The sequence below is a fragment of the Vulpes lagopus genome, chromosome 5 (genome assembly GCF_018345385.1).
Source record: "Vulpes lagopus strain Blue_001 chromosome 5, ASM1834538v1, whole genome shotgun sequence".
NCBI lineage: Eukaryota > Metazoa > Chordata > Mammalia > Carnivora > Canidae > Vulpes > Vulpes lagopus.
The window spans coordinates 6011333-6290498 of NC_054828.1; the positions used below are offsets into that span (position 1 = coordinate 6011333).

Consider the following 279166-nt stretch of genomic DNA (forward strand, 5'->3'; position numbering starts at 1 on the left):
CCGGGGCGGGGGCGGTGGGAGCGCTGCCCCCCCAGGGGCGGTCGCCCTCGACGACGGGGGCACAGGGGTGGGCGCGGGGGTCGAGGGAGGGAGCAGCCTCGGAGCGAGCCCCAGCCGAGCGGAGACCGTGCACCCCGCGGCCGCAGCAGGCGCCCCGGCCCCCACCCCGCAACCTGCCGCCCGCCCCGAGGGGAGGGGGCGCCCCCGACGCCCGCCCCGCCCCCGCGGGGGGGCCGGCGCCCATTGGCCGGCGGCGCGCGGAGCCCCGCCCCCGGCAGGCGCGGGCCAATGAGAGCGCGGCTGTCAGCTCGTCAGCCGCGCCGGCTCGGAGGCTGGGAGCCCGAGCGGTGGCCGAGGAGCCAGCAGCCAGGAGCGCTCGGCGAGCGGCGGGTCGGAGGGGTCCCCGCGCCCCGCACGCCCGCAGCCCGGCCGGCCCGGCGAGGCTCGCAGCGAGCATGGGCGCGGCGGCCGTGCGCTGGCACTTGTGCGTGCTGCTCGCCCTGGGCGCGCGCGGGCGGCTGGCGGGGGGCAGCGGGCTCCCAGGTAAGCCCGGGGGCGGCGGGCGGCGGGCGGCGGGCGGCGGGCTCCGGGGTGGGGGGCCCGGCCCGCGCCGTCGAGGGGGCTGCAGCCCGCGCAGCCCCGCGCCCGCCCCGCGCCCGCCCCGCCTCTTTGCAAAGTAACTTCTGCGGCCGCGCCGGGCGCCCCCTCCCCGAAGCCTGGCGGCCGGGGGCTCCGGGCTCCCCGCGGGGCCGCCGCGGGGGCGGGACGGGCTGGGGCCCCGGGGGGAGGGAGGGCGAGGCGGGAGGAAGAAAGGGAGCGCGACGGCCGGCGGAGGGGAGCCCCGGCGCTCGGACCGCGGGCGGGCGGGAGTGGGGACCCCGGAGCCCGACGGGCGCTCCCCCAGGGGAGAGGGGCGCGCGGGCCGAAGGAGGCCCGGAGGGAGACCGGGGGGAGGTGAGCGGGGGAGGGGGCGAAGGCCTGACCTAGAGGGAAAGGGGATGAAGGGGGTGGTGGATGGAGGGACGGACGGACAGAAGGAGGCACGGAGGGAACACACAAAAGGACACAGAAAGAATCCCAGAGAAAGACAGACGCGAGAGTAGGGAGGAGACCAGGAGACCGGAGGGAAGGAGGAACCCCAAGGGACCGAAGGAGGCAAATGGGCCGCTGGGAGGAGAAGAAGATAAAGGGAGATGTGAGGGACGTGCTAAGGGATGGGAAGGAAGAGAGAGGAGAGATGGAGGCGAGGGACGGCAGAGAAAGAGACCAGAGGACTGGGGGGGGGGGGGGGGAAGCAAGACAGACAGAGGGGAAAGACAGAAGGGGGACATGGCTGGCAAGCGAAGGGCAGACACCAGACGCGTCAGACAGGAATTGAGGAAGGGGGACAGAAAGACTTGACACAGAGGGAAGGAGATGGCTGGGAACCAGAGTGAGGGGAGACCAGACTTGGGACACAGGGCAGGAGGCCCAGGAGAGGGGGGGCAGAAGGCGCTGAAGGAGGATCAGGGATTTGGGATCCAGAGCATTCAGCCATGGGTTGGGGCAGACAGCAGAGGCTAGCAGAGCAGCCAGGGGCCCCAGGATTTCACAGGGAGCTCCCCAGCACCTACTCCTTCCCCTCCCACTCTCTGGCTGTCTGGAAGGGGTGCTCTCACAAGGCTGAAAGCACAGTCCCACAGCTTTGAGGAGCTTCCTCCCTCTCTCCCCTAAGAGGGTATGTGTGTGTGGGGGGGTGACCTGCCTGCTTCTGCTCTGCTCTCCTTGGCTTTCTCTGGACACCCCCCCCACCCCGCCCGCCCCAGCTTCCATGCTGGGCTCCCTGAAGTCTGTGTTTGGTGGCACAGGAATCTATTCCTGGGAGTCACACCCTGAATGAGAATGCCAGGCCATTTAAACTGTTCTTCGGCAGTTGGAGGCCGAGGAAGCTGGGTCCTGTAGCCCACAGCCCCCACCACATCTGTAGGTGTTTCTCTTGGACCTTAGGATCCCTCACCCCTGTTTGGCTGTTTCTGTATATGCCTCTCTCCACTTCTCTATCCCTCCTCTGTGTCGTCTCTGTGTCCCACCCCCTGAAAGCCTTGTGCTGTGAAACAAACCAAAGTCAAAGCAAGCCCCAGGGACATGACTGGAGGGCTGGGCTGCCCTCTGTAGGGGGTCCCCAGCCCTGGGCAGAGAGCAAGGCCAGCCATGGGCACAAATGGCCTGTGGCTCCCCTCCCTCTCCCCAGCCCTCAAGTAAAGATGTAAAGACATGTTTAGAAGATGTGCTGGGAGGTGTCCCACACCCCCTCACACACCAGCCCCTTGGCTAACATTCATCCATTTCCCTCCCCACGAGGATACCTGCCTAGGTCAGCGATTAGGGATATGGTGCAAAAGGGGCTCCAGGACCCCAGGCAATATCCCTCCCCTCATTTCTGTGCACTGACCCTTGGGATGTGCATTCGTAGTGCATTCCCCCTGCTGGTCCTATCTCAGAAGTGGCCCCCGGGCCTCCCCACTGGAGGACGCAGATTGGCCCTCCCTGGCCTCTAGCTTCCTGCCCTCAAGGTTTTGCTACCCCTGCGGGGGGGGGGGGGTCCAGTTGTTGTCAAGTCCCCAGAAGGGGATGTTCTGCTGGCCTGATGTTCCTGCTGACCCCTGGCCATTTGAGGGCTGGCTCTGGCCCCCTTGCTCCTGTTCCTTTAGGCAGCTGTAGAGGATGGGCTGCTGACCTGAGCAGATACAACCACCCTGAAGAGTGACACCACCTGCTGTGTGTGCATGTGTGTGCATGCGTGCATCTGTGGGGACGTGTTGCTGTTGTGCTTCCTGTTGATACCTCTCTTCCTTTGAGGGGCTGGAGTATTAGGGACTTAGAGGGGAGCCTTGTTCCCTTAAAGAGGCCCTCACAGATTTAGAACCCCGGTGCCAGCCAGGGGAGTAATTCAGAACAGACAGTCTGGAGAACCAGATAGTCTAGAGTAAGGCTGGAGCCATGAAGAGAGAAGGTCACTCCTGGATTTCCTCAGGCCTGCCCCTGGGTTATTGCCCTTGGGGTGGCTGCTGAGGGTTCCTGGTGTGTGCTCGCTCCGGCAGCACATATACTAAAAAAAAAAAAAAAAAAAAAAAAAATGGGTTCCTGGTGCTGCCTTGCTGGGTCCTTCTATCTGTCTGTCATCCATCTGGATCTTATTCATGGCCAACTGGAAGTAACATGGCACATAGAAAGCTCTGGATCTGAGCTCCAGTCTCTGCCCCTAATGAACTACTACTGATCTACAACAGACCTCTCTGGGCCTCAATTTTCTCATCTGTAACCCATATTATAACTAAGGTTCTTCTGGCTGTGCTATCCTGTGTCCTGAGGTTCCTTTTTCCTGTTTGAGCTCTGTGCTATGTATGAGAGAGAGAGAGAGAGAGAATGAGATGGGTGTAGAGCCAAATACACAGAACCTATTGTGCATTACTTTGGCCAACAGCTATTCCAGCCCGAAGATGTATATGTGTATGTTGGGGTGGGAGGTGGGGAGTGCCAGGAGCCTTCAAAACATAGACTGAAATTGAATTTGGAAGTTGGGATCTCAGAACCAGGTCCTAGTTTTCCGAGGTGGAGAGGAGAGAAGATGAGGAGGTCAGAACCATGGGTGAGCCAGGTCTGCCCCACTGAGGGTGTGGTTCCCCTGTTGGCTGATGCACTCTAGGGTGTGGAAGCTAGGTGAAGAATCCTCTATTTCCACAGCCTTGGGGCTGAGTGGGGTCAGATCACCCCTCCTCCCTGGGCCTCCTGGCTTGGCCTCTACTCACCGCTCCATTCTAGGCTTGGTTCCCTCCTCCCCCCGCCCCGGCCCCATAACCCGAAGGGGATAGCTTTAAATTCCTCCAAAGCTCTTCTGGCTCTGAATTCTAGAATAAGGAGAGTGGAGAAGGGATGGAGTGGTGCTTGTGAGGAGAGCAAAACATACAGAGAGGCTTTCCTGGCAGTGCTCCTAAGCCTTGGTTTTGTCATCTTTCCAGCAGGAGTAATAGATTGACTTAATGGGACTGTCATGAAAATAAATGGGAGCCAGCATTTAGGTAGCATTGCATCTGGCACAGAGTAGCTGCCCCCCAAATGCTGCCAGTCACCACTCGTCATGCCAGATTGTTGTATGCTGGCTATTACTATTGATTACCCCAGCAATCAATGGAAGGTTGCGGGGGGGGGGGGGGCAGAAGGAGCTCCCTGTCCCCAGCCATCACTACCTGCCACCCAGGCCACAACTCACCAGTTGTTCCCCCACCCCCCCAGGGCCAGTCGACGTGGATGAGTGCTCGGAGGGCACAGATGACTGCCACATTGATGCCATCTGCCAGAACACACCCAAGTCCTACAAATGCCTCTGCAAGCCGGGCTATAAAGGGGAAGGCAGGCAGTGTGAAGGTAAGCCCAGCCCAACCCTCCTGGCCAGACCCTGTGGCTGCCACGGCCACCATGTGTGGCTGATACCCGCCCGGTGGTGTGCCAGCAGGGGCTGAGTCTCCAGCACCCCCACCCCCCGGGTGCCAGCAGCACAGGCCTCACTTGGCCTTGGGAGGGAAGCCATAGGCTTCTTGGGAACTTGAGCTGCTTCTCTGGAGGGAGGAGTTTGGAGTCCTGGGGTATTTAACTCACCCTGGACTTGAAACTTCTGCTTTAAATAAGATGAGGTACTGAATGATATGTTCGTCCTTCTGTCCCTGACTGAGTATGTGTGGGGTAAAGGCCTGGGATAACCCCCCACCAGGTTCCTCACTTCATAACCAGCAAAACCACCCCATGCGGCCTGTAGCTTTCCCAAGGGACCTGCTTAGTAGCCAGCCACAGCATTTGTGGGCTGGCTCAGGTATGAGACCTTGGGCAAAGACATAGATCTGTGCTGTGTCCATCTATCTGTCCAGCCTTTCTTTCCTGCACCTGGGGTATCAGTTTGATTGCCTGGCACTGGAAACTGCCTCCCCTGCATGCTGAATGTCAGAGACAGACAAGCAGCCTTGGCTGACTTTGGAGCCAGGACTCTCCAAACCGGTTGGAACTCATGGGAGCATCTGTCAGGGAGGGTCTGTGTAGCCATTCTGTGTGGTTCTGGGGCAGCCCATCGTTAGGGAACTGGGAACAGCTCTCTCCATGACCCACATGTACACCCAGATGAGAATCCTTGATCCAAATCTTCCCTGTCTATCCCCACTTTACAGATGAGGAAAACTGTGGCCCAGAGAGAAACAAGCCCCCAGGTCCCACAGAGCATGGCGAGTACTAAACCCCAGGTCTCTGGATTCCCACTCCATGGCTCCCTAGCATCTCATTTTCTTTTCTCCAAGCCCTGCCAGCTTACTTCTGCAAAGCATGACATTCGTAATAGGAAAGTGACCCACGGGGCACCTGGGTGGCTCAGTCTTTTGAGTGTCTGCCTTTGGCTCAGGTCAGGATCCCAGGGTCCTGTGATGGAGCCTCACACTGGGCTCCTTGCTCAGTGGGGAGTCTTCTACTTCTTCTCCCTATACCCCCACTCTTCTTGTGCTTTCTCTCTCTCTCTCAAATAAATAAATAAAATCTTAAAAAAAAAAAAAAAAAAGCAACCCATGTGAGTAAGATGGGTGCCCGTCCCTTCTGTATAAGGCTTTGCAGGAGCTGGAGCTTTGTGGGAGATGCAGCCTTGCCTCCTTGGAATGCTGACATTATTCATCCGTCTCACTTGTTGGGTGTCTACTTAAGGCTGAGTGCCGGGCAAATGGCAATATTCCAGATCATGCCTGGTTTGGCCACATCTCTGGCCTTGCTTAGGGCCCAGAAGCCTGAGTGGCGAGCTGGTGCCTACCCACAGACCTCTGGAAGGAGGCCAGGCTGGAGACAGGCAGAGCAGGTCATGAGCAAGAAGCCTGGTGGCCCGGGCTGGCCCCCTGCTTGCAGGGCCTGGAGGTTCCAAGTGGCACATGTGAGGCTCTACGTGACCACTTTCTGACCCTCTGCTCCTGCTCCAGGCCCAGTGCTCAGGCAAGGGAGGGCCGAGGGCAACCCTTTTTCTCTGCTTGTTTAAACCACTGACCCAATCTGCTCCTCCTCTAGCCCAGCTCCTTAGGTTCCCCTCCAGCTGTCCCCAGACCTGGGGACTTTGTCTCCTGCCAGTTTCCCTGAAATCCTTCAGAGTTCAGCTTTAGCTCCCCACTCTGTTTGAGCCCAGTTGGGAGTCAGACTCACTGGCTCAGTTAAGGATGACAGAAGAGGAGGCTTGTAAATGTGCCTCTGGAACTGCCAGGGCCCTCCCTGTCTCTCTAGCCTGGCTCTTGCCTCTGTCTCTCACCTCCTAAAACCCTGGATCATGCTTGTGTCCTGGCCACACATCCACACACCAGGCTGTTCCATGTTTCTGAGCCCCAGCTCAGGTCTTCCGCTTACCAGGAGCTGCTTTTCCATCCTTTGTGTCCTGGCTAATTCCTAATAAGGCTTTAGATTTGCCTCCTCTGGGAAGCCTTCCTTGACACCTCCACTTCTACACAATTACACACACACACATACACACACACAGCCACATTAAGTATCTACTCTGATCTCAGAAGCTTCTGGATTTTTCTCCATCACAGGGCTTCTATTTTTTTTAAAGATTTATTTATTTATTGGGCGCGGAGGAGCAGAGGGAGAGAGAATTTCAGGCAGACTATGCTGAGTGCAGAGCTCAATGGGGACCCTTAGAGATCAAGATCTGAGCTGAAACCAAGAGTCAGACACTTTTTTTTTTTTTAAGATTTTATTTATCTACCTATGAGAGACACAGAGAGAGGGGCACAGACACAGGCAGAGGGAGAAGCAGGCTCCACGCAGGGAGCCCGATGTGGGACTCGATCCTATGTACCCAGGATCACACCCTGGGCCCATGACAGCACTAAACCACTGAGCCACCTGGGCTGCCCAAGAGTCAGACACTTAACCGACTGAGCCACCAAAGTGCCTGGGCACTTTTTTTTTTTTTAAGATTTATTTATTTATTTTAGAGGGAGAGCATAAGCGGGAGGGGCAGAGAGAGAAAAAGAATCTCAAGCAGACTTGTTGCTGAGCAGAGCCCAACATGGGGCTTGATCTCATGACACCGAGATCACAACCTTAGCAGAAACCAGGAGTGAGACGTCTAACCAACCGTACCCCCCAGGCACCCTCTTCATAGCACTTCTGACTTTGGATGATAATTATGCGTCTTGTTCTCCCGCTGACCCATGAGCTCATTTATTGAGAGTTGGCCATGGACTCAGCATGGGGGTCCACCACACTGAAACTATCAAACTCGAGGCCACTGGGAGCCCCTAGATTGCCTTTCAGGCTTGTCCCCATACGCCCGACTCCTGGGGCAGAGCCCGGCGTGAGTGTGGGTGTGCAGAAAATGTTTAGTCTGAGTTGGCTCTCATTTGCCCAGACTGGAGTTCCCATGAGATGAGGAGCCCCAGAGATTGAAGCTGCCCACAGGGGGGCTGCGCAGGCGGCAGGGAAGCATAGAGTGCTGGGTCCGGGTGAGGACTTGGCTCTTGTCGTGGCATCATCGCCACCCTGTCTCATGAGAGAGGAAAGCAAGAACGGACCTAGCTGCCACATGGGAGTCTGGGTTGCAGCCCACCTCCGATGTGAAAGTCTAGGTGCTCATTTGCCCCCCTGAGTCTCAGTTTCCCCTTTAGTTATATGGGCTGAAAATGCCCGCCATCAGAAGCCATCCTGAAGACTGAAAGAAATGCAGTGTGGCGAGCCGCAGGCCTGCCAGTCACAGTGCCTGGCTCGCGAGGGGCACCCAGTGTACAGGATGCACTTAGGACACAGACGACAGTGCCATTACTGTCACTGTCACCATCTCCGTCATCTGGTCTCACCTCCTCTCACAGTGGCCGCAGGTGGTGAGAGGCAGTGTGAACAGACTCACTTAATGACATCTTGAACCATGGTGAAGACCTTTGAAAATGGTTCAGTGCCGCCTGCCTCGGAGGTGATAAAGCTGGTGCAACCTTGCCCTTCCCCTCACAGGTCTTTGGATCAGGGTTGGCCTGCATGAGCTGAAATGATATATCAGTAGAAATTTTTAATGAACAGGGTCCTATGGGTGGTAAGTCGGTCCCTATGGACTTGACCTAGTAACAGTATGGAGACAAGTGGTCAAGAACTGAGACCATTTGGCCACTCACTCCCTAAACCCTTTGTGAGTGCCAACGGGTTTTCTGGAGACCTGAGTGGACACTGTCCCACTTGCCCTGAGGTTTTCTTACCCCTGAGAACAGTCATCAGTCAGAATTGGTGGAGCCAGCTGGAGTGTTCCCCCATGAGCCATCAGACCCTCCACCAGCTTCCCCAAGAGGACCATGCAGAGATTTCTGGGGGCTTTGAAACCTGGAGGGGCTGGCAGGTCACATGCAGGGGTGGCCTGAGGGAGCTTGGAGATCATCCAGATGTTCATTCTCTTCCTTGGTGTTACAGATGGGAAAATGGAGGCCTGAGGAGGTGAGGGTCTTGCCTGAGTTGGGACCAGAGTCCAGGTTTGGTGGGCCTTGCTTCTCACACTGCATTCTGCAAGTGGCTATTGCTACCTGTGGTTCTCTTCTCTGAGAAGAGGGATAGACAGTCAATATGCAGTTACGCGCAGTGGTTAAAGCATGGACTTTGGAGTCAGGTGTCTTGGGTTTGAATCCTGCCTGTGTAGCCTGGCCAAGTGACTCGACTCCATTTGTTTGCTTATATAGTAGAGGTAACAATAATGTCTACTTCACAGAGACGGTATGAGCACCAAATGAGGTAATGTGCATAAAGCATTTGAACATAGCCCGGTATGTAGGACACACTGTGTGAGCTTTACCTGCTGTTCTTGTGATGATGGTGATGATGGTGATGGTGGTAATATTGAGGATGAGGACGAGGATGTTGCTGTTGATGATGGTGATGTTGAGGATGAGGATGAGGATGCTGATGACCATATTGGTGATGACAATGGTAATAATGATGATGGTGGTGATGATTAATCATCATCATCATGGTGATGGCTTTGATGCTCATGATAATGTTAATGTTGATGATCATAATGCCGTTCAGTATATGAAAAAGGGTGAACCTTTGTCTTTTTCCAACAGTTGCCAGGATCTTAAGTGGATGAGAAATGGGCTATTCTGGCTCACAGACTATTTAGATGAGCCATATGCATATGTCCATATCCCCATAGAGATGTACGGACATGTGTGCCATTCACAAATGACCATTTACTAAGAATGCGCAATAAAAATTACAAGTGACAGAAGGCTCTCCTTTGTTCCACTGAACCTACTGAAGGGCTGGCAAAGAGGCTGCCACATTTTGCCAGAGCAGACACCAGTAATTGATCACAGCCCCCTCCAGACAGCAAGCTCCACTTTAGATGAAACCTGTCTCCTTCCCTGGGGCCTTTCTTCACAGGTGCTGAGCTGGTATGGGGCTGTGCAAGGGCTGGGGTGGGAGTCTTGGGGAAATGAGCACCCTATCCTACAGACCTGATAGACTTGCTGTTTACTGCGATAAGCACAGAGGATGGATTCTCAGCAACACGTGCTCAGAGAACGTGGCTTCCACAATCTCACTAGTTCTTCACGGCCAATGGACCCAGGTTATGGGAAGCCCTGTGTGGGGCCGACTGAGGCTCTTAGACCCTTCACTGCTTCACCCTGAGGCTGCTGTTGGTCATGAAAACCCCTTTAGCAAACCTAGCATCTTAGGCAGCCTGTCCCCCTCCCCTATTCCAAGGACAGTTTCTTGCCAGCCTTCAGGGCCATCTTGCCATGTGGCCAGTGCATGTGTGACGATGACCAGGCTTCCACATGCTCAGCCACATTGCAGCCATGCGGAGAGCAGCCCTGGAGCCCTGGCTGATCTGCTGAACGCTCGCAGGGGGCTTGCTATAGCCAGGCTGAGGTGCCTCAGATGGTTCAGAAAGGCCCTGGGCAAGGCTGAGGATAAATCCGTGTTTTCTTGATGATTTGCATCTTGACAGAATCTGAAGAAACTCTAGGCACACTCCTGATGTGCACAGTTGGAAGGGGCTTGAGGGGGCCTCCAGGGTAGCCTCCATGTTTTACAGATGACCAGTTCTCTCTGTTGCCCGCCACCCCCAGACCCATACACACCTCCGCTTTGGTCCATGTTACCCTGCATTGATGTTTCCCTGTGTCTCCTCCTGGAATGTGGGCCCTGCAAGGGCAGCGTCTGTGACCTGTTCCGCTCTATTCCCTGGAAGCCAGTACCAGGCTTGGCATGGAACTTGGAAGGCATCTGTTGAGTGAGAGGGTAGATGGATGAGTTCCAGCAGTCACCTCCTCCAGGAAGACTTCCCTGCTGCCCATGTCACCTGTGAGCATCCCTCCTTCAGAGCGCCTATGACACTTGGTTGCAATGACCCATGTGACTTCATTTAAGGGCTGGCTCCAGAGCTAGTGTTGGTGGACAGTGAGTGACCATTATAAATCCCAGGGATAGCAGGAAAGGCCTCCCAGAGCCTCTGAATTCTGGAGGTTTCATAGGTGAGGAAGCTGAGGCCTGACAAGGGAAGAGGCTAACCTGAGGACATCTGTTGTGGACCAGTGGCAGGATAAGGTTGGGGCAACTGGACCCAGGGAGGTCAGGCTAAGCCAGGTCACCCAGCTGAGAAGCAGCAGGGCCTGGATCCAACCTCAGGCAGCCATGGGGTCCCAATCATGGGCTAGACCCCCAGCAGCCTGTCTGAACAAAGTGAGAAGAGCTCCTTAGCTAGGAGTCATAGAGAAGGTTGCGGAGACCCTTCCCTTTATTCACATCCCCCCGTTGCCGCCACAAGCTCATCTGAGCCAGGCCCTGTCAATGTGAGGATCAAAGCACACCACCCACCCATATAGCTGAGAAAGGACATCCCTTGGGCTGAGCCCAAGGCACTCAGCTAATCATATTGAACTGCTCATTCTCACTCAACCCTTCCCTCCCTGACCACACCGTAGCATCACTCATTTTTGGGTTCCTCAAACTTGCCAGCTCTTTCCTACCCCAGGACCTTTGCACATTCTGTTGCCCCTGCCTCTTTTCATTAGGCTAAGCCTATGCATCCCCCAGCTCACCAGACCCCTGTGCTGGCCTCCTGGTCTGAATTAGTTGGGCCTGTTTATGCTCCTTCTGCTAAGGGGGCAGGTCAAGGGCAAGGAGGGGGCATTTCATCCCTTTTAAATGCTTCAACTCATTTAACCTTAATTGCTTTGTTTTCATAGACATTTACTAAGGAAAAGGACCAAATTATAACTTGAATTGGGTCTTACTAATCTTAATTAAAAGCTCTCGTTTATAATCAGGACCAGGCCCCAAACGAGGAGCAAACCGCCCTCAAATGGCTTGTTTAAATAACTAAGACCCTCTTGATAATCACTGTTTAGTCTGAACCAGCAGTGCACATCACCCCTTCTATGTGTACTTAATTTTTTAGACTATTTATTCAAGTCGTTTATTCCACTTGCAAGTTCCAACTCGGGCCTTTTCCAGAATGCTATAATTAAAACTCTTGGGGGAAATAACTTTTTTGTTTTGGCCACAGAATATCAAATACATTATTATTTTCCCCTTTTCTGTGTGAGAAGAGGAAAAAATGACAACCTATGGGCATCAGAGATCACAAAATTAGCATGTATGTGATGAATGTAAATAGCCACTTCCTGAATTTTATATCCCCAGCGTCTACTTGTCAGTCACTGAAGTCAGGTAGATTACAGGGCATGCGATTAGGCATTTTAACAAAACTCCTAATAACACACCCCGCAATCCGTTTAGTTTAACGTCAGAAGAAAAAATCTTAAAACCAATTGGCCTTCTTAGAGAATACTATCTATGACCTTATTAAATCATTTTCCTCATCATTATTGCACGGTTTATTGAAACTCCAGATAAAATTCTGCTTTTTGGGAGGCCAGGAAAGGCAGTAGGAGGTGGGCTGGAGGCGGGGGGACGGTGGAGGGAAATTCTTCTTCAAGTCTTAAAACATGCAATTATGCATGCTAACGTGTGCCCCACTGAAGATGAAAGCGCTCTAGTCCAGCAGACCAGCAGGCAGGAAGAAGTCAGATGTGACTTAAAATTCCAAGTTGCTGTCAGCTAGCAATTAGATGGCATTGCTTGCAACTGGTCCCCACTCTGCTGCAGAGTTTGGGCCTCTGCAGAGCCCATGTCCATTTTTAGAAAGAAAAATGGAAATGTCATAATGCTGGCGTTTAAGCATTGGAGGCAAGGCCGCCTCCCTGAGCCTTAGTTTACCCATCTGTAAAATGCATCTGCTAGGCTAGATTCAGTTTGGTATTGAGAATGTTTGCTGAGCACCTACTCTGTGCCAGGCTTGGAGCTGAGGCCGAGACATGTTTTCCCAACCTCACTGGTCATTGGGAGAGTCGGACCGAGAGAGATGTGAACATAACACAAGTGGGAAGGGCAATGATGGAAACCCAGAACCAGACTAAGGGTAAAGAAAAAAGAGTATGGCTCTCTGCCTTGGGAGGGAAGAAACCAGAGAGGCTCCCCAGAGAGGCGTTTTCCAGGCTAGGTTAGGGAGGCAGACCTTCCTTCCAGCTCTGATGGCCCATGAAGGCATCTGTAGTGTGAATGCTGAGGTCTTCTGGGGGCTCAGTTGACTCCGTGAGCCCAGTAAGTGACCTAACCTTCCAGAGGCCTGGTTCCTTATCCAGGCAGTCAGAGCAATGGCACCTGCTTGCCAACCACCAAGGAGGAAAGTGCGCTGAAGGTATCCAAGAGCCTGCATGTAGTACTTTCTGTTTCCTCTAAACCCCATTTCTGGGATGCCTGGGTGGTTCAGTGGTTGAGCATCTGCTTTTGGTTCAGGGCATGATCCCAGGGTCCTGGGATCGAGTCCTGCATTGGGCTCCCCACAGGGAGCCTGCTTCTCCCTCTGCCTGTTTCTGTGTGTGTGTCTCATGAATAAATAAATAAAATCTTTAATTCCTCATTTCTCCTACGGTTAGAGGGTCTCTCCCCTGCCCCCACCGCCCTCAGCCCCCCACCCCCTCCCCTGGGGCACAGGCCCCTCTCTGCCCCTTCCTCTGGGCTCTCTCTCCTCCTCTTGGCCGATTCTTATTACAGTGGCTGTATTTGTTTTTCCATCTAAGGAATGCTAACCAGAAAAAACCATTATTTCTAAGAAAATAAACTGCAGGCCTGTTGGCCTTTGGATGCTACTGAAAGGGATGGCGGCCTTCCCCCAAGGCCTTGAGACAAAGAGGGCCAGAGGGCTTGTGTGTGCGGGCAAGGTCACGGGGCCTTGGCTCTGAGGAGGTCCTCCAGATGGGCTAGGGCTGCAGTCCTGGGAGGAGAGAGTTTTAAGACCCCAGGCGGCCAGCTTGGACTCTGGCCTGGCTAATAACAGCTCTGGGAGTGATCACTCCCTCCTCCCTCTCAGAGCTCCAGGATGTACTCCTTGCTCCAGGAGCCACCTTCCTCCTGTCTGGGCCTCCTGCCCCTTGTGCCAGGGAGAGTAGAGCTAGGCGTGGGTCCGAGGAGAACTAGGTGCCAGCCCCACATGACCTGGGGCAGGTCCGAGGACCCATTGGGCCCTAGTGGATGATTGCAAAGTTGACGCCTAGAGCTAGGAGATCCCAGGTCCCTTTGGCCCCTCGTGGTGGACAGCTTTTTTCAGCATGCTCCTTGCCATGATGGCGCCTAATGCTGGATTAGTCTCTGGGGGTGGCAGATGGGTTCAGGTTGGACTGTTGGTCACCTGTCTCTTCCCACTGGCAGCCCTGTAGACAGGCCTGGGCCTGGCTGGTGTGTTGGCAGGGGAGTGCTCCTATATGAGCTGAGTTGATCTGTGTCTGGGTCCTTGTTGTCCATCGGTTTGGTACTCCTTGTGGCTGGGGTCTGGGCTGAGGGTGAGGAGCCAGCCTGGGGAAAGCGTTGGTCTAGGAGCAAAGAGGGCAGGGGGGCAGCTTGATGCTCAGCATGGACTGTGGGCCTTGACTTCTTGGGTCACTGAGACTGGGAAATTCTCCAGAGGACTGTGTCAAGGTTGGGACTGTGTCAAGCTTAGGAGGGCAGAGCCTGGAACGAGCCTGCCTGCATTCCAATATTGGCTTTGCCACCTACTAGCTGCGGGAGCTCTGAGCTCTCTGAGCATTGGTTTCTTTTTCTGTGACAGGGGAAGTTGTTAAGCCTTCCTGCTTGGGCTCTGGTTAGGAGTAAGCCACTTGCAACTGAGATGGTGTCTGGGGGGAGTTGCCACGGCCGTTGCTGTTTATGTTGGACAGAAACTGCACTGGGGGTTTGGGGAGAAAGAAGGAAGGCTGACTGCATCCGGCCCACTCAGGCCTGCCCACTGCCTGAGCCCACGGGGCCTCCTTGAGGTCTTGGGTTCAAGCTACTGTCAGCTCGAGACTTGCTGATAAGATTAGCACCTCAGTTCCCCTGTCTGGGCTTGGTTACCCCTTATAAAACCCAGTGGGGGCTTCAGAGGAGCTCTTGGGGTACCAGCTTACCCATTCTGCGGGGCAGCTCAGGCTCTCTGGCAGCTGCATGCCTCTGATTGCCCTCCTGTTGAGTTCAGAGGTGGTTGGGCCTGGGCAGCAGCCCCCCAGAGCTTGCAGTTTGGTGGTTTGGGGCTTCTCTGCTGCCTTTTGCTAAGAGGATAGAAGAATGAATGTGCCTGTAATTAATTGGCAGTGTGTGTGTGTGGGGGGTGTCTCAACTCTGAGCTGGCAGCCAGGGGCACCTCCTCCCTTCCATCTAGAACATTCTCACAGATCAGCTTTCCCTTGACCAGGTTGCTTTGATGTCGTCAGGCTTGATGTCAGAGCTTGGGAAACAGCCTCCAACAAAAAGGTTCCAGGTGTTTTTGAGGGAGAAAGGGAATAATCAACTGGTCTTTGTCCTTTGGTTTGGTAGGAAAGTTCCACCTGGATCTTGTGAGCCACACGCTCACTGTGAGCACACACTGGGCAGGTGGCATTTGAGGTCAATTCAGAATGAGCATCCTTGTGGTTTCCCTGTGTCCAGGCAGAGTCCCAGTGACCCAGCCAGGGCAACAGATGAGAGCGGTGACAGCATTAACTTTTTAAAGATTGTAAACAACTAGGGCTCCTGGGTGGCTCAGTCGGCTAAGCATCCGACTCTTGGTCTCAGTTCAGGTCATGATCTCGGGATCGTGGCATCGAGCCCTGTGTTGGGCTCTGTGCTGAGCATGGACCCTGCTTAAGATTCTCTCCCTCTCTCTCTCCCTCTTCCACGTCCTGCTTACACATGCTCCCTCTCTCTCTCTCCCTAAAAAAGAAAGAAAAATATTGTACTTTATTGAGACACAATTCACATACCATGCAATTCATTCATCCAAAGTACCTTTGCACATGCTCCCTCTCTCTCTCCCTAAAAAAGAAAGAAAAATATTGTACAACTTTATTGAGACACAATCACATACCATGCAATTCATTCATCCAGAGTACCTTTCAGTGATTTTTAGTATATTTACAGAACTGAGTGCTCATCACCACAGTCAATTTTAGAACTTTTTTATTACCCCCCAAAAGAAATCTACACCCCTTAGCTGTCACTGCCCAGGCCCCTAGCCCCAGAAAGCCACTAATCTCTTTTTGTCTCAATAGATTTGGCTTTTCTGGAGACTTCATACAAATGGAATCTTACAATATGTGGTCCTTTGTGACAAAGACAGCATTAACTTTGAAGCCAGGTGACCTGGCTCCCTTTCTGGTTCCACTTGTATTAGCTGTGTGATCTCGGGCAGGGGAGATAACTTCTCTGAGTCTTGGCTTCCCCTGCCACAAAATAAAGATGTTGGTACATACTTCTCAGGGTGTCATACATGAGGGGCCTGCATACCACCTACACGTTGTCAGGGGTCAGTCGATGGAGGCTGTGCCTATGATGATTATGCATCTGTTTGCTGCTTGTCACCGAGCTTTTGCGGAGCATACTCTGCCACTTCCGAAGCTTACACTGAACAGAATGCAGCCCTTGTCCCATGGGACGCACAGCTCCAAAGGACAGACACATAGCAAACATGAGTGATGGTTGCTATCCATTCCTGGGGCTCTGGGGTCCGCTGGAGGAGGAGGAGTCATGTCTGCCAGGGGATCAGCAGAGGTTTCAGGTGGGAGATGATGCTGGGGCTCAGCCTGCAGACATATATAGGTGTCTGTAAAGATGAAGGAGCCCCAGGCTAGGGAACAGCATGAGCGAAAGTGTGGTGTCCTGACACTGCGGCAGCTGCTGGGGGAGGTCAGCAAGCAGCTCGAACCCCATGGTCACTTTGGATCACGAGCTGGGCAGTGGGGAGGGCCTTCCCACCCTCTGGCTGAGCCACGGTCATTGTGTGCAGTTAGGAATGAAAAAGTATATAGATTTGTGTTGGTTTTGTGTGACCTTTGACCTTTCCCATAATTAACTGCTGGGCCTACTTCTAGCATTGTCTCCTCAGAAGGGAAACCTGATCAATGGATGCCAGGGGTCCACAGAGAGCCGGGTCTCATTACTCAATCATTACAAACTCGGAGCTTAACCCTGTGCCACCGGAGACAGGAGGCTTAATCCTTCCTGCTAGGCGGCCCTGCAAAACTACCTTCCCTTGAGCGTAATTAGCCAACAAACCGGATTAAGATTTATTCACCAATAAGGACCCAACTTCCTAAGCCATACATCTCTCCCAGAACGGTTGCCTGATCTGAGGAGTGCACAGTTTTTCCTAAAGCCCCCAGACAAAGGAAAAGACGTGCTAGTGCCCAGCCAGGGGAGGGGTCTTTGTTAGAGCGTTTGGTCTCCACGGTCTGCAAGGAATGTCAAGAAAAATGCCAATTTCAAGGGGAAACAAGAAGGCGTTTTTCAGTAATGATCTCTGAAAGCGGAGGGGGGGGGGGACTTTAAAAACCCTCATTTTGAGAACCTCTCCAGTCCATCGTGATTTTCAGGAAAATGCCCTGAAAAAACATGAAAATAAAATGAGAAGGTGCCCCAACACATTGCAATGCAATCTTTTAGAAACCTAAGCATTGCAGAATAAATATATATTTTATGGTGCAATGAGAATCGATTTTGAATTAATTGAAAAAAAAAATAAAACTAAACTCATCCCATTCGAGTTCCAAACCACTCCTGTTGGCACAGAACCATAGCTGTGGGATCGCGTGTGCATGGCTGCCTTTAATATAGGAAAAATGAAACAGTGTGTGCTTTTTAAAATCCCATAATAAGCAGCTCCTGTGCTGCTTTGCTCTGTTCTGTGAGATGTTGGAAACTGTTTTCTGTTGAGAACTGAGTTTTCATAACCAAAAACTAAAAAAAAAAAAAAAAAAAAAAAAAAATCCTAGCTGTAGAAGGAGCAGGGAGGACTAGGGTGAGCTATCGGACTTATCCCCAGCACTCCGATCAGGTCTTTTGTTCTCCCCATGGTTTTCCCTCCTACAAACCTTCCCTGTAACCATCCCTCAGCCTCTGAGATAGGTGTATACACCTTAGAAATAAAAATGAGGCACGTGACATCTCCTTCCCACACTTCTCCTTAATAACTTTCTGGAACGTGAAGCACTTGTAACAAGTTGTTCATCTCATGCACCCAAAGGATATGGCTCCAACAAGATATGGAATCTGCCTTGGAACACAGGCACAGGCTAGGGGCTGGGAAACTGGGTGCTCAGCCACACTGTGCCTCGGTCTCCACATCAGTAAAATGGGGGTAGCACTACCCCCTGGCTCTTATGCAGCTCCCTTCCTCCAATCTTTGCATTGGTCATCACATGGCCATCTTCCTTCTGTGTCTCTGTGTGTTTCTCCACGGTGTTCTCCTCTCTGTCCTAATATCCTCTCTGTGTGTATCCAAATTTCCCTCTTCTTATATGGACACCAGTCGTTAGATTATGGCCCATCCTAATCCAGGATGACCTCATCTTAATTTGCTTACATCTGCAAAGATCCTATTTCCAAATCAGGTCACATTCACAGATACTGGGGGTCAGGGCACCAATACATCTTTGGGAATGACACAGTTCAACCCACAATAGTCCTTTAAGAATAAACATCCAGAGAGCTTGGCTCTGTCCCCCTCCATTCCATCACCACCCTCTCCCTACCCCATTCGCCTGCTCCTCATTCTCTCTCTAGCCTTAACAGTCCTTAAAAAGTGGCCCGAGCCTGCCAGACGTCTTGGTGGCCTGTGGGGCCTCCTCCAGGAGTGATGGTTCATGGATTTTTTTTTTTTCCCAGAAACAAATCCACTTGCTTTGGCTGACATTTTTTTTTTTTAGTTGATTTGTTTGTGCATTTATTTCTCTTGTTATTAAAGCAGGAAGCTCACATGATTAAAAAACAACAAAAACTCAACACACAGACACAGAAATCAGGGGAGGGGGCTTAGCTGTGAACAGATGCTGCAGGCTGGCCTCGGGGAAGCATGTGATAGCACTTTGGGCCTGGGGATTGGAGGGGAAACTGATGGTTCTAAGAGATGCTTCGATTTGGGGGAATCCCTTGGAGATAAAGTAAGGGAAAAGGTATGAGCAGTGAACATTCCTGCACGCTTCTGCCTTCTGGCATCTACTGTGGCCAACACTATAGGGTATCATGGGAAGGAAAAGGCTAGAGTTATTTTATTGGTTATTCAGCAATCTCTTTATAATGCCCTATGGGTATGGTGACCAAGTAGTTTATTATTTTGAGAGTGAAAAGTGTGTTGTCAATAATTACACCCAGACAACAGCATAAACTGGAACTATGCCAAGCAAATCGGGGCATGTGATTACCCTAACCAGGGAAGAGACATTTTTATTAGACCTTACCACCATTGAAAGAGCTGGTTTAATTGCATTTTATGGATGTGGTGACTCTGTGTTTCCTTCTTTGCTTTGGTTTCTGGAAATCTAGGAGCCATATTTGTGGCTGGCTTTTTTGAAATCGTACTGGAATTACCAAATTTATTTGTATACTTTCACCAGCTTTCTCTTATCCTTCAACCCTCATTTCTTTTTCTTCTTCCTAACATCTTTTTTTAAATCTTATTGTATGTATTTTATAATACATAAAGGGGGATCATGTTTGAAGAAGTTGATGGGTGGATGAATATATATATAAATGGATGGATGAGTGAATGGCTGGATAGATGGATGAGTGGGTACAGGTATGTGGTGTGTGTGTGTGTCTATAGATGGGTGAGTGTATCAGTGGTGGGTAGACATGTGGATGGTGGATGAGTGAATGGATATAGGATGGATGGATGTTTCAATGTTTAAATGAATAAAAGGATGGGGGCCTAGCTGAATATTTAGATGGATATATGCATATTTGGATACATGGGTAGATATTTGCCTGGATAAATGGATGGGTGAATAATAGGTGATTGGATGACTAGAAGGATGATTAGCTGACTGGATATTTAGATGAATAGATTTTAGCATGAACAGACAAATGGAAGGATGAATGGATAAATGAGTGTTTGGATGATTAGATAATACTTTCTCAGCCACAGTGTAGACGTGCCAAGGGTGTAATAATGTGTATGGAGTAATTTGCCAATGCCTGGCATGTCATGGGCATTCTAACTTATTAGAAAGGACACAGGTTTTTCAGACTAAAAAACCTCTGTTCTGATCCTTGCCCTGCCGTTTACTATGTGACATTGAGCAATTACCTCTCCTCTCTGCACTTTAGTTTGCTGAACCATAAAATGAAGTTAAAATGCCCACCCCAGAGGGTTGCTGTGAAAATTAAATGAGCTGGTGTTCCTGTATTTGCATAATTCCTTCTAAGATACAAGTTGAGAGAGAGAGAGAGAGAATTCTTTTACCCAAGCATGGAGTAAAAGTGCGTCCCCTCAATCTCACTGATCCAGCCTAAGTCATATGCCGGCCCCGGAAACAAGAGCTGCTGCTACATATGCTGTTTGGGTTAGACTGACCAGGCTCCACCCCCAGTACTGGGGTCCAGGCCATCTTCTCCTGATCCACCTGTTCATACGAAGGAACGGAGGAAGGGAACGGTCTGGGGCTGCTGGCTCAGATCAGATGAGAGATGAGGCCCACGCTGAGTAGCTGGTGGAACGGTGGACCAATGGGCAGGCTGTCACCGTGTTAAGCGCGTAGAAAAAACCATGCTTTGGTAGTGGATTCAATGTCTTTGGGGAGGGATCAGGATAACAATATTCACAGGGGCAAGGAACCCTAGGGAAGGGCAGGTTAACGGATGAAAGTAGGGCCATGTTGCCTCTGGAGTGTCTGGGAGATTCCGGGAGAAAGGTGGTCAGATTGAGTTCCCTGGGGCTTCCGCAAAAAGGTCAGGGCTGCAGAGAATGAGAAGTAATCAATATCTCAGTCTTTAGAAACCGCTGTACCCCTCCAAACGTAAAATCGTATATCCTCCTTCAACGTCTAAGTGTATGAAGTATCATGATTAAGGACAATTGAAGTGACTCGGCGGGACCGAGCCGGCGTCCCGACTGAGGCTGGTGGCCACGGCAGGCAGGTTAGGTGGAAGCTTCTGTGTCTCGCACCTTTGGCGATTCGGGCCTAGGCTGGATGGGTGGGCACACGCAGTGGACGGCGCTGCCCGGGCTCTGTTTTCCGGCATCTTCGTGCTGCTATTTCCACCGCAGTTATCCCCTCTGCTGCTGCAAGCGTCCCTGGCGGGCAGATGTCCAGGCAGCGCTTGGTCACCTCCGGAGTTGGGGAGCTCACTACCTCCTGAGCAAGCGAGTCTTCCGATGGGCATTCCCACCTGCGAACTCCAACTGGCCCCGTGGCCTTCGTCCCCTGCGCACTAGCATGGAGAGCGCGCGGAGCTGGGCATCGCTCTGTGGGCCAGCCCCTCGTGCCTTTCGGGGAGTCGCCAGGCTGGCCCTCAGTCCCTTCGCCTCGCCCGGCCTAGCCTTCTACACGCGGGAAGGGAGGGACCCATTCATCCTGCGAGGCACTTCCGGTTGTGCTTAGCGCAGACACTTCCTGTTCCCCCTGAGTAGAGTACTTCCGGTTCCGCTGTGTGGGCACTTCCGGTTGCTGCCCCTTCCCGCGTCCTTGGGTTGTCCGTGGAGGTTGGAGCCGGTGCGGATGGAGGGAGCAAGTGCAGGGAGGAGGTTACCGAACCCTCCAGGCGATGCTGGTGGGTCCCGCCGGGCCCTGGCGCTTGCTGCTCGCTGCTCCCGGACATGGCGGCGGCCCTGGAGCCCCCGGAGCCCCCAATCCGGGCCTGCTGGTTCGAAGCCCGCTCGCTCCACGTCCTTGGGTGCGTGACCGTGGGCTGGGGCCTGGCGCGCCCCCGGTTCCCCGCTTCCTTCGGCGCACTTGTGAAGTCGGCAGCAGGATGATGGTGCGCACCTCCCGGAGTTCCCGTGGGGCGTGAAGAGGGAATGACGGACGGACGGCGTGGCCCGCGGGGCCTGCGTGGACAAGCTGCTCGCTGGGTGTTAACTAGGCGCCTTCCGGGGACGCTCCGAGGTCTCTCAGATCTCTCGGGAACTCCAGAACCCATAGCCCTGCGACCCCCGATGGAGAATGTTGGAAAAAAAAACAAAACAAAACTTAAAACAGCAGAAAGGGTGACCTTTACAAAGGCTGTTGGTCATTGTTTATGAGACAGAGGCCTTTGTTATAACGAGGAATCTGAAGCAGTAGAAATTCAGGCTTTGGGCGCTGCTGTGGAAGGAAACTGCGTGGAGTGTATGGACTTGGCGCTCATTGCAGAGGTTACTTTTTTTTTTTGGGTGGTGTGCCGAATTCGCTTTATTATTTTTTTTAAGATTTAATTTATTTAATCATGAAAGACACACAGAGAGAGAGAGATACAGGTAGAGGGAGAAGCAGGCTCCCTGCAGGGGGCCTGACGTGGGACTCCATCCTGGGTCTCCAGGATCAGGCCCTGGGCCAAAGGCAGCACTAAACCGCTGAGCCCCCCGGGGCTGCCCCACAATTCATATTATTCATTACTCCCCACTTCACAAGCAATGAGCTCTCCATCTCTGGGAGGCTGAAGAGAGCCAGTGCGGGGCGGGGTGGGGGGTCCCCGTGTGCTGCTATTGTCAAGAGGCTCTTGAAGGAGGGAGAGCTGGGTGTGAATCTTGCCTGCTTCACCATGGGAATGCACCCTGCACTGCCCTGTAAGGAAGCGGCCGGTCTTTATTGCAGGGCCAGGATCTTCATCTCTGTGGTCTTTGGGTCCCCAGCCCCCAGTGAGGACTTTCGAGAATACCTGTTGAGTCATCCCAGAACCAGTCATGCCCTGGTGGCTTCAGTGGGGTGGGGGTAGGGGGCACTCCGAGGCCCTTCCTCTGACCCCTCTCCCGGCCCTTGTTTTGCAGACATCGACGAATGTGAGAACGACTACTACAATGGGGGCTGCGTGCATGAGTGCATCAACATCCCAGGGAACTACCGGTGCACCTGTTTTGACGGCTTCATGTTGGCCCACGATGGACACAACTGCCTGGGTGAGTGACACGGCGGCGCCACACCCTGCCCACTAAGGCATGTCCTGCCTGTTCCTCAGCCCCAGCCTACAGCGCTGGGGGCTGGGGGGAGGCTCGCCCTCCTCTGGTTCCTTGTATTCCTTTCCTGGGGCCGCCAGAACAAAATAGCACGGGCTGGTCAGCTTAAACAACAGGAACTTCTTTTCTTCTGGTTCTGGGGGTTCTGGGGGCTAGAAGTAGAGGTCAGGATGTTGGTAGATTTCTTTTTTTTGAGGCCTCTCTCCTTGGCTCGCAGATGGCCACCTTCTTGCTGTGTGTTCACGTGGTCCTCTATCTCTGTGTACATGCAACTGGTTTCTTGCTCTTTCTCTCTGCCTCTGTATGCGTCCTAATCTCTTCTTATAAGGACACCGGTCTTACTAGAGTGGGGCCCATCCTGACAACCTATTTGTAACCCAGTCACCACTTTAAAGACCTTATCCTGTTTCCAGATAATCACGTTCTGAGGTCCTAGGGGTTAGGGCTTCAACATACGGATCTGGGGAACACAGTGCAGCCCATCACAGGGATCCCCGCCCCCACCATACCTCCAGATTCTCATGGTGCAAATACGTAGATTTAAGCCAGTTGGATGAAATTTAGAAGAGTAATGCAAGCTTGCTGAGTCAAATTGGGAAAATGCAGGAGAAGAGGGAGAGAAATTGGAAGGCAGCATTGTCATGCTGGTGTGTCTCCTCGAGGCTGCCCTCCCTGCAGCCCAGTGTCATTCCCTATAGTGGCAATCAGTGGTCCCTTTCCCATCACATGACCTCCAGTGACACCCCCCCCCCCACCCCCTGTTATCACCATTTTGCCAGCTGTCTCATAATGTGATAAGTAACTAATGAGCTGGAGCTGCAATAAAGATGTGACAAACTGAGTGGCCTAAACAACAGAAATTTGTTCTCTCACAGGCTGGAGGCCAGATGTCTGAAGTCAGGCTGTCAGCAGAGTTGGTTCCTTCGGAGGGCTTCCAGGGAGAATCTGCGTCAGGCCTCTTGCCTGGCTTCTGGTAGCTTCAGGCAGTCTATGCTTGTAGATCATGCTCTCCTTATGCTTTTGCATTGCCTTTGCTCTGTGCACATCTATCCCTATGTCCAAATCTCCCCCTTCTCTAAGGACATGGTCAGATTTTATCTGACCTCCTCTGCAAAGACCCCATCCCCAACAGAGGCTATTAAGTTCAGAGAGACTGATCTTTAGGACTTCAGCATCTTTGGAGGGTCATAATTCATAACAGAGCTGGTTTGCAGTCTGCAGCAGGAGGTCCGTCTCATGGCACAGAGCACAGGGTCTCAAAGCAGATGTGCCTGATCCCTAGGCCCTCTGCGGCTGGCTGCTGAGTGACACAGGGAGCTAGAGCCAAGGAGATAAGACCACAAACTCAGCAGGAGTGTGGCTGTGGATGTGTTATTAATGTATCTGGGTCTCAGTCTCCCATTGGTAAAGGGGGGTTATGATGAGCAGCTTGGTCATGGCCTCTTGTGAGCAGTACTGAGTCAGTGTCCTGCTGAGAGGGGTGCCTGGCACAGAGCTCCCCCTACTAGTGGCCTTCACTACTGTCAGCACCTCTGAGCCTGCTTCCTTGCAGGGATAATTGTGCTGCCTACTTCCCCAGGTTGTGTTCGAGGACAAAATGACAGGGTGGAGCGAAGTGACTGGCATTTAACAGGTGCAAATAATCAATAAACAAGCATTACTGTTACTCTGGGTCACTCAGCCTCCCTTTTGTGGCTGGTCATTTAGATTGTTTGCTTATTCTGTTTCTACTGTCAGAACCCAGAAGTGATTCTGGGCATAAGTGTATTTTTTCTTATTTTCCTAATTGTTTCCTGTAACAGTTCTTCCCAGAAGTGGACCTACTGGGTCAGAGGGTCATCGGGTTGTTTGTCTGGCTTTTGGTGCAGTACATCTGTGAAAGAGCTTGGCAGACCTTCCCTTGTGCCAGCTGGCCTATGGGTGCATGGCACGGGAAGTGCAGTGTCCCAGGCACCCTGGAACTTTTCCTCCCAGTGGCATATTAGCTTTAGGTTTCCCTGCCTGTTTTTGTTTAGTGCATGTTGGATCTCAGACAGGCTTGTTATGGGAAACAGACCTGTGAACATATAATTACACCCAAAATAAGTGCTGAAATGGAAGTCTGGGCAGCCGGCTGTGGGAGCCCCGAGGGGCCTGTGAAGAGCCACCCCTGCACCGGGTGAGGGTGGGGCTGAAAGTGGGGTGGCTCCTTGAGGGGCTTCAGAGAGGAGGTAGCACTGAGCAGGTTCTGCAGAGGTTGCAGAACCCCTGGCCGGGACGAGAACACAGCCTGTGCACAGAGCTGCAGGGGGCTCCCAGGGCCTGGGCTCAGGACGGTGGCAGGAGGGGCAGGAGACTGCAGAGGTGGCCAGGACATTTGATTAGGCTGTGCTGTAGGACAGTTATTGTGCCAGACACCAAGTGAAGTATCGTCCAAGCGTTATCTCCTTTAATCCTCCCAGGGCATAAGCCTGGAGTTTTACCAGTTGTCACTTTTTTAGAAGACAGCAAGAGTTCACTTCAGTAACTGATTAGTTTGTGAAGGCAGAGCAGATATCCATCCCCATGAGACAACAGGCAGTAGTTCCCAGGATCCCAGATGACAGGCCTCAGGAACTGCCAGTTCTGGGCTTAGGTCCTGGCCCTGCCAGTACCAGCTGTGTGCCCTTTGTTCAGTCACTTCACCTCTATGCCTGTTTTCTCACCTGTAAAATGGAATTCATAGTCCCTGTTTGTGAGGATTGAATGAGATCATGGCTGTTGAGCATCCAGCAGAGTACCTAGCACCGAGCACCCAAAATGTCATGAACATCCAATCCTGCTCACTTTCAGAAAGAAATGCATTGGGGTGGGCCAGTGGAGGCCAGAGCCAGCCATCTTCACTCCCTGGATTGTGTCTGAGCTCCCCTTCTGGTCATAGCACTCTTACCTATGCAGAACTACCTGTTCATAATTACCCTTGTTCTAGACAATGGCAGGTACACCCAATGTCTCCCGACAAATGGCAGAGTCTGGGTGGGTTTATTTTTATTTTTACAACAGATTCTTTCAGCGCTGATTGATATAAAGAACTGGGTAGGACTATCCCCACCCCCACCTCCAAGCACAGATTGCAACTTCATACGGCTCTAACTCACACATATGGCAACCGAGAAAAGGCTTTCTCTGTTGCTCCTCTGCTTTTAGCTAAGGGCAGAACCTTCTCGACAGACTTGTTTTTGTTTGGGCTTTTTCCTTTTCAAGACAAAACTCTAGCTCTAAAGAAGTCAGACCTTGGTTCCAACCGGCTCCGTCCCACACTGACCACGTGACCTCCCAGAGCCTCACATCCTTCCTCCATAGCATGCAGTGAGAGTTAAAGCGTTGGGATAGATGTTGGTACAGCGTTGGGATAAATGTTGGCAAAAACACGGAAAACCAGAAGAGGAAGCTGGGCTTGGAGGTTGAAGATTTAGGCTCAAGTTCTGGCACCACCACTCATGAGTTGATGGTTTGGGACCAGTTCCGCAAACCCTCCAAGCCTCGTTCCCCTAACTACAACATGGGTCAGTAATTCCTATCTCGAAGGGTCACTATGATGATTAAGTAACAAAGCAAGTACAGAAAGCTGCACGTCCAGATGTCACATTTTGTGCAGGTTCCAGATGGATACTGTCACCCTGTTGTGGAGATTTCAGGCGGGCAGCCTGCAGTCCTTATTCAGCCTGCAAACACATTTGGTTTATCCTCCCAGTGTTTTTGTAATCATCACTATTATCCTCCTCCTCATGGATTGATTTATCAACATTTAAAAATCAAGGGGTAGGGCACCTGGATGGCTCAGTGATTGAACATCCACCTTTTTTTTTTTTTTTTAAAGATTTATATATTTATTCATGAGAGAGAGAGGCAGAGACAGGCAGAGGGAGAAGCAGGCTCCTTGCAGGGAGCCCGATGCGAGGCTCGATCCCAGATCCTGGGATCACAACCTGAGCCGAAGGCAGGCGCCCAACTGCTGAGCCACTCAGGTGTCCTGAGCATCTACCTTTGGCTCAGGTTGTGATTCTGGGGTCCTGGGATCAAGTCCCACTTTGGGCTACCTGCAGGGAGCCTGCTTCTCTCTCTGCCTGTGTCTCTGCCTCACTCTCTCTCCCTGTCTCTCTCTTTGTGTTTCTCATGAATAAATAAATAAAATCTTCTTAAAACATTCAAGAGATGTCACAGGATAGATCATATACTGGCTCACAGAACAAGCCTCAACAAATTCTTTTTTTTTAATTTTTATTTATTTATGATAGTCACACAGAGAGAGAGAGGCAGAGACACAGGCAGAGGGAGAAGCAGGCTCCATGCACCGGGAGCCCGACGTGGGATTCGATCCCGGGTCTCCAGGATCGCGCCCTGGGCCAAAGGCAGGCGCCAAACCACTGCGCCACCCAGGGATCCCAAGCCTCAACAAATTCTAAAAGATCGAAATCATACCATGCACCTTTTCTGACCACAATACTATGAAACTAGAAATCAACCACAAGAAAAATATCTGAGGGGCAGCCCAGGTGGCTCAGTGGTTTAGCACCACCTTCAGCCCAGGGTGTGATCCTGGAGACCCAGGATTGAGTCCCACGTCGTGCTCCCTGTATGGAGCCTGCTTCTCCCTCTGCCTGTGTCTCTGCCTCTTTCTCTGTGTGTGTGTGTTTCTCATGAATAAATAAATAAAATCATTTTTAAAAATCTGAAAAGGGGGATCCCTGGGTGGCTCAGTGGTTTAGTGCCTGCCTTTGGCCCAGGGCGCGATCCTGGAGTCCCGGGATCGAGTCCCACGTCGGGCTTCCGGCATGGAGCCTGCTTCTCTCTCCTCCTGTGTCTCTGCCTCTCTCTCTCTCTCTCTCTCTCTCTCTGTCTATCATAAATAAATAAATAAATCTTTAAAAAAAATAAAAATAAAAATAAATAAAAAATCTGAAAAGACCACAAAACATGGGGATTAAATAAAATGCCACTACACAATGAATGGGTCAACCAGGAAATAAAAGAAAAATAAAAAAGTACCTGGAAACAAAATGAAAACACAATGGTTCAAAAACTCTGAGATATAGCCAAAGCAGTTCTAAGAGGGAGGTTTATAGCACTACATGCCTCCCTCAAGCAAGAAAAATCTCATATAAACAACCTAACTTTACATCTAAAGGAGCTAGAATAAGGACAACATACAAAACCCAAACCAGCAAAAGAAAGGAAATAATAAAGATTGGAGCAGAAATAAATGAAATAGAAACTAAAAAAACACAATGGAATAAATCATTGAAACCAGAACTCGTTCTTTGAAAAGATAATAAAATTGATAAACCTTTAGCCGGACTTACCAAGAAAAAAAGAGAAAGGATCCAAGTAATTGGAATCACAAATGAGAGATGAGAAATAACACATGCCACAGAATACAAACAGTTATAAGAATATTATGAAAACTTATATGCGAACAAATTGGATAACTTGGAAGAAATGGATAAATTCCCAGAAACCTATAAATTACCAAAACTGAAGCAGGAAGAAATAGAAAATGTGAACAGACAGAAATAGAAAATGTGCCATTACCGGCAATGAAACTGAATCAGTAATCAAAAAACTGCCAACAAACAAAAGTCCAGAACCAGAGGGCTTCTCAGGCAAATTCTACCACACTTTTATTTATTTATTTTATTTATTTATTTATGATAGTCACATACACACACAGAGGAGAGAGAGAGGCAGAGACATAGGCAGAGGGAGAAGCAGGCTCCATGCACCGGAAGCCCGACATGGGATTCGATCCCGGATCTCCAGGATCGCGCCCTGGGCCAAAGGCAGGCGCCAAACCGCTGCGCCACTCAGGGATCCCTCTACCACACTTTTAAAGAACTGATGCCTGTTCTTCTCAAACTATTTCAAAAAAAAAAATAGAAGAGGAATAAAAACTTTAAAATTCATTCTATGAGACCAGCATTACACTAATACCAAAACCAGATTCAGACACTACCAAAAAAAGAGAACTACAGGCCAATATCTCTGATGAACTAAGATGCAAAAATCCTCATCAAAATACTAGCAAACCAAATCCAACAATACATTTTTAAAGATCATTCACCATTATCAAGTGGGATTTATTCGCAGGATACCAGAGTGATTCACTATTCACAAATCAATCAACATATTCCATCAGTAAGAGAGTATGAACCATATTCACTTCAGTAGACACAGAAAAAGCATTTGTTGAAGGACAACATCCATTCATGATAAAATCCCTCAACAAGGATTTAGAGGGGACATATTTCAACATAATAAAGGCCGTACATGGGATCCCTGGGTGGTGCAGCGGTTTGGCGCCTGCCTTTGGCCCAGGGCGCGATCCTGGAGACCCGGGATCGAATCCCACATCGGGCTCCCGGTGCATGGAGCCTGCTTCTCCCTCTGCCTGTGTCTCTGCCTCTCTCTCTCTCTCTGTGACTATCATAAGTAAATAAAAATTAATAAATAAATAAATAAAGGCCGTACATGAAAAACCCACAGCTAACATCATCCTCAGTGGGGAAACAGGAGAGAATATCCAATGGGTAAAAGACTGTCTTCCACAGATGGTGCTTGGAAAATTGGACAGCAGTGTGCAAAAAAAAAAAAATGGGACTGGACCACTTTCTTACATTGTAGACAAAAGATAAATTCAAAGTGGTTTAAAGACCTAAATGTGAGACCTGAAATCATAAAAATTCTGGAAAAGAGGACAAGCAGTAGTGTCTCTGACATCAACCATAGCAAGTTTTTCTAGATAGGTCCCTGCAGGCAAGGGAAACAAAAGCAAAAATAAACTGTTGGGACTACATCAAAATAAAAAGCTTCTGCACAATGAAGGAAACAAAACTAAAAGGCATCCTATGGAATGAGAGAAGATATTTGCAAATAACAGGTCTGATAAAGGGTTAGTATCCAAAATATATAAAGAACTGATATGGGACACCTGGGTGGCTCAGTGGTTAAGCATCTGCCTCCAGCTCAGGGTGTGGTCCTGGCATCCCGGGATTGAGTCCCACAAAGGGCTCCCCTCAAGGAGCCTCCTTCTCCCTCTGCATATGTCTCTGCCTCTCTCTCTGTCTCTCATGAATAAATAAAATCTTTAAAAAACAACTGATACAATTCAACACCGAAACAACAAATAATCCAGTTTAAAAATGGGCAGAAGGCATGGATAGACATTTTTCTCCCTCTGCATATGTCTCTGCCTCTCTCTCTGTCTCTCATGAATAAATAAAATCTTTAAAAAACAACTGATACAATTCAACACCGAAACAACAAATAATCCAGTTTAAAAATGGGCAGAAGGCATGGATAGACATTTTTCCCAAAGAAGACATCCAGATGGCCAACAGACACATGAAGAGATGCTCAACATTACTCATCATCAGGAAAATGCAAATCAGAATCACAGTGAGATATCACCTCACACCTCTCAGAATAGCCAAAACCAGCAACACAAAGAAACAACAGGTAATGGCGAGGATTAGACAAAGAGGAACCTTCTTGCACTATTGGGAATGCAAACTGGTGTAGCCACTCTGGAAAACAGTATGGAGGTTCCTCAAAACGTTAAAAATAGAACTACCCTACCATCCAACAATCATACTACTGGGTATTTACCCAAAGAATATGAAAACACTAATGTTTATGGTACCTCCATGTTTCTAGAAGCATTGTTTACAACAGCCAAGAGATGGAAGCAACCCAAGTGGCTATCAATTGATGAATGGATAAAGAAGATGTGGTATGTCTGTGCAATGGAATATTACTCTGTCATTAATAAGAATGGAGTCTTGCCATTTGCGTGAATCAGATGGAGCTAGAGAGTATGATGCTCCGTGAAATAAGCCAGTCAGAGAAGGACAAATGCCATATGATTTCACTCATACGTGAAACTTAAGAAACAAAACAAACAAGCAAGGAAAAAAGAGACACAAATCAAGCAACAGACTTCTTTTTTAAAGATTTTATTTATTTATTTATTCATTCATAAGAGACACACAGAGAGAGGCAGAGACATAGAGGGAGAAGGAGGCTCCATGCAGGGAGCCAGACCTGGGACTCGATCCGAGGTCTCCAGGATCACACCCCGGGCCGAAGGTGGTGGTAAACTGCTGAGCCACCTGGGCTGCCCCAGACTCTTTTAACTATAGAAAACACACTGATTAAAAAAAAAAAAAAAAAAAGAAAAAGAAAACACACTGATGGTTACCAGAGGACAGGTGGGTGGGGTGGTGGGAGAAGTAGATGACAGGGAATAAGGAGTACATTTGTTGTGATGAGTACCAGGTGATTAAAATAAAAACTAATAAATAAATACATAATTAATTAATTGATTAACTGATTAAAAAAAATCAAGGGACGGCACATAAAAATCAGTATTTGCAGCATTGTTCTACCTGGCCCCTGATGTTGTGGGGCTTGGGCAGGAGTGCAGATGGAGGCCTGGATGCCACATGGCTAAATAGGTATAAAGCTTCAAAGCTAGAACATATTCAGTCCCTCCTGCCTCATCAAATACTCCTTCCTAATGACCTGGAAGGCGAGACTGGAATTTAGGATCTAGGATTCCTTGGAGTTTTGTGTCAGAAAGCACTAGTGTAGGCAGTGCCTGCTTCCACCCCTTCTCCTCATGGTTGACTTCAGCACATGGTTGTCTTCACCACAGGGAACCTGAAGACAGCCTAACCTGAATGTCCAGGCTCTGGCCATTTGCTCCCAAGCCACTTTTCCTTTCTCTACTGCTTGATTCTTTTTTTTTTTTTAATTTTTTTTATTTTATTATTTATTTATGATAGTCATACAGAGAGAGAGAGAGAGAGGCAGAGACACAGGCAGAGGGAGAAGCAGGCTCCATGCACCGGGAGCCCGACGTGGGATTCGATCCCAGGTCTCCAGGATCGCGCCCTGGGCCAAAGGCAGGCGCCAAACCGCTGCGCCACCCAGGGATCCCTCTACTGCTTGATTCTAAGTGTCATCTGTCCCTCTGGGAACAGACTTGGGGCCATTTAGACAGGGAATTTTAAGGGTCTTAAATGTCCAGCATGTGGTTTAGAAGGGCAGGTATGTGATCCCCTATGGACTCCTTACTCCATGGGGAAGGCTACAACCACAGGGGTGGAGCAGGGACCCCCCCCACACACACGCAACAAAGCATGGGGCCCCAGGGCAGGGGCATCTCTTGCCCACATCTCAGTGTGGTACTAGGGCAACTGACAGGAGCTGTGCTGCAGCTGGCCCCTTCGGGATGTACTTCCTGTTTTGCTGCAATCCTCACCACGCCCTATTGCTCACAATCAGCAACTTTGGGTATTTAATTACCTGCTTGATCTCAGTGGGAATTGTGTTCATGCTTCCCAGTGAAGCTTCCAGCACAGAGCCTGCCCCCGGTGAGTGCTCAATGGCCATGGAGACTGACAGAGTGGCTGGAAGGTTCTCTGTTCTTGGCTGCTTTGCACAGTCTTGACCATTTCTGGTCTGTTATTGGGAGCCCCACTCACAGCCCATCACCCATCAGGGACAGTGAAGCCCATTTCCATCCCCTGTTTCTTGGTCTTCAGGAGTGCGGGTCAGGAGTCTTGTCTGGCTGTAACATTCCTCTCTCAGCCACTACTGAATTGTCTGGGATGATGGCTGGCCTAAACCCTGATCAACAGAGTAGAAAAAGCATTCTGAGTTAATTAGCAGAAATGAGGCTGACGGCTTCAGGGTTACTTTCTTGCCTGAGTTTTCAGAGTTGAACCTTTTCTTTTGAGCAAACGAGGTTATTTTCTTGTGGAGATGGCTTGCCTGGGAGGGTGGCCAAATCTGGCCTCTGGGGAGCAAAACCCTCTCTCTATTTGACATCTTTATTGAGGAATTTCTCAAATATAACAGAAAATGACACCAGAGGGAATTGAAACCATGATGCGATCCTTGCTCAACCCCAAATGACTGCTTTTAGCATTGTAATTACTTGAAATAGCAGTAGTTCTGTTTGAAAAATATTATTCCAAACTCCATGCAATTGGACATAAGAGCAATATTTAAGCTAATAGAATGAGATTTTTTTTTCATCTTAAATTAAAACCAGCAGTGGATAATTTTTTCCCGTCTCCACAAAGCAAGGGTCCTTTTCGCTAAAGCCATTAGTTCACTTAGCCAGATGTTTTCTTTGACCCCAGTCTTTACCTTGACTTACTGCAAAATATGTTTCTCAAGTTGCTCACAGTTTGAATTTTGAACTAGCTTCTCAGCACTTTTCTTCCCTGATGAAGAGAAGTCGGCTGTAGCCAGGTCCCGCAGAAAAGTTATTTTATTAATCAGAGTACTTCCTTCCTGGCAGTGCTCATTGAGCACCTACTATGTGTGCCTGGCCTTGTGCTAGGCAGGCAGTTGTACTTGGGCAAGACCAGGGAACTGTGCTGGAATCTCTGCCCCATGCCAGGAGTTATCTAAGATGCTATGTTCACGTTCTCTCGGTCCTTGCAGCATCCAGGGGTAGAAGCCATTGGTGGCACCTTTTTATGAATGCGGAAACCAAGGCTCAGAGCACACCAGCAAGGCCACCCAGTAAGTGGCAGAGCTGGGACCATTTGCGAGCTCAAGCCTGTAAATCACTGATCCTCCCCTGCCACACGGTGCCCGGAATATCACCAGCTCCAGGAGGCTGGCCGGGTTCAGGGACAGGCTGGCTTCCTTCCCTGGGGTCTTAGGGATGCACCCCTGGTGAGTTGGGGGAGTCATGGAGGACATCCAGAAATCCTAGCATCTGCCAAGCCAGGCAGGTGGGTGACATGCCAGGGGGCAGGAGGGAGCCCCCGGCTCCAGAGAGTTCACCCCAAGGGCACCTCCACCCCAAAGCCTGTACTGCCTCCCCTTGCCAAGGCAGGAGCCTGCTGCCTGTGGATGAGCTTTGTGTCACCCTTGAATTTCTCTCTCAGAACATGGTCTTACCCCTGTTCTTCCAGAACTTTCTCTCGTGGCTCCCAGTGTGTCTGCTCACTGGCTCATGAGGCATCTCCGCAGGGCTCCGTCAGCCTTTCCCCCCTCGCCTCTCACCTGTGTCAACTCCTACCCTCTGGTCCAGCCTTCCTTAAACTCATGGAATCCTTCTGCACAACCTTGCTGTTCCCAGCTGTGCCCTTGTGACCCCTCCCCCAGTGAGGACCCAGTAGGGTCCTTCTTGTCACTCACCTGCCTTTGCCCTGAAGTCATCTGTGAGCAGGTCGTATGCACCACTCCTGTAGCTTTCTTCTTCCCCTGAAAGCAGAAGTTGTCTTCTTTATCCCGTCGTCTTCCTCCTCAGAGCCTGGTGCAATGTCTAGCATATCATAGGCATATGATACATTTTTGCAGAATGAAAAAATAAGCAAATCTGTAAAAGTGCCTCATCACCTGGGCCTTCGAACTGCCGTGTGGGCCTCCTGGCAAAGATTGAGGGGCATCTCTGCTAGGACTCCTAGGAACATAAGAAAGGCAGAAATATTCACCGCTGTAAGGATAGGTCGAAGGCTGTGATAGCAGCAACACCAAAGCCTTCCGCCTTGTGGTTACCCATTTGTTTATTCCAAAAAATTGTGCAGAGCACCAGCCGTATGCCAGATGTGGTTTCAAGTGCTGAAGAAACCCGGGAGTGGTGAGCAAAAGCCACAATGCGTGCACACATGTGAACTTACGCAGACTGTAAACATGCCAACATGTAACTCAGGAAGGTAAGTTCAGCCAGGGCATCTCCAATGAAAAAGAATATAACAACGTGATGGAAAATGATCATCCACCAGAAGGTTGGTGCACTGGATGGAATAGTGGTCTAGTTACTAGTGCTGCACAAATAACCATCCTGCACTCAGTGCACAAATGACTATTTTAGTCTGCTTTTGGCTTCTATGGGTCAGGAGTTCAGATGGGGCATGGCAGGGACGGCTCATCTCCACCTGCTCCATCATGTGGGGGCCTCAGTGGGAAGACGCAAAGGCTGTGGTGACTTGATGGCCAGGCTGGAATCACCTAGAGGCTTCTTTGCTGATGTCTGGTGGTTGCTGTTGGCCAGGACACTTGGGGTGGCCTCCACAAGTGGTCTTTCCACACGGGTGGGTATGGGCTTCCTTGCGGCATGGCGGCTACATCCATGGAAGTTTTACTGTCTAGCCTCAAAATGGTTACAAAGGTTCACCCGCATTCGAGCAGAGGGGGACACGGAGACCAGGAAACCGCCATTAGAAAATAATAGGAAGAAACTTCCCTCCAGGCAGAAGGGAGAGGGACCAGCCAGGTGGGGACATGGTAGGTGAGTTTGGGAGCAAGTCAGTGTGCCTGAAGGCCCAGGTATGAGAGAGGAGGACTGGAGATGAGGTCAGGAGGTACGCAGGGCCTTACAGGTTCTACAAGGGACTTGGAAATGTATCTAAATTAGCTAGAGCCATGGGAAATTTTGAGTAGGAATTGATGTAATCTGATTGACATTTTAACTTAAAAGGATTTGCTTTCTGTCTGCTAAGTAGAGAATGTGGTAGAAAGAGGCAGAGACCACTGTGGTGGTCTGGGTCAGAGATGATGGTGGCTCTCAGTCCAGGGTGCCAGTGGCGGAGATGATGAGAAGTGGTTGAATTCAGAATATATTTTGAAAGCAGAGTCCACCCAAATTGCTGATGGGTTCAATGAAAGAAGAGTTGTCAGGTCTGAGGGGTGAGGGGAGCATGAGAGTCTGGAACTTCTAGATGGCAATGAAGCTGGAGCTCTCGACATTCATTCATTTCATAAAGTTTTCACGAGCACCTGCCCTGAGCTCACAATTAGGAATTAGATGACACAGTCCCAGCCCTGAAGGACAGGGAATCAGCCTGCCTAGCTGTGAATCCTGGATCTGTCGCTTACTTACTTGTGTGTGACCTTGAGCAAGTACCTTCACTTCTCTGGGCCTCTGCATCCTCATCTGTAACATAGAGCTAATCACAGTGCTTATCTGACAGGGGTGATGCAGACACGGAATGAGACAAGCTTTGTAAAGCACATACCAAGGGCTCAACAGATGTGACTTACCTAGTTTTCACTCATTCCTAGTATGGAAAGTCAAAGTACATTGTAAAGACAATAAATGTACTTTCTGAGCTGGCAAAGATGCAGGAGTTGGGCCTGGGGCCTGGGCTGTGCATGAAGCCCCTTGGGGATGCCCCTCACATTCCACATGGTGCTCCTGCCAAATGAGCCACCACTTACCGCCCTCTTGGGGTCAGAAAGCTCTCCCCTTCTTGCACAGATTGTGGCGCTGGTGACACGGGGTCATGTGGCAAGAGGGTTTCCAAGCCCAGCTCTGCCCCATGATCATTTTGTGACCTTGGATACATGTCGCCTCTTTTCCCTATCCATTGGGGTCAGATGAGTACATGGATGCACAGATGACACTGCAGGCTGCCAAGCAGAGAGACTCAAGAGGAGAAGGAGAGGAGCTCAGGGGAGTCTGAGGGGGCCGACGGACCCAGCTGCACACATAGGGGAAGTCACCGCGGGTGCCAGTGGCTCGGGACAGTGGGCTGGGCTGTCCCTGGCAGGATGAAAGGGTCACACTGCCTGGGCCCTTTTGAAGGCACCCCCTCTCATCCTGGAAGACAGCTGGAGACAATGTGTTGCTCCCTCAAACCCCTAATGAAGGCTCTAGCTGCCTCTGTTTATTTGTCTTTATACTTCCAGCAGCTCAGATGCGTTTCTTGCTGGGAAAAAATGCCAACCATTTCACTGTAAGACTAAACCGCTTTGGACAGTCGTATACTCACTCCATAAACACAAGTGTTTTCTAAGGTAAACTCCAGAGGTTTTTTTTCCTGCTCTCTTTACCTGAGCCCCGCCCCCTCCCCCCCCCCCCCCCCCAGGCCTTGTGCACACAGCTGGGTGGAGAGATTGGCCCGCTTCTCCATCCCATTCTGCTTCTTACGACTGTGCATCTGGTTGGCCTGAGAAAAAGAAAATCACTAGATGCTTGTGCGTCTTTATGGGGGCTTCCTGCTTTCCCCAGATCACTGAGGGACCAGGGAGATCCTGGGGTGGGCGGTGGGAAGGGAGATTGATTGGGACCCAGTGGAGTTTTCAGGGTGGCCTCCCACAGGCAGCCAGCACAGGATAGGGACAGGGAGGGGTGTGGGACTGCAGAAGGGGCCCGTGGTGCTGGGGTAGAGGAGCAGTGCACCAGGTCCTGCCCTTTGTGAGGTGGCGCTTGTCTGGGGACCTTAGAAAACTCTCTGCCTCTCTGTGCCTCAGTTTCCTCATCATATGTGAGATGGGGGGATGGGATGCAACTATGGTTTTCAGATTACTAACAGCAGAACACTTAACTTCAAGCAGAACCCTGCAGTGGTTGTGCTGCTGTGGCTGAAATGGGAGGCAGGGCTGGCAGGAAATGAGAGTTTCTTCCGAGGAGCACCCTCCGCCCGCTGTTCCTGCCCACCGCATCCCTGCAGGGCCCCTGGGGTACAAGAGAGCTGTTGGGAACCCCAAGCCTGGTGGTTGTGCTGTCAGAGCCTTTTTTCCCTGAGCGTCTTGTGATTTGATGAGTCGGTGGCATGATGCAGGGCCGAGCCCTTTGCCGGGTCTTTGTAGCCTCTGCCAGACACAGAGAGCTAGATCCAGCAGGCCAAACAGCTTTCACTCCCCTAAACGTACCACCCTGTCCCACTCAGCAGCATCCTTACACCTGCTGTTCCTTCTGCCCAAACCACCCCTCCCCGTGCTCGTCACTGCTGTGACTCCTCAGTGACCCTTGGGACTCGGCTCAGGCATCAGTCCCTTCAGAAGGCCTTCCTAGAGTTGCACACTCTTCCCCTGGGTGCCCGTAGCCCCCAGGCTTGTCGCTAGACATCTGGGGTCTCCCTTATTGCCTCAGGAGCTCCTGGAGGGCCAGGGTCCAGCCTGACTTTGCTCTTTCCACAGGCCCAGCACAGGCTCGTCTGTGTGATGGAGGGATGGCAGGTGGCTGGGGGATGGGGCAGAGTGTTTGATTCTGACCATCCGGAGAAGCACGGTTTGGCAGTGGTGGGTGTGCAAGCCTGCCATGGGGGCCGAGCATCAGTCCTCAGAGATCTCCTGCGGAGGTGTCCTAAGCCTATGTGACTGCAGCGCCCCATGTCCCCAGCCCCCTGCTCGGCTCCCACTAGTCTCTCTTCCAGACCAGGGGAGATGGGGACTTGGAAATCAACACATGGAGCCTTGGCTCCTGCCTCCCTTCTTAGCATTCTGGGGCCAGCTGTCTGCTGTCATTCTAGGAGAGGGCTACTGAAATACTGTGAGGTGGCCTTTGTGAGAGCACCGGGTGCCCGGTCGGCATCAGGAGGAGTGCAGCCTTCTACTTTCCTGCATTCCCTCTGGTTGGATGTTCAGGGCAGGGTCTGCATCACCGACAAGGCTGCCCTTCCCATTGGTAGGGCTGGGCTGCATTTTCGCTCCCCCTGTGCCAGCCCCACTGTTGACTGTCTTGATTTGGTGGCTTGAAGAAGTCTTGCCCTGTCCCAGGGCAAAGCATGCCAAGTCCATAAACAGCAAAGAAAAACACCCTGCTGCAGAGGATGGGACAGGCAAGCAGACACTTCCCTTCATCTTGTTTGCAGTCTCTGTGCCAGGGGCTCGGTCAGAACTCTGAGAAATAAATAAAAAGTAAGTGTCCTGTGAAGACTTTAAAAATACCCTACCACCAAAATACATATCCCAAACCAGAGATGAGCCATGTGCCTAAAAGGGGGCATTAATCAACAAATACGAGGGTCCCAGAATCTCTAGTCTCTAGTTCAGTGCTTCCTCTGCCAACTAGCTTACTTATTTTGGAGCAGCCCGGGCCATTGATGGTGTTCAGGGTCACCCCGGATGTTTGTTGGGCCTGGCTGCATCTGGACAGATGTTGCAGTGACCCAACTCCTGTAGCACCAGCAGGCCTGGCCCTGGCTGTTTATAGTGGCCATCAGCCAGCCCCATGTAGCACCCGCTCCGCCACCCCTCCCTGTCACCCATCTCACCCCAACCGCATGCAGCTGGAAATAGACTGGCTGGCAGAGACGCCCTGTGCCCAGCTGGAACGCCTGTCTGTGGGAAGAGGGTAGCCTTGGCAGCCACCCAGCTGCTTGGTCTGGGGGCTTTAGTAACCTCACAGGCTGCCTTAAGCGGGGCGGGGGGGGGGGGGTGAGGATCCCACAGGCTGACTTGCCCTCCCCCAGCTCACCCACTGGCCACCAAGAGGTCAGACACCAGTGCAGTCATTTGGGACAAACTCTCATGGAGGTCCCCCTGAGTGGGATTTCCTGGGGCCTCTATTGCCATTGGCGAGTCGCCTTCTCAGCCTGGCAGCCAGCCCCTCACGATCTGAGCTCTCCCTGTCATGCCAGCCTGGCCTTTGCTCCACATGTATATTAAGCCTCTCTTGGGGCATCTCACGCCCCTGCTTCCCTCAGCTTAGAGGGCTGGCTATCTCTCTTGCCTGCCCTAAGCACCCCAGTTCGTCCTTCTGTACATCTTCCCGGGCCCTTCAGAGGACTTGGCTCCCACCCTGCATTTGGACCAACCAGAGTCCCAGTGCTCACTATGCAGAGTTAAAAGTCCTATTTCCGTATCCAGCACAGCGTGGGGGATGGGGGGCAGCTCATCCTGCCGGGGGTGGTGGCGTGGTCACCAGGTCGGGGTGGCAGTGGGGCGAGGGAAGGAGGGAGCAGCATGTGCAAAGCCTAGAGGTGGGAGAGTCTTGGCCAGGTAGCAGAGGAGCCGGGAACGTATAAACAGGTGGTGTCTGCTCAGTGCCCTTGAGGCCTGAGACTTGGAGCTTCATCGCTACGGAGGCAAGCGTGCGGGGTCACCGTTGGCTGCATGTTGGGCTGGCCTGGACTCCAGCCTGGCCCCCAGCCCCCCTTCCACAGCCACTGGGCACCCCCCTGCTGCTCTAGCCTCACTGCATGCACGCGCACGCGCACACACACCTTTATCCCGCTACCAGACACGCCTTTCCTTGCATTGTCCTCACACGGCTGAGGGAGAGGCCTCTCAAGCCTTCTCACCCGCACACTCTCTTCGTCCTACAGCCCTCTGACCCCAGTCAGTGGTCAGTGTGCAGAGATGTCTCCTCTCCTGTCCCCCACTGGCCAGGCAGGTCCCTGAGGGCAACCTTGACCTCATGTCCGCTGTCCTGAGTGAGTGAGTGGATGGATGCATGTGGCTGAGCACAGGCTCTGCTCTGGGGGAAGGCGTGGGCCCGAGGAAGGAGGCTTCAGGAGAGGCGGTGGCTGGTGCAGCCCCACTCCAGGCTGGCAGAACCAGCAGAGAGAGGGGATCTAGCAGGGGGAGTGGTGAGAGTGAAAAGCTGGGTCCTCCTTCCCGGAACCTACCTGAAGACCATAATCCCTACTGTGGGAAGGGCCTTGGTGCCCCGTGTCCCTCACGGGGACGTTTATTAGTGGGCAGAAGAGAGATGAGTGTGCCGAGGGTTGGGGCGGGGGTACCCTGTCATCTGGACCAGAAGCAGGTGGGAAGCGCACCAGCACTGAGTCCTAGAAAACCCCTAACTCAGCTTTTGGCAAAGGGTGCAAAGGTCACCTGTGGAGTGACCCGTTTACACCAGGAGAAAATTGGCACGTGAAAAAAGACAGAAAATAGATGCCTGTGATTATGGTTGTAGCGAGAGTGTAGGGCTGTTGATCCATCTTTGTCGCTGTTCTTAAGGATTCTTTGTAAATTCACTTTTAAATAAAGCAGTTTTGTTGGACAAGTGAGAAGGAGCCATGCTAGGTTCTTGAGGGGAGAGATCCCATAGAAAGGCAATGGCCGTGAGTGATGTTGAAAGCGTGGGGTTGGCCACGGGAAGGCTTCATGGCCTTCCCAGTACTTCAGCCACCCCCCGTGCCCTCTTTTTCTCAGAGCTCCCTGGTACCCACACTCACCCCTCCACGTCTGCCCTCTTACAGCCCCTCTGTTGCTTTCTGAAGTGCATCAACTCTGTTGGCACAAAACCACTTCTCATCCTATTGTGGCTGCATGGCCCACCCAAGGGCCAGCTCTCATCAAGCCCAGTTAAGGAGCCGGGGGAGGAGGCCAGGGGGCCTGGGCCCTGCTGGGGGCCCCACATGCACAGAGAACTCGGAGTGACGTTGACACACGTGGGGGCCACTGATGGCAAGGAGGAAGAGGCCTGGCTTTTATACTCAACAGCTTTGGAAGGTGGAAGAAAGTATAGAGTTTAATTGGGAAGAATCAGTCCAGAATTCCAGGCAGTGCTGAGACCGGGAAATGTATGCTGGGAGCCCATATGCTGGGAGTAAGCCATGTGACCTGGCCAGAGTCCAGCAGGAAGGACTGCATTGGCCAGGTGGCGTGTGGGGCTCCTAGGCCCTGCTCAGTTCGGTGGCATGTCTCCCCTCTCATTCCGCCCGCCCCACACACAGGCCCACGGAGGCAGCCACGTCCAGCGGGGCCTGTTTTATTTCTGAGGATGTTCATGAAGAATCCTGTCAGAGCATTCCTCCCTTTCTTTTCTCAGAGCTTCTCGCTTTGGTTCCATGATTTGTTTGTTTGGTTTTCCTCCCCTTCCCTCTTCCCAGTCCTCTCTTCTTATCCCCAGCAAAAGAAATTTTTAAAAATTCCGGTGCCTCCCACAGATGTCCAACCAGGATCGTGTTCCCAGCTGTGCTGTCAGAGGCCCGAGGGTGGAGGGATGAAATTTCCCAGTTCCCACTCTGGCTGTGTCACCAGTGTGTTGTGAGATGGGCAGGCCGCTCCCCCTCAGAGTTCCACTTTGTAGCACCACTGCCTTGGGCTGCGGCTCAGTGAGATACTGGAATGAGTGTGCCTGGCACAGAGCAGGAGCCCGAGGAACGTGGCTCCTATTCATCTCCCTCAGCCTCTTCTCCTGACCATGCTTGAGATTAAAGGAAAAGCTGGTCTTGCCAGAAGTGACCTAGATGGAGGTCAATGAAGTATCACTCAGGGGGGCATCCCACTGCCTCCAAACCCCTCACTCCTACCGTCTCCACCCATTTCCTAAAGCACTGCTCACTCAGAGCAGCTTTTCTTTAGCTGAAGATGTTTGTCCTCATACCAGTGACAGCCTGACAAAGCAGGAGGACACTTCGGGCTGGGCTGACTTGCCAAGAGTCCTGCGTGGCTTCACACATTCGTTGAGCACCAAAGCTCACAGGCTGCCAGTATTTGAGGAACATCCACTCCTCCTCCACGTTGATCTCACCCCTATGCTGGGGCTCACTCCCAAGCAGGGCTGAAGCAGGAGAATGAATGAACACAGCTCTTCTCTGACCAACCCTCACTCGCCCTCCTGACGGGCCCATGGCCTCTGCCCTCCCGGGCCCACAGGCCAGCACTCACTCTCCTCATTCACCCAGAGCTGCCTTGCTTGACCCTGGAGCTGGGCCTCACTGGCAGCCCCTTCAGGGCCACACAGGACATCTCTTGTGGGACAGGCCTAGAGCCAAGGCCTCCAGACCAGAGCTGCCATCCCCAACCACATTTTGTAGTTGTCTATCAGTTACTCAGCCCACAAACATGGATTATGTGCCTCATGCACTATTTCAAACACTAAGATACACAGCAGCATTCAAGACAGCCGTGGTCCTCCTTCTCAAGGACTCTGGATTTTCTGGAGAGACAGAGAAACAAGTGGAGAAGACAGCAGGGAGATGGGGATGGAAGTGCTGGGTATGTGGCAGGGCAATGTGATAGAGCAACCTTGCTACTTCAGGTCACTGCTCAGGGAGGTGACATGAACACTGAGATCTGAGTAAGGGAGGAACCAGCCAGGCCAAGATCAAGGAAGAACATTCTGGGCAGAGGAGTAGCAAGTGCAAAGGCCTCCCAACAGGAACAGGACAGCTGGGGTTAAGGGGCAGCAGGGACGCTGTACACTGCAGTTGGCTGAGCAGGGAGGAGGCTGGTGGGAGGTGTGGACAGAGCAGTTCCCTTGGGCCTCGTTGGCCAAGGAAGGCAGTTTGCGTTTTATCTGAAGCCAATGAGGAATCCTTTGGAGCCTTTTGGGCAGGGGAACAGCGCAGCTGGCTGTCTCAGAGGTGGTTGTGGGGGTGGCGGGAGCAGGGTGGAAGGAGGGAGGCCCATGGGGATGCCACCACAGCAATCCAGGCCAGGGAGGAGAGGAGTTGGACCCAGCCCCTGAGGGGTGGGGGCGAGGAGATGCATTTGCAGGCAGGGCTGACAGCGCTGCACCTGCTAAGGGATTCAATCTGGGGAGTGGGGAAGACAGGAACCCCAGCTGATACCAGCTATCACTGCTGAAGCTGCTGTGAACTGTGCTGCCACTGACCAAGAGAAGGCTGAGGACGGGGCCAGGCTTTGCTTGGTTCTGTTCTCTTCTCAAGGGAGATTAGAATTAGGAGTTCAGCAAGGGCTGTGTTAGCTTTGTCATGCCTTTGGACATCTAAGTATAGGCTTGCGGTCAGCCACTAATGTCTGAGCCTGAGGGTGGTGGAGCAGGCAGGCCTACAAGTTTTGGCAGCGTTGGCAGGTGGGTGGCAGGTAAAGCCATGGGACATGGTGCCATCTCCCAGGAATAGAAGCCGCAGGTACACAGCTATCAGGGCACAGTGCTTCCCGAGGCTGCTTTAAAGGAGGTAGGCTGCACAGAATACAAAAGTCTTTGCCAACCATGTATCTGGTGAAGGTCTTACATCTGGATGCATGAAGGACTCTCAGAACTCAACAGCAGAGAGACAGGTGGCCCAGTGTAAAAGGGGGCAAAGGATCTGAATAGACACTGCTCCAAAAAAAAAAATAAAAAAAAATAAAAAATAAAAAAATAAAAAAAAGACACTGCTCCAAAAAGGACGTACAATGGACAAAAAGCACATGGAAAGATGCTCAGTGCCATTAGTCAGGGGAATGCGAACCAAAACCATCATGCAGTACCACCTCATACCCACAGGATGGCTATAATTTAAAAACTGGGAAATGAGAAGTGTTGGCAAGGGTGTGGAGACTCTGGAGCCCTCGTGTTTGTTCCTTGATGGGAACAGGAAATGATGCAGCCATTGTGGAAAACAGTTTGACAGCCCCTCCAAAAGTTAAACATGGAACTATCATGTGACCCAATGATGGTGCTCCTGGGTATGTGCCCAAGAGGATTTAAACATGTTCACGCGGGGGTCCCTGGGTGGCGCAGCGGTTTGGCGCCTGCCTTTGGCCCAGGGCGCGATCCTGGAGACCCGGGATCGAATCCCACATCGGGCTCCCGGTGCTTGGAGCCTGCTTCTCCCTCTGCCTGTGTCTCTGCCTCTCTCTCTCTCTGTGACTATCATAAATTAAAATAAATGAAAAAAAAGTTTAAACATGTTCACGCAAAAACCTGAACATGACATTCACAGCAGCATTTATCTCAGCAGCTAAAGAGTGGAAACCAGCCTCGTGCATGGGTAAACAAAATGTGGTCTCTCTATACAGAAGGATATTATTCAGGCATAAACATGGATGATAGGTGCTCCACCATGGATGAACCTTGAGGATGTCATGGTATGTGAGAGAAACCAGATGCAGAGGACACATGCTGTATGGCTCCACTGATAGGAAATGTCCAGAACAGGCCCATCCATAGACACAGAAAGTAGATAAGTAGTTGCCAGAAGCGGGCAGAGGGGAGAATTAGGATTGACAGTTTATAGGCATGGGGTTTCTTTCTGGGGTGATGGAAATGTTCTGGAATTAGATCATGATGATGTTCGTACCACTTTGTGAACATACTAGAAACCACACATGTACCCTGTAAGATGGTGAATTTTATGTGCTATGAGTCGTATCTCAGTAAGAATAAGTGGAGAGGCGCCTGGGTGGCTCAGCCGGTTACGCATCCGACTCTTGGTTTTGGCTCGGGTCATGATCTCAGGGTCATGAGATTGAACCCCACGTTGGGCTCCACACTCAACAAGGAGTCTGCTTGAGATTCTTTCTTTCCCTCTGCTCTTCTCTGTAAAATAAATAAAGAAATCTTTAAAAAAAAATCCTTTAAACATAAATGTAGAAATAAAAGATGTAGCATGTGCAGGGAGTGGGGCTGTCCCACACCCCCAGGAGGCCACATACACGGCTCTGTGTCCAGTTCTGGGCCCTCATTAAGTGCCCGATGGGCTGGGGTCCTCCAGAGAAGAGTCATAGGGTGCTGAGCTAGCCAGAACCTGTGTCAGGAGCGAGCAGTTCCAGAAGCTGAAGCTGCTCTGCTTGGAGCCTGGAAGGCTGAGGCCAAGCTGAGGGCTCTGTTAGGATGCAGCTTGTTGTCTCTTTTCCAATTTGGAAGAGACTTTACCATCCCTGGGGCAAGTTCACACCGGTGATTCTCTGAAACTCTTGGAGTGGCTTTGCTCAACGGTTGGTGATCTCTGTTGGTGGTCTGTGTGTGCCAGGCACTGTTCTGAGGGCTTTACTGCGTTATTTAATTCCCAAAACAACTTAAGGTACTTGTTATCCCTGTTTTGTAGAGAAGGAGGCCAAGATCCAAAATGGTTAAGTGACCTGCCCAAGGTCACACAGCAAGTCATGCACGAATCTTGTACCCCAGCTGGTGTGACTTGGCAGGGCAAGGCCTGGAGGGGTAGCTGTCACCGGGACACCTCATGGAAACTGTCATCAACAGGAGTGGCCAGCAGTAAGAGCCAAGCAGCAGTATCTCCAGGTCCTTAGACACGGTCGGTGCTGCTCCCCCAGCCGTGGAGGACCACGAGGCAGCAGCTGGGATTGAAGGTGGGGCCCAGGTGAGGGATGAGTTGAGCAGACCTTCAAGGCCAGCAGCGTCGGTGGAGCTGTCGTGGGCTGGCTCCTCCGGTCTGGGTGTGAGCAGTGGGCTTGAAGGTCTGGAAAGCCGAGCCCCCCACTCACGTGCCTGATTTTCCAGTCCTAAGTTTGGATGCAGGCCCAGCCTGAGGGGCTCGGTGTCAGAGCAGGGCTGCATATAGCTGACCAGCTGGAGAGTCAGGCGCCCCAGAGAAGGCCCCAGCTGATGTCCAGACCAGGAAGCAGACAGGTCCCGGGAGTCGTCCCCCAGCCTATGCCAGCACCTCTGATGGCTCAGGGAGTGTCCTGGGTCTGGTGGAACCCAGGCCCCAAAGCTCTAAGACCCATGTGTATTTTACCCGAAATCTAATCCATCTGGTTCTCATTTATTTACACTTAACTCATCAAATGCAATTTTGCAAGAGCCGCTCGATAGCCAAGAGGCTTTTCTGCCTAAGCCTCCCTTCTGAAAGGGGCCAGGGGAGGGCTGGGGCCTCAGCCCTCAGGGACCAGCAGGGAGCTGTCAGGGTCAGAGGTCAAGTTTGGTTTCTGAGATGGGCGGGGCCTCTGCCTCTGTTGTCGGGCCCTCAGCGTGATCTGTGATGCCGATGCCCAGGTGGGCACAGGGTCTGACACATAGTAGGCTCTTGGCAGCCAGGAAAACCTGGGTGGGGCCCACAGGCAGAACACAGAGTCTCTGTTTCAAATCGTGAAATGTCCATGGGAAACAAAGCAAGCAAAGCTGGATCCAGAAGTAATTTTTAGTTATTATAAATAACTGCAAACCTGGATTCTTGGTCCAAAGCAGGACAAACAGCCAGCTATTAATAAAAATAAACACTAGCACCTTGGGCCAAAAAGCAAACCCCGTGGGCAAACCACAGGCCTGCCTGCAGCAGCCTTCCGGAACCAAATCGACCTACGGCCCGTCGGTGTCAGCTCTGGAAACCTTCTTGTTGGAAAACAACTGTGTCCATCACAGTGCATGGGCCCATCCCAGACAACGCTCTGAAGGGCTGGCAGGGGGATGGGGGTGGCCTGTGCCCATGAGCGGTGGGCACGCTGAGCAGAGATGGGCGGGGGTCCCGGCGGATGGCCGTCCCCACCCCTCCAACCCCAGCATCCAGACCTCCTGTCAGGTGCTATAGTGTAAGGTGGGGGCACCTGACCCCAGAGACCCTGTTTAGAGCTGGTCGTTGGTGCCAGGTGCCATTCCTATTTCCACTGGAGTGGTCACCACAGCCACTGGGATTGGGAGGGGTGGCTGGGGGCCCGGGGGTCAGGGAGGAGCATGTAGACTGTGCCTTCGGGCGGGAATTGAGACCAGGCCAAGGCTGTGTTGTGGTGGCGGAGGCAAACAAATGGGCAAGGTGGTAAGGAAGTCGACAGCCTTGGTGACTGTGTGAGTGTGGGAGACAGGAGGGGGCTTCTCAGGCAGAGTGGCTGGCAGGTGGAGGAAGGGCAGGGCTGGAGTGAGGCCCCTCTGGCACCTTAGTCTCCCTCTCACCTTGTCCTCCCTGAGCTGTTGGCCTCAGGCTGGGGAGCAGCCTGCGCAGAGCAGGGGGCCACGTGGGTTTTATCCCCGACTGCACCCGGATGATTTGTTCCTAAGGGTGTCCCACAGCTCCACCAGACAGTGGCCCCCTGAGGCCATGACCAGCTGCCATTCAGCTTCTGCTGCTCTCCCCACACCCTTGCCTGCTGCCCCCACCCCAGCCTTAAAGAGTTAGGGGCTCTCCTAGTCCTCATGGCACAAAGATGTGTTTGTGTGTTAAAGAGGGGAGCACCTTCTCTGGGGGGGCGGGGGCGCTGCTGCAGTCTGGGGCCTTCCAGAGAATGACCTGGCTGACCCAGGGTGCCGTGATAGAGGGCCACACAGGTCCCTCACAGAGCTGGGACTGGGGGGCTGGCTGCCACGATACATGCATCAGTTCTTCTTTTGCCAGTTAAGAGGGTTTCCCACCTGAGCCTAGAGCCTGCCCTCACACCCACAGAACCTCCTCTCTGCTCTGTAGCTACGTTCCTGTGCCCAGGAGCTTCTGTGTCTTCTGGGAACTTTCAGCTATGACCAGAAAAGAAGATGAAGGACCATGAGCTGCCAGCAGGATTCAGAGACCCCTGTATCCTACCTGGAGCCCACTGAGGGATCATGAAGCACAATTGGAAACAGGCTTGCTCAGGGTCCTCCCTGCACATGGGCTCAGCCTTTGCCAGAGGCTGTGGTGGTTGATGATGCTGTGGCTTCTTCCCCAAGGACTGTCCCTTCTGCCTGCAGTGCTGATGGGAACGGGAGCCAAGGGGACCCAGACAGAGCCAGGGTTTGTGAGAGCCCTTGGGGTATCCTCAGCAGGACATGTGAAGGCCGCCAAGCTTCTGGAACTCCTCTACCACCCAAGGGGTCACAGGCTATCCCTCATCTGTGCCCTGCCATGCTCCTTCCCCAAGACTTTGTCTCTACAACACCTCTTCCTCTTCCGCCTCACGTCACAAATCCCCCTGCCCTTCTCGGCCCAGCTCTCCAGTGTTCTCTGCGCTCAGAGCAGGTATAGCAGTGGCTTAGTGAACAGGGACTTACCCAGAGGTGTTCACTTTGGTGCCCTCTTGCAGCTCCTGGGAAGTGTGGCACATGGTAGGTGCTCGGTGCCAGAGGGAATGAATGAACAAAAACATTTTGGGTGAATTTCAAAGACAAGGACTTCTGTCTGGAGGGAGGGGGTATCCCAGGAGGAGGTACATGTGTGCATATGAAGGCAAGTGTGGATAAGAGGGTGTGTTCAGAGGACAGCAGAGGTAAATGCAGCTACTGGAGAGGTGGCAGGCTGTGGACTTGAATGTGCCCCTTCTGTGTGCCTGGAAGGAACCAGGACAGCTCTCTGCTCCAGGGGACTGGCCTTGTAGGTAGTAAGCACCCCATCCCTAGCAGTTACCAGCACATATGTGCCATTCAGCTTATCCTGCCAACACTTGAGCACCTACCCAGTCTGCCCATCAGCTAGGTGCGGGCATATAAAGGATACTCTGCTTCTTGCCTCAGCCCAGAGCAGAGACAGGATGATCAAGCCTGAGGTCCAGGGCAGAGCAAGCCTGGGCATAGGGGGTGAGCAAATTCCGCTGGGTACCAGGAAGACTTCAGAGAGGGGGTGTTTTGGAGACATGAGCATGTAAGGTCAGGGGTGGTGTGTTAAGCAGAAATAGCCAGGGAACCTACTCTCATCACCATGACTGGGCTTGAAGCGTCCTTGTTGAGAGAAGCCAGATCACAGAAGAGCAGGAAAAAGCCTTTGGATCCAGACTCATCAGGCTTTGAATCACTCTTTTCCTGTTTTAAAGCATTAGGCATATCTCTTCCCCTCTCTGGGCCTCTGTTCTCTCATCTGAGAACCATGCCCTCAGTGTGGAGCTCTCGTGCAGATCTGTGAAGACAGACGCTGAGCACCTTGGCTGCCAGTGAGTAGTACTATCATTTCTGTACAGGCTGCCACTTACAGAAGGCTGCTGGCCCTGCCCAGACGACCTTGATGCCCATCTCTGGTGGGGGCGTGGGGAGACAGGACTCCCACACAGGGGCCCGTCAGTGCACAGAAGAGAAGGAAGAGGGCCGCGTGTGCCTCCAGCGCTCCAGGAGGGCTTTCTGGAGGGCACAGTCTGCGGTTCCTCCTGCAGACACTGCCTGAGCGCCTGCCACAGGCCACAGGCCACAGCAGAGCCAGAAGTCAGGTTGCCTGACTCCCAGGTGCAGACCCCCTCCTTGCCATGTGCTACCTCTCATAGCAGAGTCTTCTAAGTCCTGCGGGGGCCGAGGACCAATGTGTGCTGGGCTGTCCCCCTCAGGAGGGCTAGGGTGCTAAGTATTTCCCATAGTGCTGTGTCCAGGTGAACCCAGTCTGCCCTAGGCCAGTGGGTGGCCATCTCATGGACACAGCTCCTCCAGTGGGTCACTCTCCAGACTTCACCATGAGTGCCATTTGGAGGGCTGAGCCACAGGGTGGGGTGGGTACGAAGTGGGCCTCAGGCCCTTGATCTATCACCTAGAGAAGTTGCTAATGCCACATGCTACCCAAAGAGCTTCTGAGACTGTGGTTTCCTGCCCAGCTTGAGGGAAGCCTGTGTTTGGACCGCAGTGGGAAAAGGGTGCAGAAGGGGCGGCCTCCTCTTCCCTCCTGCTTAATCTTGGGGCTTTGTCGTTTGGGAGTGGGGAAAAGAAATGTTTACACGGCCTTGCATTTGTTTCAAATTATTCATCAGTGTTTGAGAGTCATTGTTCCCTGCTAGTGTAAACAGCGCTGTCCCAAGGCCCAGCCACTCTGCCAGCGCATTGAAGTTCTGTCGACGGGCAGCGTCAACGGCCCTCTGGTTCCTGGCTCTCAGTGGAGGGAGGAGATGGGCCAGGCCAGACGGGTGGCACCAGGGAGCTCATTCACGGTGGGGTGGAAGCAGAGTTTTCACCATGAATTCAGCATTCAAGGACCTCTACCTGTTTTGTTTTACCAACTGAACCTTTACTAGAGCTGGGGGGAAGCTGGGTCCAGAGCAAAGAATCTGAGAGCCATGGCAAGAACAGCAAAGACCGTGATTTGAGGGGGCCTGAACTGAGTCCCAGGAGGGGATCTCACTGTTACATGTGTGCCAGCACAAGTGCTTCTATGGGGTGTTACTGGGATAGAGATGGGACTGACCTCAGGTGTTCTGGGACATTCCCTGTGTTACCCATGGCAGCCTGGCTCTGACCTTGTGTTTGTTACATCTGGGTTTCACAGACATGTTCCAGGTGACACCCAGCTCAAGCTCATGTTAAGAGGAGCTGGTTCTTCCTAGCATTAGTCTGAATGTGCTGGCTGGCTTGGCCAGCTTAGTGCCGGTGCAATGGCATGTGCTCAGGAGGTGGACAGTAGGTGTAAGTCCTGCCTTTGCTCTGAGCAGCTATGTGACTCTGCTCAAGTTACTTTGGTTGTCTGTGTCTTGGTACCCTTGGTAAAATGAAGGCGTAACACAACCTATCTCTCAGGGTTGCTACAAGGATGGAGTGAGTTGGTATTTGTGTGCCCCATGCCTGACACATAATGAACACTCGAGGAATGTCAGCTTTGCGTTGTAATTGGTAGGGTGAGCAGGACTTGGTGCCTGGCTTAGAGCTGCTCATGGTCTAGTGCAGGCAGTGGACAGACCCTCAGATACCGACACTGCTGGGGTGGAGGGAAGGTGCCCCTGGTAAGGGTGACACTAGCACTGAGCCTTTAGGGAGCCATCACTAAGTAAGACTTTGTTGAGTGGAGAAAGGTTTTCGGAATAATCCCTCGCTGGCCTTCCCAGCTCCCCTGGAACCCCACTCTGTCTCTTCTCAGCAAGAGCCACCTTCCCCATTTTAGCTCTAACGGTTGGTGGCTATTAGAGTTCAGAGCTCTGCCTCAGCATTGGCCTCAGAGGCAGTATGTTGTCTCTTGGGTGGTGAAGTGGCCTGTTGGCCCTAAGCCTCAGTGGGACCCGGGTGACACAGTTCCAGAGATGAGTCCTCTCCTGGTTCAGTGCAGGTCAGTCTGCCTGCTTCTTTACATTTTCACATCCTTTTGGCTCTAGTAACTAAAAGATGGCTGTGTTAAAAAGAATGATATAAAAAGCTTATTGTCAAAGTGTGTGTATGTGTCTGTGTGTGTGTATGTGTCTGTGTGTGTGTATCTCTGTGTGTGTTGGAGGTCAGGGGATTGGCTGGAAGCAGCCAGTAGCTCACCTTGCCTTTGTGGTTTCATGTATTTGCCTATTAAAATGACAATACAGACAGGGCACATTAAGGTTTAAGAAGCCCTTCTTTAATTAAACAAACTGACAGTGTAGGGGGTTATGACTTTGGTAATTGAAACATGCTGTTCTGTTGAAGACCAGAACTCCATAAAGACTCTTTTCAGCCCATAGCACCCTTTGTGCCAGCAGCCTCTGGTCAAAAATGAGTGTTGGCCCTGAGGTTGGTCTCTCCTAGAGAGTGGGAAAGACCACTTGGCGACTTTCTGCAGCTGTCTTGGCAGCCAGAGGTTAGGGCCTTTTAAAAACTTCCCCATTCTCTAGACTTTTGAAATCAATTTGGGAGGCAGAAGGCAGGCTGCCCTGTCCTCTAGCCTCTCCCTAGCCGCCAGGTCTTGTGTGACTGGTTATAAATCTGAGGTGTGATTGAAGAAAGAGAGGACATTAGAGTTTGGTTGGCGAGGTTCTGTGTGTTGGGGTTAGACAGTGCAGGTTGCACAATCTTCCTAGAGGGGGAGAGTCCAGGAGTAACAGTGAGATCACAGTTTAGGAGTCAGACCACCAGGTGGAACCTCAGACAGGTGACTTCACCCCTCTGGACCTCAGTTTCCTCATCTACAAAATGGGATAATGCCTGGATCCGATTTATAGGGTTCCTGTGAGGATTAAAGGAGTTAATACAGGTCAGGTACTTAGAATAGTGCGGGTCACACAGGGTATTAAGGGTCAGCTAGCATTACACCCATCATAACTATCTACATGGAGTGCTCCTGTAGTATGGCTCCATGCAGTGCCTTCTGTGCAGCCTGGGGAAGCTGAGCACATCCATGCCCTACCAGCTGATTGCACTTCTGGCACCAGGTGTTATTTCTCTTTTCCCTTCTCTCTCTCCCCTTGCAGATGTGGACGAGTGTCAGGATAACAATGGTGGCTGCCAGCAGATCTGCGTCAATGCCATGGGCAGCTATGAGTGTCAGTGCCACAGTGGCTTTTTCCTCAGCGACAACCAGCATACCTGTATCCACCGCTCCAATGGTGAGTACTGCCTGCACTGATCGGGCACACCCCACCCCAGAGACAGGCGGCCCCTGGAAACACCCTTCTCCACATCTGATTCCGGGGGCCTCGGGGTCCAGGCAGGGAATTTGGGTGGTGGCCTGAATGGCTTTTTTGTGCTCCTGGTGTTGGTTCTGCATGGAATTCCTCCCAGCTCCCGCCCACCACCCACTACACCGGGCCTGTCAGTGTTCCTGCTGTTTTTATGTGGGGGCGAGGTGGGGCCACAGATGGGTAGATGTGACCAGAGAAGCTGTTTTCCTTTCTGGGCTGAGGGCTGGCTGTGGCCAGGAAGAGTGGGGCCCCATCCTTCACAGGCCCATTCCCGAGGTGGACTGGAGGTCTGACCGGGCTGAGTGCCAAATTCTCAGTCTCTGCCTCTGCCCGGGGTATTCACCGGGTCATAGCCAGCAGAGGACCCTCGTGGTCAGGAGGCTGCTGGCCCTCTGGACACTGGGTGGGACAACGGGCCAGCCTGGGGCGGCACAGAGGGAGGACTCCAGCCAGCTGGAGTGCTGGAGTAGCCTGGCGATAGCCCAGCAGGTGAAGTCCCTGGCTTCAGAGGAGGGGTGGTCAGAGTTTGGGCCTAGGGCAGCAGGTCCCACATGCCAAGGAGAGAGGGGCTTCCAGGTAGAGGGAATGGCATTTGCAAAGACTTAGAGGTGTATCTTGCTTAAGATAATACAATATCTGGAACCCCGAGGCAGGCTGTGTGCTACAGCAGAGTGAGCTGAAAGTGGAGAGTGGCGGTTTTAAGTTATTAGTTTTTTAAATCAATACTGTTTAATGGAAGCAACTTGGCCAGAAATCTGTCACAGTATTTTGAGACCTATTTAAGCAAAAGTTGAATGAGAAAAAGAGTAGATGGAGAAGGAGGCCAGGATAGCCACGTGGCCCCAGTCTGAGCGCTGCCCCATCCTGACCGCCCCCCACAAGGAGGAGGTGCAGAAGGGACCTAGAGGGGCCCCTGGAAGGGCCTGGCCTGTGGTCTGTGGCACCAGCAGAAGACCAGGGAGTGGCTCACACTGAAAGGTGGGGACAAACCCCTGGGCTCCAGGGCAGCCTGACGGGTGGGACTCCAGCTGTGATGCTCCCTGTGGGGAAGCCCTACTACTCTGAACCTCTCGAGGTGGAGATGGGGTGCTGACCCGGCAGGGTCTTTGGAGGATGGGATGAGACCCTGGTTTGAAGTGTCATGTATGCACTGGAGCTACAGAGGCTGCGAGGCGAGGCTTGAGGGCACTGGGTATGCTTTTTATTGGAAAGCAATCCCTGAGAAAGAAAAGAGGAGAACATTTAAAAGTACCAAGCCCAAGGTAGAGGAGCAGAACTGTTTTATTGGACGCCTTTCAGTGCTTGGTGCTGGTGTGGGCAGTTTCCTCAGAGACAAGACAGGCCTGGTAGTCCCCACACTACTGTGTCCCCAGAAGGACGTGAAGGCCAAGCTCTGTGCTGCCTGGGCATCACCGCAGCTGCATTGTGCAGACCTCCCCAGCAGCCCGGGCCCATGAGGCCTTCCGGCTGTGCAGCCGTGGGACTGTGGGGTCAGGCTGCCCAAGTTGAGGACCCGGCGCCCAAGTCAAGTTTTATAAGAAGCAGATTTATGGGGAAGTGAGTGAGTGGTGGTGGTAAGACGGGGGTCCTGCTTTCATCAAGGAGGGGGTTTTACAGGGTGACTGCTCTGAGCAAGCTATAAAGTCCCCAAGGCCAGGGTGGCCTAAGCCTCTTTTCCAGCCAGGTTGTACATCCTCTGTTCCTTTGAAGAATAGCTTTCCCATGAGCAGGGCTCCAGGGAAAGTCGTGAGGCCCCTGGTTGATTCAGAAAGCAGAATCAGCATGATATAAGATGCAAGACCACAGCTGTGTCCTGTTTGTTACCGGGGCCTGGTTTGGCATGGAGGCATTCATTAGGCGAAGGATGTCATAGAACGAACCTCAGCACCAGCCAGAAGAGTAGGGTCGGGGGGACCTGGTAATGTGGGGGGCAGCACTGGCCATGGTGGGGTCATGTGCTTACGCTGAGGCAGACCCTCACAGTGACCTGGGGAGGCAGGGATATTATGACCCCATGACAGGTGAGAAAGCCAAAGCAGTCAAGTTAGGAGCCTTACCTGACATCACACCATGGGGAAGTGGCAGCGTCAGGACTCCAGCCCAGGTCTTCACCTGTGATGTGATGAGGCAGGGAAGGAAAGAAGTGGAGGAATAGAAATAGGCACAAGCCACACGTGAGCTGAAACCAGATGGCCCGCAAGACCAGCCATGGGAAGAGGTGGGGGAGCATGCCAGGCAGTACGTGTGCAAAGGCCCTGAGGTAGGGGTGGACCAGGCTCTGGTGGAAAGCCGAATGAAGGGTGGGGCAGTGGAGCACTGTGAGCCAGGGGGAGAGGAGCCCAGATGCAGGAAATCTGGCAGGGCCCAGGGCCAGGAGGCTGGTAGAGCATAGGCAAGAGTTTGGATTTCATGCACAGCCCTGGGAAGTGTGCTGGAGGGGAGAGTGGAGGACTTTGGGGCATCTCAGATACTTCAGAGGCTGGACATCAAATTTCTTGTGTGGTGGAGCCCTAAGCCCACATGCCTCACCCTCCCAAAGGCCCTGGGTAGCCAGATCCTGCAGCCAGGAATTGAGGTTTAGCTGGAACACAGACCGGGGTCTCAACCCCAGTCCTTGCTAGCCAGCACCAACCTGCACAGAGGTTAACAAAGTCCCTTCTCTTACTAGGATTTTGTGTGAATCTCCCAACTTTTAAATCTGGACAATGAGTCAGTCTAAAAAAGCAGCAGACAGCTCTTGGACAGCTCTTCTCCTCAGGGACAAGTGGCACACTTCCAGGGTTCCCAAAGGCTGTGTGGAAGGTCTGAAGAGGTCAGGCCAAGTGCACAGTCCATCTGCTGACTGCTCGTTAACGCCCTTGGGTGGACGCAAGTTGCCTCCCTCTTGAGCCTCGATCAGTCATGACAATTGTCCACCACAATTTTGTGTCAACTACCACAATGAACATTAGAGCTAAAAATCAGAGGGTGTCTGGGGTGCAGAGACCTGGCTTGTTTTGCACCTACATGTCCTCTGGTCCCTGTTGCTCCTGGGACCACCCATGAGTCCAGAGCCATTTGGCATATGAGACTCCTTGTGTCACCCGACTCTTCCTAATACCTGTTAGCTTCTCGGAGCCTCCCCTAAGCAGAGAGAAACACATGAGGGCTGGTTCTTATTAGAGGGGCCTGGATGCAGGAGCAAGGTCAGCCAGGGTCAGCCTAGGCTCCTGGCCGAGAAGCCAGGCCATGGGACTCAGCCTGTCGGAGTGGCCCCCCTTCCCAGGGGCCAGTGCAAACCCTGGCCCAAGGCATGTGGATCTGGCCAGGCTGGGGTTGGGAGTCCATCTCCATCTCCGCTGGCCACGTGGCCTCTGTGCAGCCACTCCTGCCTCTCTGAGACTCCTCTGTAAATTGGGAGCAGTGATCCCTCCCGTGCCAGTAAGGGATCCATTAGGGAAATGCTCTGAAGCAGTCAAGTGCAATGCCTGCCCTAGGGGTGGCCACTCACAGGCAGCTTCTTCGGTCTTTAGAACTCAGGCTTGGGATCCCTGGGTGGCGCAGCAGTTTAGCGCCTGCCTTTGGCCCAGGGTGCGATCCTGGAGACCTGGGATCGAATCCCACATCGGGCTCCCTGCATGGAGCCTGCTTCTCCCTCTGCCTATGTCTCTGCCTCTCTCTCTATGTCTCTGTGTGACTATCATGAATAAATAAATAAAATCTTTAAAAAAATAAAAAATAAATTTAAAAAAAGAACTCAGGCTTGATTTGGGGGATAGCAGTTCCTCTGTGCCAGCACTGGGCAGGAGGGGACACAGAGCTTTCGGAACCTGGGGCCCATCTCCTTCTCCTTGGCACTTCCAGGTGCTAGTTCTGGCACCATCACAGCTCACATTTGGGCCCCCTCAACCTCTGGCCCAGCAAGTGATAAAGGCCTGGGGACAGCCAGCCTATCCAGGTTCCATGCCTGGGACCAGCCAGACACCTGGCATGTGAACAAACGTGCCAGGTGTCCCCCTGGTCCCTAGAATCCCAGCGTGAGCAAAAGCAGGCTTGATCCTCCATGAAGCTTTCACTCTAGAAAAAGGACTAAATGCTAGGTAAGGGCAACCTGGGTGGCTCAGCGGTTTAGCGCTGCCTTCGATCCCACCCTGGACTCGTGGGATCGAGTCCCAAGTCAGGCTCCCTGCAGGGAGCCTGCTTCTCCCTCTGCCTGTGTCTCTGCCTCTCTCTCTGTCTCTCATGAATAAAAAAATTTTTAAATCTTTTTTAAAAATAAAAAAAAGGGATCCCTGGGTGGCGCAGCGGTTTGGCGCCTGCCTTTGGCCCAGGGCGCGATCCTGGAGACCCGGGATCGAATCCCACGTCGGGCTCCCGGTGCATGGAGCCTGCTTCTCCCTCTGCCTGTGTCTCTGCCTCTCTCTCTCTCTCTGTGTGTGTGACTATCATAAATAAAATAAAATAAATTTTAAAAAATGGAGAATTCCCTTACAAATGTCAGTATCTCTTACAAAGGGGTACTTTTAAAAAAATAAATAAATAAATAAAATTTTAAAAAATGCTAGGCAAGGGTTGGAGTAGCTGTATAATAATGAGCTGAGAAAAAAACACTCTGAACAGAAGGATCTGGAGTTCCAGGGGTCTAATGTTCTTGTCTGAACAGGGGAGGTGGTAATGAGAGTGGTTTTTCCATCAGCCTGGTGAAGGGTGCCACCCTTGCCGGTGCCTGTCCTGTGCTGCCACGGTTGCTGATGGTGGTGGGTTCAAGATATCTGTACCCTTCTAAGCAGGACACCATCCTGCACGGCCGCACTCTGAAGCCTCACCAGACCTTCATGGTCTGACCCCTGGCAGTGGTGGTAGGCACCAAAGTAAGAAGAAATGTCACGTTATCCCCACAATTGAAAGCAGCCACAGGCTTATGAAGGGACCTGAGGGGCCGCACATGTCAAGCCCACCCCAGAGGGCCCTTTGGCACCAAGGAGACATGTCATCTTAAGAGCACAGGTTCTGGGGCCCAGCTGCTTAGGCCAGACCCCCAGCTCCAACACTCATTATCCATGTGACCTTGAGCAAGTCACTTAATTCCTCTGGGCCTGCAGGGTCTATAAAATGGGGATAGTCAAGAGTACCTGCTCCCTAGAGTTGAAGAGATCTTGTAAAAATGATTCCGTACACGCGGGTTCTTATTATTTATAACAGATGAGGAAATAGGCCCAGAGAGGACAGGACCTTGCCCAGGGCCCCACAGTAAGCCAAAAGCAGACTCAGAACTGGGCAAGGCTCTGCTGGCGTGTCCTGGGTACTGGCCGGGCTTCAGCCGAGGTGGGTGGGTGGGGAGACTGGGAGTCAATCCTCATCTTCAAGAAACTCCCCTCCCAGGGCTGAACAGCTGCACTTGGATTTATCCACGCTCAGCGTAGCACCTGCCAGTGCCTGGGGCCCGTCAGGATGACAGGCTTCACTTGTTCACCTAGCACCAGCTCACCAGCACCCACCACTTGGCCCACCAAGGGCTGCAGGGATCAGACTAGCCCCCTGTCCTGCTGTAGAGCTTTGACAGTGTGCCACCCACCTGCTGGGCCCAGGCAGTGGGGAACCAAGGCATGAAGAAAACATCAGGTGTCTGTCACTCACGGTGCTTCCCAGGCCTGGGGTGCCCCATCCCACTGTCAACTGACTGTCCTCAGCAGGGGCACCCATCTACTGCACAGCCTGGCCTCGCTGACTGCAGGGAGAGCTGTCAGGCCCTGCCTCCTCTGTGCTCTGGTGACTGCCCATCTCCCACCCCGTCTTGCGGCTGGCTGCAGAAAGCAGTTTTCTCCCTGGTGTCTGTGTCCCTGTAGCTCAGGAGCTCCATGTGGGTGGGGACCATGTTCTCTCCATCCCTGGGTCCAGTGCCAACGTTGGGCCCTTAGGACAGGACAAGGGGAGAAAGGGGAAGGATGCTCAGCTCCCCGTGCTCCCTGGGCCCAGGCCCTCTTCACCCTCGGGCCAGTGAATGGTGTGGTCTGGGCAGGTAGCAGGTGACAGAGACCAAGCAGTAGGGACCCAGTGGCTCTGGAGGCTGCCTGTGAGAGACCGGGCTGCTGCAGGGCTGAGCACACCCCGAAGCCCTGCTGTGCTGCCCCCTTTCCTGTGCTTGATGCACTGCAGCAGGCAACAGGGCAGCTGAGCATCTGTGTCCCCGGGGGGCCAGGCCCATGCAGAGCAAACGCCAGGCTGGCACGCTCCCAGCAGGACTCCCAGGTTTACCCAAGTGTGCTTAGCATTCCAGTTAATGCCCTTCTGAGCCTATTCCAGTGCCCTGCTGGGAAACCCCAGTGCCCTCCCACCCACCATTCCCTGTGGCACTTTGTCATAAAGCTCCAGACTTGGCATCAAGGGTAAACACTGGCTCCAGCACAAATCAGAGGTGGGACCCGGAACAGGAAAGCTTGGCTTCCTTTACATTAAAAATAATGACGATGATAGTGCAAGCTGCCTTTACTGTGTGCCTACTGCGTCCCAGACGTTGATACCGAGCATAAGCACATAATGTCCCCATTTTCCAGATTAAGAAACTGAGACATGGTGAGGTCAGGGAACTTGGCCAAGGTCGCCCAGCCATCGCTCTGATGGTCTGGCCCCGAAGCCCGGGCAGACTACATGGAGGGTTCTGACAAGGCTTGGAGCCCTTAGCTGGCCCCGGGCGGGGGGAGACCCAGGGGAGGCCCTGAGGGATGGCAGAGACACCTCCGCAAATGGTGCCACCTGCAGGTTCCCCAAACGTGAGCGTGCCCTATGCCACGTGTGCCCTCATCGAGCGCCCAGAGCTTCCAAAACATTTTGTGGTGGAAATTTCCTGAAACGGCTCACCCACATCCGTCTTCTCTCCAGGGGAGCAGCCCAAGTAAGCCTGGCCTCTCTTCTGTGCAGTTCACGAGACCTTCATGAACCTGAGTTGCCAACACAGCCACTCCTCTCGGGGCCAGGGAGGATGCTTGTTAGCGCCTGTTAGTTACTCAGTGTCCCCAGACACCAGTCGCCTGGGCTGAAAATAGCTCTTCTCTCTTGTCCTGGCGGCTGCCAGCCGTTCTGTATGTGGCCTCACGGCAGGCCTCACTGGGAGGACCGCAGTGGGGGTTCTATGCACACGCACAGGCAGGAGACTTGGGGCTATGCTCCAGCTGTTTGCCTTAGGAGAACCTTCTCGCTCGTTTCAGAGTTTGCAGCACTGCCCTGGATGATTGCGTTATGCAGAGACGGCCTCTATTAAGTTTAATTATTTTTGTTAGAATGCAACATGAAATACTATTAGAATCTCATTTTATCTGTGAATTTGTGAGGGTAAATACCTGAGTGTAACTGAAGGCAAAACAATAGAATTTGTTTTAGCTTTTTACTTTGAAATAATCATGGATTCAGACGAAAATGCAAAAATAGTAGAGAAAGGCCCCATAAACACTTCACCCAGTCTCCCTTCAACACCGTCTTACGTCACTAAAGAACAGTATCAACCCCGGGAAGTGGACACCCATACCGTGCATGCAAGTGCTTCTGTGCCATTCTAGCTGGGGGTCCATGTAACCGCCTCAGCAATCAGGAACTTGCGTTGTAGGGGTGCCTGCTGGCTCAGTCACATGTGAAGCATGTGCCTCTTGATTTCGGGGTCATGAGTTTGTGCCCCACACTGGGTATAGAGATTCGTTAAATAAATACATAAATCTTAAAAAAGAAAGAGAGAGAAAGAAAAGAAGGAAAGGAAAGGAAAAAGGGAAGGCAAGGGAAGGGAAAAGGGAAGGGAAGGGAAAGGAAGGGAAGGGAAGGGAAGAAGAATTCACATTGCCATAATAATCGGATAGCTGGGACAGCCCCAGTGGCTTAGCAGTTTAGCGCCACCTTTGGCTCAGGGCATGATCCTGGAGATCCAGGATCAAGTCCCACGTCGGGCTCCCTGCGTAGAGCCTGCTTCTCCCTCTGCTTGTGTCTCTGCCTCTCTCTGTGTCTGTCATAAATTTAAAATTTTTTAAATAATCAGATAGCTGAACCCTCTGCCAGGCACATGGCGGGCACTCTGCCTCTTTGCTGGGGGGCTCTACAAGTCCACATCTAACCCACGTACTTCGAGGGTGGAAGGAGGCACAGTTAACGGTGACAGGGCAGCAGGTATAAACTGGGAATGTCCTGGGCAAACCAAAGCATAAGATCACCCTAGTATTAACCTCATTTAACCCCTCGAGCCTTTCAAGGGAGGTACCAGATGTACCCAGAGTCATGTGGCTTGGTGGTGAGCTGGCACCCAGGCTGTGTGGCTTCAGATCCTGACCACCTCCTGTGGCTGCCTCCGGCCGTTTAAAGGAACCCCAATGATCGCATGGTTCACCTCTTCTTTGGTTAAGCATGAAATTGGGATTCTAAAGAGAGGGATGTCCCTGCCTGCGGTGCTCACCAGCTGGAACTAGGGTTGTGATCCAGGCCTGCACCCTGGGTGCAGCGTGGCGTGCAGGGTGGCCGGCGTAGGCCCTGAGTGGCAGCGCTCAGCCTGTGGCCTGTTCCGCTCCGAGGGAACTTCCTTCTGGCTGGGGGCTGGGAGCCTGGGGGGTGGGGCGGGGGGAGGAAGCCCCTGAGAGCAGGTGGCCCCTGACCAGCCACCAGTGGAGAGTGAGTGGGCAGGCAGCGGGCACAGGGGCTCAAGGGGGCGGCAGTGGGGGTCACGAAGGGAGGGAAGGGATGAGAGGCCGCTGAGACCGTTCAGGTCCAGGCCGGGGTTGAAAGTAATAGATCAGAAGCAGCCAACCTTGAAAAAACTCAAGGTGGGCCGTGGAGCCGGGCGGAAACCCGAGAGAGGTGCAGGACAGGAACGAGGGCCTGCCTTCCTGGGCCTGAGTTCTGGAATAGTCCGGAGGGGAAAGGGCCCTCAAACGCCACTGGCGCCATCCGACTGAGCCTGCAGGGGTGGGCGCCAGTGTCTGTGCTGGTGCCAGGTCATGTTTGTGCCATGCAGGGAAAGGGGCACCACCTGGGCCCCTCCCCATACCTGATGCGTCTCCTACGTGGTTGTCTTTTGTTTCCCACCTCGCCCAGACCCTGGGTCTCCAGCCGTGCCCCCCCATCCCTCTTCTCCTCTCCCCCACGCGTCATCCAGCTGCCCTTGGCCACTGGCCCTCACGCAGGCTGGCCTGGCCTCCCCTCTGGCCAGGCGTCCTCTGACATCGAAGATTTCAGCTCTGTCTGGGTGGCCAGGAGAGTCAGCCCCCAGCAGCCATTGTCGCCTGCTGGGGAGACTGCATCCCAGACCCGGAAACCAGACCCGAAGTGGGCGCAGGTGAGAGGGTCAAGACCCGGGGCACCCTGTCAGTCCTGGGGGTCGGGGATGTCACTGAGTACCTAGGGGTGGACACGGAGAGAAAGTAGTATTCTGGCAAGTGGCCCGGGCAGCCATCAGGATCTGGTACTTACACGAGGGCAGTGAGGTGGAGAAGGGTGGCTGAGGGGAAGGAGACAGAAGGGTGGCCCAGAGGAAGGAGACAGAGGGTGGCTGAGGGAAAGGTGACAGGAGGGTGGATGAGGGGAAGGTGACAAGAAGATGAAGGGAATCTGACAGGAGGGTGGATGAGGGAAAGTGACAGGAGGATGAGGGGAAGGTGACAGGAGGGTGGCTGAGGGAAGGGTGACAGGAGGACGAAGGGAAGGTGACAGGAGGATGAGGGGAAGGGAAGGGCAGGAGGTTGAAGGGAAGGGGCAGGAGGATGAGGGGAGGATGACAGGAGGACAGGAGGATGAGGGGAAGGGGCAGGAGGGTGGCTGAGGGAAGGTGAGAGGCAGCGCAGGCAGGACTTTGTGCAGAGCCCGCCTGCCCCCAGTTTGCCCTGTGGAGAGGTCTGTCACCGCACCACTGGCTCCGGCAAGGTGGGGCCTCGTACTTTCTAACCTAAGGGGCCCTGGAGTGGAGCCTGGAGGCTGCAAGTGCAGGTCGTGCTCAGCACTGTCACTCAGGTGCTGTTTCACAGGTGTGTAGGAAAGGCTTGTGCGAAGCACAGGTGCCCCCCACCCACCTCCCCATCACCTGGTCAGCTGACCCAGGCCTGTCCATCCCTCCCCCCGGGCGGGGGGGCCTGAGTAAATCGCTGAGAGTTGACCCAGCGTGAGGAAAGCTCAGAAGTCTGGGGCTCCATCAGGGTTTAGGGGCTTGGGATAGTTGGCTGGAGTGTGTGCTCCGTGGGCCGTGCTCAGAAGCCCCACGTTTGAGCCAGGGGGCACGGACGTGAAGGCACACCCTGTGGGCGGGGGTGGCAGCATGTGCAGGGCTGTGGCAGGGGCCCTGGGGCTGGAGAGCGCACTCTGGGTCAGCAGAGAAGACTGCCTGCTTGCCGAGTGCTGCGCCTCAGGCCGGTCCCTCCAGCCAGCACGCAGACTCCTGGGAGGGCGGTGTGGCGCCCCGCAGGACCCACCTGTTCAGTCGCCATAGCAAGAAATCTCCAAGGGGGCCAGGCACACCTTGTCGTCAGGCCCTGAGCCCACTGCTCAAGCCCGCACCACCTAGCAACTGACCGCGGAGTCCCTGGGAGGGCCGCCGGGTGATCTCGGGTTGGGCCAGAGCAGAGAGCCACCGGGACCTGGAGCAGCCTCCGAGGGCAGCCACCCTCTGGCTGTTCCAGTGCCCTTCGTTCTGGACCCTCCTTCTGTGCTCCTCAGGGCTGGTCCTTGACCCTCCTCTGGACCCTGTCTTCCACCCTGCCCCCCATCTCTCTTGCCTTGGCCTTGGCCTTGGCCGGTGGGCAGATTACTCTCCACCCCCCTCCCAGCCAGCAGGTGCCCTTCCTTGCTGGGCTCATCCCCGGCCAGTGCTGCCCAGCTCACCCTCCCCGGCACTCTGATGCTGGCGACCACACTGAGGGGTACTCTGCATGAGCACCGTCATCCCCACTGCTAGGGGAATACTGGGCCGCCCTGTAGGACAGGACTCAGGACAGGTGGGCCTAGGGGAGAGTTTTTAACGCTCCATTTCTCTTCTCCTGCTCCATCGGCCTCCGGATCCCAGTAAAGGAGCCTATGAACAGACGGAGGGTCCCTCACAAACGACCCCAGCTCAGCCAGCACCCTCTGAGCTCACTCCCAAGGTGTGATTCCCGCATCCGGGCATCCGGGCCAGGCCTTGACCCGAGGCTCCCACAGGGCTTTCCGTCATCGGCTCTGGGGGCTGGGCCCTGTGTGTTGGGGGGGCGAGGTACGGGGGGTGGGGAACTTTTCCGTTTCAAAGGAGGGGAAATGGCATGGCCGCCCTAAAGACTCCCACCCCGGCCTCAGGGATACCCCTTTGGCTGTTCCCTGCGGTGGACCTGCCAGGCTAGAGGCAGGGCAGGACAGGGCAGGGGGCTGGGGTGGTGCGCAGGTTCTCCTCGGTCCCCGCCTGCTGCAGACCAGGTGGGCAGGAGAATAAACAGCTCTCGCATTTAGGGGGAAGATTTATGGCGCTGCTGGGGAAGGCCTGTCCCGGCCCCGTGCAGTCCGGAACGGTCCTTGAGGCGGGGACAATAAATCCAGCCCATTATTTTTTATGAGCCTCCCACCCCATAAACAACTCCTTTGGCTGGTGAGCCCAGCTTCACGCCCTCTCCTGGCCTGGCCTCCAGCCAGCCCCGGCCAGGCACCGGCACCCCAGCACTGACTGTGCGGCGGCAGGCTGCAGTCCCTGTTGGGCCACGCGGAGGGGACAGTGCAAGGCACGCAGGGGACACCAGGCCGAGAGGTAGCTGGTCCTGACCCTGGCTCCCTTCTCAGCCAAAAATCCTGCAGCCTCAGTTTCTTGTCTGTACAGTGGGGCAAACAGTATTCATTAAAGGATCGTTAATGAGGACTGCTGCAGACACCTCGTGTCCCCTGATGGAGTGTGCTGACCTGGGATCGGTAGCACCGTCAGCAGTCATCGGGCACTGTGCCCGTGCTTTGACAGGGGCAGTCAGACCCTGAGAACAACCTTGTGCTGTGCAGCTCTTACTGCCCTCACTTTGCAGCAAGAAAATGGGCACTGAGCAGCAAAGATTATTTGTCCGTAGTGAGTAAGGGACACAGTCAGGATTTGAACCGACTCCTAAGAGCAAAGATACTGCAAGAACAAGCAGGTAGAGGGTGGCACCAGGGGTTGCCCACAGCCCACAGCCCCTGATGGCGCAGGTTCCCACCTCCCCAGTCTCCACCCGGGGCCAGGCTTCACCCTGGTGCCGCGTTAGTGGAGCAGCTGACCCCCGAGTCTCCCTGCCCACTTGGCCTTCTGACAGCAGCTGGGGCCATGGTTCCATCTGATCCCCTAGCAGTGTCATTCCCCACTCAGGACCTGCTCAAGGCTCTTCTGCTCACTGAATGCACCAGAACCTCTCCCCGCACTGCCTTCCAAACCCTCCACACCCTCCCCAGTACCACCCGGGAACTGGAACCAGGGAGTCCTGTTATGTGTGCCCTTTACCCATTACGGGGCTCAGACTGTGCTATTTCTTCTGCCTCCAGTGCCACTCCCCAGCCCCGCACTTCCTCAAGAACTCATCATCCTTCAAAACCCAGCCCGCTTTCACCTCCTCCGCGAGGCCATCTCTGACTCTTGGCAGCCTGTTGGTGTATGCCACAAGGTTCCGAGCGGCTCAGCCCTCTCTCTCGGGCCACCAGTGTCCGGGCTCCTCAAAAGGACGCAAACGCGTTTCTTACACGTAATACATGGCAGGAAGCAGAGGAGACGTGGCCGAGGGGCAGTGAAACGGGATGGGAGTCATCTCATGGGGGAGACAGATGTCTGAATCGTGTGTGGCATTAGTGTCACAGAGCCCTTCCGGGTCCCTCCTGTGAGCAGCACCCACAGCACCCCGTGAGGACTTGCCCCGGGCGTGGGCCTCGGCTGTGGTTTGGTGGACTCCTGGCCACGTTCAACTTGTAGTCGGCGGGGGCCTCTCAAGCAGGATAGGCCAAGTTTGCCCAAAGTTCAGAGACTCCCCTCTGCCGCCGCTGCCCCCCTGCCTCTGCCTGAGCTGATTGCTCTTCAGGGCACCTCTCCTCCCTGCCGCCCCAACGCTGTCCTCCTGTTCCCAGGGCCCCATCACAGTGGCAGAGCCCGCGTGCACCCATGCATTTGTTTACCCGGTGAAGCCACAGCTTGGCTGGCTGCTCCAGTTGGAATAAATAGTGAGAATGTACAGAAGTTCCCACAGGTTGTAGCTGCCCTTGCTACGAGCTCACGGGAAGGGGAGAAGTACTCAACATTTATTGAGTTCCTTCTGTATACCAAGCCCTTTATGCCCTTTGCTTTTCAGAGGACACTTGGCAGTAACAGCTGTCCCTGCAGTGCACAAAGGAGGGGACAGAGGTGCAGGGAGGGGCAGCAGCGCCCCTGGTTTGGGGTGGGAGTCAGACAGAGCCCCAGTGTCTACGGCTCTTGAGCCCCCGCTCTTCTCCACTGCACTGTGGTGGGCAGTGGAGGGGAGGCACCAGCAGTGGTGCTAGGGAGCTGCTGTGTCCTTAGAGGATCTCCTGCTAGCTATCCCCGAGTTCTTCCTGGCTCCTCCTCCCAGGTGCTCGAGGGCTGCTGTGGGAACACTCCTGCGCCTGTGTTCCCTCTAGTCGCCTCTCAGGAGAGGGAAGTGATTGCTTCCCTGGCCACGGTCAGGCCATGGTCTAGGGCCTACATGAGCGGACTGCTGCCCATGGCTTCCTTTAGGATCCCCGTGGAGGAAGGGTTGTGGATGCTGGATAGAGAACACCATTTATATTTGGATTTCAGATAAACATGAATGCTTTTTTAGTGTAAGTATGCCCTATGCAATATTTGGGACTATTTACACTCGGAAGTATTTGTTACTTATCTAAAATCCAGATTTAACCAGGCATCTGATGTGTTTGTGGGGTACATGTGTAAATCTGGCAGCCCTGGGAGGGGAAGCAGCCTCCAGCCTCCCCAGCCTGAAAGGTCTGCAGGTCCCAGAGCGCTGGGCCTCAGAGGGGCTTGGATGTGGTCATGGCGACGCCTAGTGGCCCACAGGGGAACTTCAGGAGGTTGAAAGGGGAGGGAAGGGTACCTGGGAGGTGACCCAGGGGCCAGGGTCAAGAGGGGATGGGAGCTGCCAAGTCAGCCTGTGAGCAGGGGAGGCCGGGGGCTGGGGTGGTGCGCAGGTTCTCCTCGGTCCCCGCCTGCTGCAGACCAGGTGGGCAGGAGAATAAACAGCTCTCGCATTTAGGGGGAAGATTTATGGCGCTGCTGGGGAAGGCCTGTCCCGGCCCCGTGCAGTCCGGCTTCACTGAGCCCCTGAGTCCTGAGCACTTCACAGAGCAGGAAGCCAAGCAGGCTCCAGGGCCACACACCTGAGAATGGGCCAGAATGGGGAGGCATGAGGCAGAGCTGGGGATCTAGGCCCACCCCACCTTGGTGATGCCACCTTCCCGTGGTGCTCTGCAGCTCTGCACACGTTTGCCCACGCATGTCTGCACAGACTGCCACGTGGTCTTCACAGCTGTTAGGCTGCCTCCCATTTCACAGATGCAGCTTTCCAGGTGGGGGTGAGGGGGAAGAAAAGCTGGTGTCACCTGGGATGCCAGGAGCCAGGCAGGGTCTCAGCAGGCAATTCTGCTATCTGTCCACATGTCCATGTACACAGTGCCTGCCACCCAGTGAGCAGCTGTGGCAGTGGACTTGGTGTCACCCTCACACAGGTGGCACTATGCAAAGGCTTACAGAATGTGTGAGTGCCTTAGAGGCTGGTTGATAGCCCCAAACCAGCAGTGCCTCGTGAGCGGCCTCCTGATGTGGCAGGAAGAACGCTGCACTTGAGAGCTGGGGCGTCAGGAGCCTCAGGGGACTGAGAGTTGAAAGGTTCTGTGTGGATACCACTGACTGCATGAGCCAGGGCTGGTCACCGTCCCATAGGCTTCAGCCTTCTCAACAGAAAAGGAGAGCCTTCGTCTAGATGGTCTCCAAGGTCTCTTCCAGTTCTAGCTTTCCAGGAACCCAGTGCATTCTGGCTGTTTGCTTGCATGTAATTCAAAGCAGGACAGCTTCATTTCATCACCGTGCCCCTTGTCTGTGAGCAACGTGCTTGGAACCCACCCCCCTGCAGGTGCAAGTTGGACACCTAGCAGGGACTGCATTGTGGTTGGCTCCTGGGAGCACAGAGGCGGTGCAAGGCTCAGACAAGAAACAGACTGGTCCTGTAGGAAGGCCTGGTAGAAAGAAGACCCTACCTGAATATTTGTTGTAGAGACAGCAAGAGGACAAGGACAAAATGAACGTGGACAGTGTTAGGAGTCAAATCACAGGAGGGTAGGACCTTCGAGGCTGGACCAGTTGGGTGCCAAGTGCCAGAAGGGCCACTGGGCTTGAAGCAGGGTGGTGGTAGGAGGGCAGAAGGGTCGGGCCTGGGATGATGGGGGCAGGGGAGCAGTAGAGGAAGATCAAGATGACAAGGGCAGTGAGACATGGGTAAGGAAGAAGAAGGGAGCAGAGTCCCCTGAGGGCCCCCAAGACAGCACAGGGGCAGTCGGTAGACTGTGAGGTGAGCATTTGATCAAGGAGCTAGGACCCCCTTCAGCCTGCTGGTGAGTTGCCAAAGGGAATCGGTCCCTGTTCCACCACGGGTTGGGAGATCTGTCTGTGAGCCTCAGCATCATCACCTGTCAAGTGGGCACTTGGACTGTGGAAGATAGGCAGTTAGGGACATTTCCAAGGAGCCTGGCATAGGGCCCGGCCCCGAGGAGCTCTATTAAACGGAAGCCCACAATCTTTATTACTCCCACTCCCCTGGTGGGGCTGGCCCTAGGGATGCAGCCTGCAGAGGGCTGGATTCATGGTCTGCCAGGGATCTAGTCTGGGGCAGCCAGCTACTGGCGCCTCGGCCAGGCCTGGCATTGCCCAGGAGGATGTAATTTTGGGGTCAGAAGGTGGGAGGGAGAGCCCTGTGTCCTTGCTCAAGCCCGGATGTGATGAGAGGCTCCTGGAGCACCATCCAGGCGCAGATATTGTTGGAGTGTAATTAGGGGATCAAGGCAGATCCAGGCAGGCGGGTCGTGCAGGATCAGAGCTGGCACTGCAATTGCAGGCCACAGCCAGGTCTGGGCCTGCAGACAGATGCACTCTGTTGCCTGAATGTTGGCCCCTGTTCCAGTACAGAATCAAAAGCCCAGAGTGGCCAAGCCCAGGCCGCTTACCAGCACAGAACATTTCTCAGTCCTTCACTCCAGGGTAGGCCCTGTACAGAGCACCAGGGTAGAGAGGTGACTTGGGCTCAGGCCCTGCCTCCTCAAAGAGCCCCTGGTCTGGTGGGGGAAGCCTAGCAGACCCAGCAGTTACAGTCAGTGTGGTGGGTGTTCTGAGAGAGGGTAGTGCGAGGGCTTTGGAGGCCCAGGTCTATCCCCTAATGCAACCTAGGGCCTGGGGAGGAGGATGGAAATAAGGAAGGCTTCCCAAAGAGGTGGCACCCAAACACAGTCTTAAGTAACTAGTTGGAGGTGCCATTCAAAGGAAGAGGGAGTGTGTCCCAGGCAGAGGGAACCAAGGTGAAAAGGGAGGGCAGGATATGCAGGCTGACAGAGTGTCCCTGTGACCTCAGGCAGTGGCAGGCCATGCGAGGTCGGGAGGACTGTAAGCCATACTGAACTTTCAGCCTAATCCTTTGAACACTGGGTTTGGGGAAGGGGAGAGTCATTGATGAGTTTTTCAGCAGTGGGAAGATGCAATCAGATTTATGCTCTAGAAAGTTCCCTCTGCAGCTGACAAAGGGCAGGTCTAGAGTCAGATGGAACAGGTTCAAGGTTGGCCTCTCACATCTTACTGAAGTGACCGTGGGCAAATTGCTAAAGCTCTCTGAACTTTATATGAGGATAAAGCTACGTGCCTTGCCGACTGACATTATAAAGACCTGGAGTCTTGTCTTTGTCTCTGTGCCAGGCTTGGGGCCGGGCCCTGGGGAGTTGGGAATGAACAGGCTGTGCTCTGGCCACCAGCGAGCTCAGGCAGGGGGTCTGAGGGGCACGGAAATTGGAGGGAGGGTCAGGGCGGGAAACAGCTTCCTGGAGCAGCTGGCATTCGAGATGACTTGGAGAGACAGGTCGTGGACATGTGGACGTAGGTAGGGGGACAGGAGCTGGGTCATTTCGGTGCCCCAGATCACCATGGGGGAAAGTTGAGGAACAGAAGGGGATGAGCCTGGGCTTCCCTGCCCTAGACACGGCTCTCCTCTCCGTCATCGCCTCCTGGAAGTCCCCTGGGAGCACAGGTTCACGGAACCCCAGGATTGCCCGTCCCGTCCCACATCCCTTGGGCAAGTCACCAAACCTTTTTCTTCACCCTGTGTTCTCCTCACTTGCAAAGTACGGCTCACAGTGTGCTCTGCTTAGTGCCCGCGAGGCTTGCAGGAGACTGTTCGCGTGAAGCGCTTAGTATACACTGAGTGCAAAGGGACAGTACCTGCGATTGACATGGGCCCGCAGCAAGTTTCTGCTGGGGGTGGGGGGCCTAGATCCAGCCCTTCACCTGAGCTCACCTGAGCTGCAAGCTCTCCGTGTCTCTAGGAGTGACGAGAACACCTCCGGGCATGAGACAGCTCAGCCCCTGGGCCATGGCTGTCCTCGTAATCCCGCTGGGCGGGCGGGCGGGCCTGTCCCTGCCACTGCTCCCCACCCTACCCCCCCCCCCCGCAGGACTTTTCGCTGTCCCCTCCATCCCCCCACGAAGCATGTGGGGGCCCGTGTTTGGTTTTGCCTGCCTCGCTTGGATGGCTTGCCAAGTCTGGACTGGGGAAGGCAGCAGCCTCTTCCTGCCGCCCCTGAGGCTCCAGCCTCTTTCTGGGCTCCGTAATTTTCTATTGATGAGGTTGTGGGGGGGGGGGGGGGGTTTCCTTCCTGCTGAGGTGGGGGGAAGGGCGGAGCAGAGTAAGTGTTCTTTTCTCCCTGCTCTGTCAGTTCCCAGCTTGCCTTCCTTTCCCGTGTGTTTAAGAGACATGGATGCAGAAAATGATGTTATTGATGAAGTCACCATAGCAACGACCCTTGGGAGGCACACATTCCAGCTTTGTTATCCTGGGCCGGGCTGAGGAGAAAGGGCCAGCTCCTAAGTACAAACAGATTGGGCCCACCTCCCCCTACCCTGCTTTAGATGCATCCGTGAACTTTGCTTTGCCAAAGACGCAAGGTGCACACTGCTTGGGGGCAGGCGCTCTCTCTCACGGAGTCTCCAGAAATGATAAAAGGCCTTTGGGAAAAGTAGGCCCTGCTGGGGCAGGGCTGCAGGGACCTGTGCGGGCGCCCAGAGTAGGCAAGAATCGAGGGAGGGACCCATCGCCAGGAAGTACTGGGCGTTCGAGAGCAGAAGGCAGGCGGGGACCGTAGCCCTGTTTCCCAGGCGTGGTGTGGCCCTGGCACATCTTTCCCCACCTGGGTCCAGCCTCCATTTGCTTGCCTGTTGAAATGGACCTGCTGATACCCACTTTGCAGGCTTGTGATGAGGGTTAAGTTAGATGAAAGGGTTGTCAGAGCCCAAGTTCCTACACCACATGTTCTGGAAAACTCAGAAAGGGGCTCCTGATTGTGTCCCAAACCCAGCCCCCCTTCCTCGCAGTCTCTGCCCTCCCTCCAGGCTCCTTTGTCCCTTTCAGGGTGATGGCAGCAGCCTCCCACGTGCTTCTGGCCTGCAGCCTTGCCCCTGCAGCTTGCCTTGAGGGCAGCATCCAGAGATCTTTCTGTCACTTAAGCACACGGCCCGCCCTATTTACAACCTTTCTGTGGCTGCCCTGGCCCCCCCTTGAACTCTTACCCTTAGGCTCACTGGCCCAGAGAAGGGGAGGGCACACTGAGTGAGCCCCTGAGAGGCAGGACCTGTGACTCGCCACCTTAACACGGGTGGAGACTAAGGCTCAGAGGGAAGTGATGGCCCAAAGTCACATGGCAAGTGGCAGAGTCTGAAACTGGACCCAGTGACACGGCAGTGGAGCATCTGTCTCCTCATCGCTCCCTGCCCCATCCCGGGCACAAGGAGACACTCAGTCCGAGTTTGCAGACATAATTGGATTTGGATGGGTTAGATCAAATTAGATTCGACCTGGCGAGCAGCCTGGCCTGATGCACCAGGCCTCTGAAGACCAGGATTTCTGGAAATGACTCTGAAATTCGATCTTATTTCCCTTCTAGGCAAGGAGGTACACAGGGCTCTCTATTGAACTTGGCGCTGCATGGTTAGTTACTCCCCGTATCAGGCTGGGAGCTCGGCCTTCTAGGGTGGAGCCCAGGGGCATTCCCCTGGAGCAGAAGTGCTTGGTACCCAGCACCTCACATGCCTCGGGGTTCACCTGTTCAAATTCACACACCCTCGGCAGTAGCTGTGCTGGTAACACTACCTGTTAGCTCAGGATGGCCCCCCCTGGGAGAGGACAGAGGAAGTGCCCTCCCCTCGGTCCCTGGGGCTGAGGCAGAGGAAGCCACACCTGACTCCAGCTAGTGGAGCTAGTTCCCCGCCCCTGCCCAGGCCCACACCGCCTCAGTCCCTGAGCTGCCACAAGCAGCTGAGGTGAGGAGCTGATGTAGGTCATCCTCGGGTAGGGCTGTGTTAAGGCAGAGGAAGGAGGCTGTCTCACGAGTGACTGCAGAACTTCTCAGAGCCTTTAATGTGTGCTGTGGAGTTCCTGAGGGGCGGTTCATAAAATACACCACTGCACGTGCCACACAGTGCTCTCCGGATCCTCTGTGAGGTGCTCTGAAGTCCAACAGCCTTCGTCTCTCTCCTCTTCCTCCCTCTTTCTCTCCCTCTTTTGCTCTCCCTGTATTTCTTTCAGCCCCCTGTGCTGGGCACTGAGGACACAGACAAGGATAAAGAAGTCCCTTTAAGGTCCCCACAGGGGCAAGGGAGAGTGGGGTGGGAACAGGATGCAGAGGACAAGCAGGTGCAGGGTGGGAGGGCCAGGCTGCTTGGGGGATCCTCGCACTGTTCCCAAAGGCTAAAGGGGTGACACAGGCAGAGTGGAGGCTTCCTGCGAGCCTGATGGCTCTGTAGGTGAGCTGAGGTTCCACCCGCGTGCTCAGTGGCAGCTGGTGCAGGGTCAGAGAAGCCAGGGGTTATGTGCTTTGTTCAGGGGCTGCCCACACAGCTTCGTGGGGGAGGAAGCATCTGAAGTGGCCTCGAATTTTAATAGGTTCTTAATTCTGAAGGTAATTACTAGTAACAGGTACCACTTAACTACCCTAACTCTGGGCCAGATTCCTAGTTCTCTTCACTCCAGGAGGTGCTTGCTGCTGCCAGTCAGCCTTCGGGGGCCTGCAAGTGTAGCACAGTGACCCCAAGGTGAGAGAGAGAGGCTGGGAGCCCAGCAGCCTGTGCTGTAGTCCTGCCATGTGATCTGAGATAGACACATCCCATCTTGGGGCCTCATTTTCCCCATCTGCAAGATAGATGGAAAGATGGACTGCAGGGACCGGTCGAGCCCTGACGATCTGTGGCTCTGCCAGCCAGAACACACATCTTCTTGTGGCCTGCAGCAGCCAGTGTGCCCTGGAGCGAAGGGGTAGGGAATGCAGCTACTGTCTCTGTAGCCAGTGAGGAGCTGAATTACAGGTGCAGAGCAAACTATGACTCTGCCCACCCGCCCCCCCAAGCTGGGTTAGATGGATTAGAACCATCTTCAGGATGGTTGCTAACATGATGGTGACACCCCGATGGCCACCATCTCAGTGAGGAGGTGCCTCCAGAAGCCCTCAGGCTGAGAGGACTCCAGTCTCACATGCAGCTGGCTGTTGATGGCTGCCCTCAGCTGCTTGCTCCATATCAGCCTGTTTCCCAGCGTGGTGGCTCCTTGGGTATCCCAGACCCTCACGGAGGAGGGCAAATTATTCTACTTCCCCTCCCTTCACTATGGGGACATGGAGGATCCCTTCCCATCTGGACAGGGAGATGCCTGAGAGGCTCAGAGCTCAGTCTGCCCTCAGGGGATGGGCAGAGAGTCACACAAAGACCAGAGAGGAGAAATGTGGCCACTATATCAGTGCTGCGAGTGAGGGGAGCACAGGCATCCAGAAGGCTGTTGACTGGCCTAGGGGCCAAGGAGAAGGACACAGGGGCATTCAGCCTTACAGAGCCAGTACCTTCTGGATCACTGCTTTGGGCTGACTGCTTCCTGTAGCATCTAGTCTACAGCAAGCGCAGCCAACAGAGACATCCTCTTAACCCAGTAGAGACAAGAAGTGACAACTGTCTGGAGAACAGGGTGGACAGGAGAGGGGAACACGGGGCTTCAGGCCCAGCTACACCCCCCGAATTCAAACAGCAGGGTCAGCAATTAGCACCCACCCCCACTCCATTCTCCTCTGCAAGGACTCTTCTCAGCCGACTTTCCCCTTGTTTTGGAAAACATCATTTTTTTGTTTGTTTTTAAATATTTTATTTATTCATGAGAGATACAGAGAGAGAAGCAAAGACATAGTCAGGGGAAGAAGAAGCAGGGTCCCTGTGGGGAGCCTGATGCTAGACTCGATCCTAAGACCCTGGGATCACGCCCTGAGCCAAAGGCAGACACTCAACCACTGAGCCATCCAGGCGTCCCAGAAAAATATAGTTTCTAACTTAAAAAATATTAATGTTAAGATGTAATACATTTTTAACTTCTATTGTTACAAATTATTAAATATAAACTTCCCCATTTAATTTCTAGTAAATGCTAATAGCTATAGCATGTCAACACACATGCTATACTCTTCAGGCTCCTCTGTAATTGTCAGAAATGTAAGAAGGTCCCAAAGCCCTCTTGCTGACAATCCAGCGCTGGCCGTGCCCTCGGCTGGAGAAAAAGGGCCCTGTGCCGGGGGGTGGGGGAGGGTGCTCAGTGAGTCATATGACCTCGCTCAGGTCTTTAGGTGGAAGATGGGGAGCCTCTCCTGCCTCTCCCACAATTGTTGAGACCACTTCAGTAGACACACTGAGGCCAGCCCAGCACAGGTGGGGCCCAGGGCCCACACTCCCAGCTCCAAGTCTCCATCGCTTGCTTCCACATTGACTTGGACTGAACACTGGCTTACCCCCCTCCCCCAAATTATCCTTTGCCAGCAAAACAACATCATCTTGGCTCATTATTAAAGTCTAGGTTCTCAGAAAGATAGATTGCCTGATGGCAAGTCCATCGTGTGGGAGAAAGCTGAGTGACTTCTAAAGCTTTACACTCTGTTTAGCATCCAAAGTTCAGGGCCACATTGGCTCCCCAGTGACAAATTTATGGTTAGTGATGATTAGCAGAGCTTCTCGTAAGTTGTGTTTCCTTGGCTGGGAATGGAAATTCAATCTCCCTTTCTTCATCACATATCAGCCTGAGCTTAAACAGGGGCCCTTGGGCTCTTCCCAGCTTAGGAAGAAAGCACAGATCTGTTTGAGTGGCATCGATTGCTGGTGCCAGCCACAGGACCACCCTGAGAGATTAACGTGGGGTGGTGACTTGGGGTAACATGGGCAGTAGTCAGGAAGCCCTGTGGAACCGGAGAATTTGAGACAGGTCTAGGATTTTGTTTGTGGAAGACAGAAGAGGCAAGGGCGTGGGTGGGGCACTCCCGGAGGCTGGTCAGTAGGGATTGTAGGCCCATGGGATACGAGTAGTCAATGGCAGGAGACAACGCTGGGAAGAGGCTGGGAGGGCAACTCCTTGTATGTCCGTGGGCACCAGGGAGCCAGAAAAAACACACAAGGAGTGAAGGACGATGCTGGACTCAGCCTGCCATTAACATAGCCCCTGATGATGGTCAGGAAGAAAAATATAGTTTCTAACTTAAAAAATATTAATGTTAAGATGTAATACATTTTTAACTTCTATTGTTACAAATTATTACCGTTTGGTGGCCCCTACCCACTGGCCAACCCCTCTGGGCAGCGAGGCTCTCAGAAGACCTGATGAGAGGCTGCATATGTCTCAGTGGTCCAGGAGATCTTCTCAACCAACAGCCTCCTCTGAGGAGGGGCTGCCCAGCCTACCCCAGGTCCCCCCGAGGAGCTACGCTTTCTCTAGATCTGCAGAAGGCACCGGGCTTCAGAACTCAGTGGCCCCCATAGAAAGATCTAGTGTGACAGCACCTACCCTGTCTTGTCTGTGAGGCAGAGCTTATTGCTCCCACTTCACAGAAGTGGTTTTCTCTGAGACACACAACTAGTGAGAGGCCAGACTCATACCCACAGCTGCCTGACTTTACAGTGATCTAAGAATAGCCATAGGTTCGCAAGGGCCAGTGCTAGTGCTGCACCTCTTCCCCACTGCGCCTTCGGGGACCTCTCCTGGTAGCTTGGGCATTCACACCGCAGAAACAGGCAGGTGAGGTGAATCAGCCCCCACCCCCGCCAGCTGTCCACACCTCCCTCCAATGCCGCTCTGCAAGGTGTGCGCATGTGCTGCTGTGGGATTCAGGGAGAGTGGGGCGTCCCTCCATATGCCCTGGAAGCTTCCTGTGAGGAGCCCTGGCACTGAAGTGCATCGTTTGGTCAGCTTTTGGGTAGTGGGTCAGCTTTTGGGTAGTGGGTCAACCCGCATCAGTCTGGCAGCGTGGTCTGAGTGAGAAAATCCAGGGGAGGCCAGAGGTCAGCGTGCTGAGCACAGCACAGGCTTCACTCGGTGCCATCTCACCATTTCATTGAAGTTTAGACTTTTTAAAAATCTTCGTTGTAGCTGCCAGCGTGTGTTTTGGGTATGTTAGATCTCAGTTGCCCCAGGCCCGTGCTTACAGCGGGCAGGGTCAAGCCTGAGCTGGTCCTGGCCCACCTGGGGAAGGGAGGCCGCCAGCGTGCCCCCGCTGCGGTTTCCTCCCCCTCTCTCCAGGGCTGACTCCTCTTGTGTCGGACATGGAAGTAAGGTCTCAGGGCGCCGTGTGGGCGGACAACAGCCCTTCCTTTCATCTGCCTTTAGCTTCTTGATGGACTTGTGACCTACAACCTCTCACTTGACCCCTGATGACCTCATAAATTCTGGAAACTCCTCACAAATCACCATGAAGATAAACATTAACTGGGGTCATCTGAAGGGGGTCCAAGCTACTCCAAGCAGGCAGGGAGGGAAGATCAAGTCTCCCGAGGCTGGAGAGAAGGGGGGCGTCCCAGGAACCATGGGTGACTGAGGGAGAGGCAAATGGCCCACCCAGGGGACCCCATTGTCCCTGTCATGCCCGAGCCCTCAGAGCGCATTTCAGTGTAGTTCTCAGCATGCACGGACTGGAGGCCAAGCCCCTAGAGGCTTGAGGTGAATGGTCCACGGTCCCTGTCCTGGAGAGCCAGGGCAGCCCGGCTCTGCACTCCCACTCTCTTGGGGGCAGGAGTGGGACAGAGGTTTGCAGTCTGAGGCACTGGTCCCAGTCTTTGTGGTGCCTCTCAGTGCCCCGAGGGCTTTGGGGCAGGTGTCTTAACCCTGGTTTCCCCACCTCTGAAGGGGGTGCTTGCCCATATAGGGGCAAGGGGCCCCAGAACGCACCCAGATCATTGCTGCTGCCTCGGGGCTAGTGCTAGAGTAGAGTCTTGGGAAGCCTGGGAGGAGAGGAGTGGGGACCCCAACCAGCCCGGAGGACAAGCAGGAAGGGCAGAATGGGCAGGGCTCCAGATAAAACAGCCCCCTGCAGCTAGAGGGTGGGTACACTAGCAGGGGGCGGCCCAGCCCTGGCACTCTGGGGCAGTCACCCCGTTCTGAGGAGGGCTGCTGCTAGCTGCCCTTGTAGGTGAGGCTTCCTAGAACAAGGTACCCGAGGTTTGCACACATAAGAGGAAACCTGCCAAGCAGCAGGAATGTTGGGCAAAGATCTCGGAAATGGTGACACGTGTGTTCCTGGACTTGAAACATGCTCTGTGGGGTACAGGGGTGTGCAGGCCGAGCTGGAAGCCAACACCAGATCATGCAGGGCTCCACACTTGAGAGTGAGGGTTCCAGGTTCCCGGGAGCACTGCCATGACCAGGCATGGAAAGAGACCCCCTCTGGCAGCTGGTAGGGGGTGGTATGTAGTTCAGGGCACAGCTGTGGGGCTGCTGAGGACGAGCCTCTGCTGCCCTGAGGTCCAGCAGACCAGCACTGCAGTCTCTGGCTAGTGCAGGCACGCAGTGAGGAGTGGCCGTGTGGGACAGTGCCCCCCCCCCACCCCGGGGCACAACTGCAGGCCCACCAGGGCACATCTACCTAGGGCCACTGCCCGCCCACCCAGTCCCCTGACCCAGCAGCACTCCTCTCTTGGCCCAGCCCACAACCAAAGTCTCCCACTGTCTCACAGGGACTGGACACTGCCACATGCCACCCCCACCTGCCTTAGGAAACTGTCCGAAACCCTGCTTGTATGTGGTTCTGTGATCTGACCTAGGGCAGGGGCACTACTTCCATGGGTCCCCTGGAGTCACAGTGCTGCTCTCAGAGCGAGGCCTGGGACCACTGTGACCTGGACACAGTGTCCTTGGTTCCTCCCCGAGCGTGCTCCATGAGGGTGGCTAGGTGTACACCCCTGCGTGTGGATGGTGTGCATGCTAACAGCAGCCCAGTGACACTGCATTTGATGGTGACATCATATGGGCCACCTCTCTTCAGCCTGAAATTTCTCTCTCTTCCCTCCCCCCGGTCCCCTATCCCTCTCGTCTGTCTCTTCCCAGAGGGTATGAACTGCATGAACAAAGACCACGGCTGTGCCCACATCTGCCGGGAGACGCCCAAAGGTGGGGTGGCCTGTGACTGCAGGCCCGGCTTTGACCTTGCCCAAAACCAGAAGGACTGCACACGTAGGTAGATGGAGGCAAATGGGTCAGACATCCCCACGCGTCTCCTGCCATTGCTTTATGGGGGGCGGGGTGGGTGTCTGTCTGTCCAGTCTACTGGACGTTGCCCAGGGAGGGCACTCAGCCCCTTGGGGTGGAGAGAAGGACAAGGTCCTTGAAGCTGGGGAGGCATGAGGGACGGGGGTTGTGAACTCTGGACACAGCGTTTTCCCCACCTGGCGTAACACCACCGACAGCCCCAGAGTGGGACCCTGCTCAGTAGCCCTGCGGTGCCCACCGTAACCCCGACCCCAGAGACCCACAGGCCCCTGAGCCTGAGCTCTTGGGTGGGGATGGAGGTCCATGCTACAGAGGTCTCTGGCTTCTAGGTGGAGCAGGGCAGCCCTTGGTGGAACTGGGTGGTAGGAAGAGGGAAAGGAGCTGGGCGGGGGGGAGGGGGGGGTGTCCCAGCCCAGCCTGTGCTGACCTTATTTCCAGGATCACAGAGCAGAGCTTTGCCGTCTGCCCCTGCAGGGCCCACTGTAAATTGTGATGCCCTGTGAGATCTGGGGTGAATGAGGCCTCTGGCCCAAGGTGCCTCACCCTGGAGGGCAGCTGGCATGGGCTCTGACGTTATGCAGCCTCTCAATGTGGTCACCCTGCTCCGCAGGAGGAGTGGGAGCCAGCAAACCAAGTAGGACCAGGGCTGAACACACAAGTCCTCAAGAGCTTCTGACCGGGCTGCCAGCAGCTGCGGAGCAGGTGGGGGGGGCATCTGCTCACTGGGCAGCTGCCATACCTGTACTGGTGCCAGGTTTGCTCTATGGGTACAGAGAGCTGAGGGAGACTGCTATGAGCACTGCTCACATCTGGCCAGAGACAAATACTTCATTCCAGGCCCGCTTTCTGATGCAGAGAAATAGAGTGGAGGAGTCCGAATCCCACTCCCAGTAGGGAAAGCAGCCCCTACCTCGCCACCGGAATGGGAGCCTGAACTGACCAGCTCTCACCAAGAGCATGGCCTTCCTTTCCATCCTTTATTCTGTGGAGAAGAAACAGCTGGCCCTGGCTGGCTCACCAGCCCCAGTCTTTGTCCCAGTTGTCATCAGCTGCCTCTGGGCGCCTGCCACACCTGTCCTAACCCATGCTCTCCCCAGTCACCAGGGTCTAGGGGACCCACACGCACTAGACGCAGTGCCTGTCTCCACAGAGCTCATGCTCCAGTCCCCCACCTTAGGATTTGTCCACTCCCCAAAGTGAAGATGCTTCCTTCTGGCCAGGTACATGCTGAGATGTGGCCAGCCTTCCTCTTTGTTCCTGGGCTTTCCTGTATGTGGTCACTGCGGGCAGGTGCCTGGCTCCAGCCCCATGACTCCAGCCAGGCCTTCCTGTCCTCTACACAAGACGATTCCTTTAGCTACAGAGAAACTGCTGCCACCTGGCACCCTTCATAACAGAAAGTGAGGAACTCCAGCTCTCCCAGTCCTCCAGACGACAGCCAAGGACAAGCATGTGTGGAGTGGGCAGGCCTGTTGACAGGCTCAGCTGGAAGTAAAGAGTGTTCCTTTACTCAGCAAGACTGGCCAAGCCCTGAGCTGGGTGCTGGGGAAAGAGCCGCAGGCCACAGGCAGTGGCTGGGACTGACTGACCCATCTGGGATGAGCACTGCAAGGGGACAGTTTGCTCAGAGGCCATCTCCTGAAGGGCCTGATGCGAGAAGTCAGGGACAAGTCAGGGCTCTCTGAGTAGCAAAGCTATCCCCACGCCCATTCCTACCCGAGAAGAGAACTAAGCCCTTGCCCCCAGTGTTTGCTGGTGGAAGAAGCAGCAGCCCCACCCCTCTACTCAGTGGCTGGGTATCTCCAAGCTGTATGGAGAATCTGATAGCAATCCTGGGGCCAAGGAGCATGTGAACACACTGCAGCCCTCCCATGAAGGGTCTGCGCAGACGGCCATCACTCCAGTCAGCTTTGGTTCCTGCTGCCAGGTCAACATGCAGAGTTCATGCGACATTAGCACTGAGGCTCTCCCTCTAGCCCTCGAGGCCAGGTGAAATCTAGGAAATTCTAGATCTGGATTTGGGTTGAGGGCCGAGGCCTAGCCTAGCCAGCCTCTGCGGGCCAGCAGGACCACAAGGTCTCTGCACCAAACTCTCATCTTTCCAGAGTACAGGACCCACCCAGGACGAGAGGTTTTCTCCAACCCTTTTTGGTTGTCCCAGAGCTCAGGATGCCAGTAGTATCTCCCAGTACAAGCTCCATGTAGGCTGTCTAGGTACTCATGAGTTTGGCCCTTGGGGTCCATGAGATGCACAAACCCGTGTGAGAGGTGTGGGACCCTAAGCATGGTCCTCCCTCAAGTTGCCTGCATCTCCTCAGAGTCACTTGTAGGGCACGGCCCATTTCTGGGAGCCCAGAGCTTGGAAAGAACCATCTACAGCATTCTCACGGCCTCAACACCACTCCACCCTGGAAAGGCACATGATGTTCAGGCCAAGGCAGGGCTGTGCCTGGGGCTCTGCCCTCACCTGAGATCTATGCTACTCCATACTCTTGGCTTCCCTGGGGTTCTTCCTAGGCAGAGAGATGAGCTGTTTCAGAGATGAGAGAGTGTGATGGCAGGCCACCAGGCTCCCCAGGAAAACCAAGGCAAGAGATGCTCCTCTGGAGAAAGGGCCAGAAGGCTTTGTGCTCCACGCCCCAGCTGTGCTTCCTGAAGCAGTTTGGCAGGGCCTTGAAAGGTCCCAGAAGTTGGGCCTGTTCTGTGAATGCGACATTAGCTCTCTGTGGATGAGGCAGCCCCAAGAGCCCCTCTCTGGTTGTGAGGACAGCGTCGGTTCACATCCTTCTCAGCTGCCAGGGAGACGGCATGTGCTGCAAGGGTCGCCGCCATCCCTGGGGCAGATGGCAGATGCCCTGGGGGCCGTGTGCTGTGCCCCTGGTGAGCACGCTACCTGGGAGAGGCAGCTGCGGGACTCCGCTCTGGAATGCTTGGGCTCCATCTCCAGGAGCTGCCACCCCAGGGCTTCCCTCTGGCACCAGCCCTGCTCGTGAGCCCACCTACCAGAACAGCATTAATCCCAGTTGCCAGTTCAGAATTTTCAGCTTGATTGGTCTGAGATTTATTTTTGCATATTTGATCTTTAGGGTTTTGCCAAACAAATTAAGAGTGTAGGTGGAACTGTAGACAAGGTATTGGAGAAGACACCCTGTCCTTGAGGTCCTGGCATGCCATTTGCATACAGGTGATAGACACCCTGTTGTCTTTCTAGCTGAGTAAAGCAGGGGCTGCAAGAGCCTCTCCCATTGAGATCTAGGATCTGCTCTCACCCTAAAATGTGGTAACAAGTGGTTTTCTTTTTAAATAAACTTGAATTTATCATTTTTCCTACTTCAGACTGGCTCCTTTTTGTTCAGCCCCTTTCAACCGACCCAGGTTGCTAATGCTGTGAAACAGTTTAGGATTCTGGGCTGAAGGCCGCCAGCTCCTCTAGGCCACAGACACTGCAAACTATGGAACATATTAAATAAAAGGTCATTTTTTCCAAAGTGCACGAAAGGACATTAATTTGCCTATGTCCCGGCTGTCTGGAAATTGCCTTGGGAGGATCCGGGCTCTGAGGGGACAGAGGTTGAGACGGCTGCTGGGACTAGGACAGACTAGACTTCTGCAGGGACACCCCTCCACATGCCCAAGACCCAAGCAGAGAACAAGCTGTGCAAGAACTGAATGTCTCCCATCAACACAGGCCCACTGCTACCTTCTCCCACCTTGCAGAGGATTACTACCATTAACAGACATTTGTCCCATCAGGACAGGCAGTTTCTAAGTGTCTGTGGGACCTAGGATGTATAAAATTATCTATCCCATTCCTCTCTTCACCTGACATCCCGAGTCTGTCAGCTGGTGCCAGCTCTGTTTGAAGCCCACACGACCCAAGTCCATTCCCAACTCACCCCAGTTCACGTCTAGGGAACAAGCAGTTCCACCTGAGACCCTGGGGGGGCTGAGGTCCTGGGAAACGTGTGCCTGTTCACTAATTATCTTATACCATCACTTTGCTCCCCTTCCCTTAAGAGAAACCACCAATACCAGTAAACTAATCGTCTTTGTTGTCATTCCTTTTATACACACGTATGTACACTTTGGGCCTAACTAGTAACCTGTAACTATGGAAACGGAGGCTGCCAGCACAGCTGTGAGGACACGGACACAGGCCCCATGTGTGGCTGCCACCAGAAGTATGCCCTCCACTCAGACGGTCGGACATGCATCGGTAAGTACGCACCTTTGCCAGGTGCTGGCACCCTTGTGCCACTCTGCCCCCCCCCATAGGGTGCGCTGTGTGGCCCTGAGGCTAGCCAGCACCCCACTGTGTCCCGGTTTCCAAGAAGGAAGCTTAAGGGAACAAGAAAAGGAGCACCCCACGGCACTGATGGGGCTGGGAAATGTCCCCAAGGGAAGCCTCCTGCAGAGATTTCTCCAGGGCCATCCAGCCACCCAGGACCAAGCATCTCTGCTTCGTGTCACTGTGGGTTTTCTGCGGGTCCTCTTCCTCAACATGGGGGATGGTCTGTAGGGAGGAGGGTGGGGTGTCTGCCTGAGGAGGGCAGCTTGTTTTTAAAGCACAGGGGTTTCTTCCCCTGATGGGAGGACACACAGCACATCCATTTAACCTGCACATCGGGCAACATGAGCTGCCCGCCAGTCTGGAAAACCAAGAGGTTTTCTCAGAAAGTGGCTTTAAGTCTTCATTGCCTAGACCAGGGGAGACGGATGGGAGAATCCCGGGGGGCTCTGGGTGTTAACTGCTTTCCACTCCTGAGCTAACGGGGTTCTCGCCGGACTTCTTCTCCCAGCTGGATCCCTTCTTCTCAGCGATGCCCCTTCTGTCACCTTACCTGTCCCATGGAGTCTCAATTTGAGTTTTGGTCACCTCCTTCCTCCTGTTCCTTATTTGCAAGAGGAAGGTAGAGTATTTGTGGTTACCTCATGCCATAATCAGTAGTAGCTTCTCTCCCCACTCAAAAATAACAGCAAATCTCTCAACTGAGAAAAAGAAGAATTTCAAAGTTGGTATCCACCCAACTTTGTTCATCCTCTGCTTTCTTTCTCTTCAATGTTGGCCAACTTCAGAAGCCCACAGTCAGTTACCATATTCTTTTTTAACGGGGAGCCCCCATCTCTTATTACCAACTCTGAAGCTATTTCTGGAGGGACTTTCAAGTAACAAAACTGGGGTGGCAAGCAAGCTAAGCTGTGAAGCCAGAGTCCGCTGTTGCATCCTGTCCCTGTGACTGCTCCCCCGTACTCCGGGGAGCCCGGCGGTGGGGAAGGGGGTGCCAGGGCGGGCCACCAGCGTCTCACCCCAGTCCCGGCTGTCATCCTGGGAGCTGCTGCCCGCGTGGTTCTCCCCTTCCTCTGTGTGGTCTCCTCTCAAACGGCCGTTTTGGTTTAATTTTATCTCATTCCTCCCGCTTTTCTGGTGATGGTCCCTGATTGCCTGTCTTGTCTGATAACTGACGTTCATTAATTATTTTCAGAGCCAAAAGCCAAACCAAACCAAACAACAACAACAAAAAAAACAAAAAAAACTTTTTTTTTTTTTTCTCAAAGCAAAACCTGGTCTTAGACCAGTGTCTCTATTGCAGCCTGATCCCATCTAGAACCTCCTCTCCCGCCTCTCTCCCTGTCTCCACTGTCCTGCTGGGGGGCCTCCCGGCCCACCGGCCCCTTCCTGTCTCGTCCGCTGGGTCTCCCCACTGTTTGTGTCTGCAGTGCAGCCGCCTCTGCCGGCCACAGGACCAGTGCACACAGCTGCCGGCCAGACACACCCAGCTTCGTCTAACACATCTTGTCTTTGTCCACCTGACTCATCCTTTCTCATTTTTTTTATCTTTTAGTGTCTGCTGCATGTGAAGGTCCCTGCTTGGATCTACTTTCTAACATAACCTCCCTTAGCCCCTGCCCCCTTGCCTCCCCTTAGAGGCCGTCTGGACCCAGCTCCTGGGCCAGTGCTCCCTGCTGCCTCAGCTCACTGCCGCTCGGGTTCTCCCTCTCGGGAGCCAACGTGTCCACATGTCCCACTGAGCAGAGGACGGCCAAACAGCTAACCTCACGCGCTCCTCCACGGGCAGCATCCTGGCGAAGCGCCTCGCCCAGCGGCCAGAATGCTCCCGGGCCACCGCCCGGCCCTCCGCACGCTCCTAAAACGACTGACCCACCTGTGCGGCCCCTCCTCAAGCCCTGAATGTCTCGCTCTAGTCCTCTATAGACAAGCAGGCAACCAGCGCTGCCCAAATCGAGCCCCCGTTTTTTTTTCTGTCTGTTCGGTTGGATCCATTGTTGTGTGTGGTGTTTGTTCCTCTGTGCGTTTTGTTCTTAACTCTGCATGAGTGTCTGACACGCTTTTCCTGCCCTGGAGACGGGGCGCCTGCTGTGTAGGCACCGCCATCACCGGACCTCGCGGCCCTGTCCCTTTGTCCTGTGCCTCGTCCTGCCTGCCCGCCCTGCCTGCGCGCCCAGGCGCTGTGTCCGCTTCTGCGCCGCCCGCGCCGCGCCGGGGCCTGTCCACTCGGACCTCGGCCGCCTCCGCGTGCTCGCGGCGGGGCCCGGCATCCCGGCCGCGTCCCTGTGTGGTCGTCCCCGCTCTGCACCCGCCCTGCTGCCCCCCGCCCCCGAACCCGCCAGCTCGGAGGCTCCCGGGATTCGCGCCCCGCCGAGAGGCTGAGTGTCGTGGGCCGCGGGAAGTGGGCTGGCATTAACCACCGGCTCCGTGTTTGTCCCTTACTTGTGTTTTAGAGAAGGATGAGGCTGCAATTGAGCGCTCTCAGTTCAATGCCACGTCAGTAGCTGATGTGGACAAGCGGGTGAAACGGCGGCTCCTCATGGGTAACACTTTTCTTCCACTTCCTTTGTTGTGCTCGCGCCTTTGTCCGCGTGTGTGCGCATGCGCGTGCTGCTGTGTCGGTCTGTGCGTGCGTGCCGGCGCGCGGGGTGTGCGTGCGTGCGTGCGTGCCGGCGCGTGGGGTGTGGGTGCGTGCGTGCGTGCGTGCGTGCCGGCGCGCGGGGTGTGGGTGCGTGCGTGCGTGCGTGTCGGCGCGCGGGTGTGCGTGGGCGAGCGGCTGCGTGTGCCGAGTGCCCACGTGCGTGCGGTGGCGCGTGCCGCGTGAGTGGGGGCTCCTGCCCGTGACGCGTGTGTTCGTGTGTGTTTGTAGCGAAGGACCCAGAGCCAGTGTCTCGCGGCCTCCGCGGGGACGCGGGTGCTCGAGCCCCTGTCCGGGCGGGTCGCCCCAGGTCACGCAGGCAGCGTCCGCCAGGCGGCCCCGGCCCCGAGGCACAGAAGGAAGGGGGGCTGAGCGCAGGGCCCTCCCGCCTCCCTGCGGAGGGGAGAGGCCACACCCGGTCCGAGGCTGGCTCTGGGCTTGGGAGACCTGCCACCCGGAGAGGGCGGGACGGTCAGGGCCCCGGGGGGAAAGCGGGGCTCCCGGGGCTCCCGCCTCCGTGACCGGCCCGGCCAGGGGCGGGCGGCAGTGGGCAGCCCTGGCCCACCTTTCCCTGGCCCCGCTCCCGGCACCTGCGTGCGTGGGACGGGGAGTCAGGGCGGGTGTGATGTGGGCTGGATCCAGATGCTGGGAGGCTCACCCAGAGCCAGCTGGTGCTGCTCGGGGTGGCGTGGGAGGCCTGCCAGCGTGGGGGGAGGGGGAGGGACGCGGCTGCTCTTCCGAGGAGCTCGGTCCGGAGAGCCGCAGAGCCAGTCTGCCCCTCGGTTCTGCGGCTCTGCGCTCGCCGGCCGGCCCCGGGGGGTGACAGCTCCCCAGGCCTCTGAGCACAGGAACCCTGGCGCTCCAGGGTGGCTTAGGATGGTCACAAGTGTCTGCGGGTTCTCTGATGGGTCAGGCCGTCCTTGGAGGCTACGGGGCCAGCTGGTGTATTTCCCACGTCCTGCAGGAGGAAGCAGGCTCATCGGGTGCCCTGGCTTGCCCAAAGCACGTCCCTGTACAGCTGCAGCTAGCCGGGAGCCCATACCTGTGTGGCCTGTCCCAAGTGGCAGCATCCCAGGACTGTACAAGTTAGGGCCACAGGCCCCTGGGGAGGTCCCCTTCGTGCGTGGCCCTCACATGGATCTCAGAAGAATCCAGGCACCTATGGAGAAGTGAGCCCTACATGGGGCCATGGGAGGGATGTGGCCTTCCATGTGGGGAGAAGGCTTGAAGCCCGCCCTCCCCGGTGAGGCAGTGAGAGCAAAGGCGACCCGGGCTGGCTGATGACAGTGCTCTGGGCAGCCCGAGGTCCTTGCTGGGCAGGACAGGCACAGCCCTGTTTGTCGAGTGAGACACTAAGGTCCAGAGAGTCTGGAAGATTCACCTCTGGTCACACAGGCAGAAGGGACAAGGTTTGTCTGGAAGCCCCTCTCCACAAGTTCTCTGGACAGGGCTGTTGTGTTGACTTGGACCATCTGGGTCGGCCTGGAAAGGGCTGGGAATGGCCGAGGGGTGGCCGTGGAGGCCCCAGCAAGCAGGTGTGCCCACTACCATCCAGGAGGGTGTGGCTGGAGGTGGGTGGTGGAAACCTAAGACTTGCTGGTGCTCTGAGGCCACACAGAGACCCCTCAGCCTCACTTACTGGACGAGGTGGGCATGGCTGCCCAGGACCAGAGCTCCAGAGCAGGAGCAAGAACTGGGCCCCCAGATGCCCTGTACCCCTCCCCAAAGGCTGATGGCAGAAGAGGGCTGAGCTGAACTGGCGTCACGCAGGCAGGTGGCGAGACGGAGACAAGAGCTGTGGACTTGCTTTTTCTAATTAGAGTCCGTGGGGAAGAGCCTGGAGCGGAATCAGGGAGGTGAAAAGGGACGAACTGAGAATACTAGTGCCCTCAGCCCAGGTCTGGGAGGCAGAGTTGGGGGAGCAGATTGGGGGCCTCCACACCAGGCGTTGGAAGGGACCAAGGAAAAGGATGATGGTTGCCCTGACCTGAATTCCCACCTCTCTGACCATAAGAAGCCCCTCACACATCACTTTAGAGCTCATCCTGCCCCACAGGCAGAAAAGGCCTGTCTCTCCACAACACTTACAGCACAGGACGAGCCCCCATGCCCAAGCTAAGCAACCATCCTCAGAGGCTTCCATGAAAGATGCCATCCAGAGCACTGGTGAGTGTGAGCCCCTCCCGCAAGGGCTCATAACTCTTAGCACCTGTCTCCTCTGAGAGCAGCTGTGTGGCACAGACTTGGGATCCTTTCGGACTTCAGGCTGTAACTAGGAGCCCTCGGTGAGGATGGCTGCTCCCAAACTGTATTAGTAGAGGCAAGGGAGGTGACCATCCCTGTCGTGCCCTGTGCCGGTCAGAGCACACCCAGGGCATCGTGTTCAGGACCCAGCCCTGCACGGAGAGAGTAGCCTAGACAGTGAGGGGAACCAGAGTTGGGTCAGCATCGTTGGCCTGTGGGACGGGGCACAGGCAGTTTATCCCAGTGGATCCTGAGGCTGGTGGGGGTAGGACCTCGTTCTGTGGCCCAGGAGCAGAGGAGGAAGGCAAGATCCTGAGGAAGGAGTTTGACGGCAAGGTCAGACCCAGGACTGCTCAGCATCTGTGCCCCCTGGACGGCTGCACTGGCCAGCTCTTCCTCAAAGAGCAGAGAAGTGACTAGCGAGGGAGGGTGGCACTCGAATGCCCTGGAACGGTCTGCTATGAGTAGGGCCCATTGTAGTCCTGGTGCAGGGTTCCTCCAGAGCAGGGCATGTGTGCTGCAGCCATCTGGTGGCTGAGATCCACCCTGGCACCCCTGAGATGCCAGTTAATCTCTTGTGCCAACAAGGCTCGTTTTCAGGGTGGATAGGATAAGACCGAGTCAGCGCGGGGTGGTGTTTGCCAGCCCCACAAGGCCCCATGAGCACGTGCCATCCTCACCACTCTCCATAGTGACCACATCCTGCATGCCCAGGGTGACACCCCCTATTCCATGTCACAGAGAGGGTGGTGGTCTGTAGCAGAGCAGCTAAGTGACCCACCCTTGGGGTCTCAGCTGCACCCAGCAATTGCCATTTATGATTACCCCCAGTCTCAGCCCAGGCTAAGAACAGGGGCAGTGATGTTTTCTTTCAAAAGGCTCAAAATATGTAACAGAAACAGATTTTCGATTTACATCCAAAGCAGTTAAAATATTTGGACTTCAGGGTTGGCATGATGAATTTCAAATATCTGCCCGACTGCCTTGTGCAAAACACCTGAGTACCCAGCTAAGTTTATTTACCACAGTGCCCCGGGACACTGGTCACAGCAAGACTGATGAGACATTGCAGGTCGTTCTTGTCAGCCCCAGTCCTCAGACCCTTTCCCACGGTGCGCGTGGAACGGATGCTGTGTTAGCTTCCTGTCACTGCTGACGAGGTACTGCAATCTTAGTGCCTAGTAGCGCACAAGTGTGCTATCTTCCATAGGTCAGAAGTTGGACTTGGGACTCCCAGGGCTAGAATCAAGGTGTTAGCAAGGGCTGCATTTTTTTCTGGAAGCTTCTAGAACCACCCGCATTCCTTGGTCTGGGGCCTCTTCCTCTGTCTTCAAAGCCGGCAGCAAGGCATCTCTCAACTCCGCTTCCATCAGGCTCTGTTTCTCTGACCTCCTTCCTCCACTTTTAAGGAACCTTGTAATGACATCAGGTCCACTCAGATGATCCAGGACAAGCCTCCATCTCAAGGGTCTCAATTTAATCACATCTCCCAAGTCCCTTTTGCCACGTAGGGTCATGGGGGACTGAGACAAGGACATTTTCAGGGGCTGTTACTCTCCTGACCACAGATGGTCCAGACTTGGTCTGGGAGGAACCCCCTAGGCTGGCTGCTTGTGCCCTCCAGAGGCAGAGCCCCCATCCGCCCTCTGCACTGCCTTGTCCCGGGTCCACCAATCTGCAGCCACAGGCTGGGGGCTGGCAGCGTGGGATGTGCTGGTCCAAGCTGGGCAGCCTCTGAGGGGGCAGGGGGCCAGAGTGGGCGCCCACCGCTTCCTGGGGCAACCTCAGTGCACATCAGCCCGCTTGCTCTGGAGGCCTCTTCCTCCTCACAGTGTAGTTACGCCGCTTGACGGTCCAAAGGGGCCTTCCAGTCAGCCCTCTCCTGTGAGCCTTTGGCAGCCCTGCAAGGCAGCTGTCCCCACTTTACAGAGGAGAGTGAGGCCCTGAGATGGGGACAGACACAAGTCAGTGAGCACTGGTCTGGGGCCTGAGGTCTGTGGACTCCCACGCCCAGGGCCCTAAGTCAGGAGTCGAGCAGCCTGAGGCGCGGCGGCCCTCCCAAGTGGAATCTGCCCTCACAGTCTGCCCACTCGGGTCCCCCTGAGCCCAGGAGAGCAAGGGGCTCCAGGTCCAGTGAGCACAGCAATAGTTAGCCCAGAATGCCACTTCTCTGGGCCGTGCTCTGTCCCAGCGTCCACTCACCTCCCAGCCACCCTGAGGCTTGGTACTAAAGCAATTCCCATTTTACAGATGAGGACACAGAGGCCCACAAAGGTACTAGGAATCTCCCCCTCCTGCACTCCCACAGCCGGCACCTGCCCATCACACTCCACCTCTCTGCCTGTGAGCCAGGCTCCCCTTCCCGAGTAGGCATGGTACCAGAACACTTTTACCTCACTGGGCTCCCGGGGCTGTGGAAGTGTGGAAGGGCCATCACGCACATGCCTGGGGCCTGGTGCACGGGGGAGCCACTGGGAGAGCTCCAGGAAGGGCCAAGGGGCTGGAAACCTGGAAGGCTGGGCAGGACCAGGGAAAGCAGGACTGACACTTAGGGAGTACAGGCTGAGCCCCGTGCTTTCTCCAGCCTCCTTTAATCATACAACCACCCTGAGAGGTCCGGGTGATGTCACTTTTCTCAATACACACTCACTCCTCCCCCGCTCTCTACTCCTCTGCCCCCCTTGGGGGCCGCCCACGTGCCTCTTTTCTACACCCACCATCTCCAGGGTCCATGGGCCACTCTGATTTCCCCAATCTCCCAGGCCACCGCTCCCTACTCCAGTTCCAGACCCACACGTCAGTCACCTTCTAGAAGCCACACATATGCAGCTTCCTGCCTTGGTGGGCCATGCCACCACCACCCTTTACCCAGGTGCCATCTTCCACAGTTCTACCTGGAAAAGGTTCATCCAGACCTAACTGGACTTTCCTTGCCACCCCTACCCTCACTTCTTGCCCCTCCTCCACCAGCACCTTATTTAGTCATGAGCCTGGGACTCCCCTACTTGGGGCCAAGGCCAAGTCTGTGCCAGCTCTGATGGCCTTGCTCAGAGCAGGGGCGCGGGGAGGGCTGGCTGGCTCAGAGCATGAGCAGAAGCTTCCTGGGGGATGTGCCCCAGGTTGAGGGGGCCCTCGCTGCTCTCTGTTCACACAGGCTGGCATCCAGCTGGGAGAGAAAGGGCAGACCCAGATCCTGAACCCCAGGCAAGCCTGGCAGTGGGAAGGGGCTCAGACAGACCTGAAGCAAGGGAGGTGATGACACGGCGGTTTCCTAGGCCAGGTACTTGGCAGGTAAAGGCTGGTCAGGCCTTGGGCCAAGTTCCAGGCACTGGGCTCTCACCCCATCCATGAACTGATGCCAAGGGCAGCTGGTCTCTAGTTAGCTGGGGACCCCAGCTGTGGTCCTGAGCGCCTGGCCCCGGTTTAGCCACACGCACACATGCCCTAAGTGCTGGTGGAAGGAGGTGGGTCATGGTGACCTAGATGAGTAGTCAAGGGGGAGAGTGTAGGGTGGAGGCAGGGTGCTGGGCAGGGCACTGGCTGGCCCAGATGGGAGCTATGGCTTAGAGGGGCATGACTCACCCCCAGCCTCCCAGTGAGTCTGAACAGATCCAGGGTTCCTGCTGCCTGGGCCCTGGCACTTTCAAGAACCAAGGCTGGCTGGATGGAGCAGCCCCTGCCCCAGAGAGTCCCAGAGGACTCACCCATAAGTCCTTTGGCTTCCTCTGGAGCCTGAGGTCTTATAGCCTTCCCTTCTCTCTGGGCCGTAGATGAAATTTGAGCCTGGTTCTAGCCAGTCTGTATGTCCATCTAATAAAGTATAAAAACCATGAGAGATGCTCCCTCCATGGACACAGCTAACGCAAGGACCCCCGAATGCCACTTTCTTGCCCCCAGAATGAGGGCAGGGGTGAGAGCAGGGTCCTGGAAGCTGGGGACATGCTCCCTCCTGACAACAGGTCCAGGTCATGTGTCCCCTGCCCCGCAGCAGGCAGGCAGGCTCTGGGGGAAGCTTCTGTGAGGGAAGACTGCAGGATGGGGGGCGGGTCCCTGCCGCTGTTGAGTGGTGGGGTCGGGGAAAACCAGACAGAAGCGTGGGCTAAGGCCCCGTTGGGTTTCAGAACTTGCAGCAGGCAGGGGTTTTGGAGGCACAGCACCTGGTAGAGAATCCTCAGGCGTGAAGCCGGTGTGGACGTGGCGTGGGCTGGGGGGTGCTCGTGCAGCTGGAGGTCAGAGGGCAGGGAGTGCAAAATGGCTTTAGAGGGAGACTGATGTGGTCAGACCGGCAGGTGAGGTGACCCCCTGAGGAATGAGAGAGGTAACGCCGTCCTCATCTGGCAGAGGTGACCCAGCCCAGGGAGGTGAGGGCTTAGCCGGTGTCCCATGGCTCTTCAGAGTTTGGTGTTTGTGGCTTCCCCAGGGGAATCCATGCTTGGACCAGTAACTGGGCACTGGGGCACCTGGCCTGCCCCACTGCTCCCCTGGGTCGCCTTGGCCAGTCCCTTCCTCTGTCAAAACTTAAAGAAAAGCAGTGTTTGGATCTCTAGCCTCTGGGGCTGTGTTGAGGATCACCTGGGACAGTGGCACCTGGGACAGTGCTTGCTCAATCACAGCGGAGGCATCAAGGGTGAGTCTCAATCACTTACCAGCTCCTAGGCTTTGTGCAGAGTGCCTCCTGGTTGGTGGCAGAGCCCCCAAGCCTCCCTGTGATCACATCCTGGAGCCTGCCCTCCCACACAGCCAGCCCCTGCCCTGCACCGCCACAGAAGGATCCCACCTACGTAGCTCCCCAACACTGGGAGCTGCAGGTGGAGGGGAGCCCCCCCAGGTGGGGGTGGCTTGCCCCCACTGCTCCTCACACCACCCCTGGCAGCTGGGCACACTTGGCCCCCACATGCTCCTCCTGGGCCTCAACAACCCCTGTCCCGGCCCCTCCCTGTCCTGCCTTAACCCTGGCCTAGGTTTTTTGGCCCTGCGGGATTTGCTCCGGGTGGGTCCCAAAGCCCTTCATGATGTGACCCCAATGCCCTCTAAGGGCCAGCTTCCTGCTGTGTTTACTGGTTGACATGACTCCTTGGCCTGCCACACTCAGGAGGGCCCTGGAGCTTAAACTCCGCAGCACAGATGGAAGGCACCCCAAAGAGTCCAGGGCATCACCCTCTTACCAGTACAATCTTTTGTCGATCTGCCCTCTTTGGAGAAGCCCGGGTCCCCACCCACTGCTGCCCCCGTCCCAGCCCCCTGGGTAGGGATGGCCCACCCTTCCTTGCTGCTTGCTCTGCAGGCCCTCCCTTGCCTCCCTCAGGGCTCCTCTGGCTGGCTCCAGCCAAGGGCAGGCCCAAGGTGGCTGCAGACCTGGTGCCCGCAGCTGCTTCTTGACCAAGAAGTAGCCAGAGCTCCGGGCTTCCCACAGAGAGATTTCCAGGTGTGTCCCAGGGAAGTTGCCAGGGTTTCAGGTTGCTCAGCCAGGCTGTACCTTTAAGAACTATGCATTGTCCTTAGAGGCACCGGAGTGGAGTTTTGCTAACAGTGAGCCTTTCTGGTTTGTTGTGGTGGCTCAGGCTCTAGAGCAAGACCTGAGCTCTGCCCTCACTTCCCCAGGGACTAGCATCGTCTCCAGGAGCTGGGGTCTCCTCGTGTCTCTGAGCTGTGGTTTTCTCTTTTGCAAAAAATGAGTTGTAGTCTCCGAGGCGGCTTGGATGAGATGCTTGGTGTGGGGCATCTGGCCTGCCCACTCACCTCCATTCTTTCCTCCACCTTCTCTTGCTCAGGCCATTGGTGCTTTACTAGGGCCCTGGGAATGCCAGGCCAAGGCTGTGAGGCGAGAAGCCTGGGGCCTGCCTGACCTTCGTCAGGTCAGAGGTGGTGGTGCCATAAGAAAGGGGGCCTACAGAACCAGCAAGGGGAACAGGTGCCTTTCAGAGGCCAGCCAGGCACCTGCATTCTGGATCCAGGCACTGGGCTCTCACCCCGTCCGTGACCTGGTGCCAAGGGCAGCTGGTCTCTAGTCAGCAGGTCTGCCCAGCTCACAGGCTGGAGCTCTGGGACAGAGGGGGGGCAGGCTCCACGTGCCAGCCTCACTGGCCCCAGGAAGTCACAGGGTAGGAGAGAGGCTAGGGGTGCACTCGTGCTAAAGGCCCGTCCTGGAAACACAGACATTGGTGCACAGGTGCTGGGCATCACGTCCCTTGGCCCTGGGCTGTGCTCTGACCTATCTCACTGAATCCCGGCAGGTGTCAGGAATCTAGAATAAGGCTTCCCTCTGTTGAGCAGCCTCTGGGCTAAGTCTTTGAGTACCTAGACATGGAAACGTTCCCAGCAACTTGCAAGGGTGCCCTTCGTGTTACAGATGAGACTAAGGCTCAGGGAGGAGCGGCTGACTCAGTGTTACACAGGCCTGCTCTTCCCACGACACCACCCCACACTCCCTCCAGGGCAAGGTAGGCCAGTGACCCACAGCCCCTGGCCCTCAAGGGCTCAGGAAGTGGTAGCTGCTGGTGGTGGGTGTTCTGGGAAGAAGGGCCCGACCCCCAAACCTCCACGATCCCATGTGGTGGGAAGGACAGTGCAGGGCTGAGGAAGGGTCACCAACTGGGCCCTCATGAGCCCTCCGTAGGATGGGCGTAATGATCCCACCTGAGGATTGCCTCCAACAAGAAAATACGTGTGAGCCCCCCTTTGTCTGCTCTCAACACCCCCTCCCCTTAGTAGCCAGAGCAAAGGCAGGAGCCAGAGGCCAGGAAAAGGCTCGCTGCCATGGCTCTGCTCCTGCCACCTGCATTAGTATAAAACCTCTGTTGAAGAAACTTCCCCAAGGTCTGCTCATCTCGCTCCTGGTTGACCTCTTCTCTACCCTCGGCCCCCACCCCTGTTGCTACAGACTGCCAGACACTGACCCTCGGGTCCCTTGGGTCCTGCTCTCTGAGCACCAGTGTGGAAGTCCCACCCACGAGGCAGGCCCATGAGAGGGGACTGCCCCTGAAATCCCGAGGCTGCCCAGTGTGTCCAGAAGACAGTTCCACCGATACAGCAGACTCCCCTGAGCAGGACCAGGTCCTGGGTAGATGGAGTTCGTGAGGTGATGCGGCCCTGATGGCCCGTTCCTTCCCCACAGCTGGGCCAGAGTCCGCACAGGGCCCTGCGAGTCGCATGGTCGCCCACCTGTGTGCTACCAGGACAGAGTCCAGAACCCACCAAGGCTGCCCCAGGGCCAGGCCAGCTCTGAGAACCATGAGCCAGGGGCCTACTGGATTCAGATGTGGCAGAGGGCAGTGCTGGGGACCAAGCAGGGCTTCTGAGGCTTCCTTTCCCACTGCCCCTCAGACCCCGACGTGGTACCCCTTCCCCATTGGGGCTGCAGCCCTGGCCCCTGCCCCTGCCACTGCCCTGCCTCTGCCTCCACGCACCGCTTCCCCCACATTACATCAGACACCAGTGTGTCCCCCAGGACCCAGCTGTACTCAGAGTCCCAGGTGTTCCCGGGGCGATGTCACCAGCACCCAGCCGTCGGTGCATCTCCCCACACGGGGAAGAGCTGCTGTCTGCAGACGGCTCTCAGGAGGCAGTGTGGAGGTTCCAGGCAGAGCTGGAGGGGCAGTGTGGTTAGGAGCCAGGGTGGCAGGTGACAGATGGGTGGGCCCTGCTCACCACTCCCTGTCGAATGTCTGGGGATGTGGCTTCTCCTGTCAGCCTGAGGCCTCGCTCTTCTCACTCACCCGAGGGACTTCATGAGGGAGACCAGCCTCACTGTCAGCATAGTAAGGGACATCAGCCTGCTGACCATGCCCTTGATGGGCCACAGGGCCACCCAGAGGTCAGTGGGGTCGGCGCGGAGAGACAGGCAGTGAAGGAGAGCCCAGCCAGTGTGTGGAGCTCTGCCAAGGAACATGACTTTTACCCCAAAGTGATAGCCATGGAAGGCTCAGGAATCAGCTGAGGGAGGAGAGATCAAAGGTCAGAGGGCCCGTGGCTAACCCCTCTCCCTCACTCGCTTCAGTTGGTCTTAGCAGCAGAAGGGCAGGAAGACCAGCCCTGAGTGAGGTCTCGACAGGCTGCAGCAAGAGCTTAGCCCTAGGCCTTAGGGCTAGGGCAGCTGTGTGGGCTGACAGGTCTCTGTGGGTCACGGGGCTCACACCTCAGCTACCAGGTCGGAGCCTCCGGGGCAGAGCCTGACACCTGCACTGCAGACAAGCCTGGGATTCCCCAGATGGCACAGGGATACAACCACAGCCCAGAGATGGGAGGATCCTCGGCCTAAAGTCCCACAGCGCATCGGGAACTAAGTGTGGCATTCGGGCCTCTGGCCCCACGTCCAGTTCTGGTCCAGGCGCTCTCGGCCAGGTGAAGTCACTCGCCTGCGGTCAGCCCATGTGAGCTTCCACCTCGCCCAGTGCCCATCACTCTGCTGGTGCTGGTGGACTCCCAGGTCTTCTGTGCTATCAGTTCATCTCAGGCACCTTCTCCTGCCAGGCCCAGCTTGGGGCAGGGGCTTGGTCACCTCGCTCCACCTCGTTCCTCCAGAGACTTGTTTTTTCATGTCGACATTCAGCAGCAATTGGTCCTGTGCTGGGCATGGGGTCACCCTGACACAGCTCTTCCTGGGGACAGAGTGGTCTCTGGGGAGGACCACCACCAGAACAGGAGCCTGGGGCCTGGGGGAGCCAGCAGGGCTCAAGAGAACTTAGAGTGGTCTCCTGAGTCGTGAGGGGTGCACAAGCCTGGCCCAGGGGAGCCATCTGTGGACCTTGGATGTGATGGGGTGAGCCCAGGGGAGGTGGGCCCAGACTCCCGTGAGAGGGTCAGGGTCCAGGCCCTATTCTGTCTCCCCTGGTGAACCGTTGACCCCTGAGGCCTGGGGCAGCGTCCAGCTCAGCTCCAGCTCTTCCCTTTCAACCAGCCAGCACTAAAGAGTCATTCCCAAAGTGGTGGTTAGAACAGTGACCTAGAGCATCTGCTGCCCTGCTAGACTCAGGTGTCTAAAAAGCCAGGGACTCTGCAGCACATCTGCCCACACAGAGCAGCAGCCCAGATGAATCAACAACTCACTGGGTGCTAAGACTTCGTGCAGAGGTTCGAGGGTGAGCATGTGGTCACTGTTGTGACCATTCACAAAGCACCGTGACGTCCACATTTGTGTGGACCTTGCACAAACTCCATGGTAAATGCCATCACCTCCCATATCACATGTTGGGAAGCTCAGACTCCAGGAGCAAAGGGGCTTGCCCAAGGTCACAGGGCCAGGTATGCAACCCAATTTTCTGACCCTACCGCTCATGGTTTAGCCACCACACTGCAACAGAGACTGTCCTCCTCAGGCCTTGCCGGACTTTGCCCCAGACCTAGGGCAGAGCAAGCAGGCAGTGCCAACCCAGGCAGGGTCCCACTGTCCAAGCCCAGGGCTGGCCTCCCCTGCCCGCATCTGCTGTGTCTCTGCCCAGTGCCTCTGGCAGGGCCTGGCCCACAGCGGCAATGCCCCAGGGAAAAGACCGAAGACCAGCCTGGTGACGCATCCAGGGATTTCCCACCTGGTTTACTCCCAGGCCCCTTCCCACTTTAAGCCCCACCCCAGGGCAGCCTCCCCAGCCTCCAGCCCAGCCCTGTGGGGTAAGGCTTCTCCCCTCTTGCTGGATGAGGAGGCCAGGCACCATCTCTGCTGCCCCACCACCGCAGGCTGCTGGGACAGCCCACATCAGAGGCCCGGCTCTGGCCTGGGCTGGCTCACTCATCAGTCTGGAGTCCCACAGCCTTGGGTTCACATACTGGCTCCTCCAAATAACTGAGTGGCCTGAGACACAGGGCTGGGTTCACAGGTGTGTGACCCGTACCCTTGCCCCAGGCCCTGCCCTCAGAAAGGCCCCCCACTGGTTGAGTGCCTCTGAGGCACTGTTGCCTCTGTCTTGAAATTTTTTTATTTTTGAGCAAGAGCCCTCATTTATATTTTGCCTCTATTTTGCGGGGCCTCGCAATATGCAGCTGATCCTGCCTGGACAAGGTATTTAACTTCCTGAGCCTCAGTTTCTCTGTCTAAAGAAGAAGCCAGCTTCTGGGGTTGCTGTGAGGCCAGTGGATATTAGTGGATGAGAAGATCCCCTTTGTCGGCAGTAGAGGGCTGTGCCCCAGGAGGTTTTGTTCCCCTTGTTGCTCCAGGGGGAGAGGAGAGGCTTTAGAAAGACCCAGGAGCTCTCATGGGAGGCAGGTTCCGGGAGAGACTAGAGGGTTCACAGGGTCCCAAAGGAAAGTCTTCAGATCCCTGGAACAGCACTCTGAGCTTTGGCTTTGCCCTCTTCCCCTTCACAACCCTGAAGGTCTGGCACCTGGACTCCAGCCTCCCTTGGCAGTGTGTGCTTCTGGATGGGGTGCTGCCTCACAGGGCAGGATCACATTTGCACCCCCTGCCTCCCGAGTGCCAGAGAACACCACTGCAGCCCCCAGCTCATGTTTGCCATTTGCATTCAGGGTGATCCTGCAGTCAAGGGGGAGGACCGGCTATCTGGTTTCTGCATCTGAGACAGTGGTGGCCTAATACCAGGCCTGGGTGGCCTCTAGTCTTGGGAAACAGAGGCGAGGCTGCTTTTTTGAGATAGCCGTCCAGGGGGAGTGACCCAAACTGATCACCACCCAAGGCGAGGAGCTCCCTCAGCAGCTCCCAGTAGCCTCTGTTTGGAAACTCCCAGGGACGAAGCTCTCAGCCCCACCCAGGCTGGCCTGTCCTAACTGTAGACTTCAGTCCCCAACCCCTACTCTAGCCCAGAGGACTGGGTACTCTCTGTCGTCTTCCTTTCTGTGTATATCGCATTGTGCTGTGTACATCTGCTAACCTCAGAATGATAACAGCCACCAACCCTGTGCTGTTGAGAGGACCCTGGGGGCCGGCACCTGGGCAGGTGCAGTGGCCAGGGCAGCATAGAGGACAGGCTGGTTGCTGGCTGGTCACTCCACTGCCCAGCACAGGGCCCGGCCTCTCTGAGTATTGGCTCTTAGCATTACTGCAGGAGCGTAGAGGCATTGGCTACCCAGAATGAGGCAGTGGTCTGGAAGACAGGGACAGGTGGCAAGGCTGTGAATGTCACAGAGGAGGACCCTGGTGGTAGCCTGATGCAGAACAGCAGTAAGGGCAGGGGCTGGAATCAGATGTTAAAGAAGCAGCAGGAGCAGGCCTGGAGGCCCCAGGCAAGGGGATAGCTAGGGGCAGCATGCTCAGAGACAGGGAGCACTGAATAGGAGCGGTCAGGGAGGAGTATGGAGAATGTAGTGCCTGCTTGGTACTGTGGGGTCCCGGTCCTGGGGCTGTCGGGTGGGTTGGAGTCAGACCCACTGGGTCCCACCAGCTCTGCCACCTACAAGCTGCACAGCCCTGGGCAGATTCCTTGCCAGGGAGGTGGAAGGGGCAGGAGCGTAGGGGATGTGAGGCTTGGAAGGCTGAGCAGGGACTGGAGCAGGTGACCTGCCATAACCAAGTGCCATGGGAGGAAGTGGTCAGCTCCCAGAACACCCCACAGGGCCTTCCCTGGGGGCCCAGAGCCCCTCGCCCAGAACCTAAAGCTTAGGCACCAAACATCATCTAGGGCAACACAGGAGGTTAAGTGTGCACAGTGCAGGGCAGAGGCTAGAGTGGGCGATTCTCCACGCTGGCCCGAAGCCCCTCCTGGCCTCCGCCTGCCCCATGGGTGCCAAGGCCCCTCACTCTGGAAGGCCACGATTCCAAGTCCCATCGGGGCCTCCAGATGCAAGGGGCTGACAGGAGCCCATTTGGCCAGGTTCGTTTCTTGGGGACACAGTCCCACGCTGCCCACGCTGCACCCGCCTCCACTACCACGGAGAGGCCTGGTCACCATCCCTGTCCCTGAGGAAGGTCCCACTGTGCCCCAGGCCCCGATGTTAATTACCTGCACCTGGAGAGCAAGCAGGTCCTCGGGCCGCTCTCCAGAGAGGGGCTCTCCCACATGAAAGACTGAAAAGGCACCTGGGGGCTCCTTGGCCCTTTGATTTGGGGCCGAGAGGTGGAATTTCCTCTCCGGTTAGAATCCCAGGAGGGCAAACTAACATTTGTGAAGCAACTACTACATGCCAGGACCCAGAACAAGGGCTGTTAAGCGGGGAGTTTGTTTGATCCTCACCTGCCAGGTGTCCAGCCCGAGGGGTAGCCTACCGGGGTCACTCAGTGGTTGACAGAGCCAGAGCTCACACCCTGGCCTTCCCACCTCCACTGCCCCAGTGAACAGTCGGGCAGAGACAAGAAGACCTGAGCAGGCCATATGCCAGCCAGAGCATGGCTCCTGCCAACAAAGGCCAACCTGGTACAGGGAAGGGCCGCGGCCTTCTTTCTGTGCCTGGGGCTTGGGAGGCTCCTCGTGGACATGGCCTTTGAGCTGGGCCTTGGGACTGGAGCAGGCAGAAGGCCTCCAAGCCGCTGGGCCAGCATACACAGAGGCAGGAAGGCTCTCAGAACTGCCCACACCTGGCTGGAAGGCTAAAATTCACAGAGACACAGGGAAAGATGGGCAGGAAGAGTCAGGGTCAAGGTCACTGGCCTTCCAGTAGAAGTTTGGTTTTCTTTTTAATTTTATTTTATTTTATTTAAGATTTTATTTATCCGGGATCCCTGGGTGGCGCAGCAGCTTGGCGCCTGCCTTTGGCCCAGAGCGCAATCCTGGAGACCCGGGATCAAATCCCACATCGGGCTCCCGGTGCATGGAGCCTGCTTCTCCCTCTGCCTGTGTCTCTGCCTCTCTCTCTCTCTCTCTCTCTCTATCATTAAAAAAAAAAAAAAAAAATTAAAAAAAAACATCTTATTTATTCATGAGAGACACAGAGAGAGAGAGGCAGAGACATAAGCAGAGGGAGAAGCAGGTTCCTTGCAGGGAGCCCAATGCGGGACGCGATCCTGCCACTCCAGGATCATGCCCTGGGCTGAAGGCAGATGCTCAACCGCTGAGCCACCCAGGCGTCCCCCCTCCAGTAGGAGTTACCGCTCTTTGTATCATGGTAAAGGCATTAGCCTCCAGAAGGGCCCCAGTGCTTCAGGACGACACTGCAGAATCACGGAGATGCACACTCAAACCCAGAGGGGAAAGCCAGATGTCCTCCTCTCCCAGCCCTGCCCCCACCACCACCACCACATACAAGTTGAAGTTCAAAGGAAAGGCATCATGAATTTGGTATAATTAGCAGCAGGGACTCCTGGCTACCGGGATATGTATTCAGTGATCATTCCTGCAGGACTGCAGACACCATAGGACAGATAGAATAAACCAGGGAGTGGGAGTCTTCAGGGGCCCAGAGAAAGCCAAGGTGGGCAGGCCAAGGGTTTTGAGTTGTAAAAGATAGGGGCCTTGGCTCTTCAGTTCCCAACACTGGAGAGAGGGGGGAAGCCCACTCAGGCACAGTTCCCACAAGATCAAAGCACACAGATGCTCAGAAAGAAACCCTGGTTGAAAGGCTCAGAGGCCCAGGACTGGGCTCCTCTGTGTGCGGGCCACCTGCGCCCTGGTGACCTGGCCCTGCCAGCCCCTTCTCCAGTCCTGGGGAGGATCATTCTCACCACGCGACGGGTTCAGTGACCTAGGCTCTGCCCCAGCTGCTCCAGGCCCTTTGAATTTGCAAAAGGGAAAAAAGCACTAGACAAGCTTCAAGTGGACGAAAACCAGACGCCTTTGGCTTATGGCTCAGTGAGAACAGATGTTGAGCTGAGTGCCTCATCAAGGTGATGGATGGTGTGCGGACTCAGGGAACCAGCCCTGGAAGCTCCACGGCCAGGGCCACAGGCCAGTCCAATATTGAGACCAGTTTGGGAGCCCCAGGGACTGCGAGTCTGGGTTTGGAGTCCCAAGTCCGGGCAGGACAAGGGTTTAGGAATCTGGCCCTGGGCAGTTAAATGCCAGCCAGGCTAATCTCCGTGGCGGCTGCACACAGCAGCGTTGACCCTGTCGGCGGTGACCTTTACACAAGCACAGCCCCCTGTAGGGTGCAGACATTTACCCACCGTTTACAGTGGGTCCTCACCGGCAACCACAGGAATGGTGTCATTTTCCCATTTAATAGGCTCAGGGAGGCCCACAGCTAGAGGGTATCAGGCAGGACTCAAATTCAGATCTCCTGTCTCAGGAGGTCTCCCCCCCCCCCCCCCCCCCCCCCCCCGTGGATGGAGAAAGGCAGTGGCTTCCAGCCGAGGAGACTGAGCATCTCTGTCTCTTCCCCCCAGAGACATGTGCGGTAAACAACGGAGGCTGTGACCGGACCTGCAGGGACACGGCCACTGGCGTGCGATGTAGCTGCCCGGTGGGATTCACGCTGCAGCCCGATGGGAAGACGTGCAAAGGTCAGCGTGGAGCCACTCAGGCAGGGGCGGGGGCTGCACGCTCGCACTGGGTGTGTGGCCATGGCTGCCTGGGAGGGCGGGGGTCAACAGTCGCCGGCACGGCACTTCGCTGGAGAGGCCGTGAAGAGGGAGGGTCAGTGCTCCCCAGCAGGGTTCAAGGGAACGCTTCGCTGATAGGGTCCTGAGCCAAACAGCAGGTACTGATGTCCAAGGAAGGGGCTGTGCACTGGGCCAGGCAAACAGTGTCTTCACTGCAGGACCCTCTGGGCCCACAAGGACTCATCGTGGTCCTAGGAGGGTGGGGGGGGAACAGAGGGGGATATGGCCATCTCTTCACCCTCACCTGCCTTCGTGGTAGTAGCTGGCAGAGCTGGGGCAACAGCATGGCCCTGGGAGGTCTGCTGGTACCAGGATGGAATTGTCTTCTTGTCACCGTTAGCAAAATGAGGATGCTGTGTGTCCTTGTCTCCAGAGGAGTGAAATTATGGGGGCTCCCAACTGGGGACCGGGGATGCAGAAGGACCTCCACCTGTGATTAGAAATGAGGCTCTGGAAGGATGGGCAGATGGGAGGATCTCGCAGGAATGGGCCAGTCTCCCAGCCACTGGAAGTGACTGTTTGCTCTGCTCTTCCCACTTATTCCCTGACTCACCCCACAGAGTTCTTGAGGGCCTCCGGGGGTGCTTGGTGGTGTTAGGGGTCCCTCAAGAAACAAGGAGTGAGGGGAGCAGGGAAGTGAGAGCTGGCAGTGTTCTGGAAACTGAAGGGGTCGCCCTGCAAGGGAGGGACGTGCAGCCCCACTGGGCTCCAGGCTGGCCCTTCAAATCCCTGCAGCCATGGGCCACCAGCCTCCCACTTGTCAGGGAGCAGGGCAGGCCGGAAGGCAGCGAGCAGAAGGGCAGAGGAGAGGGTGAAGACATGGACAGCAGAGGCTTCTGGTGATCTTAAATAGTCCGAGGTGGGCTTTTTTTTAAGCCTGTAAAAAATAGCTTGTGACTCCTCCTTCCTAGTTTTGCTGGGAAGAAAGTTGGGATTATTGACAGGAATAACAGTCCTTCCACCTGTTTATTTGAAAAGAAAGCCCTTCTGTAGCCACTGCTCAGCTCACTCGGAATCGAGTTTCAGCTCCTGGACTCGATGCCGGGGGACCAGCCAGGGCTCCCCACAGTCCCAGCCGTCCTCACAGCCAGCGGTGACACAGCAGGCCTGGCCCGGTGCCCTTGGCACTGGGGCAGGAGAGGGTAAAGTCAGGCTACTCTGCATCCCCCTCGGGCATGGGACCACAGGGACGGGCAGGGCTCAGGGAGCTGGTGCCAGGAGCCAACTGTCTGCATCGGCAGCCAAGCCCAAGTAGAGCACTTTGGGGGGCTCTGCTGCCCCCACCCAGCCTTCGGTGGCCTGAGGGGCATCTGACCCACCCACCTCCACCCAGTGTCTAGGGGAGAGGAGCCCCCCCCACAGCCGGAGGCCCACCAATCCAAGCCCCCCACGCTGTTTCCTATGGCTCTTCCAGAACCACTCCAGCCCTTTAACCAGGGCTCCCCTGCTCTGCCCTTTGCCCTTGCCAGACCTCCTCATGCCTGCTGCCCTGCAGTCAAGAGATCCTTTCATTTCCCCCATACCAGGTGGGGTTTGGGGGCTCCTTCTCTGTGCAGGGGCCGGGGAGACAGGTGAATGAAGCAGACCTTCCCTGGGGATCTTCTACTGCACACAGAAGACAGTTCTTCACTTTTTAAAATCACTGAGATAAACGTGTATTACTGACTGCTAGGTGGTGGATGGAGATGTACACCCAGCTGAAGAGCGAGAGCCAGGGCAGGGAGGGCACAGGGAGAGGCATTTATCAGGGCAGCATTTCCAGCGGCACCATAGCCACTGTGCAGAGGCTGGGGCGCAGGAACCCAAAGGCATCCAGCATGCCCAGGTCTGTGAGACATGCAGGAGACCAGGCCAGACAGTACAGGGCCTGTGTGCTGGGGAGGGCTTGACCCTTCATCCTTCCAAGCTTTGGTGAGTCCCCAGACACCACCAGGCAGGGAAAGCTCAGACTCAGGTCTTCATCTTGAGCAGGGCCCTGACCACAGCTTGGATGGGGTTCTCCAGGCAGGGTCTAGAAGAGCAGTGAGGCTGCTGCTGTCATCACCTGGGCTGGAGATCATCTGGCCTGAACCAGGCGTTGGCAGTGGTGGTCCAGATATTGTCTTAGAAGTCAGAATTTAAGGATCGTGGGACTAGTCTAAAACTGCTTCACGTAAATGTCGTAACGTCCTCAAATCAGAGGACACCAGACAGTGACGGCTGACCTCCAGACCCCAGGTTTGGTGTCTTAGAGCCTCATGCTCACAGCCCAAGTTCACAGGTCAGACGAGAGGTGCAGGTCAGGGCGCGGGCACCTGGCAGGGCGAGCCCCACTGGGAATCCCCGGCCCCAAGGCCTCAGCTCCCCAGTGGATGTGTGCACCCTGGTCCTGGCAAGGGCCCAGAAGAAGATATCAAAGGAGTAATTCAAAGGTGTTCTGGAAGCCAAAAGTCATTGTGAAGCCAGACCTATGGCTGGAGGGCAAAGGTAACAGAGGTCCTGGAAAATCCAGAGTTGAAATCCCTGAGCACACAGGGGTCACACAGACAGGTGGAGACAGGCACAGGAAGGTGGGGGTGTTCTATCTGGAACATGGGGGCTGTGGGGTTGTCTGGAGGACTTGTCCCAAGTTGCTTTTCAAGAGTGTGGACAGCGCAGGGGTCCAGCCTCAAGGGCCCCTTTTCAGTGCTGTACCCGCTTGATACTGGGAAGGGGGCACCTTGCTAATTGGCCCCTCTGAGAGGAGGGAGGTCTGGGGCCTCGACTCTCTGAGCTGGAGCCTGGGTTTCCTCAGAGATACCAGTGCCTTCACCTTCCAGAACAGTCCAGGAGAACTCCCACCCACCACCTGTTTCCTCTGCTCCCTCACCTGCCCTCTGCCCAGCAGGCCAAGCCAAGCAGTGTGCCCTCCCCACGAGGCTGCTCTAGGGCAACGGCCGCCCACTCCCACCCGGAAGCCCTCCACATGGCCCTGGGTTACCAGGCTGTGCCCCTCCGTGGGGATGGGCAGAGGGGAGCCGGAACAGTAGCTCACAGCTACCTCTCCCCCGATGCTTGATCGCGGCAATGCCTCTGAGGTTCTCCTGGGTAGCCCAGGACCCCAGCCTTCTCTCAGCCGCTCCAGCTAATGCATTCTTCATCCACTCAGTGAACACCTGCTGGGCAGTCTCTCTGCAGGCCACATGCTGGGCCCAGGGGCTCCAGACAGGAGCCAGCTCCCCTCTCTGTGTCTTCATCCTCCTGAGGGCAGGCCCCGTGACAAGGGGACAGCCAACTCTAGAGGGAACGTCAGGGAAACCTTCCCACGGAGGCAGCTGTTTCCAGGGGCAGGCTGTGTGGGGGCCTGGGCTGCCAAGGCAGAGGCCAAGCACGCAGAAAGAGGAAGGCAGAGCATCCATGCCCGGGATGCCCAGGGAAGGGCTGGCCCTTTATCCTGGGATGACCGGGGGCCTTGGAAATTTGTAAACAGGTAGGGGGTCTGCTGGCTGCCTGGTGGGGTTGAGGGCAGCGTGAGCACAGTGAGGAAAGAGAGGAGTCTTAGAAGGGCAGAAAGGAGAGAGCAGGGCAGAGGCTGCACCCCGGGGCTCGTCAGAACGAAGGTCCAGGGGCTGCGTGACTGTACCGTGGCTAGAGCTGGGGGTGCTTCCCTGACTCTGATCCCCAGGCAACTGCCACACCAGCCTGGCCTCAAGCAAACATGCCTCCCATGGCCTGTCTGGTTGCCATGACAGCCCCTGCCGTTGACAGGCCGGATGGGAATAGGGATGGGGGTGGGATCCCTTCAGGGGGTTCCAGAAGGCCTGAGGCATTCCTGAGTGAGCAGCCCGCCTCAGCACATGTAGTCTGGGAGAGGCACCTGTTGCCAGCCCAGTTCACAGATGGGGAACCTGAGGCTCCGAGAGGTACCTTTCCTGCCCAGGATCACACAGCTGGCCGAGACAGAGCCAAGACAGGTCTCCATTCTCCTGCCAGAGGCTTTTAGCTAGAAATTTCCCTGTCTTCCTATAATCCCCAGGGGGAGAAGAATACGGAGATGCCCAAGCCTCTGCCTGGGACGGGCCCTCAACTAAACCTAATGTTGCTTTCTCTGGAGGCTGTGGGGTCAGCTTGGTGCTCTGGAGAGGGCCTGTCTTTGTAGACAGCTGTGGGGGACTGGGCTCCAATCGCTCCCGCGTGTAGCTGTGATTCCCTCTGTAAAATGGAGGATCTGGTCCCCCAGTTGTTTTGAAGATCACGTAAGACGTTGCCAGAAAGTGCCTGACCTGGCCCCCAGGATGAGGTGGTGCCCAGTAGGTGCAGTGACCACCGGAGGGTCTGACTACCTGCCATGGGGCGTGGGTTCACCCTTAGGCATTTCTGTTCCTGGAACATGGGCCGTGTGCAGAGTTCCCGGACCTAAGAAGGCATTGTTCTTAGTGATCATCTCGGTGCACACACATAGAATGCTGCTGTATTCAGAGGGGTGAAGTCACCCAGGCAGTGGCACAGCCAGGATTCCAGGCCAGGTCTGGTGATCTGCAGGCCTCACTTACTGGGGACCACCCCAGGTTCCCCTCCTTGGCCACCTTCCTGGTGCCAAAGTCACCAGAATATGCAAACAGAATGGGTCTTTGGGGTGGAGCTGCCTGGGGTGGTGGTGGGGCAGCCAAGGGTGAGGAGATGCAGGGGCATGCCCACTGGGTGCTCTGCACTGCTCAGAGGCTGGTCCCTCAGGGGCTTCCCAGGAAAGCAGCTCTGGAGTCCGCCCCTGCCAGGCTTGCTGTGGCCTCCTCTCCCAGAGGCTCTGAGAACTGCCCACGGGGGCATCCCAGCCTTGCTCTCTTTGAAGGCCTCCTTCTAGTGTACTGGACCACACACCTGGGTTTTGTTTTGTTGTTGAAGAATATCCTGTGGGAACATTGCTTTAGGACTTTTCTGCAGGTGTCAGATCTAGCTTGTTTGGTTTGAGAAAAAAAATAGTGAGGCCAGGATTTGGAGTCACTGATGGGAAAGAGTCTTCTCCGTGGGGCTCAGCACAAAGGGGGGTAGGTGGACCTTGCTCATAGGGCAGTGCCAGTTACACAGGACAGGGGTACCCGGGCCTTCACGCTCAGGACAGGCTCAGTGAGGGCCAGAGTTGGAGTCAGCAGCTCTGCCGTTGGCCAACTCGGAGCTGGTTTCCTTCACTTGCTTTCACCCCCTCCAAATCAGAGAACACCATTCTGAAAGTCAGCTCTGCTACTACTTGCTGCGTCGTGTCATCATGGGGAGCCTCGGGGTCGGGGCCCCAGAGGAACTTTGGAGTAAGAAGAGACACCTTAGATCAGGGTCTCTGATGTCACAGTCTGTCAGGCTGGCCTGGAGCCCAGAAAGCAAAGGCCAGATAAGCAGGGCGAGGGGGCACAGGAGGGAAGTCATAGGAGTTGGGGAAGCATGTGATGCATCAGCCAACAGGCCATGCTGCGAGGCAGAAAGCCCCCATCACTAGAGATATGCAAGCAGAGGCCAACTGGCAGGGATGCTTGCAAGGGGTCAGTTACTGCATGGAGTTAGGCCGTGTGACCTTGAGGGTCCAGCCACAAGTCCTTGAAATCCTGAGGGAAGACACTGCTCAAACCAGTAGGCAGAATTGGAGGGGGAAGCCGGCCAGCCCAGGAGCACCTGTTACCTTTCTAAGCCTCCTTCTCCCATCAGTAAAACTGGGACCTTAAAGCTACTGATTGTTGGCTGAGCACTCACTAAGCACCAGCACCGCAGGACCATTATTTCATCTAATCCTCACGGGGCTCGGTGCTTGTCCAAGATGTGCTTCTGACGGTGGTTGTCTTAGAGCCAGGTAGGCAAGGCTCCAGGGGCGCAGGAGCTTCCCCAAGACCGGCCCACCCCCAGGCCGCACTGCCCCCCCACAGGGTGCCCACCCTCTTGTCCCGCACAGCAGCCATCACTTCCCCTCCTTTCCATCCCATGAATGCCTGCCGGGCTCCCCAAGTCTCCAGACCCCCGAGGCTGGGCGCCAGGCCCCAGAGGCCCGCCTTGGGCAGGGGGCGCAGGGGGTCGTGGGGGCGGGGCAGCCTCCCACCTGGCGGCCCAGCCCACTGGCCCCCTGCCCCCCGCAGACATCAACGAGTGCCTGACCAACAACGGGGGCTGCGACCACTTCTGCCGCAACACGGTGGGCAGCTTCGAGTGCGGCTGCCGGAAGGGCTACAAGCTGCTGACCGACGAGCGCACGTGCCAAGGTGAGCCCCGCGCGCCCCCGTGCCCCCCGCCCTGCCGGGCCTGCGCGGGCTCCTGGGGGGGAGGTTAGGGCCCCGTGCGTCGGCCCCGCTGAGCATTCCTAGTGCGCACCTGCCCTCCCCGCTGTCTCTAGGATTCATGACCCCAAGGGCCCTCAGAGCCCACCCAGGTGGGAAACTGAGGCCGGGAGGCGCATCGGCGCGGTCGGGTGGGGGGCGGCACAGCAGAGCCCTTCAGCGCCCCGGCAGCCCGGGGCCTCCTTCAGAGGCTTCGAGGTGGGCTGGCGCCACCTGGTGGAAGGCTTGGCGCATTGCAGGCGCTCTCCTGCAGTCCTTAGGGTTCCGGGGCACCTGCCAGGAGGCCCCCCTCTCCCGGTATGTGAAGTCTGGGCAGAAGCCAGGAATCACAGCCCAGAACGAGTCCAGGAGACATCCGGTGTGCAGTGAGAGCCCAGAGATGGGCAGCGGAAAGAGTGGTCAGGGAAGGCTTCCTGGGGGAGGGGACACCGGTGAATAGGCATTTTCCCAGGGGAGCCAGGGAGATAAACCCACCCAAGGGGAGTTTGGGAGACCACAAGGCGCCCTGTGGGACTGGATGAAGCCACTGTGAAGAAGGCAGGAGTGTCCTGGGGACCCGCTTTGGGAGAAAGTACAGAGGGAGGAGCCAGGGTATCCTGTGTGGCAGGAACATAGCTCAATTCCATCCTCGATGACTCCGTTCCAGACTAGTCCCCTCATTTGCGTGGCGTTGCATAATGGCACACTGCACAACCTGAATGGCTGAATGGGGCTGTGGGGCCTGCATCCCCCCCATCAGTGCAGCTCAGGGCTGGCCCCCAGGGCAGCAGGAGGCCCTGAGTGGCCAGGGATGTGCCCTCCCAAAGGCACCAGGCGAGGAAGGCAGGAGCAGGAGGCTGGTAAGGGAGGGTCCGGAGCCTAGTCACCTCCCCTCCCCAGCTCGGCCTCTTCCTCCCTTGATGGGTATCCCGGCTCTGTCTTCCTCTCAGGACATGAGGCCCATTGAGAGCATGTCACCTGTCCAGCCTCCTGCACTTTGACTTACTGGCTCCATCTGCCTTCCCAAATTCTGTGGAGGGCTAAGAGAGGGCCCTTGATTTTGCACCCCCAGCTGCCCCTAAGAGAGGTGGGCTGCCACTGAGGAGGAGGCCATGATGTGTGTCTGTCTGGGCTCCAGCGAGTCTTCTCCACCCTCTGCTGGCTCCTCTCTCTGAGGCCCTGGGGCTCTGGCCATGTCCCAGCCTCGCTCCAGCCCCACCCTGGGCTCTAATTTCCTTTGCCTGGCACTCAGGCCCTTGGGACGGAGACCTCAGACACCTCCCAACCCCAGAGTGCTCTGGGCTGCCACCTCCCAGCCTTTGCTCAGAGACCCCTTCCCCGCTTTCATTCCTTCCCTCCAAGCTCATCCCAGCCCTCAAGGTCGAGTCCAGGTACCAGAGGTACCAGGGGATCCTCCAGATTCCTCTCCTGGGAGGGATCACATCCTCCTTTGAGCACCCAGTGTGATTCTTTCCTTGCACTAGAATTATTACAAATACACACGTATCATCAACGCATGTGGTTGCAAGAGCTAATAAATTCAAGGGACGACCTCCAACTATGGTGCCTATGGAGAGGTGGGTCAGTGGCTGTTTTGCCCTCAGGAGCCCCCATCAGTTGTCCCATGAGAAACATTTTCCCCAAAATGTGTAGCCAGGACACACTGGTCTTGTATGAGCATGTGATTCATTTCCTCTTTTTTGGTAATAAGCATGACCCTTTTTCCTTTTTCACCCCAGCCACCAGGAATCTCAGAACAGATTTCACACACTGTCGAGGCTATCTTGTTATCCCTTATGGATAGCATGTTTTCCCCATAACTCCTTCTTTTTGGGCTGTTTTCTCAAGAGACATCTTGGAATGATAGGAAAACACACTTTGGTCAAGCATCCAAGAGGCCTAGTTAAATGTCCCAGTTCATTTGTTGCCTCAGACAAGCCCATAGCAATTTCCTGCAGAGGTGGATTAAATATTTACCCTAATCACAATTGAATGATATTAAAATGGCAGTGATTCATAATAATACCTTATATTCAAGGTACTTGTACCCTGCCCCCCTCCAGAAGAGATGGGAAATAGCTTGTAACCCGGAAATATAAGGTTAACGGACACAAACTGCCAAGTCAGGCGGTTACAAGAGGACCAACAGGTACTGTGGATCGGCTGTGCCCTAAGCCTCAGGGCCCAGGGACGATCTGTGCCCAGATGTTCGTTGAGTGACTGAGCGAGTGACAGGCTATGCCCATCCACTGCACCCTGAAACTCCTCCCTGAACTTTCTCTCCCTGTGGCCACACAGACATCGACGAGTGCTCCTTCGAGCGGACCTGCGACCACATCTGCATCAACTCCCCGGGCAGCTTCCAGTGCTTGTGTCACCGTGGCTACACACTCTATGGGACAACCCACTGCGGAGGTCTGCAGCCCGCCCACCAGGGCCACCTCCCCCCTGAGGCACGCGCCTGGCCACACGGCCACCTATGCTGCACCCCACACCCTGACCCCAACCTTGACCCTGGAGGGCCTGGAAGGGACCTAAGCAATGCTGGGTTATGGTGGGCAGAGGGGCTCAAGAGTGAGGGGGGCAGGGAGATAAGGGCAGGGAGTGGCAAGTACCCCCTAGGTGGCAGGCCTCGCTCCAGGTAGTGGGCATAGGCCCCAAAATGGCAACTACAAGGGATCCTCAGTCCAGAACAGGGGATGGCCACTGCACAGACTCCCATAGATGATTCGTCCCAGTGGGAGAGGGTGACAACAGACGAGGACAGCGTATGGAGATGGGGCCAGGGGGATCCTACAGGAGGAAAGTGGGCCAAGCCAAGGGGTAGCATGCCAGGAGGACTAGCAAGTGCAAAGGCATTGAGGTAGCATAGAGGGACCTCAAAGCAGCTGGTGGAGCCCCATAAGGGAATGAGAACATGGTGGGCAATGCAGACAGGGAGGAAGCAGGGCTTTGTAAGGCCTGCAGGTGACATGGGTTTTCTTCACAGCATAATGAGAGACTGTTGAAGGGTTTAAGTAGGGGTGTAACGTGGGCGTGCTCAGGTAATGAGATCACTCTGGGTGCCACGTGTTTAGGAGAATGGAACTCGAGGCACCAGGAGGGAGATAGCTCTAGGCATGGGAGCCAGAGCTACTGACCTTGGACAGGATGGGGGTGTGTGAAGAGAAGGAGAAGGTTCTAGAAGTATTTAGCTACAGACTTGGATGTGCAGGCATGGCAGATGAAGGTGGGGGAGCCAAGAATGGCCCCGAGGCCCTGGGATTTCCTCATTTCCTGTGACCACACTCCCTCTGCTGGGGGGCTCTCCAGGTCAGGTGGGGTCAGGCGTGAAGTGATCAAGCCGGTACTGGGGGAGGGTGCTCGTAGGCTGGGCTACAGATTCTTCTGGAGGGACCCCCAAAAACCCAGGCACCAGGTCCTCTGGGCCTGCCACTCTGTAAGTTCTGCCGCCCAGATGCTCAGAGCCAGGCACCCCAGCATGAGTATGGCCCAGGCCCTCTCCCTGTCTCCAGCGGGTGCTTTGGTTCCTCCGTGACCAGAGAAGGAAGAGCCTTGGAGGCAGCTTCTTACCCTGGGGCCCGTCGCACAGAAGGAAACAGCCTGGGAAAGCCTTGTGCAACCCAGCGAGAGACACCTCATGACCCCTGCCCACGAGACCTGCTTAGCACTTTAACTTTGTGCCACCTTCTGCCCTCCCCCCAGCCCGGCGCAGCCACTTGAGTTCAGCAAACCGCTGGGGTTCCTGGGGGAGGGAGACGGCTTGGTGTCCGTGTCCATCAGCCTTGCGTGTGTGCACTCCTGTGTGTGGTGTGTGTGGCCACATGTCTGCGTCCGATAACAGTGTCAGGCTGCCTGCAGGATCAGGGGATTCTCGGCCCCCTCGTCCTGGGTGACCCTGCCCCACCAGCCAGCCTCCTGCCCTGACACCCTTCTTCCCACCTGTGCTTTCAGATGTGGACGAGTGCAGCATGAACAATGGGAGCTGTGACCAGGGCTGCATCAACACCAGGGGCAGCTATGAATGTGTCTGCCCCCCAGGGAGGAGGCTCCACTGGAACCAGAAGGACTGTGTGGGTGAGTGTCCTGGGGCAGGCCATCGCTGCCCTCACAACCCCTGATGAAGGGCCTGGGCACTGGCTTCTCCCCTTGCACCTGATGCCCAGATGCAAAGGGTAGTGACCTCTCAGGGCGGGGTGACCGTGGGGTGAGTAACACGGGGCCTGCCTCGCCTGGGAGAGTGGTTCTTGGAAGGGATCTCTGCTGCAGGGATACAGCTAAGGCGAAGGAGGGCCTGCAGAAGAAGAGGGGACATGGGTGGGAGAGCACGGTGGATGTCCACCACAGGCACCGAACCGGACCTGCAGGGGGAAGGGGACACAGAAGTGAAGATCTGGGGGTCAGGGTCAGGCCCATGCAGCCAGAGCTGTGGCCCCAGGAAGCCAGGGGAGCAGAGGGGCCAGTTACTCAGGCTGTGGCAGCATCAGAGTCTGGAGGGAGCACCTGGGTCTGAGCAGACCCACCACCTCCCCAGCCCACCAGCCCCACAATGTCCAGCCCAGGAAGCGGATGTGGGCTCCTGGAGAGCTCGGGGTTCCTGCGTCCCCTGCTGGTGTGCTCTGGAAGCTCTAGGCTACATTCCAGACAATCCCCCACATTCATTGGTTCTACAAACACATGATTTCCACCCTACACAAGGCCCGTACGGGATGCTGGGGCTGCGGCCCTGAAATGGCTCTTAGATCCTGCCCTGCCATTCTCTAACATCCCCAGGGCAGCAGGAGCGAGCCTTTTATTGTTATTTTTTTAAGTTTATTTTTTCTCCATGCCCGGCATGGAGCCCAACATGAGGCTTAAACTCATAGCCCTGAGATCAAGACCTGAGCTGAGATCAAGAGTCAGATGCTTAACTCAGGCGCCCCCAGAGCCGGCCTTTTGAATCTGACTCAGACTGTGTCCCTCTCTCCTCAGAGCTCTCCATGGCTCCTCTTCACGTGGAAGCAAAGCCAGAGCTCTTAGAATGGCCCAAAGGCTACCAGACCCTGGCCTGATGGCCCTCTGCCCTCACCCTCATCCACCCCCTGCAGCCTCAGTGACCTCAAGGGTGCTGCCCACGACCAACCGACATGGCTGTTCCGGCACTCCCCTCCTGGCCTGGAGGGCTCCTCGCCCCTGTAGCTGTGTGCTCTGGGAGGCCTTCCCTGACCACCTCCTACCCCCACCCCCGCCTCCTCACTGTCTTTCCTTCCATTGTACTTCCCGCCGCTAGACATGGCATATATATGCTCCACATAGCTGAGCACGTGCTTCTGCCGTCTTGTTCACTGCTGTATCCCTGGCATCTACAACAGAGCCTGGCAATTGTAGGCACTCAGTAAATGTTTGTGGAATGAATGAGTGAAAGTGTTGAAGAATGGACACCGTAGTCACTTAGCATCTGAGATCAAAAAGCTCGATGTATCGATTACTTCAATAAGGATTGTAGTGATGTTCAGGCGATCCTGTTGAGCAAAGCAAACCGCTGGTCTCGTCCAGGTTGCAGGGAGGAGCCTGTGTGGGGCAGCGTGGATCAAGTGGTGTGCATCCCAGGAGCATGGCCTGTGCTGGGTACAAAGGAAGAATGGTTGACTCCAGCCTTAAAAGCCTCATCACTGGGTGAATCTGCCACCTGTGGGCTCACTTTCCAAGCCTGGGAAGTCACGGATGGATTGGCTTTCAGAGGCTGGTCTGCTGATTGATCAGGTCATGCCAGGTCTGGTACTGCCTTGTTACCAAAGCTGCTGGGCCAGCAGGCTTTCTCTAGGGACATGGGGAAGGGGCGCTTTTATCCTCGGCACCCTGTTGGTGGTCCGTCCCTCAGGCAGAGCTCCAGGAGAGGCCACCAGCGCTTGTCTGGGTCTCCACGCTGCCACCGACCCTGTGCAGAGTCATCAGCGGAGGTCTGATTGTCTGGTCACTGTCCGTCAGCATGATTTTATCCCATTTCTCTTAAGTCATCTGCTAGGTTCGTGGTGATTTACACAGAAGCAGTTAGCATTCTGGACATGAGATGTGGGAAGACTGAGATGATGAAGCATAACAAAGTGTTATTAGAAGGCACTCGAAGGCCCTCTAGACCCATGACCCAAGAGTTCCCAGGGCTGACCAAGAAAAGTGGTTCCACCAACTCCCTGAGTCCACCATCAGCGTTCAGGTGGCTTTCCCTTATAACATCAACATGGTTTGTCCCACCTCACCCCTGCTGTGCATCCAGGTCCAAAGTGAAGTGCTGGCAGTGACGATCTCCCCAGTTGGTCAAGAGAAAATCTGAGCTCTTACTGTTACCATGAGTGCTCACACTAGGAAGTCAGCCCGATTTGTCATGCCTCCTGTGCCACACATAGGCTGTCTTATTTACCCTATCACCCAAAGCAAGGTGCACATTCTTGATGACTGCTTGGAGCTGCCCAATTCCTATGGATAGGACCAGCAGCCTCCACGGGCTGCTTCGCCAGGTATCATTTGTGTCCCTCAGAAGGGAATTCTGTCCTCAGATGGTTTGCAAGATGGCATTATTCAATTATTCACTGAGGCATTGGGGGAGCCATGCCCTTGGACCAGTCTAATAGCCCCCCAGAACCATCAGCTGTGGTCCTGGGTGGCATTGATGAGCCAGATCCCACATAAGAGAGATGGGATCCACCTTGGTGAAGCTGTAGGGATGTGTCATGGGTGGTGTTGTGATAAGCAGTCAGATACGTCACAAGATAGCTGAATTCACCTCTCCCAGCTCAAGAGCGTTCTCCTTCTCTTCTACATATTGTCTACAGAGAATGTCATAATTCATAAGGTTTGTGTGATATACTTTATACTGGCTTTCAATATCGATTTCCCTAGTAATAGCTTGGGAAGATTTATTTCAAGAATTAGGATGGTGGCTATCACTAGCAAGGCCTAGATCCAGGCCAGTTATTATTGGTGAAGGAAGCATAATAGAGCAGATCAGTGATGTATAACCTTAAATGCATAAGGTAGGAGAGCATGACCCAAAGAACCAAGAATAAAGGTGTGTAAAGGAGTATATGGAAGTCAGTGGTTGCAAACATTAAGGAGAATTTAATCCAGTGCTCTTAGGTGAGAGCGGTCCCTGTGTTTCATCTTATACCTATCCTGAGAATCTTGGGAAATAGTTGGCTTGAGTGTGCTGTCCGCCTCTGGGGGTTCTTTCGAGAAACCCAGTTCAAAATCTGTTAAGTCAAAAAAAAAAAAAAAATCTGTTAAGTCGTGACTTCATAGTGAGTTCTAAAAAATCCACTTCTGTGTTCCCAAAAGATATGGGATAAAAAGACAGTGAAACTTCTGAGTGATCTGTGAATAACCCTCCCAGTAGAAGGTGTCTGCATATTACTAAATAAATGAGTTAGATGGGAAGCCCAGGTGGCTCAGTGGTTTAGTGCCGCCTTCAGCCCAGGGTGTGATCCTGGAGTCTCTGGATCGAGTCCCACATCAGGCTCTCTGCATGGAGCCTGCTTCTCCCTCTGCCTCTCTCTCTCTCTCTCTCTCTCTCTCTCTCTCTGTCTCTCATAAATAAATAAAATCTTTTAAAAATATAAATAAATAAATGAGTTAGAATATCCCTAATAAGGAACACAGGACCTAGTAGTAATATTTTAGCTCCTATCACTGCTGGGTTTTTCCCCTCAACAAGCGACTGCTTTGATTCATCCAGAAAGCAAATATGCTATTACAAGTGTACATTTATAACCCATAGAATCCATTTGGGGATGCCCAGGGGGTCCCTTAGGGTTTGTTCCGATTTTTATACTTTACCCAGGATTTTGGTCATCTCCTCTGCTATCCTGGGAGAGTTTCTCACCACGTTGTCCAATACCACAGCCAGTTTGTCCCTACCAGGATGAGCTGTCTTGAAGAAAAGGTCAGCACACGGCCATGTGAAGGGATATGGTTCCAGGTGGCCATTCTGGCTTCACTGGATACCATCCTCAGGGGGCTTGGAGCATGATTGTTCCCCTTGGCTCCTTCTCAGAGCAGGAGGGCAAACATAGTGTGTTTGTGATAGAATCCCCGCGCCTCTCCACAGATCCGTCTCTCTGTGCTCCCTTTCTGAAGTCCTTGCCCAGGGACCATGTTCCAACAACCCTTTAGTGTGATGATCCAGGAGATATTTTGTCTGTCCCTCGTACTGTGGGTCCCATGTCTCTGTTATGGTCAGTAAACCTCTCTGTTTCCAGAGCATTGCTGTTGAATGCTCGGCATAGGGAGCTACCCTTTATCGTTGTCAATTGAATGTGCCCTGGAGAGGGCCACAGGTTCGGCCACTATCCAGTAATTCCAGCCTGGAAAGTTCTTGTATATACAGCCTAGTATTGTCTCTCCTCCTTTTGTTGTTTGTTTTTATTAACAGCTTTGTTGAGATATAAGTCACATGCCGTACAAGTCCCCCATTCAATGTACAGTTCAGTAGTGTTCAGTATAATCACAGATTTGTGCAACCACAGTGAATTTTAGAGCATTTTCATTACCCCAGAAAGAAACCCTAGGCCCGTAGCAGTCTCTCCTCATTTGCCCTCAACTTCTCAGCCCTAGGCAACTATCATCTCCTTTTGTCTCGATGGATTCACCATTTCTGGACACGTGGCAGAAGTGGAGTCATACAACACAGGGCCTTATTATTCCATTTAGCATAATGTTTTCAAGGTTCACCCATGTCATAGCGCATGTCACGACTTCATTCCTTCTGACTGCTAAATTCTATCCCACTATCTGCTTAGACCACATTTTGTTTATCCACTCATTGGTTGATGGACATGTGGGTTCTTTCCAGTTGGGGGCCGTTATGAAGAGCACTGCTGTGAGCAAGTCGTGTACAGGTTTCTGTGTCAACATATGTTTTCAGTTTCCTCTGGTATAGGCCCTGGGGTAGAACTTATGGGTCATGCAGTAACGCTGGGCTTAACTTTTGAGGAACTGCCATCCTATTTTCCAGAGAGACCATGTCATTTGACATCCCACCAGCAGTGTGTGAGGTTCCAATTCCTTCACGTCCTCGTCCACTCTTGTCTTCTGACTTTGTGAGGATAGCCATCCTAGGGGGGGTGAAATGGTTTCTCATTGTAGTTTTGATGAGTATTTCCGTGACGGCCAGTGGTGTTGAGTAACTTTCCATGTGATTATCAAATATCTGTAGACATTCTTTCAAGACATATCTATTTGGATCCTTTGCCCATTTTTAAATTGTGTTAACTGTATTATTCAGTTGTAAGAGTTCTTCATATAATCTAGATATAAGTTTCTTACTAAATATATGATCTGCAAGGTATTTCCCCCATCTGTGAGCTGTCTTTTCATTTTCTTGATGGTACCTTTTGAAACATAAAGGTTTTTCAGCCCCATAAAGTCCAATTTATCTATTTTTTTCCTTTGGCTGCTTGTGGTTTGGGTGTCACCTTTAAGAAACCCTGCCTAATCCAAGGTCCCAAAGATTTACCCCTGTTTTCTTCTAAGAGCTTTATAGTTTTAGCTCTTATACTTAGGTTTTTGATCCATTGTGAATTAATGTGTATATGGTGTGAGCCAGGGGTCCAACTTTGTTGTTTTGCATGTGGATATCCACCTGTCACAGTGCAATGTGTTGAAAAGACTATTATGTTTCACCATTGAATTGTCTTCCCATCCTCTTGAAATCAGTTGGCCATTGATCTGGCTATTCTCGAACTTACCTTGAGTTTCCATATGAATTTTTAAACCTCTCCATTTTTAAGATAAGTGCCATCAACAAACAATACTGAGTCAGGTTTTGGTGCAGAATGTCCAAAAGATCTGTTTTGGATATGAACTCTTCTGGAGTACAGACACAGAAAGATGAATTTCTTCCTCAGGAACGGGTAGGAGTTGCTCAGTGATAACACAAGAAGGATAAAGGAACCAGATACCACAATTGGTTCAGTGACAAGCAGAAAAGATACTGGGTGTTTTCAGCTCCCAGTGAGGAGCACACTGCATGTGGTACCCTCAGATTAAAGGTGATTCTAGGACAAGATCTGAAGATGCTCCAACTACTTTAGCCAAGGCATTGCCCTGAGGCAGAAAGGGCAAGCCTTGGTCATGGATGTTTGCCATGCTGTTGAGCTTGTATCCTGAGGGTATGGCCTAAGTTTTGCATGTTTAAACAAACAAAAATATATATATAACAGTCTGGGAACACTCAGCTTGGACTCTTCCTGGGCTCTGTTCCATTTATTCTGCTGATGCTATGAAAGCTTTGCCCCAGGGATCCTCTTTTTGAATCATATATAATACGTATATTAAGGCTCCTATCAGCCATAATTTGAATCATGTATAGGAGAATTTTCTGGGACTTCTAAAAATAACTTCACAGGTATATTTTAGGTGTATTTATTTATTTTTTTAATATATTTTATTCATTTATTCATGAGAGACAGAGAGAGAGAAGCAGAGACACAGGCAGAGGGAGAAGCAGGCTCCATGCAGGGAGCCCGACGTGGGACTCCATCCCGAGTCTCCAGGGTCACAGCCTGGGCCAAAGGGAGGCACTAAACCACTCGGCCACCCAGGTGTCCCTAGGTGTATTTATTTTTTAGGCATATTTTAGCTGTCAAGTTCCAGTTGTAGAGTGGATCCTGCCCCACTACTAGGGGCTTTGACCTGGGAGGGAGGGTTGTCTTCTGATAACAGCTCCCTAGGAGCAGTTACAGGTTGGACATGGGAAAGAACCAAGGCTTGTCAGAGTGTCCCGCTGCTTGAGTGATTTTAGTAAACCAGAGCAAATCAAGGTCATGGCCCCCAAGCCTTCTGCAACTTCCTGTCTGCTTTCAGAGCTACCTCCGACCATCTTGGTTCATATTTTCCCCCAACCAGACGTTCCTTACTTTAAGGCAAACAAATTGTTTTGTTTTGTTTTTACTTACAGTTTGCCTTCCCTCTTGCTTGTTAGGTGACTTTAAACTTTTCTCTGGGCTTTGGTGTTCTGCAGTGGTGGAATCAATGGGTGTATATGGTAGAGTCAGAGATTTTGCCTACATGCAGCCCGTCAGCTAACCATCTGCTGTTTCACGGCTGCCACAGAAGCCCAGGAACCGCTGAGCCAGAGACGAAGGACATAGCACTCAGCACAACAACCAGCATGAAGTGCACATTTGTGTGGCTTCCCCTAGCCCACCCCCAAGTCCCAAATGTACTCTTGGTGGCATGCAGCTAGAGAATTGACATCACTGCCCAGGAATATTCCCAGCCTAGGAAACTCACCACTTTGATAGTGAACAGAGCCAGCCTGCCCCTGACCCAGGGGGAGGTGTTCCCTCTTCCTTCGAAGCGACTCCAGGCAAACACAACCCTGAGAAATGGTCTGAGGAAGGAGCTGTTAGTGCTTCGTGTCCTCAGTATCGCTGTGAGAGCACCCAGGATGCTCAGGGCTGGGATGGCTTGCCTCTACTGGTACAAGGAAAGCAGTACTGTTGCCCGCCAGCAATCCCTGACAATTCCCCCTAGGAATTTGAAGTCCAGGGAAGTGTTGGGGGCTCTTCTCCTTGGAAGTTTGTAGATGACTGTCCTTCTGCTCACCTGGCATAAACATTGGTTCTTCCAGGGGCCGCCTTGTGCTTGCATTATCTGCAGGTGGTTTTAAACTTGATTCTTGATTCTTTGGGAACAGAGGACTTTCGGTCTTATATTTATTTGGGGGCCAGCTATTTTATCTGGAAGGCCGTGAGTTTGTTTTTGTTTCTAGGTTATTTACTTTCTAAGACTCCTTGAAAATGTCCAGCCACATGTTGAAGATCACCCACACTGGCAATTTCCCACTTCAGTTTCTTTTTCCGACTAAGTCCCCTACTTCAGCCTACTTTCTGGAGGGACCCAATCATTGATGACACCCTCTGAGTGGTGCTTCCAGAGGCGTGCCCATTTCAGCCTGTTGTCACTGACCAGCTAGACGTGTATAAAAGAAGTTCTGGGTTTACTGTGGCTATGGAACTGTCAGTCCTCAAAAGATTAGAAAATACCTAAGAAACTTGGTTTGAGACCTCTCCAGACACCTAGTGGATGTGTCCAGCAGCTGCCCCAGAGAGGGGCTCCCAGTGACCCTCGCATGCTTAGGAGTCTGTCACTGCCAAGAAGCCGTGTCATTTCCACCTGTTCCCTTACCCGGAGGGGTGTGGACACTTGCTCTGGAGAATCCAACCCCGCCATCCAGTCTGGGCCTGCGGGGTGAGCTAACTGGTCAGAGTGGGGAGGGAGCAAGCCAGCTCTGTGGGCCCAGCATCCCCACACGTCCAAGTGCATGTGGACCATGCCAGCTCCCAGCCCCTTCCCACCATGGTCTGGCCACAGGACAAGAGTATGGCAGGGGTCCCCAGTGGTCCACGCCCAGGAACAGGGCCTTCAGAAGCCTCCACCCTGGCCCCTCTAGCCCTCTCTTATGTCTTCCCCTCCTCAGAGACGGGCAAGTGCCTTTCTCGGGCCAAAGCTTCACCCTGGGCCCAGCTGTCCTGCAGCAAGGTGGGAGGTGTGGAGAGCTGCTCCCTTTCCTGCCCAGCCCATTCACTCTTCGTGCCAGGTAACCTGAGGCCATCCTCAGGAAGGGATTTTGGGGTGGGGGTGGGGGAGGGGGCTTCCTTCCCTGGGGTCCTGCCCCTGTTCCCTGCCATTCTCCAGGAAAGAGCCCAACCTAGGAGGCTCCCTGGCCCTGATCACCAAGTGATCCTGACCCACTGTCTGGCTCCCTATGGGCCACAGCGTTCCTCTCAAATGCAGTGGGCTTGTTCCTGCCCAGCTACTTACCCACAGCAACCGCTCTGAGGCCTCCCCTGATCCAGGGGGTGCTGGAAGGGAAGGGCACCTGAGTCCACCTCACCCCTGGCCTCTCTGCAGACTCAGAAAACAGCTACAGCCTGAGCTGCGGCGTCCCGGGTCTCCAGGGCAAGATGCTACAGAAGCGCAACAGCACCACCTCCAGCACTGGCCCCAGCTGCTCAGGTAGCCCCCTTCCCGGCCCGGCCCTGCTGCACAAACCTGGTGACCCCTGGACTTGGCATCCAGCACCACACTGGGACAACAGGGAGGGGCACCGCCTAGGGAAGAGCTTCCTGGCCTGGGGCCGGCCCAGCGTGGCCCAGGAGCTAGCGAGCTGAGAGCAGTACTGGGACCTCCAGGCCACACTCCGTGCTCCGGTGTCTCTGAGGTGCGAGGACTCCACGAGCTTCCTCAGAGGGAGCTCGGTTTCAGTGAAGCGAGTCGCATCTGCTGTGACCACAAGGTCCCGGAAGTCCCGAAGGCAGAGCACGCTCCCATGGCCTTTGGTGCCCTCCACCTCCATCAGTGGTCAGCGCAGCACAGCCAACTCCCCTGCCAGCAGGAGCCGGAGGGGGTGTCTTCAGCAGCTTTTCCTATTCCAGAAGTTAAATTCAATGACATGGGGGCATCCGTGTATACCTAACGCATACCGGATGTGATTCTGAGTATCTGCAATTGTCGGGTTCTTCCTCCACGCAGTTGTGATTTGTTCTTGGAGGGAATCAGCAGTTCAGGGTATCTGTCTTATTTCGAGATTCTCGCTTCCCTCTCTGTTCTGCCCCCTTTCCTAACAGCGTGAGCCATATGAGCTGGCCTTGGTCACGGGGGAGGAGATGAGAGGCCTTCCTTTCCTCCTCCACGGTAGACCCCTGGCTGCATGGCCGCTCCATGCTCCCACCTCTATCAGGCCATGCAGGAGAGGAATGAGGGAGCAGGGTTCCCCCAGCCCCCACGCCCCGCGGGTGTGTCCCACTGGCAGCCCCCTCACACTCAGGCACTCCCTCCATGGCCCCCAAGCCCCACCTCCCCTCTGCCCCCAGGAGAGGCCTCCACCTGGGGGTATTTGGCCTTTCCCCAGGTGTACCCGCCCCCATCAGGCAGAAGGCCCGCTTCAAGATCCGAGACGCCAAGTGCCACCTCCGGCCCCACAGCCGGGAGCCAGCGAAGGAGGCCCTGAGGCAGCTGCTGCTGGGTGAGTGGGCTGCCATGGTGCCAACCCACACAAGGGGCGGTGGGTCCCTGTGCCTGAGAGCTGGGACCCCGGGGCCCAGAGGGACCCGGTTTCCAAGGACGGGGCCCTCTCTTCATCCTCACCATCATGGTCCCTGAGCCCCAGAAGCCAGGCCTGGAGCACAGCAGACAGTGGGGGTGTCCCTCGGGAAGAAGCCCAGCATTGGAGTGGAAGATCTGGGGCCCTCAGCATTCCAGGGCCCATCGTCCCTGCCCCACCCAGAGTTAGATGAGCTCCTCCAGGGCATAGGCTGTGTGTGCAGCCTGTGTCCATAAGGCCTCCCAGGACTCCTCGTTCTTGAACAAGGGAGGCTAGGAAGGGCGTTCAGGCTGGAGGGTAGCACAGGGAAAGCTCGATGAGAAGGGAAAGCTCTCCTGGAGACACCCAGAAGAAGAGTGTCCCAGCTCTGATTCTACAAAGATCCTTGAACACCTTAGGATTCCTCCTCAAAGCTAACAGCGCGGCCCTCAAGCCGACCTCACCTGGGCCGAGCCCACTGAACTGAGCTGCACAGCACCACTAAGAAAGTACATGCAAGCCTCCGTGTGCAGTGGTTTGGTGCGCTCAGAGGACTGGTGCAGGACCCAGCTCATCCACTGACCCCTCATGAGGCCTTGAGCCAGCCTGGCCTCCAGCCTCAGTTTCCCTGTCTGCACCACAGACTCTTAGGCAGAGCAGGAGCCCTGCTGATGGTAATCTGTGTGCAGGGCTCAGTAGGACCCTGCTTCCTGCCCCATGCCACCTTTGCCAGAGTGGTCCCTTCTTTGTCCAGAAAACTGCCATCTGACCTTTGTGACCCTCAAATGCGACTCCTCCAAGAAGAGGCGCCGTGGCCGAAAGTCCCCATCCAAGGAGGTGACCCACATCACAGCGGAGTTCGAAGTGGAGATAAAGATGGAAGAGGCGTCAGGTGCGTGAGGCTGCGGACGGCCTCAGGGAGGCAGGGATCTGGGAGGGCTGGCAGGGGTCTGCGGGCATGAAGCTGGGCAACCACCTGAGCCATGGCTACCAGAGGTTGAGGCCAGCCAGGCAGTGGGGGAGTCAGGGGGGTCGGTGCCGGGTCCTTAAAACAGCTGCCTATAACCCAGGATGGAGAGGAGGCCCAGGGCAATGAGAAGAAGGGCTCAGGGACCCACAGTGACAGCCCCACAGCCCCTCTTTGCCCCTCCTCACCGGCCTCCAACGGCGAGGGCCTGGAGGGGCTAATGCCTATAGAGTTTCCAGAACAATCAAACCAAGGGCCTATCTTTCCCAGGTTCCAGAAGGCAGCCTATAATGCTGGCTTATGTTTCATATGAATGCTTTCCTTTTGGCTACAAATGTTGAGTTGTGACAGAGGAGTTGAGATCCGTCAACAGATGTGTGCTGTGGGTGCCCAGCCCTGGGCACTGTGGAAAGAGGGGACCAGACCAAGGTTCTCATGCTGGCTGCACTCCCAGCCGAGGGAAGGCAGACACACATACAAACTACCCAGTGCTGAGGGAGACACCAAGAGGAGTGGGGAGGATGAGAGGAAACAGGGCACCCAGCTGAGATGTCTCCCTAAGGGTGGGGCTCAGAAAGTCTTCCCAGAAGAGGCACCATTTGAATCAGGACTTAAAATCAAAGTTCACCAAGTGGAAGAGGTGGTGGGAATGGCAGGGGAATAGAATAGGCAAAGGCACGAAGGTCAGGTAGAATGAGATGTGCTCGGGAGGCAGTGAGCAGGACGGGGTGGCTAGAATGCGGAGTTCACAGTGGGTGTCAGAGGACTGGGGGTGAGGGGTGGCGAGGCTGGCAGGGGCCTTCCCATGAGAGGCCTCAGATTCAAGGCCAGAGAGCTGGGCATTATGCTGGGAGCAGCAGCAGCCTCGAGGGTGTTAAGTGGCAGGGAGGAGCACCCATCCGTGAGCCGTGCCCTGGGAGGTGATGCGTTGTGGCGTTGGAGGCCTGGTTCCTCCTCTGATCCGCAGTGTGGCCTTGAGCAGATCTTACCTCTCAGACCCTCAGTCTCCTTGTCTGTCAGATGGACGCCACAATGGTGCCTCGGCCCGCGGCTGCCGCGAGAAGGTGCCCTGGGCAGACAGCCGCCTGGCAGAGGGGAAGCTCAGGGAAGAGGCAGCTCCGAGGGGGTTGCGAGTCACCATCCCTCCCGCCCCTGCAGACACCTGTGAGGCGGACTGCATGCGGAAGCGCGCCGAGCAGAGCTTGCAGGCTGCCATCAAGACTCTGCGGAAGTCCATCGGCCGGCACCAGTTCTCCATCCAGGTCGCAGGCACAGAGTACGCGATGGCCCAGTGGCCGGCCAAGGCCCTGGAGGGCCAGGGGGCGTGCGGCACAGGCCAGGTGTTACAGGACGGGAAATGCGGTGCGTCCCTGCCCATGGCCACTAGGATGCCCACTCGGCAAAGCTTCTCTGCCCTTCCTTCCACGGGTGGCCTGGCTAAGCAGACACATTGGGAGGGGACAGTGAGACACGGAAGAAGAAGCACAACTGTGCTCCTCACAATGGCTGTCATTTGAAGAGCACTCCCCTGATGCCAGACCCTGGGCAGGGCTCTTGATGACAAACATTTGCACATGTGACCCTCCCCACAATCCTGAGGATGGGTGGGACAGGAGGAGCACAGGCCAGCACAGCCAGAGTGGAGGGGCAGGAGGGGCACAGGGACTGGTCTGTGTGACTAGAGAAGGCTTCCCAGCAGAGGCAGCATGGGAGCGAGAGCAGAGGAGGAGCAGAGCAAAGAGGCACGTGAGGCCGGGAGCCAGCCGGGGTCCAGGCCAAGGAAGCAGGTGACTTGACCAGAGAGCCCCAGGAGCTGGCCTGTCGAGAGCAGATAGCTCTAGAGGCAGCCCGAGTGGCTGCCTGCAAAACAGACAGAACCCGTGCTCTGATGGGGTTTACACTTACCGGGGAAAGAAGGCAGCCAGTGAGCAAGCAAGCACACCCACAGGCCCGATAAGGCACCGCATCAGGGCTGTGCAGACCACGGTGCTACTCTGGGCCGGTGGAAGCCACAGGAAGGTCCCAAGCAGGGAGCAACCTTCTCGCTGTCTCATCAGGGGAGGGCTTCCGCCAGTGAGGACCCAGGAGAGGAGGCCAAGCAGGAGACGGGGGAGCCTTGAACGGGGTATGGGGGTCTGGGTGCAGGACAAGAAGGACCGAGACACATTGAGAGCACTTTGGAAGGGTGACGAGGAGGACAGAGGCTTCGAGGGCAGCTCCAAGGGCCACTGGGCAGAGGTGGCATCATTTTCTGACCTGGGGAACTTGGGGAAGACAGAGTGCTCTGTTTGTGCTGGTTAGCTCAGACACGTGTGAGTCATTCCGTGTGAGGATGTTGAATGGGTGGTTGGAGCCACCAATCCAGAGCACAAAGCATAGGCTGGGCCAGAGAGACAAATTGGGGAGCCAGTGAAGAGGAGGTGTGGGGGATGGAAGGACTCTGGCTCAAGCCGTGGAGCGGGCATCGCAGGAGGCCGTGGGCCTTTGTGGTGTCATTCTTTTATTTTTGTCTTTTTAAGATTTTATTTATTTGAGAGAGAGTGCATGCACACAGATGGGGGGTAAGGGGGAGAAGCAGACTCCCCGCTGAGCAGGGAGCCCAATGTGGGACTTGATCCCAAGGTCCTGGGATCATGACCTGAGCCCAAGGCAGATGCTTCACTGACCGAGCCACCCAGGCACCCCTTTCTTTTATTTTTAATAGCTTATTTTGAAATCATTTCAAACATTCAGAACTAGCGCCAGGCAGGACAAGGAACTTCTGTGGTTTCTTCACCCAGGTTCCCCTGGGTACTGCCTCCTGCACTGGAGGTTCATCCCACCCACACACCCCATTCTGGCTCCCCCACTCCTTCCACAGCATCCATGTCCTGTCTCTCCAGATTCCTTCAGTGTGGACCCGTCCCTCGTTCCCTCCCCTCCTCCCCTGTCCTCCACTGTCCCTCACTGCTGTGGGATGACCCTCAATAGGGCTGTGTACCACATATCTGTGACCTGCGGGATGGGTGGGAAACCCACATTCTCTACCTTCCTTTTCCTTCTGCGACTAAGGAGAGTTTATACCAACATCCTGCTCCTCGCCAGACACCCACCCCCCACCCCCAACAATCAGTGACAACTCCCACCAAAGCACCCACCCCTGCGGCAGTTCCTGGACCGTATTCTGTTCCTGCCAGCCCTGTCCCTGTGTATTCGTTAGCATTCTGGAAGAACGAGCTTCTCCCTCCCCCATCATCTCTGAATGTACCTGCACATCGCGTGTTTGTGTCAGTGTGGGCTCAGATCCTCCCCATTTTAGCAAGTCCTCCCCCATCAGGCCAGTCCCACATCCTTTGGACAAGCCCCACCCCCCATCACTCACTGAGGTGTCTCTGGCACCAAGTGGTACTCTCCCTGCCCCAGCCTTTGCCATCAGTCAGGGGCCCCTGGAGCCCCAGAGGAGGAAGATGAGTAGAAGCCAAAGTGGGGTACTCACTGCCACAGGAGTGTCATTGCTTCCAGGCTCTGTCATTGGACAGGACTAGAAGGTCCAGGTGTATAGTATACTCGGGGGTATTTATGTATATTTGCAGATCTACAGCCGGTGCCTAGGGGGTGTGTGTGTGTGTGTGTGTGTGTGAGAGAGAGAGAGAGAGAGAGAGATAAAACCATGCATTCACATCAATGCCTTCAGTTCAATACCTCAGGGTCCTTTCTAACCTCTCCTCTATCCATGGTTCTAAATTTCTTCTCCAGAGAAACATTTGGCTCCCTTCCTCCTCCTTTCCTACTCATCAGTTGGCTCATTCACTCAGTGCTGCTGCCCACACTGGCTGTCAGGCTTTCCTGCCACCGGCTCTGTTGCCCCCACGCCCCTGTCACTCCTCCATGCCCTCTGCACCGCCCCATGTCCTCAGATGGCAACTCCAGCACAGGAGGAAGGAAAGAAGAGGGCAGGAGAGCTGGGTTTGGACAAAATGCCTGTGGATGTCCAGGAAGCCATTGGTACCCAGGCAGAGGGGTCAGGGCCGGAGGGCAGGCTGTCGAGCAGCTGCAGCCAGGATGCAGCATGAGACACCAGGGTCAGGCCTCCAGGCTCTTTACAGATGGCTGCTGCCTTGCTCCTACCCCCAGCACTTCTGAGATGGCTCCAGGCACGAGGGACGTGCTCTCTCCGGTAGGACAGAGCCTGGGTTTGAGGAACCAGGGGACAGACCACCCGGCCACCACTCCCCACCTCTGCCACCAGCAATCTCTCCACTTTGCCTCTGCAGTGGCCTGTGGGCCTGGCACCCACTTCAGCGGAGAGCCTGGCCAGTGTGTGCCATGTGTGCCGGGGACCTACCAGGACAGGGACGGCCAACTCAGCTGCACGCCGTGCCCCAGCAGCGATGGGCTCGGCCTCACCGGTGCCCGCAATGTATCCGAATGTGGAGGCGAGTACTGGTCCCCCCCGGAGGGAGGGGCCTATTAGGGGGTGGGGGGCCCAAGGGCACCTCCTGTCTCTACTGAGGTCCCCAAGGCAGAGGCCGAGCACCTCGGCATATTCTGTGGAGCTCACTGCCATTTGCAGAGCCTGCTATGACATCCAGGCTGCTCCACTCCCAGAGGGCACTGCCACCCCACCATCTCTTTGTGCCAGCAAACAGGGGGCTGTGGTTAGTGCTTCTGAAAATTGCAGCAAACAGTTTGGAAGGGACTTTACAGTTTAAAAGCACTTGATCATTTACTAGTCAACTACTCGCTATAATGGAGGCCCGCAGTGCTTTATGGTTCACCAAACACGTTACATTGCATGGAGCACCACAGTGTCAAAAGGCTTTTCAGACTGTCCCATATAGTTGGCAGGAACTGTACTCTACGACAAGAACTTTACAGTGTGCCCTATGATGGTTTGGAAAGCCCTTTTTCAGTTTTGCCAAGCACAACTTGGTTTGCAAAGACCCTTTCCATTTACTACCTCACTTAACCACATCAGTGAAACGGGCTCACGGGCCCACCCATGGCCTCTCTTCCCAGGCCATCGTGGGGACCACCCAAGAATGGGTGGGGAAAGGTGTGCCTGTGAGGGTGGGTGGGTGGGATCCTGAGGACAGTGGAGACCACCAGCCAGCCTCCACTGGGATACAGAAGAGCTCAGAGCCCCGCCCTGAGTCTGCAGGCTAGCTGGCCGTGCCCTCCAAGGGTGTGGTCTCTGCCCTTCGTGGGCACGGTGACAGTTTGAGAACAGAGAGTAACCACTGATAGGAACAGAGAATCTGGGGCCTGGGCTGAGAGGGCACTCAGCCCACCCCTCACTCCCTGCCAGAGCACCCAATGCACCTTGACTTTCAGCCTCCCTTCGTCCCGGCCAGGCCCTCAGGGATGTCACAGACCCCCCTCCCTCTGCTCTGGCGCAACCCTGCAGATAGGGCAGGTCAGCCTGGAGCTTGCCAGGCCCAATTCCTCGCATAGAAGGCACGGTGTGACCTGCCCCCAGGAAGGAGCCCCTCTGAAGTAAATGACCCCTCCAACCTCTCCCCTCCACATGTAGAGTCCACACCTCTCAGCTCGGCAGCAAGGCCACTTGCTCTTCAGCCCGTAGCCCTTTCTGCTAGTGGGAGAGGCGACGCCAGGCTTTGTGCAGCCCAGGCTTCTTCCCACAAGTCCTCACACCTGCCCCCACCATCGCCCCCAGCCTCAGGGCCCTTGGTGCCCTTCCCCCAGGGCCGTGAGGGTTGAGAGCAGGGTCTGGATGGAGGCGCCCCCTCCTGCCAGCCTGAGCCATGATCTCTGACTTCCAGGCCAGTGCTCCCCAGGCTTCTTCTCCCAGGATGGCTTCAGGCCCTGCCAGGCCTGCCCGGTGGGCACGTACCAGCCTGAGCCCGGGCGCACAGGCTGCTTCTCCTGCGGAGGGGGGCTGCTCACCAAGCATGAGGGCACAGTCTCCTTCCAAGACTGCGAGACAAAAGGTGAGTGGGCTGGGCTGTGCAGGCACGTTTTCCCTCAACTCCTCTCCTTTCCCGAGTGGCGAACCTCCGAGGGCAGAGGAGCAGCCTGGAGCCACCAGGCGGTGGGCACTGGTGACCAGCACTGTGTCACACACTAGGACAGGACGACAGGGTTCCACACAAACCTATCCGAGGGTCTCAGGTAGGAGAGCGAGGCGGGCACTGTAGTTACAGACAGGAGCTGTGAACCTGGCTAGCAGGAAATTTGTTTAGGGGGTGAGGGGGAGAAATTCAGGGGCTTGGGGCGAGGTCAGACATCTCTCCTCACCCGGAGACCTCCCATCGGGGCTGTGGGGGTCCAGCCGTCCAGCCGCACCTTCCCTGCCACAGCCACCAAATCCCCGTGGTGAGCCTGCCTTCCCTGCCACATGCTCCTGCCCTGCCAAGGGCCTTTGGGACAACTCTTGCCACCTCCTGACCCTGATGATTCTTGGGAACAGACTAATCTGAAATCTCCCTTCTAGAAGAGAGAATTCCAACTACTCTCCAGTTCCTGCCAGGATTTCTCCTCCTTACTGTGAACCTTGTAGAAAGAGTGTCTGGACTCCACTTCCTCTCCCCTCGCCTTCTCACGAGCCCCACGAGTCAGACTGTCACCCCCCTGCCCCCAGGCTGGAGCCAGGTTGGTTCCCAGCCTGTGTCTCGGGCAGCCCCGTAGCCCCAGGCCTCACTCAGCCTCAGTGAGTGGTATAGTTGGGGTCCCCGGCCTGGGTACTCTAGAGTCTGAATAGAAAGAGCATCCAGTGACCCCAGTTTCTTCCCCAGTGCATCCTCTGTCCTGAACTTGATGCTACACCCTCCTGCCAGGGAATAGCCCCGGGCATGTCTAGCAAGTACCTGTCATGCCACATGGCCAGAGTCCCTCATCTTTGCCACACAATGGCCCCCCAGTCCAGGTCCCATCAGTTCTGTCCTGCCAGGTGCCCAAGGAGACCTTGGAGTCACCCTGGGTGCTCTCTCTGTGACCTCATATCCAGTCTGTCTGCAGCCCCTGCCAGCTCCTCTGAAGGATGACCTCTCACCACCTCACTGCCAACCCCCTGAGCCAGGCTACTGCCACTTGTCCCAACACCATCCCCAGAGCCCACTCTCAGAGCAGCAGGCAGGACCATGGGGTCCTCCCCAGTTTCCTCCCCAGTGCATCCTCTGTCCTGAACTTGATGCTACACCCTCCTGCCAGGGAACAGCCTGTGTCCCGGGCAGCGCCATGGCCCCAGGCCCCACTCAGTCTCAGTTACCCTCCCCTCACCTGGTAGTTGAGTTCCCCGGCCTGGGTACTCTGGAGTCTGAATAGAAAGAGCATCCAGTGACCCCAGTTTCTTCCCCAGTGCATCCTCTGTCCTGAACTTGATCCTCTGAAACTCAGAACAAAGCCTAGCATGGCCTCATCCCCATGGCCTGTGACCTCCCCTCTGGCCACACCTGGCACCCACACAGCCCACTTTGGGCCTACCCTTGCCCTCCCTTCCCCCGGATAGCCTCCCAGCCAGCTCCAGGCTGCTCAAGCCTCCCCCGAAAAGTCCCTGCACCTTTTGAGCAGCCCATGCCTGGCCTTACAGCATTCCATGCCCCATTAATGCCCTTGAACACATGCACCCACGCTACATCAAGCAGCATTACCTCAGGAGTGGGCCTTGGTCTGCTGAGCTTATGGCCCAGCTGGGTGGGGTGATGAGAAGTTGCTGAGCAGTAGAGAAAGGCCTTGAACTCGGCACTGAGACAGACCTAACAGGCAAGGGGAGCCCTGGGGAGAATGCCCCCTGCCCTTTCCCACCTGCACCCCCACCCCACAGTGCACTGCTCCCCGGGCCACCACTACAACACCACCACCCACCGGTGCATCCGCTGCCCCATTGGCACCTACCAGCCTGAGTTTGGCCAGAACCACTGCATCACCTGCCCGGGCAACACCAGCACAGACTTCGACGGTTCCACCAACGTCACACACTGCAAAAGTAGGTGCAGCTTCCCCCACAGCCAGGGAGCTGGGAACGGGGCTGGGGAGGGGGTGGTTGTTGGGGGTGGGATGAGCCCTCACCCCACAGTGTCCCCAGGACCCCAGGGACTCGGCTCTGCTCTAGCACATCCGCACACCTCCTCAGGGTAAGACGATTTGGGAAATAGAGACCCCAGGCCTTCATTTAGCAAGTCATCTGCACATAACAGACAGGATGCTGTTTACTTTAGATATTTTTTTAAAGGCTTTATTTATTTACTTATGAGAGACACAGAGAGAGAGAGAGAGGCAGAAACACAGGCAGAGGGAGAAATAGGCTACATGCAGGAAGCCTGACATGGGACCCAATCCCGGGACCCCAGGATCACACCCTGGGCTGAAGTTGGCACTAAACCACTGAGCCACCCGGGTTGCCCTTTAAATATTTTTAATTCATTTTTCGGAGTCCTTTGGGACAGATGTTCTGGTATTGTACCCTTCCTGTATTCAATTTCCAGCCAGTTATCCCTTCCCTGGGCTGCTGGTCACATTTGGAACAGCCCAAAGGCCCAGGAAGGGGACCTAATCCTAGAGGTAGAAGCCACCCCTCTTCCCCCAGGGTGTCCCCTGGGGCTCGTGGCCTGTGGAGACAGAAGGGCAGGCACAGTGGCAGAGCTCCACAGAGGCAGGTTTTAAATGTCCTCAATGATTTAAGAGTGGAACGAAACCAAATAGAATGGAAACTTCTGGAAGATAAGGTAAAAATGAAATGTTTCCCAGAAATTTTGATGTGAGGAGTTTTGGAAATGAAAACATATAAAAGTCTATATAATATTTCCGTTCAATTCTCTTGGCAAAACTAAGGTAACTTCCTTTGTAAGGTTGAGGCTAGGAGCCATTTAGCTCACAAAGATGTCCCATTTGGCCTCTTCGGGGTTACGCAGTTTAGCTAAAAATGAGAAGAAAGGGAAGCAGGTCTCTTTCCTCACTGTGCTGCTGGCCTCTCCCTGAGCCTCCCTGCTCAGCGGAGAGGGCAACCACACTTGGCACCTGGCAGGAGCTCGGGGAGCCGGAGTGCATGGAGGGAAAGAGCAAGTGGGGGTCACTAGGCTTTCCCACTGGCCATGTGCAGGAACAGGGTAGGCAAGGGAGCTGACACGGGCTGGGGGGTGGCCTGTCACAGGGCACCCTGTGGGAGCACGACCCTGTGAGCAGAGTGGCCCAGGGCCAGGCTGGCTGGTGGGGAGACAGGCTGAGGTGCCCCCCAACACAGCAGCCTGAGCAGGCCTGCGGGCCCCCGTGCCCACAGACCAGCACTGTGGCGGCGAGCTTGGTGACTACACAGGCTACATTGAGTCCCCCAACTACCCCGGCGACTACCCGGCCAACGCCGAGTGCGTGTGGCACATCTCACCGCCCCCCAAGCGCAGGATCCTCATCGTGGTCCCCGAGATCTTCCTGCCCGTTGAGGACGAGTGTGGCGATGTCCTGGTCATGAGGAAGAGCGGTACGTGCAAGTGGAGGTGGGGGGCTGCCCAGGGGCCCCCGTGGGGCCCTCTGACCTGGAGGGCTCTGTGCCAAGGGGCAGCAAGCGTGGGGCACACCCTGAGCATGGGAGCCAGGGCCGAATTGGGTCCAGCATTGGTGCTGACCACAAGCTAGTCTCATCCCAGGTGTCCGGCCTGTCCTGCCCCACCACCCAGGGTGAGGCCTGAGGAGCAAACCCTGCTCCGTCTGCCTCCTGCTCCCTCTGAGGCTCGGGGGCCAGGGGCCCACCTGTGCACACACACAAGGTCCCCAGGGTCAGACAGCCCTGTCCCTTCCCCTCCGTGAGTTCCAGCCTCCTGACCTGTCACCCCTGTCAGGGCGTTGTGGTGGGACTACAGGCTGTGAGCTACGGGCTGGCCCTCAGCTGTGGGCAGGGACAGGTGTGTGCCCAGATGGCCACAGCAGCAAGAAAGGGGGGAAGGCCAAGTCCCTCCGGGAACCAGGTTAAGTCCTTATAGCATGTGCCAAGGCTGGGGGACCCCACTGCTGGTGCAGGGCTGTGGTGCCCCAGGGAGCCCACTCCGAGCCAGAACATTTACAAGGAGGCGGACAAAGGCACACCTGCCCACTGGGGTCTGGAATGTCTCTGAGGCAGAGACTGAGCAGAGGAGAGAGACACTGAGGAGGTTCTGTCCACTGTGTTCCCCGTATTCTTTGTTCCTATGTGCGAGCATCACCCACTCACTGTGGCTGATAAGCCTGAAAGCCTGAGGCCAGAAAGGGCAGGGCGCCAGCCAGGATCCCACAGCCAGTAGAGCCCAGCCCCGGCCCATCTTCCCCGCCAGCTCTGCCACCAGCCTCCCTGGTCCCCAGTGTCCCCTCCACCATCAGCCCACAGGGTTGAGCTCTAGGGGGACTGGGCATGGGAGCCGGGCAGCTGACCCGGTGGAGAAGCATGCAGCCTGAGGGGGAAGGACAGGGCCAGCTGCAGCTGGCTGCAAAGATCAGCCAGCTGCTCAGCCCCTCTGCTCTGCCCCCAGCATCCCCTGCGTCTATCACCACCTATGAGACCTGCCAGACGTATGAGAGGCCCATTGCCTTCACCTCACGCTCCCGGAAGCTCTGGATCCAGTTCAAATCCAATGAAGGCAACAGTGGCAAAGGATTCCAAGTGCCCTATGTCACCTACGACGGTCAGTGTGGCAACACTGTGTGCCCGGCCCAGGCTGGCCCTGAGGACACAGAGGGGACAGACGCACACAGGGTGGGAGTAGGGGGCACAGACGAGGGAGCCATGAGAGGTGTCCGTGGCCTTCAGCATGACGTACTGCCCGAGCAGGGTTCTGAGGGTTGAATAGGAGTTTCTAGCTAGCCAAACCTCAAGGGAAACAGTTTGGGTGGAGGATACAGAGATTCAGAGGCAGAAGTGCCTCTGGCCAAGGTCCAAAGCCTGAAAGTGGAGCAGGGGAAGGCAGAGGCTGAAGGTGAGGGGGAAGCAGGCAGGGTCTGGAGCCTTCACCTTCCTTCCTTCCCCGCCGGTGGGTTTCGCAGAGGACTACCAGCAGTTGATAGAAGATATTGTTCGCGATGGACGGCTCTACGCCTCGGAGAATCACCAGGAAATTTTAAAAGTGAGTGATCTGCTCTATGGAAAAGGGTCCCGTGTGATCCCAGGATGGTGGCCTGTGGTGGTCAGGGCCATCCCTGTGCTCACCCCCACCCCCAGCCCCCAGAGAAGGGAGGGGAGGAGGGGGGCAGGACCTGGATCCAGGGCATCTGTCCTTGCAGACCAGGAGGGCTGAGATCAGCTCCCTGGCGGGGTCGCGCTCAGGACCTGGCACCTTGTCTTTAGGCAGGTTCTTCACCAGCGGCCAGCCTCGCTCCCTTCATCTGTGAGAGGCGGTGGTATCTTAAAGTCAATAGAATCCGCCCTCACCTCTGGGACTGCCTGCCTCCTCGTCTTGCTCATGGCCTTGAGAAGCAGAGCCGCCTTGTCACATAGGGGGCCCATGGCCGTGACACAGTAGGCACTGGCCCAGACCCAGGGATCGGCTTGGGTCCTGGGGAGACAGCACCCCCAGCCTGGCAGCTGACGTGGACAGGGCCAGAGCAGGGCTGTCAGGTACCAGCTGGGTGGCCCTAGGCAAGCCTTCTGAGAAACAGGGGTGGCTCGCAGGGTTTGTGTCTTTCAGCCCCGGGGTTGGCACACGCCTGCACATAGTAGGTGGTTTGTAAGCAGAGAAGTTTGCCCCGATCCTGCTGCACCCAGGAGGAGATCTGGAGGTTTCTGAGCCCATCTGGGTCATGGGAACTGGAGGGTGGTGCGGGCCTCTCCCCCAGTCAGTCCTGCAGACAAGACGGACTCTCCTCCTCACCACTCCCCTGCTGCCCTGGCCCTCTGCCCGCAGCTCCACCCTGCAGCCAGGAGCATCTGTGCAGCACTGGAAGTGTTTCCGTCACTTAGGACAAAACTGGGCCAGCGAGGCCCGGCTGGGTGTGGCCACCTCCTGCCTCTGAAGCCATTCTCAGGCTTCTGTGCTCCCTCTGCTCCCTCGCCAAGACCTCTCCCCAGTGAAGGTCCACCTGTCCTGCTCTTAGTGTCAGCATCCCTCCTCTGGGCAGGTCACAGATGCTTAGAGTCCCACATGGCCCTCCTCCTTGGCACCTGCCAGCACTGCGGTTAGCTGTGGTCTGGGGTTATTTGGTCACCGGCCTCCCTCCTCTACCCCAGGTAGAGGAACTGCAAGGGTTCCTGCTGGACAGTCTGTCCCGGCACGTGGAAGGAGCTCTGTGAGTGTTTCTCAAGGGCAAGGGAGAGAGTGTGCCTCCGAGTCAGAGCATGAGTGTGCACCAGGATGGAGCAGACCCTGGACAGCAGATGTGGCCAGAGTCTCTGTGTGACACTGAGGCATGGTGCAGACAGCCTGTGGCCTGCGCTCACTGCTTAGACCCTGCCCTGGGCCCTGGCTGTGGGCTGTGCTCTGTGCACTCATGACTGCAGCTCATCCTCCTGCGGAGAAGGGGCCTATATGTGCAGCTGAGATAAAATATTATTAGAACACCAAGAGTTAAGACCAATAAACTATTAAAAATTAAAAAATGGGGCTCCTGGGAGGCTCCATCGGTTAAGGGTCCAACTCTTGGTTTCAGCTCAGGTCTTGATCTCAGGGTTGTGAGATCGAGCCCCACATCGGGCTCCCTGCTCAGGGCAGAGTCTGCTTCTCTCCCTCTCCCTCTCTCTCAGTCTCTCTCTTCCTCTATCTTCCTGTCTCTTCCTCTTCCTCTGCTCCTCCCCCCAAATCATATGTGTTCTCTAAAATAAATAAATCTTCTTAAAAAAAAAAAAAACAGGGATCCCTGGATGGCGCAGCGGTTTGGCGCCTGCCTTTGGCCCAGGGCGCAATCCTGGAGACCCGGGATCAAATCCCACGTCGGGCTCCCGATGCGTGGAGCCCGCTTCTCCCTCTGCCTGTGTCTCTGCCTCTGTGTGTGTGTGTGTCTCTCATGAATAAATAAATAAAATCTTTTTTAAAAATTTCAAAAAACAGTTCATGGTGACGAGAGTCTGTGGAGTCCTGAGACCCACCAGGCAGCAGTCTCTTCCTCCTCCCCCGTCCTTGCAGACACCCCTTAGGCCTGGCCCCACCCGCACCCCCGGCCCCCCTTGGCCTCACTGTGCGCCTCACCATGTCTTCCAGGACAAGAAGCTCATCAAGGCCCTGTTCGACGTGCTGGCGCATCCCCAGAACTACTTCAAGTACACAGCCCAAGAGTCCAAGGAGATGTTCCCACGGTCCTTCATCAAACTGCTGCGTTCCAAAGTGTCCCGATTCCTGAGGCCCTACAAATAACGTGCTAGAGCTGCCCTTCTCGTGGAAGGCGGGTATCCCGACGGGGAGGGGAGAGGCCTTCCTTCCACAGGAGAGGCTGGGAGCCGGCTCCGCAGGCCTCCACGCCGCCCTGGGAAGTCACCCTGGCGTCTGCCCTAAGGAAACACTGACCAACCAGCCCTTGGGGCTGAGCCGGCGGCCAGGCGGATCCCCCCTGGGAAAACACTGTTCCAGGCGGCTTTCCTCCCTTCCTCCCTCCCTCCCTTCCTCCCTCCCTCCCTCCGCCTGTTCCATTCCTGGATGGCGCCCTCTCCAGAGCTGCATGGGCAGACCCGCCTGGGCCAGGACACTCTGTGCTGCAGCACAGCCAGGCCCCGGGCAGAGGGCACCTGTGGGAGTAACTCGCGGCCTCGCCTGGCGCCTCGGGAGAGGGGAGCGAGGCTGCCTCTGCCTCCAGGCAGGCTCTGGGAGGCATCATCTGAGACAGGAAGTGGGGCTGTGGAAGGAGGGGTGCAGGAGGGTCTGGGGAGCTGCGATAAGCCAGTGTCTGCACCTGCAGGCCTTCGGCGCCCCTCACTCCTCCGGCCACGGGCCCGGGACACAGGCGCCATGTGGTGGGTCTCTAAGGATTCTGCAGTGGGGCAGGAAAGAGCTGCTAGCGGAGGAAACTGTAGATTTGTGCTTTCCCTTGATAGAGCATCTAATTAAGTACTATATATATATATATAAATATAAATATAAATATAATATACTTCTATTTGTGGGTACTTTAGGAAAATCCTCTGTAGTAACTGTAAATATGAATTGCAAGCCCACCTCTTCCCTCACGAGCTGTTCCCAGCACCCCCGTGTGATTAACCCCAGCCCAGGTGCTTGCCACCTGCTTCCAGGGGGCCGGGAGCCCGCAGGATGGGGAGCGGACAGCTGGTTCTGGCTGGACACGCTCTGGAGTGCAAGTTCTTTGGGAACCGGCTCCCGTGCTTTGCTGGAGTGTCGTGTGGTGGAAGGCAGTTTTCCCGTGGACTCTTCCCCTGCTGACCCTGGGACTGAGACCTCAGGGTCCGTGCTGTGGCCTCTGCCACAGGGAAGCAGGCCCTTTCCCACGGGAGCCCAGGCTGTGGCAGCACGAGAGCCCTCAGAGGGCAGCAGCCCACCCCTTACCTGAGCAGAGAGGAATCCGGGTGGGGAGGGCAGGTGGCCAGCGTCAGGAGGCCTGGCCCCAGAGCAGCCTTCTGCTACTGTGCCACGCTGCGTTCCTCTTACCATCTGTCTTTAAAGAAGAAAAGTCCAAAGTCTGACCTAGTTGCATGGTGTCCCCCTCAGCCAGGAAGCCAGCGCCCGAATACAGCCACAAAAGCCCCCAAAGCGCGGAGTCCTCGCCTGCTGGCCGCTGCTGGCCACCGACTGTGGGACGTGCATAGGAAGTGGTCTGTATCTTTACCGTTAACAGATGTTCCAATTTCCAAGAAACATGGGAGATTCTTAAAGTGAACCCCAGGTGCCTCTAGGCTGTCTCCATCCCCTGCCCCCACACCCGGGCTGAGCCACGGGCACGGGCACGTTGGAGTTTGAGAACTGTCCTAGCACATTGCAGATGGTGACGCCTGAGGACAGGGAGTGGGGCCTGGAGGTCGATGGCCAGGCGAGCCCGGACGATTTCACAATCCAAAACAGGGCTGGGAGCTCAGAAGTCATTCACGGCCCCTGCCCACATCAGCAATGGCCAGTCCCCAGTTTGACCAATGCCGCCACCAATGTCGGCTGACGTGGGGAAGGGGCTGCCCCTAGTGGCCAGGTCAGTGTGAGCCGTGAGCCCTGTCTGGTCTGGTCACAGGCCTTCAGGGCCAGCCGGGCCTACAGAAAGATGCCTGTCTTCCCTCCCAAGCTCGTCCCCAGTAATTAGACAAGTGTCCTCTCCAGTGGGCCTCCAGCCTCCAGCAACAACCATGGGGGGGCGGGGACAGAGAGGGAAGCGTTCTAACCCTTCTCGGACACTTCCTGCTGCCCCTCTGGGTGGCTTCTGGCAGTTGCCACCCACAAACCCCACTAACCCACCGGCCCTTCCAGTGGGAGCCCACCCATGTCCCTTGGCTCTCCACACTGCTGTGGCCAAACCTGCCCGGTGTTCCCCCAACAGAGCAGGACAGACGTGGGGCCCCTCGCTCTTCACAAGTACAACCCCAGTTTGCCAGCTGCCAACACCATCACCATTCAGTCCTCCTCCACCCACCCTGTTAAACCACCTCCCACACCATGAGGGGTGCTCCAAGTTCGGGAGTGGGGTCTGTCCCTAATTTCTAGATCATCCCTGAGCCCCACACTGGGAAATTTAAGGGTCCCATGTGTTAAAGCCACAGTTGCCCCCAGTCATCGGAGCCCAGGGGCCTTGGGAGAGCTCCCTGGACAACCAAGCACGTTTGTCCCTGTTTCCATGTCGTGGAATCTGGTGGCAGATGGGTGCCCGTGGAGCCAATGGAGGTAGAAAGGACTGGGCCCAGATAGGGCAGGTCCCCAAAAGGAGTCCTAAAGAACAGAAGCCCAGGCCAAGGATGTGGATGTCCCATGCTCCCCGAGAGAGGCTTGAGATGCAGAGGGGCCGAGCCAGAGGGGCCCACCGCACTCGTGGATGGGGCATTGGCCTTGAGCAACCACAGCCACAGCCCTATCCCAGCCACCGCCACCCTCGCCTGGCATGGATCCTCAGCAGCTGGCCAGTCAATGAACTCCAAGGAAAGAGCGAAGGGACAAGCTTCTGGACACAAAGCCTTGCCCAGTTGGCCAGGACTGAAAGGTGGGTGCCAAGGCCCAGAAGTCCTGAGGAGCTTGGCTGTGCTCCCAGCGAGGCATGGATGGCACTGGGGCGACGGGGGAGGCCTCCGAGGATGGCGGTGAAAGACAGAGGTGCCTCGCGCCCCTGGCAGCTGCTGGCTCTCTGCTTCCGTGGATGCGCACCAAGGAAAAGAAGAGAATCTGGCTGCAAGGTCCAGAGGCCAAGCTGGGCCCTCAGGGGGTGAGCGCTGGGGTCAGCTCACCTGCCGGCCCGAATCAGGCTTATTTTTCCCTGGCGACACTCTTGCCTTAGCCGGAGCCTGGCAGCTGTGCAGTTGTGCTCTCTCTCCCTCCCTGGACTCTCCAGAGTCTCGGACTCTGCCTCCGCCGCTCACCCCAACAGGTGGCCTTGCCAGTGGTAGTGACCGCGCTCTGCCCAGCTCTGGTTCCCCGGGGAAGGCGTGTGCCGGCCCTTCCTCACCTCCGTGGAGACAGAACTGAGGAGGCCGTGGGACCAAGGTGGTGGCCTCAGACAGCCTTCCCTCCTGCCGTGCGTTGGTTTGGGACATGTAGATGAAGCAGAACCGTAACCCAGGCCAAAAAGTCACCAGAGAGCAGTGGCCCCAAGAGCCCGATTCTGAGAGCCCTAAGAGAATTTCTTTCCTTCAATCTCTTCAGCCCCATGTTTCCTGGCTGCGCCCTCGTTCCCCCAGGGACACAGCCAACATCATCCAGTTTCCAGGACAAGAGGCCCCAGTGTGCGCTGGAGCGAGAGCAGGAGCCTAAGTGACATTTGGGGGGTTGGGTCATCATTCAAACACCTCCACCCACCCACCGCCCTCAGCAGGAAAATAAGATCCTGAACTAAGTTGGGTCCCCACCAAACTCCCTGTGTGCCAGGCTCCTGGACGGGAGGAGAGACCACGGCCTTGGGGCTGACGGAGTCCCCGGGAAAGCCCCCTTGGTCACAGGGATGAAGGTGATGGAGGCTGGCCCGGGGGACAGAGCCCGGTGTTCCTCAGAAGGCAGCCCTGTCCTCCAGCGCCCGCCAGCACCCCAGGTGGGGACAGAGAGAGCAGGGGTCACCGAAGGGGTCCCAAAGCCCGTGTCCTGCAGGAGAAGCTGCCACGGACGTGACCACCTCCCTCCACCAGCATAGAAAGAAAGAGTCACAGAGAAGGGCTCAGCTGCCCTGCCCGGGACCCAGCGCCAGGACCCGCCCAGAACACTCCGTGCTCCAGAGGGGGCGCCTTTCTTGTGCCCCAGAGACCCCGGCTGAGCTTACGTCCTCTACTGGATGCCTGGAAATGTAGTCACCCTGGTCAACTGCATCCCCATGGAGGGAGGCCCCTTCTTCACCAAAGATACACGTGGTGGCAGCTCAGCCCCTCTGACCAGGGTGACAGCACCAAGCCAGCATCATTCAGGACCAACATTTGCCAGCCCCCTGCTTCCGCACAGAGGCCGAACAGACAGCTCCCGGCCTCCCGCAGCTGCCTCTGGAGGCGCTAGTGCTGAGCGCCTGCTGTATGCCAGACACGGGGGTGGCTGGAGCCGGAGGCCACCTTGCTTGTTGGAGAGGGTGTCGGGAGGGGGGCAGGTGACCCCAGGCCCAGGCGCCTCAGGCATGGCCCCAGGTTCCCTCCCAGCACCCCACGCAGGTGGCCCCAGGGAGCAGGAGCCTCTGTAGCCCCTGGACGTGGTAGGCCTCAAGCCTGAGGCCCCCAGGCTCTGGGGGACCCTGGTGCCAGCCCTCAAGCATCCAAACAAGCCATCCTCTCGGCCCCGCGAGGTGAGTGCAGCCTGATGCCTCTTGGGTGTGGAGGGTGAGACTCCAGGGCCCAGGGACGTGCCCAGGGCCAGTAGCTGGTGGTGCTGGGAAGGAAACCCGAGGAAGGACATGTCTATGTATGACACATCGGGATTGGAAAATGCAGCTCCCGGCCCATGGAGCTCGGGGCAGGCAGGCTGGTGCCCTGGGGAGGAGGGAGGAGGGAGGAGCAGCACGTGTGGGCTTCTGCCCACCCCTCCCTTGGGAACCAGCACTAAAGACCCAGAGGAGGCCTGGCCTCTGCCCTCTGCCCTGCGTGGACAGGTCACGTCCATTCAAACTCCGGCCTACGGGGCAAGCTGCAGCCTGGAGTGCGGTGGGGGGTGGGGTGTGCGTGGGGAGTGGCCCCCCCAAGCCTGCAGCAGGGTGGACACGTGTAACCCCCACTGGCCCCTCTCACAGTCTCCAGCACACAGACACTAGACAATTCTGGGGTGGGGGGGCGCTCAGCAGACAGTGTGGTGAGCAGTAGGTGAAACGAAAGCTCACAGGTGCCCAGGACGTTGCCAGTTCAGGGGCCACGCGGATCCCCGGGGAAATGCCTGATTTCGCTGAGATGGGAGCCTTTCAGCCTGAGCAGAAATGGGATATCTGAACACCACTGGCAGGGGCCGGGGGTGGGGTGGGGGGGGTGGGGGGGGCGACGGGGGCGGGTGAGGCCCAGAGAAGGAGGAGGGGAGCAGAGAGTTGGGCCCTTGCCATCCCACCCCCTGACCCCCCCAAACCCCCCAGCACTGGTCTCCGCTCTGGGTTCTCTGAAGGCGGCGCTGTACTCTCTGGGCACCTTGGCAACCACTCTGTCTACAAGAGCGACAAATACCAACACAATCCTGTTTTCCTTTTAGTTGCCTCGAATATTCAAGGTTTTTCCTCTCCATCATGTTCATACATATGCATGTAATTAAACATTTGTGGAAATCACTTTAATAATAAACAGGAAATGAACCTAAATACTGCTCCTTTCTCTCATTCATCAGAGGTTACGGGAAGGGGAAGAGAGGTACCTAGAGTCAGAAAAAAAAATTTCTTTTTCAGACCTTCCTTGGCTATTAGTTGAGTAAAGGAGCTACAGTAAAGCTTCTAGAAGGCAAAGCAGTGGGTTTGAGATCTGCATGTGAGGAGCACCCAAAGTTGGGACAGGAAGGAGGTAGGTCATCTCAGGCTCCAATTCCACTGCTCCTCATGACTGGATGCTCCTCTACGCTGTGGCTTTCATCTCGGAGTCTCGAGCACCTTAGGCCTCAGGACCTGGGATCCCTGGAAACTGAATGCGCAGTCGATGCCAGGTGTGCGCGCACCCGTGGTTGTGTTTCTCTGGGACCCATGCCTTGCATGAGATTCCAAGAAATCCAGAACACCAAAAGGCTACGCTTCTCGAAAATGTGGGGGACCCTCTGGCATCCTGCACTCAACAGGAGAAAAAACAACTGTATAAATGATATTAATATTCCAAATAACGGACAGTAAACAGCAGAGTTGTTTTGCTTGTTTGTTTTTCAGGTTAACACAATGATTTGAAAGTCTAAGGAGGGCAGCCGAGGTGGCTCAGGGGTTTAGCGCCACCTTCAGCCCAGGGCCTGATCCCGGGGTCCTGGGATCAAGTCCCACGTCGGGCTCCCTGCCTGGGGAGTCTGCTTCTCCCTCTGCCTGTGTCTCTGCCTCTCTCTGTCTAATAATAAATAAAATCTTTGAAAAAAACAAACAAAAAAAATAAAAGTCTAAGGAAATTCCTGGAATATGCCCAAAAGAATTGACAGGAGGGTGTCAAGGCCATGTTTCTACACCCATGTTCCTAGCAGCATTACCCACAATAGTCAAGATAGAAGCAGCCCAGGTGTGTCAGTGGATGAGTGGATAAACACCACGTGGTCTGTCCACACCGTGGAGCAGGATTCAGCCTCAGAAAGGAAAGATGCTCTGACACCAGCTACAACACAACGTGGATGAACCTGGAGGACATGGTGCTGAGCACAAGAAGCCAGTTAAGACAGAGCAAATACTGATTCCACTTACACAAGGTCCCTCTGATACAGTTTTTGAATGTAGGTTTGGTAGGGTCTGGAGCCGATCGCCAAGAATTTTTTTTTTCCTTAAGATTTTATTTATTTGAGAGAATGAACATGAGAGAGAGAAGGAGCAGGGGGAGGGGCAGAGGGAGAGGGAGAGGGAGAAGCAGACTCCCCATTGAGCAGGGAGCTCAACGTGGGACTCGAACCCAGGACCCCAAGATCACGACCTGAGCCCAAGGCAGACGCTTCACCAACTGAGCCACCCAGGTGCCCCAAGAAAGAATTCTTGAGACGTCCTTGGTGCAGAATGGTGCTTTTAGTAAAGCATGTGGGCAAAAAGAGGAGCTGCAGCCCCAGGATTGTGAGGAGCAACTGATTATATACTTTGGGGTGTGTATGGGGCCGGAGGTGGGGGGAGGGGAGTAAAGACACAGGAAGTTTTAAAAGGATTTTCATATGCTAAAGAAGACCCACAGGATACCCAATGCCTTGCTATTGTCAAACTAAGCTTGTTTTTCCCTCTAGCAAGACATTAACATTAAGATAGTTGGGAGTAAAAAAAAAAAAAAAAAAAAAAAAAGATAGTTGGGAGTTTCCCTGCAGGAAGGTTCTACTCTGCTCCTCCAGTACTTGTCAGTGGGCTGCAGATTACTAAGGACGTTTAGTTTTATCTACGTTCCTTCTGCCTTCGTCAGGGGCCAGGGGCCAGGGGAGGGGAAGTTGTGTGGGGAGATGGAGCTTCAATGGAGGGAGATGAAAAAGTTCTGGGGATGGGTGGATGGTGGTGACAGTTGTAAACAATGTGAATGTATTTAATGCCACTTAATTGCATTTTCTTTAATGATTAAAATAGCAAGTGTTGTATTATGTGTATTTTACCACAATGTTTGAAAAGTCTAAGAAGCAAACAATGACACCCGCTGAGCACCAACACAATGGACGTTTCTACCACATTTCCCCCAAAGCTCCCGTAAAAACAGGCCCCAGGGGCACCTGCCTGGCTCAGTGAGTGAAGCATCCGCCTTCGGCTCAGGTCATGATCCCAGGATTCCCGGACTAAGGCCTACATTGGGCTCCCTGCTCAGTGGGGAGTCTGCTTCTCCCTCTGCCCCTCACCCCACTCATGCTCTATCACTTTCTCTCTCACAAATAAATGAATAAAATCTTTGGGGGGAAGGGCAGCCCCAGTGGCTCAGCGGTTTAGTGCCGCCTTCAGCCCAGAGCCTGATCCTGGAGACCCGGGATTGAGTCCCACGTCGGGCTCCCTGCATGGAGCCTCCTTCTCCCTCTGTCTGTGTCTCTGCCTCTCTCTCTCTCTCTCAATCTCCCTCTCTGTGCCTCTCATAAATAAATAAGATCTTTATAAAATAATAATAGATTAATTAATTAAAATGTGATATACAAAAACAAGGCCAGGTTGTCGGTTCTCATCACAGCACCGGAGGTTCTAGCCAGGACGATTAGACAAGAAAGGAAAGAAGATGTCCAGGTTGGAAAGGAAAGAAAGCTATCTCTATTTGCAGGCAGTCTGCTCTTGTACATAGAAAATCCTAAGGAATCTACAAAAGAGCTATGAGAGCTGAGACACTGGGGTGGCTCAGTGGGTTTAGCGTCTGCCTTCAGCTCAGGGTGCGACCCTGGGGTCCCGGGATCGAGTCCCACATCGGGCTCCCCGCAGGGAGCCTGCTTCTCCCTCTGCCTGTGTCTCTACCTCTCTTGGTGTCTCTCATGAATAAATAAAATATATATATTTTTTTTATTCATTTATGATAGTCACAGAGAGAGAGAGAGGCAGAGACACAGGCGGAGGGAGAAGCAGGCTCCATGCACTGGGAGCCTGATGTGGGATTCGATCCCGGGTCTCCAGGACCGCGCCCTGGGCCAAAGGCAGGCGCCAAACCGCTGCGCCACCCAGGGATCCCAATAAAATATTTTTTTTAAAAAATCAATTACATTTCTATATGATATGGGAATCAAAGGCAGAAGGAACATAAATAAAACTAAATGTCCTTAGTAATCTGCAGCCCACTGACAAATACTGGAGGAGCAGAGTAGAACCTTCCTGCAGGGAAACTCCCAACTATCTTAAAGTCTTGCTAGAGGGAAAAACAGCTTAGTTTGACGTCGCAAGGCCTTGGGTATCCTGTGGGTCTGCTTTAGCATATGAAAATCCTTTTAAAACTTCCTTTAGGGTAACCCGGTGGCCCAGCGGTTTAGCACCGCCTTCAACCCAGGGTGTGATCCCTGCAAAGAGCCTGCTTCTCCCTCTGCCTGTGTCTCTGCCTCTCTCTCTCTCTCTCTGTGTATTCTCATGAATAAATAAAATCTTTAAAAGAAAAAAAAAACTCCCTTTATCTTCACTTCCCCCCCCATACAGGCACCCCAAAGTATATAATCAGTTGCTCTTCACAATCCTGAGGCTGCAGCTTCTCTTTCTGCCCACGTGCTTTGCTAAAACCACCATTCTGCACCAAGGACGTCTCAAGAATTCATTCTTGGCTATTGGCTGCAGACCCCACCAACACACCAACACCAAAATTTTATTTTTTATTTTTTTAAGATTTTATTTATTCACGAGAGACACACAGAGAGAGGCAGAGACACAGGCAGAAGGAGAAGCAGGCTCCACACAGGGGGCCCGACGCGGAACTCGATCCCAGGGCCTTCAGGATCATGCCCTGGGCTGAAGGCAGCGCTAAACCACTGAGCCACCTGGGCTGCCCCACACAAACATTGAAAACACTACACCATATACAATGAATAACCTGAAAATGAACTTAAGGAAAAAAATACACTTAGGGCGCCTGGTGGCTCAGTTAAGTGACTGACTCTTGATCTCAGCTCAGGTCTTGATCTCCGGGTTGGGAGTGCAAGCTCCACATCGGGCTTAGTTGTGAAAGAAAAAATCCATTTACAATAGCATTAAAAATGATAAAGTATTTAGGAATACATTTAATAAATGAAGTGCAAAAACAGTTTGGCAGGTCCTCAAATAGTAAACTTAGTAAATGAGGCAGCAATTCCCTAGGTGGATATTCAAGAGAACTGAAATACGCTGACACAAAAACATGTACATGACTGTTCACAGCCGCGTTACTCAGTCAAAAAGTAGAAACAGCCCAAATGTCCATCAGCTTATCTACAGACAAACAAAATGTGGGAAGCCCACACAAGGGAATAGCGTTCCGCTGTGTAGACGAATGACATACCAATCCGTGCTAAATTATGAATGCACTTTGCAAACACCATGCTCGGTGAAAGAAGCCAGTCACAAAAGCCAGACTCTACATGGTTCCATTTGTATGAGCATCCTAAATTGGCAAACCCATAGAGACAGAAAGTAGATTGGTGGCTGCCAAGAGCCAGAGGGGGTGGAGATTTTCCTTTTAATGTGATGGAGGTGTTCTGAAGTTAGACCACGGTGATGTTTCCACACCGTGCAACCTTGTGAATGAATATACTAAAAACCACTGATTTGCATACTTTCAAGGGGCAAAGGTCATGGAATGTGAATTTGTTCGTTGATACAATAAGCAATAGATATTCGGTCTTTGTCCCAGTTCCTGGCACACAGCTCCTAAAACCAGTGGAAGTCTCCAGAATGATGTCTTTTGTATGCTAATGAAGAGCTGGGGACTAAGCCCGTCACCAGAAAGATTAAGGCATTGGATCCCTTTGAACTTGGCCACAGTAACTTCTTGCAAGATACATCCACGAAGGCAAAAGAAACAAAAGCAAAAATGAACTATTGGGACTTCATCAAGATAAGAAGCTTTTGCACAGCAAAGGATACAGTCAACAAAACTGAAAGACAACCTACAGAATGGGAGAAGATATTTGCAAATGACATATCAGATAAAGGGCTAGTTTCCAAGATCTATAAAGAACTTCTTAAACTCAACACCAAAGAAACAAACAATCCAATCATGAAATGGGCAAAAGACATGAAGAGAAATCTCACAGAGGAAGACATAGACATGGCCAACAAGCACATGAGAAAATGCTCTGCATCACTTGCCATCAGGAAATACAAATACAAATCAAAACCACAATGAGATCCCACCTCACACCAGTGAGAATGGGGAAAATTAACAAGGCAGGAAACCACAAATGTTGGAGAGGATGCGGAGAAAAGGGAACCCTCTTACACTGTTGGTGGGAATGTGAACTGGTGCAGCCACTCTGGAAAACTGTGTGGAGGTTCCTCAAAGAGGTAAAAATAGACCTGCCCTACGACCCAGCAACTGCACTGTTGGGGATTTACCCCAAAGATTCAGATGCAATGAAACGTCGGGACACCTGCACCCCGATGTTTCTAGCAGCAATGTCCACAATAGCCAAACTGTGGAAGGAGCCTCGGTGTCCATCGAAAGATGAATGGATAAAGAAGATGTGGTTTATGTATACAATGGAATATTACTCAGCCATTAGAAACGACAAATACCCACCATTTGCTTCAACGTGGATGGAACTGGAGGGTATTATGCTGAGTGAAGTAAGTCAATCGGAGAAGGACAAACATTGCATGTTCTCGTTCATTTGGGGAATATAAATAATAATGAAAGGGAATATAAGGGAAGGGAGAAGAAATGTGTGGGAAATATCAGAAAGGGAGACAGAACATAAAGACTCCTAACTCTGGGAAACGAACTAGGGGTGGTGGAAGGGGAGGAGGGTGGGGGGTGGGGGTGAATGGGTGATGGGCACTGAGGAGGGCACTTGACGGGGATGAGCACTGGGCGTTATTCTGTATGTTTGTAAATTGAACACCAATAAAAAATTAATTTATTAAAAAAAAAAAAGAGGCATTGGATCCCCAGGTGGCTCAGTGGTTTAGTGCCAGCCTTCAGCCCAGGGTGTGATCCTGCACTTTTCTGAGTGCTGTGAGCCATTCTAGTAAATCCTTAAGCCCAAAAAGGAGGTCATGGGCACCTCCTGAATTTATAGCAGGTTGATCAGAAGCACAGCTGACAACCTGGGCATGTCTGGTGTCTCAAGGGGGTGCAGTCCTGGGGACTGAGCCCTTAACCTGTGGGGTCTGTGCTGACTCCAGGTAGACAGTATCAGAATCAAATTGAATCACAGAGAGGTGGAGAATGGGTTGGTGTCAAAGACGTGAGCAAAAACTTGAGACCTAAACCAAAGCAAAACACCACAAGGTGGAGTGAAATAAAAGCTTTATACCTTTAATCTCAAAAAACAAGCAACACTAAATAATCTGGGACACCTGGGTGGCTCAGCGGTTGAGTGTCTGCCTTAGGCTCAGGTCCTGATCCTGGGGTCCTGGGATGGAGTCCCACATGGGGCTCCCTGCAAGGAGCCTGCTTCTGCCTCTGCTAGTGTCTCTGCCTCTCTTTGTGTTTCTCATGAATAAATAAATAAAATCTTAAAAAACAAAAAAAGAAATTTATTTTCTGAAGGCTGGGAAGTCCAAGATCAAGGGACCAGCCCATTTGGTTCTTAGAGTTTTCTTCCTGGCTTCTACGTCCTCTCTTGGCAGACACAGTACTCTGGTCTTTTCTTCCTTTTCTTGTAAGGGCATCAGCCCTATCGGATTAGGACCTAGCGTTTATGACTTCATTTAACTGTTATCACCTCCTCACAGGCTCTTTCTCCAAATAAGGTCACACTGAGGGTTAGGACTTCAATATATGAATTTGGTGAGACACATGCAGACCATAACATTGTGTGAGCCCATAAATACCCTTTATCCTTAAGCAAGTTCAGGTTGGATTTACTGTCCTTTGGATAGACTCCAGGCCCATACAGAGGGGACGAAGATGGAGGTGTCAAACAGGACAAAGAGGTTTTCAGCTAGTGCAACATACGGTTGCTTATAATAAAATAAGTATTATAAGTATGTCACGCGCTCCCTATGTAGGCATAAGACTATAACGCATGGTCAATATAACATAGTTGTTAATAGTGATGATCAGGTCAGTGAAGTAGACAATTCTGAACATTCACAGTGAGGTCCTGCTGCTCCTGCCTACCTACTGCCTGATTTGTGCACTATTCTACAGCCTGCAAGGTGCATGAGGCCTCAGGAAAGTTACAAGGTGGGCATGCACAGGATGTGAGTGGGAAACAGCCGGAGTGGTCCTGCTCTGGACTGTGCAGAGAAGTCTGAACACTTGTGCTGCAGCACGTTCTCCTTTGTACGGCAGTTTGTTATTTGTATTTTGTTTAGTAGTATTTCTCCTAATTTTTTTTCTTTGTTAAGATTTTATTTATTGGGCAGCCCCAGTGGCCTAGCAGTTTAGCGCTGCCTTCAGCCCGGGGTATGATCCTGGAGACCAGGGATCAAGTCCCACGTCGGGCTCCCTGCATGGAGCCTGCTTCTCCCTCTGCCTGTGTCTCTGCCTCTCTCTCTCTGCCTCTCATGAATAAATAAAATCTTAAAAAAAAAAAAAAGATTTTATTTATTTATTCATGAGAGACACAGAGAAAGAGGCAGAGAGACAGAGGGGGAAGCAGGCTCCCTGCGGGGAAAATAATTAGTAACTTTTGAAATAGGTGTGATGCTTCAGAGTCAGAATTGTGTCAATTGGTGTGGCTTGTGATTAGTAACATCTCTTCCGCCATCATGGTAGAAGCTAGAAGTCAACAAACATTTTGTGTAAGTTTCAATTGCATAATCAGCTTTGAGAAATGGAGATTCAGAACTCCAATTTATTTACTTATTTTTTAAAGATTTTATTTATTTATTCATGATAGTCACAGAGTCACAGATCTCCAGGATCGTGCCCTGGGCCAAAGGCAGGCGCTAAGCCGCTGCGCCACCCAGGGATCCCCAGAACTCCAATTTAAATAAAATGTGGACTCCGTTTTTGTGTCTTGCTCCTGAAAAGATTTACTGTACAGTAAGAAGAAATACTACCAGGACGCCTGGGTGGCTCAGTGGTTGAGCATCTGGCTTTGGCTCAGGGCCTGATCCTGCAGTCCTGGGATCAAGTTCCAGGTCAGGCTCCCTGCATGGAGCCTGCTTTTCCCTCTGCCTGTGCCCCCCCCCCTCTCTCTCTGTGTCATGAATAAATAAATAAAATCTTCAAAAAAAAATAAACACCTTTTTGCACTGAAAATATCTCAAGAATTCTTTCTCCACTATTTGCTCCTGGCCCACATCATAACACAGTTAAAAAACCAACCTTATTCTGCATGCTACCCAGCTAATTCACTTAAATGCCTTCAGTTAACACCAAAGGCATTGTTTTGCAATAATACTCATAAAGTTCAATGGGCACAGCAAAAAAGGACCAAACTTCTTACTAAATTAAGAATCCCACAGAGCAGAAGTGTACTTGGAATTGGATGTGGTTAATAATTTTACCCAGGATGCGTCAGTGGCTCAGTCGGTTGGGAGTTGGCCTTGGGCTCAGGTCATGACCCCAGCGTCCTGGGATCCAGCCCCACACATACCCCCCCCCCCCCCCCCAGCTCCCTCCTTAGCAGGAGCCTGCTTCTCCCTCTTCTTCTGCCCTTGTCTGTGCTCTTTCTCCCTCTCTCAAACAAATAAAATCTTTAAATAATGATAACAACAACAACAATTTCATCCAAACAAGCTGTAAATGGTATCAACTGAATTGGAAATCCTAGTTGTCAAAATTCATTATTATTATTTTTCCTGTAACAAAGCTGATGGCAGATACAAAGTACTTGAGCACCGCAGGAACATTTTTCCTGTGCCCCTCACCAACTGCACTTTGGAAGTGTGAGCCTTTGCACACCAACACTGGGTCCCTGTGGCATTGAACAAATCCTCCGAACTGGTGCATTTTATCCAAACTCTGCTGAAAAGTTTGAGATCCCCGGGTGGCTCAGCCGTTTAGCGCCGCCTTTGGCCTAGGGCATGACCCCGGGGCCCTGGGATCGAATCCGACTCGGGGCTCCCTGCGTGGAGCCTGCTTCTGTGTCTCTGCCTCGGTCTCTCTATCTCTCATGAATAAGTAAATAAAATATTTAAAAAAAAAGTTTTAATGAAGGTATTCAGCAATGGAAGCACAAAAATAAATAGATAAATTAAAACATCAGCCTTTTTGCTTCTTAGCAAGTCACAATTGCAAAACTGCAAACACAACAGTGAACCGCATCCCTACGAAAGCCACGTTAGAGCTCAAAAAAAAAAAAAAATAGACCGTTCAAAGCCTGGTTTTGAGTTTCTGCTCCTTGCACTCAGAAATCTCTGCAGTGCTTCCACTTGGGAGAAAAACCACCGGGCTTGACCGAATAAATTTACATCTTTAATCCAAACGCACAGAGACTGAGAAGGGCCGCAGCTCGGCAGCATCTAAATCTGGTGAATGGCTCAGGAGGATCGGGCGCAGCCCTCGCACCGCGGGGCTGCCCGGCGTCAGAGCGGAGTCCGGGCCTCGAACCTCCCGCTCTCCGAGCCTCGGCTTCCTTTTCCGGGCGGCGCGCGAGGAGCGGCTTCCGCTTCCGACCTGGCGCACGCGGCCCAGCCTCGCTCCCGGCATCCCCCGGGGCAGCCGCGGGCGAGCCCGGAAGCACCGCCCCCAGCCGGCGCGCGTGCGCACACGCCAGCAGCGCCGAGCCCCGGACGCGCCCCCCGCCCGCGCCCGCGCCCCCGCCCGCGCTCCCGCCCCCGCGCAGGACCGCGCGTTCACGCACTCGCGCACGCGCCGCTTGGCCGCCGGCGCTCGGAGCTCCGGGGCGGGCTCCCGGAGCTCGGCCTCCCGCCGCCCCGCGCGTGCCGACGCCGGGCGGTGGGCGGGCGGTGGGCGGCGGCCGCGGGGAGCGCGGCGGGAGGGCGGGGCGGCGCGGCGGGCGGCGGCGGAGCGGGACTCGGCGCTGGCGCTCGTGCGGGCGCCATGGACGCCGACGCGGAGCCCGGCCCCCCGGGCCTGACTGCGGAGGACGGCGCGCGGGCCCCGGCCGAGTTCGCGGCGCTGCACGGCCCGGCGCTGCGCGCGTCCGGGGTCCCCGAGCGCTACTGGGGCCGCCTCCTGCACAAGCTGGAGCACGAGGTGCGCGCGGGGCGGGGGCCGGGGCCGCGGCCGGGGCGGGGGCGGGGGCGACGCCCGAGGTTGGGAGCGGGTCTGGGGGACACGGCGGGCTCCGGGGCGCGGCGGAGAAACGGAGGGGATTGTCCTCCGATGCACCAGGAGCGCGAGGGGGGATGCTGCCCCCCCGGCGGTGTAGACACCTGAGCGTGCCGCCGCGCCCCGGGCCCTCTGCTGACTCCCCCACACCTCTGAGCCCCGCAGATCCATCGTCCCCATTATGCAGTTGAGAAAACGGAGTCACAGGAAGAGGAAGCGGGTCTCCCAAAGTCTGTGGGACTCGGGGAACCTGAGCCTCCTCCGGGGGCGGTAGGTGCCCTACGCATCTGTGTGGCTTTCACAGTTGGGGTCACAGGATTCTTTCGTGTCTCATCATTTGATGCGGGCCCGGCCACCCTCATTTTGCAGATGAAAGAAAACAGAGGTTGTGGGAGATGAAATCTAAAGAAAGGGGCTCCCGCGCTTCCAGATTCTCTGCCCCGTCGTGGGGACAGCTCCCTTCTGCTCACCAGCCGTCTGCGGCCTGGGCCTCCGGCGGGGCTCCCCGCGGGTGCTGGTTTTGGGTGGTTTGCCCAGGTGCTGCAGAAGCCAGAGCTCGTTCAGGGCTGGAGGTGGCGGGTGGGGTGGGCTGCTTCGCTGGAACGAGGCTCTCTTGGGGGAGGGGGCTGCCCAGGAGCCCCGGCAGACTGGACAGGTGATGGATGAAGTGCGGCCCCGGAGCCAGGAAGAGGAGGTGGTCGCCCGGCCTGGCTGCTCCACAGACCCCATCCTCTCAGTCAGGTTTTCTGTGTTAAATCTGGGTTCACCAGGTACCCGCCTGCTTGAAACACGCAGTAGCTTTTAAAACTCACACGAGGTCAGGGTCCCTCCATCTGTCCCTGCCTCTTGTGAATTTCCTCCCCCTGCATGACTTGCCTTCCTTTCCACCAGTGTTTCCCGAGCACTTGGCTCTGGTCCCAAGCATGTGCTGGGGACCCCACCAGTTTGTTAGGTGAAGAAGGTCCTCATTCTGGGTAAAAGGCACACGATGTGGGAACCCCCTGACCCCAGCCCAGCCAGCCTCCGGTGGGCAGTAAACCCTCGTTTAGGCAACACTTGTCCGACTGAGCTGCAGTCTGTATCTGGAAGCCTGACAGTGGGACGCAGCCTCAGTTCCCACAGCCTCGGTGCGGATTGGGTGGGGAGGCTTGAGGTGAGCTTCAGCCAGAGCCAGCCCATGTGGGGAGTTACCAGAACATGGAGTGCCCCCTGCCCCGGCTGCTGTGGCTCTACCAGGGGGCAGCCAGTATTTTTCCATGACCCTCCCTTGCCGTTAGGGGTTCTGGGCAGAGCTGTGAGTCATCACTTTGCTAGACCCAAACTTGCATCTATTGTTCTCAGTGAAACCTGCCCTGGCTGCTATGGGCCAGGTGTGGGGGAGGGCACCTGCCAACTGCAGTCAGATGCCTCCAGCTCCCCACAAGGCCAGTGACCCCGGTGCCTTGCCTCAAATCAGGATGGGGAGTTTTAAAATAACCCCAACTCTTCTTGTCGGCAGGAACTTCCCAGGTGCAACACTGCTCCCCTTCGTTACCTCCTTAGGGGCTTCTCTAGTCCCTCTGGGAAGGGATTGTGGTCACCCCCATTTCACAGCTGGGGGGAGGGCAGGCCCTCTATCCCCAGGCCTTAATGCTGCCCCACTGTGCCCCCTCCCTCCCATATGATTTGGGGCTAAGAGCTGGGGACTTGGGGTTCTAAGTTGAAATCCAGGATGTGAATTTCAGTCCTCCAAGCAACTCTGCGCTGGAGGGGAGATAGTCTCATCCCCTCACCCCCCTACCCCTGGCTCTGACTGCTTAGGGAGCCAGCTTGAGGCAGCTCCCCTTGTCTCCCAAGGAACGGGGCTTGCTCCACCTGTGCTCAGCCTTCCCCACCCCCAGCTGTGTGTTCCTGCCTGGGGTCCTTAAGCCACCAGCCCTGGCCACATGTTTAGGTCTTTCCCGCCAAAAACACCTCCGATCAGGCCCCAGCACCATTTACCTGGGCCTCACATGGCCCACCTTTGCCCACTGTGCTGTCTGCTCTCTAGCCAAGATCATGGCCAAGATCGTGAGTGGTTCGCCCTCACCCCAGAGAGCCCACCTGCCCAGCACAAAAGCTGCTTGTGCCTGGACGGGGAGCCGGTTTCTATTGGTTGGGATGAAGTTTTCTTCTGTTAGGGTCGTGAGAAGTGGGTTTTAGGGGAGAACTGGCTTGGTCCCTGCTGCATGCTGGGGACTTTCTGTGCACGGTTTTATTGCTTGAACAGTGAGCTCTCCTAGAAAGTGGAGGATGCCTTCCCCGGGGAGAGACAGTCCCAGAAGCGTGATGGTGGTGGCAGGTGCTTACACGGTATTTGCAAGTTAGGCTCTTCTAAGCTTTTGGCATCTGTTAGTCATTTAATCCTTCCAACAACCCCCCGAGGTTGGTTCTGATGTTCCCACTGTATGAAAAGGGAAACAGGCGCACAGCCCAGCTCCTGTGCCCACCCCAAGGGTCCCTTACTGACTTGTGGCAGACTCTTAGTGCCCAAGTGGCTGAAGGGAGCAGCCTGGCTCCAGAGCACACGGAGAAGGCGGGCCTGTCTGCATGTGGTTGGCGCTGGCCTCTACAAGGAAACGTACGGACCCAGGCCCTTATCTTTCCGAGCCAGCACCTCAGGAGACACCACGGGCCACAAGTTGGGCGGACCCAAACTGCTTCTTGGCCGGGGTGGCTGTGGGAGGCTCTTGGCCACCTGCTTTCCTTCTGGGTCACCTCAGCTGGCCTGGTGCAGGATTGGTTATTCTGGTGAAATTGGCTCTTAACATTCACTTCTGATGACCAGGGCTACCCACCGCCTTCTGAGACGCATTTCCCCGCACAGCAGGGGCCAGGCTAGGTCTGATTCCACCCCACACCTGCAGCCCCAGTTCTAAGCACAGGTCCCCTGAGCTGAGGGACTTGGGACAGCAGCTGGTGACAGTGGTTAGGCCGCAGTTCTTTTTTTTTTTTTTTTTTTTTTTTTTTTTTTTTTTTTTTTTTAATTTTTATTTATGATAGAGAGAGAGAGAGAGGCAGAGACACAGGCAGAGGGAGAAACAGGCTCCATGCACCGGGAGCCTGATGTGGGATTCGATCCTGGGTCTCCAGGATCCCGCCCTGGGCCAAAGGCAGGCGCCAAACCGCTGCGCCACCCAGGGATCCCTAGGCCGCAGTTCTGACCCATCTCTAGGCGCCTCAGTTTTCCTACCTGTAAGATGGGTAGTTGGGTAATAAATAGGTCCTGCTTCTCCCCAGGGGGTTACTTGGTCCTTGAGGCCAAGCTGTGATGCTCCCTGGGCAGCGGGTCAGGGCTGGGGAGCCTGCCAACACCCCTGCTCTGGCCCTAGGTTTTCGATGCTGGGGAGATGTTCGGGATAATGCAAGTGGAGGAAGTGGAGGAGGAGAGTGAGGGTGAGGAGGCCCGGGAGGCACGGAAGAAGAAGCCCAACCCCGGTGGTGGTGGCGGCGGCGAACTCTGCTACAAGGTCATTGTGACCAGCGAGAACGGGCTACAGGCGGCTGACCCCAACAGGTAGGAGCTGAGGGCCACCTGCCGTCCCTGCTGTGGCCCTCGGGGCGGGCTCCCTTTTAGACATCCTGGGGGCTGGCACCTTTGGGAAGAAGCAGCAATTGCAGGCACTTGTGTTGCCTGTGGCTCCCGAGTCTCCAGCTGGGCCCCACAGTAGCGTCGCCCCTGACACCGATGATGGCTCCGTGTGAGTCACATTTCCTAGGGACCTGAGAGCAGCCTCCCCACATCTGACGGCCATCCCTAGGGCTCCACAGCAGAGGCTGATGCGTTCTGATTTTGCCAGTGAGACAGGAAGGATTTGCCTGGAGTCACAGCTGGTTAAGAGTGTGGGAGCGGAGTGCAAGGCAGCCTTGCTCATGAGCCCGGCTTTTCTGAGCACCTACCCCTGGTCCTGCTGGCTCGGAGTCTGTGGGTGGAGCCCAGGAAACTTGAACAGGTTCTCCCAAAGCTTTAGGCCTGGGCTGTATGTGAGCATTGTGGTCTGGTTGATTCCTCAGCTGAGGACACCGCAGCCCCGAGCAGGCCAGGGCCACACCCAGGGCCACAGGGTAGACAAGGCAAGTGAAGCCTGGGCCCTGGGATTCCTGTCTCCTAGGGGCCAAGAGGTGCTGCCTTCAGCCACGGCAGCCCTGCAGGCCCGTCTATGAAACTTTGTTGGAACCTGGCCGGCCTCCTCTTCTGCAGGGCCTCCCTGGCCTCCCTGGCCAGCCTGTGAGGGGGCAGGAGTGGCCGCACAGGTAATGACAGCAGCCAGGTACCTCCACCCACGTGCTCTCTGACTCAGAAACTTCCAGGGTCACTTTCCCATTAACGCGGCCCCTCTGTTCAGTGCACCTGCTTTGTTCCCACCTGTGCTGCTCTGGGGCTCAGGAGCTCACTGCCCTCGGCACCCTTCAGCACACGCACACCTCCACCAGGCAGGTGCAGGAGGGATGCGGGTGGAGTTCTGGGTTTGGAGCCCCAGGCATTGGTTCTCAGCTCCACAGCCCTCCCTGCTCCCAAGCCTTCCTCCCTTTAGAGCTTTGTGAGTCTCCCCTGATCCCCAGACCCCAACTTCATCCTCTCTCCACACCTGCTGTGTATAGCACCCCTCATGAACATTGGCCCAGGGTCACTCCCAGGTGTCCTGCCTTGAAGCTTGGTTGTGTGTGTTGCATCCCATGGTCATAGCCTCTAAGCACCAGGGCAGGAATAAATCTGCATTTGTTCTGTGTATGCAAACATCCAGTACTCAAAAACACAACGGAATAAATACTGCTGATTTTGCCGCCCAGCCAAAGAACTGGAGCGTTTGCTGTTCCCTTCATCTCAGGGGAACGGAGGTGAGGGCCACTTTGCCTAGCAGGGCTCTGGGTGGTGGTCTCTGGCCTGCCCTAGGGAGTGGTGGGAGGGCAGGTGTGGCCTCAGGTCTGCAGTGGAAATGCCTGCCTGGTCACCTCAAGTGTCCTTACCTCTTTGTGCCCCCACCCCACCACTTCCCGCAAGAACACAGTACTTGGCATACAGTCAGCATTCCCATATGTTTTGTCTCCTCTCATTCTTGCACCAGCCCCCTGATAGGAGGTAGGGACCCCATTGGTTTTTGCAGAAACTGGAGAAGGGAGAGGAAGCTTCCCAGGCCACAGCAGTGGGCCTCTCCCTCCTCATCCTCTCCTGGGGCAGAGCCCCCTGCTGGCCCCCTCGACCCTCCCTCCCTGCCATACCTGTGGGGCGGCCTCACACCCGCTTTCGGCCTATGCCTGCAGCATCTTCCTCATCGACCACGCCTGGACGTGCCGCGTGGAGCATGCCCGCCAGCAGCTGCACCAGGTGCCCGGGCTGCTGCACCGCATGGCCAACCTGATGGGCATAGAGTTCCACGGTGAGCTGCCCAGCGCTGAGGCTGTGGACCTGGTCCTGGAGGAGATGTGGCGGTTCAACCAGACCTACCAGCTGGCCCACGGGGTGAGTGGGCCTGGGGGAGGCAGAAGACAGGGATGCGGGCCTTTGCTGCTCTGGGCCATCGGGGCTGGCAGGGTCCACCCAGGAGAGCCGGGACCCAGCCCCTGGGGCCACCTCATTCCCTGTGGCCTCATCATGGGCCTGTTCCCCTCCCTCAGGCCGCCCAGTGCTGGGGACCCAGGTGTCTGGGGCCCTTTGAGCTCACAGGACACAACCTTCCCTCAGACCCTGGACTTGAGCCCCACGACTTGGCTGCCTGTTTCCTGGTGCCTTCAGTTTCTGTCATCCCCCGAGAGCCCTCAGTGGCCTCCGAAGAGTTGTGGCCCTTTAGCACGAGTCTTCATGTTCATCACCACCCTTCCCACCAACCTCCCCAGATCCACCCTCATGCCCTAGGCCCTTGCCACTTTGAGAAGACAAAAGTGGTTTCTCTTGGTCTCTGCTTAGATGTTACCTCTTCCAGGGACACCCCCCCCCCACTACACATACAAAGCTGGACACATTCATGGAGCTGCTAAACTAAGCGCCTTAGTCCCCACACCTGTACCACCCAGGCAACCACACTGTGGTCTCCTGGTCTGTGTCCTAGTCGGCCCAGGATGGTCCCCGGGGCCCCCAGTTAAGGGGACTGGGGTGCATGTGGTAGACGCTCCAGGAGCTGGGTGTAGACGGGTTGTCATCTGGGTGCAGTAGGTTGTGGGAAGGTGCACACAGAAGGGGCAGGAGGCTGGACGGACCGGTGGACGCGGTTGCCGTGTGTGTTCTGCCCACAGACGGCCGAGGAGAAGGTGCCGGTGTGGTACATCATGGACGAGTTCGGCTCGCGCATCCAGCACTCGGACACGCCCAGCTTTGCCACGGCGCCCTTCTTCTACATGCCCCAGCAAGTGGCCTACACGCTGCTGTGGCCGCTGCGGGACCTGGACACGGGCGGTAAGTCTGATGACACCCACCCACCCCGAAGGACACGCCCAGGCCCTGGTTTCCTGCTGCCCCCTCATGGGCCACGTGTCTTGATGCAGAGGAGGTGACCCGGGACTTTGCCTACGGAGAGGCAGACCCTCTGATCCGGAAGTGCATGCTGCTGCCCTGGGTCCCCGCCGACATGCTGGACTTCAGCTCCTCCACGCCCGAGCCACCCGATGAGCACTACCAGGTGTGACCATCCGCCTCCGACCTCAGGCCTTTTGGCCTGGTGGCTTCTGGAACGTTCTTCGGTCACCCAATATTATTGAACGCCACCTGGCTACTGTGGGAGGTAGCGAAGACTTTGGGAGTATCTGAGAGACGGGGCTCAGAGCCCAGGCAGTGAGCCTCAGGGAGCTGCTTGTGGCCACCCAGCTCGGGTGTCAGCCCTGAGCCCAGACCCCAGGGGCCTGAGGCTAGGAACTGTGCCATCAGGGTTGGAGCTGGGGGGCACAGTGTGGGCTGTGAGGCTTGGTTATGAATCCCGACTCAGCACTGTTTCCCCCTCTCCTGCCACGTCCCTCACCGGGGATGTGGAGACACCATTCAAGCCGTGTACGGTGCGTTCCTGGGCACCCAGTGGGCCCTCAGCAGGTCATCGTTAGTGTTGCTGTTATAGGCCACAAGGGTGCTTTCATCTGGGGCAGCCTCTTCTCGGGCAAATTCGGGAGCCAGGGTTCAGGAGGCCCAGGACAGGGAAGGAGGTGGAGCCCCTGGGAACGGAGCCACTGGCAGACCAGGCTGGACAGGGGCAGGTCTGGACAGGGCGCCTTCCTCCTCCCTCCCCACCCTCGGATCTCCTGCCACTACTTCCCATTGTCAGGTCCCAGTTTGGAAGCAGGCCGCGAGTGAGCCTGTGGCTAGCACCTACGGCCGTGCTTGACTCTGATTCTTACAACATAAGCACTTAAGGTCCTATCTTTGTCTTCATTTTACTGAGGATGAGGAAACAGGCCTAGAGGCATTAAGTAACTTGCAAAAGTCAGGCAGCTTGCGGGACAGCCGGGGTCCAATACCGGGGGACTGACAGCTGGTGGGCGGAGGCTGCCGGCCTTGTCCTCTTGTGTTGAAATTCCCGTGCCCCTCCCTCCCCCAGCACATCAGACACTGGCTGAGTGTCTCAGGGGTTGTAGGAAGAAGTTAGCTCCAGGGAGAATGGAAGCGCCGTGGGTGTTGGCCTGGGTGTTGGCCGTCCTGTGAGTGCTGTAGTTTGGGAGAGGCTGGGCAGCGGCAGTAGTGATGATGGACCCCCTGGCACCCTTCCCGTGAATTCCATCTCCACCAGCAGTGATTGAACTTTCTGTGCAGGAAACCATGTGGTCACTCAACGTGTTTCAGAGCCTCATAGAGCACTGGCACCTAGTAGGTGCGTATTAAATGGAGTGTGACCGCAGAATGGCTTAGGGACAGGGGCTGATCTTGGGGTGCTTCTAGCTGGCAAGCAGACAGGCTGGGCCAACCCTGGCCCTCTGACCTCAGGACCGCGGAGCTGGATTTACACTCTTGAATTCAAGTTAGTTGGGTGTGTTTTTCCTCTTGGGATGTCCTCTGCTGTCCAGAAGGAGGATCTGAGGCCAAACTTGGGGTGTCCCTGGTTGCTTTTCCTCGTGTGACCCATCTAGGCCCGATGTGCTCGGGCCCCTGGGGCCACCAGTGTGAGTTAGCTATTACTGGATAAGAAATTACTCCAAAACAGAGCAGCCTCACACAGCAAACGTTTATCGTCTTTTCCACTTCCTGTGGAACAGGAGATGGGGGTGCTTTTGACTCCAAGTCCCTCTCAAAGTGTCACCAGGTGTCAGCTGGACCGCATCTCTGAGGCCTGATGGGACTGAGGTTCTGCTTCTGTGTGGTGCTCACACACCTGGCAAGGTGGCAGTGGCTGTGTTGGCAGGAGGCCTCGGTTCTGGCCACTTGGGCCTTTGTGAGGGGCTGCTGGGCATCACCATGAGTGCTAGCTACCTTCCCTTAGAGCCCATGATCTGAGAGAAAGCAGGAGAAAGCCAGAGGGCCTCTCCCGAAGCAGCACACCCATCCACACTCTCCTGTGCTTTGGGAGCAGCTCATTCACTCCAGCCCACACCCAAGGGGAGATGAGTTAACTCTGCCTTTCGAAGGGAGGGTCACAGAATTCTTGGGTGTTTTTTAAACCAGCACAAGGCTTACGCTCGGCACAGCACTGGAACCAAGCAGCACCCTCCCAGGACAGGCTTGCCACCTTCTTGGCTGCCTGGTATTGAGGTTTAGAACGATGTTTACATTTTCCTTTTGACATAGATGGGGTTGCTCAGCACCTGAGGAGGCTTGAGCCCCAGAATTCCAGGGGCGGGGTGGGGGGGTACCCAGAGGGCTCTGGCCATCGCTGCACCTGTCAGAAGGCCGTGCCTGGGGTCTGGGTATGCCCCATGATGTGCCAGGACGAAAGAGGCGTGTGTTCCCCGTCTTGAACGTCTTTCTACCCTTAGTGCTTTTCCTTCTAGGCCATTTTGGAGGAAAACAAGGAGAAGCTACCACTTGCCATCAGTCCAGTGGCGTATCCCCGTGACCACGTCTTCAAGTGCGTATACCCCTTCTCAGCCCTTGAGGTGCCTCCTCGCTCCCCCAGGTTCCCTCGGCTCCTAGAACAGTGCCTGGCCCAGGGAGGGGTGCTCGGGGAGCCTGCTGGCTGCTATGGCCCGGCAATGATGAAAGTGCCAGTCTTAGGATCACAGAGGGAGTGCTGTGAAAGTGGGATGGGCCAGGGCTCACCTGGTCCTGGAGTGAAAACGTAGCCAGTCCTGTGGGCAGGGAGTGGCCCCTCCTGAGATAGGGGCCTGGGCTGACAGTGAATGCACTGGGCGGCCAGGCTGCCAGGAGAGGCCATTCCCAGGTGTCTGCAAGTGTGGACTGGTGAGTTACGTAAGGCCAGGCAGGTGAGCGCAGGTTGGACACTAGGTGGAAGCAGACGCTCCATGATACGGGTGAGGGAGTGGGCGTGCAGTGCTGTGCCCCCTGGATGGAGAGCAGGCCCAGAGTCCCTCCCCCTGGCCACCCAGACCTGGTTCAGCCCAGGGGCCCTCCTCAGGATCAGGGGCCCACTTGATCTGGCCCTCCTGCTCACAGTCCTGCCCTGTGCTCCGGCCATGGACTGAAGGCTTCATGCAGGCCTCGTCCCTGGAGGTCCCCTTCATCTCCTCCCCTGGACCGCTGTCCCACGCTGGGCCACCCTCCTGCCTTCTGTCTCTGCCACCCCCAGCAGATGTGCTTCCAGGCTCTGTCCTCCCCTCTGTCCAGGGCCAGCAAGGGCCGGGCAAGCAGCAGTGAGCACTGGTGTGAAACGAGGCCACGTCTAGACCACTTGTCTTGGCCACACACTCCCTTCCCTGCAGGCACCTGGGCACCAGCTGCTTTCTCTGAGGCCCGGGTTCTGTATCTCTGGGGGGGTGGTTGTGTCGGTCCTTCCTGTTCCCACATAGGAGGCAGGCCTGTGTTTGTTAAACACTCAGGTTACCCCATTTCACCCCAATGACAAGTGTGTGTTGGGCTATGACCCCATCTTACAGGTGGGGACCCTGGGGTCAGAAGAAGCCCGGTTGCCCCCCACCCGGCATGCAGGCAGAAGGGCTGGGGTCCGCAGAGCTAGGACTGCAGAGTGGAACTTCTACTGGCTTCATCCCCCTTAATTAACATCTGCCGGGGTGGGGAGCATCTGAGGCCCGGGGCCATGGCGGGCCTTGGCGAGCGCAGGTGGGGCCCCAGCTCAGCCCCACCTCTCCCTGCAGGGTCTACACAGACATCCAGCAGGTGCTCAGCCACCTCAGGCACCCACGCTTCACCTTCACCCAGAGCGAGGCCGACGCCGACATTCTCTACAACTTCTCCCACTTCAAGGATTACAGGTGAGCACCGCCTGTCGCCCTCCCTAGAGGCGTCCCTAGACGCCCCCCTCCGCTGCTTATACCTGCCTCGGCCCTGCAGGAGGCTCAGCCAGGAGAGGCCCAACGTGCTGCTGAACCAGTTCCCCTGCGAGAACCTGCTGACGGTGAAGGACTGCCTGGCCTCCATCGCGCGCCGGGCAGGGGGCCCCGAGGGCCCGGCCTGGCTGCCCCGCACCTTCAACCTACGCACCGAGTTACCCCAGTTTGTTAGCTACTTCCAACAGCGGGAGAGGCGGTAAGGGCTCTCCTGGGCCTCCCCTCACCATGGAGCCCTGCATGGGGGACTCCTACAACTGTCACACTTCCCTAGCCCCCCACCCCACTCAGCCGGCTCCCCAGCTTCATACCATCTATGTGCCGGCCTTGGTGCTAGGAGCCACAGAGTTCTCCGTGCCTTCGCTCAGCTTTTCCTGGCTCCCCGGGGCCCAGCCCAACATCCCCTCTGCAACACCTCCCACTACTCCCTTGGAGAGTTTGGGTGCCCCTCTTCTAAGGCTGCCATGGTCCCAAGAAGGTGGGTGCAGGGCATAGTTTAGCCAACCCCATGTGCTCTCAGGGGCCAGGATAACCACTGGATCTGCAAGCCCTGGAACCTGGCCCGCAGCCTGGACACCCACATCACCAGGAGCCTCCACAGCATCATCCGGCACCGTGAAAGCACCCCCAAGGTGGGCCTTGCAGCTCTGGGTGCAAGGGAGTGAGGGGGGTCGGGACCTGTGTGGGGGGGGTCACTCAGCTAACAGGTGTCTCTGAAGCCCCCACCCTACTACTTCTGGTGTCCTGGCCTGCAGAGGAGGGCTGTGTGGCTGTCCAGGCAAGTGGGGAGCTGTTCGCGCTATGTCTGACCTAAGTCCCCACTTGTTGCACCATGCACGACCACCCAGCAGGTGGGAGGTGGCCGGGCCAGGGAGCCCCTAGACATGGGTACTGTAGTGACCCAGGGCACATCAGAGGTGGAGAGGGGGTACTGCAAGACACAGGGCACCTGGGCAGAGGTCAAGAAGAATGTACCCGTGGGATGATTGCAGAGGCAAGGCAGCAGGCGAGTTACTGGGATTATGGCTAAGAATTTGGGTTTTTGTTTTGTTTTTTTAAGATTTTTTTTTTTTTTAATTTATTTGAGAGAAAGAGAGAAAGCATGAGTGAGGAGAGAGGGAACAACATACTCCCCACTGAGCTGGCAGCCCAATGTGCCTCAATCCCAGGATCCTGAGATCATGACCTGAGCTAAAGGCAAACACTTAACTAACCGAGCCACCCAGGCGCCCTTATGGCTGAAAATTTGTATGCATTTTTTCTTCTTTTCTTTCTTTCTTTCTTTCTTTTTTTTTTTTTTTTTTTTTAAGATTTTATATATTCATGAGAGACACAGAAAGAGAGGCAGAGACACAGGCAGAGGGAGAAGCAGGCTCCATGCAGGAGCCCAATGCCGGACTCCATCCTGGGACTCCAGGATCACACTGTGAGCCAAAGGCAGATGCTCAGCCACTGAGCCACACAGGTGTCTCTGTATATAGTTTTCAAAAACCTAAAATCTGGTGGGACCTTTTCATTTTTTGTTAAAAGATTTATTTATTTATTTATGATAGACATAGAGAGATAGGCAGAGACACGAGACACAGGAGGAGGGAGAAGCAGGCTCTGTGCCGGGAGCCGGACGCGGGACTTGATCGCGGGACTCTAGGATCGCGCCCTGGGCCAAAGGCAGGCGCTAAACCGTTGAGCCACCCAGGGATCCCCTCATTTTTTTTTTTTAAGATTTTATTTATTCATGAGAGACATAGAGGGGGAAAAGCAGAGACACAGGCAGAGGGAGAAGCAGGCTCCATGCAGGGAGCCTGACATGGGACGCGATCCTGGGTCGCCAGGATCCCACCCTGGGCTGAAGGTAGCGCCAAACCACTGAGCCACCCAGGCTGCCCTGCTGGGACCTTTTCAAAGTGAAGGTTACAGAACTTGCCGCAGCCTAGACAGGGTTTGAAAAGACAGAGGAAGGAGCAGGTGCGGGCGCAGGTATCTCTGAAACGGGCAGGAGATCCCAGGTGTCCCTGGGACTGGGCAGGAGTGTGCCTCTTTCTCCAGGATGCAATGACAATGTCTGGACGTCCCACAGCGTGAGCCCGTAGCCAGTGAAGATGGATCAGATGGAGCGAGGTTGGAGTGCCTCCGGGGGCTATGTCCTGGCCCAGGTGAGGGGAGAGCCGCCTGCAGCCCTGCGTCTGTATCTTCCAGGTTGTGTCCAAATACATTGAAAGTCCCGTCTTGTTCCTTCGAGAAGATGTGGGGCCCGTCAAGTTCGATGTCCGCTATGTCGTGCTTCTGCGGTCGGTGAAGCCCCTGACTCTGTTCGTGTATGACGTGTTCTGGCTGCGGTTCTCCAACCGGTAACCAGGGGACCGGCTGGGAGGCAGGCAACAGGGCCCCCCTTTATCTCGGGATCAGAGAGCCTTGCCCTGGAGCTCCTTCTCCAGCACGCACCCAGCAGGCAGCCCCACTGACCCGGGATCTGTGACCTGGTGGCAGTTTTGGCCCTGCCGGCTTCCACCATGAGTGGGGATGTGAACAATGCTCATCACTGTCAAACGAGCATTAGCACCTGCAGACCTTGGTGATGTTGATCCTCCGTCAGGTGTCTTTTCAGTTAGCCGGTCGCTCACTCCGACCCAAGCTCTCTGGGGCCGCCCCTCACACCAATGTGGGGAGTGACGCCCGATGGGGTCCCTGTGGGGACACGGCCGTGCTCAGGACCCTCCCATGTCTGTGCGCTTCTCCTGTAGGCCCTTCGCACTTGATGACCTGGACGACTATGAGAAACATTTCACCGTCATGAACTATGACCCAGAAGTGGTGCTGAAGCAGGTAAGGACCAGGCAGGGCCCAGGGAGCAGGTTCGTTTGGAGGCAGGTGCAGACCCGGTCCTCACACCTATCGGCTTGTCTCCTGGGCAGGCAGTGTAGACCATCAGGAGCTGCCATCTGGTACCTGTGCTAGTCTCAGAACAGCAGCCCCGCAGCTCTCAGAGGCACACGCTCTGTGTGCCTGTGGCCTCCCCAGGTCCTAGGACAAGTCAGAGCCGGGTAGGGGGCAGGCCTCAGCTAGAGGCACGGAGCCTTCCATTCAGCGCCCACCGGAGCACAAGGACAGGTGGGGGTGGAGGCATATGGTGCATGTCCTGGCCCCCCATGACAGGCTGCCGCTGCTGGCCCATGACCCTGCCTGGATCCCAGGCACCTTGGGCAGAGGGCATCAAACCCCTGCTGGCCAGCAGCGCACGTGGACCAGTAGGATTAGCCTGGGCCGAGGCTGAGGCCACCTCTGGGTGGAGGAGGGAGGAAGGAGAAATAGGCTCCCTCACGCCTCCTCCCTAAAGTCCTCCCTGGCCTGTTGGCTGTTTCAGGCCAACGGGAAGTTAGGCGCACACACCCATCCCCTCACCCTCCCTGCTCACCCCAAGGCCTGCAGGTGGCCTCTCCCCAGCCTCCCCCACGGCGGCCACTCTGCCTCTCCAGGCGTGTTCTGATTCTTTTCAGTATGAGGACATCCCAAAACTCTGCAGATGATGGTGTTGCGTGTATATATATAAGTTTTTGTGTAAATGCTCTCATATGGAGCAGATCCCTCTATGGCTTTTTTTTTGCTGAGCCTAGTGTATGTAGATTCGTCATTATTGCTAACTGTGGCTGGAGGCGTCCCTGCCCTGGGATATTCTTGTCATTCACCTGGTAATAGGCACACAGGTCATTTTTGGTTTTCACCATTAATAGATGTGCTTCATTGAACCCTCGCTGTGCCCGTCCTCAGGCAGGGGGGTGGCGGTGGCTGTGCCCACACGCAGCTGTTGCTTCTTGTCCTGGGCTGTGTTGGAGGCCAGTCCCGAGGACCCAGCGGGGCCCGGGATGTGGTTGGAAGATGTCTCTGAGAGAACTGTGCTTTCCCTCTGTACTCTGAGTACAGCACCCCAAGGGTCACGTTTCCCCTGAAGCTCCTGTGTGTGGGACGCCTGTCCCACAGCATATGAACATTGGGCTTCCTAGGGAACCCATGCTGGCTCGGCCTTTCAGGAAGAAACCCGAGCTTGCTGCCAGCTGGCACAGGTGTGTTTGGATGAAGTCTTGGCCCGAGGAGACCTTGCCATCCTCAGGCACTTTGCGCTGGTGCTGAGCAGTGACCTCAGGCCCGGGCCCTGCAGTTAGGGTCCAGGCTCTACCTCCGGCACGCTGTTCTGAGACCAGCGTGATGCTGTGTCCGCCGGGCCTTGCAGCCTGCTGACCCCTCAGCATTAAGTACTCGAGCCACAGTAGCCCTGCACAGAAACACTGGGCAGGGAGCATCATCCCAGTTCAAGGATGATGACACTGAGGCTCTGACAAGTAAATCCATTTATCCTGAGTCACATAGTAAGATCCAGAGCTCAGACTCCGTCTCCCATTTGTGCCTGGGATGGGGGTGCTGGATAGTCTTGGGCACCCTGAGGCTCCACATTAAGGCCAGGCTGGCTTTCCTGCTCCCTGGCCAGATGAGGCCTGGGCAGAGTTTGACATGCCATGTGTCTGTCCCAGGTACACTATGATGAGTTCATCCCTGAGTTTGAGAAGCAGTACCCAGAATTCCCCTGGAAGAGCGTCCAGGTGAGTGCTGAGCCAACTGCGGAGCTGGGGCTTCCCTCCTGGGCTGGCACTGGGCGGGTGGGGGTCTTGGCTGCCTCAGGATGATCCTGCTCATCCCCCTGAGGCTGGCTCCCATGCTGGGCCTTGGGAGGTGTTGTGGAGGGGACTCGGAGCACTGTTAGAACAGCCAGGTGGCAATAGGCCCCACCTGTCCCAGAAGTTGCAAACCTGAGGGGACAGCAGGGCCACAGCTGGAGACCCAGGCTGGCCTCCGCGTCCTGGAGTGAGTGCCTCAGGTGCTGCTCTGGACCCCTTCATGCAGGGGGAGCTGGGGGCCCCCGAGGGAGGACTCAGGCAGCTCAGCAGTAGTCTGACGCCAGGAGGGAGAGGCAGGTGTCAGATGCTCTGGGGGCTGGTCCCAGCCTCAGCCGTGCGACCCCTGACCCTGCCTACTCCATCCCCAGGGTGAGATCTTCCAGGCCTTCACGGAGCTGTTCCAAGTGGCCTGTGCCAAGCCACCTCCCCTGGGCCTCTGCGACTATCCCTCATCCCGCGCTGTGTATGCTGTCGACCTCATGCTCAAGTGGGACAACCGGCCAGATGGTGAGGGGGCTCCCCCGCCCTGTAATCCAATCCACGCCACCCTCCCCCTGCCCAAAGCCGATCATCCAGCCCTGGCAGTGCCAGCCCCGCTCCCAGGGGACAGAGAGGCTTCTCTACTTCCTTCCCCTGCTCAGGGCTGTATAGATTATCCTTTGAGCAAATTCACCAGGGGATCTGGTCTGGGATGCACACCATTAGGGAAGGCGCGACCTCCAGGGAAGGGCAGCGGCTGTGGCCGTGTCAGGAACCGGCCCCATGCCCTGGCCAGGCACCCGAGGCCCAGCCCGCCCCTACGGCCTGCTTCCTGTGCACCCGACTGAGCACCCGGGATGGGGGTGGGGGTGGCTCCCGGGCCCTGAGCTCAGCCCCTCCACCCCCTGGGCCCCTCCCGGGAGTAAGATGCCCTGTGCTCTTGTGCCATCAGGAAAGCGAGTGATGCAGCCCCAGATCCTGGAGGTAAACTTCAACCCGGACTGTGAACGGGCCTGCAGGTACCACCCAAGCTTCTTCAATGACGTCTTCAGTACCCTGTACCTGGACGAGCCTGGCCCCTGCCACGTCACCCGCCTAGTCTAGGTGCTTGTGGCTCTGCTGGGGCCGCCCGGCCGTTCCAGCCTCAGCTCCCGGAGCTGCTTCTGCAGAGCCCCCTCCCTTCCTCCCTCAGGCGCAGCCTCGCCCTGGAGCTGTCATCCTGTCATCCCGGCTCCACCTCTGGGAGCTCAGGGTCCTCAGGGTCCTCCCCTCCCAAGGTCAGCAGCAGGGCCAGTCACCGTGTCCCTGGGGCTGAGCGCCAGGCCCTGCCCCTCACCGTCTTCTGTGCTCAGTGAAGGGCTTTTCCAGAGAGTCTGGTTCCTAGGCTGCTGCACATTCTGGGCTGTTGGTGGGAGACGGGCTCTGGGGAGCACAACAAGTTTCCCCAGCAACACCCCATACATGAACAGGGACCAGACAGGCTGCTTCTCCAGAGTGCTGCTCGTGACTCCCGTGGGGCAGAGGGTTGGGGTCCCACCCTGCGCCCCCAGAACATCTGGGAGCCCCCTCCCAGACCCAGCCACCTTGTTCCCAATCTCGACCAAAACCTTTACCAGCAAGCTTCCCGTGGAGTTTCCAGGTCAGGAAGCCCGTGGCCTTTGGCTGCTATCGCCTTAGAATTCGGCAAAGCAAGCCATCCTCCTGCCTCGGTGGCCCCAGCAGCCCCGGCCGCCCACCAGGCACGGGAGTACCCCCACAAACACCTGATGTCCCCTGAGGCCTTGGTGATGCGTGTGGGGGCCGAGCGCCAGGCAGCGCACAGCTGAGGAAGAGATGATTCCAGGGAAAACTTGACGTTACAGGCAGAGGCCACCTTCCACAAGAGTCTAGAGTCAAATGTTGGGTTCTTATTAATTTTTCATTTATGGAAGGAAAATATAAAAATTATTTCTGTAACTTTGTTTCTGAAATGTGGAGTCAGATGCCAGTGTGTTTTGTGTAGCCAAAGGGCACCTGAGCCCAGGTAACGGGCCCGGTTGCCTCCTGCGGGGGGAGCTGCCTGCAGACAGAAGGCCCTTCCTCAGTCCTGGAGCAGGGGCGGCAGGTGTGTCTGTCGGGGCCCTCTCCCTAGTTCACAGGTGGCCGTCCTCATGTGGGAAGGGGCCCGGGAGCTTTGTGGGTGTCCTGTAAGGGCACTGACCCCCTCGAGAGGGCTCCAGCCTTGTGACCTGAACCTCCTGAAGGCCTGGCGGGGCCTGTGACCATCACATTGCGGGTAGGATTCAAGCTAGGGATTTGGGGAAACACTGGCCACAGCAGGTTCCTAACCCAAAGCTGGAGTCCCGGCACTGGTTCCATTCCAGAGCAGAAGGCAGCAGCACAGATGTGCGTGAGCGAGGCCCGCTCAGCATCGCGAGCAATGCCCAGGAGCCTTGGCCTCCGGAAGCCCTGACTGGCCCAGCAGGCACTGCATTTCGGGGGCCTCAGGGAATGCTATTCCGGTTTGCTCACCCTGAGGATGGGGGGGTGATGAGGGGCGCCCCCTGGTGGTGACGGAGCTGAGAAACGGGCTGAAGCCCCACAACCTGCGGCCGGGGCTTCCCCTGCAAGGCACGTCCTGTGCCCCTGGACAGTGCCCACTCCAGCGTATTCATCCGGAGCTGATGGTCCTGCTCATCCCCAGGTCACACCCGATTTGTCAGGATTCTCGGAGCAGGAATGGCTGGAATCAGAAGACCACATGATCCCGGCTTTCCTTATTTATAAATTTATAAACATCCTTTTCCCCAATTCTAGATGTCCTTGGACCTTTGATGAGTGGAAATCAGATGCCCTCCAAGAAGGGCATCAAGCAGGGCCCCCACCATCTCTGAAGACCAGGCCACTTGCAGTGGTGATGGTTCTTATCTGAGAGAGCGCAGGAGCAGGGGGAGGAAGGGCAGAGGGAGAGGAAGAGGCAGGTTCCCGCTGAGTGGAGAGCCTGCTTGGGACTTGATCCCAGGACCCCAGGATCATGACCTGAGCCAAAGGCAGACGCCCAACAGCGAGCCACCCCGGCCCCCCTGTGTTGAGAATTCATCAAAACACAGAATTTGTATGAGTCGGACATCTGGAGTCGGCCAGGGAGTCACAGCCACAGTATTAATTGTACCAAAGTTCTCCAGAAACAAACAAACCCAAAAGGTAAAGCTTGAGCTGCAGATGGTGAAGTTTATTAAGATGCTCTGTGATGATCCTTCGGGCATGGTGGCTCCTTCCTGGAGGCACCAACATAGTAGAACCTCTTAGTTCCAGAGTCCACAGTGGCTGATGACCATGTTATGGAGAATCAGCACGCTGGTGAGTCACACTGCCACCCTGCTGTGACCTCGTCTTATGTACCTTATGGCCAATCAGCTACAGAGGGAGGCAAATGCCCAGAGTTAAGAAGATTCCAGGCAGCCCGGGTGGCTCAGCGGTTTAGCGCCGCCTTCAGCCCAGGGCGTGATCCTGGAGTCCCAGGATCGAGTCCCACGTCGGGCTCCCTGCATGGAGCCTACTTCTCCCTCTGCCTGTGTCTCTGCCTCTCTCTCTCTCTGTGTGTGTGTCTCTCTCATGAATAAATAAATTTAAAAAAAAAAGATTCCAACGGCACAAAGTAGCTCCAGGAAAGAGCAAAGACCAGAAACACTGGACATCCGCAAGATATGTCCAAATCCGCGAGATTTTCCTATTAAGCCAACATGGACATTGTTAGGAGCCTCACGTTCTTAGCGGATGACGAAGCTCAGAAAAGGAGAGAACGCTGTCTACTTATGAAGAACAGGAGAGTAACACAAGGAGGCCGGCAAACAATGGCAAAGTACACCTGCCACTCCACTTTTCCAGCCATTCCTGTGGCCAGGAGGAAGTATGTGGGATGTTGCTAGAGATGAACAAATCCACAAGCAAATGGGACAGAAGCAGCCAGCCCACCTGAGCATCATGGAAAATATTCCAGAAGTCTCAGCAGGCGCACTTAAGTGCCAAGGACGCCAAGGACGCCAAGTGCTAAGGACACAAAGTACTGAGTGTAGCACGTTGGGCAGGCACACAGGGACCTGTGATGACACTTCAAGGGCCCCCTACCATCTTGGAGAACCTCAGAAATGATTAAAAATTAAAAAAAAGATGCTCAGAGTCCCCCTCAGATGCCTCTGCTCCAATGAGCATGGGGAACGGCACAAGGAGCCGGCTGAGGCGGCAAAGCTGCCGGGTTCACGCAGAGCGTGGCCTGCTGGAGGGGAGAGGGCAGGCAGCCAGGGGACAGCCCCTGGGACAGAGTCGGCTGTCCCTCCCCGAGCTTTCCCAACATCGTACCGTGGGTCCCGTCTGGATGCAAGGACAAGCACGGGGGGACACGGGCAGCAAAACATCAGACCTGCTGAAACAAGTGAGCGAAACACAAAAGTTTGGCCAACGTGAGTGATCAGTGACCAAAAACCAAACAAGCGACAAAAGGCGCAGCAGGTCCCAGCGCCCCGGTGCTGAGCACACAGTACGGGGGAGCTCGGGGCTGTGGCTGAGGTGTTGCCCTAGGGGGAGCCTGCCCAGCGGCTGCCTGCAGAGGACCTGGAGAGCCCACCCCAAAGTGGGGAGACACCTCCAAACCTGCGCAGGCCTGGGCCAGTGAGGGGCTGTGGTGGCCAGGGCTGGGACACCCGCCTTCTGGCCTCTGACCTGCCCATCTGGTGTCCCTGGTGGATTGAGGCTGGCACGCGGGGGGCAGGTGGGGGGGGGCCAGTTCTGGGCCAGTGCCATCCCAGCCGGGGCAGCTGAGAGCCTTGAGGCGCTCCCCACCGCTTCCTGGGGGCCCAGAGGGGGAACGGGACCCAGGCCTGGGCCTGCTGTGCGCCAGTCCGGCAGCAGCACAGTTGCAGGCTCGGGCTGGGCGGCGGCCTCACCTCTTGGGGTCTTGGGAGGGACCTGGACTGTGGGGAGCGCTGACCTGGTCCAGCCTCCTCTGCACGATGTGGCCCAGACAGACCCAGCAGTAGGATGAGCTCCCCCCCGCCCCCCAGCCAGGGACCCACCCAAGTAATAAAGGCCACTGCCAGGAGGTTAGAAACTTTATTTGCTGCTAACATTCCGTGTTCCGAGAGGGAGAGCGTGCTTGGAGCGGGGCAGAAAGCGCAGGACGCTGTTCCCGGGTCGGGGCTCGGCCTGGGGGCACTTCTGAAGCTGCGGTGACCCGGGGCTGAGACCCCACAGACCTGCAGGCCTCGCGGCCACGGGAACACAAGGGTCACCACCACGGGCAGCACCTGCCCGGCAGCAGCTGTGGTCCTCAGAGGGCCGGGCTCTCAGTCTGTGAGCCGACGGCCACCACGCCAGCCCTGGTTGTCCCGCCAGACACAGTAGTTGAGTGCGGCCGCGAAGGCCAGCCAGGCCAGGTACGGGTACAGCAGGCGGGCGGCCGGAGGGCTCACCCTGCACCAGGCCACGGCCGTGGCTCCTGCCAGCCCACCCGTCAGCAGGAGGTCCACCAGGGCCTGCGGGGACACAGGGGCAGGGAGGACGGGGAGGCCTGAGGCTCGCTGTGCTCACCGGACGTGTGTCCCAGCTGGCCAGTCACGGGATCACTCATGGGAACGCTCCTTTCCACCCCCAGGTGACCCAGCCAAACCCCTCCCCCGTCTGCTGCCTCAGTTTCCCACCTGTAAAATGGGAACAATCACCCCTGCCCGATCCACGCAGTGTGAGGGATGCACAGCACCAGTCATAACGTTTTCCTATACAATGGCCCCTCAGCCAAGCCAGCAAGTCCCTCTGCTGCCATCAGAACCCTACAATGCTTCCTTCCCCTGAGGAGAAGCAGCTGGGAGATCCCCAGGAGGCCACTGGTCCCCTAAAAGCTTCCGAGAGATGCTGACCATGAGCCCCCCCCCATCTTTAGACCCTCATCCCATCTGGGATGTGATGCCTCAGGTCCCCAAAGAAAGGCCACTCCTCCAGGGACCAAGAAGACCAGCCAAGGCCACACTTACCCAACCCATTTGTCGGGTGCCAAAGAAGAGGGGAGGCCAAGCCCAGTTCAAGGCCAGCTGCCCGGCATAGAGTCCCAGGGGAACCACAGCCTCCTCCGAGAAGCCCCCCAGCTCTTTCCAGACCATGTAGGAGCCATACCTGAAACAGAGGCCACCGGTCAGGACAGCAGCAGGGAAGGGACCAAAAGCCTCTCTGCAGGGCAGGGACGACAGTGGTGGCTCGGGCACGCTCTGCCACTGACTGTTGCCTGACTTCTCTGGGCCTTCATTTCTCACAGGATGGCTGTAGGGATTTAACACACTGGCCGTGCCTAGGTCAGTGCCTGGCACATGGGACACTTAACGAGTATCTGCCATCATCCTCATGAGGGTCTGAAGAAAGAAGCCCATGTGTGTGGCCACATCACCCTGAACGTGACCGATCTCGCCAGAAGAGGAAAGCACATGCGGCATGTGGGTGGGAAAGAGGCCCCTAACCTAGCCAGGGGCGCTGCACAGAGCACAGGACATTTCGGCCGGGCCTTAGTAGGCAAGTAGGAGTTTTCTAGGAGAAGAAAACAAGCATATGCAAACGCTTACCCACGTGCTCCGGCTCTTTCCTAGTGCTAACTCCTCATCCTGATAGTAATTCGCAGAGGTGGGCAGTATTATCACCCCCATTTTACAGATGGGGAGGCCGAGGCCCAGAGAGGCAAAGTGACTAAGATCTCTCGGCAGGCAACCAGTAGGTAAAGGCAGGATTTGAACCCAGGTGGCCGGGGCCAGGGCCTGAGCTCTTTACTCCTTGAGGAATTTGACCTTCTCGGGGTCACTGGGCGTGTGCTTTGTCAGGATCTCACTGGTGGAGGAAGGGAGTGGGGAGGCCTGGAGGCTGAAGCAAGGGGAGGCCAGGATGGGGAGGAGAAGGCAAGAGAAGCGCCGGAGCCTGACAGGGTAGTGCCGGGACTGGCTGGGGGTGGTGCCCACGCGACACCCAGGTTGCAGGGACTTGTTCCCCTCAGAACCCGGGGGGCAGGGATCCCTGGGTGGCGCAGCGGTTGGCGCCTGCCTTTGGCCCAGGGCGCGATCCTGGAGACCCGGGTTCAAATCCCACGTTGGGCTCCCGGTGCATGGAGCCTGCTTCTCCCTCTGCCTGTGTCTCTGCCTCTCTCTCTCTCTCTCTCTCTCTCTCTCTCTGTGTGTGACTATCATAAAAAAAAAAAAAAAAAAGAACCCGGGGGACATCCAGCCTGGCTTCTGCTACCTGCACCCTGGGCACCTGGCATCTGCAGCCCCACCCTGCACTGGGCTGGTATAGACTCAAGATGCGGGGAACATTCCAGAAGGAGGGCAGGGAGCCAGCCTCCTCCGCGGGATGCAGTTCCCACTGGAGGCACCAGGGGGTGCCCTCCCCCGGCCGGCGCTTCCCTTCCTCTGGGGCAATTCAGGGGTGTGTGTCCTCACCGGTTTCCTGCAGGAAGCCCCGTGCCCAGCGGGTGGTTTTGAAAATTAACCCCGTCGCGGCCAGCGAGGAGTGAGTGCTCGACCAGTGGCAGCTGCGAGACTTGTTACTGTTGCTGCCACTCGGCCTTGGAAGGGGCCCAGGCCTGGACCTGGCGCACGGAGCCAGCCTCCCCCTGGGGTTGCGAAAACAGCCAGGGTGCCAGCTTGAGACCGTGCCACTGGCCCGCCCCTCCCAGGAGGCCTTGGGGGGAAAGTTCGGGCAAGGAAACGGAGCCTGCTCCCCGCGGAGAGCACGCGGGGGAGCCCTGCCCCTGGGCCTCCGGGGGAGGATGGCCCGGCCCACCTACCCCATGGCCGAGTACAGGGTGCCCCAGATGGGGCCCAGCGTCCAGCGCGGCGGGTGCCACGAGGGCTTCTGCAGGCTGGCATACCAGCGGAGGCCCTCCCCGCGGACATAGTACGAGCCCAGGAAGCCCCCCAGGCTGGGCACCAGGGTGAAGCCCACGGCGGGCACCCAAGGCGGGGCCATTGCTGCTGTGGCGGCTGTTCTGGAAGGTTCTGAAAGAGAAGACAAGGATGGGGTGAGGGGGGTGCACTGCAGAACTGGGGCGAGGCTACCCCAAGCACGGGGCAGGGAGGGGCTGGGGTGACTCCGGCACAGCCCCCGCCAGCCCGGGACAATGGCTCCAGGGAACACATTTCCACCCAAACTTCTGCCCCACGCAGGGGGCCTGCCTGACTGGGAGGAGCCCCCGGGCCCCCCCCCCACTGCTAGTCCTGCCCCAGCTCCGGCCCCAGCCGCCAGCACCCTCACCCTTGACCTCGGGTCTCCTGTCACGTGACCCCCTCCTCACATTCCAGGCCAGTTCACGTCCCCTCCACCCAGGCTTCCCGGCTCCTCCTCCCCAGGCCAACTGACAGCCCAGCGCTCTGAGCACCTGCTGATCAGTCCATCCCCCCAGCCGTATGTTCTAGTACTTCTCATTCACTCATTCATTCATTCATTCACCCATTCAATAACTAGTATCACACGGAGCTCGGCTAAAATCCTGGCTCCCCACTAACTCACTGTGACCTCAGGCAAATCACTTCAATTCTCTGGGTGGGCCTCAGTTTCCCCTCTGTAGAATCGGATGGCAACACTGTGCCCAGCCCAGCAGGGGAGCACACAGGTATTTTATCAGCACCCTGCAGGCCCAGCCTAAAATCACCCTCCCTTCCTCGTGTGTCAGAGAGGGAAAGCAGGGATCCCTGGGTGGCGCAGCGGTTTGGCGCCTGCCTTTGGCCCAGGGCGCGATCCTGGAGACTCGGGATCGAATCCCACATCAGGCTCCCGGTGCATGGAGCCTGCTTCTCCCTCTGCCTATGTCTCTGCGCCTCTCTCTCTCACTGTGTGCCTATCATAAATAAATTAAAAAAAAAAAAAAATGAAGGCTACTATTTAAAAAAAAAAAAAAAAAAAGAATCTGGAACAATTTAAAAAAAAAAAAAAAGAGAGAGAGGAAAAGCAGCCGGCCTGGAGTCGCACAGCATTCTGGGGCCAGGCTTTGCCCAACCAAAAAGCTGTTCCCAGCCTGACGCGCAGGCTCACTGAGGCAGTGGGTGGGAAGAACAGGAGTGAGCAAGAGCTCACGGCTAGCGAGGCCCCTCGGCCACCCTGAGAGGCTGGCAGGACTCCAGGCAAGGAAGGTCCCGTATCAGGCCTGGATGCTGCCAGCCCAAGCGCTGGGGACCCAGTCATCAGGCCTGGCCCTCATGCTCATCAGCTGTGTCCCCTTCCCCAGCAGCCCCAATGCCTGTCCTGAGCACCTACTAGTTGCCCAACAGCATGTGAGACTCCCAGCAGGTGGAATTGCTCACTGGGGCTGAGAGTCCAGCCAGGAGGGGCGGCGGTGGTGAGGCCTGGCTGGCATCTCAGACCAGCTCTGACTGCCCCTGCTCTGGGACCCGAGCCTGTGACCACCTCAACTGGACCTCAGTTTCCCCACATTAAATGAGGGGGCTGGGCTCCCACGGACACACTCTGATCCTAACTGAAGAATCTGGAGTGCAGGTGTTTGTTTGCAGGAAATAAGAAGCCACACAAGCAGACTGAGCTCAGCAAACCTGCAGCACGACCTGCTAGCGTGGGGGCTGGGGACCCAGGGTAGATGGGACAGGAGCGTCCCTGAGGGGGCACAGGCCTCAGAAAGGGTGCCCCGACCCACTATCAAGGAAAAAATGGTCCTGGCAGGACAGGGAGCACTTCCTGAACAGAGAGGGACACAGGGAGGGAGAGAATGACAGGCAAGTGTGGGTGGAGTGGGTCACCTGCCTGCCAGGGAGCAAGTGCAGAAAAAGGCTGTGCTCGCTGGGCGGTGGGGAGCCATCGGGCCTTCAGAACAAAGGGTCAAGGGTGCCCTGGGGAGAGGGGACAGCTGCAGGCCTGGGGCTCCATGAAGCCCCATGAAATGCAGACGCAACTTTCCCAACAACCAGGGACCATTAAGTCCTTGTCAACTCCCAGCTTTTGAGGACTCTAATAACGTGAAAATTGTTCTCAGCACATTTAGTGAAAAAAGAGAGAACTTTCGTGCAGGGGTGGGGAGGGGTGGTGGAGGGGCAGAGGGGGAGAGGGAGAGAATCTCAAGCCGACTCTCCACTGAGCACAGAGCTGACTCTCACAACCCTGAAATCACGACCTGAGTGGAAATCAAGAGTTGGACACTTAATCGACTAAGCCACCTGGGCGCTTCAGAATGATAAAAAAAATTAAAAAAAAAAAAAAAAACAGATGAATGACATAGGTAGGCATTTTAAAACCGTAAACAGGGGGGATCCCTGGGTGGCGCAGCGGTTTAGCGCCTGCCTTTGGCCCAGGGCGCGATCCTGGAGACCTGGGATCGAATCCCACGTCGGGCTCCTGGTGCATGGAGCCTGCTTCTCCCTCTGCCTGTGTCTCTGCCTCTCTCTCTCTCTGTGACTATCATACACAAATAAATAAAAAATTAAAAAAAAATAACACCGTAAACAGATTCACGAAGGTGTCATAATCCCACAGCTAACACCGCTGGGGAACGGCTGTCCGCCCACCGCCCTCATCCTCGCCCTGCGGGGAACGACCCCATCTTATCCCATCTGCCGGTGAAGACCCGAGGCACGGAGCCGGAAGGCGTCGGCCCAGGGCCCCTCTGCGAGTGGGCAGCCGGGGATCCTAAGGGCTGCCCTCGGCAGTGGGGTTATGACGCTATGTTTGTTCCATCTTTATCGTTTTCCAAAATGTCTATAATAACCATCATTTTAAAAAAGATTTTATTTACTCCTCTGAGAAAGAGAGAGGCAGAGACACAGGCAGAGGGAGAAGCAGGCCCCATGCCGTGAGCCCGACACGGGACTCGATCCCGGGACTCTAGGATCAGGCCCTGAGTCAAAGCCAGATGCTCAACCGCTGAGCCCCCCAGGCATCCCAATGAGCATCATTTTAAATGGACAATCGGAGAGTGTTGGGCAGCAGATTCCAGCCCTGCCCTCTAGTGACGGACCGACTCCTCCCTCCTTGGGCCTCGGGTTTTGTCACGGGTGGAACTGGGATGGTCCCTCCATCCGCCCAGGTCAAGGCACAGGTGAGCCACGAGGATGCCCGTCGATGAGCCCTGGGCATGCGATGCGGGGCCTGGCAGTAGGTGGTCCTGAGCGTCTCCCTCCCCTGCCCTCCTGCCCTGCCCTCTGGCTTCCAGGGTGCACACAAGTGTTCCCGGGTGAGCAGGACGGTCTGTCTCACCACCGTCGGGAGGATGCTGGCCCTGTGCCAGGACGTGGGTGTGGACCCGGCCACCCAGCTGGGCTCACCAGCGCATCACCCAGCAGGGCTCAGGCCTCCTCAGCTGCTTTCTCATCTGTGGCCCGGGAACACAACCCTGCCCAGTCCGCCTAATAAGTATGTCAGATTCGCAGCAAAGTGACAGTGTTTCGGCAGCCACAGGAGCTGTGGTGAGGACACCAGGCGTCCCCTGGAACATGACATGGCTGGGCAGGTGAGAGGCCTTCACACCATCCTTACCCTCACATGCAGATAGGGAAACTGAGTCCCAAAAGTTGAGGGGAGGGGCTGGGGGGTCAGGCACTGAACTGGGCCTGACCTGGAGTCTCCTCAGTGTGACCCTTCGTGCCTTTTCTCATGGCACGGGATAGTCCCAGCTTACACCCACTTTGTTTCAAACCGATGGCCGCCCCCCCCCATAAGTATCCCTCGATGGCCGCCCCCCCCCCATAAGTATCCCTCCTACAGGTGCTCAAGGTTAATGCCACCAGTACCAGACACACGGGCATCATGAACCCCTGCTATGATTCGCAGAGGTGGACACACCTGCCGTAGTGTTCTTGCCCCAAACACAAAACCCCAGCCTAACCGTGAGAAAACCCCAGAGAACCACAAGTGGAAGAGCATTCTACAAAACAACGGACTGGTACTCCTCGGAGGTGCCAAGGTCACAGGAGACAAGCAAAGACTGAGGGAAATGTCACTGAGTGCAGGAGGCTCCAGAAGGAGTAACAACTAAACACAATGTGAGATCCGCATGGGGTCCTGGGGCCAACGTGGCAGTTTGTGGGAAAGCTGGTGGAACTCCACAGGGCTGCGGTTGCGAGCGCCACACCACAGTGACTTCCCAGCTGGGGGGACGCTGTCTGGGGACTTTCTGTACTACTTTTGTACCTTTTCTGTAAGTCTAAAATTAGTTCAAAATAGAATATTAAAAAAGAAGTATCTTGGTTCAGATAACAGTTTGCACTGTCCCTCACTTCTGCTCAGTATCTGTCACTGTATCAGACCCTGACCCCAGCCCCGGCCCCGGCCCCCGCTCTGTCTTACCAAGGCCCTCCAAGCCTCCATTCCCACCACATCACTCCTGCTCTGAGACTGTCACTGCATCCTATCCTGGCTTGGTTTTTTTTTTTCCTACTTTTTTTTAAAATCAAGGTAAAATTTACATAACATAAAATTAACCATTTAAAGTGCACAATTCGGTGACATTTAGTACACTTCCAGTGTCTCGCCATCACCATCCATATCAAGTTCCAAAACATTTTCATCACCCCAGATGAACCCCCCTACCCACTGCAGTCGTGGCTTGTTCCTCCCTCCCCCAGTCCCTGGTAACCAGTAATCTGCCCTCTATCTCTGTGGATCTATCTTTTCTGCACATTTCAGTAAATGGAATCATACAATACGTGGCCTCTGGGGTGTGGCTTCTGTCACCTAGCATGTTTCTGAGATTTACTCACATTGCACCATATGCCCATGCCGCTAGGTTCTGTGGGCAGGGGCACTCACGTCACCCTGCCACAGTACCCAGCCGATGCCCAGGAAATTCCACACAGGACTTGCCCACAGTGCCAGCGAGTGGGTCCTAGAGCCTATCAACCAAGCCCCCTGCTGTACAGAACAAACCACAGCCCAGAAGAGGGTGGTGGCTTCCCTAAGCCCTCAGTGGCAGAGTAGGGTCTGAGCCAGTGTTCCTGCCCCCACTCCTGGATGCCCCTTCCAGAGCCTAGGGAATCAGAGAGTCTGCCCAGCTCCAAGGTCAGACACAGAAAGGGCAGATGCCTCTCTGACACACAGAGAGCCCAGACAGGTTGCTTCCTGTGGCCTCTGGGGGACTGCCCAGTTCCTGAATCACCCAAACTAGGGGACCCACCAGGATGAGTCACATTCGGCTGGGCTGGGCTGGGCTGGGCTGGGCTAGCCAAGGCAGGCCTGAGAGGGATCTGCTCTGGGATGGGGTCCCAGGGAGGGCTGAGGAAAGTCAGGGAGCACCCAAGGCTGGGAAAGGACTTGGGATGGAGGTAGAAGGGCAAAGCCACCTACATACCTTTTATTTCCACCAATGTCAGACAGTGACTAAGAACCCAAACACGTTGGTTTGCCTCCAATTTGCTTTGTAATCCTGAGTGCCTCTCTGGGCCTCAGTTTCCCTTACATTGGGCAGGTATAACCTGTCCTGCCTGCTTCATGGGGTCATGGGGAGGCTCAAGTGAGGACCAGACAAGTGAGGGGCTGTGGCTGTCAACGCTGAGGCCGCTCACCCCCTCTCCTCCCGGGGAGGGGGGAGGGGGGCGGAAAAGTGGCCCCGGGGCATAGACCCAAGGCTGAGAAGACATTGCCAGTCAGACACTGGATGCTAAGTGGGGCAAAAGGCTAAACAGAACGCTCCACCCACAGGCCTGGGGCCACTCACAGAGGAGCACTTCCAAAACCAGCGAGAAGGGTCAAAGCAGAGGGCTCAGGACCTGGGATCAGGAAAAGGTTGAGGGTCAAAGCAGAGGGCTCAGGACCTGGGGTCAGGAAAAGGTTGAGGGTCAAAGCAGAGGGCTCAGGACCTGGGGTCAGGAGAAGGTTCTAGGCCTCTGAGGAACAAGTGATGGAGGTGGTGCTTGGTGGCTCATCCTGATGCTCATTACTTCACTTACTCTTCACAGCAGCTACGGGGGGTTGGGGAGGGCAACCAGCTGCCTCTCTCCTGGGGGCCCTGAGCCACACCCTCCTGGCCTCCATAGTGGACATTACTATTGCCACCATCCAATCCAAATAAGGAAACTGAGGCACAGGGAGTCCCAGAATTTTCCAGGTCTGTGTGACTCTGAGGCCCAGAGCACCCCCTCCCCTGAGCTGGGAGTCTGCTGGCCTCGGCCCTGGGCCACATGGTCACTTACCTTGTGTCACCTCCTTCTCATTCCAACATGGCAGGTAAGGCCTGCGCAAGGCCTGGGGGGGCCGCAGGGGGCTCCCATCCTACCTCAGGGGTCCCACTCTCTGCCCAGTGTAGAAGACTCTCTCGGGGCCAACAGGCTCACTCCCTCCAGCCCCAGCGCTAGTGTTGCAGCCCCCCCAGAGCATGAGACCCCTTCCCAGGCAGGAGCAGCAGTTACAGGATGTGAATCCTCCCTGTCGCCCCAAGAGTGGGACTCAGGGAACTCTTGTCCTTAAGATGCTTTGCTCCTGCTCCCCATTTCTGGCCCTGAGATCTCACCTCCCAGGCCTCTCTGTCCCCATCTGTGAAGCGGGGGCTGAGCTAGAGAGTCTCTGGGCTGTCCTCCTGTTCCCCGAGGCCTTCCTACAGAAGGCGGCAGGAACTGCTCCCCAGAAACAGAATAGTGTTGCTTCTGAGACGCCCTCCTCCTCCTCCCCTGTGGCGCCCGGCCCTCCTCCACCTTGTCGCTCACTCGTGCCACTGCTGTCCTGGGACTTGTTTTAAGGCTCCTTCCTTTTCTAACGTGACTTACAGCTAATCCTCCGCATTAGAACCTTCGTGAATCTTTTTCATTATGAAAGCACAACAGACAAGTTGGGGAGGATCCACATCCAGCTGGTGACCAGGATGGCTGGGAGTGACAGGGGGAATGTGCTCCACGGAGAATGACTACTTTTGTAAACACAAAGGGCATATTCAGGCGTGGCTTGTACAATCAGAAGAAAGTACAAATCAAAGGAACACAGATTGCAAAATAAACTAATGAAAATGGCGAAAGTGTAGGTAGGAAAAAGGAGGCTCCCTCCCTCCAAGCCCCCCCCCCCCAGCAACCCGCTGCCATCAGTGGTTTCCAGCAGATCCAGCTACGATTCGGTCACTGCCAGGCACAAATGTGTGCCCCAAATGCACGCACGTGTGCACACACACGCACAGAAGGACACAGCGTACAGAACAAGGCCTTGAACGGTACTGGTTTGAACCCCAGCTCCAGCGCTGCCACGATGTGCCTGCCCAGGGGCTCCTGGGTGAGCCTCAGTTTCCTTTAGTTCAAAGGACTCCCTCTGCGCCTCCTTTTGGGTCGGCCGAGCAGCCGGAGGCGGCCCCCCGCGGGAGGCGCTATCCCCCGCCCCGAGCGCCTTCGTGCCTTTCAAGGCAGCGGGCAAACCTCGGGGCTCCGCGAAGCAGACGTGTCCCCCGCCGTGTCCCCCGCCGCACAGGGCTCCCCACCCGCCTCCCCTGCGGGGCGCCGCAGCCCCAGGCCCACTGCTGCCAGCTAAGGCTTTGGGTCAGCGGCCCGCGGGAGGCCGGCGCCCTGGCGCCCTTCCGGACGCAGCCCCTCTGCCATCCTCCCCAGGCCCCGTGACCCTTTTGGAACCGCCTCGGTCAACTGTCCCTAGGGGAGGCCCCAGCCCGGCGCCCCTGCCGTCCGCTGCAGAGCGCGGGCCGGGACCGGGACCGGGACCGGAGCGGGCGCTGCGCGGGGCAGACCAGCCGCCGGGGGACCCCAAACCCGCGGCGCGCTCACCCCTGCCACGGCTCCGAGCTCCCCTGCAGGGGGCACTGCGGACAGGCGGTCCCAGGGGGCCTTCTGCCCACCCCAGGCCCCGGTCCCGGACCGAACCGGGAATCTTGGGCCCGGTTCTCAGGCCCGCTGGGGCCCCACGTGGCTGCGTGCAAACACCCCCCCGGGGCCCGCGTTTCCGCGTCTAGAAATGGCGCGTTTCAAGTGGACCGCCAGGCGTTCGTGATCCCCACGGCGCCCCGCCCCGCCACTCCCCCGAGCCTGCCGGGGCCCTCCCGGGGGCTCCGCTTCCCGCCAGACCCGAGCCGGGGCGGGGCGGGGCGCGGGGGCGGGGCGCGGGGGCGGGGCGCGGGGGCGGGGCGCGGGGGCGGGGCGCGGGGGCGGGGCGCGGGGGCGGGGCGGGGCCGGGCTGCCCAAGTGCCCCCCACCCCCGCTCCCCTCGATCCCCGCGGGCCGGGCGGAATCCCGCCGCGCAGGAGCCCCGACTGCGGAGGTCAGAACCCCGGCCGCCCGCCGTCCCGGCGGCTGAGCCCCTTGTGCCGCCCCGCAGTCGCGCCCTGGGGCCCGGCCTATCCCCTCCTGCCTCAGTTTACCCTCCGGCGGCGCGGCGGCGGGCGGGCGCTGTCGGGGATCGCCCCTGCGCGGGGCCGCCCGCCCGCTGCCCCTCGGCGCCCGGGCCCCACTCACCAGCGACGAGGACGCGCTCCGGGAAGGCACTGCGCGGCGCGGGGTGGCGGCCCAGGTCCCTGCCCCGCCCGCCCCGCCCGCCCCGCCCCGCCCCTGCCGCGAGGCCCCGCCCCGGCCCCGCCCGCCCCGCCCCGGCCGCGTCCCGGCTCTGTCGCTGCCAGGTCGCTCCTCTTCTTGAGCCTCACCTTTCCCGTCCGAAAATTGGGGCAGCGGGAACCGACCTCAGAGAGGGGAATTACGTCGCCTGACAGCAAAGCTCCGAAAGGCCTCGCACCCAGTAGCTGTGGCCCCCCCATCGCCGGAGGAGCCCCCCCCCCGCCCCCCCCCCCCCCCCCCGTCCCTTTACCTGGGGCCCCGGGGCACGAGGCCGGCTGGACTCGCAGTCCTGGCTCAGCCACTTTGTGACTGGTTCTGCCTCCATCTCCTCATCTGTAAAATGGGCACAAGATCGTGGGCCGGGTGAGGACGCCGCAGGGCAATGCAGGCAGGGCGCCGTGCAGACGCTGGGCTCTCACTGAGCCGGGACTGCAGCCAGCACAGCCCGGAGGTGACCTCCAGTCCCAGACGCACGCTGATGGGCACAGCACGTCCAGCCCCGGGCCTTGGATCCCTCACCTCCTCTGAGTCTGCGGGTGCCCCCTTCTAACTGCCGCCCAGGGTCTGTCCTGGCCACCTCGGGCTGACTTGGCCAGGCAGGGCCCCTCAGCCTACAGGAGTCCAAGTTGCCAAACTTGGTACTTGGAGGACAACGGTGACCTACAGCTTCTTCTGCCCAACGATCCCAGCTTGGAGCCTCCCATCCGAGCTACCCTCCTGCCAGGTGGGCTTTTGTGAGCCCCTCCCTCCTCCCACTGCTTCGATATAAAAACAAATATAATCTGGGCTGGATTGCTTCTTTTTCTTCTAATTTTAAAAGAAATTAAGACGTGTTCCTGGGTCCCTCAAATATTGTGGCCCCAGGCACTGTGACTGCCCTTCGGGAAGAAAGGGGCCACACCTCCCAGGGAGCTGCCAGCCCTCGCCCTCTTCCTATAACGAAGTGCCTGTGGCTTGGCCAAGTGACACATTCACCTCCCCCGGAAGAGCCAGCCCTGGAGGAGACTATGCAGCTTCCCTCTAGCCTCACCCCTACTACACATGGAGCTCAAGGCTCAAGAGATTTCTGCCCCCAAATATCTGCAGCAGGCCAGGGCCAAAGGGACAGGCTGAGAACACACACACACACACACACACACACACACACACACCCTCCTGAAGCTCACAAGCTTTTCACAGATGCGACCTACAGTTCCCAGGGGCCAGTTGCTGCCCGAGGGATTCACCCTGCAGTCTGCATGCGGGCGCTGCACCTGCTGTCCCTGGAAGCCTCCCATTACTTCTGCCTCCCTCCTGTCCAATCCCACGGCTGCCTCCTGAGCCTGAGCAACAGTCACGTCCCTCCTCTGACAGCAGCCACAGCCCCTAGCTGGCCCCCAGCTTCCTTCTCAGGCCTTCCACTCCTCCCCTCTGCTGAGGATCCTCCCGCTTTACCTGGCACCGGAGGCCCTGCCAAATTGGGGTTAAGCTGACTACCCCACCCTTTCTCACCCCTGTGTCCCTGCCTAGGGCACTCCCCAGCCTCCCACCCTGGGCATCTCCATGTGTCCGAGTCTGACTGCTCTCCAGTGTCATGCCAGCAAGCTCTTCTAGAACTCCAACTCTGTGCCACCCCCCTTCTAAGTGGGCTGTGACTTCTTAGCCTCACGGCACCAAGCTCAGAGCTTCTCTTGCGCATCTGGCATGTATGTATATGGAGCACTTCAAGGTATCCAGCTCTGGGCCGAACCCTAGAGGATTCAACACAAGCAAAACCTACCTCTGGGCTCAGTCGATCCAGGAAGGAGGACTGGAGACACCCTCCCAAGCCCCAGAGGATTAACCCCACCTCACAGACTCAGAGCGGTGAGGGAATATCTCAAGGTCACACAGCTGGACAGCGGTGGAGTCAGAATTCCCACCCAGAGGCCCTGAAGATCTGCACCCTTAACCCGTGTGTCATTCAGCTTCCCAATTCCAAGTGTGACTCAACCCAGTATATCCTTGTATTTTATTTATGTGTTTCCTTTATTACATGAGTAATCCACTTTTATTGCAAAGGAACTCCTTTGCAAAGGAACTGGAAAACACAAAGGAAAAAAATAAAATCATCTACTTTCCCATTGCCTAAAGCAAAGCACTGTCAACACTTCAGTGTTTCCATGACTTTTTTTTCAAAGTGTATCATACCTTCCTTTTACAAGAATGCCTTAATGCTACCAGTGGTTTTATAATTTTTCTTCCTCTTACAATAAATCAGACACCTCTTTCTACATTAATAAACATTTGTCTACATTGTTTTTTTTAAGATTTTTTTTAAGATTTATTTATTTATGATAGACACAGAGAGAGAGAGAGAGGCAGAGACACAGGAGGAGGGAGAAGCAGCTCCATGCCGGGAGCCTGACGTGGGACTTGATCCCGGGACTCCAGGATCACACCCTGGGCCAAAGGCAGGCGCCAAACCGCTGAGCCACCCACCCCCCTACATTGGTTTCCTTAATTGTGAAATGTTGCATACAGAGATGTACTTAAAACCGGTGTACACTTTAAAATAATAATAAAAAGAAACTTCAGCCCCAAACAGTCAGAAGCTTGGGCTTTTCTGCCTCCTTGCTTCTGCTTCCTTTTTTTTTTTTTTTTAGACTTTATTTATTCATGAGAGACATAGGCAGAGGGAGAAGTGGGCTCCATGCAGGACTCGATCCCAGGACCCCAGGATCACGCCCTGAGCCACCTGGGCCTGAAGGCAGACACTCAACCACTGAGCCACCCAGGCGTCCCTCTGCCTTCTTGTTTCTGAGCTGACTGCACCTGTATTCAGATTTCCAGAGTAGGGGTGCGGGGGTGCACACTTCTGTGAGCTGGAACAGGTACCCTCAGCTGAGCCAGGCAGCAGGTCATGGATAGGGTCTCATCAGGCCGTGATCAAGACTGGTCAAGTGGCTGACAGGAATCTGGGCCTGGCTCACTGGGGATTCTGTTCCTAAAATAAGCAGTAGAGAAACCGGTAGGATCTTGGGGATGACAGCCCCGGTAGGGAAGTACACACACCATTCCGGGGTCTCTTCTCACCACCACCCCGGGGATGCCGTTGCCCCTCTGCTGGCTGGCTCCTCACTTCCTAGACTGTCCACCCCATGTTTGTAATGAGCCCATGCTCCAGGAGTTCTTGAGAAAGACCCCAAGGAGGTAATATTCTGAAATCTTGCATTCTATCTCATGGTTGACTGATGCTTGGCTGAGTAAGAATTCAAAGTTGGAGACTCTTGTCCTCATGCATCATGAAGCCACATCGTGAAGCCCGGCTGCCACAGTGCGCACAGGCAGGCTGAAGCCATTCAGAGTCTTGAGCCCTATTTTGTCCTAGAGTTCCGGAATGTCACCCTGGTAGTCCTCTTTGTGGGTCTAATTTCATCCACCGTGCCAGTACTCAGGGGGCCCTTTCCATGTGGGGAAACTCATATCCTTTATTTTTCAGAAATTGAATTTTTTTTGGATGATTTCCTTCCTTCTGTTTTCTCACTTCTCATTCTGAAACCCCTTTTACTCATCATCCTGGACCTTCTAGGCTGGTCTTCTAACTTCCTTTTCTCTCCTATTTGTCATGGGATTTTGTTTAGGTTTAGTTTTTAGTTTTGGGGAGGGATTTTTTTGTTTTGGTTTGGTTGGGTTGTTTTTGTTTTTGCATTACCCTCAACTTTTCCTTCCTGGCCTTCTGTTGAGGTTTTCAATTCTGCTATCCTATTTTTTAAATTGTATTTATTTACTTATTTATTTGAGAGAGAAAGAGAGCACGAACAGAAGAAAAGGGCAGAGGGAGAGGGAGAAGCAGGCTCCTCACTGACTGGGGAGCCCGATGTAGGGTTCAATCCCAAAACCCTGGGGTGATGCCCTGAGCTGAAGGCAGATGGTTAACATACTAAGCCACCGAGGCACCCCACTGCTATCCTATTTTTAATTTCCAAGGTGTTCTTTTTTTAATCTTTATTTATTTATGATAGTCACAGAGAGAGAGAGAGAGGCAGAGACACAGGCAGAGGAAGAAGCAGGCTCCATGCACCAGGAGCCCGACGTGGGATTTGATCCCAGGTCTCCAGGATCACGCCCTGGGACAAAGGCAGGCGCTAAACCGCTGTGCCACCCAGGGTTCCCTCCAAGGTGTTCTTATTTGTTTTCTAAATGTCCTTTTTTGGGGGCACCTGGGTGGCTCAGTCGGTTAAACATCTGCCTTCAGCTCAGGTCATGATCCCTGGGTCATGGGACTGAACCCCGAGTCCAGCTCCCTAATCATCAGGGAGTCTGCTTCTCCCCCTCTCTCTCTGCATCTCCCCCTGCATGTGCTCTCTCTCTCTCAAATAAATAAATAAAATCTTTTAAAAAATAGATACCTTCAAATAGTCCTCTTTATTTTAAATTTCTTTCACCCTCAGATCTACAAGCAGTTGATGCTGCCCAGTCCCAAGCTTTGGAGGAGGCTTTTGTATAAACGAGGCTTGGTCAGCTTTCCCCACTGTCGGGAGGGATCTGGCTGTCTGCAGTCGGGCAGGTCAGGTAATACTGGTCTTCCTGCTCTTCGGCTTCCAGGGGTTCTTTCCTTTCCTGTTCTCCTTGTCCTTGTGGATTTATGGGCTTCTGGAGGCAATGTGTGCTCTATTCATGTCTTAACCTGAAAATCTCCTCAGTATCTGTGATGACCAGAGTTGTACAGATTTGCCGGATAACCCATTTAAAGAGTCTCCTCTAGTTGACTGTATGGCTTCTTTTCCTTTCTTTTTTTCTTTTCTTTTCCTTTCTTTTCTGTCTGTCTGTCTGTCACAAGCAAGGCTGCCTTAGATGCTCTGAGTTTGGGCTTTGCTCTTTCGATTCTCAGGACAGACTCACTGAAGTAGACTTGCTGATGTAATTCCACCTAGATCTTTCTCATGGGGCGGGGGGGGGGGGGAGGTCTGTGTGTCTGTCTCCTGGGCGCCTGGCAGGACACGAGACAGGAGCAGAGGGCAAGTGCGGGTGAAGTCAGGCCCTGGCCCGGCCTCACCCCAGCGCTCAGAGGCATCCCACTCCCCTTCTGTCTCGGACCACCTGTCACTCAAGCCTTGGAGCCTTCGACGGAGGATGGAGGGTAGCAGCCCCTGGCCGTGACAGCGCGGTCGTGAGGAATCAAACAAGCCAAGGTCTGAAACCCATCCAAGGCTTTGATCCAGTCAAGGGAGCTGATAGTAATCGGACGCTTCTGTGCGCCTGCCCGTCTGGTTCGGAGCACGACTGTTGCTCCCTGCACCGCGCCTGGGCTGAGAAATCAAACAGAAACGACGTGGGGGCGTCCCAAGCCCCCGCACCCGCGAGGCACAACGACGTCTACACTGCGTCCCGCTGGGTCACCAAGGTCGCGGGCTAGCGGCCGCCGGGGCTCCGCAGGCGCCCGGGTCACTCCCGGCCCCGCCGCGCAGGCGCGCGAGCTCCCGGAGCCCGGGCAGAACCCGTCCCCGCGGAACCTTTCTCCCCGCGCCCGGGGGCGGCCCGCCCGGCGGGAAATGCGTGAGGGACCGCGCCCTGCGCCTCGGTCGCCCCGGTAACGCGCGGCCGGCAGCGGCCTCACCATGAGCCTGCGGGGCGCGCGGGCCGCGTGGGCTCGGGGCTGGGGCGCGGGCTGCCGCCGCGGCGCCTCGGACCTCCCGCGGCCCCCGCCGCGCGCCGTGGACGTGGCGGAGCTGCTGCGAGACGCCACGGTCGCGGAGGAAAGGCCGCGGGCGGCGGAGGCGCGGCGGCCGCCGGGCCAGTGCTCGGTGCTGCTCTTCCCGGGCCAGGGCAGCCAGCTGGTGGGCATGGGCCGGGGGCTGCTCCGCTTCCCGCGCGCCCGCGAGCTCTACGCCGCCGCCCGCAGCGTGCTGGGCTACGACCTGCTGGAGCTGAGCCTGCACGGGCCGCAGGAGGCCCTGGACCGCACCGCGCACTGCCAGCCCGCCGTCTTCGTGGCCTCGCTGGCCGCCGTGGAGAAGCTGCAGCACCTGCAGCCCGCGGTGAGGCCCGACGGCCCGCGGCCCGCGGGCGGGATGGGCGGGGCCCGGGGCTCCAGGTGCATCGCCTCGGGCGAGGCCTCGCGGTTCGCACTGTGCGGGGGTGGCGGGGAGGTGGGGATGCGGCGCTACCAAGCCTGCGTGTCGGGGGAGGGGCTGGGCAGCCCAGGGCTGGGCTCAGCTTTGATTTATATTATTTTTAGAGATTTCATTCATTCATGAGAGAGGGAGAAGCAGGCTCTCCGCGGGGAGCCCCTGCAGGACTCGATCCCAAGACCCCGGGATCACGCCCTGAGCCAAAGGCAGATGCTCCACAACTGAGCCACGCGGGTGCCCTGATTTGGCTTATTTTTTAAAGGTCATTCATTTTTATTTAATTTTTTTTAAGATTTTATTTATTTATTCATGACAGACACACAGAGAGAGACAGAGGCAGGGACACAGGCAGAGGGAGAAGCAAGCTCCATGCCGGGAGCCGGATGCGGGACTCCATCCCAGGTCCCCAGGATCATGCCCTGGGCCAAAGCAGCGCTAAACCTCTGAGCCACCCAGACTGCCCAAAAATTTTATATATATTTATTTGAGAGACACAGAGCAGGAGTGGCAGGGGGAGGAGGAGAGGAAGAAGCAGAAGCCCTGTCACCGGGCTCCATCTCAGGACCCAGAGATCATGACCTGAGCCAAAGGCAGACCCAACCGACTGAGCCTCCCAGGCGCCGCTGTGTGTCCTCTTCTAGCCAGAGCTCCAGGCCAGTGGCTCCTAGTTCCTTGAGCCTCTGAACACCCTGTCAGCTCTCAGGTGCAGAACCTGGGACCGAACACCGCACCCATCCCCTAAAGAACTTGGTCTCATGTCCCGCATCTGTCACCACAGGTTATTGAGAACTGTGTTGCTGCTGCCGGATTCAGTGTGGGAGAATTTGCAGCCCTAGTGTTTGCTGGAGCCATGGAATTTACTGAAGGTACACAGGAAGGGGTTTGGTTTTGTGCCAGGGTGTTCTCTTGCTGGGCTCACTGGGGACCAGGGACACTCAAAAATAATTCTTGGAGCCACTTGGGTGATAGAGAAGGGAGCACATGGATGAGAATGACATTGGAACCTGAAGACCAGACTTCACCTTGATTCCCTTTATTTTTTTTGTTCTTGTTTGTTTTGTTCAGTTTTTTTTTGTTTTGTTTTTTTTTTTATTCCCTTTAAAGCCTGATGGGTTCATTGGAGATTTTCTTTCTTTTTGTAATCTCCTGAACTCTGCTTGCCTGACTGTCTCCCACACTGTCCTGGGTGCCTCAGTCCACTCCCACACCACCAGTGCCTGTGACCCTATCGAAGGCCTGCAGATGGTCATGGAATGAAAAAGTAAATGAATGTTTGATCTTGAGCATATCAGTTTCGCTCAAGATGTTTGCTCCTTAGTGAAACCAGTTAAACTGTTTTGCTTATAGTTAAATATGGGTAAAGGATGTGAACAGACCTTTCTCTAAAGAAGATGTACAGATGGCCACCAGGCATGTGAAAAGATGTTCAATATCACTAATCCTTAGGGATGTGCAAATCAAAACCACACTGTGTGGCAGCCCCGGTGGCGCAGTGGTTTAGTGCTGCCTGCATCCCAGGGTGTGATCCTGGAGACCGGGATCGAGTCCCACGTCAGGCTCCCTGCATGGAGCCTGCTTCTGTCTCTGCCTCTCTCTCTCTCTCTCTCTGAATAAATAAATAAAAATCTTAAAACAAAACCACACTGAGGTACCACCTGATTCCCAATAGGATGGCTTCAGCTAAATATATAATGGGGCACCTGAGTGGCTCTGTCAGTTAAACATCTGCCTTCGGCTTTGGTCATGGTCCCAGGGTCTTGGGATCAAGTCCTGCATCACAGGGCTCCCTGCTCAGTGGGAGTCTCTCCTCCCTCTGCCATTCCCCCTGTTCAGGCTCTCTCTCTCTCTCAAATATTTTTAAAAATATATAATAATAATAAAAAATTTTAAATTAGTAAGTGTTGGCAAGAATGTGAAAAAATAGGACCCTCAGACATGGCTGGCAAGAATGTAAAATGGTGCGGCCACTGTGGAAACCAGTTTAATGGTTCCACAAGAAGTTACACATAGAATTACCGTATGGCCCAGTGGTTCTGTCTGCAGGTATATACCTAAAAAATGAACACATGTTGACACAAAAAAAACCTGCACACAAAAGTTCATGACAACATTATTCAAAATAGCCCAAAGATGGAAACAATCCAAATGTCCCTCATCAGATGAGTTGGTAAGCAAATTGCACTCTGTCCATGCAATGGAATATTCTTCAGCCATAATAAGGAATAAAGTGCTGATACATGCTACAACATGGATGAGCCTCAAAAGCATGCTCAGTGAAAGAAGCAATCCCTTTTATATGAAATGTCCAGAATATGCAAATCCACAGAGACAATAGATTAGAGATTATGGGGGCAGAGGGCAGAGGAAAGGAGAAATGGGGAGTGGTTACTTCATGGATATGGGGTATTTTATGGAGGGATGGAAAGTTTTGAAACTAGAATGAGCTGGAGGCTGCACATTATGAATACAACAAGTACCACTGAGCCATAGACTTAAAACTCATTCTATTTTATGACTTTTACTTCAGGGTTTTGGAAAACAGCATTATAGCACTGGTAAGGAAACAACTAAAAAATGCTGCATATTCACACCTCCTAGTAAAACTTTTATATACATAGTTTTCTGTGCACATAATTTGCAGTTATAGCAGATGTATATCCTGTGTTTTTTTACTTGACATTTTGCATAGTTAACGCCTGCATGGGAAGACTTCACGTGCCCTCTCCACTTTTCCCCTGTGTTCTTTGCTACTTCCTACCTCAGGCTCTCAGTGGATTTGCTCCAAAGTTTGCTCCCTACCTGGGTGAGGGCCCCACAGTCCAGTACAACTGTATGGACATGCAGAGTGAAGGAAGATGTATTAGGAAGTGTGCAGGGTCTGCTCCTCAGACCTTCCCTGTGGTCCCAGGAAACCCTGAACTGGCCCCTTAACTTGTCCTCAGTCCACTCATCCCCTCCCCCAGGGAGAGGACCCAGGACCAGGATGACGGATGTCCAGTCATTACAGGCCATTCTTATGTCACAGTCACTGGAGCCACCTTCCCCGGGCACAGCCCAGGCTTTTCACCTGACGCTTGAGCTGCACTGAGCCAGGAGCTCTGCATTTCTGTTCATCCGCCTTGGCAGTGTCGGCTTCTACAGCTCCAAGTAGGGGCAGTAAAACTTGATTTATGAGAATCCTATGTTACTGAAACTGATTCCCAGTTTTTACAACAATCTAGGCAGATTAGATATTATCCTCATTTTATTAACTGAAAATTTGACCCGAAAGGTCATGACTTGCCCAAAACAGTATGGCTCAATGTCTGCTCCTTGGCACCCTGCTCCCTGCCCCAGGGTTTCTCAACTGCAGCACTGTTGACATTTTGGACCAGGTAGTAACTTGTTTTGGGTGGAGCTATGCATTGTGGGATGTGGAGCAGCATCCCTGACCTCTACCACCAGATGTCAGTAGCGAGCACCCCTCCCCACACGTGCACATCAGAAGTGTCTCCAGACACTAAAGCACTCGGGTTAAGAACCACCAGCCTCTATCAAGATGGCTTTAAGGCTGGGAGCTCCACGGTTTCGTGTGTAGAGCGCCAAGGACAGCGCCCCCTTTCTCAGGATGGTGGCGCCATCCCCATGTGCTAGGTGGAGATGCGAAGAACGGAAGAACTGTCGCATTGTGGACTGGTGACAAACACCAGTGTCGGCGTCTCCAGCATGCAGCGCAGAGCTTGTGCTTTGTCTTTCAGCTCCAGGCTTCCCTCCTTTGTTCCGTGCCCTGATTTTTCCAAATGCGCTTCTCTCTGGATAGGTCTGTATGCGGTGAAAATCCGAGCGGAGGCCATGCAGGCAGCCTCGGAAGCTGTCCCCAGCGGGATGCTGTCTGTCCTCGGCAAGCCCCAGTCCAGGTTCAGCTTCGCCTGTTTGGAAGCCCAGGAGCACTGCAAGACTTTGGGCATAGCGGACCCCGTGTGTGAGGTGGCCAACTACCTCTTTCCTGATTGCAGGGTGATCTCAGGACACCTGGAGGTTGGTGCCAATGGGAACAGCCTTTCGAGACAACCAGGGCGGTACGGAGGGTTGAATTGTCCCACCCACACTCGGGGGACGGGAGGGGGTGATGGGTGCTTTGCCAAGCCGTGATCTTTGGGAGGAAGTATTTGAGCAGGGGTGGGAGGGGTGGGGTGGCAGGAGGCCAGGATCCGGTCTCACTCCACGTTGCATAGACAAGGACCCTGGGCAAATCCCCTCGCCTTCTTGAAGGTAAAGGTGTTGGGCCAGATGATCCCCAGGGCCTTCCTGTAGTAAATTCTGGGGTCCTCACAACCTCTGATCTGGTCGCCTCTTTAGCAAGAGGAGAAGCCATTCCTGCTAGGTTGTCCCACCCCACTGTGCCTTTTCTTAGGTGTCTGTTTTTACCCCTTTCCTTCTGTCCTTCCTTCCATTCACTGCTTCCCTAGATGTTTCTGAAGCAGCTCCTCTGTAACCAGCACTGAGGGCACATGGTCTGATAAGCTGGGAACAGGGACCATGGGTTTGGGGGCACAGTAAGGGTTGGGCTGGCCGCCAGAAGGCCTGAAGACGCAGCACCAAGAGTGGTGCTTGGAGGTAAGTCCGCCAGGAAGAGGACATCCCCAGCGGAGAGGCAGTGAGCGGCCAATGGAAGAAGGTAGGTCTGTACCGAGGCCGCGGCCCTGGAGTGCCACGCGGGTCCACGCAGGGTCTCGCCTGAGGGGCTGCTGGTGCAGGGCCAGCGTCTGCACAGCTCATGTCACCTAGGCCTTGCAGCCAGCCTGTGCTCCCCAGAAGGGAGTCCTACCCACGTTTTACACACAAGGAAGCTGAGGAAGAGTGAGAGGCCAGTGCTTAGAGATGTGGAGGTGGCCTGGAGGCCTGGCCTGTCTCATTCTAGAACCTTCTGTCTCCACTCAGCTGCTCTCAGCCTATCATCCCCTGTGAGGCCTTGCCAGTATGCCAGGGGTCTGTGTGAATCTCCCCTGAACCAGTGAGTCTCTCCTGTGACAGTCCTGAGAAGATAGGAAGATCAGTGACAGTGGCCCCGTGTTGATCGTATTGCTGGTTGCTCGTTCCCATTAACAGCCTTGGAACAGCCCAGAAGTGAGTGGGGAGGGGCCCCAAACCCGGGCAGGCATCTCCCCACACAGTTCCCAGACAGGTACACAGGATGACGACTGCTGGGATTCCCAGGGAGGTTAGCCTTCTGGTGCAGTTGGAAGTGCCAAGGCAAAGAGCTCAGGTGAGGGCACGGCCTTCCCAGAGCAGGACAGTCCCTTTGCAACAGCTGATGTGACATAAACCCCTTGGCCTCTGCTAAACCAGAGCCTGGGCTGAGGGCCAGCCGCCCACACCCTGAGGCTGTTGGCTGGGTTCCTGTGGCCCCAGCCTGGGATGAAAACTGACTCTGAGATGCTGAAATGATGCTGGAAGTACCACCGAGTAGCCACCCATGCAGGTGCCGCTGACCAGACAGTCCAGTCATGGTGGGGAGGGTCTGAAAGGCCTGTGATAAGAGGGGCTCCTGGGTGCCCTTCAGTGAGATGGGGATGGAGGGAGGGTGGTGGTGACGTGAAGCGTCAGGACAGGCTGGACTCTGCTGCAGTGACAGGCGGCCCAGACCCCTCTGTGCTTCCCACAGGAGTGGGTCACACTGCCATCACACTTTGCTTCCCTGTGCTGAGCTCTGCTCCACTTCGCTTTCACCAGCACTTGGGCCACTGCAGCAGCCTGTGTGGGACGCCGATAGACTCATGGCTCAGGATGGTAAGACGTGGTGAGCCACGGGCTGCGTTGGTGATGCCCGGGTGGATCTGTCCACCTGCAGGGACGGGCCACAGAGATGGGCGACAGGTGCCATCTGACCAAAAGTAGGAATCCTTCCTACCCTTTGGGGACACAAATAGCTAACCTGTTACAGATTTTTTTATTTTATCACTTTTTAAAGATTTTATTTATTTATTCATGAGAGACACAGAGAGAGAGAGAGATGCAGAGACACATGCAGAGAGAGGAGCAGGCTCCCTGCGGGGACCCCAATGCGGGACTTGATCCCAGAACCCCAGGGTAAGGCCCTGAGCCAAAGGCAGACGCTCACCCACTGGTCCACCCAGGCGTCCCAGGTTACAGGTCTTTTAGTGTACGTGGCTGGGCTCGGCATATGAGGTCATTGCTGACCCTCACGTAGTGCCTGTGCGCCAGGCGGAGTTCTCCTTCATAGCCTGAGTTAACTGTTGTCCACCTTTTATAGATGAGGGAACCGAGGCCAAGAGGTGAGACAGAGGGAGACAGGCTCGTCCAAGGTCATGCAGCTGCTGGGACCTAAGCTCACCCTCCATCTTCCAGGGAATAGCAGGCTCAGCCTCTGCGTGGCTGTGGATGGTGGCGGGCCAGAGATGGGGCCAGAGACGGGCAGACAGACCATGTAGTGCAGGGGAAGCCCTCGGGCAGAGCTGGTGGAGGGCTGGCAGGGGGGCAGGCCTGGCTGTGTCCTGAGGCCGTATGGTCTCTGAAAATGTCTACTATTTTTAATATATTTGCAAATTATGTTATTTGCAAACAGCTCTGAGGTGGGGCCTGTTAGCTGGGAGGCCCTTTCTGGGCTGAGACGCCCTTCAGGGGAAGGGTTTTGGCTTCAGGGACAGAGCTCTTGACTTCTCGAGAAGTCAAGACGAGGGGGTTCTGATAGAAATGACGCCTGGAGTCTCCTGAGTTCTTATCTTGAGGGTTATGGAGCAATAAGAAAACGGGCCTATAATTGAAGACTAACACTAGGTAGCGTAGCGTGTTCTCCTTTATCCGACCCTCTCACACCTCCTGCCTGACCGCGTCCCAGCAACCTCGTGAAGCAGCTGAAGTTGTGTCCACTTTGCGGATGACAAGAGTTCAGAGGTTGAGTGGTTTGCCCCAGGCTCCCGGGCTGCTGCATGAGGCGCTGGGGTGGACCAGGCTTCCCGGCCTCCATCTCTCTCTGGCCACCTGCCCAGCTGGGGGGTGGGAATGGTCATAGCCCCAGGGGAGGACTTCGGGGCCGCTGAGTACACAACTGATGTGTTCTGGAACAAAGAGGTGAAGTGAGCCAGTCCTCGCGGCTGTTTGCAGGATGAAATGAGCAGATGGGTCTTCTATCCACAGGACCAAGCTGGTGCCAGCGGTGGCCACCTCGCCATGTGGTGCCTCCCCTAAGATGTCCTTGGCTTAAACTTCTTTCTTCTTCTCCCAGGCGCTGCAGTTCCTCCAGAAGAATTCCTCTAAGTATCACTTCAGGCGCACCAAGATGCTGCCCGTCAGTGGTGGGTTCCATACGCGCCTCATGGAGCCAGCCCTGGAGCCCCTGACCCAAGTCCTAAAGTCGGTTGGTGTCAAGAAGCCTCTGGTTTCCGTCCACTCAAACATCGATGGGAAGAGATACATGCATCCGAAACACATCCAGAAGTTGCTGGTGCAGCAGGTGGTCTCCCCCGTGAAGTGGGAGCAGACGATGCATGCCATATATGAGAGGAAGAAGGGCGTCGAGTTCCCCAAGACTTTTGAAGTCGGACCTGGGAAGCAGCTGGGAGCCATCCTGAAGAGCTGCAACCTGCAGGCCTGGAAGTCCTACCAGAATGTGGAAGTGCTGGCGGATGACGATGGTGGGGCCTAGAGCAGGCCCCAGAGCAGGCCGAAGGAGTCTGCGGTGCCCGGGGCGCCAGGGGGTGCTGCTCGGCCTGGGCCGCTTACTTGCTTCCTCCACAGTGATTGGGAGGCTCTGTGTGCAAAGTGCTTTGACGGCCACTTGAAAGGCACTGAGAGGATTTCTTTTTTTTTTTTCTGAGAGGATTTCTTTTACTGGACCAGGTCCGGCTCTCCCACCCGCCCCCGCCTCCCCCAGGCATGTTCCGAGGCTCAGGCAGCAGCCCTGCTGCCAGAAGTCTTGGTGAGGACCTGCTCTGCCTCCCCCAGCTCTGGGCTCAGGTGGCTGCTCTGTAAGGGGCTGAAAGCACCTGGCGGGCAGGCATGTTCCAGGGCCTGGGAAGGCTCAGCCCGACGCCTATCACGCCCTGGTGTGGCCACGAGGCAGGCCAGAGCCAGAGCAGCTCCTCGACTGCCCCGCTAGCCTGTGCACACCCACGGCCAGAATCTTAGCCCCATGGTCACTGAACGCAAAGGGCTTTAAGACACAATTGGCCTTGGCAGCCATTCTGTCCACCCCAACACTCAACAGGTGGGAGACCCAGTCCCACATTTGTTTATTTCCCAACAGTGTTGAGTGCCTGCTGTATGCCTGTGAGTGACCTCTACCCTCTGGTGGGGAAGAGGGCCCGAGCAAGGCGGGAAGGGTTTGGGGAGGCTGGGCGCTCAGTCTCCCCACGCCCCTGGCATCCCCTCAGACGGTGATCACGGAGTGTCTCCCGTGTGCCCGGGACCTGCTGTGGCACAGGCTGCCCTCAGAGCCTCTCAGCCAGCTCCACACTGGGAGCAAAGCGCAGGTGCTCTGTGGATGCCGCTCCTGCCCTGATACTAAAAACGAGTAATTCTAAGCTTCTTGGGGTTTTGTCATTAATCCGCAATCGTGGGAAAACCTCACAGTACGGAATCTCTGCATCTGTCCGTAAATGTGGCTGGGTTCCCCAGTCTGGGCTTCCATTCTCGCCGTGCTGCAGGCTGGATGGTATCACGGGGCCACCCTCAGCTCGAAGGAGCATGGTCCACGGTCCCATGTAAGGGAGCTGCAGAGGCAGTGGAGGGTGAGTTCCCGCGTGGCAGGCCTTGCTGCTTCTATGGGCACAGCCCTTTACCTCAGGGCCCAGGATGGCGCTCTCAGGCCCATCCCTACTCGAAGGCACAGCAATTGAGGGACATATGGTGCTGTCCTAAGGAAGGTTCCAGGAAGCTGGCCACATCTCTGCCTGCACTGCAGGGGCTGCCTAGTAGGGGGAACCCAGGGGTGCAGGAGCCCTGGGAGCCCGGGCCAAGGTGGATGGGGCCTCCTCCTGCCCCTGCAGACTGAGTCGGGATGAGTGACAGAGGCATAGGGTGCTGAGGGGAGTTATGGGGAGCCCAGGGTCTGGGGTGTGGGCCTTAAGGGCGGTGGTGGATCCTACATCCTGCTCCTTGGCAGGTCTGGGCTAGTTCCTGCCCCCTTGAGGAAAGTAGCCCACGCCATTGCTCCCACAGTGCTAGAGGCAGGAGTCCCACCTTCCACCACATTTGGGTCCCGTGCCAGTGGAGACCCTGGGCCAGTTTCTCTCCAGCAGCTCGTCTCCCTCAGTCCGCCTGGAATGGGGTGCTGCTTCCCTGCCTGGCAGAAACGGATCTCCCTGGGCACCTTCTTCCTAAGAGAACAGATCTTGCCTCTTCATTCCTAAAAATCTTGACTGGCCCAAGGGCCTTGATCTAAAGCCTCTGAAACCGCAAAGGCGATAGGGTCCCTTGTGCCCTGGCAGCCTTGTCGCCTCCTCTGGGAAGGCACTTCGCTGTTTCCAGCAGGCTCCACCCCAGGGGATAGGGGCCGTGTCCAGGCACTGCCCCTGGAACCTGCTGCAAAGGAGCCACAGGAGATGGGGGCCTCGTATGGAGGTGACCGCATCACCCCTGCCCCCTTCCTGGGAGGGATGGGCCTCCAGTCTTTCCTTTCTGGGGTTGGACAGTCAAGATTTCTGGTATCGCTGTTGCTTAAGCATCTGTCTGCAACCTGTGCAAGTTGCCACGTGGACCAGCCAGACTGGGTTTGACTGTGACCCCTCCCCGTGGGCCTCAGCGTCTTACTGCCCCACACAGCTGGACTGGCCAACGGTGACGGTCAGAGGATCCCACTGCCCCTCTGGCCAAGCCCCTTACTTCTCTGCTTTGAGCAGATGAGTGAAGTGGCTGCAGCTGGCACCTCCTGTGGGGGCGCAGAAGCAGTGGGCAGCTCCTCACAGCCCCAGGGTTGGCATAAACTGGCAAGACAGGGAGTCACACCTCCGTCAAGCTCAGCCAGGGCTCTCACCCCAGGGCCTTTGTATGTGCCACTCCCACTAGCTGGGTGACCCCTTCCCTCATCTCCTCCACAGTAGCTTCTCTGGCCAGCCCTGGTCTGAGTCCCATCTACCCCAGCCCGTTTCTGTCCTGTTACCTCCAGAACACAGCCCACAGCTCTTCTGTGCTTTTTTCCCTCCCCCAAAAACAATGATTAGAGGGGCCAGGTCTTCACATCCCCAGAACTTGTGCCCAAGCCTAGCACAGTAGGGGCTCCCCTGACATCCATGGGTGGGAAGAATGCTGCAAACCCTAGAACACCTGGGGAGGGAGGTCCCCAAATTCCTGCAGGGAGAAGCCTCTGCATCAGCTGCACCAGGGGGCTCCATAAACAGCATTCCCCTTCCCTCTTCTCACTGAACCCAAGCTCCTTGAGAAGCTGCAGGCACCACCGGCCACATCTAACACCTACATGGTCAGGTGGGCAGTTCAGTCCCGAGAGCTTAGGAACAAGCTGGGGCTAGATAGTTAGGGAGGACTTCCGGAAGAGATGCCTCTGGATCTGGCCTTGCCACTCCCCGGCTTGCCCTGGGTGGTTTTGGGATGGCCTGACCTTGCCCCAAGGGCCGGGTAGTCAGGCCCCAAGCCGTGAGGGGCAGGACCTGGAGAGCTGTGGCACAGGAGCCTGGTGGTGGCCGGGAGTACGCAGGACCTGGCCAGCCTGGCTGGAGGGTGGCATGTAGCTGCACACGCCAGATGGGCTCTCATGGGCTCTGGGGCTAGCGGAGGGCAGGCCCCGAAGAGGCAGCTGCAGAGGACGTGGGCAGGGGGCTGGAGCAAGCCCAGCCCAGGGCTGGCATCTGAGACAGGGGAACTGTGGTGGGGCAGGGGGACAGTCGGAGTCCAAGTTCCAGAAAGAGGACCTGACTGGGTCTAGAAACAGCACTGGGCCCAGGTCTGGGGCAGGCTGGACCCTCACGGGGGTGCCCCTCATCTAGCCCCTTCTCCCTGCAGGCCGCACTGTCCAGCGGGGAGTGCTGGATGAGCAAACCTGGGGAGGGTAGGCAGCCCAGCTGTAAGAGACTGAAGGCCCAAAGGAAATAATCCCTAATGGTAGATTCAGGCACCAGGCACGACGAGAGAAGGCGAGAGAAGGCGTAAACCTGATTGTGTTGGGCCAAACTTCACGACAGCAGGTGCAGGAAAGAGCCTGCAGGTGTGTGATCAGGCACAGGTGCTTGCACACGCCCGCCTTCTCTCCCCCTCCCCCTTGAGTCTCCCGCAAGGGGCCAGAGCCTGGCAGCAAACCCCAGAGAGAACCAGAGACCAGCTGGAAACAACATTTTATTGAGCTCTCCTCAGCCAACAAATCTATTCCAGCAGATTTTCTCTTCGCCCCAGGGCCTTCCCGACATGGGGGTGTGGCCAGCACTCCCCCCGCCGCCAGAGGAAGGCTCCAGGCTCCTTCCCTGCCGGGTGGTGGTGGCAGTGGCAGCACCCAGGCCACCTCAGGGGCTGAGGCCAGGAGAGCGGCCCAGCCAGGCCTTGGCGCGGGCAGTTAACCAGTAACGACCCCCGAGGTATAATGAATTCATTTCTCTTACAAAAAAGAAAGAAAAAACTAGTATGAAACCTCAGTAGTGTCCCAGCACTTGGAGTTTAAATATAAAAAAAGGGATCAGCAGAAAACAGTTAAAAAAGACAACAAAACCAGCAAGGCCACCACCAGGGTGGCGGTCGGGTGGGGGCGAGGCCAGCCCCGTCCCCAGCGGCGCCAGCTCGTGTCACTGGAGGAGGCGGAGGCCCCAGCCTAGTAGCAGCACCAGCAGCAGCAGCAGCGACAGCACCAGCCCACGCCCCGGGTTGGGGGACACCTGTGGGATGAAGGGCAGGAGAGGTGAGACCTCCAGCCAGGGCCGGGGGTGCTCAGGCCCACCCACGTGTGCTCGGGGGCACGGGGTGAACCAGGGTGGCTGAGAGGGTGCTGGAGAGTGGGTCAGGGAGGCGGGGACACAGGAGTGTCTCCGGACAGCACAGCTCACAGGTGGGGACAGAACCCAGAAGCCAGAGCACAGGTGGGCCGGGGAGACGGCCCGGGAGGCAGCAGAGGAGGAGTCCACCCAGGCCACCGTGGGCACCAGTGGGGGCTGAGTTGGGGTGAGGGACGGCCCCCGGTGCTGCTGGGACAGATGAGGAGGGTTGGGAAAGCGGCTCAGGAGGAGAGGCACCTGCCGGGCAGAGGAGCGAGGAGCCTCATGCAGGGCTGGTGAAGGTGCTCCCGGGGGGTGGGTGGGTGGGTGGGGAGCCGGAGCATGGGTGTGGGAGCAAACACGCCTGAGAACTGGAGCACAGGGTGGGGGGCAGCCCGGGAGGCTCGGCGGTTTAGCGCCGCCTTCAGCCCAGGGCATGATTCTGCAGGCCCGGGATCGAGTCCCGCATCGGGCTCCCCGTGCGGAGCCTGCTTCTCCCTCTGCCTGTGTGTCTGCCTCTCTCTGTGTGTCTCTCTCATAAGTAAATAAAATCTTAAAAAAAGAAAAAAAGAACTGGAGCATGGAGCTGATAGGGGGTCTCCAAGCTGAAGACCGGGAGAAACGAGGGCAAGCAGGCACCACAAGACAACGGGGGGCGGGGGGGGGGGGAGCGGTCTGTGGCACCCGAGGACATGCCCTGCGGGGCAGCAGCTCCCTGGCTACAGGTGTCACTGCAGGCAGGCGGGTAAGTCAAGGTCACAGAGCTCACGGCTCATTTACCCTGTTCCGGAAGGTCAGGAAGCTCCAGATGCGGATGTTCTCCCTGAGGTTAGCAAGACCATCCAGGAAACTTCTAAGAACACCTCTCAGGCCTGTCTGGTTGTAGGTAAAAGCCAAGCTGTAAGACAAATGGGCAGGGAAGCAGGGCCATTACTGCAGGGAACAGGGGTGGAGATGGCCTTTATTTCAGGGGACCCCTGCGGGGAGAGGAGGGTGGCGTCCCCTCCCCGCCACGCCACTCTACCCCCTTCCCCGGGTGGCTCCACCAGAGGTTCTCTCTCCACGGGCCATTTCTGGTCCTAAATGCATCTGATTTCCTGTTTCCTTCCCCTACCCACCGGCCCACCGGGGGTTTTGGTCTTGGGTTCTGGAAAATGCTCCACTGCCCACCGGCCCAAGGACCTGCCGGTCCTCCCTCCGGAAGATCTTTGCTGTGATGGAGGCCCAGGCACCCCAAAAGAAGGCTGCCTCCCTGGGGACCAGGACACCACAGTCGCTCTGGCTTAGGGGGAGGGTTTCCACATCCCCACCTTGAGAACCCAGAGATGCTGGCAAATGGTGGAACTACACAGTGTGCTCAGGACAGATGCCTCCCGGCAGGACACACAACTTCGCCGAGCTCACCACTTCCTACCAGCACTTTAAGTCAAGACCCTTTCAGAAAAGCACAGTCTTGGCTTGATGAAGAGGCAGAGAAAGGCACTGGGTTGTGCTTAGTCTGTGGCCCAGGGGCAGGGGCGGAGCAGGAGGTGGAGGGCTGGGGGGGCACCACCTGTACATGGCCATCCCGGGCAGCTCGCCAACACGGGGAAGCATCCATCTCACTTCCATCTCGTCCCCGATGAAGGCCAGCCGCATGGCCACATCGTCCGGGTTGTTGCTGTGGGGAGGGCACAGGGAATTAGGGGTGTGGCCGTGTGGTGACCCCCATACACAGGCCCACCTGGCCCACCAGGCCCCGGGTTTGTGGGAGGCAAGGGGCGGCACAGAGCAAGGTGGGGGGCAGGGAACCTTCACATGCCCCTCCCCTGGCCCCCACTTTGCTCCAGAAAAGGCCAGCGAGGGCCCATCCCCAGGTGGGTTCCGTGTAGCGCAGGCCCCACTTGTGGGAGGGCAGAGACACGGTTAGCGCCTCCGCTCCTCCAAGGAAAACCCAAAGCTGGAGAATCCTGGGAGAGGACATCCACCAGGAGGCTTGCCAGGAAAGATGACAAAGGTGGGCGGCAGGGCTGGGGCTCTGAGCCCCCACCGGGTCACTTGGACTGGCTTTCCCCGGGGCTCGACCTGCCGACCTGCCCTCCTCCTAGTGGGGAGGGATTCCAGGACCTGTTCCCTGCTCCCCCATCCTGAAACCACCTGTCACCCCTCCAGTTCCCTCCTCTCACTGACCGGAATCCTGGATGGAAAGGAGGTACATGCCATCACACCTGATCTCCAAATCCAGCATCCTCCCCTCCTCTACCCTCCCCTCTGGCCGGCTTCAGCCCTGCTCTCAGGGGTTTGCCCATATATTGCATCTGGGAATTTCCAGGCTCCCAGCTCAGCCCCAGCCGCCTGCCCAGTCTCCCCGGGGTTCCTGCTCTCCATCCCAGGGATGATGGAAGGTCGGGTGGGAGGCTGAGAAGGCCTGGCTGGCAATCAAGGTCCGGGTGGGGAGGGGTTGAGGTCCCACCTCTGTCCCAGGCAGCCCCAACCCCTAGGTTGGGGACCTAATGACTAAGAGAATCCTGAGGCCTAAAGCAGAAGGGAAGCACCTGGGCCCGGTCCTGGGAAGATCCCCTCTCCGCCGCCCCGACAGCCGGGCCAGGCGCTGTGTGCGGAGTGGCTTCCTCGGGCTACTTCTGATTTTCTAAAATTAGAACCATCTCATCAAGAGCCTTGATGAGCTGATCACGGTCACCGAGGGGCAGGAGTCAGCTGGTCCTAAAGCCATGGGTTTGAGTCATTTTGGTGGCAGCGCCAAGGCCCATCCCGGGAATATGCTGGACGCCGAGGGCCTCTGTGGGCTGCTCCGAGGGGCCGCCCCGCCCGGGCACAGGCCTCGTGGACCACGCCTGGGAATTTCCGCCCTGGAGCCCTGCCCGGACAGCCCCAAAGGCTGCTCCCCTAAGCATACCCCCGAGCTCACTCACCAGAAATGGGGGCGGGTGGGGCCCACAGAGTGTTACTGGGACCTACCTGTTAGGGGAGGGCCCAGGGTCATAATACTCCACGAGATCTGTCATGCCCGGAACCTCCAGAACTTCCGGGCCATGCTCCTGTAGGAAGGTGCTCAGAAAGAGGTTCCTGGAGAGGGGTCCTGAGTGAGACATTTCTTCTCTGGGGAAGAAAGACACAGACTGAACCCTTGTTCATCGAAGCCAGGACTCTCCTGCTCACTCTCCCGCATGCCTTGCAGCCAGTGGTGGGTGTGCGACCCCCAGTACTGAGCCATGAGGTCTCAGAGCTCTGACGCAGGAGGAGGAAAGGGAGCAGCCTCGGCCAAGGCAGCTCTTCTCCCTCCTTGCTGCCTTCAACACAGGAGAGAGGGCTGGAGAGGCAGCAGCTACTTTATGACACCATGGTGGTGCTCAACATAAGGATAACCAACATGCTGGGTGCCTGGGTGGCTCAGGGGGTGATGCTGGGGGTCCCAGGATCAAGTCCCACACTGGGCTCCCCGCAGGGAGCCTGCTTCTCCCTCTGCCTGTGTCTCTGCCTCTTTCTCTGTGTCTCTCATGAATAAATAAAATTTTTCTCTTAAAAAAAAATAAAAATAAAAGAGGGCCAGCCTGGGTGGCTAGCGGTTTAGTACCACCTTCAGCCCAGGGCATGATCCTGGAGACCTGGGGTCGAGTCCCACCTCAGGTTCCCTGCATGGAGCCTGCTTCTCCCTCTGCCTGTATCGCTTTAAAAAAAAAAAAAAAAGATTTTATTTATTTATGAGAGAGAGGTAGAGACACAGGCAGAGGCAGAAGCAGACTCCATGCAGAGAGCCCTATGTGGGACTCGATCCCAGGACTCCAGTATCACGCCCTGGGCCGAAGGCGGATGCTCAACCGCTAAACCACCCAGGTGTCCCCCACTGAGCCACCCAGGTGTCCCTCTGCCTGTATCTCTACCTCTCTGTCTGTTTCTCATGAATAAATAAAATCTTTAAAAAAATTAAACAACATGCCAAGGACAGAGGAGAGAGGGACAGAGCCTGCCTCTCTGATGGCATTCTTAAACACTTGCAAAAATACATGCCACAGCCAGCCTAATTGTGCAGGAAAAATAAAACCCAATTCATTCAAATCACCCTTCATTGAGTTTCCAGTTCCTTGTAGCCAGAGGCCCTCCCATTACGACCGTGGATTCCCACGTCCCCCCTTGGTATAGCCGGTGGGATCCCATGACCTCATTCATCACAATTCACCCCACATCGTAGGTCCGGAATATAATGGTGAAGAATGTGTTGGGATCCCTGGGTTGCGCAGCGGTTTGGCACCTGCCTTTGGCCCAGGGCGCGATTCTGGAGACCCGGGATTGAATCCCACGTCGGGCTCCTGGTGCATGGAGCCTGCTTCTCCCTCTGCCTGTGTCTCTGCCTCTCTCACTCTCTGTGTGTGACTATCATAAATAAATAAAAATTAAAAAAAAAATGGTGAAGAATGTGGAACTCAAGGACCCGAGTTCAAATATCAGCTCCGTCACTTCGTATCTGTGTGATGCTGAGGGATGAGACACCAACCCTTAGGGTCTTTGCACCTCAACCCCCCGTCTTACAATAATGTCCTGTTTTGTTTTGTTTTTTATGATAGTCACACAGAGAGAGAGAGAGAGAGAGGCAGAGACACAGGCAGAGGGAGAAGCAGGCTCCATGCACCGGGAGCCCGATGTGGGATTCGATCCCGGGTCTCCAGGATCGCACCGTGGGCCAAAGGCAGGCGCCAAACCGCTGCGCCACCCAGGGATCCCTGTCCTGGGTTTTAAGAGATTTTCTAAGTCTTCACATTAGCCTGCTGGTTGCGGAGAGAACCCTCTTGCTAGTTTGTTGGGTCCCTAACCTTCCAGGTAGGTATTTAATTAAGATGACACTGGGGGCTTGGAGAAGCTCATGATTAAGCCAAGAAGGGACAGAGCCACGTGTCCCCAGTCCCCAGCCCAGCGTGGACGGTGTTCAGCCCTGAAGCGGATCAACTGTCGGCAGGACGTACACGGGCAGCCTCCGGGGGACCCCGAGTTTGGCAAGAGCACACACAACTTGCTTTCAGCATCAGGAGTGGGGACGGGAGGCCCAGGGCGGGGCGCAGGGGGGCTCGTGGGCGCGCATCCCCCAGGTGTCTCAGGGCGAGTCTAGACAGGTTACTCTCAACACGCGGTCAAAGATGGACACGCTGTGATGTCCTGGGGGGCGCAGACAGGTATTTGAGGGTCTGGGCTCTCTGGCCTTGGGGAAAGGAAACCACAGAAGAACAGCGTTGTTCTAGAGATTGAGTGCCCAGAATGTGTGTCAAGGGGGCTGTTCGGTTTCCTAAGGGAAAGCCAGGAGAGCCTCCGGTCTGTTCCAGGTGAGAGCCCAGCTTGAAAGGCAGCTCCAGCGGGAGCGAAGCCTGGAGAAATCAGACGTGTAAACACAGGCACGACCGCCACAAAGGGCCCGTGGCCTGACATATGCCACCTGCACCTGCCAGGGCAGTACCTTCCCCTGCGGGCTGACAGGAGCGGTCGGGTCCTGGGTGGGGGCTGGGGGGCGGGTGCTGCCACCCGCTGACGGCACCTGCAGGCAAGGTGTGAGGGCACACAGGCCTGGGACCCAGCCCCCGCCCCGCCCCCGCCACCCTCCGCCAGCAGGCCAGCAGGCGCCCGATGGGGAGGACCAGGTGCTATTTCTAAGAACCCAAAAATACTGCTAGCAGCTCAACAGCAGCTCAGGGACTGCTGAGTGCCCACTCCTGGTACACCTGTTCCAGGGAACACCAGGCAGCAGGCACAAGCTATGAGGTGTGGGGACACTTGGCTGGCTCGGTCGGTGGAACACGAGACTCAATCTCGGGGTCGTGAGTTCAAGCCCTGCGGTGGGCATTGAGCTTCATTTAAAAAAAAAAAAAAAAAAAAAAGCTATGAGGTGACTCTAGTTCCCTCTACAATGTAAAGCTCTTCAACCAGACTTTTTAAAAAAACTAGATCACAAAACTAGTCCGGTTGGAAGGCCCTCTGAGCCAGAGACAGCGAGGCTTGCTGAAAGTGGTGGACCCAGTCCCAGGGAGCCTCCTCCAGCCACACCCTGGCGCCGACCCCAGATTCAGCCAGCAGCCGGACTCCAGGGCTGCGTGCTTAAAAAAAAACAGAGAAACAGGGTGCCTGGGTGGCTCCATCGGTTAAACATCTGCCTTCAGCTCAGGGTCCTGGGATCAAGTCCCGCATCGGGCTCCCTGCTCAGTGGATAGTCTGCTTCTCCCTCTGCCTGCTGCTCCCTCTGCTTGTGCACTTTCTCTGTGTCAAATAAATAAAATTAAATTTAAAAAAGAGAGAAAGGAGAACATTGGGGGGTGGGGGGCAGCAGCACAAAAGGCAACTGACTCGTTAGATGGAATCTCAACAACGTAGAGGAAACATTTCAGAATAAAAGATGGGGAGCATTGGGATACCTGGGGGGCTCAGCGGTTGAGCGTCTGCCTTCGGCCCAGGGCATAATCCAGGGATCTAAGATCGAGGTCTACATTGGGCTCCTGCATGGACCTGCTTCTCCCTCTGCCTGTGTCTCTCCACTCTCCACCCCCTTGTCTCTCATGAATAAATAAAATCTTAAAAAAAAAAAAAAAAAAGATGGGGAACATTGAGGCCACCGAAGAAAACGTTATCATTCCAGTGACACAGGAGAGGGAAGATTTCTAGCAAACATGAAATGAACCTCTATGCAGAACCACCTCTTGGAACCACCAAGAGGTTCAAGGTTGCTGGACACCAGATCAACATATGAAAATCAATACCCACAAGGCAACCAGAAAATACAGCAGCAGATAGATACCTATTTACAGACACATAAGGCCTTTAGGAAGGAAACGTGATTTAAAAAAAAAAAAAGAAAAGAAAAAAAGAGTCGGGGGGGGGAGCTTAAAACTTTCATGGAGAGGGAGAAGGACGCCTGGGTGGCTCAGTGGTTGAGCATCTGCCTTCTGCCCACGGTGTGATCTTGGAGACCCGGGATCGAGTCCCACAACGGGCTCCCTGCGAGGAGCCTGCTTCTCCCTCTGCCTGTGTCTCTGCCTCTTTCTCTCTGTCTCTCATGAATAAATAAAATCTTAAAAAAAAAAAAAAAAAAAAAACAACTTTCACGGAGAAAAACGAAGAACTCCACTGAAGGGCATAAAGAACCCAGATACCTGGAACCAGCTTTCACGGACGAGATATTTTAATGCTGCAAGGTTGTGAGCACTCTGCCTGTGTAAGGATTGTGACCCGAGGAGCCTCTAGCTGCTGCCAGGCCCCAGGGAGCTTGGTGTCCATGCAAATGATAATTTCCCAGGAAAAGCAGTCCCAGCCCTCATTTGCATGGGCCCCCAGCCCCCCTTCCCCTCCTCACCACACCCCAGCAAGGGGCTGCTCTCTTCCCAGAGGCTCCTGTGCACTCCCACGGAAACCCCTGCCTCACCGCAGCCAAGGGGCCACAGTGGGACTTCGATGGGCATATGGCCTCTGAGCCTCACTTTGACCCACTGTCCCCACATTCCTCAACCTCCAGCAGACACTCCCAGAATCCCTGGGCACCAAGTGGGAATGCGGCCCATGAGCCCTACAGGGGCATGCGCCTGACCAGGGACAGTGACCACTGGGCAGCCTGGCCAGGGGGAGGTTGAGGCCTGTGTCTGATTAGCTCCGGGATTGGGTGAGAGCTGGGGTGGTGCCTCCCCTGCAGACAGGTGGCAGAGTCTTGGGTCACCTAACTCAACCACTCACTGCAGTACAGTGTGATCTTAGACAAGGGCTTCAGTTTCCTTATCTGTTAAATGGGGGATAATGATCCCACACTAACAGGGTTCCTTTTCCAGGCAAGAACTGGCACAAACTGCCCGTTAGAACCCCAGCTGATGTGTGAGCACCTACCTGTCACGGCCCGACTCCAGCCCTGTGTAAGGATTCTCATTAAATGCTCACCAACCAGGCCTAGGGGTTCTAGATCTGAGCAGCAGGAATCAAGAGTGTGGCCAGGGCCCTGGGCGCAAGGTCCCTGCAGCAGTCCCACCACACTTGGGGACTCCAGCGCTGGTCACTTCCTTTTTTTTTTTTAATTTTTTTAAATTTTTATTTATTTATGATAGTCACAGAGAGAGAGAGAGAGAGGCAGAGACACAAGCAGGCTCCATGCACCGGGAGCCTGACATGGGACCCAATCCCGGGTCTCCAGGATCGCGCCCTGGGCCAAAGGCAGGCGCCAAACCGCTGCGCCACCCAGGGATCCCACGCTGGTCACTTCCTGTCCACTCTGCTGTCTAGCTGCCCGGCTGTCCTCCAGTCTCTACTGGGCCCTCTCCTAGCTGATCTGCCCCCAGCAGCCTCAGATCCGACCCAGCCACTGCTCCACTCAGCTCCTCCGGCCCGTTGGGGGTTGTGCACACTGCTATCAGGGCCCTCTTCTGCCCCTGGCCACCTCACCAACCCCAACCCTGCCAATCCAATCTCAGGCCCTGCTCCCGCCCCACTAAAGACCACGCCCTTCTGTGAACGGTGCACGCTGACACATCAGGCCTCCCCCAGTGATTGCAGGAGCAGGGCCCGCAGGCTGGCAATCCTGACTCCTTTGACCGCTCATTCCTACTGGTCCCCAAAGAACTCAGCCCTGGCATCGCCTTCCTAGATGCTCCAAGGAGGCTGGGGGGCTTGGGGGGCCCACGCAGCCCCTGTCTCTGCTCCCTTCTATCTCTAACCACCCACAACGGGGGCTGCTGATTCTTCATCTGTGGTGTGGACCCCGCGCCTCGTTCCTTCCCTCCTAAATGAAGATACTAGTAATGCGTGTCTCCCAGGGCTGTTATGAGGACAAAAGGATGGAATCTGTGTTAATGCCCCAACACAACACCACAAACCAGGAGCTGCCATTGTTATTAATCTTTGGTTCCCAGCCCGTGGCTCAGAGCACGTTTGTCAAACAACCAATCACAGCCCAGTACTGAGGAAGCTGCAGGCCCAGGAGCCTGGACTGCTTTTAAGAATCTATTAAAAAAAAAAAATTCTATTTTTTTTCCAGCAGATTTGCAAACAAGTAGTTTCAAACCGTTCCTGGGTGAAAAGAAGGCACACCTAGACACGCAGCCCCAACCCAGGCTGCAGCCCACACGCTCACCCTCCTACACACTCCCCGGAAAAAGCCACTAGGAACCCTCTTTTGCTCGCAGAGCTTGGATGCCAATGTCACCTGTGGGCAGAAGGTACCACCCTCACGGCCACAGAGACACCTGTGGGGCCCAGGAGATGGAGAGAGGGCAGTCTCCCCACCGGCCCAGGTGTGGTTTCACAGGATGTGTGACCTCTCCCACACACACTGGCACGGGGACGGCTGCCGTCCCTAGAGGATGCACCCGTAATCTCCCCCAGCACCCCCAGCCCAGCCTTGCAGCCAAGCAGGGACAGGTGGTGACCCCTCTGGGGCCCCATCAATACCACCCGGTCACTGGAATCCTGGGTGCCAGGCCAGTGGCTGCTGGGTGGATCCAGCTGAGACCTGGTCACCAGTTTTTTCCATCGGGGCTTCCCACCCACAAGTGACCCCCATCACCAGCCCTGCTGCTGCCCAGGACGGGGGTGGTGCCCTGGCTTACAGAGCACCCGAGGCTCACAGCATCAGGGGAGCTCAAGCAGAAAAGCCCAGACCTCAGCAAGACAGGCCTGGGTTCCAGTCCCAGCTCTGCCCCTGCTGGATGACTGGGACCTGTCACCTAATTCTGAGCCTAGCTCAGAGAGGGCTCTCCTGCCTGGAAATAGCTCAGCCTCTCAGAGATAAGACGATTAAGAGAAACAGGTGCTGCCCACTTCCTGCCACGGAGCAGGGGCTCCAGAGGACTAAGGAATCCACAAACCCAGAGGGGGTATGTGTGGGAGATTTCTACCTAGTAAAGCCACAGCACACCGACCCTCTGATTTCTAGGATGTATCCTGCACGTACCCGTGTGGACCTGACAAACTCCAGAAACTGTAGCGGGGAATCTGCAAGTGCTGCTGTGCCAGGACCTGGAAGGCACATGGCTAAACGCAGCAGGGGCGGCTTGTGACCCTGTAGACACACACGTGTGTATAAAATAAAGACCCCAGGGACACCTGGGTGGCTCAGCAGTTGATCATCTGCCTTGGGCTCAGGTCCTGATCCTGGTGTCCCAGGATCAGGCTCCCTGCAGGGAGCCTGCTTCTCCCTCTGCCTGTGTCTCTGCCTCTCTCTGTGTCTTTCATGAATAAATAAAATCTTTAAAAAAAGGCCACAAACAGACAAATGCTTCCATCTGCATAGATCATCTGCAGAAGAGGCAAGGAGATTAATAAAGACAGGTATAGGGGTCTCTCTAGGACAGACGTGGGAAGGGGGCTGAATTTCTTGTGTTCTACTACAGTGCATGTGCTGGGATGGCTGGTTCAAAAAATAAAGCAAAAATCACTGTTTTGAAGCAATAGCTTGAATTTTCCTTTAGTGGAAAGGTTTGTCTTAAAAGTCTATTTCAGAATGGAGCCTCCACCCCAGCCTCCCCACCTGGCGGGTAAGCCCCGCCCCCAGCTCCCCTCCACTCACAGCCCCCTCCTGCCTCCACCCTTAGGAACCTGCAGATGCCCCAAACCCAGTTCCTTTGCAGTGGGCAAGACTCGCTTCCCCAGTTATGGAAAAGCGATTGGGGAAAAGACAGGGCGCGAGAAAAGGGAGGGAGAGAGAAGGAGAAAAAAAAGTGTTTCAGGTAAAAAGAAAGTTGGAAATAGCCATCCGTGGGGAGGGGTGGGCTTGGCCTCTGCAGCCTCGGTCTCCTTTGTCCCCTCTGTCTGCAGCCTCGGTCTCCTTTGTCCCCTCTGTCGCTGACCACGTCCTTATTTGCATCTACTGAGTCCAGCCTCCTCCAGAAGGAAGGGGTGTCTGCCCCACTTCACAGGCGGGGACCCAGGAGGCTTGAGGATGGAAATTCAGAGCCCCTTGGCCATGCAATCAAATCCCACCCCCTACCCCCACCCTGGGGCTCCAAAAATACAGCGACCTAGCAGTGCAGGCTGCCCGGGGAATCAAAAGGAAGGCCACCTTGACAATCACACACTAAAGTCTTGCTCTGAGGCCTGAAATCTCAGTTTCCATTGAATTCGATGGTGATGGAACGAACAAGGGAGGGGGCCCTGTATGTAGGGCTCGGCCAGCGCCGATGATGTCATGATTCTTGTCAGCAGCGTGACTAGATGATGCCTTCTGAGCCTCCACCACAGAGGCCCATTCAGGTCAAAGTTTGGGCGGGAGTCGCTGAGGCTTGATTCAGCGGCAGGTCCCTGGGGAGGCCCCCCTCTGGGCCTGGCTCAGGGCGCTCAGGTAGGTTAGTGGAAATGATGCAAAACCAGCGCCCCCTCCACCGCCCCCCCCAGAATCCACATTAGGACAGGCAGGTCAGGGATCCCTGGGTGGCGCAGCGGTTTGGCGCCTGCCTTTGGCCCAGGGCGCGATCCTGGAGACCCGGGATCGAATCCCACGTCGGGCTCCCGGTGCATGGAGCCTGCTTCTCCCTCTGCCTGTGTCTCTGCCTCTCTCTCTATCTCTCTGTGACTATCATAAATAAATAAAAATTAAAAAAAAAAAAAACAAGGACAGGCAGGTCACCGCAAAAAACGGAAAGAGGTGGGTCTGTAACAACGGGTAAAGAAGTCATGGTGAGGTGAGCTGCTGCGAGGCCCGCAGTGATGCGACGTATGCAAATGTCCAGGTCTCACCGCCTCTGTTCACTACCTGCCTGCGGAGGTGGAAGCTGTGCCAGGGGGTACTCAGCCACTGGGACACCCGTTCCTGGTCCAGCCTGGCCGTTTGGCCTTGGACAGGTTCCTTAGCCCCTCTGGACCCCTAGTTCCATGTCTGCAAAACTACCACTGGGTAGATTTTATTTCTGTCCTTTCCTACCCAAGTATCTATAAAGATCCTCCAAACTGGAGAAAGCAGAACAGATTAATAATTTTCTGGATGGGGGGCGCCTGGATGGCTCAGTCGGGTAAGCATCTGCCTTAAGCTCAGGTCATGATCCTGGGGTCCTGGGACCAAGCCCCACATCGGAGACCTGGGCTCCCTGTTCAGTGGGGAGCCTGCTTCTCCCTCTCCCTCTCCCTCTTCCTCTTCCCGACTTGTGCTCTCTCCCTTGCTCTATCTGAAATAAATCAATACATTAAAAAAAAATTCTCTGGATGACTGATTTTGAAATTGGCTTCACACCAGTTTGCTGTGGCCTGAATGTCTGTGTCCACTCCCAAATTCGTAATGCCCAGGGTGATGGTATCAGGAGGTGGGGCCTGAAAGAGGCAATGAGATGCTGTCGGCTCCACTAATGGGCTTAGTGCTCTTCTAAGAGACACCCAGGAGGGCTCCCATCCCGTCCCCGGCCCCCCACTCAAGGATACAAGAGGTCAGTGGCACCCTGACCTTGGATTTCCAGCATCCAGAACAGTGAGAAATACATCTGTACTTTATAAGCCACCCAGTCTGTGGTGTTTTGTTATCATACACAGTTCGACAGCAGAGTGAATGGAACCCACGTTGGGGGAGGAGGAGCAAGGAAAACCCAGGGGGATCCCAAAGTCCTTGTTGACACCGAAAAGGGGATCCAAGGGGACCCCTATGCTCTTCTATCCCCATCAGGAAGGACAGGGTGCCAAAATACTATGTAGGCCTGCAGTTTTTAAGTTTAAGAAGCATGAATATTGGATCCCTGGGTGGCGCAGCGGTTTGGCGCCTGCCTTTGGCCCAGGGCGCGATCCTGGAGACCCGGGATCAAATCCCACATCAGGCTCCCGGCGCATGGAGCCTGCTTCTCCCTCCGCCTGTGTCTCTGCCTCTCTCTCTCTCTCTGTGACTATCATAAATAAATAAAAAATAAAAAAAAAAATTAAAAAAAAAAAAGAAGGGGCTGCTCTCTTCCCAGAGGCTCCTGTGCACTCCCACGGAAACCCCTGCCTCACCGCAGCCAAGGGGCCACAGTGGGACTTCGATGGGCATATGGCCTCTGAGCCTCACTTTGACCCACTGTCCCCACATTCCTCAACCTCCAGCAGACACTCCCAGAATCCCTGGGCACCAAGTGGGAATGCGGCCCATGAGCCCTACAGGGGCATGCGCCTGACCAGGGACAGTGACCACTGGGCAGCCTGGCCAGGGGGAGGTTGAGGCCTGTGTCTGATTAGCTCCGGGATTGGGTGAGAGCTGGGGTGGTGCCTCCCCTGCAGACAGGTGGCAGAGTCTTGGGTCACCTAACTCAACCACTCACTGCAGTACAGTGTGATCTTAGACAAGGGCTTCAGTTTCCTTATCTGTTAAATGGGGGATAATGATCCCACACTAACAGGGTTCCTTTTCCAGGCAAGAACTGGCACAAACTGCCCGTTAGAACCCCAGCTGATGTGTGAGCACCTACCTGTCACGGCCCGACTCCAGCCCTGTGTAAGGATTCTCATTAAATGCTCACCAACCAGGCCTAGGGGTTCTAGATCTGAGCAGCAGGAATCAAGAGTGTGGCCAGGGCCCTGGGCGCAAGGTCCCTGCAGCAGTCCCACCACACTTGGGGACTCCAGCGCTGGTCACTTCCTTTTTTTTTTTTAATTTTTTTAATTTTTATTTATTTATGATAGTCAGAGAGAGAGAGAGAGAGAGAGAGAGAGAGAGAGAGAGGCAGAGACACAAGCAGGCTCCATGCACCGGGAGCCTGACATGGGACCCAATCCCGGGTCTCCAGGATCGCGCCCTGGGCCAAAGGCAGGCGCCAAACCGCTGCGCCACCCAGGGATCCCACGCTGGTCACTTCCTGTCCACTCTGCTGTCTAGCTGCCCGGCTGTCCTCCAGTCTCTACTGGGCCCTCTCCTAGCTGATCTGCCCCCAGCAGCCTCAGATCCGACCCAGCCACTGCTCCACTCAGCTCCCCCGGCCCGTTGGGGGTTGTGCACACTGCTATCAGGGCCCTCTTCTGCCCCTGGCCACCTCACCAACCCCAACCCTGCCAATCCAATCTCAGGCCCTGCTCCCGCCCCACTAAAGACCACGCCCTTCTGTGAACGGTGCACGCTGACACATCAGGCCTCCCCCAGTGATTGCAGGAGCAGGGCCCGCAGGCTGGCAATCCTGACTCCTTTGACCGCTCATTCCTACTGGTCCCCAAAGAACTCAGCCCTGGCATCGCCTTCCTAGATGCTCCAAGGAGGCTGGGGGGCTTGGGGGGCCCACGCAGCCCCTGTCTCTGCTCCCTTCTATCTCTAACCACCCACAACGGGGGCTGCTGATTCTTCATCTGTGATGTGGACCCTGCGCCTCGTTCCTTCCCTCCTAAATGAAGATACTAGTAATGCGCGTCTCCCAGGGCTGTTATGAGGACAAAAGGATGGAATCTGTGTTAATGCCCCAACACAACACCACAAACCAGGAGCTGCCATTGTTATTAATCTTTGGTTCCCAGCCCGTGGCTCAGAGCACGTTTGTCAAACAACCAATCACAGCCCAGTACTGAGGAAGCTGCAGGCCCAGGAGCCTGGACTGCTTTTAAGAATCTATTAAAAAAAAAAAATTCTATTTTTTTTCCAGCAGATTTGCAAACAAGTAGTTTCAAACCGTTCCTGGGTGAAAAGAAGGCACACCTAGACACGCAGCCCCAACCCAGGCTGCAGCCCACACGCTCACCCTCCTACACACTCCCCGGAAAAAGCCACTAGGAACCCTCTTTTGCTCGCAGAGCTTGGATGCCAATGTCACCTGTGGGCAGAAGGTACCACCCTCACGGCCACAGAGACACCTGTGGGGCCCAGGAGATGGAGAGAGGGTAGTCTCCCCACCCGCCTAGGTGTGGTTTCACAGGATGTGTGACCTCTCCCACACACACTGGCACGGGGACGGCTGCCGTCCCTAGAGGATGCACCCGTAATCTCCCCCAGCACCCCCAGCCCAGCCTTGCAGCCAAGCAGGGACAGGTGGTGACCCCTCTGGGGCCCCATCAATACCACCCGGTCACTGGAATCCTGGGTGCCAGGCCAGTGGCTGCTGGGTGGATCCAGCTGAGACCTGGTCACCAGTTTTTTCCATCGGGGCTTCCCACCCACAAGTGACCCCCATCACCAGCCCTGCTGCTGCCCAGGACGGGGGTGGTGCCCTGGCTTACAGAGCACCCGAGGCTCACAGCATCAGGGGAGCTCAAGCAGAAAAGCCCAGACCTCAGCAAGACAGGCCTGGGTTCCAGTCCCAGCTCTGCCCCTGCTGGATGACTGGGACCTGTCACCTAATTCTGAGCCTAGCTCAGAGAGGGCTCTCCTGCCTGGAAATAGCTCAGCCTCTCAGAGATAAGACGATTAAGAGAAACAGGTGCTGCCCACTTCCTGCCACGGAGCAGGGGCTCCAGAGGACTAAGGAATCCACAAACCCAGAGGGGGTATGTGTGGGAGATTTCTACCTAGTAAAGCCACAGCACACCGACCCTCTGATTTCTAGGATGTATCCTGCACGTACCCGTGTGGACCTGACAAACTCCAGAAACTGTAGCGGGGAATCTGCAAGTGCTGCTGTGCCAGGACCTGGAAGGCACATGGCTAAACGCAGCAGGGGCGGCTTGTGACCCTGTAGACACACATGTGTATAAAATAAAGACCCCAGGGACGCCTGGGTGGCTCAGCAGTTGATCATCTGCCTTGGGCTCAGGTCCTGATCCTGGTGTCCCAGGATCAGGCTCCCTGCAGGGAGCCTGCTTCTCCCTCTGCCTGTGTCTCTGCCTCTCTCTGTGTCTTTCATGAATAAATAAAATCTTTAAAAAAAGGCCACAAACAGACAAATGCTTCCATCTGCATAGATCATCTGCAGAAGAGGCAAGGAGATTAATAAAGACAGGGGTCTCTCTAGGACAGACGTGGGAAGGGGGCTGAATTTCTTGTGTTCTACTACCAGTGCATGTGCTGGGATGGCTGGTTCAAAAAATAAAGCAAAAATCACTGTTTTGAAGCAATAGCTTGAATTTTCCTTTAGTGGAAAGGTTTGTCTTAAAAGTCTATTTCAGAATGGAGCCTCCACCCCAGCCTCCCCACCTGGCGGGTAAGCCCCGCCCCCAGCTCCCCTCCACTCACAGCCCCCTCCTGCCTCCACCCTTAGGAACCTGCAGATGCCCCAAACCCAGTTCCTTTGCAGTGGGCAAGACTCGCTTCCCCAGTTATGGAAAAGCGATTGGGGAAAAGACAGGGCGCGAGAAAAGGGAGGGAGAGAGAAGGAGAAAAAAAAGTGTTTCAGGTAAAAAGAAAGTTGGAAATAGCCATCCGTGGGGAGGGGTGGGCTTGGCCTCTGCAGCCTCGGTCTCCTTTGTCCCCTCTGTCGCTGACCACGTCCTTATTTGCATCTACTGAGTCCAGCCTCCTCCAGAAGGAAGGGGTGTCTGCCCCACTTCACAGGCGGGGACCCAGGAGGCTTGAGGATGGAAATTCAGAGCCCCTTGGCCATGCAATCAAATCCCACCCCCTACCCCCACCCTGGGGCTCCAAAAATACAGCGACCTAGCAGTGCAGGCTGCCCGGGGAATCAAAAGGAAGGCCACCTTGACAATCACACACTAAAGTCTTGCTCTGAGGCCTGAAATCTCAGTTTCCATTGAATTCGATGGTGATGGAACGAACAAGGGAGGGGGCCCTGTATGTAGGGCTCGGCCAGCGCCGATGATGTCATGATTCTTGTCAGCAGCGTGACTAGATGATGCCTTCTGAGCCTCCACCACAGAGGCCCATTCAGGTCAAAGTTTGGCGGGAGTCGCTGAGGCTTGATTCAGCGGCAGGTCCCCGGGGGGAGGCCCCCCTCTGGGCCTGGCTCAGGGCGCTCAGGTAGGTTAGTGGAAATGATGCAAAACCAGCGCCCCCTCCACCGCCCCCCCCAGAATCCACATTAGGACAGGCAGGTCACCGCAAAAACGGAAAGAGGTGGGTCTGTAACAACGGGTAAAGAAGTCATGGTGAGGTGAGCTGCTGCGAGGCCCGCAGTGATGCGACGTATGCAAATGTCCAGGTCTCACCGCCTCTGTTCACTACCTGCCTGAGGAGGTGGAAGCTGTGCCAGGGGGTACTCAGCCGCTGGGACACCCGGTTCCTGGTCCAGCCTGACCGTTTGGCCTTGGACAGGTTCCTTAGCCCCTCTGGACCCCTAGTTCCATGTCTGCAAAACTACCACTGGGTAGATTTTATTTCTGTCCTTTCCTACCCAAGTATCTATAAAGATCCTCCAAACTGGAGAAAGCAGAACAGATTAATAATTTTCTGGATGGGGGCGCCTGGATGGCTCAGTCGGGTAAGCATCTGCCTTAAGCTCAGGTCATGATCCTGGGGTCCTGGGACCAAGCCCCACATCGGAGACCTGGGCTCCCTGTTCAGTGGGGAGCCTGCTTCTCCCTCTCCCTCTCCCTCTTCCTCTTCCCGACTTGTGCTCTCTCCCTTGCTCTATCTGAAATAAATCAATACATTAAAAAAAAATTCTCTGGATGACTGATTTTGAAATTGGCTTCACACCAGTTTGCTGTGGCCTGAATGTCTGTGTCCACTCCCAAATTCGTAATGCCCAGGGTGATGGTATCAGGAGGTGGGGCCTGAAAGAGGCAATGAGATGCTGTCGGCTCCACTAATGGGCTTAGTGCTCTTCTAAGAGACACCCAGGAGGGCTCCCATCCCGTCCCCGGTCCCCCACTCAAGGATACAGGAGGTCAGTGGCACCCTGACCTTGGATTCCCAGCATCCAGAACAGTGAGAAATACATTTGTACTTTATAAGCCACCCAGTCTGTGGTGTTTTGTTATCATACACAGTTCGACAGCAGAGTGAATGGAACCCACGTTGGGGGAGGAGGAGCAAGGAAAACCCAGGGGGATCCCAAAGTCCTTGTTGACACCGAAAAGGGGATCCAAGGGGACCCCTATGCTCTTCTATCCCCATCAGGAAGGACAGGGTGCCAAAATACTATGTAGGCCTGCAGTTTTTAAGTTTAAGAAGCATGAATATTAAAAGAAGTTTTTGGGGCACCAGGCTGGCTCCATCGGCACAGCGTATGACTCTCAATCCCAGGGTTGTGAGTTCAAGCCCCACGTTGGGCATAGAGATTACTTTAAAAAAATATTTAAAGAGGGGATCCCTGGGTGGCGCAGTGGTTTGGCGCCTGCCTCTGGCCCAGGGCGCGATCCTGGAGACCCGGGATCGAGTCCCACATCGGGCTCCCGGTGCATGGAGCCTGCTTCTCCCTCCGCCTGTGTCTCTGCCTCTCTCTCTCTCTCTATGACTATCATAAATAAATTAAAAAAAAAAAATTAAAAAAAAAATAAGAAGCTTTACTGTGGTAAGGTGCTTCACATTTAAAAAAAATATATTTAAAGAAAAAAAATCCATAAATGAATAAATAAAAATAAGTTCTTGAGAAGTATTTAAAATAAGTAAAAGATTGTGCCCCCTCCTCGCTGGGACAAGGTCCTCAGCCCCCCACCAGACTCTCCCTGTCCCTCCTGAGCCCTCAAGCCTGACACTCTGGCCCTCGTCTCCTTCCCCCAGGCTGGTACAGGGGGCCTGCTACTTCCTTCAGGCCTGGCCCAGAGCCCACCTCCTCCCCGCCCTCCCCAAGACAGAATTGTTCCTCCTCCGTGTTGTCCCAGCACCTTTGGTAAACAGACCTGGATTGGGCACTTGGCCCATCTGACTCTCATGAAATGTTTACCTGTCTGTCTGCCCCACAGAACAGGGGTCTAGTGATCGGGAACAGTGAGGGGGCAGGAGGGGCAGGTGATATACTGCGAAACAGAACAAGGGAGCTGGGCTCACAGAGACAGGAGACCCCGGACTCGACACACCCTCGCCCTTCAAGAGCCCAGCAGGAAGTGCTGCTGTGAGGAGGAGGCCGCAGAGGCTGCGCGTATGGTACGCAGTAGTGCCCACTAATGGCAAACTATTACGAGTCTGGAGCTCAGAAGAGGCGCATACCATGCTGACCACCTCACAGAGCAGGGATCTTCCTGATGCGTCATCGTCCATACATGGGCAACACTGCAGATCTGTGCTCACCTTGATCTGGCTTCTCCTGAGCTCCAAGCCACAGACACACAAATGCTAACTTCTTAGGGGCAGGGGGAGGGGCAAAAACTCTCAATTCTCCCTCTCCATATCCCAGTGATGCTCCCCAAGGAGCCAGGGGGGCTGCTCTGGGCTCTAGAGCCCGTGCTTCCTCTCAGTCTGGGTGACAGGCCATCTTCGCCCACCTCCAGAAAAACAGGTTTACCCATGCAGTGCCCGGCAAGGCCCAGCGGGTGTTTTGTATTGTCACATCCTAATATTGACACTAGGAAAATCAGCTGTCCTCTCCAAGCCCGCCTCAGGGCGCTGACCACCAGCCCTGGCCTCTCTGCTGCCAGCCTCAATGCCAACGAGGAACTGGGGGGCCGTGGCCTCATTTGCTTACATTCTGTATTTCTCCCAGGGCCTGGCCCCGGCCAACCAGCAGCAGGACAAAGAGACCAGGGAGCGGCTCCACATGTCCACTCTGGACCCACTGCAGGCTTCCTGGTGGCTGCCAACAACAAAACCCGAGCGTGCCGGCAACTTCCTTGAAACCTCTTGGAATTGTTCTGAGCCGAGAGAAAAAAACAGCCGGACTCTCGTGGGATCCACTATGTTCGAGGCAGGGGAAGCAAGAAACCATTAATTGTCTACAAACTTAATAGGTTCACTAAAAACAGGATGCTTTCCAGGGAGAGGGGAAAATACCTCCGAGGTCAGCGTGGAGACCCAACCAGCGGATGGAGCCATCCTCCGAGCACCCCCTTCCACATCCTAGCCCATCAGGAGAGGAAAAGAACGGGCTAATGCTGCTCTCTTGGTTTCTCTGCAGCTCAGCAAATCCAGCTTTTATACCTGCCAACTGCCTTGTGAAACTTGGGGTATGTAACAGGCATGCAACCCTCCGTCCAGCCTCTTCCCAGTGGGCCCAGGCTGTGCCACCTGCTGCGGATACTCCGCTGAGTGTGACATTTGGTCCTATGGTCCTCATGGAGCTGCAGGCGAGCGTCATGCTAAGTGAGCACAAATGGGTAATTTCAATCTGTCTCCAGTGTCCTGAAACAGTACAATGAGTTCCTTGCAGAGGAAGGGCTGCACCTTTATAGAGGAGGTAGTCAGGGAAGACTTCTCAGAGGAGGCAAGAAAGCCAACGGAGCCAGGGAAGGATGACACCCGCAGGGATGGTGCTAAGTGCATCACTCCATTTGTTTTAGGCCTCACGGGATCTCTGGGGCTTGGAGAAACACCCTTGCTGACACAGTTCCCACCCTACCACCACCACCACCCCCAAATCGCCTGGCAACCATCTTAGAAGGTTGATTAAATAGGATTCCAGTTGGGGGGGTGGGGGACACATTCTGAGGCACTGACTGAACAGCCACATCCTGGAAGCCAGTCTCCCCAGGTGCTTTAGACACTTCAAACCAAAAACAAGCATAAAGAAATTTGTAGAGCATTGACGCGGGTAAGAGCCCTACCCCGCAGCTAAAGCCGGCAGTGACAGCCCTGTGACCTTGAGGTTCAAATGGTGGGAAATCCCCAAATCCTGGAGCGGGAAGGGAAGGGTGGAGGAGAGGCCAAGCTGTGGGCAAGGGCAGCACCAACAACCAGCGCTGAGGCTGGAGTCCCCGCCCAGCCACCGCCTGAGACAGGCCACTTAGGGAACTAGTGCAAAAACCACACCAATCAACTCCTGAAAGGTGCCACTGCCAAGACGTTACCCCAAAAACATGCCCAAGAGAAGCAGACACAAGGTTAAAGCATTTGTGCTGAGGGAAGCCACTGAAGAGCCACCAACACCAAGTGGACGTTCACAGCTGGTGGGGACCTCACGGACCCATTCTAAGGAATGAGCAAACTGAGGCCCAGAGGCGGGAGCAGCCCCTGTAGGACAACACAGCTGGACAGTGGCTGGGTGGAGAGCTTTGGCCGGGCTCCCAGAAAACAGCTCTGGGCTTTTGGTTTGACGGCGTTCAGGCGGCCTCCTCCTGGAGGCGAGTCTCACTTTGGCCACCTGTGAAACGAAGCCTCCAGTGTCTGGAGAGCGGCCAGGATACGGCTCACAACCCTCCCTTCCTGGAGCCGGGGCGAAGCCCACAGGGGGTGCGGGGCGGGGGTGATGTGCAGCGGCGCCCCCCGGGGCGGCTCATTCCAGCGAAAATTGCGGTAACGACTAACGGCAGACACGGCGGTTTGGCGCCCGGCGGCCGGGCGGGTTCGGGGGGCGCGGGGCTCGGCGGCGGGCGCCCTCGGGGTCACGGGGTGGGACGCGCCCGCGGCCGCTGCAGCGGGTTTGCAGGGCGCGGCGGGGCGCACCTGCGCGGGGCCGGGCAGGTGCGGGCGGGGGCCGGGGCAGGTGCGGGCGGGGGCCGGGGCAGGTGCGGGCGGCGGCCGCGCCCGACTCCGCGCGCAGTTCCTGTTCCGGGCGCCCCCGCCGCCCGCGCCCGCGCCCGCGCCTCTCCCGGCCCTTCGCAGGTGCGCGGCCACTCGGGGCGCCCCGGGGCCGGGGGGGGCGGCGCCCGACGCCATCTTCCGGGTTTCGGCGGGGGGACCCCCTCCCCCGAGGGGGTGGGAGCCGGAGCCGCTGGCGGCGCGGGGGGGCGCCCATTGCGCCGCTGCGGGGACGGAGGGCCCGGGGGCGCCGCGGCCGGGACCATCGCAGGGACGGGGCGCGTCTCGGAGCCGGGGGTCCCGAGAGTGACACACCCAACAGCGGCCCGGGACGGAACCCCTGGGCACAGGTCCCTAAGCTGCCCGCCGCTCGCCACCCTGGCGCCCATCTACCGGGCTGGGCGCGGGGTGCAGGGGCGCGGGGTGCAGGGGCGCGGGGTGCAGGGGCGCGGGGCAGCGGGGGCGGCGGCGGCGGGACCTGGACTCACCGCGGGTCCGGGGCGCTGGAGCCGGGACGCGGACTGTGCGGCCGCCGCCGGCGCGCGAGCTTATAAACCGCCGGCCGCGCTCGGGCCCGCCCCCGGCCGCCTCCCCGCCCCCAGCCCCATCCCCGGCCCGGGCTCGCCGCCGCCGCGCTGCGCTCCGTGGCCCGTCCGGCGGGGGCGCAGTCCCCGGCGCCGCGGAGGACTCGTGGGCGAGGCCTCCCGCGGGTTCGCGGTGTAGGACCCAGGATCTCTAGGCGGGTGGTCCCATTCGCCGTCCAAGCGGGTCCTGACCGCCCCGGGCTTTGGTCCAGGCCCGTTTCACCAATGTGGGAACGGGGCGTCGGAGAGGACCCAGCGACAGCGGCAGGGGATCCCCCCCGTCATGCTCTCCGTGCCAGCAGTTTCGGGAGTTAGGTTTTGTTTTGTTTTTCTCAATTTTCTTTATTGTGGTGAAATACACACGACACGGTTTACCGTATTAACCAGTTTTTAAACATCTTTTTTTTTTAAATTATTTATTTATGATAGTCATACAGAGAGAGAGAGAGGCAGAGACACAGGCAGAGGGAGAAGCAGGCTCCGTGCACCGGGAGCCCGACGTGGGACTCGATCCCGGGTCTCCAGGATGCGCCCTGGGCCAAAGGCAGGCGCCAAACCGCTGCGCCACCCAGGGATCCCATTAACCAGTTTTAAGTGTACCGCTCAGTGGTATTAAGCGCCTGCATAATGTGCAACGGTCGCCACCTCCCATCTCTTTAATTCCATCTTGTGAAAACAAACTCTATAAAAACTCCCCATTCCTGGGGCGACCGGCTGGCTTAGTGGGTGGAACCTACGACTCGGGACTCTCGCTGTTCTGGTCATGGTTTCGAACCCTACTTTGGGCGTAGAAATGACTTAAAATATATATATATATATTTTTAAACCTCCCCATTCCCTCCTTCACCCCTCGGCCTTGGCACCCACCTGGAATTAGGTATATTTCGGCCTATTTCACAATCTGAAAACCAAGAGTGATGCTTTGGCAGAAACATCGTCAGCAGCATCCCCCTCCTCCAAAGCCCCATCCTTCCACCTGTACCACCCACTGCACCCCCATCCCCAGCCTTCCTCGTGGGAGCAGCCTGTAAGGGAGGAGCCCTTCCGCTCCTGCGCCTAGGGAGAAACGGGGGTGCAAAGCCCCTAGGGAGGAGGAGAATCACAAACGTTCTAGGTAGGGTGGGCCCCAGCCCTGGGGCTGGTTAGGGAGGGAGGGATAGGGGCAATCCCTGAGGTGGAGCAGGGGAGTGTGGTGGAGGCTGAGGCAGGCAGAGGCCTGGCCAGGATTACAAAGTAACCACTGTCCCAAGAACACAACAACAAGACTTGTTTACCTTAGTCCAGCTCCACAAGTGTCTGAGGGCAGAGGAACAGCAGGTCCCGGGGAGCTCCCCTCCCCCTAGTTGTGCCACTTGCTACCTGGTGGGGCCCCTGGCCCCTTCTTCCCATTTCTGGAGTGACTGGCAGTGATGCCCACTTTTCCTTCCGTGTTATCTCGGCTGACCCCACCCTACACCTGCAGGGCTATAGGGTGGATCAGAGGAGAGATCAGGATCTGTGACCACCAACAGATAATCCTTGGTAAACACCAACAGAGTTTAAACTTCAGGGCCCCCTGGTCCCTCGGGCCTCCATCTGGCCTCATGCGATTTTGTAATCCTTGGAGGACCCCCACATCGCACCACCTCTAAGCCCCACAAAGGCTGGATCATCCTGACCTCCTCTGAAAGCCACAGGTTGCCTCACCGGCAGGAGTGAGGAGCCCCTCTCCAAATCTCTGAGTCTCGCAGAAGGGAAACAATGACACCGGGTCTCACCAGCCAGAAAAGCCCGACATGCGGGAGAATGCCTCCAGAGGGGTCTCGAGGCTGAAGGCACAGTGCCGGGCACATAGTAGGCATTCAACAAACACTAGTGGAACAGATGAAGAGGGACCTTTGGGGACAGATAAGGGATAGAAGTCCTCAAGGGAGGGGCGGGTGAAAATATTTGTTTTGCAAGGTCCTAAGATAATATGCTGATCCAATAGTTGAAAAGGAGGCAAACCTTTTGAATAAGAATGGGACCTGTTGGAGGCCTTGGCTTCTTATTAGTCCAAGAAAAAGCCCTGGGCTAGACTTGGAAGCATAACAACAACACCAAGGAGAATGTTGACAGGCACTGGTCCCCCCAGTCCCTGGGCTGACTACCCTGTAATTCCCACGACTGCCTCTGGCACCAGGAGTGGCCATCCTGGTGTTACAGACACTAGAGCACCCACCGAGGGTCCCAGGACAGACCAGAGAAAACTTATGGTCCCATTTTACAGATCCCAAAACGGAGGTTCTAAAAAAGGAGAGGGGTTGACTCAGTCGGAGGAGCATGTAATCACGATCTGCAGGTCGTAGGTTTGAGAACCTTATGGGGTGTAGAGATCACTTAAATGAATAAACTTAAACAAAAATAGGGGTGCCTGGGTGGCTCAGTCGATCAGGCGTCTGACTTTGGCTTAGGTTGTGATCTTGGGGTCTTGAGACGGAGCCCCGTGTTGGGCTTCCCACTCAGCAGGGTGTGGCTTCTCTCCCTTTCTCTCTGCTTCTCCCCCCCCCCCCATCCTCTCTCTCTCTCTCAAATGAATAAGTGAAATCTTAAAAAAGAAAAAAAAAAAAAAAAGCCAATTGCTAGAGATCACCTAGCCAGCCCTTAAGCAACAGAGAGTGTTTCAAGCCCAGGTCCTGCAGTGACCTACTTCCCCTCCGCAGCTGGGTTCAAACCTCCAGGGCCTCAGTTTCCCCTTCTTCATAGGGATTTGCTGGCCTGTCCCAGGGCTATCAGGCTGTGGATCCTGCTCTCTAAGAGAACCCCATGACCTAGTGGGCAGCCCCTTCATTCCCGGGGGCCCCCATCCCAAGGAGCTGCTTCCAGGGGCCTGGGGATCCTCCGAACCCCTCCTGCTGAGGCTGTGACCCCCTTCTCTCAGTGATTCAGGGATCTGCTGTCCAGTAGAGCCTCTGGCACCAGCTTAGGGTTGAATTCTGTCCTCAGTATGATTTTTCTTTGGATCATTCATTTAACAAATATTCATTGATACCCTATTCCAGCAGGGCGATAGCTGACGGGGATCTAGAGATGACACGTCTAGCAGGGAGCCCCCATCCAAATCGGGGAGCCGGTGGAGGAGAAAGCAGCCACCGGGAAGGTAAAGCGGCACACACAGCTTGGCACACACAGCTGCTCACGGAGGGACAGTGAAGCCAGGGACTGTGCGGGGGGAGTGGGGAGGATGGCCACAGCTAGGTAAGAGCATTCCCAGCCCCAGGAGGGAGAGGGGAGGAGGGGGAGAGGGGGAGAGGGGAGCCCTGGGAGGGCCCACCAAGTGTGCCTGCCAAGCTCCAGCCTCAGCAGCCGGGGCCCACGGGGGGGGGGGGGGGGGGGGGGGGGGGGAACCAGGCGCCAGTGAGGTTTTCAGTGGTCCTGTCTTTCCACTTGCCATCCCAGACTTTTGTCCTAGCCTTAGGACACCTTATCTGGGAAATCCTCCAGCTTTGAGAGGCTTTGTAATATCGGGAGGGACCCTTCAAAGGGCTTTGCTGTTCTCTCCAGAGCTGTCTGTGCCTGAGCTCCTTGTGTGGAGCTCCCGCAGCCTGGTGGGCCAGCTCCTCGCACCGCAGCGTGTCACCTGTGCCAGCCCAGGGGACGTTTTGCGGGGGAACCTTCCCAGGGCAGGAGGCTGTCGAGAGCTCTGTGGGCAGGGCATGTGGCCTGGGTGATTTCATATAAGCCTCCTGCACCCCTGCGGGGCAGGTGTCTGCATTGCACAGGTAAAGAAGCTGAGCCACAGAGAGGGGTCCTGACAGGTCCAAGGCCACAGAGCCAAGAGATTGGAAGGCTGGGGGTTGAGCCCAGGGCCCTCTGTTCCGCCTGACTTGGGGTCTGTAGCTATGCTTCAGGAAGTCTGTGAACCCCTTCACATGGAGAATTTCACTTGGGGTATAAGCCTTTTCTGAGAGGGAGCCTGCAGCCTCCAGAACCAGGACTCTGGAGTCACCCAGCACTGAGTTTGGATACTGACTTTATAACTCGCATGGTCACAGGCAATTGCCTCTATGAAGTTTTCAGCCTCCCAAGGCTGCTGAGAGAGTAAAAGCATCAGAAGCCCTTCGTGTGGTGCCTGGCACACAGCAGGTGGCCAGTAAACCCAGAGGCTGTTATTGAAGGAGTCAACATGACCGTGCTGGCAAAAGAAACTGTATCTTGGAGGTGCATCTTCTATAAAATGAAACAACACATGTTTACAAATCAGTACGGCCTGTACACTCCCACATTTTGAAAAAAATCCATATAGAAAAGACTGGAAAGAAATATAGGATTGCAAAATGGAAATAGCGGTCATCTCTGAGCATAAGGATAAGTAGTATAATTTTCTGCCTTGTGCTTTTCTGTACTTTTCTGTATTTTCTAGATTTTCTCTACAAATGTGTATTAACTTGGTAATGAAAAAAACTTTTTTTTAAGGCAAGAATGAAAACTGTGTTTAGTCTTGTCTCAGGCTAGAGGCAAGCCAGAGACAATGGCAGATTCCCTAGCTCCAGGGATGCCTGGGTGGCTCAGCAGTTGAGTGTCTGCCTCAGTCTCAGGTCGTGATCTTGGGGTCCTGGGATCAAGTCCTGCATCGGGCTGCTCCCTGCATGGGGCCTGCTTCTGCCTCTGCCTCTGTCTCTGCCTCTCTCTCTCTGTGACTCTCATGAATAAATAAATAAAATCTTAAAAAAAAAAAAAAAAGAAAAAAGATCCCTAGCTTAGCCCAAGTGAGACAATACTGGAACGAAGTACATAATGGGTCTCAGGCAGAAAGTGCCAGGCCTCAGGAGAGGGAAAATTGAACCAGCTCCTTCTAAGGAGACTCAAATGTATCAGGAAAGGCTTCCAGGAGGAGGAGGCCTTTGAAGGGCTGAATCTGAGGGCTAGGAGAAGGGGCTGGATTTTGACCATAAGGGAAAGATGGGTTTGGTCCTCTTGTCCTGTGGGTACTGGGGAGCTATAGAAGGTCTTTGAGCAGGAGAGGGACTAGATCTTCAGGAATTGGACCTGGCAGCCACATGAACTGGATTGGAGGGGAAATGAAGCCCGGAGTCTCTGAGAGGGCCTAGCCTCCATCCAAGTAGTAAGAAGGCCCAGGCTGCCCTCTCTCCCTGCAGCATCTCCTCCACTTTGTTCGGCACATCTGGCCTGTACTGTACTCTCCAGTTAGTGAGGCAGTGAGGCCCTCTCTGGATGGAGCTGTTGGGGAGCCTCTGGGAACCTCATTATGTTCCCATTTTGCAGGCCAGGAGACTGAGGCTCAGAGAGACCAGCTGAGCTGTGGCATAGAGGGGCGTGGATGTACTGGGATGGGCGGGGGGTGGTGGTGGTGGTGGCTTCCCTTCCCAGCTATGTGAGCAGGAACACAGTCTAGGGAAGGCCTGGAAGCCTCAGTTTCTCTCACTTTCCAGGAAATGGGGACGGCGACACCTAGCTCATCCCTAGTTGCTGTGAGGAAGGCAGTGGTGCCTGAAGCAGTGTTCATTACTATCTGAGGTGACTCAGTGGGGCTGCTTGGGCCCCTGGTTACCTGGTCTGCTTTACCTTCTCCCACAGCACTGGCTGCTGGGTCGCATATTTATTTGTAAATATATTTGTCTATTGTCTGACTCCCTGCTCCCCGCGGAGACTAAGCCAGGCTCAGTCAGTACTTGCTGAGCAAACAGGTGCAGGAGGATGTGCACCTTCAGGCTTCTCTCTTTTAGGTCTATTTCCTCCCTCTGTCCTTAAACATCATTTCTCCCCCTCGAACCACATTTTTATTTTTTATTTTTTTTCGAACCACATTTTAAAATAGTTTCTATGGCAGCTCACAGCTTCCTTTTCTTCCTTACATGAAGGCAGGGGGAGATCCTGCTGCTTTACAACCTGGGGTGGGGGAGGTATGTGTGCATATTCACACTGTTGTATGTGAGCTGGGGGCGCATTGGGGGCATTCCCAAGAAACCTATGGGGGGCCTGGTCCCCCTGGAAGTCCAGTGACCCTGGGTGGGGGAGTCCAACCTCTCTGCACTGGGGAGTTTCCCCTGGGCATTGGGTCAAGAGACCCCCCCCACTCCCCCCTCCCCTCTGCAACACACATCAGGCCAGGCCTGCCTGAGTTGCTGCTGGGCAGGTGTAGGCAGAGTCTAAGCAAGTCAGGGTAGGGCCCTGTAACCATGAGGCCAGGGGAACCAGGGTGCGGGAATTTGGGGTCCAGGATGTGTGACAGCAGATGACACTTGGCTTCTCTGGGATTTCCAGGAAGCTTTAGGAATGACTGGGATTGTGGTCAATGGCCAGAGCCCAGCATCCATGGATCCTCAGCTGGGGAGCTGCTGGAGATTGAGGGGAAGTTGGAGGTGGGGGAGGGTCCTGGGTGCTTGGAGCTGGAACCAGGTACTTCTCCAGGCCGCAGGGAGGCCTGTAGGGGCAAGAGTCAATGGTGGTAAGATTATTTTTGAAAGTTAAGGCTGGTTCTTTTTTTTTTTTTTTTTTTTTTTTTAAGATTTTATTCATTTATTCATGAGAGGCACAGAGAGAGGCAGAGACATAGAGGGAGAAGCAGGGAGCCCGATGCGGGGCTCAATCCCAGGACCCCGGGATCACGACCTGAGCCGAAGGCAGATGCTCAACCACTGAGCCACCCGGGGCTCCAGTCAGGGCTGGTCCTTACCTGCTTGGGTTACGTCCTAGATACCTGGAGAGCTTACTTACCCCAGCTGCCCCCTCCCTCCCAGCTCTCCCAAGGTTGGGGCAAGAGCCTCCTCTGAATACACAGAAGGATATCTGCCCTTCAGCCTCCCGGGGGCCTCTATTTATTGCAAACCCTTGGAATGGGCAGAGCCCAAGGCCTGCTCCACTGCCCTAACTCTCCTGGCAGCAGATCTCCTGAGCCTCTGCCAGCCTCACGCCCGCTCAGCTCAACCAGGACCCCTGAGGGTGAGGAGCTGGCGTGGGCATCCAGTGCTGGCGTGGGCATCCAGTGCCAGCCCTGGAGCCTCAAGGCCTGGGAGGGAGGCCACCATGCTAGGCAGGACCATAGTGCCACCAAGAGCTGGGACAAAGGTGGCGACGGAGGGTCAAGGCCCCAAGGAACTCGAATGAAGAACGGAAGTGAACAAGCCATGGACTTCAAGGAGGCTGCTCCGTACCCCACCCAGGAGGTGAGAGACACCACAGGCCAATGCAGCCAAACTAGCTCATCCCATCCCACACTTGCATCTGTCACAGTCTTGGCTGATGACAACCCTGTCCTTCTAGATGCTCAGGCCAAAGACCTCAGAGTTGTCCTCGACTGTTCTTTCTCTCACTCCTCCCTCCTTGGACGTGGGCCAGGTTCAGGGACTCCTTCCTTTCTACCTTTCTTTAAGTGATATCTACCCGCAATGTGGGGCTCGAACTCTCAACCCCAAGATCAAGAGTCACTTGCTCTACTGACTGAGCCAACCAGGTGTCCCTCTTCGGAGACTCATTTCTAACGAATATAATGTGGTAGAAGTGATGCTGTGGGATTTCCAAGGCCAGATGCTAGCAGGATAGCTCTCCCCTGGCGCTTGCTCCATGGGTCACTCACTCTGGGGGAAGCCAGCTGCCAACGGCTGGCACCTCTGAGTGCCCCTGCCCTCCAGGAAGTGGATCCTCAGACTGCCTTCCTCCACTGCTCACATTTTCCTTTTTTTCTTTTTAAGATTTTTTTATTCATGAGAGACACAGAGAGAGGCAGAGACACAGGAAGAGGGAGAAGCAGGCTCCATGCAGAGAGCCCGACGTGGGACTCGATCCCAGGACCCCGGGATCACACCCTGGGCTGAAGGCAGACGCTTAACCACTGAGCCCCCGGGTGTCTCATTTTCAACGACTCACCTCATTGCTCATTCCATTCTGGCCACACTTGTTCCTTGCTCCTCAAACCCGGGTTCACGGCTGCCTCAGTGATTTCACACCTGCTGTCTCCTCTGCCTGGATCCCTCTCCCATTAGAAATCTGCAAGTTTGTCCTTAAGTCTCAGCTCAAATGTCACCATTAGGGAGGCATTCCCTGACCCTCCCACCCGACACCTCATCCTTGACTCCCTGGAGATCTTTACAGCCCTGTCTTGCAGTTATTGTCCCTTATACGTGACTACAGTTCTTTTTTAAAAATATTTATTTATTTATTTATTCATGATAGACATATATATATATATATATATATATATATATAGAGAGAGAGAGAGAGAGAGAGGCAGAGACACAGGCAGAGGGAGAAGCAGGCTCCATGCAGGGAGCCTGACGCGGGACTCGATCCCGGGACTCCAGGATCAGGCCCTGGGCCAAAGGCAAGCGCCAAACCGCTGAGCCACCCAGGGATCTCCTGTGACTACAGTTCTTAATTTTGTTTATTGTAGGTCTCCCCCAACTGGCATACAAGCTCCACAAGATCAGGATCTTCGTTTATCCTTTTTCCTTTCTTTACTATGCATCCTCAGAGCCTAAGAACAAGGCTTAACATACAGGAGCCATTCAAAAAATATGTGTTGGGATGCCTGGGGTGGCTCAGCAGTGGGGGGGGGGGGGTCTGCCTTCGGCTAAGGACGTGATCCTGGGGTATTGGGATCAAGTCCCGCATGGGGCTCCCCACAAGGAACCTGCATCTCCCTCTGCTTCTCTCTGTGTCTTTCATGAATAAATAAATAAAATCTTTTAAAAAAAGTGTTAAAGACAGTAATAAAATACAAATAGCTGGAAAATGAATGAAATGATCTCCACCTTTAAGGGTAATCACAGAAATGTAATTTAAAACTTGATGGCAGGGGGCGTCTGGGTGAGTCAGTTAGCTGAGCATCTGCCTTTGGCTCAGGTCATGGTCCTGGGGTCCTGGGATCAAGCCCCATGTTGCGCTCCCTGCTCAGTGGGGAGTCTGCTTCTCCTCTTCTTCTGCTCCTCCCCCTGCTCGTGCTCATGCTCTCTGTGTGTTTCTGTCTCAAATAAATAAAATCTTAAAAGAAAAAAAAAACTTGATGGGGGGTGGCTCAGTCAGTTAATCATCCGACTCTTGATTTTGGCTCAGGTCATGATCTCAGGGTCATGAGATCGAGCCCTGCCTCAGGCTCTGCCCTGGGCATGGAGCCTGCTTGAGATACTCAGTCTCTTCCCCTCTCCCTCGGCCCCTTCTCTCCCCTCTTGCATGCATACTCTCTCTCTCTCAAACAAAATGGGGATCCCTGGGGGGCTCAGCGGTTGGGCACCTGCCTTCAGCCCAGAATGTGATCCTGGAGTCCCAGGATCCAGTCCCACATCCGGCTCCCTGCAGGGAGCTTGCTTCTCCCCTTGCCTGTGTCTCTGCCTCTCTTTCTGTGTGTCTCTCATGAATTAATAAATAAAATATTTTTTAAACTTTTTTTTTGTTGTTGTTGTTATTTTTTTCAAATAAAACGCCGCTGGTGAGATGTCCCTTCTCATCCAACGGGAAATGTTTCAAAAGCACGTGGTAACTGCGTGAGGTGGGCAGGATGAAAGTGGCCACGGGCCTTCCCAATACGTGGGGGTGTACATGGGCTCCATTTACCCACAGACTGCTCACCACTGTACCTCTAGCACGTGGGACAGTGTCTGGCACAGAGTAGGTGTTCACTAAAAATTAGTAGAGTGAACACATGATTAGACAGATCTTTCTGGAAGGTAATTTGGCTATTTTTTATTTAAAAAGATTTTATTTATTCATGAGGGACCCAGAGAAAGAGGTAGAGGCATAGGCAGAGGGAGAAGCAGTTTCCCTGCTTTGGCAACTTAGAACAACAACAACAAAACCCCCTAAGAACGTGTATTCTTTGTGGGGGCCAACAATCCCAATTTTAGGAATTTTCTTGCAAACATGATTAAACTGGTTTTCAGAGATACGTGTACAAGCGGGTTCACTGCAACTTGGCCGTTCGCTCACTCAGATACCTACTCAGTGCTGGGGAGACAGCCCACGCGGACGGGTAAATTTTCTGTTTTTTTTTTTTTTTTTAATTTTTGTTTATTTATGATAGTCAGTCAGAGAAAGAGAGAGGCAGAGACACAGGCAGAGGGAGAAGCAGGCTCCATGCACCGGGAGCCTGACGTGGGATTCGATCCCGGGTCTCCAGGATCGCGCCCTGGGCCAAAGGCAGGCGCCAAACCGCTGCGCCACCCAGGGATCCCTAAATTTTCTGTTCTTACGAAGCATATTGTCCAGGGAGCGAGAGAGATGGATAAACAAGAGAAAATCAAGTGTGGGAGCCAACCTGAATCTCCATCAGCAGGGGATGAACAATGTAGCACCACGCAGCCACGGAGAGTTTGAAGTAGGTCTACATGTGCTAACACAGAAAGACGTTGTTCCTCTGCTGTGCTGAATGAGAAAAAATGTTATAAAATAGTAAGTATCATATGAGTTGATTTAACTTGAAAAATATTTTTCATTTGCCTCGAAGGCCTATAAGGAACATTCTAGAAGGTCAGGAGTGGTTAATGGGTGTGGATATCTTGAAGCATTTTTTTCTTCCTTTTGTGCATTATTTGCAGGTTTTCCAATGAACATGTATTATGGGGCAGCCCTGGTGGCTCAGTGGTTTAGTGCCACCTTCATCCTGGGGTGTGATCCTGGAGACCCGGGTTCAAGTCCTACATTGGGCTCCCTGCATGGAGCCTGCTTCTCCCTCTGCCTGTGTCTCTGCCTCTGTGTGTGTGTGTGTGTGTGTGTGTGTCTCTCATGAATAAATAAAATAAAATCTTTTTTTTAAAAAAAAGCTTACTTAAAACAAACATTCTGACCATAAAACAATAACTTTTTTTTTAAACAATAACTTTTTAATAGTCATCCTGATGAGTGAAAGGAGCCAGGCATAAGAGAGAACATACTGTACAATTCCATTTACATGAAGTCAAGAACAGGCAAAACTAATCTATGGTGATAGAGGTGAGAGGAGCAGCTAAGTCTGGAGGTGGGGGCGGGTATTGTCTGGGAAGGGGCACAAGGGAACATTCTGGGGTGGTACGGATGGTGGTTGCCAGGTACATAGGTATGTAAACAGACACCCAGCTGAATGCTTAAGATCTGTGCACTTTCTGGTACATAAATTAAAACTTGATCCTACAAGATAAAATTAAACGAAACAAAGCATCATTGCATCAGACTCAAAACAGCCAAGAGCGAGGATCCTAATTAAGACCCAGATTTAGGGCTGCCAGGAGTCCTTGGCAGTCCGAGCCCATGGTGGAACTGGAGGGGCCAGCTTAGCTAGGGACAGGGATAGTATCACAATTGAAAACAGGACCGGTGCATTTCAGAGCAGATTATGGAGGCTTAACCAGCCAGGCCCCTCAACTCAGTGCCACAACAATTTAATAGACACATGTTCGGGCCAAAATACCATACGGCCCGGGTGACCAAAATAACCTAATCTCATGCAACCTGTCAGAGGGACGGAGAACAGGCCTCCACTCCATCAGACAATTCCAGGAATCTGGGGTCAGGGAGGAGGTGATATCTGCTCCTGAAGCATTGTGGGGGCCTTAGGCAGCAAGCCGTGGACATCCTGCAGGGCTGGCCACGGCCGTTCCCTGCCAGGAGCAGGTTCAAGGCCCCGGGTTATCACTCGAGTCAGGTCTGGCGGGAGGGACCAGGCCCACGTGGCTGTGGGCAGGAAGGAGCCCTGGTCCTGCAGAATCTCCTTTCACCCAGAAATAACATCCCTCCTGACAGCTGAGTTTATCAGTGTGATAGCAGATTTTTTCAAAACAATAACAGCAGGTTCTAGCAGCTTGCACGCCCGCACTCCACAAGGATGGGCTGGCCCCGGTGTCAGGGCGGCTGCTGTCCACACCTCTGCTCTGGGGGATGGGGCACCCCAAGAAGGACCTCTCCCAGTCTGGCTCCCTGTGGTCTCTAGGCTCCGAGGGGAGGGGGGAGGGCCCAGGTACGTGTTCACTCCCTTGCACCCGGCACAGCTGGCGCTCAATAGATATCTGGTTCACGGACAATGAATGTCCCCTTCCCTAACCCTTCCCATCTTCACAACAACCCTTGGACAAGTACTGCTGTTCCCATTTTCCAGAGGAGGAAAATGAGGTCAGGCAGGTGATGGGGGGCCCCCCAGAGGGACCTCATGTCTCCTTCCAGGCCCCCGGTTGCCCTGTCTCAGGATGGCTAATCACAGATGTCTCAAACATCCCCCACTGCAGCCTCGAAAAATGAGGAGGACCCTAGGGGACCACAGCATTTTGGGAATTTAAAGAAAAATAATTTCTTTTTCCTTAGAGTTCTGTCGTCTTGTCCTCCCTCCTGAGGAAGTGCATGTGTTGTTACTATTTCCCCACTAATAATGAAAGAAATGCAAAGTAAAGGGGCACCTGGGTGGCTCAGAGGTGGAGTGTCTGCCTTTGGCTCAGGGCGTGATCCTGGGATCCTGGGATCAAGTCCCACATGGGGCTCCCTGCAGGGAGCCTGCTTCTCCCTCAGCCTGTGTCTCTGCCTCTCTCCGTGTGTCTCTCGTGAATAAATAAATAAAAATCTAAAACATGGGGATCCCTGGATGGTTGGGGATCCCTGGGTGGCTCAGTGGTTTGGTGCCTGCCTTCGGCCCAGGGCGTGATCCTAGAGTCCCAGGATCGAGTCCCACGTCCGGCTCCCTGCATGGAGCCTGCTTCTCCCTCTGCCTGTGTCTCTGCCTCTCTCTCTCTCTCTGTGTCTCTCATGAATAAATAAATAAAATCTTAAAAAAAAAAATCTTTCTAAAACATAAAAAAAAAAAAAAGAAATGCAAATAAAAGCAACAAAGATACATCCGGCAATGAAGGCTGTGATGACCCACAGAGGGATGGGGTGCCCGTCTCCTTGGGCACCTGTGCTAGGAATCAGCTCAGAGGGCAGCCTTGGAGATAGCTCAAGATGTGCCAGATGTGTAAGTCGTGCCACCCAGTTACTTCCCTAAAGGACACTCTGTGTAGAAGGGATCATGTGAGCAGAGGTATGGAGGCTGGGAAGTCAAAGCCCAGACATCTGACAGAAAAAGCTAGTCTGGCCCTTTGCCTCAGGGGCCGGGAGCTGCTGGCCAAGCCGGGAGTGGAACGGATGAGCCCCATCAAGGACTGCATATTGCTCAGTGAGCCATTGAGCCCAGAGGAGGCCTGGGCTTGGTGCCCGCTGTGGGTCGAAAGCTGGCAGCTCAGCCCGCGTTTGGCCTGTGAGGGTTTATTTATTTTCGAATCCTTCTCTGAGACGTGGGTCTTTTTGGGGGGTGAAATTGCAAGTTCAGGGCAGGGGAGAAAAATAAAACCCAGTGCAGCCCATTCAGGAACATGTGCCTGTTTCAGAGAATCTGCCCAGGAGGATTGTCTACGGGGCCTGCACCAGGTCTGGGCTGGCCTCGGACGAGCTGTGGGGCCTGGGCCAGCCTCCTCATCTCCACCGGCCTCCTCATCTCTGCCAGCCTCAGTCTCCTTCATTGCTTGACAGGGGTAACAGGTGTCAGCCTAAGAGGGCCACCGCAGGATGTCGCAGGTACCGTGGTGTGGCCCTGGCCTCACATTCTCCTGCCTGTGTGGCTTAATTCATTGGCAGAAATTTCTCTCCGGTCTCCTATTTTCTTTTTTTTAATATTTATTTATTTGGGAGAGAGAATGAGAGATCACAGAGGGAGAGGGAGGAGCAGACTCCCTATTGAGCCACGAGCTGGATCCCAGGACCCCAGGATCATAACCTGAGCTGAAGGTGGGTGCTTTACTGACTGAGCCCCCCAGGTGCCCCTCTCTGGTGTCCTTTATTTTATTTTTTTTTTTAAAGATTTTATTTATTTATTCTTGAGAGATAGAAGGAGAGACAGAGCCAGAGACACAGGCAGAGGGAGAAGCAGGCTCCATGCACCGGGAGCCCGACGTGGGATTCGATCCCGGGTCTCCAGGATTGCGCCCTGGGCCAAAGGCAGGCGCCAAACCGCTGCGCCACCCAGGGATCCCTCTGGTGTCCTTTAAAAGAAAAGATTTTATTTATTTATTCATGAGAGAGAGAGAGAGAGAGAGAGAGAGAGGCTGAGGGAGAAGCAGGCTCCCTGCGGGGAGCCCGATGTGGGACTCGATCCCAGATCTCTAGATCATGCCCTGAGCCAAAGGCAGACACTCAACCTCTGAGCCACCCAGGTGTCCCCCCCTCTCTGGTCTCCTTAACAACACCCCCTCCCCGTCCCTGCCTGCCCCCCGGAGACACTCCCTTGTCTGGTACAATGGCTTCGGGTACAGTTGTGGGGAGCGAGGGGTAAAGTCCAGGGGGGCTGGAGGGAGGAATGAGGGCTCATCACATTAGGGCCCATTCCCTTTTGCAGTTTTGTTAAATTCCATCTTGAAAAGCGCTGCAAGGCGAGGCGGGCAGACCCTTTGCGATGGAGAAACCAAGGCCCAGGAGCCCCGAGGGCTGAGCCCAGGTCCAGAAGAGATGATCAAGTACCCAGACCTCTTGTTGGGAGAGAGCCGAGTGCAGGGCTGGGAGCCCTCCAGGTGTTTGCGCTGCGCACTCCTATGGGGAGCTGTTCTTTTCTCCTTGGCCTGGTGGTGAGGGGCCCAGACGTGGGTGCTCACAGGCAGTGGGAGAGGCACCCAGGTGACTGGCCAGCCCCCTCCCATGGGCTCCCTGAGCTGCACCCGCGCCTCTCAGCCTCCCCCAGCCCCAGCACCCCCCAGCGCCCTCTGCCTTCCCCCTCCGCTTGTGCACAGCCTGCCCACCTCCAGCTGCTACAAAATAAAGAGCAGCAAACCCCGAGTCCCCCAGACCTGGGCTCAAATCCCCTCTGGCATCTGGCATTCCCTCCCTCCATCCCGCAGGGCCCCCAGCACGGGCAGTACGGGGGACTTTGGATGCGAGTGTTGGCACAAGGGCTCCATTTCTGGGCCTCGCTGGCACTGGGGTGGGGCAGGACCCCTGCTCTTGGGAGATCAACCCCCCATCTCTCTCTCTGGCTTTGTGTCTGTGCTCGGGCACCCTTCACACAGGGCGGTGGGGTGGGGAGGGCGATTTCCCATGAATCTCAGATGTGTCTGGAGAGAAGGTTTGGACTCTACTGGACTCTAGACTCTTCCCTCCAACCCTTCAACCCCCATCCCAACCCATCACCCATCAAACCTCAGTCCTGCCGTGGAGTGAACACACACACACACACACACACACACACACACACACACACACAGTGTGTGCTCGTCATCTGAGTGCTTCTCTTTCATTAATAATGAATAATAACAATAACATGAATGCTGCTGGAAACCACCCCCTGTGCCCGGCCCCTTGCTGGACTGTTCCACGGGGCCCGCAAGCCCCCAGCTGGTTCTATTTTAAAGAGGAACTGAGCAGAGAGGCTAAGTATTTATTCAAAACCACAGCTTGTGGGCGGCTTTCAGGGACAGAAATTTGTTTTTCCCCCACCGCTGACTAAACACCTACTCAGCTTTACCTGGTGGAGTGTCTGAACACCTGGGATCCCCCCCAGGGCCAGGGGACAGTTAGGGAGCCCAGCAGGAGGGTAAAGGGCTGGGGTCCCTGCAGGCACAGGAATGGGAGAGAAGGCAGGTGGGGAGGGGGGCCCAGATTGGAAGCACAGAAAGGGCTCACCCAGCTGGCTGTTCTTTGAGGAGCAGCAGGTGAGGAGCAGACCATTGCCTCCCACCAGTTCCAGGCACCCAGGAATCTCTCCAGAGGGTCACACAGCCCTGGGCAGGGACTGTTTGCATCTCTGAAAGGCCCCCTCAGGCCCACAATTCCAGAGAATTGTCTCCACCCTCTGCTGTGTCCCTGAGCACCCCCTCCCCCAGGTCACCTAGCCAGATGAGGCTGAAGGGGCAATGCGACCCAGTTGTCCCCAACCCCCAGTTCGGGTGCCCACCCTGACCTGGGGATGGCAGGAGGCTGGGCCCAGCTCCCAACAGCCCAGACTCCTGGACAGCACTGCGCGGCATTCTAGGCCTTTCTGACTACCCCTGGGCCAGGTCCCCTGCTGTGTGCCAGACCTGGGACAAGGTCCTGATATAGGAAATGGAGGTGCTTGGGGGTTGTTTTCTGCCCAGTGTTGCACAGCCAGAGGGCTGGTAGGATGGAGATTTGAGGGCAGGCCCGTGGGACTCCTAATCCAGTGCTCTCAAGCCTGCTCAACCATGTGGAAGGTGAGGGGGCCTGGATGTGTGGGAAAGGAGGTAGAGAGGCTCTGGGGGAGACCATGGTGGAGATGGAGGGAAAGGACAGGTGTACAAAGGGCCTGGCCCAGAGAAGACACACCATTGGTTTTGAAGAAAAGAGGATGTAACAGAAGAAACTTGTAGACAAAAAGGTGGAATGAAGGCCCTGGTGGCAGGCGTGGGGAGGTCAGAAGTCACTGGCCCCGCGGAGCCTGTGTGTATTTTTTTTTATTTTTTATTTTTTAAAATAAATAATTTTTAATTTTTTTTTAAATTTTTTATTTATTTATGATAGTCACAGAGAGAGAGAGAGAGAGGCAGAGAGAGAAGCAGGCTCCATGCACCGGGAGCCTGATGTGGGATTCGATCCCGGGTCTCCAGGATCGCGCCCTGGGCCAAAGGCAGGCGCCAAACCGCTGCGCCACCCAGGGATCCCTTTTTTAAATATTTTATTTATTTATTTGTAAGAGACACACAGAGAAAGGCAGAGACACAGGCAGAGGGAGAAGCAGGTCCCATGCAGGAAGCCCGACGTGGGACTCAATCCCAGGTCTCCAGGATCATGCTCTGGGCTGAAGGCGGGGGGCTAAACCACTGAGCCACCTGGGCTGCCCAGGTTCTCACCATTTCTGAGCCCCCAGGGACTCCACTCCTTTGGCCCCAGGCCAGGCAGTCTGCCCTCTGGACTTCAACCTTATCCCCCACCCCCACCTGCTGCCAGAAATGGGCATAACAAAGCCAGAGCTGGGCCCCAGCGTGCAGCGCCTCCCATCCTGGTAGGCGCTCAGTCTGGATCCTGGTTCTCTCACTCCCCAGCCCTGCCTCTGGCCTCGGTGCTGCAGGGTGCTGAGGTGGGGATGCTAGAAATGGGGGGAGGGGGTTAGGGACTAGGGGAGGGGTAGTTGCTAGAGGCTCTGAAGGTGGGGCAGTCCACCTGGGTGAACATAGGTCTGTGCCTGCTGCAGGGCAGGACCTGCTGGGCTCTCGGAGCCTAGGCCTGGGATGCGTGGGGGTCTGGGTTCCACAGTAGCCTGTGAAGCCACTGGGGATTCACCAATGGCCTCAGGGAGCAAGGGGCTGGGGGGGGGCTCCATTAAAGTTCTTGATGGTCCTTTTTTTTTTTTAATCATATCTATTAGGATGGCTGTTGTTTAAAACAAAAACAAAAACCCAGAAAATATATATTGGCAAGGATGTGGAAAAAATTGAAATCCTTGTGCCCTGCTGGTAAGCATATAAAATGATGTAGCCACCATGGAAAACAGTATGGCAGTTCCTCAAAGAATTTAAATTAACTTATCATGTGATCCAGCAAATTTACTTCTGGGTATATATATCCAAAAGGACTGGAAGCAAGATTTCTTTTTCTTATTAATTATTTATTCATGAGAGCCACATAGAGAGAGGCAGAGACTCAGGTGGAGGGAGAAGCAGGCTCCATGCAGGGAGCCCAATGCAGGACTCTAAACCAGGACCCCGGCATCACGACCTGAGCGGAAGGCAGATACTCAACCATGAGCCACCCAGGTACTCCCAGTAAATAAATCTTAAAAAAAAAAAATTACTGTTAAAACCACCACTTACCAGGCAGGACTCTTATGAGGGTTCAGTGAGAGGAGTTCCGGCTCACATCTTGCATGCAGGAGGTTGGGCTTTGCGGGGCTGTCGCCTGGGCAATTATAGAGGGCCCTGAGGCTCAGACCAGCCCCATAACTGGCTTAATGTAGCTACCTTAACATTTTTGTTAAGTACTTTTTGAAGAAGAGTATCTGCATTTTCGGGACACCTGGGTGGCTCAGCAGTTGAGCGTCTGTTTGGCTCAGGGCGTGATCCTGGAGTCCTGGGATCGAATCCCACATGGGGCTTCCTGCATAGAGCTTGCTTCTCCCTCTGCCGGTGTCTCTCTCTGTGTCTTTCATGAATGAATAAATAAAATCTTAAAAAAAAAAAAAAAAAAGGAGTATTTTCATTGCACTGGGCCCCTCCGATTGCGTAGTTGGTTCTGGCCCTCGGCCAATGTGAAGCTGCTGGTTCTTAGGAAAAAGGACCCCAACTTTGTGCAGGAAGAGCTCAGAGCAGGGAGGTGTACAGCGGGGGCAGGGAAGGACATGGGGGTCTGACGGGGATCGAGGAGCAGCGGGGTCACCTGCGGAGAGGGGAGAGGGCCACACCGCAGAGGTGGAGGAGGGGCCCTGTACACGCCCAAGTCAGTATTTCAAGTGTCGCCTGGCGGAACCTACCCCAAGGAACGGAAACCTGCCGTTGCTGATAACGTCTCATCCAGGGATGTTTCTTTTTTTTTTTTACTATATGTGCTGCCGAAGCGAGCACTAGGGGATGATGTATCTTGAGCACCTAGGAGCCCGCGGGGCGAGGCCCGATGCGCATCACCTGCGTGGCCTTCCTTCCCGGTCTCATTCCCCTCCGGGGTTTAAGGTGAGAACACCGAGAGCGGGACGGCGCCGGGCGGGGCGGGGCCAGGAGGGCGGGGCGGGGCCAGGAGGGCGGGGCCAGGAGGGCGGGGCGGGGCCGTAGCGGGTCAGGCTCCCCTTACTGCTGGGTCCACTAGATGGCGCTAAATGGAAGCGATGAAGAAGAACCGCTCGCAGGGAGATTTCGGGAAGCCTCCAAAGCAAAGCTCAGAGCTTCCCCTAGAAGATGCACCTGTCTCTCCAGGAGGCGACCCTTTATCTTCCAGGGAGGCAGGAGTGTGAATGGTCAGGTTCCTGGGGTTCAGATCCAGACTCTGCCACTTGCAAATCATACAAATTTTCACTTTAAAAAAATATTTATTTATGAGACACAGAGAGAGAGGCGGAGACACAGGGAGAGGGAGAAGCAGGCTTCCTGAGGGGAGCCTGATGCAGGACTCCATCCCAGGACCCCGGGATCACGACCTGAGCCGAAGGCAGACGCTCAACCACTGAGCCACCCACGTGTCCCAAATTTTTACCACTTTTTTTAAAATATATATTTTTAAATTTTTATTTACTTATGATAGTCACACAGAGAGAGAGAGAGATAGAGAGGCAGAGACACAGGCAGAGGGAGAAGCAGGCTCCATGCACTGGGAGCCCGACGTGGGATTCGATCCCAGGTCTCCAGGATCGCGCCCTGGGCCAAAGGTAGGCGCCAAATCGCTGCGCCACCCAGGGATCCCCTTTTTACCACTTTTTAATTGAAGATAAAAAGATAACTAAGTATCATTTTTTGTTGTTGTTGTAATATAGGTCTACTCGTGAGAAGGATGGGATTCTTTTTTGGGAGGAGGTGAGGGGATAGATTTCATTTCATTGGGGTTCAAGTTAGTGCGTTCTTCTCTGTCCTCCAGTCGATTGCAATGATCAGAGGTATAAACCATTCTCAGTTTTCTTAAGTTGTAAAAAACGTGGCAGGCTGGATTGGCCCAGTGGTTTGCTGTCTCCTGACCTATAGTCAATAGCGTATTGACTATATTGACTCTGTGTCCTTGGTAATCAGTTCTCCTTTTGCTGAGTTTTGTGCTTCTGTTTTTTAAAATAACAGAGAGAGAGAGAGAGAGAGAGAGAGAGAGAGAACACAATGGGGGGGGGCTGGCAGAGGGAGAAACTGGTTCCCAACCAAGCAGGGAGCCTGACAAGGCCCAATCCTGGGACTCCAGGATCATGCCCTGAGCCGAAGGCTCAGGCTCAGAGGCTCAGAGGCTCAACCACTGAGCCACCCAGGTGCCCCCAGGAAGTGGATTCTCAGCACACTCCAAACCTGCTGGTACCTTGACTCCCCAGCCTGCAGAACTTTGAGAAATAAATCCGTAGTGTGGATGGCAACCAGTCTCTTGTTATGGTGACTTGTTATGGTGGCCTGGGCAGGCTAAGACCCATGGGTTCAGCCAAAATGTGAGACCCCTCCCTAGGGAGACAGACTACTCATTAATTCCATTAGTTAACTTTCTGGCCAACCATCTACACGTGTATTTTCCTACACTCCCTATTGCTTCTTATCTCAGGGGCCTTCCAAGGTTTTGTTTAGAAAATGCACCTTTTTTGGAGCTTCTCTCTTTTGCTTGGTGGGGAGTATTTGTCCTCATTTTACTGGGGATGGCCCCATTCATCTATTCTTACCTTGTAAGAATTCCTCACTGTTTTTGTCTGTCGGGAGTGTCTCTTCTAGTTTTCCAACTATGTCACAGACTTGTAGCAGATGGTCATTTATGCAGAAACCAAGTCTGGAAACTGATCCATTCTGGGTAAAGACTACTTCTGTAATTTAAATATCTCAGCACATAGAGTAATGTCCTTGAAAAGAACTTACAACCACTGTATTTCATTTGCACCTTTTTTAAAAAAAATTTTATTTATTTATGATAGTCACAGAGAGAGAGAGAGAGAGACAGGCAGAGGGAGAAGCAGGCTCCATGCACCGGGAGCCCGATGTGGGACTCGATCCTGGGTCTCCAGGATCGCGCCCTGGGCCAAAGGCAGGCACTAAACCGCTGCGCCACCCAGGGATCCCTCATTTGCATCATTTCAACTTAGTCCTTTATACAATTATTATTCTTCAAAACATACAAACTGGGATTTGCCATAACCTGTGCTGTGACATCACTAGGCAATTTCTCCTTTGTCACTCTACCCACGGGCACTACCTGATGTGGGCAATGCATCTTGCCCTGTTTGCAGGATCTTCCAGCACCAGTGATAATGTGATATAGTGAATTGATCCTCAGCACTTACAGAGGCATGATTTGGAGACAGATTATTTTTTAAAAATGTATTTTATTTATTTGAGAGAGAGGGGGGAGAGAGAGAGAGAGAGAATGAGCAGGGAAGAGCAGACTCCCTGCCGAGCAGCAAGCCTGACACAGAGCTCCATCCCAGATCCCTGAGATCATGACCTGAGCCAAAGGTAGACACTTAACCAACTGAGCCACCCAGGCGCCCTGAGACAGATGTTCTTCTTCAGATGTTCTTTTTTTTTTTTTTTTTAAAGGTTCCATTTATCTATTCATGAGAGACAGAGAGAGAGAGAGAATACAAACAATTTGTATTTTTTTTTAAGATTTTATTTATTTATTCATGAGAGACACACAGAGAGAGAGGCAGAGACAGGCAAAGTGCCTTTCTTTCTTTTTTTTTTTTTTTTTTTTTTTTTTTTTTATGATAGTCACAGAGAGAGACACACACACAGGCAGAGGGAGAAGCAGGCTCCATGCACCGGGAGCCCGACCTGGGATTTGATCCCGGATCTCCAGGATCTCGCCCTGGGCCAAAGGCAGGCGCTAAACCGCTGCGCCACCCAGGGATCCCAAGTGCCTTTCTTTTTAAAAAATAATCTTCCTGGGGATCCCTGGGTGGCTTAGTGGTTTAGCGCCTGCCTTTGGCCCAGAGCATGATCCTGGAGTCCCGGGATGGAGTCCCGGGTGGAGTCCCATGTCAGGTTCCTGGCATGGAGCCTGCTTTTACCTCCTCCTGTGTCTCTGCCTCTCTCTCATAAATAAATAAATAAATAAATAAATAAATAAATAAATAAATCTATCTTCCTAATAACCCTTCAACGTCAGTGCTTTTGGGGCACCTGGGTGGCTCAGTTGACTAAGCATCTGCCTTCAGCTGGGGTCATGACCTCAGGGTCCTGGGATCCTGCCCCAAAACAGGCTCCGTGCTCAGTGGGGAGCCTGCTTCTTCCTCTCCCTCTGCCCCCCCGCCCCAACCTGCTCCTGTTCTCTCTCTCAAATAAATGAAATCTTAAAACACACACAATGTAAGTGCTATTATCCCCAATTTGAGATACAAAACTGAGGCTTAGATAAGGGAAGTTACCTGTCTAAAGCCACACAGCTAGTGGATTTTGGAGCAAGGATCCAATCCAGGTCTGGCTCTAGTTTTAAAATTCTCACCGGGCTGAGCTGCTTCTTCCTAACAGTTTACAAAATACAGCTTGAGAAACTAGACCTGCGCCATGCTCAGGGGACACTTGACAAAGGAGTACGTATTTTACCTTTACTGATTATTACAAGCTGAGCACATGTCACCGGAGAACAGTAAGCCCCGCGATGTGGGCGCTACCGGCGGCCCCAACCTCGCGGACACGGAGGCCCAGCAGCAGAAGGGACCAAGGTTGGACAGGACCCGGGATCTATAGTCATCACCCGGCTCTGCCCCCCACTGTCAGGCTCAACCTCGCGCCCCGACCCTTCTCGACCTCATTTCTGGGCCCTGAAGGCTGCGAGCCGCCCGGGTAAGGACCGCCAGCTCATCCCAAGACCTCCGCTCCCAGCACTTGGGGCGGGGAGCTTAGAGACTGGCCGGGAAAACGTGACCCGGAAGCAGTCGCGGCGCCAGCGGCCGCGTCCTCGGTTGCCAGAGCACCGCCCCGGAAGCAGAGCGCGGCGCGCGGCGGGCCGGTCCGCGGGGCTGCGGGTGGCATCCTCCTGCCCGCGCCGGAGCGGGGCTGGAGGCAGGGCCGGGGCGCGGCGCGGGGCCGCGGTGCTCCGCGCTGCTCCGCGCTGCTCCGCGCTGCTCGGCGCTCCTCCGGGCTCGGCGCGACAGGTGAGGCCCCGCCGCGGAGGCCGCCTCCCGGGACGAGGGTGTGGCCGCTCCGGGGCGGGCGAGTGCGCATGCGCGAGCGAGTGTGGGCGACCCGGTGGTTTAGGTGCTGCTTGCGGGACCCGCGTCCTCCAGGAAGCCCGCGCTGGCTACTCTGCCCGTTATGCCTCCGAGCTCCTGTGACTTTCCCTGTGCCGCCCGCTTGTTGCAATTGCATTCTTATTAATACTGGTTACCCCGGAATTGCATCGTTCTAGGCTCCCCCCCCCCCCATTCATTTGCAGCCTGTATTGTCTCTATGGGCATCTTTTGCAGGGCGCGGTGTACCTGTGGCGACAGCTCTGGTCTGGAGACAGATTCGTGTCCCCCGCCCTGCTTGCCCTTCTCAGCGGGGTGGGACCAGGGCATTTCCCCTCCCTGTTTGTCAGTCTAAAGGGGGTGGGGATGCGGAGGTAGCCCTGCAGCGCATAGAGTAGCTGGGGCTTTAGGGGGGCTCGTTCTAGAAGTAAACGCATCTTATTTGTTGTAAGCAGTGTAGGGTTTGCAAAGAGGTTCTTTGTTCACAAAAATATTGAATGAGCACATTTCGGTGCTGGGTTGTGACGGTTACAAAAAGATTGGACTTACTCTGTGCCCAAGGAATTGCAAGCATTGCTAAATAGTTGCTGTAGAGCCTGACAGTGTCTCCCAGGGGGGTGTGGAGATAGATGGTGGCCATATAGTTGTGCAGAAGTTGTCATTTACGCTATTTTTCTTTAAAAAAAAAAAAAGATTTTATTTATTCACAAGAGACACGTAGAGTGTCAGAAACACAGGCAGAGGGAGAAGCAGGCTCCCTGCAGAGCCCCATGCGGGACTCGATCCCAGGACCCGGGGATCACATCCTGAGCCAAAGGCAGACGCTCAACCACTGAGCTACCCAGGTGCCCTTCATTTATGCTTTCCGTATTATTTTCTTTAAACATGGTACTTTTTCCTTTTCAAGGAAGACTAGGTGGAAAGGAATCGAAATGCCCTAGACTCCTGGCCTAGTTGGGACTTTGTTGAAAGTGATAGTGAAGTGACTTAAGGTGTTTGGGATAGCAGGGTTGGGGACAGAGAGAGCTCCCGTTGTTTATGGCTGGACCCAGAAAAGTGCATGGACTCTATGAATGTCACCCCTTCTCTCTGTTTGCCATTTTCCCTGAAACACTCTCCTGGCTTTTGTCTGGAAGTAGTCATAACTCTGGGAAGTGAAAGGCCTTTTGGCAAAGGTTTGTCCTCCTGGGGTTGTAGGTGTCGATATTCCCTGTGGTGTTCCCTCACTCAGTGGAGATCCACTGAACCCCATCCTTGTCTCCCAGTTCAGGTCCCTGGAAAACACTGTGGAAGTCTTAGAGGGTGTGTCTGTTTATTGCTTTCTCTCGCCGGCAGGTCTGATAGCCCCTGTAGGGCTAGGCCATGCCTGATTCACTGCTTGGCACAGACAGCTTTTGTTTGATTGGTTCTGGAGGGAATCTACGTCTTTATTTTTGTTAATTCATAAAATATTGATCGAGCACCTGCTATTATTAGATGCTGTTCTGGATGCTGGGGATTCAGTAGGCAATAATGCAGAACGACATCTCTGCTCTCCTGCTGTGAGATTCATGTGTCAAAGACAGGTAATCACTAGGGAACCAAATAAGTGAACTAGACCAGTTCTTTTCAAACTTAAGCAAAGGTAGGACTCTCACCTGACAGCTTGTTAAGATACAGATTCCTGGGCCCCACTCCCAGAGTCTAAGGGTATATATCCACGTAAGGGGTAGGGGGAAGCTCAACAATTTGTATTTTTTTTAAAGATTTTATTTATTTATTCATGAGAGACCCACAGAGAGAGAGGCAGAGACAGGCAGAGGGAGAAGCAGGCTCCATGCAGGGAGCCTGATGCGGGACTTGGTCCGGGGTCTCTAGGATCATACACTGGGCCAAAGGCAGGCGCTCAACTGCCGAGCCACCCAGGCATCCCAACAATATGTATTTCTAATGAGGTCCTGGTGACGCTGGTTGTGGGTTCATGGGTCATGTCTCAAGTTGGCGCTGGACTAAACAATTTTGTGCAGCCTGAGTGCCACGGAGAAGTAAAGTGACAATGTGACAAATAGGGGGGCATTAAGATTGGGATTGGGAAAGCCAGACTGAAGAGTTCACCTTCGAGAAGGGGCCAGATATTGGGGTGAGCAAAGCCTTCAGAGGATGCAGCTTGGTGGGTGTGAGGAGCTAAAGGGCGGCCAGGAGCTGGAGGGCTGATGGGTGAGGAGGGTGCTGGAGACAAGACCTGAGAGGGGATGGGAGCCCAGATCACATGGGGTCCATTTTGTAGGTAACGGGCAGACTGGGAGTTGTTTTGTTTTGTTTTAAATATTTAATAATTTATTTGACAGAGAGACAGACCACAAGCGGGGGGAGGGGCAGGGGAGAAGCAGACTCCCGCGGAGCAGGGAGCCTGATGCCAGGCTCGATCCCAGGACTCCGAGAGCATGACGGGAGCTGAAGGCAGACACAACTGACTGAGCCACCCAAGTACCCTGATAGTTTTATTCTGGGTGCAGTGGAAGCTTCTAGAAGCTTATGGGCAGGGTGACATGATTTGCTTGGTGTGTATGAAAGGGTCAGTCTGCTGCTAGGCAGAGAATGGGTGCAGTGGGGTGAGGGTGGCGCTAAGGAAACCAGTGGTAGCCTGTCATGGTCATCCGGGATTACGGGGACACTGGGGGGAGACACAGACAGATCTGGAATCTTCTGGAGTAGAGCTGGCACAATTTGCTGCCAGATGGATCAGTAGTCCCTTCCCCATCAGGACCACGGCTGAGCTTTGTTGGATTGCTAAGGCACTTTGCTGCCGGGGCTTCCAGCCTGTGGAGTGTCCCTCTTGCCTCCCTGGAGCAAGGCCACGAGCAGCTCGTCCCAGGCAGCTTCGTGTCTCCTGCACGGACCCAACACTGAGTGGCTGGGTGAGAGGCTAGGCTGTGGAATCCTGTCCTCAAGCTTCTGAAGGTCCTGCCCCCGGCCCGGGAGGTGGGACCCGCATCGTGTTCTGAGCATAGCCAACTGTCTGGTTTGCTAATGACCTTGCCCCGGCTGGCATAGCTCAGGTGGTGACAGCCCACGACCCTCCTAGCCCTTGGAGTGTGAGATCAGCACACAACAAACTCTGTTGCTCTGGGTTTGGTTTTATGGTGCTCAGTTTGGGTTTTTTAATTTTTTTCAGATTTTTCTTTAAATTCTAGTCAGTTGACATACAGGGCAATATTGGGCTCAGGAATAGAATTGGGAGGTTCATCACTTAAGTACAACACCCAGTGAGCGTCCTGACAAGTGCCCTCCTCTGTCCCCATCCCCCATCTCCCCATCCCTCCCCAGCAGCCCTCAGTTTGTTCTCCATGTTAAGAGTCTCTTATGGTTTGTTTCCCTTTCTTTCTCCCTCCTCCCTGTATGTTCACCTGTTTCGCTGTTTGCTTGTTTTGTTTCCTAAATTCCACATATGAGTGAAATCATATGTATTGATTTCGTATTTGTCCTTTTCTGACTTATTTTGCTTAGCATAACAACCTCTAGTTCCATCCATGAGGTTGCAAAAGGCAAGGTTTCATTCTTTTTGGTGGCTGAGTCCTATTCTATTGTGTATATACAGCACATCGTCGTTACCCCTTCCTGTGATGCTCGGTTTTGAAAGTAGCTGACCGAATGGCTTATCATTTCAGTTCACGTGAACCACTAGAGAGGTAGCCTACCAAGTTCATTACCTGGTACTGCTAACTTCACTTTTTTTTTTTTTTTTTTTTCTGTTTCAGGAGGAAGTAACAGGACAACGATCAGACATCAGGTATTTCATTATTGATTTTTCTGAGGGAAAGGGCTTAGTATTTCTTAGGGTTGGGAAGGAGCTGGTCCTTGGCCAGCTGGTCCCTTTTTCTGTTCTGCAGACCATTTCTGAGCCCCCTCACTGTGCCTGGCCCTGGCTGGGTGCTGGAAAACAGACGATCAGCACCCCCTCTCAGGGTCACTGGACAGCTGACAGTGGCAGGGGAGGCAGTGTCAGTGTCCTCAGGTTGCAGTGTGCTCTGCCTATTACTCTCTGAGCGTCACTTTCCCCATCTATAAATGGGGAGAATACCTGCCTTCTGGCAGCTCGTGAGCCAAAAGGATGCATGTAGTAGAGGAGAATATGCACAAACTGCCCAGCCCTGTGCCTGATGGACTCTAGTGCTTCATAAGTGGAAGCTATTGTTTGGGTGATAATATCAATATGTAATTACCTACCCCACGAGGGCGGGGCTGCTCTCCAGCACCAGGCTGGGGGCCTGGGAGGCCCGCTGGGAGAAGGGGCTGAAGTGGACGGAGTGTGCAGGGCCGAATCGGGAAAAGTTTCAGGGCACTTCAGGGGAAGCCAGTACACTTGTTTCTTTTTTTTTTTTTTTTTTTAGTTTTATTTATTTATGATAGTCACAGAGAGAGAGAGAGAGGCAGAGACACAGGCAGAGGGATAAGCAGGCTCCATGCACCGGGAGCCCGACGTGGGATTCGATCCCGGGTCTCCAGGATCGTGCCCTGGGCCAAAGGCAGGCACCAAACCGCTGCGCCACCCAGGGATCCCTTACACTTGTTTCAAATCCAGTGAACTGTTTGGCGTACTGGTGGTGTTCCAGGGACACACCTGCCTGACCTTGCAATAGTCTTCAGCCGTACTGCGAGACCTGTGGCTTTCATGCCTATTTTTATCATGGGGGAGACTGAGGCCCCAAGAAAACTTGCGAGTACCCATAGACAGGAAAGCACTGGAGATGGACTGAGTCTCCAAGCTTCAGGTGCAGAGGAACTGCCGTCCCTTTGGCTCTTCTTTTTTTTTTTTTTTTAAAGATGTTATTTATTTATTCATGGTAGAGAGAGAGAGGCAGAGACACAGGCAGAAGGAGAAGCAGGCTCCATGTGAGGAGCCCGATACAGGACTTGATCCTAGGACCCTGGGATCACCTTAGCCAAAGGCAGATGCTCAACCACTGAGCCACCTAGCTGCCCTCCTCTGGCTCTTCTGAGGCTGCCTTGTCATTGGTGTTCAGTAGTGGTCATCATGCTGATTTGGTGCATTTCTGGAAAGAGGTCCTATGTCCCTTTAGGGGACAGGTGGCCTTAGTTCATTTCTTTCCTTTTTTTTTTTTTTTTAAGAGTTTTTATTTATTTATTCATGAGAGACAGAGAGGCAGAGACACAGGCAGAGGGAGAAGCAGGTTCCCTGCGGGGAGCCCGATGTGGGACTTGATCCCGGGTCTCCACGATTAGACCCTGGGCTGAAGGCGGTGCTAAACCGCTGAGCCACCTGGGCTGCCCCCTTTTCTTCTTTTTTAACTGTAAGTAACTGTTTTGTGCTTTTGTTCACTACTTTATTGTGCTCTGTCTCCCTCACATATATTTAAAACTCTCTATCGGTTCTTTTTCTTCTGGTATCTAAGAAGGTTATGTCTTGTATTAGTTTCCAAGGACTGTACTATCAGATGCCATGAAGTGAGTAGCTGAGTAAGGCCAGAAGTCTGAAATCAAGGTGTTGGTGGAGCCGAGCTGTCTTTGAAGAATCTAGGGAAGATTCCTTGCCCCTTCCAGCTTTTGGTGGACCCAGACTTTTCTTGGCTCATGGCAGCGTAGCTCTGATCTCTGCCTTCATGTTCACGTGACCATCTGTCCTGTGTGTCTGTTGTACCTGTGTCATTACATGGCATTCTCTGTCTGTGGATGTCTCTGTCCAGGTTTCCTCTTCTTTCTTCTTTTTTTTTTTTAAGTAACACGCACACCCAGTGTGGGGCTTGAACTCATGACCCTGAGATCAAGAGTCACATGCTCTACCGACTGAGCCAGCCAGGCACCCCTCAACATATCTTTTTTGCGAATACAGTTCAACCCATAACATTTACAAGGAAGTGAGTCTTGAAAGCAGAGTCGAATCAAAGGACTGATTCTTGAGGATGTGTCTGTTTTCTCAGTTTCACAAGGAGTCGACATTGACTCCCATGTGCCAGTGCGCTGGGTACTGGAGCTAATGGGGCTGGCCACGTGGACTGTGAGGGTTGTTGCAAATGCTCACACCTAAATCTAGAAGGAGTCAGTGCGATAAAAAGGAAGCAGGTGACAGAGTCCTCACCTCGCACACTCATGGAAAGAAAGTATGCAAAGAGCTAAAACGCAAGATAGGAAGTTCTGTGTGCCAACAAAAATAGCAGGAGATGTATTCTAACAGAAGCTTCAGTGGAGGGAAAAGGCGAGGAGAATGGCTCCCTGGGGCAGGTGGCGTTTGAACGGCATCTTTGTGATCTCAGAGCTGGATGAGAAGCGGTGGGGTGGGGAGAGTGGACAGACAGCAGGTGGAGAGCACGGTTGCGCATGCTCACGGAGCAGCAAGGAGGTGGGGTGTTCCGCCGAAGCAGGGGGCATGTGAATGAAGAAGTGGCAGGGCAGCTCGGGAAGTCCAGCGGGACTCAAAGTGTGATAGAATCAGAAATATCTATCACAATAAGGAGAGCATCTTGTGGCATGCTGCTGTTCAGCAGAAGATGCCAGCCACTGAATACAGCAGCTCCTCACGGTTTTGCTGTGTCCACAGAACTGTCTCTTGGTCTTGTGCTGTGTACATTTTGTATGTGTGTTAATTTTCTTTTAGGCACGAGGAGTCCCTGACGCTGAAGTGAAATTGGACGTTCCTGTTGGCTCCATACGTACCTATGGTGGGTCCAGCCTAAGAGGTTGGTTTTCCTTAGTGCCCACTGTTCCACAGCAGAAGGAAAGGGCCGGGGGCGGGTGGGGGTTGACCAGAAGACCTCACCTCGGAGGCTCCATGTCCTCAGTAAAGTGAGGATGAGAAAAAAAAAAAAAAAAGTGAGGATGAGAATACCTGCCCTGTCTGCCTTATTGGTTTTGGGGATCATACCTGGGAAGCATTTTCTGACAGGTAAAGCACAGGGCACAGATAGGGCTCAGGCCCCCTTAGTACCCTGCTGGGTCACTGCAGGTAGGATTTCAGTGGGGGGTGGGGGGGGTGGTTCTCCTTCAAAATTCAGGGTCTGCAGTTGGACTCTAGGGGGCAGAGTTGGAGCAGGATTGGGCAGGGATGCGGACCCTTGGAGGCTGAAGTCAGGTAGAGAACCGGTAAACTCCCTGGGGCTATGCCTGGGTTTTGACACCAGGTGGGGTTTGCTGGTGAGGGGTGCGGGGTAACAGCATATGGGGATTCAGCTCCTGGGCGGCTTCTGCCATCATTTCTGTGCGGTGGCTGCTGACTTCCCATGTTAACAGCCTCATATTGTTATACCGCAGCTTCTTGCTTCTTTGTACGGGGGATTCTGTTTATTCCTTACCTTACCCGTGGGCATGGACGTCATCCAATGAGGGCCAGGTTCAGAGGCAGACTGTGTGAAAAGAGGTGGCCCTTCGGAGTAGAGTCACCCTGGGTTCAAATCAGGGCTCCCCGACTCCCTTCAGTCTGTTTCTTCTTCAGGCTCCTAACTTTTGAGGCTTAGCTTCCAAATCTGTAAAGTGGGGATGATGACAGCAATAATACCAAATATCTCTTGCGTGCTTTCTACGTGCCAAGCACTGTTCTCAGTGTTCACTCATCGGATCATCACTGTAACCTGGTGAGATGAGTAAATACTGTTGTTAAAGGTAAAGAAACAAGTTTAGAGAGGTTAAGTAAACTGCCCAGAGTCACGCAGCTAGTGAGTGCTGGAATTGGGGCTCGAACTAGAGCCGTTCTCTACCACAGTTCCACCTCTGTGACACCGCACTGTTGGGCAGGGTGAGGAGGTAGTGGGCTGATTTTGTGTGAAAGCTCATGGGAGTGCCTTCTCTTTTCCCTCTCCCAAGGCAAGGCAGACCTGGGTGCCCATCTTTTTTTTTTTTTTTTTTTTTTTAAGATTTATTTATTCATGAAAGAGAGAGGCAGAGACACGGGCAGAGGGAGAAGCAGGCCTCCTGTAGGGAGCCCAATGCAGGACTCGATCCCGGGACCCCAGGATCACGCCCTGAGCTGAAGGCAGGTGCCCAGCGCCTGAGCACGCAGGGATCCCTGGGTGCCCATCTTTTAACTTTGTCCAAGTCACACGGTTGTCCTGACAGACTTGGGGCCACAGTCAGTCAGTCTGAATGGAGCATGTACCACATACCAGGTGCAGTGCTAGGCCCTGGGCCCAGAGCAGCAAAGAAGAGCCAGCCCCCTGCCCTCTAGCAGGGACAGGAGTGCAGGAGTGCCGAGCAGCTGTGTACCAGGTGGGGAGTCAGGGAGGCTTTGTGGAGGAGGTGACATTCACCTATGCTGGCAGATGAGTGGGCAGCAGCTTAGCCAGGCAGAGAGGGAGGGGAGTGCCTCGGGCACAGACACCAAGCACATTCTAAGGCCCTGAGGTCGGGTGTGGGCAGAGAAGTCCAGTGTGGTGAGAACACAGCAGGTGAAGGAGAAGCAGGTGAGGGCCAGAGGTTTGTGAATTTTTTTTTAAAGATTTTATTTATTTGAGAGCGAGCTTGTGCATGAGCTGGGGGGAGGGGAAGAGGGAGACAGAGAAGCAGTCTCCCTACTGAGCAGGGAGTCTGATGGGGGACTCGATCCCAGGACCCGGGGATCATGACCTGAGCTGAAGGCAGATGCTTCACTGCTTCACCAACTGAGCTACCCAGGCACCCCGGTCTGTGTATTTCAAGTGTCCTGGGGAACCAGAGAGGCTAGTAAATGGGAGTGTTGTGGTCAGATAAACACTTAAAGGTCACCTCACTTACAGAGAGTGAGTTAGAGCAGGGCAGGGGAGGAAGCAGGGAAGCAGCAGCCCTTGGTGGGGGATGTGCTCCCATTGGGATAGGCTCCACCCACCCTTGGGAAGCCAGCTCCAGGGCCCCCTGGTCAGGACAGTCTTCCACAGCTACCCTGCACAGGCCCCCTCCTGTCTCTGCTCTCGCAGCCCCAGGTGCTGCCTCTGCCTCGTGGCTCCTGTCACCATTGCAGTGCATGTCGGGTGGTGACCAGTTGCTGCCTATCTCTGCCCCAGTAGGCCAGGATCTCATAGTCTTGGTACAGCTGACATTTTGACCTGGGTGACTTGCTATGGAGGGAGGGGGGAGGGATGGTGTCTGTGGGCAGCACCATGGTGTCTGGCCTCTACTCACTAGAAGTATCCCTGCCCCCAGTTGTGACAACAAAAGACAGGGCCTGATGTCCTCTCAGGGACAGAGTGGCCCCTGGCCAAGAACTGCTTCCTGGGCAAGTGGAGCGTAGGATGCACCAGGGGAAGTTTCTTGCTCTTGACATTTCAAAGCACTAACAGGTTGACCTCTTCCAGGATTATGGCAGGAAAAGTGAAATGGGTCACTGATATCGAGAAGTCAGTGCTGATAAATAACTTTGAAAAGAGAGGATGGGTCCAAGTGACAGAAAATGAAGATTGGAATTTTTACTGGTAAGTATTAAAAAGCAGGATCTGATTGTTTTTCTGAAGCCGACCTATCAATCTTGTGAATGCTGGTAGCTCGGGTGCAGGCTGCGTTCTCAGAGGATGCCTCCCGTTACACAACTTCCATTCCCAAGTCTCCTCCACTGTGCATGACGAGAAAGCCCTTGGCTCATACACGTTGTGGGGTGTTCCCATGCTCCTGTTTATCAGCCTGGTGGCAGAAGTGCTGGGATGGTTCTGCACACAAGCCAGCATGGCTGAGACTGCAGGGCTCTGGGTGAGAAACCAGAGGCCCCCCTGCTTAGCATTCTCAGTGCCTTACTGCCGGGCGCTGGGGAAGGCGCCTGTGGGGAAGGATCTGTGCCCTCTTCACTTCTTCTCACATGGCAGAGGCTGCCAGTAGGACTGGTCCACAGCACTGAAAAGTGAATGACAGGAGGAATAATAAGAAAGCAGCGTTTGGCGCTGACACCCTGGTGGTGCTCCCCGCAGCCGGAAACATGAGCGTTGCCTTAGACTCCTGCCCTTGTCCTGCCTGCCTTCACGAGGTGAGGTCCTGTGTCCTCCCCTGTGCAGGCCTGGTCTGCCCCTGCCTCAGGGCAGCCCCCACACTCTGGCAGGGTTGTATGCTGAAACAGAGCCATGAGCGCCTCCTTTGCTGGGGCCTCCCCACGCCTCTGCAGCTCCTAGGCCTGGAACATGGGGGCGAATCTCCAAGGGAGGGGGAGTTGGTGGCTCTCTGGAGGCTTTTTTACTCTATGCACCTGCCCTCCCCGAGACCTGCTCCCCGCTGCTGCCTTGAGAGATGTTACTTGGCCTCCTTCTCGCCACTTCTTTCTCCCCCAGGCCCCAGAGCAGTTGGCACCTTTTCTCCTGTTGACCTACTAAAACATTCTTGCTTCTGCACCTTTGTCAATGGTGTGCTTTCTGTCCTCTCAGCCCATCTTTGAGAGGTGCGATGCATCCCGCAGTTAGATGTCCAGACCGCAAAGCCAGGTCATGCCTGGCCTCACACCCTGGCTCCCACAGTGCTGTCTGTGTGGCCATTAGCAAAGGACTTGACCTTTCTTTGCAAATATGGTTGTTTGAAGTTTGAATGAGTCAGTAAAGCAAAGAGCTTGGCGTGTGATGGGTGCTGCATAAGCACGTGCTGTCTCCGTCCTTCATGCACCAGCTCACAAGCTGCCCTCCCCGGAAGCCACCTGTGCTTCCAGACGCTCAGCCTTTCTTTGGTGTCACGCAGTGGGTGCTGTGTGCCATGATTTGTGATTTCCCTGCCTGTCCCCTCTTTCCATGTTACTGTGAGCCCCGTGACAGCGAGGACCTTGTCTGGCTTATGCCAGCATCCCAGAGCCTGGCACTGGCTCAGATGCAGAGTAGGCTGGCATGCAGCTTTTGTCTTCAGCAATGATGGGAGGGATGACCCTTTCTTTGCTTGTGTAGCAGTTTAAGGTACCTGTGTTTTAAACCACAGCCTAATTTTCCTTGAGGAGCATGGAATGCAGGCAGAGAAAGCATTTTCAGAGAAATGCAGCACTCATGTGTGGCTTGGCGTCACGTTTATATATTTCTCTAAGGTAGAATGAAGTAATACAGCCAGAGCCCTGCTTCCATGGGACTCTGGAAGAAAGGCTGAATACAAGTATTTTGTAGGGGCACCTGGGTGGCTCAGTCAGTTAAACAGCTGCCTTTGGCTCAGGTTATGATCCCAGGGTCCTGGGGTCGAGCTGCCCCACTCCCTGCTTGTGCTCGCGTGCTCTCTCTCTCTCTCTCTTTCTCTCAAATAAATAAAATCTTGAAATGTCATTAGAGAAAAAGAGTGTTTTGTACTTACTGCTTTGTGTCCCATGGCTCCGTGCCATGGGCTTAGCCAATACTCAGTCCTTTTGGCTTCTTTGAGTGATTAATCAACGCTTGGGAGGGTGCAGAGCACCTCCCTTCTTCGTGCCACAGAAGAAGCATTTCAGAGCTAGTCTGAACAAAGAGAGAGAGAGAGAGACAGAGAGTGGGACTGTATAATTTTGGATATTAGCTCTCTTGAGAGCTGTTTTAAGCAGTGTCTTTAAGCAGTTTTTAAGTAAGTCTTAAAAACTGATCAGGGTAAAATATTGGCGGCTAAATGTTAAATGGTTTGGGAAAGGTAACTGTTAACTGGGTAGATTATGGGATAGCCATTAAAATAACTGAGACAATTATAAAGCAGTTCAGAAAATTGTATAACAATAAGTATGAAGAAAAACATACTATGAAACTGTTCTGATCACGGCTTGCATATGGGCAGTAAATAGGAGCAATGAGAAACGTGAAAGCCATGGCTGTGCTGGAGGGGGTGTATTAGTTTTTTATGGCCAGATTGATGGCATGTGACAAACACCACGAAACTTAGGGCTTAAGCAACTTCTTTGTTTTTGAGAGCATTTTTTTTTTAAGATTTTATTTATTTATTCATGAGAGACCCAGAGAGAGGCAGAGACACAGGCAGAGGGAGAAGCAGGCTCCCTGTGGGGAGCCCAATGCGGGACTCGATCCCAGGACTTCGGGATCATGACCTGAGCCAAAGGCAGACACTCAACCACTGAACCACCCAGGTGCCCTGAAACAACTGTTTCTACAGCACATGCATTTATAGGTTTGGCTAGGTGGTACTTTTGGTCCCGCAGGACTTAGCCGATCCTGCCTGGGCTCACTGGTGCATCTGCTGTCACCTGGGGGGGTCAGCTGGGGCTTGTCTGGTCTTGGATGCCCTTGGCTAGGACAACAGTGGCTTCTCCACAAATCTTTCCCATCCCTCCAGCTGGCTAGCTGGGGCTTGTTCTTCTGTGGTGGCTGGGGTCCAGGAAGGCGGGTGGAAGCTCTGAAGGCTTTTCAGGGTAGTCTCGAAGTGGCACAGCATCGCTTCTGCCACATTTCTGGCCAAAGCAAAGCCAAAGTGAGACATGTCTGGGCCTAGGCCTTAAGAACCTAGCAGCTTCCATTTCCTTTATGGAAACCTGTTACGGGAGCCGCAACTGACATGTGAGAAGCCTGACAACCCGGCGCTGTCTTGCCGGAGGAGCTTGTATAGGTGTTGTGTGTGCCAGTTGCAGCCACGTCTGGCCTTCCAGCCATGCCCGCCAAGGTGCCAGACATAGGAACAAACCCGTCTTGGACCCTCCAGATTAGATTAGCCACGGCCTGAATACCACTGAGTGACCTCAGTGGGTGCCACGTGGAGCAGAAGCATGCTCAGCTGAGCCCTGCCCCAAATCTTGATCCACAAAACCATGATATGTGATGCAATGGTTGTTGTCCTGAGTTGCTAACACTGGGCAGTTTGCTCTGCAGTAATAGAGACCCAGAATATATGTTGTCACATACCTCAGGATGGTAGGGAATGAGCTCATTATTTTGAAAACCAATAAAGGGAAAGAATTAAGCATTTTGTTAGTCTCTCCTGTATGAACTATGTTTTAGGTGTTCAAGTTGATGATGAAAGAAAATTTCTCCTTGTGGAAATTTTCCTGCCAGTACTTGAAGGAGAAACGAAAGCGTAGAAGACACCTGTTTGCCTCCCTTAATGACATAAGGGTCTAGGCCTGCCCGGTATGGGAGCCACTAACCACAGGGCTGATGAGCACGTAAGTGTGGCTGGTCTAAATGGAGATATGCCCCCAAATTGACCTGCAGCTCCTCAGGCCTTGCAGTCTGACTGCTGATTTATAGACAGGATGTAGGTGGAGGGGTACCAGTGAGGCTACACTAAGTAAGGAACCTGGGAGGACCCCTAGGAGGACCCCTGGAGGCCCTTGGAGGACGGGTGACCCAGGGTCTTCATTTTTTTTTTTTAAAGATTTTATTTATTTATTCATAGAGACACAGCTAGAGAGAGAGAGAGGCAGAGACACTGGCAGAGGGAGAAGCAGGCTCCATGCAGGGAGCCTGATGTGGGACTCAATCCGGGCTCTCCAGGATCACACCCTGGGCTGCAGGCGGCGCTAAACCACTGCGCCACCGGGGCTCCCCGACCCAGGGTCTTCAACATAGACATAGCATAGAAAAAAAGGAGGGAGAATATAGATTAAAAGAACCATGGGAGAGAGGGCAACTCATCAGAAGGCCTGGCCTTTGTTTGTTTACAAGCTGTAAAAAATATGTCAGACAACTTGGGAAGTGTGAACACTGATTAATGTCTGATGATACTCAGAAATTACTGCTTTTTATTAAGTTGTGCTAACGGTCTAAAGTAGGATATTGTATAATATAATAAAGAATCCTTAACTATTAGAGATTCTTACGGGAATCCTTTGGATGGAACGCTGTATCAGGAAATTGCTTCCAAATAACCCAATGCTGTGAGGCATGGGTGGGGTCCAACCAAACACGTCTGGCTGCATGGCCATAGCCACTGAAGCCTGTAACGGGGTTCTCTTTCGTAATGGGCTTTTCTCTCTGCTTTTGTATATGGTTCAGCTTTTCCATGATAAAAAGTTTTAAAACTCCCATTCTGGGCAGCCCTGGTGGCACAGCGGTTTAGCGCCGCCTGCAGCCTAGGGTGTGATCTTGGAGACCCGGGATCGAGTCACACATCGGGCTCCCTGCATGGAGCCTGCTTCTCCTTCTGCCTGTATCTCTGCCTCTCTCTCTGTGTATGTCTCTCATGAATAAATAAAAATAAAACTCCCATTCTTATTCTTCTTCTTTTTTTAAAATATATTATTTATTTACTTGAAAGACAACAAGAGAACACAAGTGGGGTGAGGGGCAGAGGGAGGAGCAGACTCCCTGCTGAGCAGGGAGCTGATGCAGATGTGGGGCTCTATCCCAGGACTCTGGGATCATGACCAGAGCTGAAGGCTGACCACCCAAGGGGCTCCTAAAACTCTCATTATTCTAATGACTGTAGAGTCAAAAGAAATCCTTGGGTGCTTGAGGCCCTCTGTAGGTTGGTGCCTGGGGTGGAGTGAGGCTGGGCCAGGAGCTAGAAGCCACAGATGGCCTGCCTCGCCTGTAGCTCCCTTGTGAGTGCCAGTCCCAGTCCTTCCTGCCCCCTCCCTGCTCTGTGGGGCTAGGAGGGCAGAGGGGTGTGGCAGGGAGACTGGCTTTCTTAGAGGATTAGAAAGAATCCCTTTCTCTTTCAACCCTCTCATTACACTAGAGTGTTGGGCCATCAGAGGTCTCTGCTAGAATATGAAGTACTGACCCAGGGCCCTTAAATCACTCTGTGATTTTTATTTAAAGTGGTCCCTGTCCTTGACTTTGGGTGAAAATATTGCGTAAATGATTTTCCTGATTTCAGAGCCTGGAGGAGGCTCTTTCATTAGCTTGTTATCTGCAATCAATGGTATCATTAATCGATAAGGATTTATCAAGCATCTACTATGCTGGGGAGTGAAGCCCTCCAGTGTACACTCAGAACAGCCCATGCCTCCAACAGTTCTGGTGACTGGACACTGTGCTGTGCCGCAGTGGGCCAGGGAGTCTCCTGGCCTGGGGGGCCGGGGGTGGGGGAACGGGTAAGCGACTCTGGTCATGAGCTTTCACGGGAACTGCCACCATGTGGACCTGCTCTAGCTTTACCCTGCATGCCTCTTCTATGCTTCTCTTTTAGGATGAGTGTGCAAACCATCCGAAACGTTTTTAGTGTTGAAACTGGCTATCGGCTCTCAGATGATCAAATAGTCAACCATTTTCCGAACCACTATGAACTGACCCGGAAGGATCTGATGGTGAAGAATATTAAAAGATATAGGAAGGAGCTGGAAAAGGAGGGGAGTCCTCTAGCAGAAAAAGATGAAAATGGGAAATACCTCTATCTGGGTTTGTGCCTTTCTTGCTGGCCCCACGTTTTTTGTTTTTTTTTTTCTGCCGCGTCCCCCCTCCCCCAGCCCCACGTTTTAAATCAATCCCCAAATCCTCTAGCGAAACCAGGTACTGAGATGGTGACGAGCTTGTGCCAGCTGGGCTGGGCATTTCTTTCATTCCATGTGTCTCCAGAATGGGCCAGGCGGGGGCTCACGTTTGGATCTGAGTTTCTAGGAGCACCTTGGGCACATGGTGCATGTGCATGGAGAGCATCCTCAGTGCGCAGATGGGGAGAGGCACGTCCTGAGCTGCAGGCTGCATTTTATAAGGCGGCCGCATTACTGCATCTGGCAGTTCCAGGGAGAAGCTTGTCCCTCTTGCAGTCTGGTGGTAAAAGCTGGACTGTTGGGTGGGTTCAGAGTCCCTTTGTGTACCTGGGAAAATTATATAGCCAATCTCTCTGGGCCTCAGGTTTGTCATCTGATAAATGGGAATGATAACAGGACCTTAGTCCACAGGGTGCTGTGGGGATTAAAGGTTTGCAAAGCACTTAGAAAACAGGTGATAGGTTTATCGGACAGGAATTGAATGGCAGAGGGGCTTATTCTCATGTTGGCTTGGGGCGGAGGGTTGTGAAGCAGCTCCAGAAAAGGCAGTGGCAGTGTTTTCCTGTCTGTGGCCACATTGGCCTTGCTCACCCACTGCTGTCTCCTCTATTTCACCTTTCAGACTTTGTTCCGGTCACCTACATGCTGCCCGCCGACTACAACCTGTTCGTGGAAGAGTTCAGGAAAAGCCCCTCCAGCACCTGGATCATGAAACCTTGTGGCAAAGCCCAGGGGAAGGGCATCTTTCTGATCAACAAGCTCTCACAGATCAAAAAGTGGTCCCGTGACAGCAAAACGTCTTCGTGAGTGCAGGGCCTGCCCATCCTGTGGGCTTCTGAGTTAGGAGTTCCAGGCCACCTGTCAGTCTTGGCCGGGAGCTAGGGGCCCTCACTTGTTTTTGTTTTTAAGATTTTATTTATTTATTCATGAGAGACATAGACAGAGAGAGGCAGAGACACAGGCAGAGGGAGAAGCAGGCTCCATGCAGGGAGCCCAACGTGGGACTCGATCCCAGGTCTCCAGGATCACGCCCTGGGCCAAGGGCAGGTGCTAAACCACTGAGCCACCCAGGCTGCCCCAGATTTTATTTATTTATTCATGAGAGACACACACAGAGAGAGAAAGAGAGGCAGAGACACAGGCAGAGGGAGAAGCAGGCTCCATGAAGGGAGCCCGGTATGAGACTAGATCCCGGGACTCCATCCTGGGACTGCAGGATCATGCCCTGGGCCAAAGGCAAGCGCTAAACTGCTGAGCCACCTAGGGATCCCCATCCTCTCCTCTCTTGCTTTTGTAGGTGTATGGCATTTGCCACATTGCGCCAGGGCAAGGTTCTGTGGCTGCAGTCCTGTGACTGATTGTAGGATCCCACCTGAGGCCAGTTGCAAAAGGAAGTGGTATATCAACCAGCATATGGTCCCAGGAGCAGGGACCCTTGCGAGCGGCTTTGTTTCTGAAAGTTACTGTGAGATCCACTCAGTCCTGGTATTTCTGAGGCAGTGAAGCACCTGCTTAAGATCTGGGCCCAGGGGGGGTATCCCTGGGTGGCTCAGTGGTTTCGCACCTGCCTTCAGCCCAGGACATGATCCTGGAGACCCGGGATCGAGTCCCACATCAGGCTTCCTGCCTGGAGCCTGCTTCTCCCTCTGCCTGTGTCTCTGCCTCTCTCTTTGTGTGTCTTTCATGAATAGATAAATAAAATATTAAAAAAAAAAAAAAAGATCTGGGCCCAGGGGTATGTGTGTTCGAATCCCTGTCTATACTTGCTGAGTACATTTTGTTTCTGTAGACTCTTACATGCTTCATCTGGGTAAATGAGGGGCGCCAGTAGCACCTCATCGGGGCAAGATGGGGAGGGAACAGGTGAATATGTGTGAAACGCACAGGAGTGTGTGCGATCCATAGCAGGGATTGCTCTTGGCAGTCTCAGGTCAGGTCTCTGCTCTGGGTTTGAGGACTCCTTGGAACTGAAGTTAGATACCAGGCCAGGGGGTTTTGTCTGGGGCTCACCCTGCCTCTGAGGGCCCTGAACTGCTCAGAGATGTTGGAGTGTGATTCTCTCCTGGAGGGCTGGTGGCTCAGTTGGGGTTCCCAGGAGGGGCAGGGTCACCTTCTTGTGCAGAGCATTTAAGTCTGAGTGCACACTGCCGACCCCCTGGTGGGTTCCCAGGCACTGCTGGCACTGTCCTCTGGGGCAGGGGCACTGAGTGGATGCCACCTAAGCTCCATTTTATCCCCCACGCATCAGCCTCTCAATGAGAGGCAGAGAGCTGATTACCAACCTTGGGTCTTTGCCATCTAATTTTGACTTTCTCTGATGCGTTTAGGTTTGTGACTCAGTCTACTAAGGAAGCCTACGTGATCTCTCTCTACATTAACAACCCGTTGCTAATCGGTGGGAGGAAGTTTGACCTGCGCTTGTATGTTCTGGTGTCGACCTACCGCCCGCTGCGCTGTTACATGTAAGAACCACTGGAGTCTTGTCTCATGCTTTGACACACCCAGAATAGACAGCTCTTCAGAGATGGAAAGTAGATTAGCGTTTGCCCAGCCCTGGCTCAGGGAGTGACTGCTAAAGGTCACAGGGTTTCTCTGTGGCGACGAACCCAGGAGATGGAGTGCAGCAGTGGTCGCGCACCTCTGAGTAAGCCAAGAGCCCCTGAGCTGTACACTTTATGTGGAGGTTCTGTGGCATGTGGATTATGTGTCAGTATGCCTGTTCTAAAAAAAAGAAACATAAGTGAAAAAGCAGCTCTTTTAAAGGCTTAAAACGAAAAATGGGTTTTAAGGGAACAAAGTGTTACATATATACATATATGTTTTTTAAGATTCTGTTTATTAGAGAGTGTACAAGCAGGGTGAGGGTTGGAGGAAGAGGGAGAAGCAGAACCCCACTGAGCAGGGAGCCTGACATGGGGCTGGATCCCAGGACCCTGAGATCATGACCTGAGCCGAAGGCAGACGCTTAACTGACTGAGCCTCCCAGGTGCCCGCCCCACCCCCAGAGTGTTATATTTTATTTGTGCTTCTCCTCAGAGTGTTGAAGTAATCTAACTACCCACATAGGTATAAACTTGGATTTTGCCGTTTCTGCACAGTGAAGTACACCCCAAGCACCAGTGAGCTGGACAACATGTTTGTTCACCTTACCAACGTCGCCATTCAGAAACATGGGGTGAGCGCATCCATTCACTTGGGCTGAAGGAAATGGAGTGATTTTGTGGGTTTCTATTTGCGGCAGGGAGGGGCGCGAAAGGAGCAGAATTCGAGATGCCCTGGCACTCAGGAGGAGTGGGGAGGCCTAAGTATCCAGTGTGGCTGTCCCAGCGCATCAGCTGAGCCAGCCTCAGGTGGGGTGGCTCATGCAGAAAGAAAGCCCCGGGTTCAAGCCCTGCCTTTCTAGTTCCGTGACCTTGAGCGAGTTTTAATACGACTCTCCGAGCCTCGATTTCTCATTTGTAAAAGGTGATAATGTCACCCCCTCGTGGGAGTGGTGGGAGAACCCATGAGAGGACACATCCTTGGCCACTCCTTGCCTCAAAGACTCATCACCGAGCACCTGTCTTGTCTGGGTTGGTCCCATGCTGAGGAATGTGTCATCTCAAACCGAGGTGCATGCTCTGAAGCTAAGGAGTGCAGATCTAGAAGAGCATGGGATGAAGGAGTCCCTAGTCCAGGTGGCTGGAGAAGCCTTCTGTGCAGAAGTTGTGCTTGAGCTGAGATGTCAGATGTGAGCAGGGATTACCCAGGTGGGGAAGGAGCGTTCTAGCAGAGAGTGCAGCGTGTGCCAGGGTTCCATGGCAGGAAAGAGCACTACAGGAGCTATGAGAAGGGCAGGGTGGCCGGAGCTGCCAGAGTGAAGGTGGTGGGGTGAGAAGTAGCTGGGGAGGCCACCGAGGGCCAAGACACAGAACATCGAAGGTTCTGTGTGGGCTTTGGGGCTTTACTGTCGTCTTTACAAGAACGTTCAGAAGGTCTCATTTCTTTATGAGAGATTCTTTCGTTTGGATCTTGCTTGATTGGAAGCTTTGGGTATTTTTTTTAATGTAATTTGAGTGGAAAGAGGGTCAGTGTTGATAGAAAACAAGCTTTTTCTGAGCAGCCTACTGAAGGGTTTGGTCAGACCAGCCTGAGCTCCAACCTCCGTCCATCACTTACCCTTGTGTGACTCGGGCTGGTCACCCTCACCTCCCTGAGCCACCTCTTCTGCAAACAGGAACCCTGGTATTACCTGGCTGGTAATGAAATGACAAGGGCTTCCACTTACTGAGGGCCTTGACAGTCCTCTGTGTGAGGCCGACCCTGGTTCACCACCCAGCAGGTTTCGCTCAGCAAACTGGTGAGCCTCGCTGTTACATGTTCAAGGTTAGAGGAGCGAGGATGGCTTGGCCAGAACCTTATTCATAATAATCAGGAGAATGAGCCCTCATGGGATGCAGCACAAAACTTATGTCACTCGGGGAAAGCTGAGCCATGACATCAGGCACTTCGTCGCCAAGTAGCACAATTAGTGAGGTCTGGCCATGGGCTGGGTAATGGCCATGCTGACCTGAGACCACTTGGTGTCCTTAGGACAGTGCAGAGCATGTCGGCCTGCCAGGCCGCTGGGGGCTGGGAGCCACACTGCAATCGGGAGGGCTCTACTCGATGGGCCTTCTCAGGACACCAGTCAGCTGAGTCACTATTTCATCTATAAGAAACAGAAACCGTTTTTGTTTTTTTGTTTTTTTTTTAATCCATAGAAGGAGAAAGCAGAAGGCAGGACTTTTGGCGTGGCATCTCTGCAATGCACCAGAAGCCTCTGTGCTTTCTCTCTGGGTTCTATTTGTAAATGCTTCGCTTGTTAACATGAGAAAGTGCTTACTCTGAGAAACCTACATTTCAGTCTCAAATAGAAGCCTGGCATGGCTCTCGTTTAGAATTGCATGAGGGACAGATGTTATACTGGACCCTGAAACGTTAAAGCAATCTGTCGTCGGGTGCATCTACCGAGAGTCCCTGGGCCCAGGGCACAGCGTGGCGCCTGGGACAGAGATGGTGAAGGGGCATCCCCGCCCTCAGGGAGCTCAGGGACCAGTAGTGAAGGACTGATGATGAGGGAGGCCTCCAGGGGCTGCAGTGGGAGTGCAGGCATGTGGGATGGGGGCCCACCGGGAGGCAGATTGATAAAGGGATGGAAAGAGGAGGAGTGCATCCTACACGGGCAGTGTTTGCAAATTGCCTTGGTAAAGTGTTCTGAAATAAATCTGATTAAATAATGTTCCTACAGTCCAAAAAATAGGTGATACTTCCTGCTCTTTATACCGATGCATGTGTAAGGCAGCGTTTTACCGTGGATACTTTATACCTTTATAACTTTTTTTTTAAGTGAACTTTTCTTGAGAGTGAAGAGACTCTGTAACAGGGAAAAGAAAGGTATCAGTGGGCAGCAGCCTGGTTTCCCTGTAACTTCTCAGAGTCCCTGTTTTTAGGGATACAAAGGCTGAGTTATTGAGAGTCTGTCTGAGGTAAGCATGCTTGGGTCCTTCATCTTGTAAGGTATTTTAGTGAAACTGACGTGTAAATTTGTCTCTAACCTCAAAAGGTATCTTTTTCAAACTGTGGTTAATTAAACTGTGGTTAATTCTATTAATATGAAAAAAAAAAAAGTCTGGTTTGAGTCAGCAGTATTTGTCCTTTCTTAGGCTGGTTTGATTTTCATTCTCACTTCTCAGCTTTATACTTAAGAAAACGAAACCTGGCCTCATAACGTCCTGATGTACTTGAGGATTTTCTAGCTTCTTGGCTTCAAAAGAGAGCATTGGGTAGAGAGTCAATGTTCAGGGTCAGAGGTATAGAAAGAGCTATGGATGAGGGTGAGAAAGCTGGGCTTGGGTGCCAGCTCCTTGCAGCCTGGGTGGAAGCTCAGGCACGTCCTGTAACCCCTCTGAGCCTGAGGCTCTTACCGCAGACGAGACGTAGTGAGGAGTTACATGTGTGGTGCTCTTGGACCACGATGCCTGGTGCCAGCGTGTGGCCCCTCTGGAAGCAGACTCGGAGGCAGAGATGAGTGTGCAGGGGGTCTGCTGGGGAGCGTGGGGATGGGCGGGCATCCAGACAAGGCAGAGGGAGAGTCAAACTGGGATGCAGTGGTGGCAGTGTACCTGGAGCTGGGTGGTCCGTAGAACCACCTGGGATGGAGCCACCAGGGACCGAGCTACCCCAGTATTAGCCTATTGCAGGTGGTTGGCTGCCAGGGTAGGGATAACGTTGGACTGGGCTGCTCCTGTTAGCCAAGGGTAGCCCCCAGAGAGGGTCTCTGCCAGAAGAGTGTCTTGGGCTTAAAGTGGGTGGGTCTTGGGGCCACTGCAGGGAATGAATTACTAATTGTGAGTGTACTATAGAGGTGAGTATTTTCGAACGTGCCTTATGGGGGATCCAGATCCCCACAGGGCAGGGGCACCCCACACATGTTCTAGGGTGAGAGAGCAAGTGCTAGATTCCTCAGGGTGCATTGCCTGGGAGCCTGTGCCCTCTGCCGTCACCAGGAAGACTACAACCACATCCACGGAGGCAAGTGGACTGTGAGCAACCTGCGGCTCTACCTGGAGAGCACCAGAGGCAAGGAGGTGACCAGCAAGCTGTTTGACGAGATCCACTGGATCATCGTGCAGTCGCTGAAGGCTGTGGCGGTGAGTGCCGGGGTGAGGGGTGGGGCTGGAGCCTGGGAGCAGAGAGCCACTGAGTGAGCAGTGGGGGACACTTGTTCTTTTGCCAGAAATGCTCGTCTTCATGGGCTCACCTTCCTCATATCCACATGTTTGCCAGAGGCCGAGGCAGTTGTGGTGAGGCAGAGGGGCCAACTTCTGGCTACATGCTGCCCAGGGCACGCCAGGTGCCCAGACAGGTCCTGCTGATGTCACCAGCAGCTCTTTTGTGCCATTGGATCGAGGGGGCATACTTTGCTGTAAGCTGATGGTCAGAGATGGCCTCGTGGTCACGGACACACAGGCTGCAGAAAGCCACCTCTCTGCTTGTTGCCTCAAGTCTGCTGTTTGTTGGCTGGTTTGTGGTTTTTGTTTGTTTCGTTTTACTGTTCCAAAGCAGGTGTGCATCTATTTTTGAGGGAAAGGAATAAACACCGGCCACCAGCATATAGGCTGCTATGTTCAGAGCTTCCCATGTAGGCTCCTAGATGCGCATTACCCCGTGACTCATGAGCAGCATGGAGGCTCAGCCCTGGAGTGAGGAAGTACAGGGACCAGCACAGGGGCCCGGGCCTGCCAGGGGGCTCCCAGCAGACTGGCCCACTGGCCATGGGACCTGAGGGCACTCGGCCTGGCACTCGGAGTAGGCCGCACCCCCCGTGGAGAGTGTATGCCCAGCCTCTCTGCGCCTTGGCGGCCGTCTCTGAAATCGGGAGACGGCGGGCGGGGGGGGCAGTTGGAGAGTTAGCAGCTTCCTGTCCTGCAGAGGCTGCTGGAATGGTGGTATGGGCAGTGGCCAGGGCTTGGGCCCCAGGCTTTCTGGGGAGGTGCCATTCTATTGACTCCCCTGGGAAAAAAGTCCCTCCCCCCACCCTCACCCCCAGCCTGGTTTCCCTCCAGTGCGTGAGGTTGGACTGGCCCATCTCCCCACAGGAGTTTGGAGTTTGGGTTCTATTTTTTTTTTTTAATTTTTTTTTTTTAATTTATTTATGATAGTCATACAGAGAGATAGAGAGAGGCAGAGACACAGGCAGAGGGAGAAGCAGGCTCCATGCACCGGGAGCCTGATGTGGGATTTGATCCCGGGTCTCCAGGATCGCGCCCTGGGCCAAAGGCAGGTGCCAAACCGCTGTGCCACCCAGGGATCCCCTATTTTTTTTTTTTAAAGATTTATTTATTTATTCATGAGAGACACAGAGATAGAGAAAGGGGCAGAGACACAGGCAGAGGGAGAAGCAGGCTCCATGCAGGGAGCCTGACATGGAACTCGATCCTGGGTCTCCAGGATCAGGCCCTGGGCTGAAGGCAGGGCTAAACCGCTGAGCCACCCGGGCTGCCCTGGAGTTTTGGTTCTAAATCCATGTTTGAAGTAGCGTGTGCACACCCACTAGTGTATAAGAAGGCCTCACTCTCGTGTGTGTGCTTCGCTCGCTGTGGGGAGCACATGGGTCCCCAGGGCACGTGGGACAGGGCTGCTTGCTGGGGCCTTCTCATAGGTTTTGAATGAGGCAGCCTGGGCAGGGCCTGGGAATCTGCATTGTAAGTGAAACCCTGGCTAGCAGGGTTTTTTAATGCCCCTAGAGAATAGTTTATGAAGTGGAATTGAAAATTAAAAAGAAAATCCAGAAACGTTAATAAGTGGATCAACTCTTGTCACAGAACAGAGGTTCATGACCTAGCAGCCCGCATCCCCGAGAAGGGCCCAGCAGCCTGGCGGACAGTGTCTGTGACACAGCTGCGCAGGCCTTAACTCTGTGCCGGGTGTGAAGTGGGACTTTTGTCCACTCCAAGGACAGCCCCATGCGGACAGAGACGCTGTTGCTGTGATCAGGTCTCTGATGAGGAAGGCCCGGAGACACTGGGGATTGATTGCCTCATGGGGTCTCCTCGGAGGCTAAGGGACGTTTCTGTGTCTGAGCCCAGGCAGGGAGGCCCACCACGGCCAGGCAGGCCTCCACAGTGGGCGGTGGTGTCAGCTGGGCCCTCCCCGAGGCTGGCCATACAAGCCCCCGGTGGTTACTCTCTTGCAGCCGGTGATGAACAACGACAAACACTGCTTCGAGTGCTATGGGTACGATATCATCATCGACGACAAGCTGAAGCCCTGGCTGATCGAGGTAACTGCGCTGCAGCAGCCCGTGGGGTTGGGTGGCAAGGCCGGGGCAGACGGGGAGTATGGGGACAGTTGGTCAGGAGCGACAGGCTTGCTGGGGGTGACCAGTGGTCACCAATGGCTGGACCATTGGTGACCAGCCCCCAGTGTCTCCCCTCTGAGCCCAGCCCAGCCACTTCCCTCTTCTGGACGCCATCTGTGTCCTGGAGGCCCTGCCCTGTCCTCATGGGGACATGGCTTCCGTTTAGGAAAGGAGCATCCAGACCCCGTAGCCTGTGGGCAGCGATAGCACGCTATCCAGGGATAAGCAGTATTCTCTTCTTCTGACCAAGGCATAGTGTGGGAGTGGATTCATCTGCCTGTTTCAAGGCTTAGATGGGATGTAGTGGGGGCGGTCCTAGTGTGCACAGCCTTCCTCTGGTCACAGGCCTGGGTGACACTTACACCAGGCCTTAGCAGCAGTGGGCACTGGCCTACTTGCCTGAGGCCCGGATATTGAGCCTGCCTTGTTGGGTTGCCCTGCTTTGCTTTGCAGCCAGAGAGAGGAGCTTGGGCCTCAGGGGACGTGGGGTTGGACACGTTCTGTTGGCCCGTTGGTCCGTCTCCCTGTGTGTGCCTCTGAGCATCAGCGGAGGCAAACGGCTCAAGCTCTTTAGCTCAGTCCTGTTTTGAGCCAGGAAAGCTGAGTCCCAAAGGGAAATTGTAGTGAGAGGGAAATTCAGTGGAAGCCCTTAACAGGAAGCTGCTGGGAGAGCCAAGTTATCAGAGAGCAAACTGTTCCAGAACAGTGTTTTCCAGGTTACTTATTATACTGCCAAAAGGGTGTGCACACATGCATGTGTGTGTGTGTGTGTGCGCGCGCGCACACAGAGATATACATAGATGTATACAGAGATCTACAGATGCATGTATAAAATATTTATGTTGTTTTTCCATTTTAGAAGTCCTGTGCACTGTCCTTGGTGCTACAGAATGTTTTTTTTTCATTTTAAACAGAGTAACTCAGGGGCGCCTGGGTGGATCAGTCAGTTAAGTGTTTGCCTTTGGCTCAGGCCATGATCCCAGGGTCCTGGGATCGAGCCCTGCATCGCGCTCCCTGCTAAGTGGAGTGTCTGCTTCTCCCTCTGTCTCTCTCTCTTAATTATTAAAATCTTTAAAGAAAAAAAAAAGTAACTTGAATGGAAGTCAAGTTTTCCTTGATGAGCTAGGATCTTAATTGCAAATATTACTTTTAGCATAATAATAAATTGTAGTTTTATTTTTTTTATTTTTTTATTTTTTTCAGATTGTAGTTTTAGTATATTTAAAATAATTACGGCATCATGAAACACGGGTATCATTCCAAGGGCCCCCAAGGATCACACGGCCTCTTTCACTGCATATGTTAGATACCTCGCTAGCAGCACGGGGTTTGGGAGAAACCTGAACACCTTGCCCACTTGCTGCCTCCAGTCTCACATGGCCCAAGGAAACGGCTAACCAAGGTCACAACTGTGTCTAAAGTAGGAGTAAACATGGGGCACCTGGGTGGCTCAGTCGGTTAAACGTCTGTCTTTGGCTCGGGTCATGATCCTGGGGTCCTGGGATCAAGCCCCGCATCAGGCTCCTTGCTCAGCAGGGAACCCGTTTCTCCCTCTCCCTCCACCACTCCCCATGCTTGGCTTCTCTCGCTTGCTCTCTCTCTGTCTCAAATAAATAAAATCTTTAAAAAAATAAACAAAGTAGGAGTAAACAGGCAATGACTGAGGGCCAGTGGGACTTCACAGACGGTGAATAGTTGCATTTTAACCTGCCCATCTTTGACATTGCTTAGCTTCATGGGACTAACTTTCTGTCTACCAGATGGGTTCCTCATTTGTCAGAATATTGCTTTGTTGGTGAAGTATTACTCTCTCCACCCTAAAGGGCCCACTGGGGATGCCCTGCTGGCTCAGTCTGTAAAACATCCAACTCTTGATCTTCAGGTCATGAGTTTGAGCCCCATGTTGGGTATAGAGATGACTTAAAGTTGCGGGGGGGGGGGGGGGATTACTTTTTACTTCAACTCAACAATGCTATTTGGTTCACTGGTCCTAGCAAAGCTCTGCAGGGCAGCTTTCCTTTCCTCCTTTCCTTTCCTTTCCTTTCCTTTCCTTCCCTTTCCCCTTTCCCCTTTCCCCTTTCCCCTTTCCCCTTTCCTTCCCTTTCCTTCCCTTTCTTATTTCCTCCTTCCTTCTTTTTTTAAAGATTTTATGTATGTGGATGCCTGGGTTGCTCAGTGGTTAAGCATCTGCCTTTGGCTCACGGTGTGATCCTGGAGTCCTGGGATCAAGTCCCACATCGGGCTCCCTGCATGGAGCCTACTTCTCCCTCTGCGTATGTCTCTGCCTGTCTCTCTCTCTCTCTCTCTCTGTGTCTCATGAATAAATAAGTAAAAACTTAAAAAAAAAATTTTATGTATGTATTCATGAGAGACACACAGAGGCAGAGACACAGGCAGAGGGAGAAGCAGCCTCCCTGCAGGGAGTCCCTTGACCCCGGGACTCTGGGATCATGCCCTGAGCAGAAGGCAGATGCTCAACCGCTGAACCACCTCGGCATCCCAAGCGGGGCAGCTCACAATACTTGGTTCAGAGCTCATCACACAGGTAGACACTATGGTTATGCTTATGATCTGTGTTCACTTAACATTTTTATTTACGTGATGAGTGATTTGTAGGTCATAATCCCAACTGTTTTCAGTATTATTTATATTTCATCCAATAGCTAATGGAAGCAGATCCTAAAACGCTTCCTGTACAAAGCACCTGAGGATATTATATACGAACAGTATGAAATGACAGCTGGACCTAAAATGTGTGGTAGCAGGCATTTCCCTCTGCAGCGTGTGTGTTCGTGCCATGGGAGTCTGTGATCCAAGTGAAGAACGTGGTTCCTTTTCCTCTCGTAGGTGAACGCGTCCCCATCTCTTACCTCCAGCACTGCCAACGACCGAATCCTTAAGTATAACCTGATCAACGACACCCTCAATATTGCCGTCCCTAATGGCGAGATTCCGGACTGTAAATGGAACAAGTCACCCCCGAAGGAAGTTCTCGGCAATTACGAAATTCTGTAAGTCTGTGTGCAGACTGGGCAGCCATCCTTGTGTGTTTCAGACTGAGGGGCGCCAGGGTCCAGCTAGGGGTTTCTGCCTGTGTGTGGACTTGTCTTGTTTGGGCCGAGTGTTTCACTTATTAATGACGTTATGGGAGAGATCCTGTTGTAGTGGAAAAACGGGTATTAAACTAGGTCTTTGGATCTTGTGCTTAATCAATATTGATGAAGCGTTTGCTACCTGCTGGGCACCATGTGAGCCGCTGGGGCAGGTGCAGCAGGTAGAAGCAGGAGAGCTCTGGGCCTTACCTTCTCCCTGGCCGCCGTGGAGCAGAGAGGCCCAGCTCGCACCCTGGCCCCGCTGCTTGGAGCTGTGGGATGTTGACAAAGTCTCTGTAACTCTTAGAGCCTGCTTGTCTATCCTGAGTGGGGGCTAATGTGAGCTATCTTGTAGAGTCAGGGAGACGGGAAATGCTAATGATAAGACCTGACAACCGAGGGCTGACCATGGTGCCAGAAACCGTGCTGAGTGCCTCCTGTGTGTTATCATGCTCCATTTCCCCAGCGACCTTCTGAGGTCAGTATTGTCATTGAGACTCATCTTACACACATGAGAACAAAGGTTTAGAGGTAAAGTGGCCTGCTGGCCCTGACAAAAAGTGGAAGCAGCGTGAGAGCCTGTCAAAGGGGCAGTGGTTGAGCAAAGTACTGTACATTCATACCCTGGAATAGCGGGTGGCCATTGAAAACATGGCCCAGGAGCTCTGCATGGGGCCTGGGAGGCTGAGGAGGAAAGCACGTTGCAGAAAAGCCCACGGAAAGCAAGCAGAGGCCTCTGCCCTCCCTCAGCGTGGACAGACATCTACATGTGGGACTGCTTTCATGAGTGCGGAGGGATGCACATTAGCTTGTCCACGTGGAAGCAAATCCTGTGGGCCGCGAGGTATGGAGGGGGAGCTGGCTAAGAGAGGCAAATAGTGCCCTGAACTGGGAGGGGCACATGTGTGAGGATCACGTTAGTACTTCTATAAGAGTAGAAATGCGCGTTTAACGTTTCAAGGAAACAAAGGAAGAGATTTGTAGTGAACACTGCACATGGATCCCAGGCCCACACAGGTAGGCTGCTGGCGTGGGGGCTCAGCCTCCAGAGCCCACGCTGGCCTCCTCGCCGCCTCTGCCCCTGCATGACGTTGACATCTGTGTGCAGCACGGGGGAAGGTGGAAGGCTAAGTCAGGGAAGTGGGGCCTCCGGGGGCAGCGGTGGTGAGCTTCAGGTGTGCTCGGCGTGGTTAGTTGTTGTCTCCAGCCATGGTGAGCTGCCTGGGCTGAGTGCGGGGTCAGCAGACGGTTGGAAGTGATCAGCGCTGGGGACCTGTCAGGTAAGGAGGAGGGTGAGAGGGTGAGGTGCTGGGAGACCCAGTGGTTGTGGGTTGTTGGGGCCAGGGCACCAGGGAAGTCGGCTGGGAAAGAAGAGGCAGGGGTCAGAAGGAGTGTCTACCATCCGGGTTTTGCAGGGGTTGCGGTTACTGGACATGACAAGGTTGGTGGAGGGGTATGTTAGAATGGACCTGAACGGGGGCAGAGGATGGGACATTGGGGGGCACAGGGTCAGGGAATTGGGGTCTCCTGTTTGGTCACCGCAGTTGCCTACAGCTGTGAGCCAGGAGCCTGAATCGTAAGGAATTGGGGTTACAGGTAACTGCACGAATGGGAAGGGTGGTGGAAGGAGGTTTTGAAGAGGGGGATGGCATGGGGGCTCAGCCTCCAGAGCACGGGGGATGGCCCAGGGGCATGATGGGTGGGAAAGAAAGCACCTGCATTTGAGGGGCTGCAGGGAAGCAGCATCTTCGGGGAGAGCCAGGTTTTAGCGCAGGAAGGTGCAGGGGATGTTCTAGGATGAGGTGGAGGAAGGACTCGGGCTTGCTGGTGACACACGAGTTCTGAGTGCGCTGAGGAAGTTTGGGGTGGTCAGACTGGGGCATGTCCAGAGCCTCTGGGGGGCAGCGTGGGAGGTGCGGGGTGACGTGAAGGAGATGGTGGCTGAGCCCTGACAGCCTCTGCGACGGGGACGGGGTGTGTGGAGGAATCTTGCCTCCTGCCAGGAGTCTGAGGTCCTTGGTGGATATCCCTCCAACCAGCCAGGGTGGTGGGCATGCGGGGCTGTCAGGAGCCCGTGGGGGCCTCAAGGGAGGCCACAGACACCCAATTTCCAGTATAAGACGCAGAGGTCAGAGCCTCACTGCTATTGACGAGACAAAAAGGTCCCTCCCCACCCACTCAGCTGCCCTGTCCTCACTCCTGTGAGTAAAGAAGGCTCCAGTCAGAGCTGATACTTCCAGGCGCTTCCACTCAGGACTCCTCCCAGGGCTTCAGATGACCTCATCGTCGGGAATCCCGCTTTTGGCTCACAGCCACGGCCTCTTGCAGCGGTGGCCCTGCTGCGTGGGGAGGGAGGGCCCTGACTCCACCATGTTGGGTGCTCCGCCTTCCATGGAGAGCTCACAGCAGTCTCCAGAGGGTGCCAGCAGCAAGAGGAGGAGGCTAGGCTGCCACTTAATGGCCCAAGGTCACACCGCTGGTGCTGGCCCCCAGAAACAGGCGCTCCTGTTGCCCTGATGGCTGTCCTGGCCATCAAGCCATGAATCCCGGCCCTCTGTGCCTGCAGCCTCCGGGGGCCCTGGTCTAAAGGTGCTGGGTAAAAATAAATAAATGAATGAATGAATGAATGAATGTATGTATGTATGTATGTGCTGGGTATGGTCGTACAGCCTTTGAGACGCTCGTCCAGGGGCGTCCAGGTGGCTCAGGCAGTTAAGTGTCCAATTCTTGGTTTCGGCTCGGGTTGTGACCTCAGGGTCATGATCGTGAGATGGAGCCTCATCAGGTTCCGTACTTAGCACAGAGTTTGCTTGAGATTCTCTCTCTCCCTTTGCCCCTCCTCCCTCATACTCTCTCTGCATAAATAAGTAAATAAATCTTAAAAAACAAAAAACAAAATGCTACTATTTGAGCCCTGCCAATGAGTGCAATCTGCTTGTCAGAAAGCCAGGAGGAAAGCCTGCTAGAATGGGAAGGGGCCTAGAAGGCCATCCTGCCTGATTCTCCTCCACATTAGCTCAGTCGGGGGCCACTCTGCCCCTGGGAACAGCCCATCCCAGGTGCCAGCCGCTTGCCAAACCCACAATGAGACTGGTAACCCTTTGTGATCCTTCCCCCCACCTACCCCCCATCAATCAGGAGATCCTTACGGCACACCCACCCAGGAGTGCGGTGCCGGGGGCAACTGTAAACCAGACTAATGGGGTCACTGCAGTCCTCAGGTCAGCTATGGAGACGCAGAACCAGCAGCACAGTGCTAACGGGGGAGTTGCTAACATGTGAATGGGGAGCCCAGGGGCTCTAGCAGTCCTTGGCGTGGGGAGGGGCCCCCACAGGCAGACCCTCCAGTGTCATCTCTCCTTGGGGAGGTGGGGGGAGGAGGGCCCTCCGTTGTTGCCCTGATCCCCACCTGGCAGAGGGAAACCCCGTAGTGCCTGCCGTGTGCATAATGGTCAACAAGCTGGCCTCCTGCCTCCTTGCCCTTCCCTTTTGGCCCCCTGTTTGCCACCAGAAGTACAGTGCAGAAAATCTGTCATCACCTTCCAAAGCTTCTATCCCACACCACACTCACCCTGCAGATTCTAATTCTGGGAATAAATGTCTAATGGAAATAGACCCTTTTATAGAAGTCAGCAAAACTCAGCCAATGCAACATAACTGAGCATCTTAGTACCTTTTGCATTTGACACGAATGTGCTCTTCGATGATCCTCATTCAAGGCGTGGCCACCAAATGACACCTTGGAATGACGTTTCATAGTGAACAGAAAGGCTTTTCACACTCCTGATCCACAGGGTAAAAAGTTCCAAATTAGGAATCTGAAGTTTTGGGTTTTACTTGACCCCATGTCTGCCCCATCTGGGCCGTGTGACCTCAGGACACCGAGTAAACCTCTCCAAGTCTCAGATAGGAAGTGTGGATCAGTCAGGAGGTTGATGTGAAGTCACCATGGGGACAGGGGACCCCATTCGCCAAAGCCTGCACCTGCCAGGGCCTGCAGGTGGGCAGTGATACTTCTGCACCCTCATCGGCCCCATAAGAGGGGGCTCACCGTGGCGAGAGAGGCCGGGGACTACCCAGGTGCCATAATCGGGCAGGGGCACCCCGGCCTCCTGCTCCATTCTTTCTGAGGCAAGAGCCCAGGCTGTTTCCTACGCAGGTTGTGCCTTAACACTCCACAGGCCGGGGGCATAACTTAGTGGGGAGGGGCAGCGTGGTCCTCAGCTGGTGGGGGCTGGATCTGGCCTTTCTTGTGGATGAACTGCTCTCCCTGTCCTGACCCTCTCCTCCCGGGTGGGTCATTCACACCCTGTTCCCCATCTGAAACGGGGTCAGTCCTACCCGCCCGCAGATGCTGTGTGTAAAAGTATTTCCAGACGTCAGTTTATTTCCGTACCACCCTGGTGTCTCATTCATGTTTCCTTTGGGGTCACTGCCCACTTCCATCTGGTAGCCTTTATAAAATGTCAGCCAACTGTGGGAACCGAGGACAGTTCATGAAAATACTTGACTGTACCAAGTCAGCTCTGTGGGATCAGGAAGTGTTTGGTGGGCTGGCAGGCTGGGTGCATGCAGGGTGGGGGCCGGGCTCCTTCCCTGGGCAACGTGCGATTTGCACACTGCAGCTCAGGCTGCCCCTGCCCCTGCCAAGTCCTGAAGATGTTCCTCTGTTTCCAGCTACGATGAGGAGCTGGCGCAAGGTGACGGGGCCGACCGAGAGCTGAGAAGTCGTCAGGGCCAGTCGCTGGGGCCCAAAGGGGGCCGATCAAGAGACTCGGGGAGAACTGTCCTCACAACCTGGAAGTGACCACCAGTAAGCACAAGAGACTGCGACCCAGACCCTGCCAGATACTCACTGCACCGGGGCCTATTTTGGAATTTCCTTTTTCTAGAGCTTTTTTTTTTTCCTTTCCTAAGCCCTGTAAATAAATAAAGGCACTTCTTTGGAAGGTTAAGGGAGTGTCTTACGAGGGAAAGCTGCTACCTGGGAGCTGCAGCCACTGGTCAGCCCTTAGCACAACCTGGCTTGGTGGCAAGCAGCTTGTTAGGAATCATGGAAGACGCCCCCTTCTCCTTTACTACCTGGAGCTATTTCAGGAACTGGGAACAAAACTAAACATTATAATGAAAAGCTGTCCCTGTAGCTCTTGGAAAGCAAAATTGTTTTTCTGTTTAGTGGGCAGCAAAGTTTATTGAGCGATAGTACAAAGCTCCCGAAGAGAGGGGACCTGAGAGGGTGGCCCTCTTGGAACTTACAGGGGTTTTAGGAACTACGTGACAGGAACGAGGACAAAGACCCAATCTATATTTCTTATTCTAAATCACAGCGTCACATTTCTGTTTCATCAGGGCCGGAAGAACTGGTTCACAAATGTACGAAACTAGCTCTTTCCGCAGAGAATAACAGCCTCAGTGTGTGATGTAGGTTATTACGAGGTGTTCACCTTTTAAAACATGATTGCGCCGACTTAAAAACGAAACCTGAAGATCTTACAGAGTCATACTGCTGTCGGAAAACGAGGTATCTCACCTGACAGCCATTGTGGCGCCGTCCCCTTTCCCTGGACAACGACTCTGAGGAAGACCGGCAACTGGAAATGTTTGTCGGGAACTGGTCTTTACAGAGGCCTCTGTGTCGGTGCTGCCAAAAGAGACCAGCCTCTGTTCCATGACGTCGCTTTTGTAGCTGGGTCTGTCAGATGAGCCCAGACAGTTCCTGCTGTGTGGCTCATCTGACGTCAGCATCTGGGTTTGCTGCAGACCAGAGGTAAGCGTCGTTGGCAGCCGGCAGCCGGGCCCAGCTCCTGGGGTGGGGGGGTGTTGACGTGCAGCCGCCCTGGACACTGAGTGACCTACAGGAATATCTGAGTCAGTTGGGGAGAGTGACTGAGCAACCACAACCCCTGAGAGGCGGGCTACTTTTAGCAATAGCTTTTTCCTGATGGTCATACTTGACGCTACTGTTCACTGATGCTTCAGTCACCGTCTTTTTTTTTTTTTTAAGATGTTATTTGTTCATGAGAGAGACAGAGAGGCAGAGACACAGGCAGAGGGAGAAGCAGGCTCCATGCAAGGAACACGATGTGGGACTCGATCCCGGGACTCCAGGATCACACCCTGGGCCGAAGGCAGGTGCTCAACCGCTGAGCCCCCCAGGTGTCCCTAGATC

The 279166-nt window shown here is 55.1% G+C and overlaps 6 protein-coding genes across 10 annotated transcripts; 4 read left to right on the forward strand and 2 right to left on the reverse strand.

The window, feature by feature from the left end:
• Positions 1–358: 358 nt before the first annotated feature.
• On the forward strand, positions 359–141406 carry SCUBE1 (signal peptide, CUB domain and EGF like domain containing 1). Of its 2 annotated transcripts, XM_041757484.1 has the most exons (23): positions 359–543; positions 4273–4404; positions 22292–22420; positions 51839–51973; positions 77617–77742; positions 81878–81994; positions 84520–84609; positions 101149–101265; positions 107439–107561; positions 109914–110030; positions 111570–111692; positions 120070–120189; positions 120504–120608; positions 121504–121617; positions 122429–122566; positions 123800–124003; positions 126895–127056; positions 128404–128571; positions 130404–130565; positions 131856–132053; positions 133075–133227; positions 133586–133665; positions 135733–141406. In XM_041757484.1, exons 1-23 carry the CDS (start codon positions 456–458, stop codon positions 135883–135885), a joined length of 3054 nt encoding a protein of 1017 aa, XP_041613418.1. In that variant the 5' UTR covers positions 359–455; the 3' UTR covers positions 135886–141406. The 2 variants fall into 2 exon arrangements, with proteins under 2 accessions (XP_041613418.1, XP_041613419.1); XM_041757485.1 differs by lacking the exon at positions 84520–84609.
• Positions 141407–151135: 9729 nt separating this feature from the next.
• On the forward strand, positions 151136–168526 carry TTLL12 (tubulin tyrosine ligase like 12). Its single transcript, XM_041756135.1, has 14 exons — positions 151136–151457; positions 154883–155067; positions 156813–157011; positions 157782–157941; positions 158031–158164; positions 160455–160531; positions 161736–161852; positions 161932–162126; positions 162448–162559; positions 164124–164275; positions 164669–164750; positions 166451–166519; positions 166963–167101; positions 167526–168526. Exons 1-14 carry the CDS (start codon positions 151302–151304, stop codon positions 167675–167677), a joined length of 1929 nt encoding a protein of 642 aa, XP_041612069.1. The 5' UTR covers positions 151136–151301; the 3' UTR covers positions 167678–168526.
• A 3121-nt stretch (positions 168527–171647) lies between these two features.
• Positions 171648–183062, reverse strand: TSPO (translocator protein). Of its 2 annotated transcripts, none has more exons than XM_041756138.1 (4): positions 182959–183062; positions 174369–174579; positions 172579–172717; positions 171648–172083 (listed from the first exon to the last, which is right to left on the reverse strand). In XM_041756138.1, exons 2-4 carry the CDS (start codon positions 174548–174550, stop codon positions 171895–171897), a joined length of 510 nt encoding a protein of 169 aa, XP_041612072.1. In that variant the 5' UTR covers positions 174551–174579; positions 182959–183062; the 3' UTR covers positions 171648–171894. The 2 variants fall into 2 exon arrangements, with proteins under 2 accessions (XP_041612072.1, XP_041612071.1); XM_041756137.1 differs by lacking the exon at positions 182959–183062 and adding an exon at positions 182275–182415.
• Positions 183063–188587: 5525 nt separating this feature from the next.
• Positions 188588–197668, forward strand: MCAT (malonyl-CoA-acyl carrier protein transacylase). The gene is made up of 4 exons (XM_041757388.1): positions 188588–189053; positions 189925–190012; positions 192946–193163; positions 196372–197668. The coding sequence occupies exons 1-4, from the start codon at positions 188634–188636 to the stop codon at positions 196789–196791; spliced, it is 1146 nt and encodes a 381-aa protein (XP_041613322.1). The 5' UTR covers positions 188588–188633; the 3' UTR covers positions 196792–197668.
• A 2751-nt stretch (positions 197669–200419) lies between these two features.
• On the reverse strand, positions 200420–222961 carry BIK (BCL2 interacting killer). Its single transcript, XM_041756309.1, has 5 exons — positions 222932–222961; positions 204017–204157; positions 202611–202718; positions 201839–201956; positions 200420–200962 (listed from the first exon to the last, which is right to left on the reverse strand). The coding sequence occupies exons 2-5, from the start codon at positions 204148–204150 to the stop codon at positions 200873–200875; spliced, it is 450 nt and encodes a 149-aa protein (XP_041612243.1). The 5' UTR covers positions 204151–204157; positions 222932–222961; the 3' UTR covers positions 200420–200872.
• A 22576-nt stretch (positions 222962–245537) lies between these two features.
• On the forward strand, positions 245538–278975 carry TTLL1 (tubulin tyrosine ligase like 1). Of its 3 annotated transcripts, none has more exons than XM_041757226.1 (12): positions 245538–245693; positions 249506–249537; positions 252361–252442; positions 255026–255142; positions 260724–260932; positions 261647–261827; positions 263352–263486; positions 264091–264199; positions 267552–267695; positions 269741–269827; positions 272753–272916; positions 277675–278974. In XM_041757226.1, the coding sequence occupies exons 4-12, from the start codon at positions 255030–255032 to the stop codon at positions 277802–277804; spliced, it is 1272 nt and encodes a 423-aa protein (XP_041613160.1). In that variant the 5' UTR covers positions 245538–245693; positions 249506–249537; positions 252361–252442; positions 255026–255029; the 3' UTR covers positions 277805–278974. The 3 variants fall into 3 exon arrangements, with proteins under 3 accessions (XP_041613160.1, XP_041613161.1, XP_041613163.1); XM_041757227.1 differs by having other exon boundaries at positions 252361–252424; XM_041757229.1 differs by lacking the exons at positions 245538–245693; positions 249506–249537; positions 252361–252442 and adding an exon at positions 258590–258753 and having other exon boundaries at positions 277675–278975.
• Positions 278976–279166: the final 191 nt, after the last annotated feature.

Coding starts and splice junctions, on each gene's coding strand:
- SCUBE1 (XM_041757484.1), top strand. CDS start 456: ATGGGCGCGGCGGCCGTGCGCTGGCACTTGTGCGTGCTGCTCGCCCTG. Junction 22,421..51,838: donor CGATGGACACAACTGCCTGG/GTGAGTGACACG, acceptor CTCCCCTTGCAG/ATGTGGACGAGTGTCAGGAT. Junction 120,609..121,503: donor CACTGGCCCCAGCTGCTCAG/GTAGCCCCCTTC, acceptor GCCTTTCCCCAG/GTGTACCCGCCCCCATCAGG.
- TTLL12 (XM_041756135.1), top strand. CDS start 151,302: ATGGACGCCGACGCGGAGCCCGGCCCCCCGGGCCTGACTGCGGAGGAC. Junction 157,012..157,781: donor CCTACCAGCTGGCCCACGGG/GTGAGTGGGCCT, acceptor TTCTGCCCACAG/ACGGCCGAGGAGAAGGTGCC. Junction 167,102..167,525: donor GTGGGACAACCGGCCAGATG/GTGAGGGGGCTC, acceptor TTGTGCCATCAG/GAAAGCGAGTGATGCAGCCC.
- TSPO (XM_041756138.1), bottom strand. CDS start 174,550: ATGGCCCCGCCTTGGGTGCCCGCCGTGGGCTTCACCCTGGTGCCCAGC. Junction 172,718..174,368: donor ACCCTGTACTCGGCCATGGG/GTAGGTGGGCCG, acceptor CCTCTGTTTCAG/GTATGGCTCCTACATGGTCT. Junction 172,084..172,578: donor GCACCCGACAAATGGGTTGG/GTAAGTGTGGCC, acceptor GTGTCCCCGCAG/GCCCTGGTGGACCTCCTGCT.
- MCAT (XM_041757388.1), top strand. CDS start 188,634: ATGAGCCTGCGGGGCGCGCGGGCCGCGTGGGCTCGGGGCTGGGGCGCG. Junction 189,054..189,924: donor TGCAGCACCTGCAGCCCGCG/GTGAGGCCCGAC, acceptor CTGTCACCACAG/GTTATTGAGAACTGTGTTGC. Junction 190,013..192,945: donor AGCCATGGAATTTACTGAAG/GTACACAGGAAG, acceptor CTCTCTGGATAG/GTCTGTATGCGGTGAAAATC.
- BIK (XM_041756309.1), bottom strand. CDS start 204,150: ATGTCTCACTCAGGACCCCTCTCCAGGAACCTCTTTCTGAGCACCTTC. Junction 202,719..204,016: donor CCTGGGCCCTCCCCTAACAG/GTAGGTCCCAGT, acceptor CCCTCCCCACAG/CAACAACCCGGACGATGTGG. Junction 201,957..202,610: donor CCCGGGATGGCCATGTACAG/GTGGTGCCCCCC, acceptor TTTGTCTTACAG/CTTGGCTTTTACCTACAACC.
- TTLL1 (XM_041757226.1), top strand. CDS start 255,030: ATGGCAGGAAAAGTGAAATGGGTCACTGATATCGAGAAGTCAGTGCTG. Junction 263,487..264,090: donor CGCCCGCTGCGCTGTTACAT/GTAAGAACCACT, acceptor CTACCCACATAG/GTATAAACTTGGATTTTGCC. Junction 267,696..269,740: donor AGTCGCTGAAGGCTGTGGCG/GTGAGTGCCGGG, acceptor ACTCTCTTGCAG/CCGGTGATGAACAACGACAA.